Raw genomic sequence first — 288,358 nt, forward strand, 5'->3', positions numbered from 1 at the left:
TTCTTGATGCATGCTCAACTCAGCTGTGTGGTGCATGTAGAACAGGCCTGATGTATTGTCAGCATTGCACCTTCTTCACCCTGTTTTTGCAAACTCTAGCCTCAGGGACTGTCCCTGTGAGCTCAAGCCTTAAGCAGTACATGTCCTGTGAACACAAAAATTTAAAAAATGGTAAAGATAATATAAAATATATCTTATGGGCAATTAAAGAAAAAAATAATGTTAAAGCAGGTATTATGTATAGATTAATATTTACATAATCCTTGTACTGAACAGTTAGAAAGGCTACATTTATGACTACAGATGTGTTTGTAACAGCAAACCTCTATTCAAATATTGTATTTCAATTTAAAATGTTGCTCTTCTCTGCCTAATTTAATTGTATGTGAGTAGCCAGGGAACATAAAATTGTTGACCACTTTCGAAGAAAACTGCTTTTCTACAGCCACTGTAATCATTCCCATTCATTTATAACATAGTATTATGAGAATTATTTGTACATGACTATATTATATGCCAGTATTCTGTAGGGCTTAACGGACAATAATTTGCCCTCTGTTACATCTATGCCACTTCAGTCAAAGAATCTTCACCTAGGTAAATAAGAGAAGAAACCCATTTAGTGTATTTGTCATTGCGGCCAATGTCATTATTAAGCAAATCTAGAGTATTATATTTGACTTCTATACTAAAGGGTTTTCTGAGAGATTCTTTCCTTTCATTTTTCCTTTGGGTAGTTCTGTGGTTGCTAGTCACAAAGTATTCCTATTTTCTTCTTACCATCTTGCCTTGACATCTGGGTGATTTCATGTACAGGCACCTATACACATAGCAAAATCAGTAAGAACAACGATATGATTAGAGAACAGACACTTTGTGTGGAATCAGACACTTATACATCTTTAAGGTAGCTCTGAAAACCACTAGATGCATTCCTATTGTGTCCAACAGAGGTGTGAATCCACAGACTTGTCCATCAAGCATGTGCTGTAATATCTAGGAAGGTGTACTTATTTAAAACACGTTACAGGTGCGCCTCTTGATGTACAGGTATGCAAGACAAAAAAAATCATATCTATGGTTTCCCTCTGAAAGACTATTTTTTACGATACCAGAAACTTTTAAAATTTTCTATAAAAAGAGAAGAGAAAGTGTGGAAAGTGTGATTTAGAACCATAGAATCATAAAAATATTTTGGCTGCAAAAGAACCTTAAGGTCATCAAGTCCAAGGATTAACATAACACAACCAAGCCATAAGCACCACGTCTACATACCTCCAGGGATGGGGACCCCACCACTTCCCTGGGCAGCCTGTTCCAATGTTTGATAACCCTTTCAGTGAAGAAATTCCTCCTAATATCCAATCTAAACCTCCCCTGATGCAACTTGAAGCTGTTTCCTCTTGTTCTGTCCCTTGTTACTTGGGAGGCATCCACCTCACTACAACCTCTTTTCAGGTAGCTGTAGAGAGTAATAACGTCTGCCCTTGGCCTCCTTTTCTCCAGACTAATTTGTACATCTTTTCATAAATTAGGAGAACTTTGTCCAGAAAAACTTTAGCCTTTCATCCCTATGCAACACACAGAATTTACTATACTTATTCTTGTACAGATACCAACAATTACATTTGTCTACTCTGTCTTTTTCAGAAAGGAATGTGTTTGGGTGGGTTTTTTTAATCATATTTTCTATTTTATCTAAGACTAAAAAGAGTTGGAGATCTCACATTTGGAGTTTATTCTGATGTGAGCATCTTCAAAAGCTGTCACTTAACAAGTCCTGGGAGAATCATCTACAGGGGTGAGAGTAGCTCAGAGCTCTCTGAGAACTCCAGGCTGACAGAAGTGTTTCTAGCCAAGGGGTCAGTCTGTTAGTATCTTTGGTCAAGTGAGAGAAGTTCAGCTTCAGTGCTAGGTCATATTTATATAAATGCTGTATGACATTTTGTAGATTGTGCATTTTGGTCAATACATCATGAAATGTTGAAGTGGTGTTTCTTCCTAGAATGTGGTGACCTATATCACTACAGCAATCCATGGCACTGAAATGAGGAAAAACAAAGAAAAGAGTAAATGTCTCCAAGTTCTGGTCCCTTATATCATGATTCCTCTCCCAGGTGTACTTCAGAAACTTCTTTCACATAAATACAGAAATGAAGGCACTGTATTTTGCAGTGCAGCAGTTACAAGAAATAGTGTTAAAAGATATGAGCTGGTTATCTGAGCAAGAGTCAGTGCATCATGGAGGCAGTTATGACAATGAAAACTTGAGCAAAAACAACAAAAAACCAGGAGCCTAGACCAGGCCCTACATCAATATAATTCATATAGAAGATGCTTTCTTCATATATACATCAGCTCTCTTCATATGTCCATAAACGTTTCCTTTCCTAGGAGTCAAACCTCTGGGAGGTGCTTTCATTGAGAGAATAGGTGAGTCCACTCAACAGTAGAAAAACGTCCTTATGACCTGGATACTTAGCAGAGAAAGAGATCTCACCAGCAGGAAAGATCAGCAGATGAGTACTTTGTTCTCACCAGAAATATTTTGCTGAGTGTATTGGGTCTGGCTGAGCCCCATAGCAGCCCTCATAGTGCCATGCTTGTATTGATAGCTAGAAGGGTGGTGATAACACACCAGTGTTTTAACTGCTGTTCAGCAGTGCTCACACAGCATCAAGGCCGTCTCTCCAGCTTTCTGCCCCACCTCATCAGTAGGCTGGGAGTGGGCAAAATCCTGGGAGGGGACATAGCCAGGACAGCTGACCCAAAGTCACCAATGGGATATTTCATAACATAGGACATCTGCTTAAATTAAAAAGCTAAGATAAATGAGGATGGGAGTGGGGCATTCATTATCTACAACACTTGCCTTCCAGAGCAACCACTATGTGTACTGGAGCCCTGCTTCCCGCAAAGTAGCCAAACATCACCTGCTGAGGGGAAGTAGAGAATAACATCTGGTATTTTCTTTCATTTCCATGCATGCAACTTTTTTTGTTGTCTTATTAAACTGCCTTTATCTTGACTGAAAAGTTTTTTCCATCTTATTTTCTCTCCCCCGATATGTTGAGGATGTGAGTGATAGAGCAGTTTGGTGGCATCCAGCCAAGGTCAACCCACTGAGATAGACCCCAGGTGATACACTTGCCTGTTGTCAATTTATATTCATCATTTCCATATTTGTTTTTATTTTATCATATGCCTTTTCTTTCCAGAAAAGTTTGGACTTTTGAATGCAGGACTGTCATTTCTTGTGGATAAAGAAATATTTTCCCTCTTAAAAAAAACAAAACAAAAAAAACCCCAAAAAACCAAAAAATATGCTATTCTGTCTTCCTACTTCTCTTGTTGAGGACTGAGGTTGCTATTACTAAAGTTTTCTAGTATAGACACCCAGAAACAGGCTTTTTAGTATTGAACAACATCTGGCAGAACTGTTGTTTACATTTTCTTTTTTTTTTCCCATTAATTTATCTGGTATCGCCTTCAGGCTTTGTTTGTTGTTAAGAATTTCTCTGCTAGTTTAAAGAACTTCTTGACATTTTGTGTTGTGTAGGAATTTATAAAGAAGGATGCTAGTGATCTTCAGCTGCTAATACGTATATTTCAGACCCAGAATGATCTTCCAGGTTGAAAGGCTGAGGGCAGATTTCACAGTCATTTGCAATCTGAATTACACAGAATGCTGTTACTGAAAGTCAACCTACAATAATTAGATGAGGGAGCTTGTAGTTGGCACAGAGATCCAGGTCCTATTCCACATACAGTTGCTGCTGCGGTAAAGGTGGGCTTAAGATTTCTCCACTTCCAGTAGCTTGTTCCTGCTTTCTCACTGCTATTTATCATTCTTTGAGTCATGTCAGTACCACTTGCTGTGGTACTGAAATATAATTGGAATCAATTTAATAACCTTGGTTAAAATAGAGGAGATTAGGACAGATATAAAATGAGTCATTGGGAGGAGGCAGATCTCTGAAACTAAGTAAAATTTCCAAAGTAACATTATGTTGGGTGGCATCTCAAGATACAGATTCATGTTCCAGTGGCATAGTCGATTGCAGGGCCACATAGCCACCTGAACGTTTACAATTTTCCTGTGAGACATATTTAGCAATGAGAGTACAAAAAGAAGAAAGTGCATTGTTACAGATTGTATATGTTGTGGTGGGTTGATCTGAGCTGCCAGCTGCACTCTCACTTCCCTTCTTCAAGAGGAGAAAACAAAAGTTTAAAACCTCATGGGTCAAGATGAGGACAGGGACACCACTCACCAATTACCATCACAGGAAAATAAGACTTGACTTGAGGAAAACGAATTTAATTTATTAGGAATCAAAAACAGAGGTGGATGGTGAGAAACAAAGACAAAAAATAAAACACCTCTCTTCCCCCCTCCCCAACCTTTCCCCAACTCAACCTCAGTCCTTTCTCCCTGACTCTTCTACCTTCTTCTCCCTGAGCAGTGGAGGGGGGTGAGAAATGGGTCAGTCCATAGCAGTTCCTCTCTGCTGCTCCTCACACTACTCCCCTGCTCATGTGTTGGGCTCTCTGTGGGCTGCAGTTCGTTCAGGGAATATCTGCCTGCTGTGGTGTGGGGTCATCCTCAGGCTGCAGTGTGGATATTTGCTCCAACATGGTGCTCTCCTTGAGCTTCAGGGGGACAACCTGGGTTACCATGGTCTCCTTCTCCAGTGCCTGGAGCACCTCCTCCTCCTCCTCCTTCTCTCACCTTGGTGTCTGCAGGGCTGTTTCACACACTGTTTTACTCACTACTTAAACTGCTGTGCCGTATTTTGCCCTTTCTCAAATATGTCTTTCTCCAAGGTGCCACCATCTTGTCTGCGGAGCTCAGCTGTGCCCTGTGGTGGGTCCGTTGGATCCGGCTGGAACCGGCTGTGTCTGGCACAGGGCAGCCCCGGTCTCTCCTCACAGAGGCCACCTCTGTAGCCCTCCACAGCCAACAATGCCACCAACACACAATACAGCTACCTATAAGCTGGGGGGGGGGGGGGGGGGGGGGGGGTAAAGAAAAAAGAAGAAAAATAGTTGACAAATTGGTTTGAGTTTTCGCTGTTATAGCAATCTGATACTTAGCACTATACTGTAAAAAATACTTATAATGGTGAACTGAGAGTAAAGATCTGACAAGTCCGAAGGTCTGGACTTGCTTCACATATTTTTTCTCTCCATCTTGTTAGTAATGTCATCCATTTTGGTTCTTGTGCAGGGATAATACACCATCAATTCCTCACAAAAGCGATTCCTTTCCCCATTACAAGCTCAAATGGGTTTTATGTACAATGGTAGTCCCTGTCTTATACAATTCTGGCTGGTGCTAGCTCGTGGGTATGGGTACCAGGGAGCAACTGCATAATCTCTGCTCTAACAGTCATCAGTAACTCATCAGCAAGATTAATACATTTGGCTTTTGCAAGTAAATTCTGCCTCTTGATTGCAATACGCACTGTTATTTTAATGTGGTCACAAGGTTTGAGGAATAAGGATTATAACAGTTCCTCGACTTTGTAAGGCAAGTTGCATATTAATTATTTAGAGCAGTATACATTTAACCTCTTTCCATTATTAAGCTCCAGATATTGTAACTCTTCAAATCACCTGGGGTAAGTTGAAGACTTTAAGGGACAGCAGGAAAGTGGCTGCCACCTATCATTTTGCTTTTCCTAATTTTCTAGATTTAATAAACACAGAGGACCTTAGCACAGACGAAGCTGGGTTAAATCTGATCGGCTTAACGAAGTATTTGTAAGATAATGAAGGGAGAAAACTTGTGTTAGAAATTTACTATTAATTGTCCCAGTGATTAATTAAGCAAAGAGAATAAAAATAAGATGACTTCCTGTACTGTTATATAAACCAGATAATCAGGAAAATCCCAGAGTTGAAACAAAGATGGTAAAATTTAAGGAATCAATTCCAACCTATTCTGATATTCACTGGGAGCAACAGAAAAGAGGCCCCAGCCTGACCTATATTTGCACTTGAGCTGTAAGAGTTTGCCAGTTTAATACACCAGGGCTATTTATTAGAGCTGGGTGGAATTTGTCAATGAATTTTCAGAAAACTCTGTATTGCCAAAACTATAGTTGCATTCCAATGATTATTTAATTAACCATACAGAAAGGAACAAGCTAGAATAAATGAAAAGAGGATAGTGACCCCAAAACAGCTAATAAAAATCTGGCTAAGGTGTTCACTGGGGTGTGGAGAAAATGCAGAAAAAATTATTTTAACATCAGCATCTCACATTGTAGAATGCCCAGATGCTTTAATTATTGGACATTTTAGAGTGAATGTCTATTTCGCCATAAAACCCAGCCTACACTGGAAGAGTTTCATGAACTGACATTTCCTAAAGAAAGCATTTTTCACTGTGAAACTCCTGCTGTATTTTTCTTCAGAGCATTAAGCAAGTACATGTAACTTGCAGCGTCAAGGACTATTCGTAAAGAATAGTTGTTTGTGGAATTCCTCAGCATTTACAGCACTAGCTTAGGTTTCAGATTCCTACTCAATATATTATCAACAGTGAGTTTCTCAGAAAAGCTTTTAAGAAGTATTTACATGCCTTTACTTCTAAATCCAACCTTTCTAGAGCCATTTACTACATCATTCAGAGCTTCTCAGGGCAACTTCAAGATCAAAATAACCTCGTGTCTTCACTGTCAGTGCCCGAATGCCCTCCAGGCTGGTTTGAGCTAATTCCCTGTGCAAGATCTCACTTAGCTGCTACCCCTGAGAGTATGTCCCCTATAATCAAATCCCTCTGTATTTAACAAGGATTGACAATACCTGCTGGACCTTCAGAAAAGATGTGGTAATAAATGTTTTACAGTTATTCACTCCTTAGTGGATACTAACGATCTATACCTCCCATACTCAGCAGGCGGGTTTGTCTCCAACATGGGAAAGAGAAGGACCAGTGTAAAAGGTTTGTTTCAGAGGAGCTTCAGAGGGATGAGGGAATAAAACAGCCCAACAGGAATTATGGGGAGTGCAGGGAAGCAGGATAGGTTTGTCATGTCCTAGTAGCTGTTGCAAGTAAGGGTCTTGGAAGGATTATGTCAGGTGGATTGTCCTCAGTTTTGGGGGTATTGTAAGACTGCTTGGGGGAAAGTGTGGCCTGAAATGATTATGCCTAATGCTAAGCCAGAGAAATCCTCTCTTCATGCCACTGCACTGGAGTGTCCTTAGGGGCTGCATTAAGAGCTGACTGTGCCTGGGTAATTTACAGATGTAGTTTGGTGTGACCTTAATACCAACAGAGAACTAGAATATGCAATCTAATTTCATTTTGAATCTTGTACAGACTTCACTGTAGACAAAGAAGTGTAGTATTTAGATGGCAAATGAAGCCTAAACCTGTGGAAAATCAAGTCAGTGAATTTCTTAATGACATTTTCCACTTCCCCGGTGACCTTTATCTGATGGTCTAAAAGCACTTTACAAAAACATACATTTGTTACAACCAAAACTAGTTGGAAGATTATGTTATTTTGTTTCTTTCCCTGTGGAAAATGTTGACTTCTTTCTGAAACATTAAGAAATAAAAAAACCTCTTGACCAAAAACTTTTGACTTAAAACAAAGCATTCAAAAATGCTACTGTAGTTTTTGGTGGGAGTTATATCTTTAATACCTCATTTTCCAATTCTCTTTTGTGAATTGTGCTTGGTGTTCAAACTGTATATTTTACTGTGCTCTAAGTAACCCTCTTCCTCAGATTGAAGCTCTAGGAGGCTCTTGGGCATGTCTGACTGTGCTGCATAAGAAGAGAAGTGCTAAACAAGGTGTGGAGCCCCTATTTCATACTCAGAACCATTTTTCACTTTCTAGTAAGCACAACTTCCAAATAGTTATTTAAGTTATTAGAAAAAATGCTTATAGTTTTATTGTTGGAGACCAGTGTTGATGGACAACAGGATTACAGTGATTCACCCTAAATACCTCCAGAGCACCTAGCAAGCATCCTTCAGAAAAGTAGAAAATTTCAAATCAGAAAAATTCTCATACATGCTATGTATATTTCTCTGTTGAGAATTATAGCACCTCATCCCATGGCTCTGAGACAATGAGCTGCAATGACTGTCAGAAACTACTGTTTTATCTGATCAAGGTCTACCAGCCCACTCTCTCACTTTTACCACTTTGCTACTCACAGATGTATAGTCTAGCTTATGTCTAGCCCACAGGATTTTTTCCAAGATCACAGCAACTCAGTGGTGAAATCAGAAATAGCCTCCTATATGCTTAAACATCAGATACACATATCTTGCTATTTCTACCATGCACATTTTAAGATTGCTAATGTGTTTTGTGTTACTAAATAAAATAAAACAATAGAAAAAATATCAATGCAGAAATGGAAAACACTGATTAATAAATTAGAACAGAACAGAACAGAATAGAACAGAACAGAACAGAACAGAATAGAATAGAATAGAATAGAATAGAATAGAATAGAATAGAATAGAATAGAATAGAATAGAATAGAATAGACTCTTTCAGTTGGAAGGAACAAACAACAATCGTGTAGTCCAACTGCCTGACCAATTCAGGGCTGACCAAAAGCTAAAGCATGTTATTAAGGCATTGTCCAAATGCCTTTTAAACATTGACAGGATTGGGGCATTAAGCACCTCTTTAGGAAGCCTGCTCCAGTGTTTGACCACCTTTGCAATACAGAAATGCTTCCTAATGTCCAGTCTAAACTTCCCCTGGTGCAGCTTTGAACCATTCCCACACATCCTATCACTGGATTCCAGGGAGAAGAGATCAGCACCTCCCTCTCCACTTCTCCTCCTCCGGAAGCTGTAGAGAAAAATGAGGTTGCCCCTCAGCCTCCTTTTCCAAACCAGAGAAGCCCAAAGTCCTTAGCCATTCCTCATAAAACATTCCTTCCAGACTTTTCACCAGCTTTGTTGCTCTTCTCTGGATACATTCAAGGGTCTTCACATCCTTCTTAAATTGTGGGGCCCAGAACTTCACACAGTACACAAACTGTGTGCTCTGTCTTTGACAGAATTATTCAACCAAAAAACCAGTCTCTGAAGAGAAAACTTGAAGGACTCAGCACAAAATTATTTAAATACCACAGAGAGGCTGATGCAAAGTATTAAAATAATGAGGATAACTGAAGACATAGCATAAGAGTAGAAAACACAACAATCTGCAAGGAATAGTAAAGATGTGAAATGAAAGGAAAACTGCAGAAGAGGTTAAAATAAATAACAAAGTTTTCTTTTTTTCAAGAACATACTGAAGAAGAGGTCATTGGAAGAGACAATGACAATTTTAAGAGCTGGCCTGAGTAATTTACTGACTGAAGAGACAGACGTAACTAAAGCACAATCAAATTAATTCTTTGCCTCTGTGTTCACACAGAACATTTAGGGACAGATGTCACAAACAGACATAAACTTCCCAGGAGAGTAAGAAAAAAATATCGAAGGGGGTAAGATTCAGTCAGAACAGGTGATCAAGGAATTAGAACATCTGAAGCTTAACAGAACTCCAAGACCTGGAAGTATCCCCTTGAGGTTTCTAAAAAGAGTTGCAAAAAGGGGTGGGAAAAACATTTCCAGATGGAGCTGAAACCTTTTTGAAAACAAGGACAACATGACTAGACTATATGAACAAATACAATTTGGACTAAATAAGGACAAAACCTGCTTCATTCTGCTTCAGTGAGTGTGGAAAGTGCAATCACAAGCTGAATAAGCATGGCAGTCCCACAGCATAAATTCTGTGAAACCACTGGGGAAGGGAATTTACCCACTCAGAGCATAAAAAGCATTTGCTTTTTTTAAAGTTTTTTTTTTGTTTCTTTATTTTTCAGAGAAATTGTACATTCTATATCAGTAAGACTTACTGAGTGCAAGATTTATCTAACCAGAGGTACATTTCTTCACCTGGACTAGTTTCTTACTTCTCAGTAAGCCTTTTGTTCAAACGTGAAGGCAGAGAGAGTTAATCAGGCTGTGCTTTGGCTGTATCTGTCTTCAATCAGTAAATTGCATCTTAGCTTGCTGCTGTGTCTGAAACAGTCTACCCTTATAGTCAGGGAAAAAAAGCAGGCACTTTTAGGGCCTGAGTCCAGTCAGCCTGAAGCAGACATCTAAATCAGCCAGTTAAAGCACACCTGAAGAGTATGCCTGTTTGTCTCCTTTGTCACTGAAGAAATGCGTAGATAGTAGCTCACACGTACACATCCACACCATCGATATCTGAAGGTCAGTAAGTCAATTCAGCCAAAAGCTATTCCTTTATTCTTAGATCTTGATGATATGATGCCTCACCGTATTGTCTCTGGGCTGGGAAAAAGATAACAAATTTCATACCTAGAAGTGATACTAACATGTAAGAAAAGATTTTTCTAAGGAAGTAACTTCACATCACAGATCAGAACTGTTAGAAGGGGAACAAATTAATATGCCTATCCCAGTCATTTTGTGCCTATCTGGTAATATACCTGGGTTCTGGGAACATTCTGTGGCATTAGTTTGTTCTTCTGCATCTAGCACTTTTCCTGAACTACTCACAATTGATTTGCCTGCAATGTCTATGAATGCACCTGAACTCCATTTATGAGTATAGATAGCCAGAAAAATCAGAGATGGGGCTACATTATGGAAAATTGCACCTAAACAAACAATGACAATATTATTTCATTTGATTGAAGGCATAGTTGAAGACTATGTTTGGTTCTTATTTTATTTGAACCAACAAGAGCAGTCTCTTTGGAATGCAACAGTGAGAATGCACCCTTCTATTATGCAGCACAAGCTGGCGTCTGTTGCACTTGCAAACTCCAAAAGGGTCACTGCTATTGGGTCACTCCAAAGGGCATGTTCCATGACAAGAATAAAGGCAAAATCCAGATTATAGTGGACAAAGTTGAGAAAGTGAAGATAAAGCAGTGGGAGTTGGCAGCCAGTGTCTCTTCCCCCAGCCCCCCTGCCTGCAGTTTTCTTTCTTATATTCTCTATGCTGTGTATTAACCCTTCTGGCTCTTCACTTCAGCCACTCTATAAAAGGCTCTCCATTGTCCATCTTCTGTACAGAAGTGAATGGAAAAGGATTTCCATGCTTCATAGCTCAAGCTGCATCCCTTCTGAGTGTGCTCCAAAGATCAGTGTACCACAGAAACTGTATAATGATGTCTTCTTTGATGGTAGGTTACAGAGACAAGGGAAATTTTCTTTGTCTCAGAGGAGCAGCCCAGGTGCAGTGCATCACAAGTATGGAAACAACTACAGGTTGTGTATGTATTTTTTATGTACACACATAATAAACTATGCAAATTAAAATTTAAATTATGCCACCAAAGGAAAGAGAAAAAACTTCAGAGACAAATAAAAAAACCACATACTTCTTATAAAATCATACACTCCTATTATCTGTTGCTTCAAAATTTTAAGAAAACAAAACTGTAGTTCTTACTTTTCTGAAAGTTGATCCCTTTCCTTTCTATATTTTGTTCTTTTTTTCTTTGCTAGCTGCACAATTAGAAAAGAAAGGAAACCGATATATAGGGGAAACTATTGTTCTTCCTCAATATGTTTTTGGTTTTGTTTTTTTTTTAAATACAGATGAAGGAAAATTTTCAGTCTATGTTGTCACAATACAGTACTCTAAAAGCTCACTAACAGCATATTCATATTGATAGGAAGGGTACTAAGGCCAAAAAGTGCATCTCCATACAATCTTGAAAGCACTATTCCCCTGTAGCTGCTAGTGTTTACCTACAAAAAAAAAAGCAGGTTTGTTGAATTGCCTTCAAATAGAAGCTGAAAGGTAAATACTTATCCTAACTATAGCCAGGTATGTAAGGCAGAAAAATGATGCAATAAATGAGTGTTTAAAATACTCGGATTCCTTCAAGATCGTTGTTCAAGTGCTTGAAGTGTCAATTCATCCATCGTCCCTCTCAAATACAGCCGAGTTTCATGTAGCATGGGGCTACAAGATTATGACATGACACCTTAACAGCTCCCAGCTTCTGTGCATGAACACTGGGGACACAAAGGGATTTTTCATAAGTGAAGTATTTTCATTTAGCTAAAATTTGTCCTCCTACCCATCTTCTCTGATGCATTGGATGTCATTTTCTCTTTACTTAGGAACCATCCTCCATCTTTAGCATGTGTAGGGAAATATTTTGGACTCTACAATTGCAGAGAGATCAAATAAGATATAATTGAAAGCCTCCTTCCTCATTCTTTCCCCTCCACCTCTCCTTAGGAAGCAAAAGCATTCTTCACCAAAGTAAATAACAAAAGTCCTTGTTGACATCACAGGGGATGTTTTTTCCTTTGACAATACGAAAGTCTGAAAATCACTTGAAATTTCTACCATTCATCTCTCATCTTTATATAAAAATAGATACTAATAAACATTTCTTAACATTGACTTAGAGAATGATTGCATGTCACCATTGCAAGTTTTAGGTGGTAGCACTAGACTGTTGATCTGTTGATCTTTTTTCATCTGTTGCAGCTATTCAGAATTTTGGGTACCGGACATCAAAGAGGAAATGTTTCTGGTAAATGCAATAAATAAAGGTAATGGTGCAAGGCTGTGAGAGGGTCCTAACATTAGTCTTGAGGAATGCACACCAGCAAAAAACACTTGAAAAAAATCAATAGAAAGGTCTCGCCTTTCTTCAGACATCTAAGTGAGCAATACTTTAGAGAGAAAGTACATAATTTGGAAAAGTAACCGTGAGAGTCCTGTGGCTCTTTCAAGTGGGGGAATAAAACAATATAACTTATTTTGCAGCAGATTTTTCAAAATCCAAAGACCTTTTCCTGTTTTCTGCTGCTTGCAGAGTCATGTTTAAGCACTTACAGCAAATGTTTGATGGATTTTGTAGTCAGAATCTGCCATCAGTTCATATATTTTTAGTGAAGTACACTGGTGATAGCAAACTGCACATAAACTATTACAAACTATTATTAGTTTGTTGCTCTCCACTAGCGAATCTGCTTTCTCTTGCCTCATAATATTAATTTTGTGGTGGTTTTGTGGCTTTGTTACAATAATGCAAGGAGTTTATACAGCAAGTTAGCCTAGCATAATAACCTGTTTTGCTTCTTTTATCATTTTGGTTCTTCCGCCAAAATTACACATTTGTTAAAACAATAATGCTTGTAATGGTACTGGGACTGATGCTACACCACTGAGCAATCTGGTAAAGTGAGACAACTCACATTGACTGTTGGCTTCAGCGGGAAAATCTCATGCAAAACATTTTACAAAAGCAAGTTCAGAGCCTCTCTGTTTTGAATCTTTAGCGACTTATGGAAGAAAATAATATTTTAAAAGTTATTTAGTCATCTAATTTCCTAAGACATCAAGTGGAATGGCAAAAATGATTACTGCTGAACTATCTTTAAGTCTTTGTGCAGAAACTTTTAAGAAAATCAGTGAACAAAAGGAGCATAAAAAGCCAGAAAAAAATGTTTTCATGATGTCTTATGTCACAGTTCATTTATCTTGTTAGTTCCATCTTCTGGTTTTCTTCCCTTTTATTTCATAATATATCCTAAAATCTTCAACATTATCTTATCTCATACTTGAAGTATTTATCAGAGATCCTACCAACTAGGCTCCTGTAGAAGATGAGGATATACAATCTGTAATATAGTTTCTTTCACAGCACTCTGTTATGCAGAAAGATATATTTTAGATTTCACACATGGGAAACTAAAGCATTGAGCTAATGAATAGATCAAAATTATAATTCAGGAATCTAACTTTGAATACACATGGAATTTAGAAGTTGCAATCCCCAAATCATTATCCTTAAAACTCCCATTGAGCGTATCTTAGAAATTCCCAAATTTTGATGATCCTTTACTTTGTGACCTTAAAAAAAATCTCCCTAGGTAATTGCAGCTGAATTGTAGCATACATACTTCAGGCACCTAAACTCTTAACAGGTTTAAGCAACGCAGCAACTAGCCATTAAATAAAGCTATTTAGAGACACCAGACATTCTTTTGCTTAAATTCCCTGGGTGATTTGATCTTACAGACACTGTAAAAGCATGCCAAATGTGCATATTAAAATTCTAGCACAGAGGACAGAACTTGAAAACAAACATAGCTGAAAGACCAAAAGATTGATTTAAACACTGGGAATTTCAATGCCTTACATTTTTGATGCCTAATGCATGAAGAGGTATCCAAACCCTACCAAAATGTCTGCAGTCAGATGGAGTGCAATCTTTCTAGCATCTTGTTTGTCTAATATTGTGCCACATGAAAATAGCTGATAGATAAGCAAGGATTTACCATCCACCTGTTACAAGGACCTGATCACTTGCATGGTTCTGAGGAAGTGTCCGTCTGTACTAGGGGTGCTCAGCCTTGGTTGTTTTTCTGCACGCAAATACCTACAACTGTCTTTCAGAAAGTGTTCTGAATCCTGAATCCCAGTGACACACACATCTCAGGTCAAGGGAGGTGGGATTTCAGACATTCCTTTCTTTCAATGTCTCCCAGGGTGTACCTCATTCATCCTGCTCCCTAGCATGCTGGATGTTATGTCTTTCATTCCTACAAACATTAACTATTTAAACACTACAGAAAGTTTATGGGTGAAAATGAACTCATGCTATACATAGCATTTGGAGCTCTGTAGATGAGGAAAAAAGAGATGATTGTTTTGGGGTGGAGTTTGTTCTGGGGTTTTTTTTTGTTTGTTTATTTGTTTTTTCAGAGCTGGCTCTTAGATCTTGTTTTCGGACTTTATTTAGTTAGGGAGCAAATAAAAACATATTATGAAGTGTTCAGTTTGGCTCATGAGGTTTGAGCACTTATCTTTGCCAAGCCTTTTGTTAGTAAGAGCAAGGTGCATCTCAGTACATTTCCAGTCAAATTTTTAAACCGCAATTTTTATTAGTTCATAGGAACTTTTATTACTTAAAAGAAATATGCCACAAGGTAAGAGTGAAGCAGCACTTAATAGCAGAAAATCAGTGACATAAATTGGATTTCAGAGGTCTTTTCATCAGTGATGTAACATCCATGTATTATTTTCTACTTCCCCCAACCCCTTCCCAACATAAGCCTAATGTTACACATGCTATAATACAGTAGTTCCTACTTCAGCAATTATCCCTTCAGAATGTGAACATGCTGTTCTGAAAAGTTCATTGTTTTTTCTAGTACTATTAATTTACAATTACATAGACAGTAATAATGTTTCTAAAATTTTTCTTCCATATTTTACATATTTCAACAGCCTTCCTGAGTTAATAAGGCTACATAATTATACCTCGTAAAATCTGAATCAGTGTTAGAGTATATGCCCACTTTTGCTTTGCTGAGTTTTGCAGTTTTGCTGCTGATTTCCACAAGAAAACAACTTGAGGCCTAGCTGCAGATAAAAACATCATTCTTTAGCCAGTACATCTCAACCAGTCCATAATAATCTGTTGTGGTGGGAAAAGTTCAAGCCAAAAGCTGTTGATTTCCCTAGGGCCAATCAAAATGATAGATGCAGTGGTGGAAGATCACAGCTGACTGGGTTTAGTCCTCTCATCACTAGCTGCAGATGGCATGTAATTTAGGGATGCCCATTTGGTAAAATTTACCAGTTTCTCTTGAGATCACACATATGGGTTTGCATTTAAAAAACAATTGTACCAGGAATAGCATTTTAAGCAGCAGATGTAAGTATCAACAGTGAAAGGATGTCCAAAAAGAAGAATATATACACACCAGAGAATGGAAAGAACTTGCGTTGTGCTTTACAGCACTCCATGTGACATTTTAACTTTAAAAAACAGGACAGAAAATAACTATAAAAATCAATGAATACAACACTTGCCAAACCTCCTAAATTAGATATGAGCTTCTGTCTTTACAGTTTATGGCTTTCAAGCATTTAACATCCCTTTTTTTTCTTTTTTTTTTTTCCCCCCAACTTCATATTTCAAAGGCACTATCTCTAATCCTCACATAGCAAAGAACTGTCTTTAAAAGAATTATGAGTTGGGCTGATCTCTTTGCTTGCTGTAAAATCTAGATTTAGCTAAAAGGAAACACACTACCAGAATATTTGCTATAATATGTTTTTAATTTAGAGCAGATATATTTTGTAGTGTTTAGATTTTGACTAAATAATTGGTATAGACTTTCATCTGGATGCATGACTAAAATAAAATAAAATAAATGAATAATTAATTCTGCAAACTTATCATATCAGTAATATAGCTGTCAGGGTAAATCATAATACTGAACTAAGACAGTTAAAGGAACAATTATGTTTACAGTAAAAATCCACCAAAAATCCTCTCAGTTTAGATACACAGCACCAAAATTGCTTCCACAAATCATGTAACCTGATTTCCATTTTTCTATTTAAGTGTAGTTATGGACATTTCTTGATGAGAGGAAGCCACCTCTTCAACAATGTAGGCTATTAAGTGTCTGCACTCTAACATTACTCATGAGAAGATAACGCAACTAAGAGGTTAGTTTTGAACATGTGTCTTTCACAGTGATTAGTTCTTCATTGGACACAACTGTATGTTACCTTTTTGTTAGTCTCATGATTTAAATAACCTGGGCTACAATGAGACATGTAAATTATGACATTATTAAGCAATATTTTTTCTGTTCATAAGTCTCATAGATTAAAAAAAATGTTGGAATTTAATTTGGTTTTATTTGTGAGGTGGAAAGATGGGGAATGAGTGCTCTGCCACAGATTCAGTGAATGTGAAATTGGTTCTACAAGGGAGAAGACAATCTGATCTCAGCGCTGAAATATTTATAACACCGTTATGAAAAGGAGAACTAGCAATGGGACATTCAATATTCTATAATATGTAGGTAAATTGGTGTCATCCACTTCTGATATGTTCTTACATATATTTTTAACTTAAGCTATTACCTTGACAAATTGCTAACAACTTTTGAGTGTGCTACTATACATTTTCAAAAGTGTCCTATAAGTATTCATCATGAGGCCAGGCAGAATGAACAGCTCTTATGTGGTAAAAAAGAAGTATGTATGAACCTAGGGACATCAAGAAATAATATTAATGACTTTTTTTGTTGGAAAAAAACAAAAAGAAGTGTTAGAAGAGATTATGGCTCAACTCTCAAAAACATACAGACATCTTAATCTCATACAAAACTGATTCTGAGGACCATTACACATGTTACAATATAACCTGTACAATCAAGGTTAAAAAAGCAACTGTTCTGAGAGAAGAATAATATTAATTTCATCTTGGGTTGCAGTTTACTACTTCTGTTGACATTAATTCACTAAATAAATAAATAAGATTATGTCAAGCTTTGTTGCTCTTTTTCTCTTTTATTTTTTTTCCCCCTTTCCTAGATGCATGATCTGCAGCTGGCAAGAGCTGGAGGAGACAACCCTCCAATCTATCTTGAGAGCCTGAGGCTGGGTCACTTAACATCATAGGTCACATCAAAAGGGGCATATCACACACAAAGGAGGAAGGATTCCTAGGCTTTAGAATCTTGCCTAAAAATCTGTTTTAAAACCTGTTAGAAATGTATTCAGTTATGTCTTGAAATATATGTAATTTCCATGTCAGAAAGGAAGGCACTTTGCAAAGTAATATTGGAGGAAGGCATTGCAGGATAATTGAAGAAGCTGAAGGGAAAGGAAGCAGAACAGTGAAAGTCTCTGTAAACCTTCCTCACAACATCGATGTCAACATGAAAACTATGTTTGCCTATCTCTATTCAGGATGCTTTTGGTGCACTTATGCTTGTGAAGGGAATAGATTGAACTTTTATTAGCTAGACAGACTGGGTTTATCTCCATTATCTGGTACAGTTGCACCAGTTGACTTCAGCTTAGGTTTTGTCCTGTATTCTCAACCGGCCATATCCAAACCAGAACCTAAGTGCCTAAAGTGGTATGTCAATGAAAGTTTAGATAGTAAAAATGTAAACACAGTTCAGCTTGCATCTGATTTCAGAGGTGACCCAACATCCATAGATGCTCCACTTTTAAATGATAAACTCTGATATTTATCTAGGCACAGGTTCATCCTGCCTAGACACCAAAAATTAGGCACCTGGTTACCTTAAGTATCCTCTTTATAAGTTAGGGACATATAGATACACACAGAAAAAAAAGTCAGACTCCTAAGCTTTAGGTTCTCTGTATTAAAACAGACCAGTTTTAATGTGGCTGAAAAAATCATCACACCTCAGAGCTGGCAGTCAGATGCTAGATGTTTTTCCTCTTATGTTCCTAAAAAAATCTCATTTCAGAAGCTTTCTACAGAGCACATGTAACGCATCCCATCAGGACCTGTTTCATCCCAAAAGGTAATGCCAGAGCCCAGACTTATTTTATAATGGGCTAAAGAGTAGTACACCACCTTTCCCTACAAAGCAAGACATGAGGGCTCAAATTCTTTCAACTGTGGTAATTTCTAATACAATTCTGTCATAATCCACCCCAAAGTCCTGAACTAATGGGGTGTAATCTCTCTGAAATATTGGTACAGACATTCTTACTGTTGACACTGATCAGGAAAACATTCATGATTCATTGGCACAGACAGTATTTATTATATGTCACTTACACTTACACCACTTATTTTCATACAATTTTCTCCAACATGAGGCATCAGTAACATGAGGCTGCTTAGCATCGTTTCATTGATTAGATCAATATCAGCACCTAGACTATTGTAGCTGTCTCTGTTAAACCAGGTGAAAGATGTTTTAAAGAGCAAAAAATAAAAACTTGGAAAATTGCAGGAGATAGGTGTAGCACAACTTATTCTTAATATTAAAGATAGAATAAAGGAGATAAAACTGAAAGAATGGGCTAAGAATCAGGAAACAAGAGGATTTTAAAAAATGCCAGCACATTAACAGAGAGGTGCGCCAAGGTTTAACATTAAAATCCATGCTTTTTAATATATTTTATTAACAATCTCGAAGAGGGGATTGTGTAGTGAGGCGGAAAGATGAGAGAAAGTTGTCAATCAAGACTGAAAGGTATTGTGAAAAACATTAGCAAAGGAAAAATACCTGCTATCCAGTTTTGCAGTTTCTGCATTCACAGATGGTAATTGGTTCAAAACTACCTAAACCAAGTGTCAATTTGTTTTGAAGCTGATGCACTTCTAGAAGGCTCAGATAACATCATAGAAAGAGGAGGGAAGGCAGAGGCTATACTGGTAGAAATAGGAAGAATGTCTGCAGTACGTCATGGTTTGGGATCCTGTGGTTGGATTCTGGACCTGATGTATTGCTTTCCATGTCGGGAGCTATTGAGGGACATGGCTACCAGTGTCCAGCTCTGCCCACTGTACTCAGACCCTGCAGGACTGCATCACATCAGTGACAGCACTACCCACTCTAGGGTCACTCCTGGCTCCCTGCCATTGTCCCCTCAGGGAGAAGCTTGCTGCTGCAGTTCCTTGTTCAGCTGTAAAGTGCATCTTTAGATATCTAAGCCAGCAAAACTAGCCTGAGAATCATCTTTTCTTTTAGAAAATACCCTTATTCACCTTACTCTTGCTATGGAAAACATCTGTAACTGCCACTGTCTTGGCTGACTTGAGCATCTAGCTAGTGATCACCTAAAACTTTTTGGGACACATAAATAAAAAGTATAGATAGGTCTTTCAGGTATGTCCTGAGATTACCTGACATACATGTGTAGCAAGGATATCTGTACAAAATATGGACATTTTCACTTAAAAATGAACTTATGATTACTGCTTTCTTCATAATAATATGCTGCTATTTGTGCAGGAAACAGACAGTTTTGTTCCCAATCTCAAGCTGGGGAGAAGAATTTGAACAATTCCTACAGTTTAGGAATGAGAAAGTTATTTTTGAACTTCTCTTAAAGGTGAACTCTGTGGCACTCAATAAATGGAAAGTAGAGATTTTAACTTTTTTTCATTAAAGTAACATTTCGAGTAAGAGATGTAGATCGTGATGTAGCCCACTTCTACACTTTACATTAAAGACACTGAATAAAAACCTGAAATTTTCTGGAGAAAAGTCAATCATCTCAAACTGTAGCATCTCTTGCCCCTCTTCTACATACCTGGTTCAGGACATGTGTCTCTGATTTGCAGAAGTGCTGGAAGCTGTGCTCTGAACACAAAAAACAGAAATTTAATCATAGAATGGTTTGGGTTGGAAGGGACCTTAAAGATCATACAGTGCCAAGACCAGCCATGGGCAGGGACGCCTTCCACTACACCAGGTCGCTCAAAGCCCCATCCAGCCTGACCATGAACACTGCCAGGGATGGGGCCTCCACAGCTTCTCTGGGCAACCTGTGCCAGTGTCTCAGCACCCTCATGGTGAATAATTTTTTTCCTTATATCTAGTCTAAATTTACGTTCTTGCAGTTTAAAGCTATTGTCCCTTCTCCTATCACTACATGCTCTTGTAAAAAATCCTTCTCCAGCTTTCTTGTAGGCACCCTTGAGGTACTGGCAGGCTGTTATAAGGGCTCCCCAGAGCCTTCTCTTCTCCAGGCTGAACAGCCCCAACTCTCTCAGCCTGTCTTCACAGAAGAAGTACTCCAACCCCCTCTGATCATCTTCACAGCCCTCCTCTGGACCCACCTGAGTACATCTATGGCTTTGTAATGCTGGGAAGCCCAGAGCTGAACACAGGACTCCAGATGGGGTTTCACAGGAGTGGAGTGGAGGGGAAGAATGACCTCCCTTGACCTGCTGGTCACACTTCTTTTGATGCAGCCCAGGAGACAGTTGGCTTTCTTGGCTATGAATGTACATTGCCAGTCATGCTGAGTTTTTATGCACCAGCACCCCCAAAGCCTTTCTCCTTAGGGCAGCTTTCAGTCTATTCTCTGCCCAGCTTGGTTTGGGATTGGGATTGGCCTGACCCAAGTGCAGGACTTTGTACTTGGCCTTAAATTCATGAGACTCATGCGGGCACACCTCTCAGGCCTGTCAGGGTCCCTCTGGATAGCATCCCTCCCCTTCAGCATGTGGACCACACTACTCAGCTTGGTGTCATCAGCAAACTTGCTGAAGGTGCACTCAATCCCAGTGTCCATGTCACAAGGATGTTGAACAGCACCTGGTCCCAACACAAACCCCTGAGGAATGCCACTCATCAGTGGTCTACACTTGGACATCGAGCTCTTGACTGCAACTCTTTGAGTTGATTCAACCATCCAGTATTCGTTATTCACCAAGTGATCCAATTGTCAAATCTATGTGTCTCCAGTTTAGAGAAAAGGATGTCATATGGGACAGTGTCAAATGCTGTGCACAGGTCCAGGTAGATGACATCAGTGGCTCTTCCCTCATCCACCAGTGCTGCAACCCCATCATAGAAGGTCATTAAATTTGTCGGGCATGACTTGCCCTTAGTGAAGCCATGCTGGCTGTCACCAATCACCTCCTTGTTTTCCATGTGTCTTAACACAGTTTCTGGGAGCATGTGCTCCATGACCTTGCCAGGCAAAGAGGTGAGACTGATTGTCTGCAGTTCCCTGGATTTACATCAAGATGCACAATGCCAACTACTTTGAATAATCAGATACTAGCTGTCTGGAATTGGACATTTGACTATAACAGTCTTGTTCTGCTGGACTTCACTTATAAAATAGTATACCATTAACGCATCCTGGCAGGGTTGAAGACACGTTGGCATTTAGTGTTTGAGAGTCTAGAGAAGAAACAGTCTCTGATAAAATTAATAACTCATTGTCCAGAGCAGGGTCTGAAAAGGGTGCACTAAACAAAGCGTTACATCACATATTTTGAATAAGAACAGTAAATGAGCATCCTCTCCAACTAGGTATTGAGTGACACAGTTGATTATATCAATGAAGACAGTGTCACAAGGATGAGTTCCAATTGCTGTAAATAACAGATACAGCTTGTGCCTTAGCTTTGGGTGTCTAGTGATTCATTTCTCCTGAAATGAGTGTATTATAAATGGATAAACTGGGTGTCCTTGAGAACATCCAAGGAGAGATTGTTTCCACTTATGTTTAGACACCTAAATATAAAACTGAATTAAAGCAATCACATTACTTGCATTTTGTAACTTTGTGGTGTTTGATTTTTGCATCCTTAATGATTATCTTTCAGGTACATATTTTTTTTCCTAAAACATGTTTTGTATGCAGATGAAACATTATCTGTTAACATCTTGAATTGTATTCCAAAATGTGAAACAGACTTCTTCTATTATCGTATAGTAAAGATGAATCACAGCTATTGTTAATATCCATCACATAATGCAGTATATTTTTTTTTCTTTTCTAGCTTCATAGGCTTATGTCTTGAAGAAATGTAAAACTTCTTGTAAATATGAGCCACCATGGTTGCTTTTTCTGACTTGCTTACATTTATAGCAAAACATTAAGGTCATGTGAGCAGTTACAGTGAAGAAAACAATTCCTACCTTGTTTGCTCCTGGTTTTCTCTTTCGCTTTCAGGTTAGTTTATGTGTCTGATACTCTACAACGTGTTTACTTTGCAACTCCATTGCATCTTTCACAGCTGTCTCCGTGGAAACCATACTCTTAATTGCAGATTTTAAAGTTAAGTTGCTTCCCTTAAAAGCTACATCTCTGAGTGCTCATGTGCAGGGTGGGCAATGAATCTCTTTGAGTATCACTCTAGTCATCACCAGACTGGCAGGATTAAACTAGTCACCTTGGCTTTACTGTGCTGACTACAGTAGTTTCACTTTTTGAATGAAATTAGTTGGCAAAACCAGAAAAGACAATAAAAAGGTTGTAGCTATAAGAAAAAAAAAGACATGTTCCCTACAAAAATTGATGTGTTAAGCTTATGTTTTAATTTATAGAAAAAAACCTGAGTATTTTCTTTCATTCCTGCAAATAATTCTCTCATTCATTATCAACTTTTTCTGAGTAGGTAAATTAGAGTGCCAAAAACTCAAATTTGGTTTGAGCAAAGACCACTCTCAAAATGCGGTGTAGATTATATTGAACCAGTTTGAGTTTCTGTCCCAGTCCTCCAAAATCACAACAATCCCACCATCTCAAAATGAACCTGCCCACCAGAGGCATATCCTCAGATTCAGACTATGGAAATACCGGTCTAATAGGCTGAAATGCAGCCAAATACAACCTTCACATTATTTCAGACACTCTCAACTACACACACACATGCACACACACACAAAAGTGAACTAGTGCTTATATCTTGACATGGAGCTCAGAGGAGACACTAAGCCAAATACTATGCTGTAAGGATATGGCAAATCATACGTAGAAGGGACTAGCTCTGAGCAGTTTGGACACAAGCCACTGTACCTGGCCCTATAGACCAGGGATCACTCCCTTGCAGTGTGTAGCTTCTACTGCCTGTTAAACCCATCTGCATTAGTCTCAAAGAAATTACTCAAAGTCTAGTTTATTGAATTATGCTAAGTCAAAGAAAAAGACACACACATTCATTGTGTTAGACATAGGACAGAACATGCTTGAGTTTTATATAGACAGATGTACGCACCATAAAATTTATATATACATTTATTTAAATTAAACCAGTATCTCACACAAAACATCACAAAAGTCAAGATAGTTTTCATTCAAGAAATTTACATGGACACTGTGTGAGAGTGCATGGCTTATTAGATTATACTTCTTTAAAGAAATTCAAAGGTTCCAAATAAATCTAGCTCAAGTGGGAGATGATTCAGTTCAGGGCTAAATTCAGTCTATAAAGTGGCACTTGTGAAAATCCTACAGGTCTCCCAAGAACATTAAAGTGTCCATAACAGAAAACAACAGAGGACTTACTTAGCCCAACATCCTGGAGGCTGCAATGAATGATTAGGGGAAGATGACAAGCAGGGCAAGGTTGAAGTGAAACTTTCTCTGGTCTTGCTTTCCTGCTCCAGGCATCAACTGCCTGGGGCATCCTGAACTGGAAGTTTCATCCAGGCCACTGTCTTTAGTAACTACAGAAGGACATTCACTTACTGATTTTTTTTTTTTTTTTTTTTGTACTGAGATTTATCAACCTCCTCTGAAACTAAAATTCACTTTTTAATTACACAGTGTGAAAAACGTACTTCTTTTTGACCATTATAAAGCTACTGCCTCTTCATCTCCTGAGGTGCTCTTTAGACCTTGAGTTATGAAAAATAGTTAATAGAAGTTTCCTGTTCATTTACTCTATATTTTTTATAATTTTCACATACTCTTCCTTTTTTTTTTTTTTGGTGGAGGGAGGGGGGGGGGATGGGGGGGATGGGAGGGGGGTAGGGGAGAGAGAGGGAGAGAGAGAGAGTTTTTAAAGGGTTTTTACTAGTTGTCTTCACTTCCTAAACTAGCTTTTCTGGATAACCATCAGTTTACAATTACTGTGTATGAAATTTTTCCAATGTTCTTTTAAAGGGGCATTTATAAAACCTAACTTTTGAAATCTGAGTGAGAGATCCTACAACAGGTATCTCCAGAGGCTGAATTTTTCTCTGATCTGAACCACCTCTCTCAAGACAGCTGCTTGTTATGTTGAGACAGCATAATGTAACAATCCATAACAATCAGAGAATCTCAGAGGATCAGTTACTCATCACTTTTCTGACCCTGAAAAGTTTGGGCAGTAGGTCTCTTTCCAGACTTCCATACAGACTCTTAGGATTGCAATTCCCTTTTTTACAACTTTCTTCTGAGGCTCAGTAATGCAGCTGTGTCAGAGCTTGCAGCTCCCACAGATCTTGCAGTTTCAGTCTTTCCCAGAGTCTTATGGGTATCCTGGAATAGAGTTTACCTCTTCAAGGATTTGTGGCTGTTAAAGAAAAAGATAAATGTTTCACAGAAATGAACTTTTTAAAACAAAAATAGTCATCTGTACTCCTACATCAACAAAGGAAAGCAATGATGGTCAGGTTTCTTCTGAACCCATGTCCTTCATCACTAATGAGCACTTTTAGCAGACAGATCAAAGATTTCCATGAGGTAGGGATGGAGAATGCATTCCCTCAAATCTCCAGAATAGAACCCCTTTGATAAGTTTTGTCATAGCTGGTCAAGGCAAGGAGAAACACATGCTGTCAATATTGCTTAAGAACAGTAACCTGACTGACAGCATGACTACTGCAGGCAGCACTAGACAGAAGACTAATTATTCACAAGGTGAAGTAGAGCATAGCAGCCTGAATGAATATGATACAACCCTTAACAAATATGCTTTTCAAACTCTAAAGCTGTTCTGCAAATCATGTGCCCTCTGGTTTCTGTGAAGCATCTGTCCTCATGAGTCTCCTACTTCTTATCAGTCTGGATTAAAAACTATTATGTTCTTGAACTTCCAGCATAGGTTAACCCCTAACATATTACTTCAAGCATTTTGAATTAACATCTCACCCCATTACACCCACCCCCCATTTATAGACATTAATTATGCTGCAGGACCCAAAGGGCATCACACACATTCTAGAGAAGACCTGGGGCTGAGTGATTTGTGTTCCATGAGACCAGTCTACACTGGAAGGAGACAACTAGCTCTGAAAAATATTAATGTGTGCCAATCTGTGCCTTAGAGTGCAGGACTGGCCTCAACCTTATTTTATTTTGCAGCATAGACATAGCCTATGTGGTCTGTGTTACAGACATACAAGTGTTTTTAAAGAGGAACAAATTTTCTGTGGTACTAGATGGCAATAGCCTCAAATAGCATCCTTTAGTTACTGAATGATGCTATGCCCTAGCACATCATGAAAGAATATTACATTTTAAGGTGAATTTTTACATCATCGGGGGACAGCAGGACGGTGGGACGGGGGGACAGGGACACACGACATGACACATGGGACACGGGGATGACACACAACACCAAAAAAAAAAAACCCCACCAAAAAACCCCACAAAATGCGTAAACATTCTTTTTGACATTTCTGTGGTTTTATATACTTTTTGTATACCCTTAAACTGTTGGTGATAACAGACATTCAAAAAACTATACGAAGAGCATGATACTATAAAAAGCATAGCAACTGCAAAAGCGATCCCTAAGGATTAGTTTAAATAATGATGTATTTGTGTTGCATAAGCAAATATAGCTGTCAAATATTTATGAACAGACTAAATGAGCCCGTCCAGAATCTTTGCTAAAACAAAATAATGTCATGAAGCCTTCCATGTAGTGCTCTGATTATATGAATCTGTGAACATACTGATACTCTGGATCAGAGCAAGGGTCTGTTCAACATGACATTCTGTTCTGACATGTCCAGTGCCAAATATTTCAGTGGAAGTTACAACAGTTCTCTAGAGTGAAAAGTTATGGAATAAACTGATCATTAAAGAGGTTTCCTCTTGACTGTCACCATTTGGAAATTGTAGCATGTTCTGAGGTTTGAGGATTTCATAGATTCATCAATGCTGAGGCTGTAAAGCATTACTGTAAATCATCTAGCTTGACCCTATGCATATTGCAGAGAATTTTTCTCTCTAATTTCTCTCTCAGCTTAATAAATACCATAACCAAATTACCAGGTTTTTATATTTTGATCCTGTTTAGTAGAAAGGGAAAATTTCCTTTATATACATAAATATGTTAAACTGTTTTAATGGAGTAGACTTTAGGGTGTTTTTTACTATTATTATTTCTATAGAACAATGATTGGTATGGTTGAATAATCCTGTCATCATTATTATTTTAAATTATATTTTTAATATTGTCTACTTAATGTTCACTGAATGCTTCCACTGAATGCACTTTAAGAACACAAATTTTCAAAAGTGACTGATTGTTTTGTAAGCCTAGAAGGTATTTATTTAGGGAAATCTGTGCCATTTACATTTCTGCACAGAAAATTTTCAGAAGCTAATCCATTTCCCCAAAATAATCTTTAAATGCCATATTTCTGCAGTCTGCAATACCATCTGTCAGAATGGAAGATTCTTTTCTGAAAGAAGGTGAAAACATCCCATATGGGTCTGAGACTTGGTCAGAAGTTTGAAAGGAAGAGCCAAAAGACAGTGTCTGTTTCTGATAAAACCTATGCTGAAAAATTGCTCTTCATTTGCTGACAGGATATACTCTGAAAGCATTAGACAAAATGAAAATGCACATTTTGTTGTTGGATATTTATTTTGTTCACAGTCCATTTCTATCTGTAGTAAAATGCTAAAGAAAACCAGTGTTCAGTTCATCCCACATGGCATGTTAGGCCCCACATAGTGCCATATAAAGTAGTTAATAATTTTTTTTTGGGGGGGGGGGCTATTCATCAGGACCAAATATTACCCTGTAGGAACCTATGAAGTGCACATTTAGCCACATTCTAAATCTAGTACTAGCCTGGAAGTGATTTAATACACAAGAAAGGGACTACAGAAAGGAAGAAGTGAACACTTTATTTCATAGTAGCTGTTTCCCTTTATGACCAAAGAGCAAAACACAAAAGGACAGAAGAAAAGGAAGGAAAAAATACCTAACATCTGAAAGGTCGATAAAAACTCGCTGAATGCTCTTCATAGCTTTTGCCTACAGAAGAAAGAAATTTGATGCTAATGAGTAAGGCAGACAGCAGCTGTCAAATTCTTAAGCACTTGAACTCCTTCCTTGGGTGCTAGATGGGAATGTAATTGCACAACTGAAAAGGACCTTCTACATAATTAATACAAATAACACATTTGCAAAATATGCCACTTTTTCTTTTTCTATTTTTTTTTTTATTTTTTTTTTTTAATGAAAGAAATAACTTATTCCCTGGAAAACAGTCTGTCATTCTGGAGCATCTTTATCACCATAATGTTAGCACATCTTTTTGACAGTTTATTAAAGTTTCAAGAAGTAGTCATGCAGATTAGCCTAAATATCTTATTTTGCCTTACCACCAGATTTCTGTTAAACCAGAAGAAGTCATTACATTCATTCATCATCATTAGGTTGTGAGGTTCCTGAATGGCAAAAATAGTAAACACTTGTGGAATCTACAATAATTGAGAGCAACAGTAAATTACATTTTAAGTACTCTTCGAGGTGAGAACAAAGCACTTCATGACTCTTTGTACATCCTTGTTAGGAATTTTGCCAAGCTAGAAGAATGCACAGGTTCATATAGAAGTTGCTAGCTCTAACCTTCCTATGAGTGCATTTGCGCTGTACAAACCCACTGATTTTTTTGAGTGATACCTACTAACCTAGGAAAAAAAATAAATATTACCTTGGATGGATATTTGTGCTAAAGCTGCTGATATATGTTGCTACTGTACTCCAATTTCATAATTTAAAAAGGAGTGTGGATACCTGCTTCATTTCCTTTAGGGTTCAGGCAGGATGAGATTTTGCATTTAGCTGTAGTTTCCTACAAGAAAAGCTCCCTTTGTAAGACACAGCATCGATGTCTTAACACTGAATATTGTGAGTAAAGCAGCTGTTGCTTAGTTTGCTACCATATGCATATGCTATATAGCTAGTAGAAACATCACAGAAATCTGCTTTAGAAGTTTCACTTTCTTCCCAGTTCTGCTCTTACACAATGCAATTCAAGGAGCTGAAAAATTTTGCCTTTGGCACTAACAAGACACATTAGCCAGGTACAATTTTTGGATTATCCTTTAGCTGGAACAGCACCCCTTGGTCTTGCAAAATTCAGTTACCAGTCTGGTTAGAAAACCTACTTGATCTCCTCTTTCATAATAAAGATACCAGCTTATCCATACAGTAAATTAATTATGTGTTGCTCCTTTGTGTACTCCACTGTAAGTTTTGTAAGTATTCCACTATACCTGGAACCAGATAATTTTAGCCAGCAAACTCCCAAGGGGTCAATGGTACATCTTACCTGTCCATTTTTATAATAACCAAGATGGGAAGGGCTTTATCATTCATGCCTGCTCTGCAATTCCTTCTTTAGTGTCCATGGAACATAAAGAATGAACTAAACCCTCTTTTTCTTACAGAAAGAAGTATCTGTGTGTGTGTGTGTGTGTGTGTGTGTGCACGCGCACACGTGTGTGTGTGTGTGTGTATTCTGATTGCTCGTCTCTCTACGTATTCTGCTGTAGGTGGCTCCAAAGCAGTACAGCTGAGTAGGGCTAAGAAGCAGATGGTAATAATTACTGAAAGACTTTATGATTTGTAAAACTGTGGATGGAACTCTGTGTTTCACTGAATGTAAATTGTATTTTGAAGCGCTGCACAGGTCCTTTTTGAGTGTGGTCATATATTATCAGGTGACTTAGATAAATCTTGGGGAAGCATAATAGACACAGAAATCCACTTTGAGATACTCTGAGTGGAAATTGCTTCCCCTTTCATTCTCTCAGCAAAGGAGACAAACTGCTTTAGAAAAAATTTGAAAGGTTTTGTCCTATAATAATAAAAATCCAATGCCTCCCACATATCTTGTTTCTTCTCTTTACAGTTGGCATGGTTTGGTAAATTATTAAGTTGGCTGGATTCTGAAGCTATTGAAACTAGATATATCAGGCAGAAATGTTACCACAATATATATCTGCTATTGTTTCTCCCTGGAACTTCCCATCATTCTTCCAATTGTCATAAAAAATTGATGGACATCTGACAAGGGAAAGGGTAACCCTGAGACAACACTACAGGACATCTGACATAGTGCTGGATACTCATGTGGGTTTCTAAACACCAACTTCATTCCGTGAGACCTAGTAATAGAAACTGGAGTGTATGCTCAGAGCTCTGACTTAGCAAAGGCACCTGTAGTGTCCTGAAAATACAGCTAAGTGAGGAAAAAAAATATATTCGGACACGCTAACCATCTACTTGATCTAATGAATAAATTGTTGAGAGTGGTGATTGAATGTAAACCAGAAATAGGTATGTTTAGTCATTTCAGGTTTAGAACAAATCTTTTTGTATAATTTTTGTCTGAGTTTTGTTTTGGAGACCAATGGGAAGGATCAGAAAGTTTCTGCTATCAGTTATTCTCTCTCTTTGTTGACAATGAAATTCTAATGCTATTGTGCCTGGTTTACATGTATTGCTTTTTGAAAAAGAAATCTGTGACAAAAAAAAACCATTGTTATAAAGATGCAGAACAGCAGAAATAAACCCAGTAGCTGTTTATTTGTTATGATGGGAAACAAACTGTTCCAAATTTGTACAAGTATTTGTTACAGAGGTATAGAAAAGGGAAGACAGATCCAAAGGCTGTCAAAAGTCCTGTCAAACAGGATGTTACCAGATAGTGATTTTGGTGACAAGTAGAAAGTATATTACCCCTTTGAGCTTTTTGATGTGTTTGAGATGGATCCTAAGAGCTAGAGCACTGGGACACAGTGTGGCATCAGGATCCACAGGGCCTGACAGAGCAGCACATCACCAAACACGGCCCATCTCACTGCCCCCACCAAATGTGAAATTAGGATGATTCCCAAGCCATAATTATTACCTGCCCATATAACACATCTCTAGCCTCAAGCCTCAGCTTGCATTCAGAAGTGTTGCTGCATTCACATGCTGAAACTCATGTTTCAGCCAGCTACTCTTTGTAATGCACAGGGATTTTCACAGAACCAAAAAAATGTTGGTGGCCATCTAGTCCAACCCACTCCATGGTGCAGGGCTATCACCAATATTAAGTCAGTCAGCCTTCATTTTGTCTAGTTAAGTCTTGAACATCTCATGTGTAGAGGAATGAAGGCAGTGGGTTGATTAGCATCGATAACATGCAGCTGTGGCCTTGCCTCAGAGGCAGTGGGTTGATTGACATGGACGATGTGCAGCTGTAGCTTGTTCCTGCTAAGTGGATAAATAGCCCTGAGGAGCATGGGAGAAGGGGTTAGACAGAGGAGGAGCAGTGTGGTCTGATCTCTGGAGGAAGGAGATACAGCACAGACAGTAGAATCTGACCAATGGTAAAGCCTTGTTGCAGCCTACTAGTCTGATTGTGCTGCAACACTCATGGACACAAATTTCAGAGTCTCCTTGGACAACATGGTCAAGTGCAGCACCATCTTCCTCCAGAATTTTTTCTTTGTGTACAGTTTTCTTTTTCCAAGCTACAGCTTGTGATCATTGCCCCTTGTTATATCATCTGGCACTACCAAGGAGATTTGGCTTCATCATCTTTGCATCACTCTTCAAACAGACATAAGCAGAAGCCCCTAGTTTCTTCTTCACTGAGCTATATAACCTCAGGTGCCATTCATAGTAAATATTCTGTGGCCCTAACCATCTTTGTAGCCTTGCATTGGATCCTCTCCAATTTCTTCTTATCTCTTTTAACTGTGAAGTCCCACAGTGGATGGAGTATTTCACATACAACCTCACTGCTGCTAAGTAGAAGGGAGGAAGAGCTTCACTTGATCTTGTGGCCAGTCTTTTAATGTAGCTTAGTATATAGTTTGCCTTATTCAGGAAGAGAGAGCTCTGTTTGCTTCTGTCCAACCTCATGTGCACCGTTATCCTCAAGCTTTTTTCAGTAGGGCTTTAACTCAGCTAGTCCCCTCCTAACTTGGCTGATGCACAGTATCATTTCATCCAAGGTCCAAAACTTCCACTTTTTCTTATGGAGCCTCATGAGCTTTCTTTTAGTCTAGCTCTAAAGTTTATTGCAGTTTCTTTGTGTAGAGTTGTGACATTTGTCACGACCACTATTACTTCTTAGTTTGTTTCATCTGCAAATGTTCTAAGTGCAATTTGTGTTATTATCCAGGTCACTGAAGATGTTGAACATTATGGGTCCCAGCTTGGAATTCTAAAGTATTGAACTTCCCACTGATGTTCAAAGGGACATTTAACCACTGATCATTGTTGTGGCTGAATCCAGTTAATTTTCAACCCACATAATTAACCCACCTAACTGTTTTCCCAGTACATACTTCCTCAGCTGTGGAAGAGTGCCAAAAAACCTCACTAAAGTCAAGGCAAATTCCATACACTACTTCCTCTTGTCATATACCCAGTCATTAAATTGTATAAAGATAACACATTTTTTATGCACACTTTAATGTTAGAAAGTCCATGTTGAGTATTCTTCATTATTTTTCTTGTCTTTCACTTGCTTGGAAGTGGATTCCAAAAGCATGTCCTTCTTGATCTTCTAAAGGACTGAGGAGAGACTGACTAGCCAACAGTTTCTTTTATTCTCCTTTTTGCCTCTCTTAAAGGTTAACATTTCATTTTGTTTTGCTTCGGGTTTTTTCTATATTGTTTTTTCCAGCAGTCTCACAAATACACAAATCAACTCGGTCAGTATCTGTTAATAAAATTTTTCAGCCCTGTGATATCATAGAGTCATAGAATCATTTAGGTTGGAAAAGACTTGAGATCATCAAGTCCAACCATTAACCTAGAATTACCAAGTCCATCACAAAACCATGTTCCTAAGCACTGCATCTACACATTTTTGAAACACTTCCAGGAATGGTGATTCTGCCACCTCCCTGGGCAGCCTGTCCCAATGCTTGACCACCCTTTCAGTGAAGAAATTTTTCCTCAAATCCGATCTACACCTCCCCTGGCATAACTTGAGGCTGTTTCCTCTCGTCCTTTTGCTAGTTATCTGGGAGATGAGACCTAGCCCCACCTACCTACAACCTCCTTTCAGGTAGCTGTAAATGGAGTACACCTGACTTCTACAACCTTTTGTTCTAAAAATAAGAATCCCTTCTATTTCTAAAAAACTGCTGGTAAACACAGAGGTCAGTTGTGCCCTTCAGCTTTTTCAGTTTTATCCATGACTAGGCTGTCTTCCTCCTCCAACAGCTTCCTTTCATTTTCCCTGACATTTTCTTTACAACTGGCATAAATATACAATCCCTACCAGTTTACCTGTATATATCTCACCAGTCTTAGCTCCAGCTGGACTTCTGCTTTCCTGATCTTGTCCCTAGGTGCCTAAGAAACTTCTCTGTGTTGCCTTGTTGTCTTGTTGCCTATTTTGTTTTCTCCAGTTCTTGTGAACTCGCTTTATTTTTTTGGAGAGTTGCATGCTTAGCTAAGCAAGTAATTTGTTAAAATTAATGGTGTTCCTACACAGCATACCAGGGACAGACTTTTAGTAGGCCTCATAGTGACAAGACCAGGGGTAATGACTTTAAACCAAAGGAGGGTAGATTCAGACCTAGATATAAGGAAGAATTTTTTTTTTTTACAATGAGGGTGCTGAAACATTGGAACAGGTTGCCCATCCTTGGAAACATTCAAGGTCAAGTCTGAGGGGGTTCTAGCAACCTGCTCTAGTTTAAGATGTCCCTGCCCATTGCAGAGGGGTTGGACTAGATGACCTTTAAAGGTCCCTTCCAACCCATATCATTCTATGAGTCTATTACTCTAAATTCCTGAGCTGCTTTTAAACTCTCTTCAAAAACCAACTAGCTCTCCTTGACTTCTTTCTCCTTCATGGCAGCTTCTCAAGAGTTCCCAAGCAACATCCTGAATAAGATGAAATATGAAGTGATAAAGTCCAGAATCCAAAATTTGCTGCTTGCCTTCCCATTTCACCTAAAGGTCCTTAACATAATAATCTCAGAGACACTGCAACACAAGCTGCCCTCTGAGACTGCCACCAGCTCTTCCCTGTTCATGAATAGGGCACTGTCTCTGGTCACCCCCACCAGCACTGGAATTAGGAGATTGTTACCAGAGTTTTGGCGTTTTTTCTCTTGTTCTTTCTTTCTTTTTTTTTTAATTTTAACAACGATAGAAGCACAATTACACCATTCCTGGAGTGCTTCAGCTTTTCCCCAAGGATATGAAAGCTTTCCTTGACTAATACAATAATCCAAACTGAAGTCTGGTCCAGAAATCCCCATGAGTAAATAGAGTTTATCTGCTAGAACTGCCCTTAAGCCATTAGTAATCAATGCCTGCCATGTTTTCTACCTCCAATCCAAAAAGAAGCTCAAGGCAAGACAAACTCTCCATTCTTCCCCAAACCAGGATGGCAGCAGAAACGTAGCTTTGGATGAACCCACTTGGAGCACCAGTTTCAGTTTCTGCTACCTCTGGCAGCTATGTAATAGATGTTCAGGGCCATGGAATATTGCAGGTGACAGAACATTTGGAAACATTCCATACAAACTTAGTACAAAATTCTCAGTTCATCATAGGATAAGAAGAGGGAGAACGAGAGCAAAGCTCCCGCTATAAGCTCTGAAAAATGCAGGGAACTTATCAGGTGAAATAATTTAGATTGATTAGTTTAACGTTGGCTTAGAAGAAAAGGACAGTATCACCTGGTAAACAGTCTAATTATTTATTGGTTCTCACTATGTTTTCCTTGTAGACGTTCCAAGAATTGACTAAAATGAGCTCCACTTGGTTGGTTGGAACTGGCACATCTACATACTTTGGTTCGGTATACACTGAAAATTCAAGCTATATCTAAACTGTGCACTCTCGTGGTCATACACAGTTTACAAATGTTCAGTTTCTATCATCAAAGAAATTATAGTGCCTTAAAGTAAGTATTTTATCTGCCTTGGCTATGGCAGGAGAGTTATAAGAATGCAATACATGAGAATAACTTACAAATTGAATTGAATTAGTAACATGGAAAAGACTGAAAGTGTTTTGTTATGTGGAAGTGCTGATTATAATCCAGTCTTTATATTTGGTTAAGATAAGGTCATTCTAAATACTTATCTAGATTTCACAAGTATTTCTTCTATCTGCAAATATAAGTAAAAGAAATCACACGGAAATAAATAAAGTCTAGATGCCATGTCAATATTTGTAATTTAATGGACTGTCCAAAATGAGATTACAGATGCACATGAGAATATAAAATTTCTAATTAGCTAACTATAGTAAAATAGTATTACTCTTTTGTTATAAGGGACGATGTGTAGAAAAAAGGTTTGGCTCAGAATGTAGTTAAGCTGAACCTGTGTGGCTCAGTTTTAAATCTTTTACTTTCTTGTGATTATTCTCCATGTGTGTGTGTTGCTAGACATTTAAAATTTTAATTTCTGCTTTCCTTTAAAATATAGTCACCTTTTTCATGATGCCATTTTCCTTATTTGTTTAGAAACCCAGAAGGCACCATATTCTCTATTATTATTTAAAACAACTTTAAAACCTTGGCTTCTATAGGGACTTCACTGTCACAATCATTCATGTTCTACTGTGAGTGTCAGGTACAAGTTTTGGTATGCAGCATGAAATAGAAATCAACCATAATTAAATGTTTTTATAGAGCTTTTTCAGTGCAACACAATTATAAATGATCTTGAATATTGTACATGGTCAATTAATTATCTTAAATCAAGACTAGTAGTTACAGTGATATGCTAGCTATTTATCTAAAATTCTATTAAAACAATATTCTTTCTGCCAGAAAATTTTACTCTGAAAAATCCATAGTTAAGCAACTATCTGAATCATATAACAAGACTCAATTACACCAGGTGGTATTGACTGATATATTTGGTAACGTAATAAAGATGCCAACCCTGACAAAATCTGTTAGTCTGAAAATAGGGCAAAATGCCATTTTATTGCAAAGCTAATGAAAAATATTGCTTACAGAATGATGAGACCCATCAACTAGATTTATAGCATACGACATTTGTAAGATCTCAAATGTTTCAAAAAGATTAGAAAGCTTATGCAATAGGCAATATGACTTGTTTCTGCAGTATAATGAACATGAGAGAAAGAGGGGGGTGAGCTCTGACATTCAGACTTGCACAGTAGAGGGTTAGAAGCTTTCTGTATAGTAAAACTCTTAAACAGAGCATGCTGCTTCTTGAGCTTATGCAGGCGCTGTCATGGCTGGACCACCACCTGGATGTTTTGTGTGCTACACAATTCAAAGAGATACTGCTTGGGGGGATTAAAGACTGTGAGTCAGATTCAGTGAATCCAAATCCCAGCAGAAGTTTGGCAGAGGACTGAGTCAGTTCCTGGGATGCCAGCATTAATGGCTGAGGGCCAGACACTAATCTCAGATGCACGGCACGTGTCGCCTCGTATCTCGATTAAGCCATGTCTGTGGCTTGCACACACAATGCATAACAGCAAATTTTTGAAAGCATATGCTGCTTCCAGTGCCATACGTCTTAGTCTCAAATCTGGTCCATAAGGTATGACTATTTCTTTTCTTTTGTCTTCAGTTGTCTGATGAAGAAATAAAAAGAAAAGGAAAGTAAAAAATTGTTAACAGCACTCACCCCATTTTACCCCTCTGGCTTCTTCATCTCCTACTCCTCTCCTTCCAAAGGATTCAGTCTGTGCCACACAACAGACACAAAGAAATTAAAGTAGTAATAGAAACAGCACAGGAAGATTATTTTCCTTCATTTGTTCTTCAGTAGATGTGAGACATGACAGGATTCTATAAACTCACAAGTATTTACTCTTTAAGCTAATTCTGCAGTGTTGTAAAACAACATGCAAACTGCAGGCTAGAGAGAAATAAGAGAGTCAGCACAGCAAAACTCGATTAGAAAGTTTGATTTGATTATCTCTTCCTTATTTGCATCACACTGCTGTTTCACTCGGAGCTACCTGACTGGAATATTTTCACTGCAATCTGAGCATGGAAACCAAAGCTATCGGCAGAATACCAGGCTGCGGGAAGCATAGCATATTATGCTGGAACATTCCAGCGCTAATTGCTGCTTTGAAAATCATGCTCCAAACATTTGCTTGCTTCATTTCATCTCTTGGTTTTGATGAAGGATGTCCAGAAACGATGTGGTTGAGCTTGAAGATGAGAAATGGGAGACTGAGGGGCTGAAAGGTACCGTATGAGTGGATTGATGCAGTGTCTTAATGTGCTGGCCTTGAACTGTACGAACTTGAGAGTGATTTCAGCCAGATTAAGGAGAATGAGAATCAGTCAGTTTCTGGTGGCTCTAAAAGTCACAATAAAAAGGAAGATGGTTGTGTATTTATTGCCTAAGAGCTACACAGAAGACCCTCTTGTGCACTAACAATTAAAATGGCTCAACTAAAGAGGTTAGCTTGAAAAACAAGGAACAAAAACACCTAACCCTTCTGTTCCTAGAAGAAAGCCCATTAGCTGCATGATTGATTTTGTGCTTAACATTTTTCTTTTTTCCTGAGCATGTATTTTTCCTCTTGGTCTCTTTCTCTACATTATGTCAAACATTCCAAAGTATTTTTATCCATTGGATACTTAACCCAAATTCGGGAAGAGTAAGTGGAAGGCTAATTAAAAAGTCCTATGGTATTGAATTTCACTTTCAATAAGCTACTTTTAGCCTTTCACATTCTAACAGGACAGGCACAAGAAAATATACTGCTTTTGATTATTTTTTAAATAAAAGGAAGAATCTGTATAGATTATCTACCATTTTTTAAAACTGTATCGCTATTTCACTGACATATAACCACCAAAAAGAAATAAAAAAATGTCACAAAATTACACCCCTCTTCTTCTGAAGTATTGTAACAAAGAATGATCTTTACTCTGACTGGCCCTGACTTTGCATATGCCTCTCTCTTGCATACTGTAATATATAATGTAGATGAGATTGGTAGGGCCCGAAATCTTAATTTATTTATTGTATAAGTGTAATGCCAGCCACCTCCTGTTTTCATTATACCAATCTAATGCCAGCCATTTCCTGTTTTCATTAGACCATTGTAATGCTAGACTCCTACTGTTCTCATTAGTGCAGGACTGTGTAATGGCAACCACCTCATGTTTTCATTATAACAAAACTGTATGGTGCCAGCTGCCACTTATTTTACTTTACAGAATAGCATTTGAATGCGGTCCATACTCCTTCTAAGAGAATGTATGTAAAGAGATGTCAAGGACCTTAGAAGTCTAAGACCCCTAAGAAAATGTTGGGAAACACCCTTACTGACTATTTTGTTGCTGGAAGAATGGCAGCAAGAAAACAGATATAAAAGAAATTACATAAAAAATAATATAAGAGAAAATATACAGAGTATACAGAGAAGAGGTTAAGGCTGGGGTTAAACTGTTGTGAAACATGGTTAAATTCTAGCAACTGCCTTTCTGTTCCATAACCTATCTGGGCTTCCAGAGGAAGATAAAAAGGTGGTTGTACTAGTCCAAGGTCTGGATTACACTTCTGGGGAAATTCAAGTTAAATTCCTGGCTCCAGCACATATTACCTCTGCAAACTGTAACCTATAAATTATCAGTCTTATTGCTCCAGCTGTGACTGGTCTGGAGATAATAAGTTTTCTTCTGTCCAGAACATTGGATTGCTTTGTTTTGTTATGCTTTGCTTCTGTAATACCTTTGCAATATGAAATATTTCAATACTTATCAATAGTGCTTAAAAAGAGGCTGTGACTCCTTCTCTAGTAGCTTCAAATTCTATTGTAATGATATTAAATAGTACTAAAAACTGCTTGATGACAAAAAAAATCTTCCACTGAGAGATCTTAAAAATGTAGCCTCCTTAGAAAGCTGGAAGGATTCTGTTACTAAGGTGCAGTTAAGTTGTAGTCACATTGTGAAGGATTATGGCTATTTTAGTCTTTTGTAGTAGGTACAAGAATAAAAGATCCTTCTAATTCTAAAAGAAATAAAACTATAAGATGTTCTGAAAATATTTTTACAAAGAAGTTTTCTATTTTTTGCTAAAAAGTTTTCATTTAGATGCTCAGGTTTCTGCTAATATTGACCATTATAGATCTCGAAAAAAGAGTAACCAGTATCATTGCTCTGTAGAGATTATTTAACTTCTATGTGGATGTCCTGTAATATCACTGCAAAAAAAATATCTGGTTTATGTAAGGGGACTGTGCCCTAAGGTCTATAACGAATGAATGAGCTGTGTTTTAGTCATGAGTTAGAGCCACCACATCTACTGGTACACACACATCTGCTGTCTCTATTCTGAAGCCTTGAGAGCTTGAAGTACTTGCTATCAGGACCAGAAAAAGCACCACAGTGAAGGCCCTTATTCTGTACCTGACCAAAATTATCAGTTCTGCACAATGACTTTGGTTTTAATTATTCATGTGATTCCAGCTTGTCATGTTTTATCTGTTGTATGTTTTAATGATTTATAGCTTCACTGTAGCTTGGGAGGAGAGGAAATAAAGCTCTGTGGACAGGTACCATGAAAATAAAATTTTACTATTATTATAAATATTGGTTGTGGTGGTTTGACCTTGACTGGACACCAGGTGGCCACAAAGCAAATCTATCACTCCATTCCTTAGCAGGACAGGGCAGGGAGAAAATAAGATGGAAACCCCCCCCACAGTTATGGGTCAAGAAACAGGCAGTTTAATAAAGCAAAAGCAAAGGCTATGTGTGGAAGCAAAGGAAAACAAAAGATTTATTCTTTACTTCCCACCAGCAGGCAATGTCCAGCCACTTCCCAGGAAGCAGGGCTTCAGTACACATGGTAGTTGCTCCAGAAGACAAACATTTTAATAATGAATGCCCCTGCTACTCCTTACTCTCAGCTTTTCTTGCTGAGAAAACATCATATGGTATAGAATATCCCTTTGGTTAGTTTGGGTCAGTTGTCCTGGCTGTGTCCCCTCCTAAGGTCTTCTCACCCCCAGCCTGCTGGTGAGATGTGGAGGGAAGGCTGGAGAGGCAGCCCTGATGCTGTGCGAGCACTGCTCAGCAGCAGCAGTAGCCAAAACACCAGTGTGTTACCACCACCTTTCTAGCTGTCAATATGAAGTATAGCACTACGAGGGCTGCTGTGGGGAAAATTAACTCTATCTCAGCCAGACCTAATGCATGGGTACTTACATTCATTTCTATGGAAGAAAACAGGTCTTCAAAAGTATTTCTGTTCCACTCTCAGTCTTGATGGAAAAGTTGTGGTTTCAAGAAAAGGAAAGCGTTCTTTGTCATTCTCAGATTGCTGTATTATTAACATCACTGAATAGAGTAATTGACAGATGTGTCTAAGTTTTCTTAAAATGATTAAAAGCTCTGCAAATCATAACCTGTCAGTGTTCCCTGGGAAACAAAGACCTCTCCATCTGTTAGGGGACTCTGTAAATGAATGTAATGAGTCACCTTTAAAATGACAGCTGTCACCCATAGGATTTGAGCCTTGAAGGAAGTGCAAAAATATAATGAAATACATATAAACCGTCGATCAAAAAATATCCTTAATTTGTTATTATTCTGATCACCTCACTGTGGGCAGGGTGTAATAGCTTGTAATTTGTCTGTGATCTCTAGTGTCTGGATTACATCCAAGTCAATATGAAGGTAGTTATGTTTAGTGATGTTACAGTTTGATAAGGCACTATATGCCTGCATATATCTTTGCACGTTCTCTCTCACAGTCTTCACAATGAATAAAATTTTATGAGCATAGTGGCATGTGATAGCAGCACATTTGAAAATTACTTCTTCTGAGCTGTGGAAAACCAATAAAAGAGAAACTGAGGGATGGAACTGAGGGAGGTGGGGTGGTTGGCGCATATTTGGTTCACCTGCAAAGATGGTACTCCTGTACTCCCTTTCTGTTCAATATTTAAGTTGGTTTAGTAAAGGTAAGTGATTTGTCACTCCTTTGCTTGTACCATTGTTTCCCCTTTCCAATACATTATCTGAACTAAGGCAGGTGGAGTCATAACATTTCTGTGAAATAAAATGCAAATTCTGCTATGCAAATGGACTATTAAGAAGTGAATTAGATTAAGCAGTGGTGGTAAATCAGCAACTATACTGCCTTTTATTCTTTTTTTCTTTGTAAATAGCAAGATTCCAGCACAAATAAAACCCAAAAAGTCTACAGCATGTGTTGTAGATGGCAATGCTGGTCACCACTAGGAAAAAAATCCTAGGGCTGTTGATGTGCTTTACTGAATCTAGCATACATTTTACCACCACTCTGATGCAGTCTTTAAAGCTAAGGATGCTGAGCAAAGTGCTTTGAGTCGGCTGGTAACACAGTATATTAATTACAGCTCATAATAACTTCATTTTTTACATAATTGTTGCATAGTCGTGCATCTTATGCCAAATAAAATCCTCAGTCTGGACTGCTGATTGCAATTAATATTTCTGTTGCTGTTTAAAATAAGCATGTTTTTAGCTTCACTGATGTTGAAGATTTTCTGGATTGTTTATAAAATGAAAGAAATTAATAATTAAAGGAATTCCCAGACTGAAGAAATAGATGGTTCTTCGAATACATTTCTAACTGAAATTCATCTGGCTGCAAAAATGCATTCTGTGCTAAGCAACACATGCATTGAACAAGGGTTGGTCTTTCTCCAGGCTTGGAAATGTGGACTAGCATTTGATAGGAAATAAAGTGAAAGAGGAGAGCTGGCATCCACTTACAAGAAGCTATGGGATTCATGATTTGGCAGCAGCACCTGGTGGCTCCTTGCAGCTGAGCATTGTCATTGCCCACAGAAGCTTGAATTTCTTCCAGGCAGAAGGTGATGTGAACAGCACCTTAGACTACAGGAATTACTGTTTATCAGCAGAGCTGTCTCAGGTTTACATTCCTGATCCCAAAGTAAGCTTGGCAAATCTCTATGAAAGCTTTTTGAACAAGAGCGGTTGATTTAGATGTCCTCCAATTGTTCCTACTTCTCCTACTGCTGCAGTAATATGGTGGATCCCTGACATTTCACCTCTGCTAAAGGGATAAGAAGTAATAGTCTGCCCAAAGCATCACATTCCTTTACTTCCTCTATCTTGATTTCTGCCTCCAACCACAATAACTTTTGCAGTTGCAGTGGTTTGAAGATTTAGCAATCCAGAGAAGATTATTAATAAATGCTGGAGAATTAATCTTTTAAAAAAGGCAATTCTTTGGGAATTAAAGTACTGAGTGTACTTGCTAGCATTATACAGGCTTTACCTGGGTTTCTAGATCTTCCATTCTTCTATTTCAGTCCACTGGAACAGGTTTATTTAGAAAATAATGGTAGTGGATTTATAGTCATCAACAGTGTTACTCAACTGAGTTGTGAAGCAAAAAGTGTCCATGAGTGAGGTTATATTTGTAATTTTTGTTGTTTTTTTGGGTTGTAGTTTGGTTTTTTGGTTGGTTGGGACTTGGGGGGTGGGGGGGTGGGTGGGGGGGTGGTTCTGGACACTGCTTTTCAAAGACAATTTTTCAAAAGGTAAGTGTTCTTTTCCTTTTAAAGGGTTGCTATGTCTAACTTTGACATGTGCAAAAAGACGAAGTCAACTAACCAAATCTACTTTCTATCCATATTGCAACCCTAAACATATCGCCTAAACAGAATCTGCTAAGGTAGCATTGGAGTGCCAAGTGGCAGTGAGCTGGTATACACCAGGGAGCTTGAATCAGTTACACTGGTGCATGGAAGGGCAAAAGTTGTTATGGAAGCATAATTACCAACCCCTGGAGTCTCTTCCAGATGAAGATAGCATGAAAAAAGGCCAGAGTTTGGACAGTGCCCTTATTACAGAGCTTTCCACTAATACAGACTTTGAACTGAGCCTCAATGTTTTTAAGAAGCTTATCTTGTGGTCAAAGATAAAGGCTTATTAACAGTTCCTAATCTCTATTTTAAATCTCATGACACAATGGTACCATAATGTTATTAAAATAGTTTCACATGTATTCTTTTCTGTGTATTTACTATATTCACTTAAAGTTATACAAATCCTTATTAAATTATATAGCAATGGCTTATATTAATTTTGTTCTCAATTTAGAATGAGACACAAGGGAAATAGAAAATCATTCCTATAGCCAATATGACTTTAAGCATAGAAACTCAAAGGCTTTTCAGAGTAAATGAAATCTCTCATCTGGTCTAAGACAGTTCCTAAACATGTACGTATAAAGAAATACATTGTTATGAACCATATTATACTTAGAAGACGTTAAATGCATTAGTTAGCTATTCAGAATATACATATCAGATGATTTTTTCTCATAAGTTCAGCAAAACAAAATCTAAAAAGAAATAATTTTCATTGAAGATATAACAGCTGTATGTTTAATTATCAAGGAAACATCCTGATTTAGAATTGACCAGTTTACTAAGTGTGGTACCTCTCTTAACAGGATCTCCCACTGAACTCACAACAGCAAATGAATTTATTCATAAAAAGATAAGTGTTTCAATTGGAAACAAAATATTGTTTTACTATATTTTATCAATTTTAAACCAGATAATTTTAAGAAATAAATGAAGGTCTTATCTACCAATATAGTTATTAATATTTTTAAATTATATAGTACAAAGTGTCAAACATCTTTGAAGACAGATGTGGTATCTGCTCTAAATTCTTTACATGAGATAAATTTGAAATGTATAGTATTTTAAATGGACATACTAAAAGGAGGGAGTGGTGACTAACAAAAAGGGCACTTGCATAAATCATTATAATGTAGCATCATAAAAGATGCCTGTGCTATAAGGGTTAAAAAAATAAATGCATGGAACATTTTCTGAAAAACAGTAATAACAGAAGTAAATGTCGTTTTCTGATGGTCAGACAGATACGGTGATTCCAGTTTAATGTTGATGCACAGCGATCCATTTTTTATCACTCTCAAATCAAACCACTAAAAAGGGTTCTATATGTGATTGCCCCTAAAATGATGGAAAATTTACAGCTATTACGAAATGTAATTGCAAATTTGTTAAAGGAGTATTTCTTCTTGCAAAGCTATTACAAACATATTTTCTGTACTGTACTAGCAATCTATTGATTTGCAGATGCAACTTCAGTGTTGGTTTTAACTTTGAGAAAGTTGAGGATAACTGACTGACTGATCCCCTAGCTCTCTGGCAGCAGTTCAGTAGGTGCACTTTAAGAAGATTTCCATAGAGTTCAAAGTACGAAATACAATACGTTTTCAGAAATGGAATTTTAACTATTCCATTTCTCAGCAAGTCAAAATCTAAATCTGTTTTCCAATAACCTATGTTTCAAGCCATGTTTATACTCTTGCTTCTTACCAAGATAAATCACAGAACAGGACATTTTGGAGTCTTGTCCAAAAAAAAAAGGTATTATCTCTAGCCCAAAGAAACTAAAGGAGGGAACCATGTCAGAACACTTTGATTTTTAAAACAAAGGGCCCACAATTTGACCCGCATACATTTAGGAAAAAAGTAAAAATAAAAACTTTAAAAAATATAATAAAAAGGAGTTTGTCTCCCAATGAGAGAAAAATATTTGCCCAGATCTTGAACCAAATATTTTTGTGAGCAAGGAATTACTGGAAACCATCAGCAATAAATACACCAAGATACTGTGCTTTCTTCCCTGAATCATAACATATGCATCATGGAATATACATCTCAGAAAATTCTTGGATGGCTCATTAATTCCCTGATCTGTTTCTGCATGCATTACTGATACTAAGGTGACCTTTTACAAATCAAGCTATACATGCAGCAGAGAGCTGTCCCTTCTTTCTTCTGGAGGAATTTCATTTTTAGGGAAACATTACTAACTGAAGAAATAAGCTTTCAGCTGCTTTCATGTCTTAGACTCAATAAAGGATAAGGATAGGGTATTTATCCCATGAGTGAACACCCTGAAGCAGTTATACATGGTTGCCTTAAAGGAGCTCTAAGAATCTCTGTTTGACAGACTAGCCACTTTCCAAATGAGAAACCAATGACTCTGTATTCTGGGTAAAAGAAAGCCAGGATGGTTTATGACTTGTTCTACATACACTGTGGATCCAGCCAAGCTCTGAATTACACACAGTTGAAGACAGCAAGAGCAACATCTCATGTCTAGTGAGGCCTTCAGCAGCATAATGTAGAAAGACAGATATATGTAAAAGGGAATAAAACAATAAGCCTTTTCTGTGCCTAGGATAGCCAGCTAACTACATGCAGGCTGGTTTTGTTGCTAGCAGAGACTTGCAAAAAACATGCAATGGGTAAAAGGTAATTCTGCCTGTAGGACTAGCACATGTCTTCATAATACCTCTAGTATTCTAAACAAACTAAAATTATATTCTGCTGTCAAAAGCAATGCCTGTTTTTTTAATTATCAGTGAAGAACTCCAAACAAAAAAATGAAAAAGCCCCTAAACAAACCCAGCCAAAACCCAAAAAATCCCGTGTGGAGGCTTTGCAGTATTTGGTGTGTCATTGCTACAATCACACAGGAGCAGACAGAAAGGGCCACATATGCTGAGGGATTGATCTTGATGCTCAAACAGCACAAAAAAGCAAACAGAAAAAAGGAGGTTAATGAAAGTGTTAAATTGTAACAAAAGACTCAAACAACCAGACATAGAACTTTGTCATATTTTCCCCAGCATTTTGTCACGTTGTTTACAGGAACGTGAATAAAATTAGCTACCTCTATCACTCAGGGTCTTAAGAAAGAGACATTTAAAACAAAACAAACAACAACAACCACAAAAAAAAACCCACCACCACACAAAAAAAAGCCCAACCCTTTACATTCTTCAGATTTTTTTCTCCACTTGTATACTCAAGCAGTGTTTTGATCTTTCATGTTGAGCTGACAGTCTTTGAGAACTTATACTCTCATTTATAATGCTTTTGGTGAACTCACACCAGTGTACTAAACCAAACTATCCTTTGTTCAGTTCCATGTTTCTGAGCAAATAACAGCCTGTAGGGATTCAGCACATCAGCTGCTTAAAAGATAAACTTACCCAGCTTGATGAAAACTCTTCACCTTCCTGTTGAGAGAAAACAGTTACACATTTCTAATAAATGAAGCAGGGATTGTCATTTTTTTGGCAAACTGATAACTAGCTGTAACAACCACATTGCCACAAGTTGTTTTTCCAAAGTAATTACCATCAGGCTCCCTGTGGTATGCAGTGTTTAACACATTTCTTCTGTGTTAATGAATGCAAAAGCAGGCAACACCACTATTAGTAATTGCTTTTTATTTGTAGTCCTCATTTTCCAGATAGGTCACATTAAACACAGCCATTAAACAATAGCGGTTGAGATAATCCATACAATGTATGCTGCTTTTGTTTGGTTTTTGTATCATTCACCAGTCATTGGTGCAACTTTGAGCCATATGGGGAGACAGGGGCTGATAAATGAGAATGCCAACCTGTAGCACAATTGGGCCAGAGAAGTCAAAACCTTAATCAGGTTTCATTCAATTACACTGCAAATCAACAAATCTTGATAGCCAAAACTCCCATTTGAATTAATGTATTAATAATCACCGGCTGATGTCAAAAGAAAGTAATTAAACAATAATGAGTGGATGTATACCATGCTAGGCTTCAGACTCCTTGACCTCAGCAATTTCCCTTCCATTGGACAGTAAGCAGCTTGAAAGTTTGAATCGTGAACCTTGCTCCACTATGGGAGATGTTTGGCTTCTAGGGGTAGCTTGGACTGGGAAACCTATATTCTCAACTGACAAATCACAGTTCAGGAGAATATCTTTCCTGATAAATACACCAGGAAAAAAGAAAAGAAAAATATTAAAAAAAAAAAATAAAAATCAGATTTTGAGTCCTGATTTGCTTGGCCAATTGCTTAAGGAACTCCCAGTTGCTGGCTTTCATTAATAAAATAAAAAAAAATATATAGAATGCCTTAGTTGCTATTCACAGTGTACAGTACAATTTTATTAGTTACATAACTCGCCCCCCTTAACTTTACCATCCCTTTATAATCATGTGGCAGATATTTTCTTTCAGTCTTATAAAACATGTATGTAAGGAATGAGAACAATAACTCATAAGCTTTATCTTTCATTCCTGCCTCTTTCTCCAGTGGTGATAGTAGAAATAGCATGGAGAAAAAACACTTCTTAAATTATTTTGTGTGTAGTACTTCCTTCACACGCAATCCTGTAAATTTTGACTGAACCAGCAAAACTCACATTGTATAAGCTCTGCTGGTTTATTGGTTCATTATGTATCCATTCTAAATTGTGAAACAGAATTTTTAAGCTGGGATATCCTTATTGGAAGCAGTATGCCAGAGATCTACAACACAAGGAAGTTGTCAGCCAAATTAAAGGAAAGCAAGATTTTCTAAACTCTTCTATAAAGCTGTGAGTCATGAATTCTGAATTACCTCAGAGTGGTAAATAAATAATAACTACTAAATACAGATAATGTGTTAAACAGCTAAAGCTAGTAAATCACTAGTGACAGAGAGCCTTAAGGTAAATTCCTTTTACATTGGCACAGCCCTTTCTCAGAATGTTGTGGTTTTATGTCTTCATAAACATACAATGAATTGTACAATTTGTTACTCAGTGTTAAAATCATTTATAAAATACACAAATCTCCATCACTTTACTGCATTTACATACTGGCTTAGATTTTGCTGAATAATGGATCTCACTGGCAGAGCTAAAGACTTGGTGCACAGACACTGAAGTGATGAGCACCACAGAAATACGTATAAGAGACTGATCAAACAATAAGAAATCCTCTCCACTATGGAATTTCAAGCTATCAAGCTATCAAGCAAAACCAATCTCGAGTTTCCTGGCCAGAAAAAAAAAAAATAAATTATAACACAGACAACACCACATTTTAGATACATAAATTGTCCAAAACATGGAGAGTAGCTTGATAAAACATGTACAAGATCCTTTTCTTACATGTAATTGTAGATTTTTTTAACAGGAGGAGCTAAACTCAAACTGTCAGAATGGTTGTCTCCCGAAGACAATTCATTGTAAGACTGACTAGCTAAAATCACCATTTAACAGCAATCCGAACATCTAAACAGGCTGTTGGGTCAACTTTCTTTCTTGAACGGATGACAACTACAGCTTTGTGGGATTTGAGATTGCCAGCCTCTTTTATATGTTTGTATAGTACTGACTAAATTTAATAAACCAAACACACCATTTTTAAACCATGTGTCATAGTGGTATTTCCAACAAGTATCTGAAGTATATAAGGAAAAAATCCTGAGCTAAATGTTTTATTGTTCTGCTTCTTGTTCCATGCAAGTTTGTTTTGAATGTGGTTTTTTTTAACTTTCATCTGAAGGCAATTTTGAATTTTTCAAACGCAATAAAAACACCCTTAGAAAAATAAGTAGAAAATCTTTCCCAAGTTATTCTGGAAATACTTTTCAGAACAAATGAAAACCAAACTAAAAACACCCTACAAAATAAGCAGCGTATATCTAGAACTGCTGTAAACAACTGCACATTCTAAAGAATTGGATAAAATGCTGCCCATGCCACATTGGCATTGACTTTTTTTTTCAGTTCTATGAACTTAATACCAAAACTTTGAAAACTGGGGCATCTCTTAAGAAGTCAATCATATATCCTACCTTAAACAGGCTGTCTGCATGTGTTTGGGGGAGAAAAAAAACCTAAGCCAAAATGGTTCCAGATGTTGGTTCGAGTGTAATTTTTGTTATCAAACATGGGTTTGTAATAGAAGCTTCTACAAGGACTTGCACATGACCATGACTGATGGATGTATTTGTAGGCTGTTTGGTTAGCTCCATCAGCTCACTCAAACACATTTTGAACAGATTATGTACTGCAGTACTTCGTAGACCATACATTAAACAAGAGACTTTGCTCCGAGGCGCTGCTTCCCACAATCCATGGGGAAAAGGAAGCAGGAAAAAACAAAACTCATAGAGTTCGACAGCTACTGAGGCAACACTTGCCATTTACAATATAAGCCCAAATATTTTTGCAACACAACTATATATTAATTTAATAAAATACACAATATAGCTCTTATACACTCAACAATTTGGCTCATATGCACTGAATCTGCAATAAATCAATAAAAATATGTCATTTGATGTAAACACACTGAATCTTCTTACATCTGCACATTTAAATGATCATGTGATTTTTGTGGATGTCTAAGACATTTTCACTTTCCTGAGCTATTTTAGTGTCCACAAATGAATAAAAAAGTGTTAATAATGTTAATTTCTTTTGTGTATTACCTTTAAAGGTAACTATTTTTTTTCAAACTTTATTTTACTTCAGGTTTTTTTTAAACTTACCACTAACTATTTATAGTTTTGTTGGACACTAAAAAGCTAAATAGATATTAAAATCTTTTTTTTTTCTTTTTTTATCAAGTGTATTAGCTTATGTGTGTGCAGGACAAGATGGACTATATAATTTTACATTTAACCTTAATATGATATGAAGTGTTTTATTAATGATCAGGATATGTTTTGCTAAATAATGATCTGGAATGGGTTTTTTTTGTTTTCTTGTTCTTTTTTTTTTCTTTTTTCCATATTTGTGGCAGATAACTTTGTACATAAATGTTTACCACAAATGAATGTTAATGTTTGGTGTCGCTTGGACTACTACAAGAACTCTTTTTAGGACTTTCAGTAGAAGCCTGTGGTGACTGCTGGAAATCCACCACAGGTCAGAATTATTCAACCCTGTTTTTCTTGGGGTTTGTACGTAAACAGTAAAGTCAGCATCAGCTATTGAGGACAGTCTTAAAGTATCAGACGTATTTCCATTCCATCTTTCTCACACCTTCCTAGCAGATTGTCAAAATGGCACTGTCTTTCCTTCTTTCGTTTTGTTCTTAGTGTACTTGACTCTGTCCTAATGAAAGTTTGGTCAAAATGAAACCAGTGTTATCTGTCAAAAAGAAAGAGCAGTGAAAAGAACATACTTGTGGGCACTTCAGATGTTCACTAAAAGCCTTAAAGCAGCATTGGTCTTCCTTCATTCCTGTAAATCTGTTACAACCAGGGAATTTATTTATTTATTTACTTTTAATCAGCAGAAGAGGAATGTAACTGCCAGCCTGTCCTTAATTTCCCCCTCACTTTCTGACGGCCACAGGGTCACTTCCCCGACAGTCCTGCAAGAGCTTGTCTATTTCTCTCACAACTTCCTCAGCATCCACCGATTCCCTGCCTAGATCCCGGGCTGAACGGTCTAACTGCTCCAGAACAGAGTCCATCTCACTCGAGTCTCGGCTCACTCGGGAATGCACATCTGCAAAGGCCCTAGCCATCTGATCTGATGCAATGAAGGGAGTGTCTTTTGACTGTTTACTAGGCGATAGATACTGACTGTCAGTTGACAAGTACTGGCTGCTTGGTTCAGCCAAGGCTCCTGATTTCACTTCACAACCATCCAGTGGTCCTTTTGTTGAGGTGCAAGGCTCAATGCATGTCTTGGTTGGGCTGCTCGATGCTGAGGGAACCTCCTGAAGCAGAGGACTCAGGGCACGTTTGGCTTTTAAGTAAGGTTTAACATTGGCAATGAGAATAGTGTGCTCTCTCTTGTCTTTCCCAAATGTACAAAAAGTCTTTTTCCCAGTGGGATTCACAGTTTCATATGTCTCAGTCTCAACATTAGCTTCAACTGTGGGTACAAAGAGATTTGTGCGATAATCTGCATTCTCAGCCTGCCTGGCTGCAGGGAACTGTGGCATCCAACACCTGTCAGAATGACCAAGCACTCTGCATTCATCTGTGCAGTTAACACATTCTTCTTGCTCTGTAAAACAAAGGAGAAAGAGACAAAAACTCTAATTATAAGCGGATTTCTTTAAACTAATGGATAGGCTATGATCAACACGTGATGGACTTACTTGACATCTGGTTTCTTAATTATGGAGAAAAAGAAGCTATAATTAAAGTATTTCAGAAGGATTGCATAAACCTGTTAGTTGACACAATAGATTTATTTAACTCTCTTCTCTACATATGAAAGCATTCACACAGCCCAATGGAAGTATAAAGGGGTCATTAGAGAATTATTCTCAGTGGAATTCAGCTTCATCTGTAAACTAATCTGCTGTAGAAATCTGTTAGGCTTTGTTCTGTAAAACTCATCCTAGAAAAAGAGTGAACAGTACTTAAGGAATTCAAAAGGCATTATCAGGATTAATTCTTCAAATCAAATAACTGAGCAATGACTGTCTTTCTGGAAATGCAAACACTTCATAAAAATTCCAAGCTGGCTTTTCATTTTTGTCACCTCCATTTCTTTTATAATTGTTATGTTGTGTGACAGTCACAAAATAAAAAGGTTTTCTTAAAAAGCCTACTTTTCCTGCTGAGAACAGAGAAGTAGAATTTTCCATCAGTATGCATTAAATATAAGCTTGTCAAAAAGTGCATATTGCAATTTTATTAGATTGGAGTATGGATCATGTAATCAGTTTCCCCTTTTTTTTGTTTTGGTGCAAGTAACTGAAAATGGATTTGCTCAATACATACAATTTGGAAGAATGATAAACCATGACACACTGTTTGAACTGATAATGTTTTCAGATAGGATTCCTATATTCTTACTTCTTTCAAAGAATACAGCTAAATAAGACTTTTAGAACATAAATTTTGATACTTTCTGTTCTACAATTCAAGGAACACTTTCGTTTTAAAAGCCTTAGTTTGTCTGTCATTTTATACAAATAGAATACATTTGAGCCATCATTTACCATTTTATAATTGTAAGCATAACTTTAACCTCATGTCAAGGATAAGGAAAATTCCAGAAATACCCTTTAAATCTGTTTCTTAGAAAAACACAAGTCTGACCCAAGTTGCTTTCTGTTTTCTTCTCAGTACTCTCTAGCTGGTACTCTCTAGTTGATACTGATAGCATAAATCCTTTTATCATCTCCATGTTTCAGTCAGCTATAAGCTAGTCTTTAGTTTTTAAGCATTTTCTTCTGCAAAATGGGTAGATGGGTTCAAATATTAATTTTATTTGAGGAATTTACTATTTATAAATTGCTTAGAATTGCAATTAGACAAAAAACTGTGAGTATCCTTTCAATGTAATGATGAAACAGTAATATGCACAACAGGTCTTCAGAAAAGCAGAGCAAACATGTTGACCCAAAGACAGGGAAAATTTAAGTGATCGTCATCTTTCTAAATTATAATAGATATTCATAGTAATGTTATGCTATCACCACCAGATTCATGGACAGGTGCACTTCAGAAACCTAGCACAGAACAAACAGCAAAGGTGTACAGAAACCTGACAGAATAAACACCAAAGGTGATCTGTGAGAATCCAATAGTGTAAACAGCATTGACTGTTCACATTTGCAAAAAGTCGTGAATAAATGTGGCTTAAATATAAACAAAATTTTGTTATGTCACAACTATCGGTCAAAATGAGGTGGGATAATTTACTCAGAACTGACACTTGTTAATGATGCGGATCTGTGAAAAAGTGTCATTCTGTGTATGGGCTCCCTTCCTTCAAGATTTTAGAATCTAAGACTGATGTAATCCCTAAAAAAATACGAAAAGCAAGAGAGAATGAGGTACAGGGAGAGGAGAACACAGGGTGATTTTTGAGGAAAATAACATAACAGAAAGGTTTTAAATATAAAATCCATAGAAGTGAGTCACCCTCACCTCTGTGCCTGGTAAGATCATGGAACAGATGTTCCTGGAAGATATATCAAAACATATGGAAGACAGGGAGGTGATTAGAGACAGACAACATGGCTTCACCAAAGTATGACTGTGTCTTGACTAATCTAGTGGTCTTCCATGATGGAGAGATTGTGTCAGTGGACAAGGGAAGAGCTATGGACATCAACTACCTAGTCTTTTGTAAGGCCTTTAATACAGTCCCGTCCCCACCACCCCCAATATTCTTGCTGCTGAATTAGAGAGATATGGGTTTGGTGGATGGACAGTTAGATGGATAAAGAATTGGCTGAATGGCAACATGCAAAGAGTTGCAGTCAATGGCTCAGTGTCTACATGGAAACTGGTAACGAGTAGTGTCCCTCAAGGGTGCACACTGGGAGTAACTTTATTTAATACTTGCATCGGTGACATAGACAGAGGGACTGAGTGCAACCTCAGAAGTCTGTAGATAACACCAAGTTTACTGGTGCAGTTGATTCGCTAGAGGAAAAGGATGTCATCCAGAGGGGCCTTGACAGGCTTGAGAGGTGGGCCCATGAAGTTCAACAAGGCCAAGTGCAAGATCCTGCGCCCGGGTAAGGGAAACAACCACTATCAATACAGAGTTGGGGATGAATCACTGAGAGCAGCCCTGCGGAGAAGGACTTGGGGATACTGGGGAATTAAAAATTGGACATTTGCTTACAGCCGAGAAAGTCAATTGTATCCTGGGTTGCATAAACTGAAAGAGGGTAGACTTAGATTATACATAAGGATGAAACTCATTAATATGAGGGTGGTGAGATGCCGGAACAGGTTTCCCAGAGAAGTTGTGGATGCCCCGTCACTGGAAGATTTAAAAGTCAGGTTGGATGGAGCTTTGAGCAACCTGATCTAGTGAGAGATATTCTTGGCAATGGCAGGGGGGTTGGACTGGGTGATATTTCAAGGTCCCTTCCAACTGAAACCATTCTATAATTCTATGACCTCTAAGGAAAAGTAAGGTGCATGCTGGTTTTAGTGTACAATAAAAATTAGAATGATCATAATGTAAAGCATGAGTGAAAGACAACCCTAATCCTGGGAATGTAACACAGAGACAGAACTAAGAGTTTAAGGAAGACATTTAAGTTTGCAGTGTTTGATTTTACTTAACTTGAATGGGATGGCATTGGTATGCATAACCATAGAGACAATATATGCAGTGACAAATGCTTGATAAAAAGGGAGCCATACAAATAAAGGACATTGCTATACAGCTCATTCCACCCATTAGTTCGCCTCTACTAAAGTTCTCTATATCTAGTTTTCCAGAGCTTCTACAGCATCAAACAGCTGCTGCTTAAAAAAGCCAAGTGAAAATGCTATTCTTTCTCTCAAAAAAGGGAAACATAAACCTCCACAAAACCAGATCAATGTATTTTAAAAAGCACAAGGGGAAAAGCATTGGAGAGGAAGGTTCCAAGCTTTAGTATGGGATGGGCAATAGTTAATACTAGCCAGGTTTCATTTCATTTTATCAGAGAAATCCAACAGAAAAATAAAAAACCAAAATGCTCCAAGCTCAACCATTTCAATGTTATTTCTAGAACTTTAGATTTTGTAAATGCTTGCTATTCATTAATTTTGTTATTTTGCTCTTCATCCTAATCCTACAGAGTAGATTTGTGTAAGCTCAGCCTCTAGCTTTAAAAGTGAACTTGTATAGTAAGGGGAAAGAATAGATGTTTTCTTTAGGTTTTTCTCTATATCTAAAAATATTTTTTCTTATATGGAAATCATGACAACATTGAGTAAAAGTTTTCTGGCACTTTTAATGGTTTTCATACGGAATTAATCAGCTTTCCAAACAATTGTTTGTAAATTTACCTATCCTTTGTATTATTTTTTGTAAATATTTTTTGGTCTTTTTTTAACAAAAGGTAAAAGTAAAAACATGATGTGTGCTAGCTACCACAAAATGTCCAGAACTGCACAGACAATGGACCAACACTTGTCTCTGCTGCTCTCTCTCTTTTCAATTCTCTGTCAAAGCAGGACTCCTCTTTGCTCGTTTCTTTTTCACGGGGGTGGGGTGTGTGGGTGGTGTGGGGGGTGAGGAGTGGGGGGAAGTAGCACTTCCTGTAAAACTTTGTAACCAACTTTAATGTGTCAACACCTCGTGGTGTATTGGGAGACTACTAGTAAACACAACTGGGAAGATTTCAGTAGGTTACAGCCTGTTATTAGACCACAAAACCACCATCTGTAGAAAGAAAACTTCCTGCTTTTCTGGTAGTAGTTCTGTGTTATATTGTCTTAAAATGCATTAAATAAATGTTCATATATTTATATACAATTCTCTGCTATCTACTTTGACAACATATATATACATATGAAATATACAACTGGGAAACTGTATTTCAGCACTGTCTCTTATTCTAAAACTTGACTAAACAGTATTTGTTTAAAAAAAAAAAAATCCTGAGATGAGATTTAAATAAACAAACTTCAGATGAAAGGTAAAGATTAAAGAAGTTCTCAGCCACTGGAAATAAGTTAACTACATTTTGTTTTCAGTGCTTTGCCAAAAACTATGCTTTGAGATTTTCAAGACTGATTAGGTTAATTTTGTTATAACCAATTTATGTCCCAAGATTTTAAATTCTTAGCTCTTATACATGTACCCATACACTGGGTATGAGGATGACTCTTACACAGTATTTGCATTATTCATTACTGCCAATAAAGATAGAAAGTTTGCTGGCAATCTCTAAGTAAAAGATATATATCATATAGCATATATATGTTATATATGTATTGCACTCCATATCTTCCTTCCCCTTCTCATTTCCTGCATTTGCTAAAACAGTTTTTATACTTGCATTCATACTCACAGTATTGACTAATTTTCCATTTCTGCTCCCTGGGCATCCTAGCAGTGACTGAATTAAATATGAAGTCAGAAAAGAAGAAACAAATACTGAATGACCTTGAAGTTAAAACCACCTGCATTGCATGGGCTTTGGTGTTCTAGTCTTGAAAATCTGTGTCTTTTCACTTAACTCTTTTATGTCACATCATAGGAAATGGATTTTCAGTATTGATTATCATACATTATAGGCTGCTCGTCTCACCATTAGCCTGTAACTTTGACTGCTATGGCTAACAGTGAAAAAAACTGAACAGGCATTTTTGTACTAGCAGCAGAAACTATGAACATGAAGTGAACTACTACCACCAAGGGCCAAATTAGTATAGATGAGAAAACAGAATCAATTTAAAGGTAAATATATAAATATATATATGTAAAAGAGGTCATACACCATACTGTACAGCAAGATATGCTGGTAGAGTGATATGCACCACCTGTCTTTATCTCTGCACTTGTCTCCCTCCTGTTGAAAATAAACCCTTAACAGTCCAAGTGTTTGCAATAAACAGAAGCAGCCTAGGGGTTTTCCTAACTCTCTGGAGCTTTAAGGGTAAACAGTCAGAAGTGCTTTAGCACTTGGGGGAGAACATATGCTAAAATAGAACTGCTAAATTATCAGCTATAGAAAGTAAAAGGAAACAAGCTATCTGGAAACAAGTCACCTGGATAGGCAAAGTGTAGTGGATAGAAATTTCAGATGGCGTAGGATGAAAGTTATGTTGACAACATAAAAAATGCAATGCAAGGTATGTATTTTGGTTCAACACAAGACATACCTTGTATATTTTATTCTATATTACCAGAGAAGCTGTGTCTAACATACGCTTTCTGTAGCAAACTTAAAGTAAAAGATATTTTTTTGTGCTATCTTTAATTTCCTATACTTTCCTCACAAATATTATGCACAGAATTAATTATGGGTACTGATTTAACCCTAAATATATGGCACTATGAAGTTAATTAACTCATGCTTTAGATAGCTGGCTCCTTCCAATGGCTAAAACTGAGATATATTGGTTTGGCTCACTAATTATATGAAATTTGCATAATGATAATGAAGAAGAAACTCAAGAATTCTTTTTTTTTTTGAACACTGACTCAATGTAGCCAAAATGAGTTAATAAATACAGTATTTTTTCTAATTTAACTGGACTGTAATTATTTAAATTACACATACACACAAAGCAGAAATGCAAATAAAAACTAAACAATCCATGTACATAAAACATCAGCAAACATTTTCAATAAATATTTCATGTACTGTGTTTATAACAGTATAAGTATATAAGATGAAGAACACTATACTCTATCAAAATACTCTATATAATATAATAGTAAATGCCCAAGCTTGTGTAGAGAGGGGAAATCAGAATTTAAAAGTATAAAAAACACATAAAAGCATATATGCATATGTACAGACGTACATTTAAAACTTGATTTCCCCTATATACAAACCCGGACACATACCTCGAACTAGACAACCATATTCCTCCCAAAACCTGTAATGATGTTATCAAATTGTATTTGAAGATAAATGAGGCACAGTTCAAATCATAATAATTTATAAAATTTGACCTGGTAAATGGTCAATCAAATGCATTCTTTTCTAAGAACGTTTTACTCACAAAATAAATAAAAAAAATGTAGCTCTGTATTACACTATGTTCATTTATGAAGGCTAAATAAGAATATGGCTAGGTAAGTGCAGAAATAACACTGAGTGTTTTAAAGTGTCAGAAATTTTGGTGTGGTTTTTGTTTTGGTTTTTTTTTTACTGTCCTAGGAAACGCTAGCCTATCTTTCAGATATCTTATTTACCTTTTTTTTCCCGTTTCAACAGGTGATGCCTAGATTTTACTATCACATAGACACCCCTCCTTCTAATTGAATTTTCTTTTTATTTCTTCTTTTCTATAAATACGGAAGCTAAAAAAAAAAATCATTGATTGTCAGGGCTGGCTCATTGGCTGCCTCAGTTGACTGAAGTGGCTATCAACTAACAGCTCCAAATGAAAAATACATTGGACGACCCTCTTCTCCTTTCTGTTTCAGTTTTGTGCTGTTTATATGGTCTACCTTCACTCTTGAAATACTCTTGTTCTTCATTGCGTTACAGAGTGAACAGCAATGCACGTTTGCTGACCCTTGTTTCACATTGCAAAGAAAAAGGTCTGCCTTTGAATGCATGCATGGAGTTCACACTGACTTCCCTAGGAGATAGATTCATTTCACCGTTGATGTGAATTTGTGTTCATTATTGAAAGTATTTTCATTTAGAATTCACTCAATAATGAAACAAGGTATAAAATCCTCTGTAGCTTATATTTCTTTGGTCTAACCACAAACATACTATGTAAAAAACCCCACCAGTACTTGCTTTTGAAAAAACAAGGTAAAATAAAGTATGGTTTATCTATTTTAATACCTTGAATAGATACAAAAGTTCTGTATTTTCTGTACATACGTGTAAACAGTTGGACAATAAATGGCATCTAATGTCTAACAGAGAATATAAATAACATTGCCTTTCAGAACTTCAGTAATTTCTGTATTATGGCCAGAACATCCCCCCACCCCCACTGCCCTGAATTTATATGAAATAGTGTCTTTTTTTTTTTTTTTTTTTTTTATTTGAGATAGGCAATTGCCTTTACTAAGGAACTGAAGGGACTGTAAGTAGGTCTTTATTGCAGGAGAAAAATAATGGGCTGCTCTGACATGTCCTAAATACTGGGACTATACGACACTTCGGATGAGAACAATCAGTTAAAGTACTACTTCTGTGGTTGGCTTCCTGCTTAATTACAATTGATTTTGACATAAATGAGCAGAGGTAAACAAATACTTCTATACACATGCTTGCTGTTATTAAACAGAGCTGTCTCCAATCAGTACTTATATTGGCTTGTCTGTTTAAAGGGTCCTTTCAGTTAGACAAAGCAATTATATAGCTCAGATGAGCAAAATGACTGGCAGTAAAGTGAGAATGGACTGCCACTTTTAAACCTCTTGGATCACGTGGTCTTTTCCTGATATTATAAATATGAGCTTCTGAGGTCTGTAACACTTACGCAGTTTCCCTGTTGTTGTTTGTTGGGGTTTTGTTTGGGTTTTTTGTTGTTTTTTCCTTGTTTTCTGGACACAAGATAAAGTGAATATATTTTTATATTGACATGGCATAAAACATGTCAAAAACAATAAAAAGATGGTGGTCCTATGGATTTAATTCTAGTTCATATTTGTCACAAACCATAAATATTGGAGGAATATTTCAGGATTACATGGACCCCTACAGAACATTTAGTATTTTTCTTACAGAAGTATGCTTTAAAATCATGCTTACAATTTAATGGCAAGCACATATTTGTATTTAAAGACAGCATAAGAGCAAGAAAACATTTCTGTTACCTGAAAATTTTCCATCCTCACAGCGGGCTGGTCCACAGATCCCAAGAATGGGTCTTTGGCCTCTGCCTTGCTGTTCTGGAGGCAAATCAAACCTGTGAGTCACAGACAGGGAAAGGCTCTGCTTCCAAAATTCACAATGTCAAAACTTCCACAGTAGAAAATGTCTATCTGTGGCCCAGGCACAGCTCACAGGCCTTGAAATTTTTCACTATGCTTCTCAAAGGTACACAGAAGTTTATAGTTGGCAGTGAACTGAAAATATCTGACTAGTACAAAGGGTGTCTCATTTCTTCCTGTTAGAGGAGAAAGAGGAGTGGCTGAGGAAGGACACACGGTTTTGGTTTCCAACATTTGCCTGTAGGTCACACTGGCACCTACTCTAATTTGCAGTAAGAAGCCCATATGACAGTCATGGAAAGATATTTTAGCTTTTTACCCATCCCACCATAAAAAAACCTTTTCCTAGCCCAGGGCTGCAGGGAGGAAATGTACAAGGGCTAGCTATGCCAGCCCTGCGTTTAGCTAAGAAGCTACAGGGAAACTTTAGTAACCTGACAAATTCACCATTTTAAACAGTAAATCTTTGTTGTAGAGCCCAAAAGCTGTTTCCTGGAAAAGAAGAGAAACAAAACTGCAGTAATTTACAGAAGAGAACAGGCTTGTGGATTTGTTAGAATAAACATTTCTAATATAACACATTTTGCTATTCTTGATCAAGCCAGTTCCACAGATTTTACAGTGGAATTGTTTTAGTACTAGCACCTAAAAATGCAACGACTCTTAAATCTGAAATCTAACTGAATTTGCATAATCATCTGTAAAATCTGCATGATATTCACATTCTTTTTACTAACTTTATTGTAAGCTATTCATAATCATAATATCAATAATTTCCATATGTAATTTGTAATATTTAGTAAATGTTAACACTGTATATTGTACCGTGGCAATGTGGTCACTAATGAGGTCCATTGTGAGGCTTCCTATACAAATATTAATAGATTGTACAGTTAGAGACAAGAGGTAAAAGTGATTATGACTAACAAAAGGAAAGACAACATCAATGAAAATATAATCATGCTGTTGAAATTTCCTGAAAATACCAATAAAAAGCTCCATAATTTAAGGAAGCTATCCCCATGTGTCACACTGTCAAGCCACCAACAATCAGCTATATATTACACCATTGAGCCTCCCTCAACAGTTGCCAATTATCTCAATATACAAATCTTTAATTAGAATGCACCAAGATTTTTGCTTTGTAAACTTGTCTCAAATCTGAATATGACAACTTGTTTACAGACATTGAGTGATGAGGGTGCCACTGAGGAGAGAGACATGACAAGCTTCTGAAGAAATCTGTTTCTATGCCCTTTTGATGGCTCTGTTTTCATCCTGACTATAGGTGGACTCTCTTGAATGGAAATCTGACAGATTCTGTGTAGGAGCATGATTTTGTCCAAAACAGAATCAATGCAATAAAGCTTTTCAAATGCTGTCTGTTTGGGGGGTTTTTAAGCCTCACAAAAAATTACTAAAGGCTATATGGATGCTGAACCATTCAAAATCTGGCCACTTTGGTGAAAAGGAGTAGTTTCCTCCACATTCCTGCCAGTATGTCTGGATTTACATTCAAAATCTCTTTTACCAGACATAATGAGACCATGTCTGTTTTATACTGATAGATGGAAAAGCCCACTGGGTATCATTCTCTGCTTCAGAAGGTTGATGTATACAGGTCATATACTTTGGACTTCATGGGAGGTACAACGTGTCTGACAGAACAAGATGAAGAACATTTTTCATAATGCAGTGCTCACAAATACTATGAAGTTATCCAGACATCTTAAGGAACTCACTTGGACATACAGATACAAAAATATCTTCTTAGGAAAAAAAAAAATATTTCAGAGCTTCATATAGAGTCTTGCCTATGCGATGATAAGTAATGTATTCATTATTGTTTGATTAGATGGTGCCCTAGACTATTGTTTACTAGATGCTGGTGTTGTCCTTTATTACCACCTTCGAAAGAGACTTGCAGAATGGGATTACCTTTATGTCTATTTATGAAGCACCCACATCCTGTTAGGAATTTGAGTTTCACAATGCTATCTTAGCTTTCTGCCTGCATAGTGCTCCAATTGGATCAATCAGAAATAATAATTGAGGATGCATTTTTCAAATCTGACCCTTTAAATATAACCAGTTTGGCAAAAAAAAAATTGTACATGTAAACAGATTTAAAACCATATTTTCATGTTCTTCATGAAATGTAAATAGATCTCTGAAAGACACTTAGTGAAGATGTCCTCAGAGTAGTCACATCTTTCTTTTCCAAATCCTTCATCACAAACCTTAAGGTCCAGTTCACTTTCATATTTTTCAAGGATTGAGGAGATTATAGAACACTAATGCAGAAAGTCTCTCCTGCTAGTTACTTTTCTTTCCAGCAGCTGAGCTGCTCAACTGAAAGTCACCTTTTTACTTGTCGTCTTTGCATTTGTTATATCTTCAAGTTTTGTATTGATATCAGAGTACTGTGATATGACAAAACATACCTTTAAGAAAAATTGTTAATTTGGGAACTATTTCTAAAGGTGTTGTCATTATGTGTTCATTGTTTTCACTTTTTAAGCCTGCTAACTCTTAGAAGCTATTTCTCTGTTCTCTGGCAATCTCTCATCTGAGCCATGTTCTTATAAAAATTGTATTTTAGTCCTGGAAATAGACTTAAAAGCTAGTTACAAACACCACCACCAAGTAAGATGCAGTCAGGATAATTTCTCTTAACTGTGCCCTCAGCTTACTTATCTGAACACCCTACAAAGGAAATCCAGCAGTGAGGCAATACGTAAGTTAAACACTGTTCTGGTAAAGCAAGTAAAAGATGCAGCTGCTACCATTAAAGCTGCTGAAGGATTCAGAATATGTGTCAGTGTCAATCTATTGACTTCCTTTAAGAAAATCTTTACTCTGTAGAGGTGATGAAGTTACTACACCCCTAGAAATGGGGCAGACATACTATAAAGTGCAGTAAAACCTGTGCTACACATGGATCATGAACAACATCCTCAGAGTATTTAAAGAGACCTTTTCATTTACTGGAACTTATCACTATAATATTTACTTGATTTAGAGATTCATGTATGCTTTCCACCATGACTTGATTTTAATGGGTACCTTTCCTCCCAGCCATTTTGTTCTATTGGAAAGAAAAGGCAAGAGACCTGTACAGTTATTATTGGCTTGAATTCTTGTATCACAAATAATGGGAAGCAGAGAAAACTGGCCCCTGATATCTGCTGCATGGGTGTTCAAAAACAGCCTCTGGGTTTCCTAATAAAAATGTAGCTTTGCTTTGTTTTTGTTTAAGAAAAATAATTGCTTTAATTCCCAAGGAGACAAAAATTGTGTGTGAAGCACCATAACTGAAAGCAAGCCTGGTCTGACCTTGAACAAATTCTGTAAGGAATTAAGGTAAGAAAAATTTGTCTTATGAGAGGAAAAAACCCCAAAAATTCAAACTTTTTTTTTTTTTTAAAGCCTACTTGTTACAGCACTGGCATGCATGTATCCCACTTCTCAGGTATCTAAGAAACAGTTTAGCACAGCATTAAACTTATTTGTAAGCTCTCAAGTGACTCTCTGCAGTTCCAGCTGAAGATGGATACAAGGCAGCTAATTTGCTACCACCAAGGGAAAATGTTATAACATAAAAACATTCCCTCCCTTAGCTTCAAAACTGTCGAGTGCCTAGGGAGCCCGACCATTTGTAGAGTTGATACTATGCATATGCTTCCTTTGTAACTGTTACATGCATACATCTGGCATCTGTCTCTGTGTTAAAGAGACTTAATTGTCCCCAGTATTAGTATGTAAAAACCCTCTAACCTAGATGGTTAATGCAAAAGAAATAAATGAAAGGATATATGTGATTTTTGTAGAATTATTTTTGTGTTATTGGCAAGATATGCAAAGAGCTCTGTACTATGGCTATAAGCAAAATATTTCAGCTCTGCCTTCTGAATATGTTTAAAGAGATTATGCTCTTCGTTTAGCATGACATTTGGCACTTTGTACAGCCTCTGAATCAAATGGGGTTGTTTTAGCTGGAATTAATTTTTCCATTTATTCTCTTCTTCTTCACTACCACCACCACCCACCCACCCTTTCTTGATTGTGGGTCCTCCCCCTTTTATCAACAACAGACTTCAGAGCATTTCATCATTTGACAGACATAGATGGACTGATTATGAAGATATGTAATTTTTTTCTTTTTTTTTAAAGTTAATATTAGAGGGACTCTATATATCAGTACATTATTCAGCTCACTGTTGCCAGAAAAGTCAGGACTTAGGCAAAGCACTTGATTTCAGATTTCAATATATTTTTAAAATATCAAAGAACGTGGAAAATCTTGTTCTTTGGTTAGGCTGACCATGCAGAACAGTAATACTCTACAAGACGGAGGTAGTTGCATAGAACTAACACTAAGTTGAAGACTTTTTGAAGTTTAAACTTTGTGTTGATGTTCATCTCAAAACCCCCTAGCAAAGTAAAAAAAAAAAAAATGCTTCTAACTGGGACAACACACAGAAAATATTCTTCCTGTAAAGTAAGATAAAAAAATGCTGTTGATTTGACATCTGACATCATTCATGATAACAAAAATGAAATAAGCTCAAGGTGTTTCTTTTACTAAGATTTGTGTCTTTGAGCAAGACTATTAAGTATAGTCTTTCCTAAGGCAACTGTACCTCCCTAATTTAGGATTCAGGGAAAAAGTATTCCTACAGCTGAAGTCTGGAGAGCCTGATTTCCTCCTACCATGTGCACTAAATCCTCGTAAGCAGGAAGACAGGCCATACTTTTTTCACCTTTCCTGTTTAAGTTTTATTATCACTCAACAATGAAGCAAACCAGAGAGAGCTTTCATCTAATCTGCTTTTTAAGGGAGAGTTCTTGTCAATCAAGGAACTGAAGAAAACCCCACAGGAAGTCAGATGATGAATATTAGTTTCATCAGGTGCCTAATAGCAGCTATAAGAAAAAAAACTATTTCATTCAAGAAACAGAGATTGCCACGCAATTTAATTTCTGACAATTGACATTAGGCTAGAATTCTTACGCTGTCTCTAGAGGCAATGGAGAAGGATGGATTCAAAAAGCATTCATTTCAGTGATAAGCTCCAGACCTAAACCACTTCTCGGATAGGCCTACCTATCTTCACTGAATGTGTATGAAGCTGATATCTTGAATATATCTACCGCTGTGTTAGGGATACATACCCATTGGTCTGGCTTTTCCTATTAGCTGCCTTAAGCTTTTCAGCCCTCAGAAAACTGCCTGTTTTGAATATAAAGGTCCAATGTTCCCTAATTTAATGTAGATGGAATTTAGGTGTGTAACTCAGCATTATGAATCACCTTTTCCAAGACATGCTCTTAATGAAGATTGTCCTCCCATTGGTAGGAAAATTGTCCCCTTGCAAACTAATAACCCAGTGATTACATGCCCATATAAGTTCTGGGATTTCCACAGAATTTATTCATTCAATACTTAGTCTGATCAAGATTCCTGGTATTTTTCCACTGAGCTATTTTATTGCAAAAGTAAAGCAACTTTCCTTCTCCCCTAATACTGTGCTACTGTGCTTATACCAAGCTACTGCTTTTTTTACAGCATTAAAATTTGTGTTATTTTAAATCCCTGAAGGAACATACTGGGATCTGCTGCTCTTCACTGAGGCAAACTGTAGCTGGTCCACTGCAGCTACAGCTCTGGCTCCAACTAAGTTCTTGTCAAAACCATAGCAGGGAGTGGCTTTGCTGATGTATAGGCGTTGCCAACTTCACAGAACCAAGATGTTTGACATGTTGTAAAGTGGCATATTGCATTTTAGTTTAGTTTAACTTAGATTATTTATTTCATTTCCAGAAATTTAGGAAGACAAATCAGCTGCTGATCAGCAGTTGATCAACTGATCAACTATGCTTTGTCTACAGAGCAAGTTGGCACCTTAGGTATAACCAGCACATCATCCTAGCTCCTGCTGGAATTTAAAGTCAGAAAGCCAACATCCTTCTTGCCAGCTCTCCTGTCCAGCCATACCTTGGCTTTGCAGCCCAGGTTCTGTTGGCTCACAGACCTAGCTGAATCCTAAAGACAGCAGGGTGCTGGATACCTTGCAAAGATGATAAAATCCAATTTTCCCTTTCATCTATAGTTCAAGCCTACAGATCTTCTGCAAATATTACCAAAGCTTTTGCTTAAGTAGGAAAATAAAGGGAAGGAAGCTTCATGAGTCATAGCCCATATTTATGTACTAGATTTTTCAGATCTACCTGCCTGTCCTGAGAGTACAGAATTGCTAGCCTTGGATTTTGGAGTCAGACTTTAAGTTCTTTGAGATGCTCAAAAGTAAATCATGGTATGTCACTTCTCGTCTTTCCAAGGACAAAATAAAATTAATTGAGAGCAGCATACCTGGAATTCCTACCAGTCAGTAATTCCATTCTCAGAAATAATTCTGATCTCAAAATTCTTATTTTAAAGGTTGAGTAGGACTGAGGATTTCCATTCATTAACTCTGTGGCTTTCAACATCAATGCAAATACTCCTTCTTTAAATAAATTCTCAGTTTAAAATTTTAAATTTAAACGTGTTTTTTGATTAAAAAATGTTGAGTCAATACTTCTCAGAAAGTCAGACTGGGATGATAAACTATTGTCAACAATTTTGTTCATAAAACATCAGTCTCAGTCCTTTGAAAAGCTGACACACTTATTTAGCAGTTAATTTTTCTTTAAACATAATCAAGTGGAAAACCAATGATGGTAATCCTGTAGAGTACATCTGCATTATCAAATGTTCCTGTGATATATTACCATGACTGCATTTATCCACTACAGCCTACTGGTCTACATGATATACAAATAAATTCAATTGCAGCTTAATATTACAAACTGCCTTCAACATTTTCATGCGCAGTTCATTGCACCTGTATAACTTCAAGAAGTATATTTCAGAGCCATTAGTGGACAAAGTAATAATATTCACAAAATATACTAGGTAGATATTTTCAGTTTTAGAGCATACTATTTTAGAGTAGAAAGAAACTCAGGAATATGAAAAATAAAAACTCAGGAATATTAAAAATAAAATAAACATTAAAATTATACGAAAAAATATAAAACTAGCACAGAAAAATAAAGGGCAATTCTAAATAGGTTAACCAGTCTGAATAGAAAGAAGCTATCATGTAAGTCTAATTTTTGAGTTAAAAAACAAAAGAGAAGAAAACAGATATTAAACCTAAATGCTTATGTAAAATACCTTCCATAACTTTTACTAGAATACCTTCCATACCTTTTACTAGGATTAATTCATTAGAAATTACTTTTTTTTGTAATTTTTCTTTGAAAAAAAATATATCTAAAGGAATTTATTTATTCTGGTTACTGCAAGAATCTGTTTTATAAAACAAATGGCAAATGTTATCCTTGAATATAATTGCCTATTCAAAACAGGAAATCAAAGTGGACTAAAAATACAGAATAAAGCATTTCACACAGAGAAGGACATGTATATTTCTGTTACTTTTTATTCATTACCTTTAGAAAGGAAAATACAGCATTTTCTATAAGCTTTCAATGTCAGTTAGCCTGCTCTAACTGTGATGACAACATGCATCTTTGATGACATGGATGAATACATCTAAAATTTAAGTCTTCCTTCTAGCAAAACTGTAATCCTGTACAGAAGGTCAGTGACAATCTGCCTATTAAGGCCAACTGTTTGCAAGTAGTAAGCAGCATTTTCTTGTTAGGATTTTTCTCTCTGCTTTGCTACCTGACTTCTGCAGGGACATGCATCTATTTACCATGCTAAATCCTGTTGTTCATCTTTTGTGTCTAACATATTCTTTGTTCATATCCTAAAGGTAGACAAACAGAACTGGTGTTATTGTTAGCATTCTCCAAAGACATAGCCAATGCACATCTAGCTAATTCCCTCCTACGTGTTATTCAGCAATCAGTGTCTACCAATAGGATTTGGGAATCCCAAATGACAATGTTTAAAGGGAAGGGTTAAATTCAGCTTCTTTAATGACATTCTCTATTCCTGGCATCATTCATCATATTCATGGAATCTGTTCCATGGAGGAAACTAAGGCTGCAAATTAAAATAAATTACACTGGATGGACAGCCATCTGAGTGAATGAGATCACTGTCATGATCTGAAGCAACTTTATTAATTGTAAGAAGCTATGTTGGTACAGACAGTTCTTTCAATCTGCTCCAAAGGCCCACATATTCCTTGCAGAAAGTTGCCTTTGGGAGGTATCACCTCTAGAGCTAAGCTCCCTGAGAAGCAATCATATTAAGAGAACCTGCTGGGGTATGTGATTTAACATTAAAGTGAATTTATCAGCTACTCCCAACTTTTTTGAGAGACTAATTGAATTATCAAAGGCTGCTATGGGGAATTAAAGCCTTCTGATATCAGATCTGTAATATAGATAAAATCCTTAACTCATACCATGTGATTATCTTAAAATGTAATACAGCCTGGGTGCTAAAACAGACCCGAATTTAACATTCCTTTTCCCTGTCTAAAGCCTCTTTCTACCCACCAAAGTTATCGGAAATGTCAAGTGTTTCGGACAAGAAAAAGACAAAATTATTTTAAAATATTTTATTTATTCTGTGTCCTCATTCAATGTCTCCAGGTGCTCTGAGTGCTCACTAGGGTAAGTTCTGACAAATTCATTGTTCAACTCTTTACAGTATATATTTTAATCTTTCACTTTCTAAAGGATTTCAGAAAGAATATACAGTTTCCCTCATTTTCAGTGGGATCACACATGATTAAAATCAAACATGAATGCATCATCTTCCTGAACTAGGTCATATAATAGTAAAGAAAAGCTGCTGTTAGTTCAGATATTGATTCCATTTGTGAAAATTAAACCTTGCTCAAAATTTTGCAAGGTAGTTATCTGACAATTCATTTTTATTTTTTAGTTGCATCTCTTTGATGTACATATAGGTTTGGAATTGTAGAACAGATCCTAGCAAAAGACACTAGCGGATTTGGGGGCAGATGAGTCTGGCAAAGTTACAGGACAAAGGCAATTTATTATATCCTGCTGACATTTTGTCAGAGATCACCTTGATATAGATACATAAACATAAATGTTCACAAGGATATTGTTGAATCTATATTATAGAGACAAATTTCTGTCTACAATGCCTACATTTTCATACATTTGTGCAACAAATGTATGAAAAGTACTTAATTACCCTATTAAACACTTCTAAAAGTAATTATGAAAGTACAAAAAAAGCCATGTTAAAATCGAAAGTATAAGAGTAAAGCCTGTAAGACTTGCATGACATAACAGAAGATACAAGACTAGCTTTGACCCTGTAAACCTCCTATGCTGCAATCAAGTGCAGTGACAACAAGCTGGAGGCGTTCACTGCATGAAGAGGTGAAAAGAGGTGATTGTAAGAAGTGCAAAAACAATTCTATATCCATAATGCATTCGTCCCAGAGTGCAAGGACAGCTGTTAAAATGTTTTTTCTTAACAAGCAGCTTTAAAGATACATGAGTAAAATCAGGTAAAGAATCACAAAAAGAACATAATTTAAGAAGATGCTATAAGGCATTAGAAAGGACACATACTGTAATCTTATTCTATCATAGAAGTGTATCCTGTCCCATGAATACAACTGGTGATAATTGTGAGTAATTAGTAATTGTAGCAAGAACCTGCTTATCTCTCATGCACAGAGAAGAATCTGTAACATTCTCAAAACACGCCGGTGGTGTTTGCATTTTCCCTTTCTCTTATGGAGACTTCCCACAGGCATGCAAAATCCATTGCTCAGTGAAGTGGACTTGGGAGCAGATCCGGAGAAGCTGAGTTATTAGTTATCTCTAATTTCCTTCTAAATAGAACTTGTCTGCTTTAAGAATACAAGAAAGGAAAGAAAGGCAACTCCTCCCTGCATTAAATACATGTATATTCTATCAGTATTTGCAAATCAAATGTTTTGCCAGCCTCTCAAAAGCCTCAGAAGTCAGATTGCTTGTCCCTGATTTTTGGAGTGTCACTTCACTGACTATTTCATCTTCTGACTTTCCATCTACCACCGAAGGAAATTTAAACTTTTTCAAAGCTCTGAATAATTCTGCACATTCAGTGGCCTTCTGTCATCTCTGTTCCCCTAGTACTCCTGGTCATGACAATTTTGTCCTTCTTGAGCCTCTCCACAGGGCTGTTATTCTCCCTGAGCTTAAATCTGTTCACTAGACCTGTTTCTGTTGCACTGTCTGCAAAGATAACAAGCTAATAACAAATAGTTCCATGAGCAATGGAACTAATGAAAGCTTATTTTCTGCAAATTTTTGTATTATTATTGACTAACATGTCTTGGAAGGCACAGCCTGCTTGAAGCTTTCTCAGTAACTGAGGCATTGTTAATGACTTTCTCCAGTCAAGAGTCTTCAGTGTCTAATAATCTGTGACATCAGTTTTTCACTTATATTGGGCACTTAGATAGTCTATTACAGCTGTCTATCCACAAAATCTGTGGAACCTTATTTTTGAAGCCTGTGTCCTTGGACAGAAACTGGTTCAGAATTAATGGGTAATCAGGGAAACAAGCAGACACAAATTGCAATTTCATGACATTATTTCTAAAAAAACTGAAAATGTATCTAAAAATCAAATTATTTTTTCCACAACTGTTGTTGAATAACTGATCCCCTCTACATAGGATTTTCTTTTTTTTTTTTGAGTATCTGGAAGACACCTAGGTGACCATGAATGCCAGCATAAACTACTTATTGGCTAGGGTTTTCAAATATCGCTTCCTTGCCAAATCAATGTAAAGTATGTTTAAATGGCTTCTCATTGAGAAGCAGATTAGCCTGATTAAAAAGATTTCCTAATATGTCCAGGTTGTTCTGACACAACTAACCCAGAAACCTCCACTTGTCTTGCTTTGTGTGTTCACACAGGTACACAAATTTACACCTAAGGAATGGAAGAGGGACGTAGCCCCAGATTCCAATGCCTTTGTGCCTCCAAGGAAGATGTCCATATGCCAGATAGGTGTCAAACTTCCCATTATAGTACCTGGAGGTCTACTCAAGAAAGTCAACTCCATGTGCATGGTCATGTAAATATTTACAGTTAATCTGAGTCCCATTACTAATTAGGTATATGAATGTGGACGAAAATTGCACTCCAAATGTCTAAATTAGATGTAGGTTACCATCTTTAGGCAGAAATACTTGAAAATACTTGGTTCCCTACTCTAAATACAGCCTTCTATAACGAGACAATTTGCACATGATTTTGGCAGTGATTATGAACAGAGAGCTGAAGAACTGACATCAAATTGGATTCTTTTTGTTTCTGAGTTAGGAAAGTCCTATTTTGATTAATCAGTCTTGCTACAAAAATGTGCTATTTCTTTCACAGCAGTTTTCAAGAAAGCTGTTCTGAAATTTCTTGGAAGACATGCTCCAGCTTGTTGTGCCCAGCTGTGTTACACCACACAACAACACATTCACACACAGTTAATGAAACCATATCTTTCTACACCAGTCAAGAAAGAACTCATTTAAGTTAGATTGCTTATATACCTACTCCATCCATAAGAAAAAAGATCTCCTAGTGCAACTTTAAAAAATAGAGCAGATTAGTTTCTGTACTCTCACACTTGGAGCAAAGGACAAGAAAGGAGAAGTTTCAAGAGATTAGGGGACAAAATTAGCCATAAGAAGCCAACATATTTCTATCAGATCAAAATAGAAAGATTAGGGGGAATAAAAGGCAAAAGCTGAGGAAATACTCTACTGATGACTCTTTCTCTAAATTAGAATTGCAAATTTAGACTTACCATTCCCCAGTATGCACTATATTATAAACCTTCAGCCACAAGAAATACCTTTTATTTGGATACATTTTTAAGTTACATCCAAGATCAGTTCACAAAAAGAAGGAAATTTATGAATATAAACTTTCAGATAAAACAAACTTTAAACCTAGCAGGCTTATAGCATGCCATTTTCTGCATAAGTAGAAAATAATCTTTTAAAATGGAGCATTTATCAATAGGTCATTCTGAAGAATTCAAATGACAAGGAAAAACTTACAAAAATGCATATAATATATGTTGTCAAACATGCAAGAAGAGGGAATGTCTGGCATATACCTGCTTTGCTTAAAGGCAAAATCCTATTAAAAACAAACAAACAAAAAAATAACATCAGTGATTATAAATACCTCCCAGTCCACCTTCTAAAACAGTTTCTTTACTTCAGTAAGTCACAAATCCCTTCAGGTTTCACTTTTAGTTTATTTCAATGGTTGTGGTTCAGCTCAACTGTATTGGGTGTGGCTTTTTTTGCTTTTATTTTTTTCCCCTTTAAACTGGTATTAAGCAAACCTGGAAAAAATGTTATGTAACAGAAAAAAAGTTGGTTTGGGGTTCTTTTTTTCTGCAGTAAGCTCTAAACCAGAATGCACTTCAGCACATTTTTACTTGAAGAATACTCTGCCTGCCTTGGTTCTGTCATAAATATACAGCAAAATTATTTAACTGTAACCACTTCTGTAATCTAAAATTAAGAAATAATTTTGTTTGTAGGGCAAAAGAAATGTGATGCATTTTAAAAGATGCCCAAAACTGTACTCTAGCTGAGGTCGAACTTGAGCTGCTCCACACATCCAGAGTTTTACTCAAAAAGGAGGTGAGCTGAAATGAAGACAGTGGGACTTTTTATCTTATGCACATCCAAAGGATCTATTTTTAGAAGTATATATGTGTATCTGTAGTGATAAACAGAGGAAATAGCTTCAGAAAAGTATGTTTGTTTTCATGAAATATAAACTATTGCCAAATATGTGCAAAGCAACATATTACTTAATTATTTTCCTTTCTTTTTTTATTCTTCAGTCTTCTATTTCTTATCTTGTTTTTGTGTTTGTCTGCTCATGTTTCTCTTCCTCTCTTCCTCCTTCAAATGTGCAATGCAATGCTTGTCTGATAGTTATGTGTGGTTTTCTGAAATGTCCACAATTTCACTTTTTCATTGAATAAAAATATACAGAACTAAAAATAAGGCACAGAATTAATCTCTAAAGCTGAACAAAACCTGAATGGTTATCACCTTCAGTTATGTTAATTTGCATATTGTAACCAGTTCTGAGTTTTTTTCCTCATGAAGTACAGATATAATAAGCTCATAATTGTACATTGACTGCAGTTACATGAGAGAGTTACATTACCAAGTGAGACGTAGAGTCAGTCACACGCACTCACACAGGCAAAAAGCAGAAATGATGTTTTAAGCTTTATATTCTTGGTCAGGTATAGAATTTCTCACAATATGGACAGGCATATTATAAATGAAAAACTTTCATTCTCAGCTGAAATCTGTGTCTTGCAGTAAAGCAGGTAATAATAAACCCAAGTATTTCATGCTTTAGCAAAAACTGCCTTTTCAATAAATTTACATTAGGTAGTAATGAGCTATATTGTGCGGTGTTTAATCTGCTCTAAAAAAAGTGGGAAGTAATTCTTCTGCCCAGCTCTCAGGTATTAAGTCCCTACATCTTTTATGATGACAGCTCAGCTTCAGGCTATAAAATAGAAGAACCTGTTCTACATCTACTGTTTAAAACAAGAGCAGAAAAACTAAACCTCCATCAATCTGTTGTCTTTCTTTTATGGCTTATCTGTGGCAAAAAACGAATCATAAGAAAGATTTGTTCCGATTCCACAGACAGATCCATCAGCCCGCTGGTACCCGTGAACCATGCTCTCCTATAGAGATTGGTGGTAATGGCACAGTTGCAGTTTAAAACATACTATAATATTGAGCTACTGCTACTCACTTGGAATTACAGTAAGAATCTGTAATAAGAATATATCTAGAAAACGCACATGCACACATCACACATCCAAAGTAATACAAGCACACATGGTCCTTTTTTTCATATCTGTACCTCTTCCAGATGACATAGTTTCTTTTAGAAGCTCTAGCAGGACCAAAGCAAATAGAATAAGACAGTGACAAAATTTTGAATATTTTTTTCAGAGGAAATTCTGTCCAAATCCACTGAATACAAAATGTATACAAGTATGTGGTTTCTTCATCAAATTACTTGTAAGCTCTTGAAGTAAAAACACAGTCTATTGAGTTCTTATCTGTAACTTTTTTTTCTGCAACTTTTCAAGAAACAAACCCTACACAGCTTTATAATCTCACATGTCAATTTTGGATCACAAGAGAAGACAGCTAGCAGATGAAGTATTTGCTCACCTGAAAGAAGCAGTTCAACAGACTGAAGTCTACTTGTGATGGTATGTAGGGTGAGGATAGCAAAGGAAAGCAAAGTCGGGAATGCTTGAAAAATAAAATATTTTTAGTTAACAAGAAGAAAATTAAAACTTTGGGGAAAGGATTCATTTCACATCTGAATCCCTCTCCCAAAATATCTTTGATTTTATCTTAACCCTGTGAATAGCCATTTCTGAAAAAGTGCAGTAGCAGTTGCATTAAAGCACATAATTCTTTTAGTTAAGAGACACTGCAGAGACTATTCAGGAATAACTCCCCCTGAGGTAAATAATCTGCTCAGGGTAAAAGGGAGTGTACAGTTTAGTGGTGATGCAAACGATTTAGTGTAGCAACTCTGCATGTAGTTTCTGCCCCCTTTTTTATATAGCTTTAATCTGACAGCAACTTCATAATGCTTTCAAACCCACTGCCAGAAAATATCAACTAAGCACAGAAAAAAATTGAGACATTCTTAAAAAAATGGTAGTTCAACTTCCTTTAAAGCATGACATAAGTGTGAGAAAAGGGGACAGAAAAACACAAAAGTATAGTTTTGTGGCATTTATTCTGTAAAGATTGTGAAAAATGTATCTTGTATGGATTATTTGGATATTTACAAAGCATGAAAAAACCAGCTAATTATATAAGCTATCAACAACTTCCCATGAAAAGAGCTTACAGGGTTTCTGACCTGATATCATATTCATTTAATCTAATTTATGAAACTGCTTGAGGAAACATTCAGCTGCTTTCTGAAAGACTGACTTGGGGATTATTGGAGCTGTATAATTGTTCAACTGATCAGACTTAAAAAGAAACATTTTGTTTTACATTAATCTTGCAGAAATGGGCAATGAATTTGAGAAATAGATTGCTGTCGAAAAGTCTTGCCAAAAATGTCTAGCTGAGAGCAACCACAACTATTTTTCTTAACAGTCTCATTTTCTTATTTTCAATCTTTATTCAACATCTGTTCTTTCCCCCCTCCTCTGTAACATAATTATGCAGAAATCCAGCATAAAACAGGTTGAGCAGTTAATAACAGGCAGCTTAAACATTTTTTCACACTGATGCCCTGCAGATACTTCTTTTTTTTTATTTTATTTTGTTCCTTTGGCTTCTTATTTAATTTATATACGTTTCTTTCCTGATCTTGAAGTATATTCTCAAAACACATGGAAGCACCTGAAAGTAAGTCTGGGAAACGCACATGTTCAGAAGGCTTTATTGTGATAGGTAGCACATTTAAAGGGAGAGAGTGAAAAACACAGTTTATCCAGCTGAAGAAGAAGGAATTTGATTGAGATAAATAGTCTCTTACCACACTCTCTCCAGAAAGACTTCCAGATCTTTTAAAGATATTCTGTATAAAGGTTGATAGTCTTTCAGTATGCATCTGTGTATATGTTTTCTTTTCTCCAAAACAGGTTCACTTTGCTTTTCTATATTTGACATAAACTCACTACCCATCTCAAAAATAGTCATGGCTCCATGATAAATACTACTTACTTTGTAGTACTTCATTTCAGTAATTAGCACTTGACATTTAGCCTAAGAGATGGAAAAATATTATACTAACAGATATTCAAAAGGTCCACTAAAATATAAGAGTTCCTCCATGCAGAAGCAGGTACAAGGTGCTGTTTTCCTCTGAATTTCCAGAGTTCACTAATTCAGATAAATAAAGAATCCTAATTCATCTGGGAAAAAAATGTTTGAAGAAGATGGGATTAACCAAGAAAAAAGTACTAAAAGTCCAGTAAATCTTCACTGTAGTTCACACCAGATAAAAAGGAAGATAAAAATTACAAAAGACAATACTATGCAGAAATATAATGGGTATCATTTTATGTGATACATGTAGAAAAGCAAAGCACAGTAAGTGTAATTGAATGTACAACCTATCGTGACTGGAGGATTCTATCTTCAGGTTTGCATAAATACCTCAACTGAAATTATTGCTTGAACGTTATATTGGTTCATAAAAGATGAGTCCAAACAAGCCTGATAAGGGTGAACATTTTCCCATAAGTATAGTAATACATAACTCCTCACGTTTGCACTCTGAGGAATGAATAACCCAGGTTTTTTTCATAAAAACTCATTTATTTTTATATTCTTGGTATTTGGAACAATTATTGTATATTTTCCATATTTTCTGGCAGACTTGTGTAAAAATGTGGATTTAAATATTTTTCCAGCCTGCCTGCTGCATGAAATTTTTACATTTATGTGGAGTTTCCTCATATATTTATTATATTATAGTTGGATGAAATACTACCCTTTACTGATGAGACAGCACATAATCTGATAGCTCTCGCTGGAAGAAAAATATCTGCTTTCATTTATCTCACAAGAGGTGACAAATAGTTAAAAATTAGTACAGAAGACACATGTAAATTCCTCGTTTATCTGTAAAACATTTGTTCTTTAAGAGGGTCACAAAACTGTAGCTTCTAACCTGCAGGCTTTAAAGCAAAAAGAGAAATTATGCCACCGCAGTAGCAAAGTAGGGTTGACGCAGGTGAATAAAAGCATCTTTCTTAACTAAATATGAATTTTAAAAAAATCTGAAAGATTAATATCTTTTCTTTGGGCAAAATTACATGTAGGAGAGTTAGATCATGAGACTATTTCATTTTCCTCTGTTCTTCTGAAAGACGTCTAGTTTCCCTCCCAGGCAGAAGGTTAAAAATAATTTTCAAATTAAAAAAAAAAAAACAAAAACCCACAACCAAACCCCGCCCCCCAAAACAAAAAAAAACAACCAAAACCAAGCTCCAATTTCAAATCCCCCTTTGTGATAAGAAAAAGCATTTGATTTTTTTAATCTTTTTTTAAAAAAAAAATTTAAACAGTATCTAATGCTAGAAGTTGCTTTAATAATGAAAGATTACAGGGATAGCTTTTGTAATGTGCCCAGTCAAGTTGGCCATAAATATGTGCATATTTAACAGAAAAATTCTTTTGTAATGCAGAATTTTGCTTTGCAAAAAAATAATATTTCCATGAAGGAGTTCTTCAGCATAAGCTTGAAAGGACACTTTTAAATTATCGAAGTTGCAGTAAACGCTTTCTGTTGTGCTCCGTCCTCACCTGCTCCCAGCAGAGGAATCAAAGCAGGACAGGCAGTCTGGAAGCAGGCAGGAAATGTTAAAGAATGTGAGAAGAAACTAAAAGGCACCCTGCATCTGGTATATCCTGAAATTGCTTTGGAAGACTGCTTAGAACTACCTGCCATATAGTGTGTTGCTGCTTACTGTGCACTCATGTGCCTAGATAATTTGGATTCTTGGAAATGATCCAGCCAGACTGCAATTTAGAGTGAAGTTTATTAGATTATTAGGGGTGGGTGGGGGTGTTAAGAAAAGAAAAAAAAAAAGAAAAAGAAAAAGAAAAAAAGCAAAAGAAAAAAAAAAAGGAAAAGTAAAAGAAAAAGAAAAAAAGAAAAATAAAAAGAAAAAATATAACAGCATCTTCAATACAAACACAAAAAGCTCTTTCATATGAGATTCATACAACTGTGCTATGGTTTATGGTAGAGTTTTTCTGCACGCTATCATAGCTTGTTTGAACAAGGACATAATGCAATACCGTATTGTTGTACAAATTAGGTCCTCCCAAATTAGTTCTTCACATAACCTCTTTCAAGCATCACCGTTTTCTTCAGTTTCAGCATTTACTGATAGGAATTCTACTAAATGGATTACTATAATAAGTTACTACAATGGTTTAATTTGCAGTTTTATGATACTGGGCCCATTGCCCACTATGCTGATCTGAAAAAATGCATAATTATATATTCTTAATATTATTAATACTGCCAGAATCGTGACTTCAAGACATCATAAGGACATGACTTCATGACATCAGGAGCAATATACAATACTGCTACTGACAGTGGATGTCCACTTGTTAAACTTTACATACTCTTTGCATGTAAGTTAGGGTAATTCTGGGGAACTGATTTTATGCAGAACCAATTCTTCTTAAAGTACAAGAGCAGAAAGCAGTTGTTTCTTGTTGGAAGAAAAAATCCTTTCTATACATGAAAGTCGAGATTTTTTTCCTACTATTCATCAACAACACAGATTTTGTAATTGCTGTTAAGTAATGTTTCATGTGCAGCAGTAAAGATATGATTAATATATATACACAACATCACTTCAAGGTTCTACCAAGACATGATAACTGTCAGAGGAAAGTTATGTCCTCATATCTTTGCAGAGGGAAATTTTCCTGGCTTTAAAATATGTTATTTACAAAGTTGACAAGCCTTAATTAGACACACCAATATTTTTTTGTTTCTTCTTCCATCTGCCAGTCTGCTCTATACTGAGCTTGCAGTTCACTAGAGGACTCTAAAAGAAAGATTTCTGTCTTGTTTTCTTGGATACCCACATGAAGAGCACTGGCAGACTGATATTTCACATGGTGAAGTTCCTCCTGAATTATTTTCAACTCTTTTTTTTTTTTTTTTAACTTCTTTATTTTCTGATATTTCATTTCAGTTCTCTTCTATTTTCAGTATCTGTGCTGTTCTACATATTGTGATAATTTTCTTCCTTATGAGATTTGATTTGTATTCTTATCTCCAGATTTCATTACCTTAGAGTTTTCTGACAGTGTCGTCAAAGTTCTCAGGAAATAAGATTTATCTGATATTTGCTGCTTGAATCTTCAGTCTTGTAAATACATGATTCTTTGCAAGTCTGCATCTATGATGTTTACGTTATAAAATATATATTTATAAACAGAACCAACTCTTCAGATATGATAATTAAAGTAATAGTGTCCGTTTACAGTTCTTTTATTAAAGAACTGAAAAAGGAGTTCACTGATAGAATAGAATGGAAAAATGCTGGCTTTGGGACATTTTGATATAAATATGGTCAGTGTCCAACACTATCCTTGCCTACTTGCATGAGCCATTTCATTACTGATTGTCTTGCCCTGACCTTTGGCCTTCTATGTCAAGATAGTGGATACTAATGTATAAATGTCTAACTGATCATACTAAAACCTTCCGTTAAAAGTATAGTTCATATTCAGAAGGTTTTCTAGACTGTTGGATACACTTCAGCAACAAGTGCAAGCTGTGTATCTACCAAAAGTCCCCAAATTCAATATAGTTTCTCAGCAAAAAAGAGGATTATACCCTAAGAAAACGGTCATCCAAAAAATCTGAATTATGCCTTTTCCAGCTTCAGAAGACAAACAATGACACTGGAAGGTGGCTCATACTGATCCTAACTAGAACAGACAGCTGAGTAAGTCATCTTGCCTTTCTTTGCAAAAAAAAAAAAAAAAAAAAAATTATAACAAATGCTAAGAGACTCACCAGCTGTAACAAACTGACATTCACCATCCAATCATCCAAACTCTGAGCAAGCTCAGGAAGATGTTAATTAACAAAAAAAAATCTAAGCAAGCTTAGTATTCTTGAAAATTCCATTTGGACTTGGGTCACAGCATAGACTTGACATTACACTGGTAGTTGATTTAAAGACAAAGATAAGACATTCATTATTCTTATACTTCTGTATATCTGCATTATTTAATACTGTCAACCATAAGATCTGTCTGGCTTGTTTGATCTGTGGAGAATGTGCTATACCTTTTTGTCAGAAATGTGCAATAATAGAACCTATCTTCCAAAACTAGGACCCGCACTTGTGGTGAACAGCGTAATTATCAGTGCACTTTCAGGTCCTATCTATGTATCATGATTAGAGGAAAAATCATGTATATCAGGTTATATAATTCACATGATATAGACTGAAAAGCCAACAGCTTGCATGTACCAGACAGCTTTACCTTTCTTTATCTCGGGGAAAATGATGCCACATTCAACAGGGACATACATGCACAAAATTGCTCGTGAAGAAATATTTACTAGTTCAGCAGAGTTAATGGTCCTAAAAGACTCACAGAAGTATTGTGACGCTTTCACAACTACAATATTATCTCCTGGGGATGGCATTGTAGTACTTTAAAGAATAAAACAATCCATGTTCTGGGAAGGCTACTTTGCTTAGATTTGTAAATTACGAAATTAGACTTTTTATGCTCCCTACCTACTCAATGGAAAAAGAGAGGCTCTTTCAGAGGGAAACTCAGTTTAAATTCTTAATATGGAGACTAAAATACTTTTGGAGTAAGCTCTCCCTCTTTCTGGCTATCAAAAATGAGGAAGAGTCATTAACCTCATGAAATTCAACAAGGCCAAGTGCAAGGTCCTGCACCTGTGTTGGGCAATCCCCGATATTAATACAGACTGGGAGATGAAAGTACTAAGAGCAACCCTGCAGAGAAGGACTCGGGGATACTAGTGGATGAAAAATTGGTCATGAGGTAGCAATGTGCATTTGCAGCCCAGAAAGCCAACCATATCCTGGGCTGCCTAAAAAGAAGCATGGCCAGCAGGTCGAGGGAAGTGAGTCTCCCCCTCTACTCCACTCTACTGAGACCCTACCTGGGGTACCTGGCACTGGGGTCCCCAGCTCTGGGGTCCCCAGCACAGGAAAGACATGGACTTGTTAGAGACAGTCTAGAAGAAAGCCACAAGAATGGTCAGAGGGCAGGAACACCTCTCCTGGGAAGACGTGCTGAGAGAGTTGAGGTTGTTCAGCCTGGAGAAGTGAAGGCTCTGGGGAAACCTTATTGCAGCCTATCAATATATGTAAGAGGATTTTCAGAAAGATGGAGAGAGACTTTTTAGTAGGGCCTGTAGTGACAGAACAAGAGGCAAATGCTTTTAAAATGAAAGAGGGTAGTTTTACATTAGATATACCGGAAAATTTTTTTACAATGAGAGTAGTGAGTCCCTGCCCTTGGTTGTGGGGTTGGACTAGATGATCTTTAAAGCTCCCTTCCAACCCAAACCACTCTATGAGTCCATGATTATATAAATCATGTATCTTAACTTTTGTGTTCTTTGTTACTATGAAGTAGTCACAAAAGACAACCTGTAAATAATATTTTCCCTTTTCACTGGTTGGCCACAAAACTGTCTCAGCCAACAGAAAATGATCTATCCTTGCTCAGGTCTTCACTTCTCAGGTGAAATGTCATATATCTCAATATGATATTTCATAGTTCAACCAGAATTACATTTTTTAACTAAAATTGGATTCCTTTTGGACTTAGGCTACCAAAACAGCATTAATTTAAAGTTGAGACACTCAGCTGTTTTCTCCTTCTGGAGAGAAAATGAGAGATCTTAAGTCAAGAGCTTAACACACCACTGGGAGGTACTCGGATGCTGCTGTGATGAGTATCAACAGAATGAATAGGAATATATAATACATAATACAATGCTGGAAAGGTTTGACTACCTGTTCTTTTCATGATAACTTGGCAGCATATGTGCAAGGCATGCATATATATTTATAATATCTTCTTTTTTTCCTACTACAGTGACGAAAGCAATCTCCTCTTTTGCACTATGCCCATTTGACAAGCCTGATGTCTTCAGAAAGAGACACATGCCTTTCACTTCCAAATTGAAATTAGGCTGAAAGGCCTGGATGCTTTTAAGTTACTACATTTTGCCAGAACAAACAAGAATGCTAATCATAAGCATGAAATAACCAACATTAACAAAACTAGCAACAATCCATCCTGCTGCATGGTAGCACACTGGAATGAGTGCAGCAGAAAGATTAATATATAAAAGATAAACAGCGAGGGGGATCACAGAGTGCAGTTACTATTACAGTTTTTTCCTGTTGGACTCTTGTCTTGAACAGCAGATTTAAAAAATAATCTGACAAAAAAACCAACAACCAAACATTAAAATGTGTTTAGGGCATGAAGGATTTGGGGCCATTAACCCTGACAGAGCTCTCTTTGCCCTGAGCAATCTTCGCACTTTTATAACATGAGCCACCAATGTTCATTTGGAGACTGAGCTGAATATACAACTGTATTTCACTCATGGACTAGCACTCATGTTTTGTTAAATGTACCCACTTATTCACTGACATAAACTCACTTTCCCAATACACCTTAAGAGAAAGTGTAATTACTCAAATGTGAAAACTCCATATAATTTTTTTTCTTGCCCATACATTCCAGTAATTTACACTGTGTCCAGGATGATCATGTGATCACCTTCAAATGTATTCCCCTAATCAATAGAGAACTGCCAAGAAGCTGCAAACTTAGACTTTTTAAAAAAATGAAAATTACATAGCTATAAACAAGGACAAAACAGTATACCAAATAATTTCTAGAAATAAAAAATCAAATTAGAAGTAATGTTTTTGATCAGAGGGATTCAAATTAATAGAATGAGGTTAGTCAGAAATAAAGAATAAGAAAGGAGAAACCGTGTAGGGAAAAGTGGTGAAAACATTAAAAAGACACGCCTTACACAAAAAGGCAATCAAAAGCTAAAAAGCTAGTTATAAGGTCAGAGATAGAAGCAACATACCTTAATTAACAGGTAATAAGAGGAAAAATCAAGTAACAAGGTGAACACTGTGTGTGACTAGCATGAATGATCTAAAATACTAAATAAGAAAGATAGAAAAGGTGACAGTGCAAGAAAAAAATATGCAAGAACACCAACATGAAACAGAGGAAATGTTAAAAGTAAAATGCTGGGGGAGAAATGAAGTGTTATGATTGGATCAAAGGAGTACGGTAGAAGTCACATGAGTGTTAGTAAGAATGATCAAGAGTAATAATAATGATAAAGATGATTGAACTGACTTGTTTTTAAAAGAAAAGTCAGAAACCAAGAATTGTTATGATGGAAATGAAATAAAATTCACAAAAAAGAACAATTTGAGCCACTTGAAGATGCTACTAATATCTGTGCAATTTCACTAAATGTATACTTCTTAATGCATATTTTAGTGCCCATCAACAGTACGTAAAGTATGACACAGAAATGCATGCATAATAATAATACAAGCTTAAACCATTCAGCTGTATCACAAATAATAATTATCTGGGACACTAAAAGATCATGGCAAAAGCTAATCTAATAAGTCTTCCATTATCCTTTAATACTTTAAAACTGCCGTGAGCTAAACAGTTGTCAAAATTGAGTTCTGTTTACACCGAGCTGAGTATCAGAGCAAAAAACAGAGATCACTGCTGAGCTCTAATTACAAAAACAAATTGTTCTCGCTGTAATCGAGCTGAAAAGGTTAGGCTTCTTCTCCTCCTGCCCACCCTCCCACCCCCCCATCAGATTTTATGCTTATTGGAGGCACAAAGGCAGATGAAAGATCATGTGTCATTTGTTGAGCAGATAGGAACTGCAAGAAAAGGGACATAATAGAAAGACCCCACCAGATAATACTGATTAGCTGCTGCCTTGCAGAGATGAGGTCACAGAGAGCACAGTGACTACTTTATACCAGATATTGTATTTCATTTTAACTCAGCTAATGGCAATCTCCCTTCTCTCCTAAGTGCAGTGGCTAAAGTGTGGTCTACCAGATAAGTGCAATCCGTGGCTATTCTGAAGGGAGGCACAGGCTGCAGAGGTTATGCAGAGAAGCACAGGGGATCTGTTCTCTGCTCAAGATCATATGGACTTCCATTCTCCATATCCCATACATAAAATCTGCAGTTGTATACACTCCACCTTATACAAATAAGATCGAGCATAAACATTTGTGGAGAGCTGACTGCATACAGATTCAGGGGCTATACTATTAATAAGCCTGCATCAGAAGACTGAGTTCAGATTTCATGTTGTGAAGTACTGCCTGTATGAAAGCCCAACATGAAGAGAAGTAAAATAGCTCACTACTTCTCTATCATGTCTTCTAGGGTTTTATTCACTCCCACTGGAGAATGATTGTGCGTTATTCATTTTGCAGCAATAAAGTCTTACACTGACAGGCACTTTGATGTCCAGCTTCCTACTTCCCAGCCCTCTTGCCAATATTTTTCTTCTATCACAATCACAGATTAGCTACTGCCTGGCACCAATAGAGATGTTCATGCCTGAATATAAAATGCCAACTCCATACTAACAGCCATGGTTGCCTATGCCATCACTTCTTTACAGCTATGTAATTAATTTCTTGAAAGAAATGTTATTACAACGCAGCTAAATATAACACAACTCCTCAGCAGGTATCACTGTGGTGAGAATAGCCCATCACAGTCAGACTATAAAAATTTGTTTCACACAAGCCAGTCTCTGCTTGCTCACTGTCAGAGAAAATACATTTTGCATCATCACTTACGTTGTTTTCCTTATCTGGCATGATAGTTACAATCTGTATTTCTCAGCTCTGTGCCCCAGGGACTAAAACTATCAAAGTAGAAGGAAAGCAAACACGCTAATAAAAATGCAGTACCAACCCATCTCATGAACAGAACCAGAGTCACCTTTGATTTCCAGCATGCTCACAGCCCTATCCAAGACAGCTGCTAAATTACTACTTTAAAACACTGAAAGCCAGCATGAGAAAAGCTCTTATTTTATGAATAACTGGTACCTAAAACACACAGCCTAGCTCGGGTAACAATACGGATTCATTATGACTAGTACATGGTTTTGCATCTAGAACTCAAATCAACGAAAAGATTACTGAGAAACTTTATTATGGTGGCAAAACATACTGTTCCTTTGAATGATGAATTACAAAAACAGAAACAGAAACTGAAAAAAGGCAATTAAATCTACTTAATTCCAACTTCCTACAAAACTACACCAGATCTAAAAATTTAAGGCTCATTTAAAGCAAATGGAGTGGGTCATTAACAGCTTATTGAAGATGTCAATCAACTGGAGATGTGGGAAGAATTTAAACACATGTAAGTACAGGCAGTCCTCATGCCTGATTTTTTTTTCTTCTTGTTCTACTAAGGTGAAAATTTCAGTCATGTACCCCTACTGGAACTAGAAATTTCTCCCAGTGTAGATTTCCATCTTTAATTCTTCCATAAATTATTTCCTCTAATACTAGAGACATTAAGAAACTAGATGTTCTAGAAGTGGAATGTTTACCTTCTACATCTAGATTAATTAAATAGAAATAGTTTTAAAGTTTGCTATTAGCATCATGGAATTTTTAACACATTTGACTAGGTGCGTTGTCTCTGCACTTATATTTCATTTGCAAAATCTGACTGCTATAGATGTTGGAATCTTTAAAATTCTTTTATGTTTGTCTGTGGTACAAGTCTGAACTTTCTGCTGGGAAACAAATTATTTCACAGTAGCCAGTCTTGATTTGCAAGAAAAATGCATTCTTCTTTCATATTCATCTTATGATTGTCCAATTTAAGATGGAAAAGCATAAAGTCATAACTCTAAACAGAAGTAAAAACTAAACAGAAATCACCGTTTGCTCAGTCCAGAATTATGAAAGTACACATTTGCTTGGGTAGTTACTAGCAAAATGGGATGTATAATATTATTAGGCCTGTAATACAAGCATAAAACAATCAATAATGAATAGTAGTGGAACTTTTAAGGTCTTATCTGTAAATAAGATCTATAATTAAGATGTCTCCTTTAAAATACTATGTAATATGAATGCATTCAGTTTAAGAGTTTGATGTCTCATACTTTACACAATGATAGCTTCCATCTTGATGTAATTCTGGTTTGGTAATTTAAAAATCTGGCCTACTGCTTAAACTTTAAGAACTACATTTCTTGCATACTCAGAACAGGCATTCATTCATGCTGCATGCAAAACAAGTAGCTTACATTAAAAAGAGAAAATAAAATAGGACAAAATTGCAGGAACAGATATTGTAAATAGTTTGAAACTATCTTGCAACATCTTGCCTGTGTCTAACAGTAACTGTTATTCAAAGGATGTGATTTTTTTAGAAGATGAATGAAGATCTTTTTCTTTTTTTTCTTTTTCTTTTTTTCTTTTTTTTTTTTTTTTTTTTTTTTTTTTTTTTTGTTGCAGCATCTGTGAAAACGCACATAAGAAATTCTATGCCAGGATGTGACTAATTCCAGAAAACTGTATAAACTGCAACAGGCTAAAGTAACTGTCCACTTCTTCATTTACTCAAAACCAAGATTTTTACCCAGAGGTGTAAACAAAAATGGCAGTTGCCATCTTTTTGTTTTGCTTTAAGCAGCTTTGCAGTGTGGATTCCTGACCTTTTAGGCTAGCGAACATCATTAGAAAATACCTAGTTCTGAAGAAGTAAGCTTCTCCTTTCTTTAGGCTGTGGTTCCACAATATGGGTAAAGCTAAACCAGATTAGTAGTGCCTGGCACACACTCTGAATATGTTTCTACCCTGTTTTAATTTTATAGTGAGTAGGTTCAAGTGGCTAAAAGAACAGAAAAAACCACCAAATAGTCTTCTGTCAGTTTACCTTCCTGAACTGGCTTGCTGCAGGACCACTTTAGCCCTCTCTCCTTTAAAATCCTCAGCTGGAGAAAAGAGAACGTACCATGCTGAGAAAACCAGGACTGATTTAGACCAGTTAAAATTGTGAAAGTAACTTTCTAACATTGGAGAGGCTGTGAGGGACCATGTGCTCTTCAGGCACTAATGTATATCATGGACAGCCCCTCACATTTTTATCTCTCGCCATAAAAGTTTTGTTCTTCTTTTAAACACATGAATGGCTTCCTAGAAATTGTCTTTCCTAGGCGATAGCTGCTTCCACTGCCAAAGCAAGCTGGTCACAAAAGAGATTTCTAGGGTATGAATTCTTCACAGTAGGGACATGAGTCTCCATGTGCAACCTGGGACCACAAGTTACGTGCTTGCCACATGCATTACAAAGACAGTGTTAAGTACAGCTGCTGTGAGCCACAAACTGATGGACCCTCGCCTTACATCTGCTTCTGAAGTAAAGTCATCACAAAGGTGTCACAAAGCCTAAAGGGTAGGAAACAGCTGATCCAAGGTCAACCAGCTGCAGAAGGATGTGAGGATGGAAGAAAAAAGAACATTCTGAGTATCTGTCTGTTAGGAACACCTTCTGCTTCCTTAAATTATATACTGTATGTTTACTCAAGTAGTACAAAGTCACAAGATCTCAGACACAGAGAAAGGAACAGGAATTTGTCTTTTTTACCTCAATAAATACTAATTTTTTTTTAAGTTGGATTTGACAGCAGCCATCATTGTGATAACCCCTTCCTGCTCATACTGTTGTAGTTAGCATTACATACAAACCAGAGTTGGGGGCACAAGCATAATATGCACAGAATAAGAAAATCAATTGTTTAAAAGGACAAGCTACCGCAACCTGTCTTATCAACAATTCATATTTTCCACTGGTTCTCAATTTACTTTCCATGCCAGTTCAAGAACCTGGTAACAATATTTAAGGCTTTGCTGAGCAGGATGCATCCAGGAATAATTCTCTGTTCACTGCACAATGAGACAGCTGTGTCCCTCTAGGCCACTCTTGTGAGTGTGAAGCTCTCAAGACTAGAAATAAAATGTTCTCAGTTGATGGCTGTCATTTGATGGAAAAGACACATTATAAGAAATAAATAGGGGCTCCAGTCAGATTCTCCTACACTAAGGAAGTAATCAAAGCCAATAATAATGACAGTAAACAAAACCAGAAGCTAAACAGCAGTAAATAAAAACCACCACATCTGTAAGCTGAGTGTTGGAAAGTCAAGCATGTCATTAACACCTTCATAGCTACATTAAACATGCAATGTGTGGATCTACTGGGATGTACAAATTTCCTCTGCCATCCACATACTGAATTGCCATTCATCTAATGGAAACCAGGGTGCAATGAGATACAAATGAATTCACCAGATGTGTGGGGTGCCATCCTGGATTTTTTCTGAGTAAGCAGTTGAGCACAAGTAGGTCTCGCAGTCTGGTCACATTGACTAAATGACTGAGGCTGTTGGTTTTCACAGGCTATGATAAGAGGCACCTGGAAATTCGATTAAGGTGTAGGTAAGATCTGAATCCTATGGACTTTAGCATACTGTACTTAACAAAATGAATGTGCTGTATGTTTCTTTGTCTTTTCAATAGAAATATGACTTTTTATATCATGTGTTTTACAAGGAAGCAGGAGTAATTTTGCTTCCCTTCATGTAACACTACTGCCAATTTTTATGTATGATTTGCCCAAACTCACTCTCCTTGCACAGTATTCCTACAAAATAGCTGGAATAGCTACTTTAGAATCAAAACCATTTCTGCTGGATAGAACAAATGGCAGGATATGCTTGAAGAGTTACCTGGCAGTCACCACTGAGAATAAAGCATATAATGATAATTCTCAGCATGTATTAGGGTGGAATTCAAGCTCAGCTGAACAGTCGCAGGTATCCTTGTCTACCTTTGAGCTGTTCAACCTGACAGTGCAGTGTACCATAGCTTTACATTCAGACCTGTTTTGTTCTTTTCAGTAAGGAAATCCTGAATACAGGATTGAAGGCATTGCTCGTTTGAATCAGCAAGCAAGCTATTAACTAGCCACGACTGGGTCAAATATTCCACAAGTTTCAGGTTTTATTGTAACCTCTTTTTAAAACAGAAATGGAAAGAAGTTTGCTTTTCCTAAGGTTCCAGATGAAGGAATTTAAAATAAATATATATTGTAATTGAATAAGAATCTAAGAAAAAAAAAAATAAAATCTCTCAGCTAAACGGATATCCTTGCCTAAGAAGATGTGACCAACACTCTGTGGAGCTCAAAAGGTTGATTCCTTCTCTATGGATTCTTTGGCTGGATCTGGGTTAATAAATGTGCAAGTGCCATGGCAGGAAATTTTCTATACCATGTAACTACTCTACCTATAATGTCCATGCAGCTGGAATGACACTGGGCATTACCTTTGGCCTGCGCCAGCTATCGTTCTGCCAGGCTGTTTCAGACATGATTCAGAAGTCAGCGTAGTCAGGAATCATGTCCGTGTGATCCTTCTACTTAGTGTAATGCTCTTGTTAGATTTTACCTTGGACCTTCACAAAATCTCTGTGTGAAAAAGAGCCTCGGTGATTACAAAAGCAGGTGACTTTTCTGTGCTTCAGGGTAAAAGAGACTACAAGTATGTTGGTAGCCAGATCATGGAGCTCAGTTTCAAGGTCACAGAACCCTTGCAGTCTGGGTCCCTGTGTTTTACTTGCACAAAGTAAGGCTATCAGAGTGTTACCTGACAGGATCTGAGCAATGGTGAATAAAGAGATTAGCTGTATGTTTCTTTCATATCTTCTGACTCCCCCTTTACCAGACCCAGCCATGAACCCCATGCAGGAAAACCCATGAAGCCCCGGAAGCCTAGTCAGGAGCCACAGCAACCCAAATGGATCCCACTGTGGTCTGTAAAGCAGGAATGGACATCAGAAGGACAAGTAGCCTAAGGTATTGCTTTGATGAAAGTTGTTCATAGCACACTAGTGAACACCAGAACACATAAGATCACATGTACATTTGCCTGAGGCTACACCAAAACATTCTGGAGAATTAATCCTTATCAATTAAACAGGTATCACATTAAAACACTATGTGGTTGTTCTTGTATTCTGTTATACCCTTGTTCTTTTCCTTATTTTTATTCTTATTCCTATTCAGAACTAAAATGCTTCGGATTCACTTTCATTCACTTTGGAACTGATTTAAGTTCAGGCAAAGTAATGTTCATGCCCAAATAAAGATATCTGTACAGAGGTTTAAAGTGATTTGACTAATCCACCTGTGATGTTAATTTGGACAAATTTTCACAGCTGCCTCAGTGTAGAAAAAGGCAAAAAAACTTTAAGACTTTTGCTAGAATGAGAAAAATAGTAAAAATAATGGATATTTGCATTTCTGAGTGAAATTTTGCAACAACTTGTGAAAGATCTCTACTAGTATTTTTCCAAGGGCAAGGAAAGACAAAATACCAGGGAGGGGTGGGGAGAGAGAGAGAATAGGCATTGCCACTACATGTATTTAAAGATGTTACTAGTATTTTCTAAAACTCCCTGGAAATGCAAGACTAAAAATCAGAAGGATGTGAAAATAGGATATTGGTGGCAGTCACTGGAGACTACTAATATAATGGGGGGGTGGAGGGGGGGGGGTCCCAGAAAAAGAAAGCAAAGCATTTTTACTTGAACATTAGTAACAGGTATAACTATCAAGTCTCTCCTTCACAAGAATTCATTATTAAGAGGCAGACTTGAGTCAATTGATTCACAAATGAAAGATAAAATTCAAGATTAAAATAAGACAGCTATGGATCTCTCAATAATTGATTTGGAATAAATGTGTCTCCCCCCCCAAGTCTTTTTGTTATGGCCTGAGAAAGAACCAAAAATAACATCACATTTCTGCAACATTTCCACGTTTCTGCAGACATTTTGTTTCAACTTTCTGATTTTATATGTTAAAGCTCATATACTTTTTCAAATTGAAAATCGACTTAGATAAGAGCAGGGTATATTTTAATTAGTAACCAAGGAAATGTCTGTAATGAATGGAACACATCCAGGAAGGGTAGGCATCATGCAAGCCAGCACAGAAAAGGCTGGTAACATTTGAATTGGTTATAAGATTGTTTTTAAATTAAAAACAAGTGACAGGCATAGAAAAGCGCATAATCTCAAACAACTTGTCAGCTAGAGTGACTTCACAAACTACACTCAAAAAGGAAAAAAAAAGTCTAGAGTAAAAGTTAACCATATTTGGAGAGGGAATAATCAAATCCCAATTGAACAGGGCACATAAAAATTGGTAACCAGACAAAACCCAAATATTTATTTGATTCTATATGTTTTTTAAGCCTGAAAAATAAGAACTGCAGCAGCTAGTTCTAAGTGAGGAATATGATGTAACAGTTACCTCACAGAGGCAGTAGAATGAAAATATTCAGTGGAACCCAGTCTAATTATAATGGCATGATACAAATTATATAGTGATGGTGAAGTACATTGCACTTGAAACAACTAGTCAAAGAGTTCACAAGAGGATAAACATCACTTTCTTGATTTACTTTTTAGCATTCAACAGGCCACTTTGAAAATGTAATTATCTACATGCTGCACTGTAATGCTGGCCATAAAGCATTCAAATTTAAAGTCTGTGTAGAAGAGAAAAAGGAAAAAGAAAAAAAATTACTATGATACATTAACCTTAAAAAACTACATGAACATGCCAACGTTTTTTTAAAAGGAAATTGGAAAGGACAAGTAAAAGACTAAATGCTTCCAGAGAGCATGACAGACTGCTTAAAGATACTATATCGGGAGTTCAGAGTAACTGTATACCACTTATCAAAAACACTTTTAAAGGACAGAAAATAACCAGCATGGTGAAACAGCAGAGTAAAGGAAACCATTAGGAGTAAACAGATACTCTTAAAAAAGTGGGAACTGTGTGCAAAGTGGGAAGAGAAAAATGCATAAACTCAAACAAAAAAAATGTTACGATATTGTAGGGAAGGATGGAAAAGTTTTGAAGATAATTTGTTCATGACATAGCAAGTAATGAGAAGAATTTTTACCAAAAAAAACTGAAAAAAATGAAAGCCTGCCAGAGGATCAGTGGATCAATAGGACTGACAGAAAATCAGCATATAATACAACGCTGAAAGAAGATAAGGTCACAAGTACCCACTCCTCAGAAGAAAATGAAAAGGAAAAAAGCTTTGACAAGAAGGTACCTAGGGAGATTCCCACAATGCAGTTATTTTGGGGATAGAGATGAGTCATAAAAACTGCTTACAACTGAAAGATTAATAGACTAAAATTTAGAGAAAATGGGTAAAATAACTCCTAACAAATCAGCAGACCATATGGAACTCACATGTGGAATTGTAGCATCATAACATTATCACTTAAATTAGCTTTGGTACCAAACAAATGTAAGTAGTAAAACCTGAGAATGATTGTGAAGAGCTGCAGATAGATGTCATGCTATTGAATGACTACAATAAAATGGCACATGAGATTCAGTGTCAACAAATTCAGGTAACACACAGGATGAAAAAGAGTAACAGCTCCCAGTATGCAAACTATGGGCTCTAAAACAGACCTTTATATTATTCTGGACAGTTAAAAGAAGATGTCAGCTCATAGCTCATCAAGAGATCAGTTAGAATAAGATGAAATCTTGGAAAAGGAATAGAGACTAAAACACAAAACATTACTCTGTTTAAATCCACAGCTGCTGTGTCTAGGCTTCTGTATGCATTCCTGCTCATGCCATGTTCAAAAGAATACAATAGAAATGAAAAGATAAAAAAGGGCTGCACAGATGATCAAAGTTATGCAAAGGCTTTTGTATTAGAAGAGATTAAATAGTCTAAGGTTTTTTTAGCTTGGAGAATACACAACAAAGGGAAAATATCAAAATATTTTTGAATCATTATTGTCACTGAGAAGACTAATAGGAAACAATTTTTTAACTGTTTCTCCTAAAGCAAGAACTAGGCACTGCCAATGAAATCTTCAGGTGGCAGGTTTCAGTCAATAGCAGTATCTTTGTACACACGCCTAAGATCATTGTGCAGGATGTTACGGATGCCAGGGGTCCATAAGACAATTTCCCAAATTCATGGAACAAAAATCCACCCAAGATTGATGGAAAAATGTATTTTTTATTTTCTTGCCTTCTTTTCCTTAGACCTTTAATTGCTAGGGGTGTAATTATCCTAAAGTCTTTGTGTAATTGCTGGAGTGACAGAAAATTCCACAAGGTGACTCAGATGTTACATCTAGGTGGGTGATTGAATTACTTTCAGCTGGTATAAGTGAAGGACATACATATAGTACAGCTGCCCTAGACTGCAGGATGAGTTGTAGTTTGTTACCTCACAGTAACTTCCTCATCTCAATCATTACTAGACAGGGTTGTTTTCATATGTTCTTAAGTTCCTACGGATTAGTATCTTACATACTAAAGAAAATGTTTCTATCTGTGTGGTAGTTGCTGAATCAGTGCTTGCACTGCACCTTCCCAGCAATTTTTATGACTTTTGCTTTCATATCCATTACTCTAAATGTCAGGGAGCTATTTTTAAATACTAGCTTAGTTCAGTTTAATAAAAGATATTTTAATATCTGCGCCAGAAAAATTAAAAGAATTCCTTATTAAGAATTTAGTTTCATAAAATCTAATGCATATATAGATAACTGCATGACTGCTCCAGACAAGATACATTTTACAGGAGTAACATTTTACGGTCTATGCTGGAACAGTGATACAGAAAAACACAGATGGGACTAGAATTATGAAAAGTCACAGAAAATATACAATTAAATTTTTTGAATGTCTCATTGAACCTTTGGCTACATTTTCAATAGGTTTTTTTTTAATATGATCACTATTACTACTCAATTATTTGTTTATGCTGAACTTACTTCCTTTTCAAAATCTGATCTGTTCTATTATTTTCAACATTAGAATAACCATAATATTTAATTCTTACATTTATTCAAATGAGGGTTTCTGATGATTTTCTATGAAAGGAAATAAAAAAGTTAACTTTCAAAAAAGCTGAGGGCTCTAAAGCCCAAATCAGAAACAATGTTAAGGGACTAAATTGGTCATTACTGACTCTATTGATGCATAATGGTATAAGACAACATACAGAGATAGGAAAAGCTGTGTAAAGCTGTAAATTAAAGAAAGTTTGATACTACTTCCAGTAATGCACACGTTAGCCTTCTCATTCAATAAACTAGATAAACTTAGATTTTGTGAACTGTAAATTTAACTATGACTAGCAAAACATAGATTAGTGTAATAGGATCTTAATCTGAATTACATTTCCCATCATTTCTGAAATAGAAATGTAGAGTAATTACAAAGATTACCTAAGGGTTTCACAAAAATCTTGGGGTTTAAAATTATAAAATGAGTGGGGGTTGTTTGTTTGGTTGGTTGTTTCTTTTATAAACATATTATCCGTCTTCCTCTGTAAAAGTAGGTGGTTATTTTTTGTTTGTTTATTTATTTATTTATGTATTTATTCACAGGGAAAATTTGTATTGTGGATAAGACAAAAGGAAACTGAACCACGAGAAGAAAGCAGTCAAATTTCCCGAAGTAAACTGGCTACCTTGAGAGGGGAAAAAATAATCCAGATGAAGTGTTTACTCTATTACTTGTTTATCAGTTAACAAAGCTGAAAGAGCAAACACAAAAGCAAAAGACACTCAAAGGTATTTGACCGATGTACAACAGAAAAGACTAACTTTCTGAGATAGTTTTGAGTGGTACTTACAGAGTTAAATAGTTGTTATTAGGGTTATTCTGAACATGAGAAAGCATGGAACACATTCTTGACAATCCTGTTCAGTCTGCCAAAAATGCAGTTCAGTCTTTGTGTGAGCCTTGTAAGAAAGCAGACTATGTTCACTATTAATAACACTGACGCTGAATAGCAACTTGTGAGACCAGATCTATATTGTGAAGTATTGCTGGCAAAGCTATGTCATCTAGAAGTGTGGAAAAAAACTACAAGCCCAGTTCACACAGCTATTTGGCAGAAAATTCTGACAGTCACATAGTTATATGTGTATATAGTTAGTTTAGTTTATCTCTTTCAGAGACATAGTGCAGAAAGGTTAGGAGACCTCTTTGTGCCAACATGTGCAACATCTCCAACAGCTGGCTCTGGTGATGGAATTGAGATGAGATTGGCAGGTGTATTCTTGTAGATAAACCTCACCTTACCACCAAGAATGTCACATACTACAGTCAGTGTAAGACAACAGGATAGACCCGAAGTATCTTAAATAAATATTTACTTATATTTAATAGGATTGCTACTGTATGTTTATGAAATGCCAGTTGATTCTTAAATGTATTTGCCAGGGATTAACAGCTGTTTCAGAATCCACTGCTATTTAATGAATATACAAGAACAGTCCTAGATGTAATAAGAAGTTAGGTTTAATAAGAGCATGAATTACTTCAGCTCGCCAAACAATAAAAATTTACTGAAGATTAACACTATGTAAGGCACAGAGATCTTATATAGAGGTTAATCCTTAAATTAGTATGTTTTTATTCATCCCTTGGTATTTAATTAATTTAAATTATAATCGTTCCAGCAGTCAGATAACTATGTTAATTTATTTTGATTTTAAGTAGAGCTCCATGTAATCTAAGACCATGCCTTTCCTTTTCTGTGAGTCATTTCAGTAAAGCATTTCAGCACAAAGGGCTTTTTAGAAGCCAAGGTACAGGTTGAACTCGGATTCTAATTTTAAACATCCAACACTGTTCTTTATTGCTCCTGGCACCAGTAAGTTGGCCATAAGAGTTCAAAAGAAAAGCCAAATAGATGAATATTTAAGCAAAGCATCAAAAAATATGAATCTTACACAGGGACACAGTTTTGTGAGGAAGAAATAGTTCCCAGCCTCGGATGCATGGAAGAGGGAACAATGGCTGTGCAAACAAAACTTTTATTTCTCACATGGAAGAGAGATTCACCACCTCCACATCATGACTCTGATGAAATGGGAAAGAGTAGCAGAATAAATTATTGATGATGCCTCCAGAATAAATTAATGATGATGCCTCCAGAATTAACTTGGGCTGGAACCATTAACACCTATAACATGAATAAGAAACACAGAAGCCAGAATGTTGGAATAGATGATGGCCAGCGTATAAAAAGCTGGTTCCTGCTAAAACACTGAATTCATCTTTCATAACTTTAGATATCTACAATAATTGAACTACATCTGAGTTAGTAATCTTTTACTGACACTAGAGAGGAATGAGCATTTGAGGATGTGATTCATCTAAAATAGGTCAAATGAATCATGCTCCAGAAGTACCTATTGCTCTCTTCATTAATTCTAAAGTGTTCATCAACTAATTAAATATAAAGAATCAAGGTAACTAGGTCAGAGGTAGGTAAGATGGTAGGGACAAGATTTCTGAGAACTTGTGCCTGTTCTTTCCTTCAAAAGGATTGAAAATGTAGAGGTTTGGGATGTTAAGCTGTCATGAATGAGTGGTTTAGGTTGCTTAAAAAATTGCCATTAAAGGTATTAGCAATTTTTTTAATATATAAATTTGCAAAGTGTGACTTAACAAAGTTCAACGGCAAGGTTCACTCTACTACTTACTACATGGATGGAACATACAAAGGAAAAATGAGTTAAAATCAAGCTCGAATGGTTTACCCAGAGATGGAAAACTTTTTCCTTAACTAACAAAACCTTCAGGTCCAGACTTTCCGGTTTCCTTGTACTTAGAGAGGACTAAATATCTAGGAGAAAATCTAAGCCTTAGTTTTGAAACAATTTTGAAAAGGTCAAATTCTCTTTAAATGAAGATGCCATAAACTTGTACTTCATGGATTTCATTAAGATTGTGAAGAGTATTTTTAGATGTCTTGAATTTAACAAATTTTTTACTTCTGTTTATTTTTTCAGAGTACCCTGTTCACACATCTGGCCATTAAACTGAACAAAACCACTAAGTCCATAAGTAAAAATATCATAATCTATATTTTGAGAAAGCATTTCATTTTTATTCAGGTACAAAAGCTTATGCTAAAAAAATGATGATAATTTACATTGGATTAAAAAAAAAAAAAAATGTTTTGTTCAAAGCCGGCAAAGTGGTACAACTCTTCTGACTCTGATGAACATCCACTGCAAAACTGCAATACCTGTGAGATATGGCATGTATCCCAGTACAGGATTATTTAATTGCAGCTAGTTTCTAGAAAAAAATACAAAATTTGATCACTTCTAAATTCAACAAAAGCAAATACCTCTAGAGTAGGGCAGTTTCTTCTTAAGAAATCTGAGTGTGTTTTAATAACTTGCTTTTTTTCCACCTCTGTGTTACCTGTTGTCTTCCCACACATTAAACTTCTAAGCTGGTTTTTATTTTTTCTTCTTCCTGTAACTCTTTCTGTCTTTCTATACTTATGCATATCAGAAAAAAGATCAAATTTACAATAAGGAAAGTAGCTATGTGGTACTTATCTTTCAAATGTACTTGTAAAAAGTTTAAATATGTCTTCTTTTTAATAAACTATTAGCCAGCTATCGTTGTCATGTATACCTGTGAAAAGCTCCAGAAATGTAATAAATCTACAATGATCTGTAACTCTATTGACACCTGAACCTGTGTGCTTAAAGAAATTTTGAGGTTTTAAATAGCAAAGACTATTTTCAAATTTTAAATAGTAGCTTATTTTGTCTTACTTAAAGAGGTTACACATCTCCTGAGATAACCATAAAACAACAGTGAATTAGTGACAGGGTAAGATTTCTTAAAATCAAGTGGAAGGTAGGTGCCTAATTTTCACTGGTCATCCAACCTGTCTCTACAAGACTATTTTCCTGTGTCAAAATTCTAGCAAGATAAATAATTCTGCCAGTCTCCATATACTAAGAAAAAATGTGAATGTACACAAAATAAAATACATAAAATTTAAAAAAGGGAATAAAATGAAACATTAATAGTAAAAAGTTAATAAAAAGGCTCTGAATGTAACACAAATATGGATATTATCAATAGTTCTATATAAAGAAAAGGAATTCATAGGAAAAATTCACAACTCTTAAAACTACATATCTCAATAATTAGGCTTCAAATTCTTGTGCGATTTTATTTTCATACTAAATATCATGAAGCCAGGATATTTTGAAATAAGATTTAGTTCAGAAGTCCAAACCATTTAAATTCTGTTCTTATCTTGAAATAACAATACAATGATAGCTGAGGCAGTTTTTATCATACGCTTCAAAGTTTTTGATACTTCTGTTCAAAATTTACATTTTTATTATTGTTTTTTTATTGTTTGAAAATTGTAATAAATGTTAAATATACATGTCCTGAGTCAATATAATAACGCTTGCTTTGGGGCCATTACGTGCTGTAATATATTTTACCATACATTATTATGTGAATTTTCCAGTGTAATTCCATCCAAATAGACATTTTGAGAATGTCCTTATTTGTTTATTATAAGCCTAAATGACAAAGAAAAAATATTTTATGCTGTTATATGATATTGCTAGTGATTTAAGGGTATGCAGTATCAACTTTACATGACCTTTTTTAGTTAAATTTTTATGGTCCAATTCAGTAGCATGATCTGGATACTCTACAGTACCCTTGAGAAGCAAAAAGCAGCCACAGCACACTGGCAGGTTAAGCTGGCTTTAAAGCTTTCCTCACAGTAGTGGCTGTAGTATTCAATGTAATTTTCTTTCTCCATCCTTCTATGTTTCACGCACTTCCCTTCAAAAACACCTGTCTTTCCTATGCACACAGGTATTCTTACCTGGGTAACACCCAGCCATTTTTGGATCATAAAACTTGGAATTGAAAGAGAAGAGAACATGATGTATCTCATATTCAACTTTCTGTGTTTTATAATATGGACACAAATCTTACAAATATTTTAATCTGGTTTAATTTGCATTTTTTGAAATTATTTGCCTATGGACAAATACTAAGTTTAAAAAAGAATTTAGACTGAGAATTTGAAAGAAATTGATTTCATAGGTTATTTTGCTGTTTTTTCATAGAGAAAAATATTAGTCCTTTTTAGAAGTAGCCACCCAAAAATGACACATTGTTAGGGCCATATAATTTGATTTCCTACATTTCTGCTGTAGTGAAAGATTTCTATAAAATAGATATGAAGCTGGTACTTTCTGAAATTATAATGAAGGTGCAGTATGAATTTTATATACCTCAGGAGGAAAAAAAAAACGGGGGGGGGGGGGGGGGGGAAGTAATTTCTTTTTTAAATTAGAAGTTATTTTGGGTGAACATATAGACCTACATCATCTTTATGTGAACTTTGCTTACAACAACAAAATACCATAGGGATAAGGGAGAGAATCCTCACTTCAAATCAAGCTAGTAAAATAGAAAAAAAAGTATCACATGCTAAAACTAATCACACACATGAAGTGTAGGACTGTTCATATTCAGCAGTGCATGAAAATCCAATATACGCTTCCCTAGGCCACACAGATTACAGATGTGCTGCAAAAGTCTCTTTACAGGGTCAGAAGAGACACAATTCCACTTCTGTGTTCACGTTGTTCTTAGTCTGTATGTTTGACTCAGAATTTAGAAGGTTGTTTGAGCTGTATAACTGCCTAGAGATCTTGCTAATATGTAACCTAAATTGCACTTTTTATGCAGTAACTGCATACATTTGTTCAAGCAAAAATTGGGTCAAATAGTAAAATTTTGTATGAAGAATTTAATTCAAAACTCTGACAAGCAGTTAAGCTGATAGATAACCTCTAAAAATCCAAGGTGCACATCTCTATAATATTTAAGCAGACAGTGCAATTATATCGTTCTATATATAATGCTCTTATATATGTATAAGTACATTATATGTGCAGTACTGTATATTAACTATATATTAAAAACTTCATTTTTTAAAATATTCTTTTTCAAGTGTATACTATATTATAGATTCAAGGCTTTTGCCTCAGAATTATTATATTTTCAAGCTTTTTATTATGCTTAACAAGCTTTGTAATGAAAATACTGGTTTATCTTAAATTTGTAAATTGTTCTCAGCAGTTTTACAATTTTCCGTATTGTTAAGTGCTGTAGTCGAAGTCCAACTCAGTCAGCCTCACACGGGGCACCAATTGTTGCAGCACAATCAAACTAGTAGACTGCAACAAGGCTTTACCGTTGGTCAGATAGTACTGTCTGTGCTGTATCTCCTCTGTCATGACCTCTGGAGAAAGCAGATTGCCTTGTTGCAGTCTACTAGTTTGATTGTGCTGCAACGGTTAAGATACAGATTTATATAGATTCCAAAATCAAATTTTCAGGGACACCAGTTAATGGTGTCTTATTTCTGTATTTATGCATATGCATGTGTACATGTATATACACCCCAAATAAATGTATAGTACCACTAATACTGAAAGAAATAATAAAAGATGAAGGATTTTTTACATGTAGTCACATGAACATCTCCACTGAATTATATGAGACAGTTTATGTACAAAAAGCTGGAAGAATATGGTCCTAAAATTAAAAAAATACATTTATTTGTCTTAAATAAAGGTTTTTTTTTCTGTGCCACAGTATGACTTGGTTATACTGGGCATATGCTCCTCTCCATTTCATGCTGCAGAGGAGAGCAGATGGGATTAAATATAGCTTGGCATGCAGCACAGGGCAGCCACGGAGCAGTATTTTCTAGTACCACACAGGCACTACCAGCTCCATATACATTAGAGCTGAAACTCCAAAAAGGGCATGTCACCTTCAGGAAAGGGTAGTAGTCAGGGAACATCTGTTACACATGCAGTGTTCCCTGTAGAAAGAACTGAAACACAATGAAATATGCATCAAACGTTCCCTATACACTGAGGTACATTAAGTCCCCTTCAAACCATATAAAGCCCACTTGGGGAAAGGAGGTTATTTGAGTGCAGCAGCTGGAATAGGGGAAAACAGCAGCAGGGAATGGAAACCAGCTGTTCTGCCATTCTGGAACTCTAGGATGGGCAGTAGATGCACAGAGGCTGATACACGGCATGTGTGCATCACTGATGTACAGAGACTAGACAAAGTTTCACTAAGCAGTGATTAGTTAATCATGGTGCAGCTCTGTCTCTGAGCAGAGTCCATCTTAAATGCTAAGTATTATTATATTATATCAGAGATTCTTCTTGTGAATCACTACGTAATCCATGTTCCCTGCAAGTCTCTAAGCTTATACGGTGAGTTCTTCCTGTAAAAAATGTTCACAGAGAAAAGGCTGCAGAACAGGTCAGTGCAAATTTTCCCTTTCGGTACATTTTACTCAGGACTAGACAGTATATCACACCCTCACATTTAATTATGGCATCATAAAAAGCTGATCTAGAGTGGATTCTCTGGCCCTGGGTAAGTTAAAATAAATCTAGGTTATCGCTGACAAATGTATATTTAACCTGTTTTAAAAACTGCCAGGAAGGGGTATTTTTTAACTTACATGGGTAGCCTGCTTCAGTGCCTAGCAATATTGACAGAAAAGTTCTCCCTGGTATGTAACCTAAATAGCTCTCCCAGTAAATTAAACAGAAAGAAAAGAAAAAGCAATCACCATGCTATTTAGAACAACTTTACATACACAAAGTCTTCTGTTATGTTTCACTCCAGACTTTGTTCATTTAAACAAAGACAAATTCTAAGCAAAAACACTTCTTTCAAACTTTGCTTACAGGCCATGTTTTGCAAACTTCTATTTTCTGCTATTATTCTACCTCTTTGTTGATTCTGAATTCGTCCAGATCTTCCTTAAAAATATGCCTACAAACTGAGTACAGTTGCTGTGTAACTGATTAAGAGTGTGCTGTAACTCTGGCCCAAATTAGATTATAGCACTTTTCTCCCTCTGGAAACCAGGGCATAGGAGAAAAGTAGCATGTACATAGAAAAAGGGTCAGGAAAAGGACAGGCTGGATTATTCTGTATACAGAAATGAGGAGATACTCTTTGTTCCAGAAGCACAAAATACAATTAGTATTATTCCAACTGAAGCACAGCTGAATGGAATAATTAACTCCTGTCTCTTATTTAGGACACTTCTGTTTTGTCTTCCCCAGCTGAACTTAAAACTATTGATAACTACAGTCAGAGTATGGGTTTCCAACTAATATGCATCAGATTTACAGTAACTTCATCTGCATGTGGCTGGAATATGCAATGAGATTGTGTTAAAACCTGACTACTATCGCTGTTTATCATATCTGTATTTTCTGCTGACTCAAGAAGAGGAGATACACCCATACAATGATGGTTTAAGATGAGAGAAGAAAAGATGTATTTATTTTAATTGTCTCCTTTATATAACTGGATAAGCGCGCGCACACATACACTCATATATATATATATTTAAAGTATAATTCTGTGCAAGCTTAATTAAAAGAAAAATGTAAATGCACCATGCAAGGACATTTTCAGAATAGACTCCCTAGTCCCGTTACAATAGGTTACAATCATTTCCATGGTATTAGGTATCCATGCAATACATGAGCATATACCCTAAAATTTTCATTAACAAAAGTAAGCACAGCAAAGAACATCCATTTACCACCCAGGGAAATGCGTAAAGCCTGAAACAATGAAAACTATCTATTTTCTGATTTCCTTCTTTCAAAAGTTGTTGATCTTTCTATGCCCCCACTTTTCTTTCAATTTATAAGAAGAATCTGAAAAGAAGAAATGTTAGCTGAAGATAATGATTTTGACATAGAAGGGCCTCATCTTACTGAGAACTGCAAATCCCTCTCTTGCTCTTCTAGTGGGAATAAAGCAAAAAGATAACTTATGGATTCTAAGCCTTCCAAGAACAAACTGCAGTACAATGACTGTGCTAAGCCCCGGGAAAGGAGGTGTCAAAACAGAGAGTACAGAAAGGAAGTAATGAGATTTGCAGTAGTGACAGGGGAGGGATATTCTGCTTTGTTGCCCATAAAGTAAAGCATGAAGAAAGGAGCACCAACAGCTACAGCACCCAAATATTAGAATTTGCACTCACATATCAGATGGGGGATTTACAGTAACAGAATTGTGATCTTGAAGTGCACGTTACGTATTAATTTGCAAGTAAGCTCATTAAAGAAAATTCTTCTGATATTTATCAGTACTTTTACTGAACAGTCTCAAACTTTTAAGGTGTTAGTAATGATCTATCTAAATTGATTTGATGGTGAAGTTTCCAATTAAAACAAAATACAGGGCAAAAATATAATTCCAAACCACTGAATTAATTTGTAATTATAAAATAAGTAGAAATAAAGGGGGTGGGGGGTAGGGAATGAAATTACCTGAAAACTGTAGCACAACACACCCAAAGATGCATAGATGAAGCTGTGCTGAATGGTTATAATCACTTTTTTGTATCACAGTGTTTTCTGTGTGTATAGATGCAGAAAGTTCTTTCTGCATGTTTTGGAAGTCCGTTATAGAAATTTTCCCCCTAATTTGTGACTAAATACATTAATTAAATGTGGGATATGCTATTCACAAAACTTCACCGATAACAGATACATAATGATGATAATCTGCCAGACATTGAAACATGCACCTTATTAAAAACCTGGTTTGGCAGAACTCGGCTTTAGCTGAGAAGCAGGATAATAGGCAATAACAGGCAGCAATAATAGGCTAAGATACTCTGATGCAAAGTGTATTCACTGTCACTTCAGCTGCCAGAATGTTTGCACTGCTTTTCTATTTTGTATCAATGAAGGCAGATAAGTAAGTAGTCAAGGCATTAAGCTAATCCATCCCTTCTCCATTAGGATGCCACTTCATTTCCTTTTCTGACTTCTTTTAGGAGAAACACCTGCTTCCTCAAACTTCTCCTTCCTCACCTGGATAGTCTTGATTGAAATCCAAAGCTGCTCATACACTTATAAGAAGAGCACATGACAGAGGGAAGCTGTGTCTGAGAACACTACCATCTCTAACAAGGATGCACCAAACAAACTGGACTCTTCTTTGAAGCACACCTGATCATCGTGCAACCTGACATCACACAGTGTCACTCATCTAGATTTGGTACTGAAATAACTGAAATGTTAAAAGTGAATGTAAATTGACTGGTAGATTAGTGGAGGGTCTAAAAATAAAACTTAAAACCAGGAAGATATTCAACACAACTGCAACAGAGGAGAAAAAAAAATCTTTAATACTCTGTAAATAAAATAAATAAATTTTAATTGTAAATAAACTATAAGAGTATATAAAAGTTGTTAGATATGAGAGTTTTGCCTTTAGTTTGCCCAAATCCATCACATAATTTGCTTGATACATAATACAGCAACAGATCTGTCACAGATTACTGGGTATTAACATGAGAAAGGTCCTGAAAATAATCTGTACTCCAAAGGCAACTGACCTGTATCCCTCCCTCTAGTTCATTAACAGGTTTAAAGGGAGATTATTCTGATCTCTCAAAAAGAGGCATTACAGAACATTTGCATAGCCTAGCTCAGCCTAGGTAAGGAAGTCTTGAAAAAGTGTTACCTAGATCATCTTTAAATGAGTGTTTGAGATCAAGGCACTTAGAACTTTTGAATCTTTTATGAGCACTCCTCTGACTAAAAGTGAAATACATTAATGTAAAAGGTTAATACCAATAGAAGTTTCAATATTTCCATTCAACAAGGACTTTATAAGGAGGATGAGACCAACAATAATGCTGTTAATTCCCTTAACTTTATAAGTACTGTTTCAATGAACAACGTACACACAACAGAAAAGTGGGAAGAAAGTACTGGCAGTGGCTTAAATGTAATAATAAATTTGTTAAACACTGGAGTGGACAACAATTCACTTTAGAACAAAACAAAAAACAACAACAAAAAAAATAAGGACAAAAAATGGCCTTATTCTTCATTAAAGTCTGTAATGGTACATAAAGTTTTAGTCTTGAATTAAAAATCTCATTATTAGAATGGTGCCAAAATCAAATATCTCCAGGGTGTTGATTACAAATTTGGTCAATCAGAAGCAGTTACAGAATAGATAAGTTAGTCTTTGACCTATGCTGTTCTTCATTTAGGATCAGACATGTGCTTGCTTGCATAAAGCACAGAAGCCCCAAAAAAAAGAAGAGAGAAAAAGACATGAAAAAAACCCAACTAAAAGGTGGGGGTGTGTGTGTGTGGATAATCCCATTTTGTGTGGGCTTCGTCTAACACTTTCCATAATTTACAGTTCTAGAAACACACTGCCACTAGGTCATTACTAGGAAAAGGAAAGAGATTTTCAATACAGTTAAGTTTCTCTTATAGCTTGCCTGTATAACAATTAATCAGATGAAAGTGAAGAATGGGTATCGTGGGCAAGTCCTGACATACAACAGGCAATTTAGCACCTAACCTGGCCATGTTAGGGGTAAGCAAGTTGGAAGCATCTCAGATGGCATCAGAACAAGCAGTGCAGTCTGACAGCTATTCACATTCTGTGCACAGAGAGAATGTGATAGGAGATGCTCTGTCCAGAGGGAAAAACCTATGAGAGGAAGCAATCTTGAACAAAACATTTCCCAGGTTGTGCCAGCTCTGGGGGGACTCTCAGCCTCCAACAGTTTCTCAGTGGGGGCCATCACCAGCTCTGAGAACTTTGGAGATAAACATTTCTCCACAATTTTCTTTTTTCCATTATCTCATTAAGCTGATGTACTCATAAAAGAACCCATCATCCCCAATGGCATGGAAAGCATTGGTGATGATGTCAGACAGCAGAAATTTGCTTGATGAACTTTCTGCACTTATCAGTCTAGACTGATTCTCACTCAGTTAAACAAAATGGATTTTAATTATCTCACAGACTCAAGCAAGATTACGGCAGGAAAATCAATGGACAGTTCAGAAAAAATCTTGGTAAAAAATTCTGATAATTTCTGCCCTGTTGCAGATGGATAATGCAGGATACTCAATTTCAGGGACCATTCTTGTTTAGAAATCAAGAATCTAAATGTACAAGTTACTACAGACTCATTCTGTGGATGTGCTCAGTAGATAAACTCAAGAGTTAACAGTATTCATAGATAGTCTAAAACACTGAAATATTTTTTATTCCTAAAACTGTTGCATGTGGGACTCCATCAGTTGTAATGCAAATATGTTTTCCTTGTGACGATGAAGCAAGAAGTATTATATTTTTAAGTTATATTTAATTATATTTTTTTCCTGAAAACCATCACAGTCCTTTTATACCAGACATCTGTACCATAGACTAAACCAGTGCTGTTCTACAGAGAAGCCTGGTGAGCAATACAGATCCTTGAGGAGTCTCTGACACCAACACTGAAGCGTTTCCTTCCACCCTTCCTCCAAGGAGGTGCCTCTGGTCTTCATTTATTCTCAAGATCCGTGCTACTGTTAAGCGGGCAACAGCATGTGCAAAAATGTCCCCCCTATGGGATGTAGGTGTGAATGCCAAGCAAGCGTGTTGAAAGAAAGATGCAATGCACAATTATTTTTTTTTTTTTTTGCAAAGCAAAAACTCAACAAAAAAAGCTACCAAATTTGGAGATACTTAATCCCCTGGATATTTTTTACAATGACATGAAAACGTAGATTTGTGTTAAAGCAAGAAAGTGCAGACAGCAAAAACCAAAAGAAAAAGGAAGGAAGAATTCCTGAGAAATTCTAAGACAATGATTTATAAGGAATTTTTGTTTTAATATATTGTTTTACTGATTATAGGTAAACATACCCGGAATTCACTACAAAAAGTATAAAATTTACATCTTGCTGTTCTACTGTTTCCTTGTAGATATAATTTATTGTTTGTGATACAATTTTCAGCTTTGGATGTCTTTTAAAGAATTATAGATTATTGCTGTTATGCTTAAACCATACCAAACAACATGGCCATTAGTATTTAAATATAAAATGTGAATAATATATGCTACTTCAGGTGACATAAATGGGTAACCTTACAGATGTATTCAAAACTATTAATTCTTGTGAGACTTCTAAGTAGGGTGATCTCAAAAGGTCCAAACTAGTGATAGGGTTTGAAGTCTCAGCTACAAAAGTGAAAAAAAAGAGAGGTAAACAAAACAAATCTATCTTAAACTGTTCTATTGAAAGAGTAGCAGGCATATGGAACAAGCTGCTTAGCCAGACAGATTCAGATAGCATAAGTAAGCTTAAGAGACAGCTAGATATTCTAATGCACAAAGTGGCTTGGAATTCACAGCAACAGGATATAGGCTGAGATAACTAAAATGGGACATGCTTATTTTAACATAAGATTAACTGTCCTGATAACTTTTATAGGGTGGTATTTTGGGTGGTTTTCCCCTTTCTTTCCATTAAGGCCAAGTAATAAGCTTTCATAAGCATTTCATAATGATACCTAATTTACGTTATCTTTCCCATTTGATTGTTTTCAATCACCACCAAACAAAACTTATTTGGAGATATTTTCCTTGAAATCAAACATAGTAAACTTACTAAGGCTTTACCATCCACTGTTTGCACTATTTCAATGCAAATCATAAAGTAAGTTCGATTGCCTCCCATCCCATGCTGAAATTAGAAGATGTCTTGTCTACAACAATTATTTTTTTCATAGAATTTCCTACTTCTCTATTACTGATAGAAGCGCAATTGCTGTAGTGCTACTGACACAATTTTTGTCTCAATATGACCATTTAATTTTCAAGCTGTCTTGGCTACAGTTGTTCAAAACTGTAGTTAAACTACTGGTACTGCTAGCATTCTTATTACTGCCACGGATAGAATCAGATTTGTGACAAAGATGTTTGAAATTACATACATAGGATGTCAAACTCCAACTTAATTCATTTTTCAGTTAGGAATCTCAAGTCAAGATACTGAATTCACAGTTAAGCCTGATCATTTTTTTTAAATGTCAGACGATCTAGTAATTAGCACTGTTTTAATAGCAGAAGTTAAACTATTTTAAAAATCTTTAAACAACAATAATCAAGTCTGAAACTTTGCTACAAAACAGTGAATTCCCATCCCTCTGCACAACCCAGAATGATGAGAGAACCACAGCTTCTGATGCTGCTTCAGGTGCTGCCAGAGACAATTGTTTCTAGCAAGCTGTCAATCTCTTCTTTTCCAGGAAAACAATTTTTCTCTAAAGAAAATGCAATCCTTTTTCTATACTAATCACATATATCGTATTTCTCATCCTACTTCAACTTGTCTTATGACTAGAGAAAGCAATTTTGTTTATCTTCTTTCAAAAGAGAAAAGTTACTTGAGGCTAAAAACCCTAATCATACTAAGCTCAATGACAACCGATCATTGATTTCATCAGGAACACCACATTGCACCACATTTGTTACTGCAATGATCTGTAGCCCCATAAGATGCTTGCTGCAGGTTCAGTTTTCATAATAAACCAATGATTTTATTACAGCACGCTTGCGACAAAGGAGTTCGTACAAGTAAACAAATGGATATCATTACCATTTGTAATTATATGGGGGGGGGGGGGGGGGAGAAAAAAGTATTTTATCTCTCTGTCCTCAATCTTTTCTATTAATTTCAGTAAGAAAATTCACATAAACACCCACTGCTGCAGTCACTGGCTGACAGTATTTAACATTCACAGTTTCAGTATATTTTTAATAAGGGTGTGAGGAATTCCTATGAGCCACTGGAATAAATTGTTTCTAGATTAATAGGATCCCTCATCTAGAAATAATGATACATGCAAACTTCCATATAACTCTTTGCATTATAATGAAAATATAATGACCAGAGTTGGGCTTGATGCTGTTGGACAAACTGCAATATTATAAACTCTGGCAATACGGTCCATTTCTAAAACAAACACACTTTTTTTAATTTGAGTAGTAAATCATTTTCCTAATGAAACTTCCAAAATTTTAGAACTCTTTCATGGCTATACTTGCCATAGAGATCCAGAGGTTTTGTCTTTTTGTTATACAAAACTAAGAAAATCAGACACACTCAAACAGCTTCTTAAAAAGAAAAAAAAAAGTCCAGTACCGCATCTTTATACAGATCAATGTCCAATTATAAGCACAGAGTTGCTATGGCAAAAGGTCAGGGAAAAAGAATCTTTCCAGCATTTATTACTTGGAAAATAAGGTCATATGTGAGGTCAACCTCCAAATATATACAGAATAAATTATATTGCAGCATTTTAAATATTCTACGCAGCAAAAATCATACTGCAATCTCAACATAATCAGGAAATAAGAGTTGAATATATATTTCCTGGTGTCTGTACTACAGATCAGAGTAGGCTGAGGCAAAAAACCTAGGTCCAATTAATCAACAATTAATAAAAATCTCATAATATATTTCTGCTTAATTATAAATATAGCTTCTTATTAAGGCTGACTTATTTAATAGTCTTTATCTGTCTTTAACACTGCATCATCTTCCCCATAACAAACTAAAATAATAGCAAGCATACAAAACATTTAAAAATAATTCAGTGGTGTACTGTATTCTTTACAGACCAAAAGCAAAACACAAACACACACTGCACTGGAAAACTTAGTCTGTCTGATGCTTTAAAAAAAAAAAAAAGAAATGTCTCTTTTGAAATTAAAGATCTCATAATTAGATAAAACACATCTGGAAAAAAATGAATTGGACACAGACTTTGAGGAAATAAACATGCTTGCTTGTCAGAATGAATGCTTGCAGAGAGCACTGTCATTGTCCTGATATAAGTCATTTTAGCTGTTTCACAGACACCGATCTTTGGTACCTTTACAGGATGTAAATGAAATTATACTGAAAAATCAGATTGTATTATTATTTGACACTTGTCAGACTACTATTAATTGTGAAATCAACATACAAAAAAGAAAAATACATCCATGAAATGAAAACATCTTCTGATCCATTTTTACTCTTGTCTGATATCTCAAGCTTCGCTTCTTTTCCTGACTACGGGAGGAATGTAAATGACTGGCACTCCTTTATCTGTTGCAGTCATGTCTAGTTTTAATTTCCAAATCATGCTTTGGCAGAAGGACTATATATAATATATCACAGGCAATGCCAGTGGAGATAAAGTATATTCTGATCATTTTAGAAAAGTACTAATTTTTTTTTTTTTTAATCTACTTTGGATACTTGTGGTTTCATTTCATGTTCATTCTGAAAGATACTGAGTGTTCTTTGCTCTGGGCTAGCTACAAGATTTACTGTTTTCTCTGATAGTATTATCAGTGGGCCTGACAAACTGCAACTGTAATACTAATAGGTTTATAATGATGGCTTAAACTTTACGCTTTTGTAAACATTGGAGGCTTCACTCACCTTGTTCAAGTGGCTGGCTTTTAGTTGAAGTAGTTTTCATCTTGAGTGCCTCCCTAACAGACATGTCACAGCAGGAGCCTTTGTTAGTGTCTTGGTCACTGTCAGCCTGATCACTGTCCCCATGCCCGCTGTCCCTCAAGCTGGCTCTTTCTGGATCCTTGAACGTGGAGCTACTGAAATACATATTTTTAAAAAGAGAGAGAGAGAGAGAGAGAGAGTTGTATTTACTTGTTCTAAGTTGAATTGTACTCTCTGGCAAAGCAATTTTGACAAGAATGCAAATGGGGAAGCCGAGAAAGTTATTTAATAGGCCTTACCTTTGAACAAACTGCTGCCTGCTGCCCATGTAATTGGGCTCTGCGGGAAAATTGTCTGTCTGTGAAAGAGAAGGAAAAAAATACGTATAGTTGTACACTGGACAAATCTCCTGCAGAGCAACAAGATTTCCTAGAGGAGAAATGATTAATAATTCAAAAATTCCCTTAATCTTCAGATTTGTACATTTTAATTAAATTGGAAAATGCTGGCATGTAATTATGTGCTCAGAACAATTAAATGATTCCGGTCCACAAATTACCTGCTAAAGTAAACAATGAGGCTCCAGTAAGTGGCATTCTCTGTTAGTAACCTGACAGATGACACTGTTTATGTTTTTTCATTAGTTAGATATTAAGACTGATGGTTATTGAAAATGAGAGAAAAAATTACTTTTGCATATTCCAAATGTGAATTATTCAATAATACTAATTTTTAATCATAATTACATCATCTACTGGGATTCTGAAGCCTTTACTGCTGTAATACAACTTCACATAACGCTATGTAATTCTTGAACTGAAAAAGATCAACAAAAAAGTCAAGAAAATTTACAGCTGATTAGCTGTGGGCTTTCTTAAATGCTACTGGAAAAGCACAAGTATGAAAATATTTGGATTTTCTCTCTATTTTTCATCAGTATTAATAGCTATGTCAGAACAATGAGAAACATACATGCAAACAAGAACATTAGATGATTGTTGTAGACAAGGAATTTTTTTTTAAGAAGATACTTTCATTAAGTCTGTCATGAGTATATTTTTAGCAGCATGAGCTAAGTAACTGTAGAAGCAGAAGTATTTACAGCATCCAGACCAACATGGAATCCAGCCAAAGGGAACTGAATTCCCCTTGTATCATCAGCTGAAGTTCTTTGGGAGAGAGACTGCATCTTTCAAAATCTCCATATACTGTACATTCACACACATCACTTCTTGCAGCTGACCTAGTGACAGAGCTTCTACTGTTTTCTGTATCACTTCATATCACACCACTATGCTTTGCAGCAGCTATGAGTTTTGCAACAGCATCTAACAACAGAATGGGTAGCGCAGGCAGCACTCAATTAATGGAGCAGAAGGCTCAAGGTAAGGTTTAATGTTGCACACGAAGTGTTGTACAAGTGGCTGATCTCTTAGATACTTGGGTTTCCCTGCCACTCTTCAACCCATTTTTTAGCTTTGTTTTGTTTTTATAGGTAGGTGGTAATCAGAAATATTTGCTGTTTCTTGTATGGTTGCAATATTGGACCTTGTAAAAGATGCATGAAGTTACATCTGAAATTTAACAGTCACTTCCATTTGCAACAGAAAATAGGTAGTCACCTGCCACCCTCAAGGTGCACGTGCAATAAATGTGCTTATCTTGTGTGATTGAGGTAAGGTAAGGGAGATAAAGAATTATCTTGTGTTTGGCACATATGAAATCAATTTACATTGTACTTTCTTCTTGTTTCCACTTAAATCCTTTGGTTCCAAAATTAGGATTATAACAGACATTGTGTTCACATTTTGAAGCCGTTTCTAATTTAAGCTGTGGAGTACACAGCATTGTATATGTCATTACAAAAATAATCTGATGTTTTATCAGTGAATTTTCTCTTACAAGAAACTACAACAGAATCAGTTTTTACTCATCTGATTTCGAAACATAGCATAAAGCACCCATACTTATAATTCTAAATGTAATTTTGTCCTATCAAAATTATGTATAATTTGGAAATCTGGGTGTTTATGTCCAACTAGAGATTTTTTCTTCAGCAGCATCATTAAAAGATGGGTTTATGAAAGTTCTTAAATACTGCTTAAGAAATGCAAACAATATGCTACATTCAGAAGGACAATTCTGAAGATCTGGGATATCAAACTCAACATCAGCCCTGTCACTGTTTTTTCCAAGTCAGCGTTTCAGAAGCTGATGATTTCAGCTACCGGTACCCAAACTTTTTAAAATCTGGCCATTTCAGTTAGGGAGTAGTTTATTACTTTGATTTTAAAAACAGATGAGATCCTGCTTTTGATATATGCAATTAGAATAAAAGCTTGTCTTAACTTTTAAAATATTTCAAGCTATAAAAACAAACACAAAAACAACAAAAAAGGAAGAAATCAAGGTGCAAAGGTTAATATTTCAGCATTCTTATAAGTAATGTCTTAAATGTAGCACATTTTGAAAGGAACATCAGTCTTAATTCTGCTGTTCATTCTTTTCTTGTCACAAATTGTGAGCTAGTATCTCTCATGTGTGCCAAAAATCTACTTCATATATATGCACATATAACCATTATGACACCCACAGAGCCCAATACCTCTCAATCTAAACAAACATTTACAATTGCAGAACTCAAGTTTGTTTTCTAAGTCTAATATCTCAACTATAGATGCCCAGGAAAACTGGCCTTATGCTTTTACTTATGTAAGACATCTGCCGCCTCCTAAACACAGCTGCTACTAGAATCAACATTTACATTTTTCAAGTCATTGTCAGGCAAAATGCCTGTTATAAACTGCCTTTTCATCAGTTCTGTGCCATTAGAAAAGTCGGACTTTTGCCCTGGAATTAACTGTAGCACCTCCTTAAAGATGCTAGGAACTTATCTATAAGCTGGACCACAGTAAAAACTGGTCATGCTATTTGTTTCTGCTTTTGCATAGAAAAAAAAAAAAAAAAAAAAAAAAAAAATTTCACACACCCCAGACTAGCCAAGACATAAATTTTAAAGTAGAAATTATGACCACATCTTAGCTGCTGTCCTAAAAATGGGTGCTGCTTCTGAGAAATTCTGTATTTATGGTAATCATTAATGATCTTTGACTCAAAAGTAATTTGACCGATTTCCTTCATATTGTATTTCACGGCAATACAAACAGTTGGGTGCCATGTTACAGTGAGTTCATTGCTGCAAAAGAACAAATGTAAATACTTGATAACCATAGACAGCCACAGAGCTCAGAGCTAAATTCTTTTCCTTCTGCTCTAAAAGCATTAAACCTTCTCCTATGAACTATGAGAGTATGATGTTTCTGTTGAGCTATAACAGAGCAGTTGAAACAGGCAGCAAAGAGAGAACAGCTTCATGTATGATCATACCAATAAAAAAATGGGGAGAATAAACAAAATTTTAAGGCTAGACAATTTAGAAGAATCTTAGAAAGGTAAGCATCTGGTTCACAATGGATTGCAGAGAGATACGAATGTCTAACTCCCTTAAACATTTTTTATTATTTTTTTTTATCCCAGTTGAAGTGAGTGGTCACATACTTAAATTTTTTACACTGTCACATCTATGGAAGTGGTATTACACAGCTCAGCTCATGCATTCATCATACCTCTTTAAACTGCATAGTGGTAACACTAAGAAATTAGTGCTACTTTAAAAATCTATTAACATCAAATAAAGTCTTTGTTCTTCTCTGGGTATACAGCCCTTTCTAGGAAATCAGAACCACTGTGACTCTGTTTGCCTCCAGTTTTAAGATAGGTTTCCACTAAGCTGCAGACAACCACCTAAAAGCTAGTCACCTAATCTAGGCTAATCAGCTAAGATCTCCTTATAAGCATTAGCGATATACAAGATAATGCATCCCATTTGGGGCATGTAGCTTTTGGTAAGTACTGCTCCTGGTAATGACTTTCACCGATAACTGTAAGGGAATCTAGATGACCAACAAGATGTTCAGTGTAATAGCTAAAGCTAAATAAGATGCATTGTATTAGAAGTGAATTAATGGAATTACCATCTCCTGGTAACTAACTAAAAATTAATCAAATGCCATCACCGTTAATGTCCTGAAGAACAAAATAAAACAAGTTCCACCCTCCCCCAGGAAAACCCGTAGAAACAATCCATCTCTAAAAGTCACTGGAGTTAAATAGTAAAGGCATGTTTTCTGTCTCTGTGATTCAAGGTTGAGGGCTGAAGTATCTATTAAGTCACTGACTACCAAGACATAAGTTCTTCAGTAGGAAGAAAATGCACTGGGACAAATGGTCTCTAAAACTAAAGCAAAAGCAGAACTGTCCACTGCCCTGGTTAGATACTAGAGAATTAAAGTCTGTGATGTCAACCTAACTGTCCGTAGCTCCCCTAGAGAAAAGGTCCTGATTTTATGAGTTATTTTGACAGATCAGTGGAACTAGTTGATTTCCAATGAGACTACTCTGTTAATGCAACAGATATACTTTTTCACAGTTGCTACAATGGCCCATTAAAAATACTTCCTTTCTTCTATCTGTCCTAATATGTGACCCTAGAGAAAATTTGAAATTTTAGGAACCCTGCCATTACTGCAATGTTGCAGAAAAATTCCTGAAGATTTCTGTACACACATTTAATGCAGATTTCTCAGAAGGATGAAGCTCTTAAAAAAGAGAATTTTTTTTGAAAGAGATCAGAATGCATATAAAGCTTCGAAAGCTGCCAAAATTTATAAAAGAGGGTTACTGCCTTTCAGAAAATATTTTACAGTTTGATTATGTTACCTTTTACATTGGGGAGTTGAGGAGGAGGAAAGTAAAAGAACAGGCAAATTAAACCTGTGCAAAATACACTTTTACTGGCATGGAATTTCAGATGTGACAATATAATTGCTACAGTCTAATAACATGACTTAAAGAATCATTTACTGGCCACTGTTTGCATGAACATGTAGAACATCCTTCCAGTGCTATCGTCAACTGTCTATAAAACCATTCAGTTACGCATGTTAGTGCTTGAGTATTAAGACCACATAGGGGCCCAGATAAACTGCAGGTTTTGCTAGATATGGATCTCATAAGATGAATTTGGAATATTGAATTTTATTAATTCAAAATAAAACCATTCAGTAGTTTGAAAGTCAACCGTTAAAGTTCTACTAGTTAATTCTAGAAACACGAAAATTTCCAGAAGTTTCATTTAGAGAAGGAAAATGAAAAATTATGGCTAAGAACAGAGTATCAGAAACAAATTCCTCATAGGAGCTATTAACATTATATAATCTCACAAGGGGAAAAAAAAAAATTCGAAAGCTTCATTGCTGGAAACAGCTTGAACCACCCTGGGTGAAGCATTACACAATGAATTATGGGGAATATTTTTAGCAATAGGCTACATTAATTCCTTTTGCTTTCTTATTATTCATACGTTCATGTTCACAAGATATATGTGTTTGCTTCTGTTGAGATGTTTTGGTATTTTTATAAATAACAAGGAGTTCCACTGCGGCTCTGCACACATATACTTTTCAAAAAGTCAGGATTAAAATTACAGCCTCAATTGGATTTCAGGGATTCTAATATTGCTCAGTGAAACAATAGTAGAAGATTCCCAAGGGTTCTGCTTTCAAGAATTCCTATAAGAAGCAGGCTATTGAAAAACAGAGGTTCCTATCTATTTTGTTTCCCTTTTCAAACATTTTTTTTTGTTACACAACAATTATGAGTGTTTCTAGCAATCTTTGGAGTAATCCATACTGTTTGAATAAAATTAGAGAAAAATAAAAGTTTTCAACTTGACAGGTCTCCCTCCTAAAAAAAGATATCTTAAAATAAGCATGACTACAAAGAAAAAGATGGAGGATGGAGAAAGTGAGAGACAGAAAGAGGCAAGGAGATAGAGACAAATGTAATATTTAAGTATTCTTGACAAATTATGCCCAGAAATAATTGTCATATTAGGGAAAGATGTATTCTAAAATGTAAAAAAAAAAAAAAAAAAAAAAAAAAAAAGACTTAGACATTACTCAGATTGATGAATATTAGACTACTAGAATATTCATAATTTTTTCTCAGAATTACAAGAACAAGTATCACATTTTCAGAAATGATTCAATGCGACTCCATTTTACGTAGGCGTTCATACCTGGAAGTATAATAAAGCAAGACGTCTTTGCTGACTCTAACTTCTTTTTAATTAAACATGAAATGCAAAAATGAAATGAAACATCTCGCCCCTTTATCAGACTGCCACTTAATATCTAACTCAAGCATCTTCTGTGTCTTTTCTTGAAAAGCTTAATTCCAAGTATTCACCATTCACTCATGAAACAAAGATCTTATATAATGGCAATCACTTCTGAAGACAAAAAAACTGTGTTTTGCCAAATCCAGTTTTGAAAGAGCAGACAATTGTCTTCATTTTGTTAGGAACAGTTTGGGTTCAACATAGCACAATTTTTCGCAAAGAATCCTCAGTATAAGACTATTTATACTTAGTTTTTGACTTCACAAGACTTACTTCATTAAGAAAATGTATTAGCCCAACAGTGAAAAAAACAAACAAAAAAACAATTGGGCATAAAGTCTAATAAATTATTTTACCTTTTTGAAGGACAAAATTAAATAGGCTGTTTTAACAAATATTGTCCTAATATGTGGTTTCCACTCATCCTTTTGAAAATCTTTTTGAGACATAATTTATATGACACATACATATTTGGAAGTTTCACAGTTGCTGCAAAATGCGTATTTTGGTGTTAAAAGACCTACGGTGTGTTTACATGAATTTCTGACATGGGTAATATTCTTCAGAAACACATTAAATACACAGAACAACAAAAACAGTCTGTGCACCAAGCAATATCATTCACCTGGCTTCTGTACTCTTAATTAAAAAGTGTTGGTGGGTCATGTTTTCTCTTTCTCTTGAATGAGAAAAGCAAAACTGAGGGAAGGAGGTCCTGAGCTATTCAGTCAAATGCAGAGAGTGACTTCTGAAAAATGAAACTCTGGAGACAGAGATCACTGTCCTTTCCTGTAAGTGAAGGAATGTAAATTCTCCCCATGTAAATGCCTAGCCCATGTGTTATTTTCTCTTAGCAAGTACCCTATTTGTTAAAAAAATAATAAAAATGTAGATATGTTACTTAAGTTTTCATAATAAGGTGTTGCAGGTATTTCAGTTGTGTTTATACTATCGGCTTAATGAAAACAATTATTTTAAATTTTTTTTCAAGAGTTCACCCTGCAATACACAGGCCACAAAAGAAGACAGAAGCCTAAGTGGTAGGGATTTAACACAGTGCAAGGATTAGAAGTCACAAGGCCCAGCCATGTTTCCACTCACCTCATTGATGGTTGCACTGAGCCTAAAGACTGAAGAAGCTAAAAAGGTCACTATAGAGGGACATATTTTTAAGTGACCCTGGTAAAAACGTAGACTTGAAAGACACTCAAAAGATGGGGTCAGACCAGACCCTGATCAGATTTTTTGATATGAAGTAAAAGCTTGAAGCTTCTCAGAAATAAGTTTGCCTCTTTGCTGGCAGGGAAGTCAGCTTAACAAAAACCTTCAACTCCTCCGCCAGAGTAGATGCAGGATATATGTTTAAGGGCAGACTTGTCTCTCTGAGAAAGATGGGACTAGGAAAAAGTGTGGCAGCTGAACTGAAAACATCATCCTACTGAAAAGAAAACGAGAAGATTTTTCTGGACCAAACTCAAATTTCTGTTTGTTTCACAATGATTTCAGGTTTCTGAGACTCATTTTATTTTGCACTGGAGAAACATGAAATGTAAGAGTCTAAAGAAATTAGCATGGTCTGGGAAAAGAATGTGGCAGGTTGTTAAGTGGGACTAGGACAAAGTTATTGTAATATGAGCTCTTAAGATTAGCTACTTTTGGGAGAAGGTGCAAGATCAAAATGTAGGAAGAGCTGCCAAACATCACACCACATGAAGAGCTTGAGCTGAAAGTACAATAGCTCAGCTTCTGCTATCACAGCGTCAATAAATAAACATAACGAAATTCATGACACGTTATTGCATTGCTCTGTATTGCCTCTATTCATTTAAAAATGATGAACACGTTTAAAATCATTCACAACTTGCCAAATGCCTGTGAGCAGTGCAGTTAGACTGGTGCTTTAAGAGGTATTTGTGAAGATCTTACAAGAGAGCTTGATACAACTTAAATCAAAGTAAAGATGGAAGTATGGGAAAACAGAACAATAACTACTTCACCTGAATCTGCTAGTACAGTTGCATCCAATATATTTACACTGTTCACCAATGACATGTACTTACTGAAGCTACTCTGTCAATAAAAAACACATTAAGAACCTTTTGAAAGAGCTTCCCTGTCAATTAGGCTGCAGATACATTCTATCGCTCCTGTTTTTCTGTCAATTTAATATACTGGATCATATTAACAGTACTGGCTTGTCAATAAGGCAAATCTGAATCCTATTAATGGAGTTATACTGCCAATATAATCGGCTTCCTATTTGTCGAGCTCCCCAGTATTTGGGAAAGCTGTGAAATAGGATTATAAGGTTAGGTTGCATACATCTGTCTCTATATTATATAAATATTTCAGGACTTGTAACCTGTTGTGTAAAGAAACACATGGAATCACTTTTTTCCATCATATCAAGTTCAGATGACAGAACAGTAATAATTGTTTACCATTGCTGAGAAAACATTAAATCATCCTTATTTATCATGTTTCCTGCTTGCTCTAAGTAACATTGTCATTTTATAAGACAGCCTACTTGTGTGCCACACGTACAGAACTGCTAAGAGATGTATGTACTCCACCCCACCTGCACAAGATAATATCTGCTCCAGAAAATTAAAGGAAAGAGATAAAACACATTTCAGGAACGAAACATGAAGCTCTCCACAACTTCAATGCTTATGTAGCCCTTGTACTGTGCTGTATAATCTTGGTGGAACTGAAGCTTGTAAGTATAACTCTAGTGTAACAGAAACCCCTGGAAATAATTAATAAGAGGTAGAAGTTAGTGCATAAAAAAACAGTAGAAGTTCAGCAAGCCTTCTACTTAATAGAAGCCTTAATGAAGTTGAACATTAGTTGCTTTTAACCACATTCAATATTAAATAACTACTTTGACTGGATTAGCAGAATATACAACAGACCATTAAACCTGATTATATTTTTTAAAAAAAGAAAAAAGTAATTGCATTAAAATGTACTGGGAATTCTCTTATCAAATTAACTCTCTAGATCTAACTTGAAAATATGTATTTAAAAAAACGTGGTCCAAAATGACAGTTAAAGGTCAATGAATCAAGTTGCCAATTATATTTTCTGGTAGCAGATGGGTGCAATGAAACCTAATGATTGAATTTGAAATGCTTTAATGCACCTTTTATTTATGGCTTCCACCATGTTGAGTCTACCTTAGTATTCCTGGCAGATACTATGTTTACTGCATAACAGACTCAACTACAATTAGCTAACTAGAATGAAATCTGCACTTATCACAATATCCAGCTTATTCTAAGAATATCATACTATGAACTCAAAATAACAATAGATTTGGGAGTGTATCTTTGATAGTATTTGTGGGGGTTTTGATTTTTCATTCCAATCTATATGTTAAATATGAAATCTAGAAAATAAGGCATTAAAATTAGAGGGAAATTTAAAAAAATAGTGCCTTGAAATTTAAGCAGTTAATCACAGTATTTGTTGTAATTTCTATCTTTTTTCCTCTCCTTGTGTTTAGAACCCTTTTCTTCTGTATGAAAACAACCTTTCCTTTTTTCATGCACATAGATTTGATAGCGCAATTGTGAGCTTCTAGCATTTTATTTTTAATTTTGAGACATATCTGAAAGCTCTTACTCAGCAGGAATTCCCAGTGAAGCCAGTAAGCGTTGTAGAATTTGTTCTATTCTTATCACTGTTGTTTTTCTGTGTTTAAGAGCAACATATCACAAATGTTTTCTGAACAGATAAAAGCTTATAAACACTGTAGTTCTGTATGGTGGAGAAGATCAAATTATGGCCTTTTAACACTAACAAACTGTTTTGTACTCATAATATTTAGTAAGGGGAAACAGGGACAATGGATATTTTAAATCTGTTAAGTTAACGTCTATCCACTATGTTTACTTTCTTCTGTCCAGCCCATACTCTCACTAAAGGCAACAATAAAACTCCCACAAGCCATGACCTTAGGTCCACTGAAATCAATGGATGTTTTCAAATTGGTTTCAATAGCCTTTGGATCAGTCTGCTTACTTCAATTACGGGATAAGCCAGTCTTTACATAGCATGCTACGTTCCCACAGATACATATGTCGTACACCGAAGAAAGCTGCAAGGGAGCAGGAAGAAGATTATGATAGTGATAGAAAATGAGAATAAACTCTTGAATGTAATATTCCTTTATCCCAGCATATGGTCTTTATGGACAGAATTTAAACAGATTTGCAGTAGCAGTTGACAGGGAAAGGTTATTAGCTAGGCAGTAAACACTGTATGTGGCACATGACTCCAGTTCTATGTTTCTTCCCTACAAAGTGAAAAAAATTAGCAACAAAGGCAAAGCAGGACTTGGTTCTGAAGCCACACTGCCTGTACAGAAAACACACAGAAAGGGGAACGCTGACACTTTCTTCCTAGATGGGAGTCAGAAAAGAGGTAAATTTAGATCACCTCCTTTCCTTTAAAGCTGCAAACTTATTCCCTTCCTCTTCCTGTAATCCTTCCCTAGAAATGCAATGATTCCCTTAAATTCCTTAAGAATTAGGAAGAAACTCACAGGTAATAAAACTTATATTATTATTTTCCAATTCATTTTTTTTTTTTAGGTCATGCAACTCTATTTCAACATTTTGTTAAAAATCCCCAACAAGGTATTCTATAAACATTTTGTGACAGGATACAAAGCCCTACTTTCACACAAATACCTTGGCATAATTATTTCCTCTTAGCACTAGAAAAAGGCACACCACTAAATATGCTGCCGAAATAATGGCTGCATTTCTGACAGAATAGTAGATCATCAGACTTTATGGCTTCACATGCCTGTGCAAGATTTTCAACTGTAAAATGGTGATGAGTTGATTTATTATTTGTGACATAAGTAATTTAGGATTGCACAAAATTTACCAAGATTTTCCATCCCTAAATATATTTTAAAGCCGTAACTGTCATGTGTCTATGATGAGGTATCTCATAAAAAAGAAAGTTTGATCAAATGCACCATGAATATAGTAGGGGTCATCAAGTGGGCTTGGACAGAAAAAATAAGGCCTTCCTGCTGTAGAGCTTTGTGCATCCATACACAACTATGTCACTTCAGTGTTAACCTGCTGCAATGACTTCACACAGGACTCTTAGATTCAGAACAAGAAAAAAAAATGTTCTCTTTTTCGATAGGATCACACCGTCTAGAACACAACACACACTTATCTAGGGATCACCACAGGTAATCTATAAACTTCTAGGTATTTAAAGGCTGACTTTGACCTGTAAATTCTTAAAAGCCTGTGAAAAAAATGTTCTAGATTACCCCTCTCATTACAGCTTGCCATATGAAGACTCCAAGATCAGATTTTGCTGTGGATTAGGAAGTCTTCTTTCTGTTCCAAACTAATGTTGGTTTGTCAACATCTAGGACACTGCTGCAAGTTTCACTATAGATATAGGTACTGAACATGAATGATAATGTTTGACTGAGGGGTTAGTTAAAATACAGTGATTAAATTATGGATTTGCCTCTCTATCTTATTAGCAGAATGCTTACCGAGCATGTGAGCACTTTTTTCAAACTGGAGTGCATGCAATGGCAACTGAAGGATCCATATATATATATATATTTTTTTTAATCATGATCTTTCAAATAAAAAATTTAGTGCAATCTTCATTAAATAATGCCCACTTCACAGAAGTCCTCCAAGCCTTTTTCAGAATTCGGAAGTGTGTGTATGTGTGTGTGTGTGTAAGCCTGTCTCGAAATGGTAAGACATGAAAATACCACAGGTACAGTGCAAGAAATTCCAAACAAAAACTCGTGCAAAGGGGAAAAAAATAACGTGTTAAGATTGTTCACACTGCTCTTCCTGAATATTCAAACTAGATAATGTGTAACACAGACTAATGCTGCTCCCTGCAGGTGGATCATGAGCCAACATGAAGCCACATCAACTTCTAACTTCACTGAAATTCAACATGGAGTTAGGTGCTTGGTTGCAGAGAGTGATCTCCCAAAGCAGAACCTTTGCATGTAGTTCTTCACATACGCCCTCAAAACTTGTTTTCAGGTAGAAAAGCTCATTAGGAGATGAACTACATTATATCCATGGAAAGTTATTCATTAACATAACCTCAGGGCCATCTTAACTTACTGGTGCTTCTTTCTAAATAAGCACGCTGCTGTACCACTGGGAATAAAACAAATTATTTACTATACTCTAAATACTACTATATGGTCTTCACATGCAACTTTGTTAGCTTCACCATAAATTCCTAAGAATGACTATACTAGGTTTCCTTTGTTGTTTTTGTTTAAATCTTCTCAGGCACAAAGTAATAAATACAAAATGTCCTTCTAAAATATGCTAAGATCAAGAGCCAACTCATTCACTTTCCATGAAAATAGAATTAAGATCTCACTCCTAGGACTTTGTGTAACAAACTTCAGCACAGAGACTTTACAAGGTAATGGTATAGAGCCCTATTCCTAAAGGTTTATAATAGGATTGTTGCTTTAACCTTAACCACAGCATAATAAACAGAATCAATATAATGATAATACAAGCTACCAGCAATCTTAAGGATGTGCAAGGAATAGACAAATACTGGCAGGAATTAATCTGCCATTTTCACACATCTGCCCAAGGGAGGTATTGTAATTGCAAAAATTTACTCCTAGACTGCTGAGACTCATAGTAATTATGTTTCTTTTTTAATAGAAATAGCCACAGGTAGTAACAAATTGGGTTTTGAGATGGGGAACTGGGCATGCATTGTAACCCAAATTACTATGTAATTGTCTTTATTATAAAATACTATAGAAAACCTATGGCTCAAAATTTAAATCAGGACAAAACCTTTCCTTTAAATGAAGTCCTCTCCTCCCACAGCTATTCAACACAAATGCCTATTTCTTCCTTCACTGGTATCAGCAAGACCAGCATGACTGCAAGTAATTTATCTTTATCTAAACATCTTTGCCAATGTTAACCAAAATTTCTGAAGCTTATATTTGCCCAATAGAAACAGCTTTCTCTTGATTTACTTTCATTCAAGTGAAGTAGACTAGCAAGTAGGTGAAAATCTGGAAATCCAGCTACTTGTTCCTAAGGTTCCTTTGCCAGTATCAGGGGATGAAGAAAAGAGTGTGTGTGGTCTACATATACTTTAAATGAACTGAAATTAAAGTTTTCTTCAAACTTCTGGAAGCCTGTTTGAAACAAATGAGCACAGGAAAGTACTTAAAAAGAGTTATTTCATGCTTGAAGGAATTATTATTCCATTACTGTCACGTTGTTGCGATAATGAGACATATACTGTTGGGAAAGATCATATACGTGGTGGCCAATGAACAAATAATAAAATAAATGTATCCAGTTACTTCAGTCCCTTGTAATACTATATCCTGTTAGGCCTGAAAAGAAGCTACAGGTGATTTAAACAGAAAACATGCATTTACAGATTGAGACAAAACGGAGACTATTCATTGAAAGAAATAACATAAAACATTTTGTTTGCCCCTCTTTTTCACCCAGCGGTAACTGATACATTCCTTGCCTCGGAGCTATGATATGCAAATTATCGTGTGCTTTTAATACCTAACACAGTTGATGGAAGCAACTGAGAGCTGATTATTCTCATATGTGACATGACTTATACCTTCTTTTCATCATTACGCTAAATCTTGGTCTGATAGTGGGCTAAAAAGCTTCAAGACATGTAACTTCCACCATGAACTGGAAAATGAGGCCCTTCCTTACCTATACTCTTGCCTCAGGGAAAAAAAAAGACAACAGCATTTGTCTCTAAACTTGATGTTTTCTAGGTTGCAGCAAAAGGTGCAGATTGACTGCATCTTCCAAAACACTGTTACACAGCTATGTACAGATCATACACCATATCTAAAGAAACCTAGATGCACATTGGTTGTTAACAATGCCTTTTATCCAGCTAAATGTTTTTTTTGAGTCCATGCTGCTCTTTTATCTATGTATCTCCACATAAGCATTCATACACACAGTTATGTGATCTGACATACAGTCCAGAAATCTAAATAGTTTCTAAGGCTTTGTGGCTGCCATTTCTAAATGGCTTCTAAACTCATTATTTCCCAAGCACTCTAAATTCCACTATATTCTTATTGTCATTTGATCCACTGAAATAGAGAGATCAGAAAAGAGCACACTTGGTACTTTACAGCTGTGGCTGGATAATCTTGCTCATGATCATCAAAGCAGGATTGTTTTTATGATCTTCAAATCCGCATATCAAATTACGCAAGTCTATGCAAAAAAGCAAAAATATCAAATATTCAGACACGAGGACTATCTCAATAGAGTACTAGAGAATGCAGTTGGAGGATAAGTGAACAGCTTCTGCAGCTTTGCAGTGTTTTTAAAGCAGAGGAGAGAAGCAACAGGGAGCAGTTCAGCTAACACAGACTAACAGATTCTGGACTGAATTCTGCACATGCTTATGCACATCAGCAACCCCACTCCTGTAAGTGATCTATTCAGTCAATGGTTCTATTGATCTAAATTAAAATATTCACTGAATAAGTGTTTTAAGGATCATGCCTTGAAAGACATAATACTAATGTAATTGCACATATATAAGTAAGTTTCCATAGGCCTCAAAATTGCTTACGCACTGATTAAGGACATGATGACGTGCTCTCTCTAGATTTGTGGAAAAAGAGTCTTTTCCTTAATACTGTGTAGGAGCAAAGTCCAAGCGCTGAATCTGAGGTCCGTTATTAAAACAATGTTCTTTACTTTGTCACCTTTAAAATTTTATAGAATACAAATATTTTCATTAAGAATTAATGAAACTTTGTTTAGCCCACTTCAGCTCACCTTTTTTTTAAACTGAGCTGTAGCTAAACAAGCTTAACCATAAATGGTTTCTTAGCAATCAGCAAAGAACGAGACAAAAATATAGTAAGTAAAGAGACTGACTGACATGTTCTGTGTTTGAATCATGGCATTCATTGAAAACAACAGAATAACACTATCAGAAGTTTAAAACAAAATTATATTAATCAAAGAATACATATAACTGTCTTTAGGACAAATTATGCATTTAAAAAATACAAATTGTGATTCACATGTCTGCTCTCTATTAAAAAAAATCCTTTAGCTATTATTAAAAATACATTAAAATCCTTCAAATTTTGATGAAGCCATTATATACCTTTTGTTTTTAATTCAATTGTCAAGTGTGCTTCCAATGATTTTAAAAACAGTATATATCTACAAAGCAAGCAAGAGTTTATAGCTTTGAAGACTTGAAATTGATTTTTAACGCACCAGCTTTCAAACACTACAAAGGCTGCTCTCTGCTGATAAAGACAGTAAACAAGAAACTGTCCTTTAAATGTTCCCTTTAATGTTTTTCTTTAATTAAAAATCAATAAAAAAAACATTGCAACATTAAAAAAAAATAAATTAAGACATTAAAACATGTTTAAGGTTTTTGACACGACTCATTCAAACTAGAACCAAAACTTCTGATGTTACTTTTGTTTACTTGTGTTAGTTTAGACTTTCTTTGTACTGTAAACATTGTTAATCAAGAAATAAAACCACGTAAAAGTAGTTTATCACTGAACACAGCTAATTTTATTGAGTAGTTATGTTAAAAATGTGATGAAATAGAACTAGACATTATAAAAGTACTGAAGTAAAAAGATTTTTTAATACCTTTAGATGATTTTAATATATTCCTTTCCTCTAATCAGACCAAAGCCTATTTATGTAGATTAGTTACATCTAGAGTCTCATTTATCCAACCTGTATTTATCCTTTGATCACAAAGCTTGTTAACTTAAATGGTCTTTTATTGTTATGATTCGTTTTCCCATAATTATGCAGTTTAACTGCCTGATTCTTTTTTGAATAAATATATGCAAACGCGCCAATCATATTCAGCAGTGTTATGCTGGATGCTCAATGAACTGTAAGAGCCATTTCAATACAATAAAACTGCCTGGAAGTGTTCCAGGGCAAGGACTGCAAATACCAGTAATCATAGTGTCACTGGAACTAGTACAGACAAATACAAGCGTGTCACACATATATCAATAGATGGTCTGAAACACCGCCTGAAACTAATTTTGCATGTCTATCACTGCAAGAATTTACAATGCACTGTTCAGAGGTCCCACCCACACAGCTGAAATTATGCATTTTTATCTTGTAACAAGACTTTTCTTTTCCCCTTTAGAGTCCTCCTTTGGCGTGCCACAGAGGCGGCTGCACACAACCACCCAGCAGGGAACAGGATGTGATTAGAAACTTTTCTATTATGGGTAAAAGCATTTTAGGAACCAGAGGATCTCTGATCTGATACATACATCGCCAAGCCCGTAGAAAGGTCCATGGCTAAAATAAAATACTGTTCATTAGAAGGATTTTACTTGCCTAGATCACTTATAGTGTACTAAATTGAAAATAGATCAGCATGGGACTGATTGTCTTGAGGGCTGAAAGAGAATATATCCCCTCACTGCACAAAAGTGAGATGCAAATTGATCTTTATGCTGTCCCTCTGTGCAAGCAGCACTAAAAATTGTCTGAAACTATGCAGTTATATCTTTATATGTAGATGGACTCTTCAATCTTGAGGACACTAGACAAAGAAAGGAACTATCATCTCATCTCAAACAAGTGAGATTAATTGATCTTCTGCTATCCTTTCTGTATAGGTAACACCACTAACTAGTAGAAGCAATTCAGTAGAAGAAAGAGATGGTTCTCATGTGACCTTAATAAGCAGGAATTGTATCAGCAGCCTTTGGGATTTAGCTAGAAAATATATGATTGCTCAAGGAGGTTATTTAAAGCACTGCCTAATATCCTAATTAACAGGGACATTCATATGCATTTGCTTGTTCTTGAATGTATTACTTAATACTGAGTATTTAATCTAAAATGCTTAATAATTTTTTTTTCTTTCTCATAGGATTTATAGTAAATAATCCAGTATCTTCTTCTGTTAATAAAAAAAAAAAAAAATGTCTACATCAGACTTAAAAACAAAGGTTGCACTAAAAAGACCATAACAAATATATTACCAGAGCTTAGAATGCACCTGGCTAAAATTTATGGCAGGCTGCACAAGAGTCCATGTCACCTTATTCTATCAGTGAAAGCAGCAACTAGTTACTCTCTTTTTTCTCCCCTTAAAAACATAACAAATGAAACAAACTCAAGCAACATTTCCCCAAAAATAATTTTGTCCCTTTTTTCCTTGTACCTTTTTCTTCTTCTCTCTTTTTTTTTGTTTTGTTTTTTGTTGGTTTTTTTTCTTTTCTATTTAAGTAAGAACCTGCAGTCCCCTGAGAGTTTCACTTGTTTCCTTTATTTCTGAGCCCTTTAGCATTAATTTCACCACTTCTCTTCTTACAGCTGAAGTAGAGATACAATTGAAAGTATAAAGCTCTCAGGCTATCTGCTGCAAAAATTTGTCCCAACTGCTCTACTCTGACCTTTTGACATCAAAGGATTGCTTCTATACTTTTAAAGATAAAAACAGAGCTGTGTTTCTGCTCCGGTCAACAAATCATTGTTTAACTTCTTTTCACAGAAAATTCTTACCTGTTGGAAAATACTAGTACTAGTGTCAAAATGCCTTTTCTTTATACATGCAGGCACTTCTCAGTCTTGAAGAGGTATCTCAAGACCTCTGCCATGCATCCTATTATGTTTTCTTTCTGAAGAAAACAACCCATATACATACACTTTTTATTTGCAGAATGAGTGTCTTGCATAGCGAAACCTAAAACTAATTTGACAAGGCATTTTAACTTTTGTAGAAATAACAAAAGAAAGTGAAATCAAGCAGAATCTTTAAAAACATATGTGTATGGTATTACCCAGTATGGTAATGTTTCCTGGGAAGGAAAAATGCTAGGAGAAAAAGAACAAAAAGAAGAAAAAAAAATTCATTTGAAAACAAAATCCTAACTGTTTTACAGCCAAATGTTGTGACTTGGGAAGAAATTATTTTTTTTTAATTACATTTTTGACTCATTAGAGAAGCCAGGTTGTATCTATGCTTTCTTAATACCAGCTGACATTTGAGAATATTTTACAAGTACCTAATGATAATTTTCCATGTAAAAGTATTTGCTGAATTTTAAGAATAATGCTCTATTATACACCCTTTCAAAAATATATGAAAATGTGGAAATATATGTTCATCAATAATGTTCAATGGAGTCTTTGATTTTAGTTTTGTACCTGATTACGCTAAGTTAATGGTTGAACCTGATGATCTTCAAGGTCTTTTCCAACTTAAACGATTTATGATTCTATGTTACAGTTCACGTCATAGTTACAATATCCTCTAAATTATTTCCAGTCTCCTTAATTATTTGTAAAGAACCTGTAAGAAAAGATCACAAAAACCTGAAATCTAAAAAAAAATGACCGAATCATACTATTCTTAGCTGCACTCTGTAAGGGTCTTAATCACAATTTACTCTTGAACCACTGAAATCATTGACAAAGTCAAAATTATTTTATTGACTGAAATGTAAGAACAAGCCTTTTCATCAGCCTGGGTGAGGATAACAGAAACCTGACCAAACCTGCTGTTTAAAGGTAACTCCTCAAAGGATCAGTCATTGAAGTTTCACTGGTAATTTTGTGGATTTTCCCATTTAAGGGAAAATTTGCATGGATTTTCCCATTTAAGCTTAGGTACTGACAGGGAGCACCAAGATGAGGAAAGCTCAGACAACTTTAAGAGCCATTAAGAGCTGTGATCTGGTAAATCCTCATAACTTGCTTCATGTCTTTTATTTTAACTGCACTAACTTTCTTCAACTCTTAGATTTTATAAAACGGCAAGTTCTATGGAGATGCTATTATTCTTAATTTATTGGCTAACTAGAATTCCTGTTCTGGCAATACCATGTACTTCCTCGTGACAGCAATATTCTACTTCAGACTCCTTAATTGTCTTTTTCTCTATTGTGTTTATTGTTCTGTATTACAGCATATAATCTTGCTCTGGTTCTTTAGATATTTTATTTTTTTTATATGGACCTATATATCAGGAATGATCCTTTTGAAATAATATTGATATAAATAATGCCAGAAAGGAGCCCAAGATCAAGACCAGAGCAGATGTAATGCGCCCAATTCTGCTTCCTCTGCCTATTTCAGCAGCCAGGGCAGATGCCATAGTGAGCAGTATGTTGCCAGATCTGGTCCTGAAATACATATACTTTGTGTCACTGTACTATGCAGCATACCTTGAAAAAAAATTAAACAATGCTTCATGAAAATATAGAAAAGATCCTGTCCTGAAATTCTTACACAGCCAACCCTGACACTGATTTAACTGAATAAGTAAAACTAAAGCTACAGCATGATGTAACACAAAATCATACTAACTACAGACTGTATTTACACAATGCAAACATTCACTGAGGTTATTTTGCAAGACATCTAACCATGTAAAACACTACAAAAACTACCATAATGTATCTTTGACAGGTAGTTCTGAAGTTTCATGTGATGACAATTTAGTGTCCTTAGATACAGCCCTAGAATATGGAGCTATGAAATTTTGGGAATTACAGAGTACGAACCTACAAACTTGCCAATGTGTAGAAATGACCTGGCAACCTCTTGGTGCAAAATGTTAACTTCTACTAGCTCTAGTGAGAGAGAATAATATTCCTCATTTGCAGCAGAAGATATAAAAATAAAAAATAAATACCTCTGTTTTCATATAGGAATTTAAATCACTGAGAACGGATGCAACTTCTGTGAAGAAGGCTGCTTCTCCTTATACTGCAGCAACTGCACAGTTCTTTTTGCAATCTTGAAATTTCTGGGCTGAAGTTTCTCAAAGTAAAGCATGGGATAGTATATCTAAAGGCAGAGCAGCACTAATATAGCTTATGTTTTCTATTTCCCATGAAGACTATCTTCCTAGGTACTACTAGACACCTGGCAATGAAGCTGCACTGGGACTTGACAGTAATCTGTTGACACATCATAAACATCAGGTGCCTGAAGTATTAAGAATGATCTGTACTTTATCTTAAAATGCTACAGAACTGCCTAGTACAGCAGCTACAGTGATTCCCAGCTTGAGCACTTCTTGCAACACAGGCATTCTTTTTTAGCTGTCGTTTAGCAAATGCTGTGACCACCGTTTTCATTATTCATGCCTGTGCCATTCCTGATATACTTACAAACCTCTCCAAGTTGCACCACAAGTATAATAATAAATAGTGCCTAGGATGATCAACCCTACTTGCATATGTAGTTCTGTACATAACTGTTATGTCACTTTGAGGAACCTATTTCCAAAACCTACTTGTTAAAAGAAACTATTTGCTTCCCTTTCTCTCTCCATTTTTTTATCTATTGTAAACCTGCAAGAAGAAATTGTGACTTACTCACCCAGGAAAAAGTGAACGGATTAGCTCAGAACTTTTTGACAGGAGAGGTATGAACATATATGTGTATGTTGTACATGGTATTTCTTTTTGTAATGTCTGCTCTTCAAAATAAATCTAAATTTTGTTTCTCTTAGTCAGGTGAGTAGGTCAGCTTGATTTACTCACCAGAATGAGATGAACGGAATTTGCCCAGTAGTCTTTAAGCTCTAGAGTGAACAGAAATTTTCTTTCAGGCATGTTAAGTTTCCATTTGCTTCTGCTTTCCTCTTTTTTTCTCACCAATAAAAATGAATAGTTTAGACCTTAAGTGATTCAAAGGTCACATGGAATTTTGAATCTGGTGATGGTAAGTGTATAGCACTGGCCTATCTAAAGTATGTTTAGAATATGATTGCTGAAGTTAAAAGCAGTGACACTTGCTAAAGTGTAGCTGTTTTAACTTCCCAGTATGTTACGAAACTGCTCTTCATAGGCATGAACCTCATGCGCACACCAGATCACAAAGAGTCCCTAAGCACTTGCAAGTTTCATACACCAAGAAAAGCTGAAGCTATACAGCACCCTTGGATGTTCATCCAAAATTTTATACATACATGTATGTATGCATGTTTAAATTACTTAACTTTCATGGTACTGAAGAAGTTCATCGATTCACTAAGTAACACATGCAACCGTGGTACATAGCTGGATGCTACAAAGTAGTCAGTAAACACACAAGTTGCTAAACCGTGTGACTAACGTATTACAGAAGTCACTTAAAGAGAGGCAACATTATACCACTCTTACTCAGGCAGTATTTTATTTAACTGCTGATCATTCTGGGTCAGTCGGAAACCCATAGTCACTAAGTAATGCTTTGCTCCACAGGTGTTCATTGATATAAATTGGGCTATCTGTAGAATAAAATACTATTCATGAGAAATAAGGGAACCATAAAGCCTACTGACTTTACTAGCTCTTATTAGTAAGCAAAGCAAAAAAATTGTTATGCACTCCTAATAAGAGTAAGAAAATTTGGATCTTACTGAGAAAGAAATTATTTATTTGATTTTAAATATTAATAGACTCAATTGGATATACCAAGTAATATAATATTTAGCATGTGTATATATATCCATAGATATATAAGTATGTATATATATATAAACATAAAGTTTTAATAACAGCCTCCTGCTAGAGAATACTTGCCAAGAAAATGAGAGTGAAGAAATACAGTTCCATTGTACGAATTACATACCGTGAGATTCTCGTGGTTCAGTAATGTATTTGGAAAAACTAAAGCGAATATTCACTAGAGAACACTTAGACAATCGTTTACTTTTCCCTTACTGAGGTAATGAAGAAAACTGCTTTTCTGAACTGACTAATGAAAGGAGATGATAAAGCAGCTGTTTGAATTCTGTATCTTTTTTCCACTGGCTATACTTTTGATTTCTAACTGTGCAATTTACTTTTCCAGACACAGGTTTCCTGGAGTGATTATGGATACAGTAGACCCAGAGAGGTGGGCTGATCTTTTACTATTTCTCCCTAAGTCTTTAGTTTGAATTTTACATGAGGCAGAAGTACAGGACCAGACACAAAGTAGTGTCTACATTCTAAATGCAAATCTTATATAAAATTTACTCCAGGGATGTGGAGATGGAGAATACAAAATGGATTTTAGCAACACAAAATTATAGTGAAGAGGATCAGATTTTCCCATCTAGCTACTTTACTTCTGCGCCTTTCCTAAATAGAAACCAACCACTCTGTTTCATATTGTGTATTTGTTTTGTCAATACAACTACAAAAATATCATATCAATAAGTATGTTTAAACAGGTTGTTCATTAGGGAAAAATGAATTTTTCCTCATCTACTGGCTGGACCATCTCGACATTCAAAACATTCTGTGTAGATATTCAGGGAAAGTAAAAAAATATTAGATATACCAGTATGTGCTATGAGGAGTTATGGTTAACATTTCCCACAGTTGTCATAATGAAAACTCTTAGAGAAACCACAACACACCTTTTTATGGGAGGAAATTCCTCTTTTAGTTTTATATAGATCTCAGAAGAAAAAAAAATCATGATTGATATTATACAGTGAACACTGTAAAAAAAGGAATCATATTTTCCATAGGGATTTTACACTACAATTTAATCTTTACTACTCAGTAGCATCAACACATGAATTAATTGCTTTATATAGACATTACATCGTTGTAGGAAAGTATAATTTTCTGTCTTTTAGTAACTATTACACTTGTCAGTGGGGAAAAAAAATGTGGAGTTTTTTTAGCATTCTGACAACTCCATTTTACAGTAAAAAAGTTGACATTACTTAAACAAGTGTCATTGAAAGTTATTTATTTTTTAAAGCATGAATTATAAATCAAATTATCTCCAGTTGTGCCCTAACCTAAACTCTATCCTGAAGTGTCACTTTTTGTTAAAATCAATTTCAGATTTTAAGTATTGCTCCACTCACCTAATTGAGAGGAACACAAATTCATGATAGGCATAAAAGGAAATCGTTTCTGTGACACAACTCAATAGTGGGTTGAGGATTAGTTCACAGTGACCTTGTACAGACAGCTTTTTTCTTTTTTTGTTTCCTTCCCCGCCCCCCCCCCCCCCCCCCCCAGCTATAAATATTCAATTTCTAGGCCATCAGTTACTGGAATTTTGGTTGCTTAACTTGCCAATTACTGATGGCCACTTCTATTTAGTTTAAAACATTAGATTCAGCTGGCGACTAGAACATTCTGCGTTCACAAACCACAGGGTGTGGTAACTCCAAGGTATTATGAATTTTCTTTTGGTACATCAAGTGTCTACAGTGCAACTTCTCTCCCACAAGCTGCATACACAAAATGAGTCTGTGTCACTTCTGATACACTCAGCTCATTCCCTTATGAGTCAGAACAGCATATTAGGAGAACCACAGGATAAAACATTTCAAATGTATTTAATAGCCATTATCCAGAGCCTGCTTTCAATCCAAATGTTAAAAATCACTTTGGAACATACCTGTAGTATTTGAACATTGAGCTGCATTAATCATGAAGTAGAACTTTAAATTCAATCAACTGGAGCCAAATTCTGCCCTCACCTTCACTCTGCAAGTTCACTGCTCTGGAATACATCTTCTGAGTTTGGACTTTAAACTACCTGCTAAAAATTAAGTCATTCTTTGATCAGCACCCTGTATCCAATGGTCCAAATTCTGCCATTTCTTACATTCACAGAAGTTGGTAGAGGACAGTGTGGATATAACTGGCAGCAGAATGCAGCCCAGCTGTAATTTCTAAATAAGTTTTGGTAGGAGACAGAGCATGTAAGCCTTTCGCTATAAAGCAGTCATCAATATTGACTCAGGCTACTGGAAATCTGACTAGTTGTTTTGCTGTTTTATGACAGGATGTAAGTTTTGTTAACATTTGGGGGTAGGAGGGAATCATCACATACAATTTCTTTCTATTTGACTAAGCAGAATTTTCAGCACTGCAGGTTTGGTCTCTTATGGGGAGAGGAGGAGGCAATGGGGCCCCAATGATAATGTTATGCATTAAAAAAAAAATATATATATATTCTAAAGAAGGAAATAATAAAAAAAACCCCATACATCTTGGAAAGATAGCTCATATTTACATACAGGATTGGAGGGCTATAATACGCTGTTGCAATAGATGTCCTCAGTGTGTAGAGTTTCTCCCATGTCCTGCTAGTTACTGCAGATGATATGACTGCTTCAGAAACACCCTGCCCCTTCTCCACCCCAAACCAAAGCAAAGGGAAACCTGTGGAAGTGCCCACCTCAGATGACCTTCTGCGAAAACACCCCAGTGTGCCCCAAACATACTAAATGCCTGCCTGCACTCTCACACGTACCTCTAGCACTGCCGTAACTCTGTTTCAGTGAGAATTTACTTTGGAATCACAGAGGCAAGACTGGTGTGACAGCACAACCAGACCCACCAGACGTGGTCTGGTTCCACTTTCATTAAGTCCACCTCTCTTTAGTGACTTGTGTTGGTCCCTTCAGTGGTGCTCTACAGCAGATTTCACTGCAGACAAAAGGTAAAGTAAAACCAGCGTCTAAAGTGAGGTCCAGGGTATTCTAAAAGTCTCCTACCTGAATTATGGACATCCGGCTCGGGGGAGCCTCGCTGGCGTTAGTCCCTTGCCCTGTGAAGCTGGTGTGGCAGCCCACATGTCCCTGGGGTACAGTCAGGTTGTTGGAGGCGGGCTTCAGGTACATCACCTCAGACCTGGGAGAGCTGAGGGGCAGGCGGGTCTGGTAGTCAAAGTACATGGGTGAGGTGGCCAGGGATGGGCTGCTCACCACGTTCATGACATTGAGGGGGCCCCGGCTGTCCTCGCCCTCACTGGGCACCAGCATAATGTCATTCTTGCTGATCTTCTTCTTCTTGCCCTTGCCCCCTCCACTGCCACTGCCTCCTCCTCCCCCGCCACTGCCTCCCCCTCCTCCCAGCTGAGGGTGGCTATACTCGGCAATGCGACAATTATAGGTGCGGATTTCCTTGTTCTCTCGCTTGCACTTCACAGCAATTGTGATCATGGCAGCCAGCAAGATGATGGAGACAGTGCTCAACGTCACGATCAGGGGCAGTGACAAGTCCCAGTGTGGTCGCCGATGCTGCTCTCCATTCACCTGCGGCTCACCAGCCTCAGGCAAGGGCCCTGCCAACGCTCTGACAATGAGCTTGGCCACTGCAGAGAGGCTGGGCTTGCCATGGTCACTGACTTTCACCACCAGTTCAGCCACAGGGCTGAGCTCCTCCCAGTAGGGGTGCAAGGTGCGAATCTCACCGCTAGTGGGGTCCATCTCAAAAAGGTGCTCCTCATTGCCTTCCACAATCTCATACGTGAGGCGCCCACTCTCCCCAAAGTCACTGTCCAGGGCACGGACGGTGCCCACGGGGTAGCCCACCCCAGCATTGCGTGGCACTTGCAGCTCGGCGGTGTCATTGATGAGAGCAGGCAGGACAATGAGGGGCGCATTGTCATTGACATCGAGCACAGTGACACGCACCGTGGCATTGCTTTCACGGTGCGGTGAACCTGAGTCTTTGGCCAGCACACGAAACTCAAAGTGCTTTGTCTGCTCGTAGTTGAAGCTCCTTAGGGCATAGATAGCACCATTGGTGGGGTTGACGGAGACATAGGTGTAGATGGAGACATCTCCCACATGCCCGGGCAGAATGGAGTAAGAGACTGTCCCATTTTGGCCCAGGTCGGGGTCCTGGGCCAAGACAGATCCCAGATACTCTCCAGGGATGTTGTTCTCAGGCACCTGTAACACATAGAGGTTCTTGCTGAAGTGGGGTGGGTTGTCATTCTCATCGAGGATCCGGACAGAGAATGACTTGGTGGAGTTGAGTGGAGGGTTGCCCCCATCACGTGCCACGATGGTCACATTGTACTCATCCTGTGCCTCGCGGTCCAGGGGCCGGTCGGTGACCACGGTGTAGAAGTTGTCATAGTTCTCCTCCAGGGTGAAAGGGACGGCTCCAGGTCCACCACCACCACCAAGCACCCGGCACTGGAGCTGCCCGTTCTTGCCTGAGTCACGGTCAGTGACCCGCACCAGGGCAATGACAGTGCCTGGTGGGGCAGCCTCACTCAGTGCTCCCTGGCGAACAGAGACAAAGCCAATGGTGGGTGCATTGTCGTTGCGGTCAATGAGGCGGACGGTGACCTTGCAGTGAGCAGGGATGGGATTGGGCCCCAGGTCCCGAGCCTGGACATCGATCTCAATGAGGCCACTTTCCTCATAGTCCAGGTTGCCCTTGACACGGATGAGGCCACTCTGCGGGTCGATGCTAAACAGGTCGCGGACACGCTCGGGTGCATAGCCACTGAAGGAGTAGAGTACCTCTCCATTGGTACCCTCGTCAGCGTCAGTGGCATTAAGGTCAATGACGGCAGTGCCCAGTGGCGCATTCTCTGGTAGCTCTACCACGTAGGAAGCTGCCTCAAAGATGGGGCTGTTGTCATTGGAGTCAATGAGGCGCACGTTGATCTGCACTGTGCCGGAGCGAGGCGGGTCACCGCCGTCCAGTGCTGTCAGTACCAGGGTGTGGTGACTCTGCTCCTCACGGTCTAATGGCTTCTGGATGACCAGCTCTGGAAACTTTGTGCCATCACCACGGGACTTCACGTCAAGGGAGAAGAGGCCGTAGTCATCACGAGTGAGCAGGTAGGTGCGCAGCCCGTTGTCGCCGGCATCTGGGTCATGGGCACTGGTGAGGGGGAAGCGGGTGCCTGGCGCAGCGTTTTCCGAGATGTCCATGTCCACTTGGTCAGAGGGGAAGGCCGGTGCGTTGTCATTCAGGTCCTGGATCTCCACCTTGATCATGCAGATCTCCTGGTCGTTGGCGAACACCTCGAGGGACAGCTGGCACTTGGCGCTGCGCCGGCACAGCGCCTCTCGGTCAATACGCTGCTTGGTGTAGAGCAGCCCGCTCTCCCCGTCCACGTCCAGGAGATGCGGGGCTGAGTTCTCCAGCACCCGGAATGTGGACTTGGGGCCGCGGGCGCCGCCGGCGCCGCCGCCGGGAACGCCGCGCTCCGCGGGCAGCATCCCGCCGCCCGCCGCGCCCGCCGCCAGCCGCGCATCGCGGCCGATGTTCCCGATGACCGTGCCCGCTCCCTGCTCCTCCGGCACCGAGTAATTCAGGTTTTTCAGCGACAGGGCGGGAGCCCAGCAGAGAAAGAAGCAACAAATGGAAAGGTACATCCCCGAGCAGGGGTGGGGGTGGCAGCAGCTGCAGCGGCGACCAGGGTCGTCCCCGTCTTCTCTGCCTCCTGCGCTGGGTTTGTTCTTCCTCCTCCTCCTTCAGCTCTCTTTTCTTACCCCCCACCCCTTCTTTCTTTTTTTTTCTTTTTTTTTTTTTACCTTGTCTCTCCCCACCCCTATATTTTAAGTTCCTGAACCTGTTGCTCTAAAGCATCTGCAGAGACACAGGATGAGAGGCAGCAAATAGACCATGTAGCTCAGAGGGAGGGAGCAATCGGGGAGGGGGGGGCGGGGGAGCTTCAGCAGTGTTTCAGCAAGCGCTTGCCGTGCTTGCAGTCCCCTCGCAGTTACTTTGGCTGTCCAACTTCGGCAGTGGGAGGATTTCAAAAATCAGGAAATTTGCAAAAGATCTTCTTCGGCCCAGGCGAAGAGTTCCCGATCCTTGAATCCCCGCAGATGTACAAAGGATAATAAAAATAACAACAATAATAAAAAATCGGCGGCAGTGGTTGTTTTTCTAAAAACTATCAAAAACATTTTTAAAAAAAAAAATATCTGTATTTATATATACATAGGAAAGAGGGGTGGCCACAGGTTTCTAAGCAGGGGCAGAAAAGCTTATTTGCTACTCATCGCTTGTGATGCGATTGAAGGGGTGGAGGGGGGTAGGAGAAACAGAAGGGGGGGGGAAGTCTTAGCTTGTTGAAACCCTCTTCGTGTGCAGTGAGAGGCAGTGAAACGGCTGATTGCACCGCGGGGTTGTTGGTTTTCAGGGAGTGTTTTGCTGCATTTAGAGATCTGATCTTGCATTGCTTGCGGCGGAGAGCTGCATCTAGCTGCCATCGGTATTCCCCCCCACCCCACCCCCCCCCGTCTCGTACACCCTCACTGTTTCCTTCGCGATTCAGAAGGCGAGGGAACGAGGACTGCAGGGCAAGAGGAGAAAACACAACACACACAAAAAAAAAAAACCCACAAAACAAAACACGGCAAAAACTAGTGTCCCGATTTGTAGTTTCCTTTCTCTCCCTCTACTACCAGTCTCCCACTCGCCCCTTTTGTGGGGAAAAAATTAAGAAACCCACCAGCTGACCGTCGTCGTTAGCAGTAAATACGTATTTTGAGAGAAATCATAGGCTGTGCTCAATCAGATGCACACTTGGGTTTCTTTAAGACAGGCCAGTAGCCGCCGCCACCACCACATCCTTTCTCTCCGTGTGCCTATGCGTGTGTGCCTATGCGTGTCTGAGGAGCTGCACTTTTCTCGATGCAGTTTAATTCCAGTTTGCTTTTCTCTCCAGCCGAGAGGAAATCAACAGGCAACCATGGCTGGACGCATAGATTTTTTTTTTAAAAAAGAGAGCAAGAGAGAGAGAAAGGGGAGGGGGAGGGAGAAAGAAAAGCCACCACACACACTCTCTCAGTCTCTCGCTAAAAGGGAAACAGTCTCTGTATTCACAGGGCTGCGCTATCAAGTGCCTCTTTTCTTTCTATTCAGCATCTCCTTCCAATGACACTGCCGCCTAGTCCTCTTCATTTAGGGGATGGGAGAAGAAGAGGAAAAACAACCCTGGCGATGGATAAAGTGGGAGATCTTTTAATCGACTAATTCGCTTATATTAAAACCTATGCAGTTCCGCGATTGGTGCGATGCATTTTTTCTGCAGTCCTTTCAAGCTTTAACACTCTCACTAGGCATCTTGGTACAGGGGAGAAGAGCGGAGGCAACGGCGTTGCCCCTCTCTGATACACCTTTCCCAGCGATACGGTGTATAGGTAAATATCGGGGAAGGGTAGCTAAATTTTATTTAAGGTTCTGTTAACAACCAGAAATAAGTGAATGGCACATCCAGAAATGCAGGTGTTTTAATCTGCTGGATGATTCAGATCCAGCGGAACAAATCACATTCACTATCGACTCATGTTCCTCCCTTCACAGACATTAGTTGCAGCTTCTTCCTAACGCTTCTCTGACTCACTCTATAGACAGGAAAAAGAATTTAATCAGATTTATATTGGGTAGGGGGGGAGGGGAGGGGGGGGGGAAAAAGAAGGGGGAGGAATGTCGGATCCAGCTACACTTTTACTATACCTCTTTCTCCAGGAGACTGAGGATCAGGAAAACAAGGCTGTTATCCACTCACTGGCACAGAGGCGCGTCTGTCTCCTGCTTTGCTGAGTGTTTTTAACCACCTTTCCTCAGTGTTATGTGTGAAATAAATCAGAGATCTTTCATATTAAAAGAAAAAAAAAACACACCACCAACAAAAAAACATAGGTTCCCAATATATAGCTCACAGATTTAGTTCCGAGTCTCAGTTCTGCACTGTTTTTTTTTCTCCTTTATTTGAGTCCGGACCCAAAGTACACAGTAAATTCTGCAACCTGTGGTAGAGAGGCTTTCAAAAGAAAAAAAAAAATATTCTTCTCTGCCTCATTGATGGGTGGCCCCTTGCAAACAGACGGTCGCCAGTCTTAGCCAGACAGCACGCGAAACGAACGCCGATCCCCGATAAACCAGATCCATTTCACCAGCCGCCCGCAGGTAAGTGGAGAATTCAGCGAAAATTCAACAGTTGGAGCCGCTCTCTGCCTCTCTCTCCCCCCCCCACCCCCCCACCCCCCCCGCCTCCTCCTCTCCTCTCCGCCTCGCCTCCCTCACTGCAGCACTCGCGGGGCCGCCGCGCCGCGCCGCGCTCACCCAGCGCCGCTCGCCGACTGCCTCTATTCACCTCACGCCGCGGCTTAAACATTGATACGGATTCCCGGCCAGCCAATCGGCGGTGGCGGCGGCGACCGGCCCCGACGCCGGCCCGCCAATGGGAGGAGGCAGGCGGGCGGGGGGGGCGGGGCCGCGGCGGGCGCTGGGTGTCATTGATTAGATCGGTTCGGTGGGAGACGCGCAACACGCCAAGGGCTCGGGCGGGCGGGCGGGTTGCGGTGTCTCGTCGCCGCGCACCGCAGCGCCGCGCCCCCAGCCCCCCCGGCCGCGCAAGATTTACTTATTTATTTACTTATTTATTTCTCACTGTCCGTCCCCGTCCCGTCCCCCCCGTCCCCCGTCCCTCCCCCCCCCCCCGTCCCCCGTTATTTATTTTTAAGACATATTAACAAGTCTTCCGTGATGACGGGTGGGAGCGGAGGAGGGACGCGACACCCCTGCACTCCGCCAAAGCTCTGCGAGGGCGAGGACTTGACTCCGCGGCAGGGTCCCCCCAGCCGCCCGGGGCAGGGACCCGCCGCGCTGCCCCGCCGCCCCGGGGGCAGTGGCGTGCGTGTGTGTGTGGACGGGGAACCCCCCGTGGCCCTGCGGGTGCCGCCCCGAGCGGGTCTCGCCCTCCCCGAGGGGCAGGTCCTGAGCCCGGGGGCGCCCCCCGTTCCACCCGCGGGGCCGCTGTGCGGGGGAGGGGGGCGCGTTGGCAGCCCGGCGGTGCGGGGCTCGGGGCCGCAGCAGCGCCACCCCCTCCCCTCCCCTGGCCGCCCCTCCCGGAGCGGCGCCCGCCCCCGCCGCCGGCGCGGAGGGGGGATGCCGGCCGGGGGCGGCGGGCGCGGGGGGAGGCCCGAGGCTGGAGAGGTGCGTGCTCGGATTGCCGGAGCGCCGGTCTCGACCCGTGCGTACCCAAATGAAGCTGCCATTTGTGAGCTGTGAGTGACGAGCGTGTAAGTAGCATGAATCATTTAGGGGGAAAAGCGAGAGAGAGGAGGAAAAAGGAAGCAACTCGAGCAATTATAAGACGATCCTGACGATTATTTTAGGAGCAGCTCTTAAAATTGATTCGGTTGAGGAAGGTGCTCTTTCGCCTTGCTCAATAGGATAACCTTAAGCCCTCTCTGAGTTATGATGTCCATAGATATAATTTGACTTGGAGAAAGTCTTCCAAATTTATGAATTCAAATAAGTGTTCTTTCTAGACGCATCTTCTCGTCCTGAAGACCTCTTTGCAGCTTTGAAACGGATAGTTCGCCATGCAGAGCGAGTCTGCTAGTAACCGTTATAAACCTAATACTGTGTTAAAATGCGGTATATAAATAAACTATACATACATTAGCGGCAGCGTAAAATCACTACTCTCAGACGTGCCAACTTTCAGTGCGAGAGCGACAGACAGACGAAATAACGGATATGTTTACAAACTGGGCTTTGCTTGCTGTGGGAGGGCTTCAGACTGGCTGGCGGGAGCCGCCGGGATCGGCGGAGGCACTTATCCGGTGGAGTGCTCTGTGAAAGCAGCACAACTCTAAAAATGTACCAAACACCAGAGTAAGCCCCTGAGCTAGCAGGGGACCTCGTTTCGTTGTACCGTGGTCCTGTGCTTTCCTCTCCTTATCCCGTAGCCTATGCCAAACCTTCAGGATGGCTCAGGGTATCCAGAGGGTATCCAGAGATTTTCTAGGCAAGTTCTGCTGTCGGGGTGGGGGTGGGTGGGTGGAGGGGGTCATTGCCGTTGTGTGATGGCTCCCTCTAGCGTGCTACAGCCACTGCTGCACCTGGGGCATGTACCGCGCCTGCCTGCCCCAGGGCGTGCACGCGCCCTAACTCCAGGTTCCTTCCCAAGAGAGCTGGAGAGCACCAGCGGGAAAAAACAGTTTCACTATTACAGTGGCATATGCTATGTGCTATATTTCTGACGACGTTTGTCATGGTTTACTTATGTTAAATGCCACAAAACCCAAGCCGAATTTGAGTGTTTTCTCAGGAGGCTAGTGTCTCCATCGCTTTTTCCTCCAGCCTAGTGAATGCCCGCCTTTTTTTTTTTTTTTTTTTATATGACTCAGCATTACACAATAAATACTCTGACTCCACAATGAAGTCAATACATTTGAGGGCATTCTGCAGTTTGTAAAACAAGTACTTGGGACTCTGAATTAAGGGGAAAACCATATAACACTCTATCCAAGTAACTGGAGTCTTTGCTTGTAAAATCTGCCTTTTTTTACCAAACATCTTGCAGCTTACAACATCCCATTGATACCAATGACATGCATGGAATACTTAGAGGAAAGATAAAATCTGAATCACTAGCACTAGATCCTCAAACCTATGACTGACTACCAGGTGATGATCATAAATGAAATGCTTACGTCTTGCTTTACATGTCACTGTGGTTTTTAGTCTTAACTTCAACAGAGCTGTTTTTTAATACTTATTTTCAGGTATGGCTGATTATTAACAATTTCTAATGATTTATTGGAAATCATATCAGCTTGACATCTTTAAAAATTATGGTTCTAAAACCTAATAGAGACTTAGGTGCCTAACTGGAAAAAGCCAGATAAAAAATTATGCCTGCATATGAATAGATGCGTCTGCAAGGCTGATGTTTGTTACATCAGACAGTTTATAACAACAAAATGGCATTTATTGATTTTAATCCACCTGTGCAAGTAATGAATATTTTATTTGTTCGATGATTTTACAGTATATCTACAATAGTTTTTCTGTCAAATTTGTAGCACACAGTACATGTTTGATAGCTTAAACTGGCATCATAATTTTCTATACATTCATTAGGAAATTGCTGTATTTTTCACATAGAAAAGTCAGAAATGTTTGAAGGTAATGCCAATAATACCTATATGCTGTGCCACTTCACTGGCTGTTGAATATATAGTGTACATGTACTGGGGAGCAAAAATGAAACAAAAGAGAAAAAAAATTTAAAAAGTGCTTATTAACACTTTGGTGAGAAAGCTGTACTGTGGAGAGGCTAATACATAGACAAAATGTAAGTCCTTAATAATAGAAATACACATCTGGTTTACATTATCTGACAGATCAAGAAAAACACATTAAATACACTGTACAGGAGAAGCTCGACAGTAGAACAAAGTCCAGTATAACAGCCCTAACTAACCTATGTATGGAGGGGTTAAATTATGCTTTGGAAAACTACTTTTTGATACTTGAAATGTTTATTTGTTGGAAGCTGTAGTTTCACATCTATCAAAATAACACATAGTAATAGGACGCATCTCAAAACCAACTTTAAAAAAATGCTGATTAATCTTGAACATAATGCAACAGTATTCAGACTTTTTGGGGAAAGTGTTCATAACAAAATCTAGTAGATTATTATTCTGTCCTCGGCAAAGACAGGTAAATCTACTTTCAAAAAAAAAAAAAAAAAGGAAATAAATAAGAGATATCCTCAATCAAAAGTGTTGAGATGAAAATCTTTAGTCTCAGTGTGGAGGGTACTTAAGCATAGCACAAAAGTCTCAGAACAAATATCCCTAAACAAATAAAAGAAAACAGGAAGGCAAAGAAAAGATCAATATAGTTAAATGTCAAGGTTCAATATTTAAGTTATTTGAGCCTAAAATGTATCATTGGGAAAGCCCAAATCCAATAATCTTGAAAACAATAGAAAGAAGTAAAATTAGAAAGCCAAGGAGGGAATTTGAGGAACAAAGAATCCATATATAAGAGAATGAATTACCTGCTAAAAAACAAACATATGCTTTACCTATATTGGGAAGCCATGACAGAACTGGTGGGCCTATTAATTGGCTGGCTATAAAAGAAAAAGTATTGCAGAGAAATTCAATTTCTGTACTCTAGTACCCACAGCAAATGACATTTCCTCACATCCCCTTTTTTTAAGATGACGAGGGTGTGTACTAAGGTGTCAACAATGAGATACTTAAAGAACAAAAAGCATCTTATGGTAGTTATCAAGCATTCTTACAGAATCTGAAAATGAGGTAAATGAACTATTTAAAATATGCAGTCGTTAAGATCAGTTACTATGTGTGAGGATTAAAACGTACAAAATCTGTTTGTCTTTTAAGAAGGCTAAAAAGGGTGATTAAGGAATTACGGTGTGACAAGCTTTACTTTTAGTAGTAGTATAAAATCAGTTAAAAATGACAATAAAAAATAGAAATTATACGACATCTAGAGAAGTGTAAGAGGACTGTCCAGAAACTCAATGAAATCAATAGAAACCTTTCCACTGATTTGATTCATCCCATAACAGCAAAGTAGTACAACTTACATAGATTAAAAGGACATCTCTTCCATTTATCAGTATTGTTTCAAAGTAGCAACAGAACAATAGATAAAAATATTTTTGTCACTCTGTGTGTAACCAGTTTTATGTCAATGTAAATGTGAGTCCACACCAGCAGGACGTAGAAAAGAGGATAGTTGCTGAGAAAGGGAGTACGAAATAATAGTGCAGTAGGTAAGGGAAAAAGAAGGTAAGGGGCTGTAAATTATGTTAGTGGGCTAATGGAGGGGCCAGGGTCCAAGAAGAGAGATGAACAGGAAAAGTGTGCTCAAGTGAGGTGTAGGGTGATTTTAAAAGACTTTGTGCAAATGAAATTAGCAAGTAGGAGCTAAGCTTGAGATTGTCACTGAAAAAGTTGGTACCTATGGTTTCAATCTAGCTGGGAAGTATTACGTTTACAGTTCTACCTGTGTCATTTTGGAAACAAGCAAACACACATACACAAAGATTCATTAGGCTTACAGAAAGGGTGACTTGTTAGGCCACAGGTGAGTGGCTTAGGACTTGGATTCTCATGCCTCTCTTCAGGCATGTTAGCTGATGACTGTTTAGCACAGATACAGAAACTTTTTTTTCTTTTATCACAGTGAAAACAGGACACATTGAGATCAAACCCAGCATGTTTCAAACAGACTAAGTACAAGTTTTCTTAATGATTTTAAAAAATAAAGCAATTTCTTTAAGAGCAATTGAGCTAATGAAAACCATTTTCCTACAGGTGTGTCTCTTAATTTTCCACTACTGCCAGCTTCCTCCTGTGTCTTCAGTGGTGGTTACCCTGCAGATGTGAGTGGCTGGCTGAGAAAGACATGCTGCTGGGCCAGGCAGCAGCTGCCTGGAAAGGTACAGCGGTGATTTTTCCTTCTCTCAGGGTATCAATTTATCTCCCATACATACCACCAACTGGAATGAAACTTAAACTATGATCACCTTTGAAATATCTATCCCACTTACAAAATTTATTGAAATTGTCCAGTAGGTCACAAAGTTACTGGGCAGAATGATGGAGCGACAAAGGTAATGGCCAAGTGAGTTGTTTGTTTACTTACATAGCCTCCTTTAAAAAAAAAAACAACTTAGAACATTAAAAATTAAAACATTTTAGCCATGATGATAATCCTAGGGGTATGATATGGCACAGTAATATGATCATATGATATGACTTGTCATGTTGTCGTAATGCATGCACTTACATTACTGGTGAGATGAGAATACACTGTGTAAGTACAGACACTAGATTTTGTAACACAGAATAGAAAATATTTTCATTTTCAAATAAAGGATATTCTCTGAAGCATTTAGAAACTTTTCTGAAGCAAATTTTTTATGGATTTTTCTTAAACCTGGCAATTTTTGTTTTCATGGTAAATTGCACTAAACCCTGTAGAGATCAGCAATATGTTTTGTTTCACTGAATAGTGAAGTACTTTACTGATGAAAATCTGGTTTGTGAATTATTTGTGACAAATTGTGAGAGATTAGAGTACATCCACCCTTTATTATTATAACAATTTAAATATTTGTTTAGAAATTGGTAAAAGTAATTACAATTTATTAAATACTTAGATTAGTAGATGGCGTTTAGTTTATCTGCAGTTATTGTAAGTTAATGTCTTCTATGTCCTTTAAAGATTATGTGGCAGTACAGATGTTTGTCATCTTGTTCCCTTCTGGGTTAGGCGGCACTCTGGAAAGGGGGGAGATTGTGCCTTTCTTGAGAATGCACGAGCAAAGAGACTTAGAGAGGTGCAGGATAAAAAAGGAGAATGAGGAAAGGAAAATAAAAAGACCAGAGTGAGCAGAAATTCTAGAAAGTGCTGAGAAAAGCAGGGAAGAGAACTGCTATTCAAGTCTGAGAGGGGAAGGAAAGAAAATGTTTGGGCTTGGGGAGAGGACTCTGCAAACCTGTGGAGCTGCTGGACTGAGACTGTACATGGGACAAGCAGACCTGCTGACTCACAGCAGCATGAGCCAGGGATGTTCATCTACACCTTTTCTGTTCTGTCTCACTTTGGTTGCTCCATGAATTTTATTTTTTTTGGGGGGGGGGGGTAAAATCTGATCTTTAGGGTTTAAAAATTTTCCAGGAGTGTTGGTAGTGCTTGCTTTAAGGAAAAAGTAGAAGCAGATCCAGCTCAAAGATCTGCCTAAGTGGCATACATTGTGCAGATAGAAGTACTGGTACAGTACTGATAGAGAACAAAGTTGGAGAAGCCAAAATTAAAGTAATATTTCAAGAAGAACATATCTGATGATACAAAAGGTCAGAAAAGTCAAATAAAACGGGGGCCCTGATGACAGTCTTGACAGGTGTATTTCCTGAGAGCAGTCAAATGCAAAAGCATGTGCTGCATGGAACTGTAAGAAAGATGCTCTACCAGTCTTTAAGATTATGCTTACTGAGATTAGGTATGGAACAAATCTTTTTCCTTCTCTTCATTAAAAAAAACAACCAAACAAAAAGATTAACCAAACAAGACTGCTGACCCAACAGAGTCTGAGGAAGCTTCTGGATATTTCTCATGTTTCTTATGCAGGAATGTCTCTAATAATATGAAGATATTCTATTAATAATGTTATTAGTAATAATAATTAGTAATTCAGAATTCCCTTCGGTGAATTCAGTAAGTGATCTCAATATACTGTGTCAGTGGACCTCCTTTAAGAAGAAAATTGCTGCACCTTCCAAGTTACAATATTATTGAGAGCAGGCTGATACTGTTGTTGAGTCAAGTTGATCTCTGGCTAGCACAGCAGAGCCAATAATTTTTTTAACAGGAATATCACAGGCTTCCCACATGTCACACCTTCAAGCTGCAGGAGGCTTGAGTCACTTACTCAAAATATTTTCCCAAACTTTAAGCATCAGGGTGTTGCTTCTTACAGAATGGTAGGTTTTTATTGTTCACTTTTCTAGTATTTCATTATTACAGTTGCTTCAGAGCTAATGTTTACTGCCAGTAGCCAAGGAATTGTGGTAGAGCTCAATGTATCACTTTTTCCTCTTAAAGCACTACTTAGAGGTTGAAGGCTGTAACAACAGTCAGACAGGTCAGCAATTTAGTTGTGAAGGCAAGACCTGTGTCTTTGTGGAAATTCAGAGCTGGTGCTGCCACCTCCAAGTAGTGGCAGGAAGCAGAGGAATGAGGAAGACTCCAAAATAATTTACATGTAAAATACTGAGTATTCCCGAGCCACAGAAATTCACCTCTGCTAGTATTACAGTTACTCCCCACATGGGATGAAGACGTCATGGTCTTTGAAACTTCTGGTTTCCAAGTGCATTGCTTAGTTTCCTGAAGAGAATAAGCCTGAGCTATAAGTACAAATTAATCTCTGTGTATAAATTTGCAGGAGATAAATTTTCTACTGGAAACAAAACCAAATATAAAAAAGAAAAAAGAAAAAGAAAAAAAATAATTAAACCAGATTTCTGATTGTTGGTTATTTCCATATTTTTGTCATTTTAGTTTTTCTAAGTTACCATTTTGCACCCACTGACAACGTTGCAAACTGTCCCTAGGGTTTATGAATTTTTTTATACATTGCTTACTAAAGATTCTACAAGCTGAATTTGCCTGTTATGCAACCCTTTTGTTTCCAAAGTATTCCCTTATTCAGTTATGCAGTTAGTAGCGCCACTTTAAACATGACTGATTGCAACACCGTAAACAATTCTGTTGCTAAATCTCACAGAGAAATGGAATCCCATTTACTCTCTCCTAGCTGCAATTTCATAAGATTAGAAAGAAGGGGAAAAAAAAAAACCCAAACAAACCAACCCCAAAAAACCACAACACCAAATAACCCCAAGGTAATGAAGTTGTCTCTACTCTCCATGCCAAAAGTCCAGGGACACAACTAGGAATAAATAATTATAAAAATAATAATGATAATAATAATAAAAAAAAATCTGTTGAGCCAGGCGTCCCACTTGTATGGTTGCCTTTTAAAAGGGAGCAGCATCTTTAGACTTTCTGTAGGTAAAAACCTTTCTTTGCTAGTTTACACATATATTTGAAACCAACCACTCAGTTTTGTTCCTGCTAACCCTTTTCATTTGTATCCTCCTGTGTGAGCTCCAACATAAACAAGACTCGTAAACAGCAGACTATAGATAAGCTTTCAAAATGTTATGTGGCATTTTACTTACATATCTGTCAAGTAAAAGGTTAGAATCTTCACTTTTTAAAGGAAAACATACCAATTAGCAGCAAGGCAAGGCTGTCTAGAGCATGAGGTTTTCAAAGTTTGACACATCTGTAGATGCAACACAACCCATTTCTTTGTATGAAGGTCCCTTTCATTTTCCGATGGTGGGTGAGGATCCAGGGAGGGCCCCACCTCTAAGGAGTTTCCAGGTGCTCACAGGAATTACAAAATGAGGTTCTTTGCCTGATGTGTCCAGTATAGCTACAGCTGCATAATGGGGTAGCAGATGATTGCTTCACCTTGTTTGCCTACCAAACTGAGGACTTAATATTGGTTTCAGTGGCCTTAAGTGCCAAATAGGTTGCGAAACACTTCTATCCCCAGCGCGCAGGAAAATAAGGAAGACTTGAAGGCTTTCTTCCTGGCATGAGCTAGTGGGACTGCAGGTCACAGTGAAAGCTGGAGAGTGATGACAGCAGCCTGTGTGGGGCCACCAGTCCCTGTCCTGATGGGACATTGGCAGCCGGTGCTCAGGGACATGCAGGGCTTTGGCTTCATCCCCTCAACACATTGGCCATCTGAGATAAGCTGACCTGACAGTTGGCTGCCAGCACAGAGCAGTAGGAGTTTGTGCCCCCCTTAGAGCCAGGGGCAAGCAAGACAGGAAATTATATTTCTAAAAGCCTTAATTCCCTTCTCTGTTTGCTTCTGGGATGGTGCTGCTATGCATCCCCCTTTCTGCAGGCAAACTGGTGTCTTACAGTCTTGTCATAAGTGATTAGTCAGAATCCAGTGCTATAAAAAACCCAGAACCAAATGTAATAACCAAGGTGCAAAATTAACATTTAAAAAATCCTATAACCTGCTGCAAAAACATCCTAAAATTAAAATATGAAATACTGTGTCCTTGAGACCACTAAAAATGCTTAATGGATTTATCTGTCTTTATGAAAGATTTAAAGAGGCTTGATTTTTTTAAAATTGCAATGTGTCCATGTCCTGGAAGTAAAGTGCTTTAAAGCAACTTGATGAGTACATAAAATCACGTGTAACTCTGGAAATCTAAAAGAAAAAGTACATGTTGTTGGATTACCTATGTAAAAAACAGAGAAAGAAAGAGAAACAGAAAAAAAAATCCATGCAAATGTAAATCCTAGTTAGTATTTCTACTGTTAAGTTTTATCTGTTAGGTGCCAAAACAGTTTTTAGTTTTATACAGGAAAGTGTATTCATGGCTGCTGCCCTGAGGAATTTATAGTGTCAATAAATTAACATAAATGAATTGCTACAATTTTCGTTTTATTATAATATCTTAAATAGTTAGCAGACTTAACAGCTTTACATACATCTAGAGATAACATCTGAATTGCAAATAAATCACTACAAAATATATGTTGCAGACAGTTTTTATTTAATGTGCACCGTCATTAAGTATTTAAATGGCTTACTTCTGCCATTTGCCTGTTCCACTAAATGTGTCCACTGTAGTGTGTAAAGGGGAGTGTACTATATTAAGACAGGTAATATTTTAAATTAAGATTTGGTTTACACTACAGGTGTTTAATTTGTATCTAATGAGTCAGTTACATTACTAAAAAAGGATAGTTATTTTAAATATATTTATTCAGATGTAGGGAATATATAATTGATTTTTATTCTTTTCTTTACTTCTGTATCTCTTAATAACTAGTTCCTGTTTAACATGTCGTAACTGCTATTAAACCTGAATTAAATGCTTTTTGGAGGATTGCTATTTAAAGTTTCACTGAAGAAGTAAAATTTACTTCTTAATTAACTATTTAATTTAAATGCTAAAATAAGGGTATTTAAACATCTCTGGGGCACAAGAACATGCCATTTTTTTGCAGTGAATGATGACCCAGCATCAGTTATATTCTCATTTCTGTAATGGCAAGGCCATACACCCTCATTGCACGGGAAACTCTGGCTGACAGGGTGCTGCAGTGCGACTACTCTGTAATGCTGGCTGCCACTTGACGTGTGAGAGCATGAAGTCTGTCTCAGGGTGTATCAGTCAAGTTCAGTATCTCACCCTTATCTGAAGGTGCTTAATGATTCAGGGTATTAAAAAGATTGAGTCATTTGTGAAGACTGTGGTTGACGATTTTGCTTTTTTGTCCTGGTAGAGCAGTCTGCCATAAATATAATTCATCTGGAGAAGGACCTGACACCTTTGGTGGACAGATCCGATACAGTGGAATGAAATCCCATGAGAAACAATGACCATTTCACACCTCGGTAAGTTTCTGCTTTAGGTGCAAAGCTTTTCTTTTTGCTTAGCTTGCTTTAATGGAAATGTATAGGAAAATTTATATGTAGGAAACTTTAATTTATTAAGACAAAACACTGTTAAAACTTTTTCTCTTTGAAGCAAGGATGACAGAACAAAATTAAAATAGATTAATTTTTACTGCTTGGTACATTAAAATTAGATGTTGTTTTGCTGTAGTGATGAATGTCTATCAAAATCCTGTATGTCAGAGAAGAAAAGACCACATATGACCAAAAGAAAGATAAAGTCACTTATAATACATGGTGTCAGGGACCTAAGCTGTATGAAATATATTATGTCACTAAAATGTCTGAATTGAGACATTATTAAGCTCTTATTACAAGACATAATCATACAGAAAGCTGCTGAAGAAGTGCATTTTAAATTGCTTTGCTATATTCTTCTCTAAGAGAATGTGGCATTCCTGATCATTGTCTCTCATCTTTAAAGTCTGTAGTCATGTTAGTATAACATCCACTTCTTCAGCAGACGTAAATTGTCTTTACAGTGTTATGACTGTAATCCTCATCCTGCTCTCTTGCAGAACTTTGCCAAGTAGCTACTTGTTGAGTTTTTCTACTAAAGGATCTTCAAATCACAGCCAGATTTTAGCCTTTACCTACATGATCATCTTGTTTACATTTGGCCCAACGTGATGCAAAAATCGAAGAAGTCCCCAAGGAAGTGAAGTTATAGAGAAACACATGTAGTTAATTAATGAACTTTAAATCACAACTTCTTTCAGGTTTTTTGTTTGGTTGGTGGTTTTTTTTAAATCAATAAGTGAGGAGAATTCTAAATTTTAGCTTGTGACCATTCTTAAGCATTTCATATAACAAGCTCTTTCGTTTACAGACTTTATGGGAGAGAGTTCATAAACAGGGGCCATTGTTTTTTGTCTTGTAGTAAACAGCAACTGTCTCAAACAGTACCCTGGGAATTGGGCCCAAATCTCTGAAAAGCCACTTATCATAAGTAAGTGCATAAAAGAAAAATTGTAAAAAATACAGAGTAGATTCACAGGAGGATTTTGAAAGACCTCAAAGAGACCAAATTGTTGTCTATGCTGTCAAGCTCAAGGAGTTTAAAATAAATAATACAGAGTTACAGCTGGCAGAACTAAGCAATACATCACTAAATATGCACATATACAAAGTGTATAGCCTCTACTAAGAAACTAAAGTTCATTTGCAGATTAATATTTAATCTCTTTATTCTGTTTGGTGAAAGTATTCTTTTTCAGTGTGCTCATTTAGAGTTGAAGGTGTGGGTTCTCTCTGGCAGATTCTAATCCATATATTCTTCTTACAGTCAGCAGACCAAAAAGAAATACAACGTTTATTGTTCACACTTGATCACATGAAGGATTAATAAACAGAGTTAGGCAAATGCTAATACTTTTGGGGGACTTTCTGTTGTACATGACTGGCATGAATTTATAATTATTAAATCACTTCATGATCAGCTATAGTATAATCAAGGCCTAACTCTTACCCTGCTTAACAGAACAAATTCTCATTGGGTTTCACAGGCCTTTTCTGGTATTAAGCATGTTTAAGCAATTAATTAGGAAGAAAGCAATGATAAAAGCATGTGCTTTTTCCCTTCTGTGGGGTAAATAGCAGGTGTCAAGACTAACAGTAATGCAGCTAACATTTCTAATGTACCAGGACAATTGTTGGGAGTGTTGACCTGCAGAATAAACAAGTATTGAGATTTTATAATCCTTTCTAAATGCCGCAGCACTGAAAATCACACAGAGACAAAATTGGAATGTTAAATTGAAAGATGCTATGTTCCACAGCAACAAGGAAACCGAGACCCATGAGGGAAGGACTAGTGGTGACTATTGGCAGATCCTAAACAAAGGCATATACCTTTAAAGTAAAAATATCAGAATCTCTTTACATTGTTGCTTCTGTCCATACAACACTTTTTTGGAAAAGCATAAATGAAAATTCAGTTCCAGCTATATTTTGAGTAATTTGCATTGAATAAATGTGTTCAATTTGTTAGAAAGGGAGTCCAGGAGACAGATAACCCAATTCAAACATGGGGAATTATCTTCATCCTTCTGAAATTAGATAGAATTTTGCCATTGATTACCATGGCAGCAAAAGTACACACTGTGATACTGAAAATATGGGGTGGTTATGTCTAGTTCTTAAAATAGTTGAGTACAACAATGATTTAGTTTGCAATCAATAATTTATAAGATTTTTACCATTCCAGCCAGAGTAAAACTACCTCAGTAAAAGGTAATGCAAACTATTTAAAATTAAGTATGTAAGTATACTTGGCTGCTGCACTGAAATATTGCTCTAATTTGGTTCAGAGATATGCTGAAAAAGTAGCCTTTTCCAATGGGTTTTGATTTGATTTATTTATTTTTTCCTAAATAAGGTACTTTCAATCAAAATATTTAGACGACTTATCAACACTGACTCACTAGCACCACAAAGTGGAGAGTAGAGTCTCTGGTATATTTTTACTACCTGACATTAACAGGTGTGATCAAATTTTAACAAATGTGTTTTAACTGTAGATGTAAACATTTCTAGCATTGTTGCTGTGTTTCAAAGAAAGAATAGTAAGCAAACTTCTATCAGCATTGTTAGAACAGATAGATGGGTGGCATGCACTACAGTCTATGTCTCCAGATGCATGGAGTGTATGTCACAAATAATGTGAAAGCATGTTTGGATTTAGGCAGCTAGTGATCAGTGTAACGTGTTGAGCTCTCAAGCAGATTAATTTCTATATCACTTGATGATGACACATTTTTATCTCTTTTGCTGTTTCAATTACTTTGATAAATTGGGAAGGGGGATTGTTTTCCCACAGTAGCACCAGATACAGAATTTTTAAGTGGATTTTTTTTTCTCACTTAACTCATATACATGTTACAGTTTAAGAAGCATACTGCTAATTAATCAAGTTAATTACACATCAAGATGCAAACCTTGTGTGGCCAGGCTTTTTTTAATATTTTTTTTATTTCATCTCTTCTATTAGTTTTTTTCATAGCTAAGCTAAAAGAAATGGATTACATATACCACATTTGCTTTAGAAAGAGTTACTGATCTGCTGCTGCAAGTTTTTGCTTCCATTTCTCACTGTTTCTGCCAATGAAACTGAAAACAGGTTGCCCTGAGATGCTTCTGGCAATGTATCATCATCATCAGTAAAGACTTACAGATGTTAATTTAACTGACAATAGATTATAGAATCTCATTGCCTAATAGATGAATTATGGTAAAGTTTTATGTGATAAAAAGCTGAAATGCCCCTTGCCTGAGGGAACTCCTAGGAATTCAGTTGTGTCTGTGGCTTTTTTGTCTTTCCCGACTTCTCTTTTTTCCTTTTTTGTTTCTCTCTTTTTTTTTTTTTTGGAGAGAGAAGAGAGATCAAACTGCTGCCGTAAAATTTCCCCAACACTTTTAATTGATATAAGCCTTGCTTATGATTTCTTTCCACAGTCTGCTTTCCTCTTTTTTGTTTTACAGATTTAGGTATGCCTGCCTTTTTTTGCAGTAGGAGCTGTTTGGTTGAAAGGCAGCATATTTATTTCGGAATTAACTATGGCTCAAGCCTCTTTTGAGAGTCACAGAGCTCATAGCATGCTGTCAGGGGTCTTGTCTTAATGAGAATCAAAAGTATGCTTTAGCCCCTGATAAAGTCCAAGCTGTGGCTTAAATATGTATCAGCTGGTTGTGGTCAGCCTTCAAAGGCAAGGCAATATGGTGAGGGAATCAAATTTGTCAAGTATATCTGACTCAAGCATAGTAACCACTACTTCTTTTCCTTTGCTTGAGTATAAATCTGGAGGAAAAGAGAATGGGAAACATTTCTGTTGTTCACGTAGTCTGAATATATTTAAATGCTACTTCGTATGTTTATTTACAGTGTGGTGCAAGATAACAAAGTAAATTTCATAATTATTATTTCTTCAATGTCATTTGCTAGACCTGCAACTTCACAAATGCCTTGTATTTTCAAAAACAAGACTTGCCCCAAAGCACTCATAACCAAATTTGCACAGAACACATAAAGAGACCTGAAAGAAGAAAGTGTGGTTGGTTGGCACGATGAAGCAGAGGGGGTATCTTGGGCACTGAAAACAGTTTTGGGAATAGAAATTGGAAGTCATGCATGAGATATGGATACTCACAGTAGGCAGAACTGCATCTGAGACAGGAAAGTAAGGACTCAGTCCAGTGGTAGGCTAAGGCAGACTCTTGCAAAGCCTTAAAATTGCAGAGGAGAAATTCGACCTTGTACTGTAATGAGATGGAAAACCACCTGAGAGACTGAGACATGACTTGACATGATCAGAGTAGTGAACAAGAAAGATAACCTTGGCTGCAGTGTTTGGAGTGGACTGGAGAAGGGAGATTACAGGGAAGAAGGTTACACTGGCTAAGAGGTCACAGCAGGTTAGAGATAATGAAGGCATGAAGCAGGGAGGAAAAAAAGATGAATAACTGAAGATGCTGTAGATGGTGAAAAGGTATGATTTGGCCAAGGAGACAAAATTTGGATATTTGAAAGTTGATGGTTATGTAAAAAAAAATTATTCAAGACTTTTGCTGTATTTATGTACTATTCTATTGGCATGCTGCAGCCAACTTGCTGTAGTAAAAGTCACAAAGCTATCTAGACCATCTATATCTTTATCTGTTTCTACACATTCACATGTATTGATAGGTAACTATTTTTGTATTTTGACCATAGAGCAGCAATATGGAAATCAGGTGACACAGGTGTTTTTTTGGTGACTCTACCACTGACTGGCCCTGCGATCTTGGACAGGTTATTTCTGTTTGCTGTGCTACAGTTTCTTTGTCTGTAAAACAGTGAAAGCAGTTCTTTACTTTCTTTTGACATGTATAGATGGAAAAGAATAGATACTGTTCAGTGGACTTAGAATTCTCTGTAGAACTCAGTTAGAAGATGCCCGCAGGCCATCAGGCCGTCCCACATGGTCACCTTCACAACCACAACTGGGATGCGGTGGTCCCTTTATAGTGGCAGCATATCAGTTCCAGGTGTTGGAGGGGGTCCAAATGTGTTTGGGACTGTCCTGGTTTCATCTGGGATGGAGTTAATTGTCTTCTTATGAGCTAGTGCAGTGCTGTGTTTTGGCTCTGATGTGAGACTTTTCAGCTCCTCAGGCCTTGTTAGCAAAAAGGCTGGAGAGGCGCAAGGAACTGGGAGGGGACACAGACAGGTCAGCTGACCCAAAGTAGCCAAAGAGATATTCCCTACCATGGGACATTATGCCTGGTATATGTATCTGGGGTTGGCCGGGGCAGGCGGATCATTGCTCGGGGACTGGCTGGGCATCAGTCGGTGGGTGGTGAGCAGTTGCATTGCGTACCACATGCTCCTTTCTTCCTTTCCTTCTGGATGTTATTCTTTTCCTTCCCCTTTTCATTATAACTTGTTGTCATCATTGCTATTATTCTTTCATTTTTATTTTGATTCAATTATTAAATTGTTCTTATCTTAACCCTTGAGTTTTACATTCCTTTCCAACCCTCCTCCCCATCCCTCTGGGTGAGGGGGGAGTGAGTGAGCTGCTGTGTGGTACTTAACTACCAGCCAGGGTTAAATTTCGTCAGGGACCCACAGAGAAAGTTGAAAAAGACTGTGCCCAAGTAGGTCGTTTTGACTAGAGGTATAAGAACTCTGCTGTGTTTGAAGCCATCGTAATAAAAAAGTATTTGTGGACGCACTTCACCTAGCAGTTTTCTTTGGGGATTATGCATGGCTTTTGAAACATGTGCTATCAAAATACAGTGGCAGTGTTCTTTCCTGAGAATGCTCTATTCAACATGCCAAAGGACTTTTTAAAATATTGGTAAAATAAGACATAAAGCAGACAAAATAGTTGTTGGGAATTTCAGCTGGGAGTACCAATATATTTGGAGTGTCACAATTCTAGTTCAGAAAAACTGCAAACAAATGATCATGCCATAGAAGACAGGAAAAAAATCTAGCTGGTAGATTAGCCATAAGCCTAGAAAGCAAGAGCACCTCAGCAGTAAACAGAGACAGAATAGTGACTATAATTTTTGCTAAATCACAGTTAGACTGATGAGTAAAAAAAAAAAAAAGGGTGGAAGCTGGTAAAGGACACTCTTTCCTCTGAGACACTCTTGCCTTAATGGTCTTCTTTGTACTGCTAGTGCTGAAGCTAAGATCCCAAGAGGATGAGGAAGAAGTGGGAGGTCCTTCACCGTAGCACTGAAGGTGGTTATAGCTGCCAGTTATTCCCCAGCTGAAATTCTGAATTAGTCAGAATTCCTGTGGAGGTAATTTCTGTGGCTCATTCCTCCTGGTTTTCTTCCTGTAAGCTGTGGTTACAGAAACCTGCTTGCTGTGCAGGTTAGTCAATATTTAGGGAAAAGAAATAATTAAAGATTAATAGCATTTAAAACATTAACTGCAGATTAAAATAATGGACCAGTAAATCATATGTTTTATTTTTACTATAGGAAGGCATATTGTTGAAAAACAATGGAATAATTTTCATAGAGCAGAAAATTCTTAGAGGGATAAATTCAGGACGAGATCTTCCCAACATAGCAAAGGAATACATAATACAGAAAAAAAAATCTGATTAATATTTAAGATACACTTTTTAACTTTCTAAATTAAATTGTTGCCATTTGCTGCTGAGACAATTAGCAGGTGTCAGTTAGAAGACACAATAGATTATGTGCCCAATTACTTTCTCTTTTCAGACAACAGTTTGCAGTCACAGGAATGTGTGAGGAGGTTTAATCAAAGATTAGAACTTTTTAATTAAATAGGGCCGTATGTGACTAGTCATTTGACATTAATTACTGTTTTAGTTGGATTCCTTTTGATTTGTAAAAGGCCCTGAGCACTGCAAAAATTGTCACATCATAGGAACTGCTGATTATTAAAACAAAAAGTTTTCTTCAGCAGCCCATCATTCTCCTGCAAAAGATTCATAATTTCAAAAGTGAAACGGCTGCCTTAGAGGAGACCAGTGAGTTTTAAAAGCAAAAGAGCAGATGGTACTTCAACTGACTCCCTTTAGAAGGGACGGTCTGAAAGTGCTAAATTGTAATGATTGATAAGGTCTTCTGTCAATGCTCAGCAAAACTTTCAAGGGGCTGAACACCTGGCATGAGTTTCATTTGGAGTTTTAACTAGTTGACTACCCTTTGGGGTGTCTTAAAGCTAACTAGCATCACTGATATTAATAGAGGACATCAATCAAAATGAAACACTGTAGCAGAAACTGATCCGAGACTTCAAGTAATATTTTAATTTGTCGGCCTACAGAGAGGAGGGATAAATGTTAACAGTGTCCTTGTGTGATAGCTTTAAATTCAAGTCAACGGTGGCACCAGTGTTGGCAAGTCATTCTTTTGTGAGCTTTGCTTTTTCATATACTCCACTTATTCAGAGTAAACTGGGAATAGTGACAATGAAAATCCTTATCTGAATAGCCTGCAGAAAGAAAAGGGGGGAAAAAAAGAGACAGATGTAAAGACAGCAGGAATAATTCTTAGCTCATGTGAAGATTAGGGGTGAACTTCACACAAACACACAGTCATTTTGCCTTTTGTGGTGAACTTTTGGAGAGATTTGAGCTGGGGTAATATGTCTGTCTGAAGGTAAATTAAGAAAGCAAAATCCATCCCCAACCTGCAGCGCTACAGTGCAGCTTCTGCACATGGGACTCAGGTACATGCACCTGCAGCTCCTTTCTTAGCCTGCCAAAATGGTGTCATGTGCCAAGCTACTGGGTCTGTCTGCCACAGAGCTTGTTCTTGGGGATCATGGAATGCCTGATACTCAGGGTGGGCAATGAATATGTCATGGAGAAAGTTTGGAAATGTTTAAACCAGTGATAGTCAGATTGCCAGCAATGCTAAGTACAACTGTGGACCCTGTATGCCCCTGTTTTACCTCAGTCTAATCATATAGTAAGTATTAAATCAGCAAAGCAATTCAACCCCCAAATTAACAACGCACATTGTACTGAGAGTCTTTTGTGGGCTGAAGTATTGACATGGTAGAAAGAAATAATATTACTTGGAATTAGCTCATCTCCATGAATTGATACCTGATTTACTTGCAAGTTAGCTGGTTCAGGCCATCAGCACAGGAGGTTAATCTGCAGTTTGAATAACAATTAAACAGGGTAAAGTTACTTGATGGAATACTGAAGTCCAGTTTATGATCTGGACTGAAACTCAACGGACCTGGGTTCATTTTTCTGACAGTATTCCTATTTGACTGTGGAAAAAAAGTCATTTAATTTCTCTGTAATTCAATTTCCTAACCATAGGAGATGGCAGTGCCTTTCTACTTCACTTAGTAGATGGTAGGACTTTGAAAAGGTATCTCTTACTGGCATTGGTACAGTGTCTGGGATGAACAGGTGCTCCTAAATACTGCTATTATTTCTAGATTAAATTGTATTTATGCCTGTTTTTCTAGTTTAGCCTCCAGCCTGCTACAGTCTGGAAATCACTACGGAAACTGTGGTAGTAAATGTGGTATTTTGCAACTGGTCTTCATACCACATAGGTTAAATCCTTTTCTAAAAAATCTATGTCACGGTGTATTTCCTATAGGCTTGCAGCATCTCTTGAAATGGACAGAAGTGTTCACTCTATTCAGATAAAAAGTTTCTATTTAAAGTGAAAAAACCTATCAATTGTGTATGAAAACAAGCACTGAAGGAAATTTTAGTTCTAGAATGAATGGAAAAAGATATGCTTTATTATTTAAGAGATGCTGTTTTTCAAGAAAAAAAAAACAACACTGAGAAGAAACACAAAATTATCATAGTATTTTGTATTCACTGCATCAGTTATTTCCCAAAGAAAGCCTATCAGTTAAAATGATGAATTTTAACCTTTACTGATTCTTCTAGAGAACATTCAATTTATATTCTTCAGGCACTTTGCTACTTGTTCACCATACTGATGCAAAATTATTGTTTTTGTAATATTTATAAAGATCTAGTTACAAGTTTTCAAGGACATATTTCATATTTTTTTTTAATCTAAACCGTCTAGTATAAGTTAAGATAGAAATGGAACAAAAAGGTAACATATGGTACAGTTATCTACTTTAATACATTAATATTTAAATACAGTATTATACTGAGTACAAGTCTGGTGGTCAATAGAAAATACAAAGGTCACGTTATCACAGAGTACAGAAAGCTTTAAGAGATGAATACCAATGGATAAACATTTCTGCATAGAATCCTTTCCTTTTTTTCATTGCTCCTATGAGATCAAATAATGTCCATATGAAATCAATGACTTCAAACTCCCTTTATGAAATCAATCCTGTAAACGTTGTTGGCAGTACTAAATTTGAAAAAACAAACAAACAAAAAACCCAAATGAGTTTGAATATAGGATGAAATCTGAGCTTTTCTTAATTTGTGTCTCAGATAATTTCTGTAGCCATGATGTCAGTTTTTCTTTAGGCACTCTGGGCTTCTGAGCATCATTCTTAAGAGAGCAGTAGTGTTACAAATTAGTACTGCAGCCTTCGACTACTGCTGCAGCGTCGCAGAGTTAGATGCTAACCTTGCTGTCTAGTGTAAGGGTGTGTTGGGCTGATAGGCCTGGGATACAAAGCTGCCAGCACATTTGAGGTGTGCTCAGAGGTGGTCAATAAGAGTGCCAGGAAAAAATGGGACATTTACTTGCCTGCTGTAAAGATCAGTTTCTTACTAAGGTTCAAAACTAAATTATTCAGAGATTTTTTTTCTTGTTTAATTTATTTGTATTTACTATTCAAAATTATGTTTATATTGCTTCAAAATTAGTGGGCCATGTGGATTCCCTCTCTATGGGGGTTTGGAACATTCCTGGAGAGCATCTGGGCAAGCAGAGAGATAGGGAAGTTCTGGGGATTGCCAAGGGTGAGAGGAGTAGGAGGAGGCAGTGACAACTTTCCTAGTTGAAAGACTGTTGAAGCCTGGATTTTCTGTGTTTTCACTCTCCTTCTCCCTTGATCACTCTAGGGAAAAGATCTAGATGGGTCCATCTCAAAGATCTGACTGATTTGAGGTCCTGCCAAAGCTCTTGTAGATATTCCAGTATAGCTGAAATACTCAGAATGTGTTTCAGGCTTTGCTATGAGTAATGTCTATTTTATGAATTTTGAATCTAATGATCTAGACACCTACCAATTTAGTGCTGTCAAAAGTTCAGTGTTAATACGCATGGCCTCTGGCAATAGCTTAGTTATAGTGGGGATATCACCAGTGGAAATGTTAGTCACCTCCTAAGTGGTATCAGAGATTTGCAAATGTAATTGGTACAAAACCTTCACATGTGGATACCTAAATTGGTAGTTGTAGCCTAAGGATGAGCTCCAATGGAAACCTTGTGTGCCAGTGTAGGTTATTCACTGTGTCCTGGGAACTGAATTTTGCTGGATCAGGCACCTAAGAATGGAATATACAAATTTCAGAGCACTGAGCGGGGAGATTTCAAGATCAGTTAACTAGAAACGATAAAAATAGGTGTCTAAACACCCTTTCCCTTCCAATTTGAGAACCTAACTGAGATACAATTGCCTGGATGTGGCTGAACCTTATTTAGGAGTCTGCTTCGCCACACAGTATCTTGGTGGTTAGTGATTGCCACAGAAGCTGGAGATCTGGAATAAAACCATTTCTCCTATTTCATAAAGTACTGCACTGAGCAGAGAAGAGTCAGACTTTCATTCTAGTCTATACTCCTTCCATACTCTTGTCATCACCGTAAGTTTTTTTTACCTAATGGCAGCTTAATGTAAACTGGGTAGGGAAGCCAGTACCCAGTTCCCCCTTCTGTTGCGTACTTCAAGCACTGTGCTGTATTGTTCTGCAGCTGTTATATGTGAAAGTGGGATTCCTGCTTGACACTCACCTTTTGAATTCACTTCAAGCTCTTCTGGAGAAAAACTTTGATTCAGTTCTTTCCTAAAGTTAGTCTGTATTAAGTTTGAGAATGTGATTTAGAATGAACAGCAGTTGATTTGACTATCAATCATTTAAATATTTTTTAACAAAAGTTACTGTGCATTTTTTCTACATTTTATTATTGTGCAGTGGGAAAAAAACCCCAAACTATCTGTGACAATGACAAGTGCATAGATCCATTTTAAGCTTGGCTAACTGACACAGGAAATTTTCTGTATCTGTAAGTAGATAACCAGCAACTTATTCATCCACATTAAGAATGAACAAGCAAATGAAATAAAAATTTCCCTGCAGAATTAAAAAAAAGTTCTCAGTTTGACAGAGGGGATGAAACTATAAGACAGTAACATTGAACATAGTGATTTTCTACTGCATTTACCTCAGGCAATAGCACAGTGATATTTAAACAAGATAGTAATTATATGAAAGATGTCAAATAAAAAACATTAAAAATTCAAATTTATATAAGAATTTGTGAAAAGAAAGAGATGTGTTTGTTCTCCTAATTTACATAAGTAGCTAACACAAATCCAAAGACAATTTTTTTCAAGATGTCATAAGAGTTGTGGGTTTAACTGGTATGTCTTGGGTAAAAATTGAGAGTTCTTAGATATAGATGTACATCAGTGTCTCCCGTTACATGTCAAAGTCAGTACACAGTAAGTCACTGTATTTCTAGGGAGATTTTTCGCCCTATATTTTTGCCAGCCTCGTAATTACTGAGAGGATGGCTGAAGAATGCCTTTTAATGCCTTGCATGTTCTACAGGGATGGTAGGTGAAGAATTATGCCATAGGAACACACCCCCTGCATTTCAGTATAGGACAAGACTTCAGCTTTTCTAAAGTACCCCATCTAAGATGTTTATACTGCAGGGGACAGATGGCTTGGATTAATGGTTTCGCCCTGCAAATTCACCCCTGTTGTACTATACTGCTTCTAGTGTAGACATACTTACTAATCCCTAAGTTTTCCATCCAGCTATTCTAAAATCATTAGATTTTCATGTATTGTTCATGGGATGCTACTGGTTTTGGATATTTTCTTAAAAAAAAATATTTTTTTTCTTCCTTTCTTAACCTGCTAAATTGGTGTCAGGTACAATTGAAGAAATAGGATATCTCAGTGACATCCAGGCAGTGACATATCAGAGCTGCCACCTGTTTGCATGTCTGAGGAGGGTTTTTTTCCTCAGGGCAATCTCTATTGCAATTCAGATCATTGTCTGATAACATCTGAAAATACTTTGTGAATAAAACCAACAAGGGTTCATTCCTTAGAGAAAAACTTTTGTTAGAAGGAAAAATACTAAGATCCAGAAACCTCATCGATGGCAATTTATTGCTATTCCATTGATGACCTTGGCATAAATGTCATGAACTCCAGAGCATTGGGAGGCATCACCAGTTCAATGGAAGATTTTGATATGTGAAAAAATGGATTACCTGGATGACTGTATTGTAGGAGAATAGAAGATACTTGTGTCAAGTGCAGTATCATTATCTTAGAGAGCAATAAACTGTGAGCTAAATCAGATGGGAGTGAAAAAAAGAAGTCAGAGCTGGCTGTAATAGTCTATCAGGGAACAACACTCCCTCATGAAGCAGCTCCCTCAAAAGGCAATTACAGCCCTAGTGTGTATCAGGTAAAATTACTTCAGCAGAAACAGTAGAAACAGAGAAATAATAATGTCTTCGTACAAGGAACTCGTAAGTTTGAAGTTTTAGTTTGTATTGAAATCTTCCAAACTGCTGAAAATATTCCTCTGTTCTAAGACTAGCACATTTTGTAGGGCTCCCTTTTCTGAGAAGCAGATGACATGGTGTCTTGGGAGACTTGTCAGAAAAAAAGCTTTTTGGGTCTGGTTCATTTCTATCCTTTTACTTCTAAGTTTTTTGCCAATATTTAGATAGTGTCTCCTCCAAAGCTCCTGCTGATGTGAAAAAGAATGGAATTCTTGCAGAGGAAGTGAGACTAGCTATGACTGAGGTGATGCCTTGCAATAGATTAACTAGTAACTGCTAAACTTAAAGGCGCATGTAAAGATTCTACAGTGTTGAAATAGAAAGACCAACATTCAAATTTAGATTAGTTTGAAGAAAACAACACTGAGTTTAATTTGGTGACATTTTTAATTTACACTATCTGAGAGAAAAAGTATTTGGAGAGATTGTGGGGGAAAAGGTGTTAACAAATGGGAAGTTTTAAGATCAAACATCCCATTGTTGAGATAGTGAAAACTTTGGTCTTCGATTCCTTTTGAGGAAGTGCAATCTCCCATGGAAATGCCAATGGAATTCCTCCATCAGGGTAAGAGGACTAAGAGGATAAATATTTGATCAGTAGATTGTTGAAGACAAATAAAAACTACAGGCCCTGTGCGTGAGTCAAAGCAATGATGAGGGAACCACTGATAGAAATAATCAGTATCCTGCTTTGCTTTCCAGCTGCTGGCCCTAATAATTTAAAACTGTGATTTTTATATATATATGCTGGTTACATGTTGGAGACAGCCACAAGAAATTAACTAGTGGTTAGTTTTTATGTCATTATTTGCGTATCTCTTTTCTCTTGGCTCTTTGACCAGAAAAACCCTGTATGCCAACTATAAGTAACAAAATACATAGTCAAAAATACATGGTTGAGAATTAATTACCAAATTAGAGATCTTATTTTTCATTTGTAAACAAAAGGCTTGGAGTCAAGAAGAATGAGTGTGGGAATTCCAGTAATGAAGATGCGTATAGTAGGAGTGACAATTTCCACCTACATGGCCTTGTCAGCCCTGGTACATTTAGAATATGGCATAATTCAGAGCTCATAATAAGATTTTTCGCCTATAGGTCTCTGGTCTGTCTAGCTTCTAGCCAGTATCAGGAGGTTAGGAGGTAACTGTGATGCATGAGATGAGTCATTTGCTGCTGAGATTTTTGAACCAAGGCTACTCATTAACCACACATATTGTTGGCAGTCTAAACTGTTCCTGTATCACAACCCAGAACTCTAGGAGATGGGAACTTTCACCTTGCCTAGCAGAACCTTCGCTGCTTCCCGCATACTCACTGTGGCATTCCTCACAAGCAGAATAAATTGTGCTTGCTTGGCACAGCATAGCCTTCAGGCCAGCATAAATTTTCAGTGTCTCAGAAACCTTTGGAGTCCTCTTGCCAAGAACATTTTATCTTTTTTAGAGATAGGGGATTTCCCCTCTTGTGAACAGGTCTTATTGTTCCCTGATTTTGGCCAGCAAGGTTTGTGAAGGGAATGTGTTGCAAAGAGCTGCAGCCTGTACACAAGTGGACAAGCAATAAAACTCTGCTTATTCCCACCCCAACAGCTGTCAACACTAGTAGAAGTTAGGCAGACACCTGCCCTAAGTGATTTTTTAGACTGAGTATTATGTTTCATGCAAACAATAGCCCATTGCTATAAAAGTTGGAAATAATTTTCACTGCTAACATCATGAATAGATGATGTGTTGCTTCTATTCAGTTTCTAAAAATATTTGCCCTTTTATGTCTCTTCGTATTTGCATTTCTTTCTCTTTCATCTCTTTATCACAGTGGGTTTTTTTTGTGGACCTTGTTTTGCCCTTCTTCCAAGAATTAAAAATTCAGAATGTAGTCCAGAGGAAGACAGGTTAAGTGAGCATTAGAAATACTGTAAAGAGATATTTTCAATCCAAGCGATTTAACATTTTTCAGCTTTGAAATTATATGAACATATATCTGCTAACAGTACATTGTTACACATGGAATGAACTAAAAGAATAAAAGAAACATTTTGTTTGGACTCAAACTGTGTGATCTTTAAGACATTCCACATTTTAATTTATTTTACTTTGTTCTAAAATTGTCTAATACATTATTTCACAAACATGAACATAAAGCTGTTATAGGAAGTTACTAATTACTCTATTCTGATAACCACATGGGGCCTTAATTAAAAAATGTAATCCATTGCAAAATGTACATGTATATAAAGAAAACAAAATTCAAATACATTGTCAGATAACTGGAATTTGTTACTTAAGCTAAAGGAAATAGATACACTTTCTAAAAAAATGCTCAGAAAGCATGATGTTTCTCAATGTTGCAGTTGTTCTTTGCTATCCAGCAGTGAAAACAATAATTATTATCAGTTCTTCATGTTCTTAGGGTTGGCATTGATATTTGTTTGCATGAAGAATGCAACCATGCAAAAGCACAGTAGCACTTTAGAGGAAGAGAGGCTGCCAAAGTCTCTGGTGACGCTTGCCAAAAAAACACTCACAGTAGGGTGTCTCTACTAGCTTTCTATCAGAGTGCATATAGGTCCTGCTCCTAAGGATAATCACCTGCTACTGAATAGAACTATTCATTGAGGCTGAGGGAGTGACTAAAACACAGTCTCAAGCCTTTCAAAATCGAAAAGTTGCCAATGCTCTCATTTTCTCAGGAGTCTCCTGATGCTTGGTTAACTTGGGCTTAGTGCCATGTTAACACTACTACCCAGCTTTGGAACTGGAGTCATCTTACAGCTAGCCAGCTAAAATTTGGGATAGGTTGCCATATGATTCTTTACATCTGTCTATGAAGTCGTGTCCTCAGTCTTTCAATGTATTAAAAAAAAAAAGTCTTCTGTCTTCTTGGCAAAAATGATAGCTCATGCTATCATCCTTCTTTTTCATTTTACGTGAGACAAGGTTAATTGAGCCCAAGAATGAAAATGGTATGGTGAATTCAGATATATGTCACTCAGCTGAGAGTAAGTAGCTGGTTCCCATGAATAAATTCTTGCTCTGATGTGAAAGAATTCAGATGAAAAGAGTGAGGTGCTGATTTTGAGAGCCTACACACCTTGGGGGAATATTCACTAAAGGGAATGAGTTTTAAAAGTGATGATAAATTGCACTTCCTGTCTTCTGAACTGTAAGCGGGCAGTTCAACTATTTGTCCAGTAAGTAGATTTTCAAATCTTGAAGCAATTCATGCCTCCTGTTCCCCCATGCAGCAATGGCCTTCATCACCAAGCTCTGTGACTTCCTGAGACATGAGCAACAAGCTGGTGAGGACAGCTGATGATAAATGTTTGCCTTTGCTCTTCCAACTAAGCCATTGTATCCAGAAAAGCCAAGTCACCATAGAAAGGGTTCCCCAACTGTCCTTGGAGTGAGACAGAAATTATATTCTTGCTCTATCTCAGAAGAGGTATGTACTTCCTATGCCATTTGGTTAGAAGGACAATAGTCCTGGGCGTAAAGACCTGAAAAAATATCAGATTTACCTTTCCTACGAAGTGCCGTAACAGCTAGGAGAGACTCACTCATAAACCTACTATCTCTTCTAATACCATGACTCCTGCTTCAGAGAGGTCCCACCTACACAGGTGGGTGGAACGTATGCTTTCCTGTGGCTACCATTAAGGTTACGGACAATGCTAGCTCAGGGCTAGTAATGGGCCTCCAGCTTCTGTGAAGAAGAGTTCTGAGCATTAAGCAGATGTGAAAAAAGACATAGCAATATTTTCAGACTTTTCCAGAGAAGCAGATAAGTCACTGACTTGCTAACTTCTGATTAACCTGGAATTTATCCGGGCAATGGATATATATCTTCAGTGGCCAGGTCTGAACAAGTATGGCCACATTAAGCAGCAGCAAACTTTAAGCCATGGAGGAAGACATTTTATAGATTTAGGTATTGTAAGGATTAGGCACTGCTGAAAAGAGATGACCTAGATAATGATCTGGGCTGTAGTCAAGTTTGGGCTTCTATATCCCAATTTAAACTGACCTTAAATGATCCCTAAATTCTCTTAGTTTCATTTTAGGCCTAAATCTTATGTGGGATTTGGCCCATAAGGTCTTTCTTGGATCTGGTTTGTGATGTTAGGCCCTCAAAAAGACATCTTTCCTCTGAGCTTTGAACAGATATTTTTTTTTCTCAACAAAAGTGTTACTGAATGAAAACATCTGTGATGATTTATATATTTTTATAGTAAACCCCTAATTCATTAGAAGCAGTATCTCCATTCAGAGGATTACTATATAAATATATGCATATAAATCTGGGAAAGGTAACTTTTTAAAGGGACAGACACTTTGGGGTTTAGAAGCATTTTTATTTGTAATGTTGTTTCCAGCTGTGATAAATAAAGGTTGGAATTGCAGTGGAAAATGTAGAAATCAAGACCTTGATACTGCACTGAATTCCAAGTGGGCAGGAGGTTTGCCAACACACGGTTCAGTGCCGGATCAGGGCCCTAAAATCAGAACTTACAAGGACTGACTTTTTTATTCTTCAGTGTTCAAATGGGCTGCTTAAAAAAAACTATAAATGCTTCATCTAGACAGCAGGGCACCATTTCAGGAACTGATTGCCCATTATAGTACTGACAATAAAATAGGAAAAATACCCTAAGGGAAAAGGAGCAGGGCCTTATGACTTTCCCATTGAACTCAATGTGAAACTTATAATTTCCTGCCCCCACTTTGCAGGATGCGTCAGTTTTCAGTGGCCGTTGCATTATGCTCCAAAGCCTCTTTCAAGGAAGTCCAAAATGAAGGGGCTTACTACAGTGGAAAACCAGAGAAAATCATGGCAGAAATCTGGGTTCCACTACAATAAATTTTTCTTACATATATATATACAAAATTTTTATTTTATATTTTATATATATACAAAAATATGCATATTTTTTCCTTTATATTGGCTTCCCTCTCCCCATAACTAATCAGCTAGAAGTAATACTCCTTTGATTTAAATTTTCTTGCTAGATTTTGAAAATGTGTTTGCCATACATGGAAGGAAAAAAATCACATTCATGTACAGCCTCATACATTCTCCTTTCCTGCATCAGAGCCAAGAAACCAGTATACATCCCCCTCCTCCCTACACTGTATCTCCTCCATGAAACTTTCAGCAGTCTGTGGTAGCAGAGAGCACCTGTCTGGATAATGCGAAGGGATAAGGGAGTATGTTAAACAAGGGCAGAGGGAATTGGGGAGGGTTGCAGGAGACACACAGCTAATTGAAGCAAAGCATTTTATTAATCTAGAGTGCTTTCTCCAGGCATGCCTGAAATCTAAATAATGATACCGAACTTCAAAGGCCTTATTCTCTATTCCTTGTGCACTCACTACTCCTGTTTAAGTCAATAGAACTTCTAAGTAGAGAAAAATGCAGAATCATACTGTGAATAAGCTGTAAGAATCAATTAGTAAAAAAATCTTACAATGTTTACAAGAAAAAAAACCAAACCAACCCAAAACACCTTTATCTGGTCAATTCTTTCCTGTCTATTAGTAGCATGAGTAGCTTGAACATCAAGGTATGTGATTCTGATCCTTTGCAGAATCCTCTAAAATCCTGCATCTCTTTGAGTCTTCATTGTTTTCCAAATTATTTATTCTGCTGATCTATTCTGATGCCATTGGACACTGCACATACATGGCACATCAAGGATTGTGTAGAGCCTTACTACAAAGTTGCGCAGCTTCTCAGGTGGGCACTGGGATTTGGCTTGTGCATTTTAAAACTCTTCTGTTGTTTCAGCGCCTTTGCATATTGAATTATGTTAATTTCACTAAGTAAACATTAATTACTTGATGGTTTCATAGCGCTTTGAAGCTGTAAGGTATTCTGAAAGTGATCATTATTAATTCTGTACTGCTGTTATTTTGTCTTTATTTTTTAAAAGGCAAAGAACCACTCACCCTCTTCCTTAAAGGAGTTCACTTACACAGAGGCAGGACCCAGTTCTCCATCTGCCTCTTCAAGCTGTGTGCGTAAGGATGTCATTTACTGTGACAGGGGACATGGCGGGAAACACTTTTGCACAAAAAGCCCACTTACTGTTACCTCCAGAACCCCAAGTCCAAGGCATTTCTCATTTTTGCCTTCCACTAGCAAAATCATCAAAACAGGCATCTGACCACTCAGCTCTCTGAACAGTGGAGGAAATGTGCTTATCTACTTTCACACATAATGTCATGTGTGAGGTAGGATTTAATCGCTGAGTATGCTATGGGAGAGACTGAAGTTGCTAAGTGTCTTCGTTGATCGCATTTAAATATTAAAATTCACATGAAATTTTGGGGGTTCATTTGAATTTAAAAATTTCTGTGGCAGATTGTTTTCTAAACCTTTTCTGTTATTAAAGAAGCTTAGTTAGCCTGCTGAGGTTGGCATAAAACATTATTAATAATTGGCTGGTTGATATGTTTTAATAAGAAAAGTATTTCACAGAGAAATGGGAGTTCATCCAAATCGATAGAATTTGTGAGAAAATGTCTATTTTAATTAAATTGATTAGATTTCATGATCACAGCATACAGCAGAAGAAAGCTACTCTCAAGATTTATTTGCTTTCTGTTATAACTAAACCAAATGAAAACATAATTGTTTTCTGTATGAATTAATGTACCGGGTGCTGGGGTGCTGGCAGCAAGGGCTGAGGGGCCTCTATGAGGCGGCTGGGGGTGCCTCAGGCCGGGCACGGCTGGTTCCAGCCGGCTCCGGCCCACCCACTGCAGGGCACGGCCCTGGCCACCAGGCTGCTGTCTCAGGGAAAACAAGTTTAAGGGTAAAACATGTTCCACAGCATCTATGCGAAAGGGGTGAGAGCACGAGAGGCCCATCCCCGCAGCCGCCATGGCAGGCAGGAGGGGCAGGGGGCTCCAGGCCCGGAGCAGAGGTTCCCCCCAGCCCGCGGTGAAGCCCACGCTGAGGCAGGCTGTCCCCCTCAGCCCGGGGAGGCCCACGGAGGAGCAGATCCCCACCGGCAGCCCCTGGAGGCCCCACGCCGGAGCAGGTGGGTGCCCGAGGGAGGCTGTGACCCGTGGGCAGCCCACGCTGGAGCAGGGGAATAGTGTGAGGAGGAAGGAGCAGCAAGGAGGAGCTGCTGCAGCCTGACCCCAGCCCCCAGCCCCATCCTCCTGCACTGCTCAGTGTGGGGAGGAGGTAGGGGAGTCAGGAGCAAAGCAGTGAAGTTGAGCCAGAGAAAAAAGGGGGGTGGATGGAAAGAGATATATTTTTGGTTTTGTTTCTGATTATACTACTTTATTTTTGATTTGGAGTCAATTAAATTAATCTTCCCCAAGTGAAGTCTGTTTTGTCTGTGATGGCAATTAGTGAATGACCTTCTTGTCTTCATCTCAACCCACAAGCTTTTTCATCTTATTTTCTCCCCCATTCTGCTGAGGAGGGGAAGTGGGAGAGCGGCTGGTGGGCACCTAGCAGCCAGTCAAGGTCAGCCCACCACAATGAAGCTTTACATTTATGTCTAACAAAAATATTGGGAATTTTTACCATGAAATTTTCTGGAGAAATTTTCATGAGTGCTAGTCACACCTAAGTTTTGTTCTTTACTTAAAATCTTTTCTGTAAATGTTGTCATAGAAGGTAAAAGCTAAATCAGCCGCTGCCCCCCACCTCCAAATATCTTTTCCTCAGTGTTCTCTAAACAGCATGATAGTAAGTACCCATGTGCCTGCACTTGGGGGGCTTAACTCTGTTTTCAGAAATCTGTTGACTCCTTCAAGTTAGAGGGCAGAGAATCACCTCTCCAGTCTTCTAATTTCAATAGTTTTTCTATATGCTGTTTCAAAGGCTGAAAATAAATAAGACATAGATAAATACATGGGGAAAAATTAAATATATATAAATAAATAATATTTTCCCTTTGCTCTTTTATCTCTGGAGACAAAAGAGCAGCTATTATTTCACTACCCTGACTTTCCTTAGTGTAAAACACACTGGAAAGATGTTGGAAACTATTTCTTTAACAAATGCTCTTCAGTGCTCTTCTCTGCACCCTTTTTTTCTCAAGGGACATGAGAGAAGTAAAGAATAAGAAGCTGCTAATGCTAAGTATATGAAATATTTCTGTAAGCAAAACATCTTAGAGTAGTACAGTAGTAGTATTTGTTAGCTGGAAGGGCAATGTGGAAGGGAGAGACTACAACAGTCCCCCCCAGACAGGTATATGTTATTCTATTAGTGCAGTTCATATTGTATGGTTGGTGCTTTTTGGGTACAAGCTGACCAACCATTCTTAAATAGTAATTAATATAATTTTAAATTATTTTTTTAAAAAAATTAATATTTTGCTTATTTTATTAATAATCCCATGAATCTAAGGAGTCAGTTTCAATGGATGAAGTTAGACACATGCTTAGGAGTCTGCTCCAACTGAAGCTTGTTTAATAAAAAAGACACCTTTATCTAAAGGTAATTTCAGCACTACTAATGGACATTTATTGTTATCAGGTGGAGGAAAAATGGGAAGGAGGAAGGGAACAAATGATCGTTACATGATAATTACACAGAATACAGAAGGAGTACCAGCAGGGGTGAGATGGAGTTAATGATACACATGGAAGCAGCTGGTGCATCCAAAACATTTTGGCTGATGTGTTCCCAGGCTATGGGGAGTAAGTTGGAGAAGACTTATGCTGGGAAAGAAGCTCCATCATAAAAAAGTTGCCCCTGTAGGTGAAATGCATGAGCAGAAGCTGGTGTACTGAAGAGATGTACTTGAGATCAACAGTAGGATTTTTTTGAGGTGTTTGGAGTTTTCCTCATGCAGCAGTGGGTCACAAAAATTGAGGGCAAGGCTGCTGAGGTATGGTGCCGGGGGATAAAATGGTGTGAGATTTTCACCAGGCTGGAAAATTCTCGACATCTTTCAGGGCCAGTGAGAATTTGAAATAAATTCAATGCTGTTATTGGGCTGAAAGATGCACAGCAGAAAAAAAAAATAATCAGGGTATAACACTGTTCCATTCCATTGAAATTTCTCTGGTTTTGCTAATGTTTGCTTAATGTGTACTAGCACAGTAGATGCATTGCAGAGTAACCATTACTTCAATTATGAGACATAATAGAAAGTCACTGAAAGATTTTTTAATTATATTTTTGTTAGTATTTAGATATATAAAGAAGTAATGCTTTTACAGTTACTTTTTGCACATCAGACTAAATTACAGTAAGAAGATAACTAATTAAAGCAGGCTGACGGTCTGTTGATTTTGCTGTGCATTTTTCCATTAGTTTTTCTCATTGAGTTCCTGCCCAGATCTTTTCTTTCACAGATTACCAGCTGGAAACAATGGTCTGCTTGGGGAGAGCAGAAAGAAGCTAGACAGCAAAAAGGGTGAGGAGATTTAAATGCATTCAGTGATATGTAGGTACCTTAGTCCATATTCACAATTCTTTAAATCCCTGCAAAGCTGCTTCTCAGGTTCTTTGAGTAGCTGGAGATGTGTATATTCTGGGCATCAGCAATGAATGTATTGATACACATACAGCCTTCTATGATGGAATAACTGGTTGGGTAGATGAGGGGAAAGCAGTGGGTGTTGTCTACCTTGACTTCAGCAGAGCTTTTGACACTGTCTCCCCTAACACCCTCACAGGTAAGCTCAGGCAGTGTGGGTTAGATGCGTGGATAGTGAGGTGGACAGAGACCTGGCTGAATGGCAGAGCTCAGAGGGTTGTGATCAGTGGCACAAAGTCTAGATGGAGGCCTGTAGGTAGCGGTGTTCCCTGGGAGTCAGTACTGGGTCCAGTCCTGTTCAACTTAGGCTGGAGAGCTGGGCAGAGGGGAACCTCAGGTTTAACTAAAGGCAAGTGTAAGGTCCTGTACACAGGGAAGAACAACGCCATGCACCAGCACAGGCTGGGGGATGACCTGCTGGAAGGCAGCTCTGCAGAGAAGGACCTGGCAATTCAGGTGGACATCAAATTCCCCATGAGCCAGCAGTTTGCCCTGGTGGCCAAGAAGGCCAGTGGGATCCTGGGGTGCATTAGGAGGTGCACGGCCAGCAGGTGGATGGAGATTCTCCTCCCCCTTTACTCTACTCTGGTGAGGCTGCATCTGGAGTGCCTGTCCAGTTCTGGGCTCCCCAGTTCAAGAGAAACAGGGAACTACTGGAGAGTGTCCAGCAGAGGGCTATGAAGATTATTAGGGGACTGGAGCATCTCTGAGAAAAGGCTGAGAGAGCTGGGCCTGTTTAGCCTGGGAGAGAGAAAAGCGAGGGCGGATCTTCCCAATGCATGCAAATATCGTAAGGGCGAGTCTCAATCAGATGGAGCCAGGCTCTTTTCAGTAGTGCCAAGCAACAGAACAAGAGGCAATGAGCACAAACTGAAACAGAGGAAGTTCCATTTGAGTATGAGGAAAAACATCTTTACTTTGAATGTGACAGAGCACTGGACCAGGCTGCCTAGAGAAGTTGTGGAGTCTCCTTCTCTGGAGACACTCAAAACCTGCCTGGACGCAATTCTGCACAACCTGCTGTAGGTGAACCTGCTTTAGCAGAGGAGTTGGCCTAGATGATCAGAGGTCCCTTCTAAGCCTGACCATTCTTTGATTCTGTGATGCCAAGGTTGGGGCTGAACTTGCTTGTGATTAGGGTTTTGATCCAGAAGCAAGAAGTTTGGCATGCAAAATCCTTTTAGAGTCTCAGTCAAGAAGTGAGAAGATGACAGTATGCCCTAGTACCAGCCTGGGTAAATTGACTCACAAACAAGTGGTCTCCAGTTATTCTCCAATTAGTGCTGAATATGAGATACAGACACTGTGTCTGGAACTGTCTGGGACTTCTCAACCCACAGACAAACATCCTAGACACTTGGATGCAGAACCATACTCTATTCCAAAATATTTTGTACTCTACATTCTATGGAAAGATGAAGAATACATCTTTCAGAAAGTGTATTAAAGAATCCATATTAGAGAATTCTGTTATATTTTCTTCTGTTTGAGCTTCTGAATCTATAAAATATTTAATCTAGTAATCCTTTTCTGTGGCATATCTTTTTTAATTAATTTTGAGTTATGCACATTTCCTGAGATTAAGAGTGCTATAGAAAACATTTATTTATGCATTTTCCCAACTCAAGCCCTGAGAGAGAGGTGCTCTGCATTTTTCCAGAACGTGTTGAAACAATATATAACCAAAAGAGAATTTGACCCCCTGGAGTTTCTATGAGCCATTTTAATGGTTCACTCATCTGTTTGAGCAAACAGCCAATTTTCCAAGCTTTGTTAAGTTTCTTTGCTGTAGAATTTATATACTGTTACAGATAGAGTAGCAGGTTCCTTAATCTTTTCACAGCAAATAAGTAGCTCTTTTTAGAAAGATAAAATTGTAATAGCTTGATATTTTCAGAGGAATACCAAATTTACTTGCTTAACTAGCAGCAAACACTTGAGTTTAAATTACTGGGATTTCTACAATTGAAGGTAATGGCAAGATCAATCATGATAGTTGAATATGAGAATTTATAAGGCATGTTTGAAGTCCTACACAGAAATATTGTGTACTGACAAATACTATCACTAAAGAGAAACTACACACAGGAAACAAAGTACTCTTTAAGGGATAGTGTTTAAATTATTTTATTTTGTGATAAAAATATAAAAAGTTACCATTAAATTATTAGTATTTCAGCTTGCTTGAATGTCTTTCCTGTTTATGATTAGAGCTGCTGTGAAAAGGAATTCTAGATGATAAAAAACATTTGTCCTTTTTTTATAAGGAATTCTTAATTTTAAACAGGTTTTTAATTCTAACTAGTGTTGAAAAAAAAAAACCCCACAAAAAGCCCCAAACCAACCCATCCGGGATTTGATGTCATCTTTGTTATGTTTTGTCACATCAGTGGTAAATATTTTACTTTTTTCTTGTACCTTTTAGTACTTTTTCCTTACAAGCGCCAAATTTTATTGATAGTCATCTGTAGCTGAAAAATATGAGCAGAAGCTTTTACTTTCTTTGGCCATGCCTATCATCTCACTGCATAGGATCCCCAGACAGTTTTCAAAGGGAAACAGTATGACTTCATAGATGAGTCCGTAAGACTATTTGTCATACATTGCTGTTAAGTGTTGAACTACTTGATCAAGTTAGTTTTCTCATTAGCAATATTTTTTATATAAAGAAGTCTTCCCCACATCCACCACTACATTGTTTGAATTAATTTAGTCTATTCCTTTTCCATTCTGTTTTGTATCAGCTCTTCATGGTTACTGATTTATTTCTGCTTTTGCTCTTTTACTTAATTTACCTTACTCTTCCCACTGCTCGTCAGAAAAGGCAACACTATATTTTTAGTAATGTTTATGTCTGTGTTTAAGTGTTACTGTTTATTGTGTTTATCATAATAGTGGTTGGAAGATAATCTTCCGTAAACTTCCCATTCTAAACTTGCTAAACTTCCTGATACTTTGACAAGTGTAATTTTTCATGGATAATTGTTGAATGACCATGTCTGGATGTGACGTGCTGTGTATCAAGTTCTGTATATTACCTAACACAATGAAGCTTTTATTGTAAATGTAAAGAAAAGTAACTCCGAAAGCACTTGGCATCACCAGGAAGTCATATTATAATCTGGTGGCACTTGTATGAATTTTCCCATAAAACATAGGTTCAAAGTGATGTTGAGAATGACTGCATAATGAGACATCAGGTACTGTGACTTTATATTTCTTGGTAATTAAGTGTTGCATAGCATAGATTTTCTCTGTAGCCAAAGTTCATATGGGACAATTTGATTTCTATTGCTGCATCAAGAAGGAATATGTACTCTAAATTATAATGCCTGTAAATAATCCACCATCTGAATTTATTGTGGTGGAAAACTAGTCATCTGAGCCATATAGTGTAAAGAAAATAGTAAAGAGGGATGATTCTTTTAATTTACCTTTACAACCTACAACTAAGCTATTTTTGTCAGCTTTTTTTTTATTAGTGGAGAGAAACACACCCTTATTTGTGATTCATATAACCCTAAAGTGGATATCTATAGTTGGTTACACAAATTCCATCTCTAGTGCCTATTGATCTCCATTGAATATAAAAAAAAAAAGTGACTAGTAAATATGCAGATGTCTTTCAGACCTCTAAAGTTATGTGAAATGTCTCCTGACCACTTACTTACATGCTGTGATATAAATATATTATGTTACTGATTTTTTTTTTTTTTTATTGCTGGTTATTGTCAGCTTTTGCAATACTTCTGTGCAAAATGTATATCCATTATATTCTGTACTTTATAAGGCTACATGGCAGAACTATTTGGTCTTCCCACTAAAACAGTTATTTTTATAGCTCAGTCATTTCAGTTGGTAAAATATATTCCAAAAATATATAGTTTGGACTTGCCATAGTTTGTCTTATTTTCTGTTACAAAATACAAACTATAAAAATAAAATTTGTCAACATCAAAATATTTTTGGCAGTGTAGTGAATACTAAGAAAATACTAATCTCATGTAAAAGTAAATAATTTAAAAGCTGGATGAAGAGCAAATATAGATTTAAGAAACTGCTCATTAATAGAAAAATACAAGAAAAAAGATATTTTGGATATCATTTCTTTTCAGCAGGGATTGCAACATTATGAGAACTGTTTGTTAATGATCATCTATAAAAAGAACAACCTTACTTTGAAAGCATTGAAACAAAATTAAAAATATGATTTTTCTGAAGTTTTCTGGCATATCACAGTATATTTGCTTTTTCAGCAGCCTGCTGTCACCAATTTCTTTTTAAGACTTTGTTTTCTTTAGAATCACATTTACTTTTTTGTTCTATAGCTCTCTTTCTCCTTGTTTCCCAACTTCTCTAAGTTTCACTGAATCGCAGAATCAGAGTGAACAAAAAGAATTACCCTGTTCTGTCTCAGCTGAGACAGTATCTGCAGTTGGCATTACAAATGTGAGAGTGAAGCTTGTAAAGAGAAATTGTTTCTGTTTCCTTTATAAATAACAAGCAAGCTCACCAGTGGAAATAAAATCTTTAGGAGGAAAGTACAATTTTTACCCAAGCTTATTCAATTGCAATACTTTTCAGTACCTTTCTATTATATTTGTGCCAATATCTTAAGTCATAAATCTTGACATCTGCTTTATTTAAATGGAAATTCTTCAGTAGGGAATGAATATAAAATAATTTTAAAAAAGGAAGCGACAATAACTACAAAATTAACAGAACTGTAACTAACGACTGTTTTCTCTAAACCCTTTTTTCTTTACCAGACTTTCAGAGTTCCAAGTGGGAAAAAAATTAGGCCTTAGGTGTTTGTTTGAAATCAATGGAACTTATCGTGGGTAATTAGAGAAACCTCTCTATTGCCAAGAAAAAAAATAATAATAATATTTGGTATTTGCAAAGAAAAATCAAGATATGTATTTTAAGCACATATTTCAGTGCTGCTTGTGAGTTATTAACCAGGTATGGTCAGAAAATATCTGATCAATGAGTAGTTAATGTACATTAAATAAGACATGAAATACACATATTAATGAGGGAGAAGTGTTTTTAACTTTCCTTGTTGCAGTGCTTTTTGTTACCAGGCTACCCTGTCTTCCAGTCCTGATAAAAATAAGCAAGGTAAAGCAAGTAGTAAAGGCCTCAGTATAAAACAGTAACTTCAACTGCAGTTATAATGCAATATCAGTGTTTTCTATCATTTTGGCCACAACAAATCCATGGGGTTTTGTTACAATTTCAGAATGATTGATCAAAGAAGAATTTACCAGAAGCATTAAGCCATATCTAATCAACAAGGCACTAATTTTATTGTAACTCTGTGCTGGCACCAAACCCAATATGATCTCAGAATATAGGATTATATGTATTGAACTATATTGACATGTACTCCAAAATTATGAAGAAATTATGGTGATTTATTTAATTAAAAGGATAGGTGTATTTTGATTTTGTCCTTTCTTTTACATTTTGATTTATCTTCTGTTATTTTCACATCTACCCAGTCTTTAATTCAAAACCTCAAAACCAAAAAGCCGTATTGGAGCATAGAAATAACACTGGTTGTGAATCTATATTTATTGTTGCACACAGAAAGTATTTTTATTAACAATACTGTTAGAATTCAGAGGAGGGTTTTTTATGATTTGTTAGTTGTCTTGTACAGATGATTGGTGCATAAATAAAACTTGTTTTCTAATTGAGATCTAAAACTCAAACTGAGATTTGAAATTAATTTTGTTAGGACCAGTGGCACTTCCTGCTGGACAAATTTTTTCTCAGTTATTTTTTCATTGTTTTCCTCACAGTGTAGCTATGTATGTTAGCAGCCTGAATTAAATGGCTTATTCATGTAGAAATGCAGTAGAGTTTGACCTTGAAATGGGATCTTAGATCACAATGACCTAAGGTTGCATCAGTAGGTTGCTGATGACCTACACATAGAAAAAAATCATGGCATGTTGAGGTAAAAAAAGGAAAGGAAAATGTAGAGGCAAAGTAAAGTGAAATGAAGGAAACAGAGAAGAGAACGTTCTTTATTAGCTGTATGAACTCTGCAGGAACAGTCATAGGAAACCACTTTTTCCTTAAATATGTCATTACACTTAAATGTTACATTATTATTTAATGTCTTTTTTTTTAGCTATACATTCCACATTGCTTATTTTCTAAACCTCTGAGAATGGAGCAATAGGACTACACTTAAACCAGCTGTAGTTCCAGTTAAAACAGAAAATAACCTCCAGATTAATTCAGTTTTAGAAAATTTTCATAGATGACAATTGAGTAAACACACAGGAAAAAAAAATTATCCCATATTAATGGAACCTCCCCACATTTATATTTCTTACTTTTGCTGTGGAGAGGGTGTTTACTTTTCAGGACATGGCCCTTACACTATCATTGGTACATCATGTTTTACTGGGAGTGCAAATATTATCACCCTATAAGCTTAGTTGCATTTGCATGCCCATGTTGTATTGTAAAGTGACATTTAGCAACATTTACTTTTTTGGCTGCCATTTCCTCATCTTGCATAATGCATTTTTCTTACATTAGAAGCTGAGGCACAGGAAAATTTTAAAGTTTGAGTGCACCTGTGGGATGACAGTGTGATAGACATCTGTGAAATAAATGCAGACGTACGGTGAGCAGGTTCAGCTGCAACCCCCTAAATGACATTTTATAGTATGGCAGTCTTAAATGGTAGAATGTTGAACAATTGCAAAAAACCCACACCATTACATCATGTAAAACTGTAGTACAAGGGGAAAAATTACAACAGTGTACAAAGCTGCAGCTGATCCTACTTGCCATATGGTATGTCACTCACTGTAACAACACTTACATTCCCTCAGTAAGTGCCCTTAAATATCAGGGAGCAAATAAGGCAGTACACAGATTGCAAAAGGAATTTGTAATAATATACATTATGAACTTTGTACTTTGAGGAATCGTTCTACTCTTACATTAACAGAATACCATTTAAAAATGCATATATCTTAGAATATTCATTCCCAGAGGTAAATAATTTAAAATCTGCTTGTGCAAATGGTTAAAAGCAAGGCTTCATTACTCACTCTAAAACAAACAAACAAACCCAAAACCCCCAAACCCACCAAACTGTGAACAAAAAACTGCTATAATTTCTCTCCCCACCCCCCTTTCAGGATGCTGTGATTTTCACACAAGTGCAGTTTTTGTATATTTATGTATTTTTTCAATGTATTCTGTTCCAAGTGAACCTGATGAGAAACCAGCTAGCTCAACTTTGTTTTAAGGATGATAATTTGCTTTTTATCGCAGATGTATGGTAAACTATTTAACTGTTCATTATTTCTCACAATGCAAAATCTAGAGAGCATTCACACGAGTTTCATGCAGCAGTTTTGAAATAAACAAAGGAAGTACTTTGCCATATCATGCCTATAATTAAATTGTGGAACTCATTGCCACAAGATGTTGCAGAATCCAAAAGTGTAATTAGATTCTTAAAAAGACTGAGGACATGCCCATCTTCTCTACTGAACACAGAAGTCTGGAGCCTTCATCTCAGGAGGTCCCTCAGACTCTTACTGCTGCAAGAGCGTGCCAGGAGAAAGGATCACTCTAGGCATGTTTGTTCCTCATATTCATGTCTGGTGAAGGAAGAATGTTGGAACAGATAAATCCTTGTCCTGATGTGATCTGCTATTTTATGGAAGTATTTACATTGGACTGAATTCAGATCCAGCAGTGTGTTAGCAATTTGCTATGTCTTCCACTGGATACTGAAACATGGGAAAAACAACAAAAAACCATTTACTAAGTCTGGATTCGGGTTTCATTTGGTTTTTTCCCTCACCCCCACCCCACCCACCCCGGCACCCCCTGGAAAAATACAAAAGAAAACTGATTGTGAGGTAAACACGAATCATTACATTATATATTCTTTTCAGAATGGGTGAGGTTTTAGAGATAAACAAGTAACTTTCTATTCTAACAGCCTATAAGGGAGAAATCAAGTCCTTTATTCATTAGGTGAATGAAGAATTGTTTTGACATTGGTTTCTGATTTTAATATCTTCTTCATGTATCTTGCAGTTCATTTGTGTGCTGGAACCATCCCTGTCCTATGGGATGGTGAACAGACGACTGGAAGATAAATATATTTTTTTACCATTTGCAGTTTCTAAGATCTTCTTTCCTGACAGGAAAGTAAGTATTTTTTTCACCAGTTACTTTGTAGAAAGTCAACACTTCTCCTAATTTTATTGGTAGGGTTTCTGGCTGTACTCAAGCAAAAATCTTATTGGTTTACCTGTGAAAATTTTAAGCACCTTTGTGATTTAGCTACTGTGGCAAATCAGTTAAAATGTACTACTAAGAAAAATTCTGCACTGACAGAGAAAAAAGCAACTTGACTATACAAGTTTCTTCTATTTCTAAATTCTACAGAATGATTATTCTCTAGGTGTCACTTGAGGAAGCAAAAGTGGGTTGAGATTAGGATCTGAGATCTTACAAGGTCTTACAGAGTGAGATGTGGTCAGTACACATGACATCACTTCTGAGGTGGTTCCTATAGTGTGATGTCCACTTTATTTTCTTTTCAGCTCTTTGGTAGATTTTTCTTTTTTAACTTTCCAAGCTAATGGAGTATACAGCAATAAAAAGTAACTCCAGTGTGGGAGATGTGGTAAGACTTCCTTGCTATTTTTCCAGCAACTTTGACCTTACGCACGAGTCAGGACATTGTTTTTTCTACTGACTGACAGATCTAATTCTTTATGAGACTTTAGTCAGTAAACGTCCTAATACTTCTGCTTACACTTTTCATATACCAACTCATTGTGTGGCTTATGGGAACTTCACTTATCTAAACTTTCTCTCACAGCTTTTGTGACCTGAGAGTTTTCTCTGATCAGTCTGTAGGATTGTGTGTTTCTACAAGCTATTTCCTCTGAAATGACAGGTCTTTTCTGCCAACGTTTCTGTCATCACTACTAACGCACAATGTTGGAGAATGCCCTTCTGATTTTTCCTGTTGCCCTTTTCCACAGTTTACTGCAGTATCATTTGTTGCTTCTCTCTGTTCTTCCTCAGTAATGCACTGACTGAGCCAGGGCAAGTGACCTAATGGTTTCATCATCTGGGATTGCAGACCTGTCTTTTCAGTCATGGTACTTGCTATCTGGGGATCAGGGTCAATATCAGTCCTTGGCAGAGTTTTTACGTTTCAGGGTACTATCTCATCTGCGTGACTTACTGATAGTTTCTCAGGAGCTGACAAGAGTGAGCTTCAAGTACATTTTCTTCAGCTGTAACATTGGAAGAAAATGTTAGTTGGAGCAAGCAGATTATCTAAACAGAGCCTGATGAGTCTGTGTCCCTGCTCATTGATCTTTCTTAATCCATGTTTGCTTAATTCATTCTAATCCACGACCTTTGCTCCCACTTTAGCTTTGCAGTGCCCCACTTTCAGCAGCACGTCCTGCCTCAGCAGTGTCAGTGTGTTAAACTCCAGGATATTATCATCTTTGGCTGTTGTCAAAAAGAGGGGACCTGGACAATGGTCAGGTTAACTGGCAGGTTTTACAGCAGATTAGAACAATAACTGCTGTAAAAGGATTATATCTCTTGAAGATTAGAGTTCTGTCCCTATATAGGAGTGCCAATGCTTTCTTGTTTTTTAAACACAGTCTTTGAAATTATGAAATAAATAGCAATTGAATGGTGGAACACAGCTTATGTGTCAGTGATTGTATTTTAGTGTCATACAGTATTTTTGTGATGAGTGAGAAATTCAGCTCACAGGTTGTAACAGTGAAGTTTGTGAAATGTATAGTGAGAGCTGGGTGCTTTTATGTCGTGATAGTATTATTTTCCTGAAAAATTAGAAGACAGAGATATTTAACTGTATTTTTTCTAGGTTCCACCAATTAACACAAAGTAGCTTTTCCATTATAAGGCTTCTCTCATATTAGGACATAGCAATAAAAGATTGAGTGATACTATATAAAAGCTTTTCAGCTGACATTTCACCTTGGAAGTGCAGATAATTTTCACTCCAGAGTGTCATTGTGCATCAGTATATACAGACTACTTGTAAACAGAAAAGTTTTATCTTTTTTTAATTTGATAGACATGCTTTATAGCCTTTAACAGACATTTGAGGGACACACCTTGGAAAATTATTTATAAATTATATATTCTTCTGTCTTCATTTGCACAGTGTATCATATACAAAATGATTGTGCGGCTTTCACTCTCTCCAGCATACTTTAAACAGGTATAAATTATCATATGTATCTTTAAGCACAATGAACTTACTTGGAATGAGACTGGGCAAACATAAATTGAAATGGACAATTAGAAGAAACACAGGTAGAATTGGAACAAAGGAGCAACAGAAGGAGATAAAAATGTTAGACAAACAGTTGTGAAAAGTTACATGCAATGACTCTGCAAGCCCTGGGGTCCTTACACAGCAACTTGAACACATAGTACTTCATGTAGCAAATAGAAAATGACACTTGCCAGAATCTGACCTTGCCAGAATTATCTGAGTAATATTTCTAGTATGATCGAACAACTTTCTCATTATTTCAGGCAGTAAGAGGTTTTCCAGAAAGCTCTGTCTACTAGTTCTTATTATACCCTGTTTTTATAAATGGAGAGAGAGGTGTATTAGGAAATAGCAGTGCACTTAGGTTTTAACCTTTTTATCTAGGTTCTTGTTTGATCTACACTACATGGGTGTCTGAGCAGTTTCCAAATGTGAGTTCCTTTACTTTTCCAGGGAAACACAATTATTGTTGAAAGAGAAAACTGAGGCATAAAGAAACTGAAAGTAAGATCTTTAAAGGAATTCAAGCATGTAGAAAACAAACTGGGCAGAACTGAGATGTTTCATTCTCAGAAAATGACAGGATCGCATGAACTGAAGTTTTCTCCATTTAAGATTATTTTTTTTAATGTAATATCCTGTTACTTCACATGCCAAGGAGATTCACCATCTTGGTTGTTCTGAATATATAGCATATCTCTTCTGCCCAAGGTTTATGGCTAACATTTAGTCCAGCACAGATCAAAGCAGTCACAGGTGTAGATACTTTTGTGCTGCATCCTAATGGTTAAATTACCTTTCCAAGAAGCAATTCCTCTGTCATGTTAGCCTAGAGGACCCCTAACCCTGTCTCTCAGAACAGGAGGAGTCAGGTGATGAATGTGGGGGTCCCTTGCCATTAAGCCTTTTGTCTATTTTGTACTCAAGAACAGAAGCATCGTGGGACCAGAAGAAAAGTAAGGAAGATGAAATCTGGGCATGCATTCTTATTTCTATCATCCTAGGCACTGTGAGGACAAGCCTGGCTTTTAGCTTCTTTTCCCAGGACTGCTTCAGCATTCAATCCATTGAGATCTAATGTAAAATTCATAAAACCTCCAAGATCGGGTTTTATAATTACCGTCTCTCAGGTCTATGCTCTGGCCTTTAAACTGCAATATAAGATTTCCCCTTGCTTCATTTCCTTCTCCCATGGTCCTTGAAATCTTGGCTACATGTTGACCATATCTCAGCTGCTGATGTATTGGGTTCCCTTTCTCATTTTGCATCCCCACACACTCTGTAATCTGAAAGGTATATGCCTAACAGGTAGGATCTGTATTGCCTGGATAATAGTATGAACCCTCTTCTCCATTTCCTTCTGTAGCTGCTGCCTCACCTCCTGACTGGGTTTTTTTGTTTGTTTTTGCTTTGGTTTTTGATGGGTTTTTTTTCTTGGAACAATTGTCTTTGCCTTGAATTGTGTGATGTTACAACCCCTGAGAGGTAAAGAGAAGCAAAAGTGGGAGTTGTAGCCCATAATCACCTCACTTAGGTACCAAACTATCTATAGATACCTAAGACAAAGGACTTTTGCTTAATAATTAAGACTGGAATTGCCTCAGGCTTCTCTATAGTTAGCACAGCAAAGCAGCCTTCTCCAGAGACAATTTCTCTCTCTGGAGAGAGTAAGTGTCCAGAGAGGCTCTATAGACAGCCTAGATTGTTAAATGAGGTTTTAAAATTATAAAAAATACAAGAGAGAAGTTCAAAGATTATTAGAAATTTGACTCTAGGTGAGGTGAATTCTACAGGTATTAAGAAAGGCACTTGTTTTTTTTTTTAATATATGAATTTATGGTGTATAAATTATCCTACTATTGGTAGATCCTTATAGGAATGCCTGATTTCAGTGGGTTTCTTGGGGCTCATTAGTGGGTGTTGGCTATCAAGGAATTTCTCTCCACAGCTCAGTTTTGGTCTTGGTGTACTGACTGCCCATGGTTTATAAATGTTAGTTTGTTTGTAAGTTCTATTTTGACCCAAGCACTTCCCTCCTAAATTAAATCCAAGCATAGTTCAGTGCATTGCACACTCAAATGCTTTCAATAGGCATTAGAGATGAAAGGGGGTTTTCTCCCCCTGCCCTGAGCAATCCTTCATTATTATCTACCAGGCTGGGGACCTTCCCACACTCCCCTATGTCCTTGGTCACCCCCTCAAGATAGGTAGCATATGACCACATTTTCATGCTATAAAAAACCTTTCAGGTGGGCTGCACAATTGTCTCATTATTTCAGACAAGTTGAAGTCCTTTCTTCAACCCTCCTATCAATACATACATATACACACATACATACACACAGATCGACAAAAATATATTTAAATATATGTTTTATACACACACACACACATATATATATATATATATTTACAAATGGACCCTTGTATAAGCCATGCAAGGCCCAGAAAGGATCTAAAGCCAAGAACTGCTCATGCAAATACCGCTAATCTATCCTAGAAGAGACTATTTCTGAGGCTGGCTGCCAAGCATCCCTCCCTGGGGTGAATGCAGTTAGAAGAGTGTATGTAGTCTGATTTGCTACAAATTGTACCCGCAACTTTTCAGAAAATGTTGCATGTCATCAGGCTGTTCTCTTATCCTTCTTTTTCTGTTCTTATTTCACGTACCTTTCTCATCTCATCATTTTATTGTAAAGCTTTTATTTTTATTATAGGCTCATAGACCCGCTTTCGATTAAGCAAGACCATAACAATAATACATTTAAATGTCCCAACTAAATAGGCTGTAAACTAATTTAGTTAGCCAAAATAAATATATCTAAAATGTATTATGCATAATTTGGGGGGAAAAAGTGTTTTAAAACATACAAAAGCTAGAAAGTGCTTTTTTAAAAAAAAAAAAAATCCTTTAAAATATCTGTATGGATATATACATACACAGAACATGAATATCCTTGAAGCTGAGGAAACCCAGCTTTTTTGTAATGGATTTCTTTTGAGCATACCGGAGGCAAACTTTTGCATTCTGAGAGAGAGAACAAATGGAGGCAAATAATGAAATCTGCAACAAAGCTAAAAATTTAAGATAGCTCTTGTGCCTGCATATCCTTTGGAAAGTATTAGCTAATTATATTTAACATGGAATGAGAACATAATTCCCACTGTTTTGACAAATAGCACATTAGGAACTTGTAAATAATATTATTAAAAATAGTTGTCCTTGTCTGTAGTTTCTTCTTTGTAAGAATAAAATTGATTTGAGGCCCATCATTCACAAGATGTGCATTATAATATCAAAGAAGCAGTCTGAGACACTGGAAACTGAAAATCCTGTACACTCTCTTCACAGAGGGAGAAATTTGCTGCTGTAATAAGAAGATAAAAGGAAAGGTATGAGAAGTCTATGATAGCAGCATGATCCCTTGTGGTAATCAGATTTTCAGTCATGGTTAATTTGAGTCAGTCATTCTACTAATAATATTATCCTGACTATAATCTAAGCATAATATTGGTTTCCATTGAGAAATGTAAATTGTAGATTGTTAAGCATTTTTAATTTTTTTATTAGTTGACTAATTAAACTGAATTGCTCACCTTTTTTTTCCCTAAAAAATTCCATGCAGAGATGAATTTTAATACTTTGTATTTAAACACATCATCTTTCATCCAAAGATCCAAAGGTGCTTTACAGTACAAATATTAATTTGTACTGTACAAATGATCTTGCAGCAGTCCAATGAGATATATTAGTAGCTGTTACTTTTTTAAGACTGTTTTTTAAAGTGAAATGTTCACATTCTTCAGCAGGATATAATAACAAGAGCATCTGCATATTTGCAGAGTCCTTCTCAAATCAAGGGACAGTGCTTTCTGGTAGCAAAAAGATTTGATCCATGCAGTAACCTTACTGAAAGATAATAACTCACATTAAAAGTAGGAGGGTTTCTTTCCATTAACTTCAAAGGGGTCAGGTTTTCACTTAATAATGCATAATGGTAGCAGTGTCAGAGACAGGTATAGAAAGGGAATAGTCAAAATTGTCAGGTATTCTATATGCCAGTGAGATGCAGAATATACCTGCACAGAAGTTTGATATGTATGTTTAGTTGTTTCCCAATAACATTCTTAACTTCTGTTTTCTCTTAAAAAAAATGTTATGTGCGTAAGTGCATCGCTTTCTTCAAACATGAGGCCAGACCTAACGATGAATCAGTTTTGATCCTTAAAGCTAAGATGCAACAGAGCAGTAAGAACCTACTTTCACAGGTATGCTGCATTGAAGATCTCTTTTGATTACATGTCATCATTGTAACCACACTTCAGAGTCAATGAGCAAAGTCAAATGAGTCATGACATCAAGCCTGACTGCAGGAAGTGAACACACTGCAACTATACATGGTATTTAGTTTCCCTCTTATGTTCAGGCTCTTAAAAAAAAACAGGGCAAAATTTAACTTTTCTTTAAACAGAAATGAATTCCAGAGTAATTTATTTTTCACCTTTTAATCTAGATTTAAACTCAGATAACAAAAACCAGAATGTGGCCTTCGTACTAAGGGTAAAGCTTTAAAAAAGTGTGCTGTAATTGTTAAAGACATAGTAAAATCAAATACATAATGATCTTAAAATGCTATACTGAGTACTCTGTATTAATCAGATCTATGCACAGAGACAGAGCACTTCAAATATATGACTAAAAAAAGACGCATGCCTACCTGAAACAATGTCCTTGGATATAGTGCTTACCTTAGGGTATTGCTTAAGGCCCTTGCACTGAAATCATAGATAAGGTGCTTGGCAACAAAAAGGCCTGAGTCAATTATGGTAAAAAACCACTGGAACACTCATAAAGCACATGTAATAGCTGCATGAAATGGCAAAATGCTATTATTGCGAGGAGAATAAGATGCATCATTATAAATGAAACACACAGAGGATTGTTATCAGCAGAACAATTGTTATGTATTGAGCAATCAGGAACACCCACTTGGAAATCCTTAACGAAATGCTTAACATTTTATAAATAGAATTTCCAGGGAATTCAGAGATCAATACAACTGTCTAACCACCTTCCACCTGTCTGGAACTGCCTTCCAGTAAGAGTAACAGAAGGAAACAAATTAAGTAGCTTTAAAGTGGAGCTTAATACATTTTTGAATGGGATTATAGGATGCAGGAAATGCCTGTTAGAGCAGGGGATAGGAATCAATGAACTGGGAGGCCTTTCAGCATCATATCTTGTGCTCCAGAAACCTTCTTTGTTGTTTTGTCTCCAGTACACATAGGTTCAGCACAGGAGACATGTTACAACAAAACACCCTGTTGTTTAGAAGTTGTTATAGCTAATAGTGGTACTTCAAGAACGTTTAATCTTCAAATAAGTCTAATATTAACCCTATATTAGCGGAGCAGGAATCCAGGCTTCATGACTCATTATTAGTAATCAGCAGCAGAAGTGTCTAAAATCAATAGCTAACATTCATCAGGGCCTTGCAGTGAATGAGGGGCAGGGTGTGAAAACGACACTCGCTCTTCAGTGTGCCTGTGCCAACTAAGATCAGATGAAATGTCAACATTTCTTTCTCTGGTAGTCCAAACTAGAATTCATATATACACACAGTAGGAAGGCCTATTAGGAAACCAGGCATTTCTGGGTTTAAATCCCTATGTATTCATCCACATTACTTGCACCTGTAAGGAATATCTGCACACAGAAGGAGGAGAAGCAGCCCTCAAGGTCAAGTGCAGAGTCATGGGAATTCTTCCTGTTCTAGCTGGAGAGTAAGAAAAAACAATCAATGTAAATTTTTCTTGGTTGATGTGCTGCAAGCTTCTTGTTACAGTAATTAGTGACGCATGAACACTGTTAGGCTTTGCAGCATGTTATATCCCTTAATGCTCAATATTTACTGTAGTGCCCAGAGGCCCTTATAGGAATGCTGAGCTGACACAGCACTGCTGGGAGGCTGACAAGACTGCAGTGGGAGGAAATGCTACTGGTGGTTTTCCCAAGGGACCCAAGCATCTCTCATTGCCCTCCATCTCCTGCAGAGGCTGTAGCTGCTGACGTTGAGTAAAGGAGCAAAGCTATCGCCCTTGGTGGGCTCAAGGGCTCTGTGTTCATGGTGCTGCTCCTGGGAAGGTTGATCTGTCTGTGCCATGTGAGCCTTTTCCTTGCACTGTCCATCATGAATAAGCACTCATTATCGAAATGGACCTTATAAAAATGAATACTATATTGTGGAGTGTACTGTGAAAACATATATATTTTCTCTTGTCTGAATTCTAGGCATTTCAGTTGTTATTCAGAAGCAGGTCTCCTACACATAAATGTGACCCTTGTACAACTGCCAAGGTCAGAGACACTCAGGACAATCTGCTACGTAAAGGCTGATTGCACAAGTTTAAGCTGCCTGAGGACTGCTTTAATTTTATCTTGCCAATTTTTCTAAAAGTCAGGGGGGAAAGAATACTGTATGCTAAAACTGATTCTTTCTACTTCCCTTATTTGTCTCTTTATTCCTTCTGAACAGTCACCAAACTATCTGTCCATTGCTGTTTGGTAAGTATTAAAAGTATTTTACCATATTAACCAAAATCTTTTTCTGAAATTATGTATATACATGGCATAGATTAGAGAAACAACTATGGATCAAATATTTGGCTGAAGACTGGGAAATGGTTTAGCTGTCTGTCAGTCTTAGTTAATTGAGACCTCTCTTCTAAGCTCTTCCTTGGTACTCTGATGTAAGTATTAGAAGTTAATCCATTAAGTCTAACTGTTCACCTAGTCTCTTTTTATATCAAGAAGACAGTATCATCAAAGTTTGATGTCATTCTGTGATAGACATTTAAGATGTTTCTGATAAACTACTCTCATGAAGTTCCTTTCTCTACTCATAGATCTAGGCTTAGTAGGCTACTATGTCTAATGCTAAAATGTGTAGGTTAGATGAAGTTAATTGCACAGTATAAAGAGGTGGAACATGATTTACATGCTTCACCCAATAACGGATTACAAATAAAATGCAAGGATTAATAGGAAAGAGTTGCCTAGATGCTGTCATCCAAAAGCAGATGGTTGGCTTTTTAATGTAAAGAGGTAGTAGCCAAAAACATTGCAGCCAGTGCAGATTGTGTTCCAGTACATAGATGTAATGAGTCAGTAGCAAGAAATGATGTATCTGATAAAATGGTCAGTTTTAATACATGAAATAAGTAGAGTGAGAATTTCTGTATGTGTAAAAATTCCTATTTCTAGAGTTATATGCTGCAAAAATGATAGAATAAATGTGATCAGGATGTTGGTTACACAGCTACTGTTGCTGCAATTGTAAACTAAAATAAAACCCAAGCCCCCAAACCCAGAAAATAATCTCTGTAGCAGGCAGTTTTAATTAACACTTTGTGTAATTTACACTTTTAGTTAGAATGTACTCATTTTATCATCACATGCCTGTATGCTGTGTCAGTTCAGAACTGATCATTCAGACCCAGAAAATTCTCCTTGAAATGTGCATTCCACCTGGTAAACTTATCTGAACATATTTAATGAAGAAAAATGATCAATTTTATGTGTACACTATGAAATTGGCCACTTCATCTATGTTGTATAATACCTTAAAAATGCACTTTAACACTTTTATCTGATTAGTATGAATGATTCAATAAAAACACCTTAAATGCATAGAAACTGGAGATCATATAGTCTAACCCAGCTGTCATGCAATTTATAAATACAGAAGCAACTACCCACATCTGTTCTCCCATTTTCTTTTTTCAATTTAAGAGGGAAATTGACCTTACAATCTTCAACGTGACTTCGGGTCATTGTTATTAGTGATGAGAAAATGCTGTGTTCTTCTTTTGACTGAGTCTGGCAAACCTCCCAGATATTTTACAATCACAGTATAAAAGCTCTGAAATGCTGTACAATATTTTTTCAGGTTTAGACACTTGTTGTAGAAGCCTGTAGAGCTGGCAAATAGAAATCTTTTTGCAGGAAGTCTGTGTGCTTGTTTTCAGTTAAAATGTTTCTTCTTTGAAACTCTTGAGTTCTAAAATAACTTGGCTGAAATAAGTAAGTTACTAGGTCTTTCTTTTAGGCAAAGACATTAGTAATTTTCATTTAGGGAGGATGGGTAAGAGAACAGTATTGTTATTTTTCACATTTCAGGAAGAAAAAAAAATGCGTGGAAAATTAGAGTTTGGCTCAGCCTGATTCTCAAGGAAACATGGATCCACAAACACAGAAGTATAGAACTTTCCACTTTCCCTTCATGAAGCAAAGAGAAAATCCAGCTTTTTGCAATGTAATTCGCATTAGCTACAGTATTATTCATGCATAATCCTGTTTAAATTCTTTTATGTCTAAGTTAAAAAATCAAGAGTTTAAGTACCCCAATAGAACAATTTTATCACAATTCAGCAGCATCCAAAGGATCTCCACAGGAGCTTGTTTGACTTATCTTCTATCTGCAGGAATCTGGGACCCGTGCAGTATGTCTTAATGTTTAATATAATAACTAGCAGCCTGTAAGAACTGAAATAAAAATTGATGTATGTGTTTATATTCAGATGAGATACAAGGATGCTAATCCTGAGGGTTAGATACTTCTCCACCTTTTGAAACCATTCTGTTTTGTATGGTACTAAGAGAGAAAGGTATTCCTCCTCTAAGAGCTGGTTAAGATAGCACACACACACACACAGTTTTGGATCTGAGACGGGAACTGAGATTTCTGCTTTTTCATAACTATTAGGCAAGAGAATCATGTTTCGAAACTTTCTTGGATAAAATGAATATTTAATAATGCTGAAAGAAAGCAAACAAACCTTGTAAGAAGAAAAGTACTCTCTCATTCCATTGAAACAGATTGTTGTTCAGTGAGCAATTTCGATAATTTTCAGCAGAAATACTAAAACAAATATTGATTCAGTGATAAAGATCAGAAATTTAGAAAGCAAAACTTGGTTTTTGGGTTTTTTGGGGTTTTTTTTGGTGTTAAGCAAATATGTCATCTAAACCAATTGTTTTTACAAAACCTTACCGATTTCTTCAGAAAACAACATAAGCTACCTCAGATCTCACAGCATTCTTGCCTTTGTCCCTCTAGGAAGAGAGGAGAAGAGTAAGACATACTGCAGATGTTGCGGAAAGCACATTCATTTGCCATAGGCAAGTTCTTATCGTCTTCTTTTATGCAACCTCCTTGAAGAAAGTCTGAATAAAGAGATAGACTGTAGCATGATTTTAAGGCCAGCAAATTCACTGCTGTTGAACTGTAGGGACAGCAAGATCAAGGACCCTTTGTTGAAAAAAAAAATCTGCAAAGAATCATCACAAAATGGGATTACCTCCCATCTAAAATATGGTGTTAATATAAGGAAGCAGAAGAGTCCATGGTGTCATCCAGGAGCTTAATCATATGGGCGTAGTGGAAGGTGGGAGGAAGAATATTTGTTACCCAGTTATTTACCAGAAAAATGTTTATTATAATTGTGAAATGTAGTAGTAATGTAGTAGTATAGACAGCCCCTTAAAAGTTAACACATCTTAAAACTCTCGATTAAGGGGTTCATTTGCAAAAGCGGAATGAATTTATCACTGAATATGCACTGTACAGTACCTTTATTACTTTTCCCACCATTAGCTGTTATTTAATAAACTCTGCTATTAATAAGCAGAGATAAGGTCTGACTTAAGCTTACAAAAGACAGGAAATTCAGAGTTCAGACTTTCCATTCCGTGTTTAACTTGGACCTTTGTGTCTTGATATTGCAGCAGCCTGGGAGCCTTGAGCAGGTATCTTTTACCTTACACCACTTTACATGTTCAGCAAAATATGCAAGCGTGCAGCCCTGTAATAAAGCATTGCCATTGCTAGTGATAGTTTTGTACTGTGTTCGCACAGTCTCAGGACTCAGGTTTGTCACACCTGCTCTGCATGAACTTGTCTTGTCCTGTCTGTAGCTTGGTTTAGCTGTCATAGCAATTTCTCTAATTGACTAGATGTCTGCAGCTAATTTGTTTTATTTTTGTTGTCGGTGTACGGTGAAATCATTGTTTTATACAGATAGCAGAAACAAGCAGTTGTTGTATGCAGAATGACACATTTCTAGTACTAAACTGATGATGTAAGGTAGAGAGATACTGTTGTATCAGCAGAGGGCTTGAGAAATGGAGGCAAAGAATGTGGTGTAGGGATGGGCATGAGGTGATAAGGGATGGGTCGCATGATGGCACTTCAGACCCCATGGTTATAAACAACTTACACATGGTCAGTTACAGAAACACAGATCTGGGCAAAACTGGTTTTAGGGATAAAAAGGAGAACAAATAAGTAATGTCTAGCCATATGTAAAAGGTGTCACATACAGTAAATTTGGATGTAATGTGGAGTTGCAGCAGAGGTGTAAAAGCAAGTTACAAACATAAAAATGACCCTAAGTGAACCCTAAAGTGAAGAAGAGGAAACCATCAACATAAACATTGCATTGCTCCCAGTAAAGGACTCCAGATGCTGACAATTCACCATAACAACATGTCCCCCCACATCCTCCAAGAAATAAAACACTGACCCTAAGATCCCAAGGAGCTGGGCAGGAGTGAGCATAACACTAGAAAAAGGGACAGAAACAAAAAGTATGTACAGCAATTTTGATTGTATTATTATTCTTTCTTTTTGTATTACAACTAGAGTGTAATAATTATTACTAAAAATTATTAGACTATTAAGATTTCAGTTATACTGACAGTAAGATCTCAGTTTTATATGTATATAAGGTGTACCTACTCTTTACTTATAAAGAGTTTTAGTGTAACAGACACTGACTGTAGTGAAGTAGAAGGAGGTAAAGCAACATGTTATAAGAGCCAGAACCAGAGCTGTTCCATATGGTCTTCATTGTGCTACTACTGTTTTGGATATCCAGTTTTAAAATTCAGATTCAGAAGTAATGTCTCTAAAATGCCATAGTTGCATACTAATTTTTTCTTTTTATCATTCTTGCAATAGGAAGCAATGGGGAAAAAAAAGGTAACATAAAAGGCATGATGATATCACTTTACATTATTTTTCAGTTGTAGATTTGTAGGTTTCAAGTTTTTAGCCACAGAAAGCTGGTTGCTTGGGCAACACACTGGATTTGAAATTAAGTTTCCTTGATTTTACAGCAAATCTTCTACATAATCTAGGAGTACTCATAAGTATTTCACTGTCCATCTGATAATTTTGTGTCATCCCACCTTTGTTCCTGTTATTTTCATTTTTTTTGTCAGCTCTTTTGCATGGTAATGGATAGTAGGGTTTTTGTTTCATTTTTTGGTGGGTGTTTTTGTACAAGACTGATCAGAAGGAAGATCTGGTGTTGATCAGCCTTAGAAAGTGCATGGAAGAGTAGGTGTCTAGTTGATTATAATGGAGTGTTCCAGCAATAATGTTCTACACCCTATTCGGCAAATGTTCTTTCAAATTCTTTTGATAGTGAACAAAGTTGTTAAAAGTCAATTTTTGAAGGTAACACCTCGATTTTCTTTATATCTCCATTGACAAGGATCTGGTTGGCCTTGAATCCAGGACAAGAGATTGTTAATTCATTAATGATGATGACAATGAACTGAAATGTGCTATAAATTAAATACAACTGAAGTATTTAATACTGAAGTGTACCAGGAGAAAAAAACAAATAAGAAAACCAATGTTTTTTATTTTATCAAAATCTTCTAAAGCAGTCAAAATGAAATAAAAAGAATATTTTTATAATGCAGGTGTTCAATAGGAATTTTATTGTATTTGAGACATAATTAATGCCCACTCTTTATTACCAAAAAGAAAAGCAGACGTAATATGTTCAAAAAACTAAAATGAAGGGTCCATCATTAAGTGAATAGGACGCTTTGATTATCCATGGGTCGTTAGTTCAATATGCTCTAATGGCTCCTAAAGAGCTGTTGCACACTCTGAGAGTACTTACTTATAGTAGCTTATAATGCATCAATACAGAAGAAACAAATACCAATATCAGGAAATCATCTTGGTAGGTTTATAGCTGATTCAGAATATTTATTTCCACTTTTCTGTTATTATGTGCATGAAATACCTATGTTTTATTCATGGCACCAGCTATTGCTCATGGTGACATGACACAATCATCGTTTGAAATTGTTACTCCCTTCTATGTTTTTTGAAATTTATACCACATAAAATTCAAGTTGTCAACTTGTAAAAATCATAGTGGCTCTTTTAATGTGCAGGTTAGGTAGATTTTAGATGGCCGTGTGCAGGAAAAGAGTCCAGAAAACTGCTGCTCACTAACCTAGGGCCCTTTAGGGGTCTTTGTTTTTCAATGTCTTAGAGGCTTACATTTATGGTGAGAGATTACTTACACATTGACATTGCTACTACTGCAATACATGCCAATTTAATTCTGCAATCATGTCTGTTCTTTACAGAATGTGCAAAATGTTGTAAATCTGGAGCTTCATTCTACTTTATTAGTAACTTTTTAATCCATTCTGGCCTTTCTTTACTTCTACAGTTATTGCACTGTGATACTTACAGGCTCACTGCTTTTCTCTTCCTTTTATGTCCTTTCATGTCCTAAAAATTATTAAATAGGATATCTCATGAAAGCACACACCTAAGGAGGGGCAAACACACGTAGCCGCATGCCTTCAGGTTATCAAAAAGATAGCATTAGCATTTTTCCCAGGTAAAAGAAGGCAGCAATTGCTCACTGAAATGGTGAAAATCTTCATGGGATCATAAAATTATAGGATAATTGAGTTTGGAATAGACCTCAGGAAGGCATTTACTCCAACCTCCTGCTCAAATAAGGGTCGGCTCTGAGATCAGACCAGGTTACTCAGGACTTTGCCTAGCAGAGTCTTGAAGATCTCCAAGGGTGGTTGCATGACTTTGCTGGACAACCTGTTTCCCCACTTGACTGTTACCATTGTGAAATAGCTTTTCATGGCATCCAGCCTCAACCTTACTTGTTTCAACTAACGTCCACTCTGTCTTGTCCTCTCACCTTGCACAGCTGTGAAGAGCCTGGCCCCGCCCTCTTCATTAACTTCCTCGTAGGTAAGAGAGGGCTGCTGTTAGCTCTCCCCAGAGCTGTTGCTTCTGCAAGCTGTGAACAACCACAGTTCCCTCAGCCTATATGACTTTGATACTATTAACTAGAGTTTGAAAATTTGTAAATATGTTTGGTAAACCTTACTTTTAAAATCAATGGATTAACATGTAATAGCCTTGGGCTTAGATTCAACAAATGATTTATGATCTTACCTGCTGCGAAAGCTTCTACCGTCTAATGTCAGCAGTCGAAAGTTGAAAGCATAAATATTTTGTTGGATCTGGGCCTTGGCATTTTCCTTGCTTGTTCTCACTTTGCCCTTAGTCATTTATCTACCCCAATTACAGTTGCTTTTATATTATATGCTATTCATGAAGTCTTTTTCCCAGAATATGTCCTTTTTATTCAAACCAATAATGCATTGGCTCCTTAAAATGTATGTAGTCTCAATTAGCAATACATGATTTGCCCTCAGCATAATACGTACCCAAAGAATAGCTATAAATTCCTTATTATGTCTCTTCTCTCCAAGGTCTGTCAACTTTTTCCTGTCCTTCTTGAGCAACTCATCAGTGCCTTGTTCCTGTCTCAAAGGAACTATCATTTCTACTGTCTTGTATCATTAACACTTTTCCAATTCCATTAACTCTTAAGCCCTCAGACTGTTTTCCACAAATATATGAATCACAGAATTATTAGTTTTTCTACTTTCTACCTGTCCAGCCATCACAGCAAGATGTTGGTTCCCCAGCCATGGATCTTCTTATACAACTTTCTCTAGGACAGCTAATGGCCTACATCAAGCCATCTGCTATGGTTGTTCACCGTCACAGTCACAGCATTTCAAGAAGTACACTCCATCTCCTTCCTGTTTCCTGCCAGAGAAAGGGAACTTGATGCCTCCACTTACTAACTAGCCAAGAAAAAGGGATTGTCTGCAATAGCAATGGAGAACTGTCATCAGTAGGACGCTACCTTCTCTTTCCCCACAACTGAATAGAAGGAGGTACTACTTAGAAGAGGCAGGGTAGAAACCTGATTGATACAGGCAGAAAGTATGAGGATCCTGGATTATTAAGGAAGAGAAAGGGTAGATTTGGGGTTTTTGTTTTGGGGGTGGTTTTCCTTTGTTTTCAGCATGGAGGTTTTTTTGGACAATGTATGTTTCATGTCTGAGCTGGACAGTCTTTGAAGACACATTACAGTATCAGCAGCACATCTTCCCTTTTTGGTATTACAGCTATCTTCCTTTTTCTCCCTGCTTGCTTGCGCAGTCCAAAATTTGAGCCTTCTCTTTCAGTTTTTACTTTGTTTTAACTTTAATCTGCGGAAGAGGAAATTGTCCACATTTACAGAGCTCCTTTTATTTTTCTAGGTATCAGCTGAATTGATGTAGTAGTCAGTCAACCTTCTACTACTCTGTACTGGTTGCTGGTTACCACACTGAAATTAGACACCTGTATGCCTTTGGATAACTAGCCTTTTTCTCTCTCTCAACCAAATGTATAACAGGTGCCTTCTGTGAAATGAAGCATTGTGCATTTCTCATTAACCTAGCTTTCTGACAGGGTTTCTCTGCACAGAAAGAATGACCAGGTCTCTGAAGTCATTTCATACCCTCTAGTATAGAGGTATTCAGTAGCAGCTGAGAAGGGGCTGGGGATGGGAAGAATCCCCACTATCCCAAACTGGAAGATATACTTTGCACTAGTAAAGATCCAATGCCATTTGAATGCTCCTCAGAGAAATGTGGAGACTGGGTTTTACACCAAGGCAGAGTAATAAGGTGTTACCCATAACAAAGACACACGTTCAATTCCCAAGCTAGCTTTCCAGCTTCTTAGTTCATTTTTTCCAGTACATTTTTCATTTCATTTCAAACTGCTTAATTAAAAGAGCATACTTTTGTCACTCTGACCTGTGTTTTTGTCCAGGCTTAGTATGGTACAATTGATACTAGCCCAGTGTGAACTGCCGTTGGGTCTACTAAAAAGACACAGCACAGTGCGATGATGTTTGTTTCTGCTGAGATTTAATGGCTATTTGACTTGGCAGCTGCTTTCTGAGACATGGTTCTCACAGGGGATCTCTCCATTTCAACAGCCACAGTATAGGTTTCCTCTCTGGTACTGAGTGTCAAACATCTGCTCTCCTCTTATCTTTCCCTTCCAGTTTTTCCTGTCTCTGGCGTAGTTTGCTGTGGGGCAGGAGTCCCTTTTTCCCCCTTCAGCATGGTGACAGCAGCGTTTTCTTACAAAGGCCCACTATAACCAGGAATCTGTAGAAATTTCAGGAAACATGGGGAACTACCCTGATCTGCCCTTTCCATCTTTGCCACTACTGTATTCCCTTCCACAATGATACTTGAAGTGCCTGGAGTGATCCTGAAAGTGCCACAGACACCATCAGGTGATGAAGGGACAAGCCAGCTCCAGCATTCCTGCAGTATTTACCTTTGCACCCACATGTTCTGCAGCGGCATCTTCATTCCTCTCCACTTCCCTATTTCCTAACAGACTGTATTGCACTGATCCAATTCTGCCTTTCTCCCCTATGCAACTTAGTAAAATTAAGCCCAGGACAATTAGTTGTGCATTTGCTTTTTAATTTTTGCTACTTCAACACAGAATTTAATATAACAGGATGCCTAACTTAAACTTCTGTTTCTTTTCTGTGAGGGCCTGTCTGCAGGGTCAAATTAAAATTTTGCATTACTTGGTCCTTACTTTTTTATTGATATTTTTCTCTCAACTTCTCTACCATATTTTTGAAAAGGAATTTTATTCAATATACCTTAACCTCTGGTGCAAGCCTCTAATAGGAAATGTGTCTGTGTATTTTATGAAGAGAAAAATGGATTCAGCTGTATGTACAGATTTTAGTTTCAGGTTTCTTCAGGAACAATTACAATTGCTTTCATAGCCCATACTTAGTCTCCTTTTCACCCCATTAAGTGATCAAAAGAACCTGTACGGAAATAAAATACCGTATTTTCTTGTAATTTATGAGCTTATTTGAGGACTTGTATAAATATATGAGCTTCCATTACCTCCTATTAGCAAAATGCCCTCTGCCCTCTACTAGTTATGTTTAGGACTGGAACTTGGATGGATGGCAGTTGTTCAGCAAACCAGTATCTGTGAAGGGTCTCATCTTCAATAGGCTCAGACATCTAAGCTTTCATTAAAGCATAACAAACAGACTTTCAGACCTTGAGTTTTAACAAATAAATAACTGTATTTGAAAAAAAAATATGAGTAGGAGGTTTAAGACACTTAAATGCTGCTACGCATGGAAAATCCAATCATAGTTCAGACATTGGAGGTAGTGGTGAAATGCTGAGCAGATGGGGGAAGAGCACATATGTGCCTAAGTGGGCTGTGCAGAAGGGGTTTCAGAAGTGTGTTATGGACCAAGAGTTGATTTGAGAATAGTGGGACATCATGCTGGCTTACTGTTTCTTAATGTCAAATTATAGTCTTGACTGATGGATACAGCAATACCTTCCAGTATTTGACATTTATTTTGCTGACATTTTAGTTTGTAGATTCGGACAACTTTCCTTAGATCTAATGTGCTATCTAAACTTTTGATGCAAAGTGTCATAAATCTTCAGAAGAGCTCCAGAAAGGATCACCGATATTCTCATAGTATCCATTTCAGCTGAATCATGCTGAGATACAAATTAATGGCTCTGGGGAAAAAAAGAAAGAAACAAACAAAGAAAAAAAAATAAACACCACACTCTTTTCTAGTTTTCTTCCTTTTTTTGTATCAGGTCTTCCCCCTGCATACAGAAAGAGATGCCAGGCCTCTCTAATGACTGCTCACTTTTGGTCTCCGCCTTTCACAGGAAAGAGCTGATGTCAATTCCTTCATCCAATTCAGGTGTTTCAGGTAGGGAAATTATAGTCTAGGAAAGGAGTGCAATGGAGATACTCCTCTGCTAACTAACCAGACCTGCGGTAGAAACAATAATCAGGTGGTTACTGATTTATTATTACATCAGAAATTATATTCAGTATTTTATATTCAAAACTCATAGGCTTTTTACTTGGATCAACTGAAAGAGAAATTTCCAGAGACTATCGTATGCTGGAGAGGTATTTAAATAAAGACATAAAGAATGGTGACCATGATTACAGAAGAGAAGCATTTCCCAGATATTTTGGCTGATGGAAAGTTAGATTTTGATTGTGAATGAAGACTGATATTAGAATGAACACATATTTGATATTAATAATGCAAAAAAGGATACACTCTGTGGCTGAATTCAGCCACAGAATTTGAATGTACTTTTAAACTCAATTTTTCTACCATCTATTCTATTCTGAAGGCAGCATAGCAAAAGGATAGGTTCACTAACACTGTTAAGTTTCTGGAAATGCTTTACAGCGTCCTGCACTGTGCTTATCCAGAGACAAGGACTACCTTTGGATTTAACTTGGGTGCTCTGTAGTGTCTTTAGATGCCAGCACATTAAAGGTTTCCCTTTTATCGACACAGGAAGACACAGGCATCATACTTACAACAAAGTCTGTGGGAAGATCTGCCAAGATCTTCTGGTGAAAGAATCTCAGCAAAGAGTAAGACAATAGGGAAAAACCTATGTCTACCTTTTCTGGCCAGATTGCATGTAAAATTTGCGTGGAGAGATGCAGCGTATACATAAGGCAATGGCTGCACATTTACTGTAGAAGTTAGTTTGTGTATTGGTGTTGCCTCTGTAGCAATCTCATCCTGACCATATGCCAAATAACTCCTGGCAGATGCTCAGCTCAGTGAGCCTGCATTCCTTAGGAGCTACAGTTTAGCGAATACTTGTAAGAGAGACAGACTGTGAAGCTATTGGTTCAGAAGGGATCTTGCTTTGGAGGTAGATGATGACTCCCTAAAGAAAACAAGTGACAGCTACAGGTTTGAACAAGCAAAGGCAGTCATGCAGACCATGCTGATCTTTGGCATAAAGGACAACTAATTAGTCCCAAACGATAATACTACTCTCAAGAATATAATCCCAATATGAATTCTAAAGGTTGTCTTTCAGAAGGAAGACCAAGTTCTCTAAAAATACATGGCTAGTCCTAAATCTTAGCCAAACTATAGGAATATTGCATGTTACAAACAGGATTTTGAAAAGTGGTAAAAAATCATATGGGGTGAAGCTCTGGTTCCAGTTGTTCCTGTGTAATGCATGAGTTATAATAAACTGTCAGTATCTGGCACATGGTATTTTCAAACCCAGTCCAGGATTTTTTTAAAGTAGCCAGGTGATTCTTGTCGATGCCAGGCTGCTCTCCAGGATGTCAGCTAGTGTTTCAGCTAGTTTTTTTCCAGAACAGGCAACTTTTCAAACTCAGTTTAGAAAAGGAAGTTGAATGTTTTATTTGGGGAAGAGGAAATATTAACTTGAGCCACTCAGAAGTTATTTGTGGTCCTTTTAAGGACCCTGTCTGAGGCAGCCCAAACAGAGGACATAGAAGAGAAGACACCTGACAGAGAAGAAACTGGAGAAGAGTAACTGATCACAGGAGAACAGTGATAAAATCTGGCAACCAATAGTTAATGTGGAAAACAGTGAGAATCCATCAGCATCCCAGAACTTGGCCCATAAGTGCAGCGGTAATTTGTTGGGTGAATTTTATGAGTGTGGAGTGCTGGAACAGAGTATATAGTGCCCTAAACATGCTCCCTAAGTTAGAATAGACTTGTGCATCCTCCACATCGGACTTCAGACATAGTGACATGACATTTGCTTCACCATACTCTAGCAGACAGGGGAATAAATTCCTGTAATTATCTGATATTAGCATCCCAGTGCAGAACTGCAGTGTCACATCAGTTTTCCGTATGCATAAATGTGCCCTTGACACAGTGTGGACGATATTGGTGTTACAGATTTCCAAACATCCTTGTGAACTCAATGAAAAGGAGAAATAATGGTGGACCATAAAATCATTCAACAGGAAGTGAGGCAGTAAAAGCTAATAATTTTCCCAACTTGGGCTCTGTTTAATATAAATGCTTGCAAATTAAATTGAAAAATACTCTCCTGTGGTTTTTTTTTTGGTTTTGGTTTGGTTTGGGTTGGGTTGGGTTTTTTTCTATCTGTAACTGTTATTGACATCTCTTATCTTTAATGTTTTCAGAATAGCATTGTAGTCACATATTTCCAACTGTCTTTCTGTGAATCTATCTAATTGAGTAATTCAAAATGGATTTTTGCAGTTATTCACACTGACATTAATCTTCAAGAAAGCCTAAGTTTGGTCTGTCCTGACAATGTCTATTTTTTATAGACTTAACTTTTGTCATTTGCTCTTCTGCACAGTTTGAAAATCTATGTGCAGGTGTAATTATTCCTGTAAAATGTGGAAGACCTGCCCCCTGTATCCTCCCCTGCTCCCCCTCCAAGATACTCAGATTCTTCCTCTGTCAAACTGATACAAATAGAGAGCTGTGAAGTGCTGTTTGGCTATGGCCATCCCCAAGTACAGCTGCAAGAGGTATGACCTGTCATATTTTAGTTGGAATAGTAATACAAAACCTAAATGATGATAATTTAAATGTCAACAATATCAAAACCAAAGCATAAAAGAAGGAAGAGAAATGATCCTAATTATACTTTAAGACTATAGACTCTCAGAAGCAGATTGAAAAGCATTTTGAGAGGTCTAATAGTTTGTCCTTAAGACAGGATAAACTAGATTTAAATCATTCATGGTAGCTATTTCTCCAACTTGTTTTCAGAAACTTCCACTGATAGAAATTCCACAATAATCCAAGACAATCATCACCCTCTGTACAGATCAAAAGTTTTCACTCATGCCTAAACTAAATCTAATTTTCTACAATTTAGGAGCAGTACTTGTTGTCCTTGCTACAGGGACAAGGAAATCAGCCTTTGTTAGCAACCTTTCCTATATTTGGGGGCTGAAAATTATTTTATAACAGATTTTTCTAGATTCTTCTCTTATACGTTATCTCAGTCCTGATGATGTAACCAAATGGAGTCTTTTCATCCAGTCGGGATGGAATTAATCTCAGACTGTGTAAGCTTAAATGCCTAAACATGTCTGTCAGGTCTTCGACACAGACAGCTGAAATATTCTATTTAGACATATACCGGGTCATGTGAATCCATGGTATTCACTGTAAATGTAAGGCCTGATTTAGCTGCCTGCATGTCGTTGCCTAATATCATTTGAAGTGCGCAGTGTTTCTGAAGGATCCAGATGGGACTGCCAGGTATGACACAACACCAATGAGAAACCTGTGCTTTCCTGAAATGGCATCTGGAGGTCACTAAACCAAGTGTAGCCTGGAGAGCTAATAATTTGTCAATGTGTATATGCCTGCTCTCAGGTGAGCTAAAGAGCCCTCTGGGCTCCATTGGCTGCACTTATTTAAGACTTAGTTCAGTTACCCACACACACAGACGCCAAGGGACGTTTGAGATGCCCCAGCATACCTGAGATCTGCAGACGTGACCCCAAGGTATGACCCAAGGCCAATGGTGACATGCTCTTCCAGAGGAGCCACTGGAGGGCAGGCACAATTCCATAGGCTGTATCAAGCCATGCTGGATGCTTACTGGGTGTGACTAAGCCAGACAGTACTTCAGTATTTTTCAGCAGCACTGCTGTCTAACTTGTTGAGTTCACTGTTGTACTTGTGGTTATTTATATCTACTTTAAAGTGATATTTTTCTCTTGTCTTGTAAATTGCACTCTGTTTACTTTATGCTATTTTCTCCCTTTGTAAATCATTTTGAATTCTAACCCTGTGCTTCAGTGTGCTTGCATCTGCTCTGAGTTTGGTATCATCTGTAAATTTTATAAACATTACCTCTATTCCACTGTCCAGATAATTAATGAAAGTATTAAATAGTGCCGTTTCAGAACAGACTTCTGTGGAACACTACTTGACACAGATTTCTATTTTGACACTGCACCACGATACCTACTTTTTCAGTATGGATCTTCAGCTAATTGTATATGCAACTCACAATATTTTGATCTAGATGAATTTTCACTCATTTTATAGTGACAACATGATGTGTGGCAGTGTCACATACATTGCTTACATTATGGTATATGACAACTAATCTTTTTCTCCCTTACTACAGATCGAAGTGTCTTTGGAATTACATCATTCATTCTTTATAAATCTGTGTTGACTGTTACTTAACCTCTTGCTATCTTCTGTATCCTTACCAACAGACAGCCTGTCCCAGCAGTTTTCTAAGTTTGAAAGTATGATGATAGCCCTATAATATTCTGGCTATTCCTCCTTACAGGTAAGCTTTGTGTTTGTCCTCTTAATAATTAAATCTTCAAACTTAACTTCCTGCACTAGTATTTTCTATTGCTTAACCAGGTTGACGTCGTAAGTACCTCAGGGAAAATTCCACCAAGGTCTAGATGAGTAATTTACAAACTAGTAGGATATTACTTTATTTTGTCAAATATTTGAACTATGTTTCAGGCTTTTTTAAGTAAAGGGGTTTTTTAAGCCTCTTTTTTTGTTGTTTTTGTTGGTTTTCCTGATGTAAATACTGCCATTGCACACACAGTATGGAAAAACTGAATCTAAAATAAGCCTGAAAGAAAGATGGTTTATTGTTTTATCCTTAAATTTTTGGTAAGACAGATATTTATAAACTTGATTAATAGTATTAATATTGCTAACAGTTGAACAATGTTTGTTTTTAAACTTAGACCAAAGCTCCTTATATATTGCATGTGAAGTATTGGAGGAAATACCTAACCTGCTAAAAATACTCTCTGTAGCAAGGTTCCAAAATAACAAGCTTGTAAATAAAAAGAAACATTGTATACATAACAATAAAGCAATGTTAAGGCTGGTCCAGGCTTACTTTACTTTTCTGTGGAACAAAGAATATGAAAGTACAAGGAGAAACTCAGACGGGAATGCCAAGCTCTAATAAGATGGTTTTATCAGGACAAAGCTGTCTGGTGCATACCAGATTCTCCTAAAGATGAAATACAAATAAACAAACAACTGCAGATAACACTACATCATCTAAACAGACTGGAAAACAAACTGTTATATGGCCTGGACAATCTGTTATACAGACTCAAGACAGACCATAAAGAAAAACAAGCTTCTGCAATTTCAAAGGAAAAGCTGAGCCATGATTATATATGCTTTAGAATTTCAGTATGGAGAAGACAAGAAATAGCTTATTAACTCTTGCTGCATAAATAACTCAGGAAGCATCTTGATAAAAAGGAATCTTTCTGCCACATTTGGATATGAATGCAGAGAAAAGTAATTCAAACAAACTTTGTATTGCATATAAATGTTAGTTAATTTGAAAATGCTGCCTTTCCAGGTGAACCTTGGGACACTGATGTCACAGAAGTATTTCCTTCTTAATGAAGGAATCACCCATAGGTGATTTCGGTTCAAGAGCAAATGAAGGGATTTACATGTTATGTTGTCAGAAACAAACTGCTCTAGTCCAAAACTTCTGGGTAAACAGCAAGAGACAGACTGTGTGCAGTTTTACCGTAAGGTGTTGGAATGGACCGGAAGAGCTCGTCTTCCATTCTGTATCAGTCCTACCTGCTATAATATTTAAGAACTTAAGTAGACACATTACTCAGTACATCCCAAGTTTTTAATCCCTAGGGGAAAAGAGAAGAACAAGATGTGTAATATTGGCCTGAAAGAAATCTGAAATTGTATTAGTGCTGTAAACTTTTAAAAGAATTGAAAAAAATCACCAAATCAATACTTCAGTGGAGAAGTAACAAAGATTTTGTCTTCTTTTACCCATGTGATAATTTGGTTGCTTTAAGTACTTTTGAGAAGGCATTTTTTGGAACTTGAAATGCTATAATTTATTTTAAAGTTGCATTAAAAAACTTTCTACTGTTTGCACAGTTTCTTTGGTTTTAAAAGATAGAGACTGTAAATGTTAATCAGAACATTTTCATCTCTGTGTATTTCTTTATTACACATTCTTTCAAGCTGTAACATTTGTGGGGAAATAATAGTGTGGGAAAGGTTATATAATGAGATCTTCAGTTCCCAAGCCTCCCAGTCATTTATGACAAAATGATGAGAAAGAGATAGAAGCATCCCATTGAAGAAAGGGAGAGAAACAGAAGGAGGTGAAGCTGAATTGATCCATTCTTCTTTAAAAAACATGCATTTTGGCACATTTTTGTTTTGTAAAAAACACCCAACACCAAATATCTAGGTTTTAGTCCAGTGTAGCAGTGTGAACATGTTAAATATTACAAGTTCTTGCAAAACAGCATTGTCATTCTCCAGCTCACCCTATTACTCAGATCACAACATTCATTTAACTACTTTAACATAGATCTTATCCTAACAGGAGCTGTGCTGCAAGAAGGAATGCAAGTATGCCAAGAAAAAAGTTTTTCAGATAGTGAATTACTTTTTTGGAGCCCACAAGATAACAACTTTCACATAGAAAGAAGCTTAAAATGACAGTATGATTTAAAGGGTACAATTATTATCATTTTGCTAGGATAACATAAAAATTGATTGTAAATCAAGGAGATAATTAAACATTATCTGTATTTATAACATCAGGGGATTTCAATATAAATTAGAAGAAGTTTAGTTTTAAGCACATGTTTTTTCTTTCTTTCTTTTCTTTTTTTAATTCTTTTCCTGTGATATTTTATGTCTGTAGATGGAACAAATGAAAAAAAGTTTAACAGTATAAGATCAACATATAGGAAAGCAACTTTTAATGTAATTGACATTTAAGTAATTCAGTAGTTGTTTATATACCTATCTTATTGATGGTTGCTCTCTGCTGGATTTCTGATTGATGTTCTTTGATTGCTTTGATCAGCATAAATCTGGACTTAGTGATTAATGAAGACATGCAAAAGAAGCACAATTTTCTGTTAGGATTCAAGATTAACTGCATTAGAAATTTAGAATAAATGCAGCACCTTATAATATGAATTGGATTAATTATTATTTGATTTATTATTTCTTGATACATCTTAGCATCATACACTAAATCCATCAATTAACTTTTGCTAGCAATATGTAATAGCCTTCATTTATTTTTTTTTTAATTTCTTATTTGTTTTTAAATTGCATGCTGGTAAACATGTTGAAGTTTGTGGTTTAGCTAAACAGCTTGAAATTAATGATTGCATAAAATGTATGCTACAGTTAACAGATGAATTACCTTTATTTAGATTATATATTTTATACTTTATTCAGCCTAATGTTCACATACCTTGCAATGTTTTCACACTCCCTAAGTTTATGTGCTTTATTTGACTGCTGACAAAGTGTGGAATTTTAATCTGTTATTGTAACAGCTTGAAATGAAGAGAAGTTTGTGTTATACTTTTATTGCTGCTTAAGTTGCTGCCACAAAATCTGATTGAAAGTACAGAGAAAGCAGCCATGAAGAGCAAAGCACAAGCAATCTTTTATTCTCTATATTATGCCTGACATACATTAGATCAGTGTCTTTTTGTGCAACAGACAGTCTGGGATAATGAATACCAATTTCATGCATGTTACACACAGGCAAGTCCTATTCCTCACCTTTTTCCTACAGTTTTCTTAAAAATTGGACTGGATTATGAAGTCTATTTTAGTTGCCACATTCTTAGTATGAAGTAAAAAGACATTTTGCTCAAACCTTCCCTGGCAAGAGCTTAAATTTAGTAATCTATTTCTTTGAATAAAATGAACAATTTCTTTTATGGAAAGGGAACTCGGGTGTGCAGGCTGGAAAGCTGCCACTCTGAGCTGCTACCAGGTCTCTGACTTGCCAGCCTGCCACAGAGACACTTACCAAGCAATGTAGATGCAGCCTTACTTACTGAACTCCACATTAAATGTAGATAGATTTTTTTGCTCCATATATTTTGACTGCATATTCTCCAGGGCACAGCACAGAAATCTGAGAAGAAATTCAGGTGCCTAACATGGGTGTCTGGTGTCTTTTTAGATGCCATACAGTGTAAAAAACATTCACACAGGAGTGGCAGGTATGATACAGGACTTGACTGTGACTCCCGTCTTTCAGAGGGGCATCAGGAGGCAAGACAAAATATTTTAGGGTGTCTGAAACAGCATCAAGCATCTCTGTTCAGACTTCTGTATCTCCTTATCCATTCAGAATTTCAGATGACATTTTCCCTTTTATGTCAATCCTATTCTTATATAAGTAGTGAATTTAGATTTTTATAGATTTGATGGTTTCTGCTTTTCCTTGCTCTGGCTACAAAGACGTGATATTTGCTTGTTGCAGAGGTGATCATAATGTCACATTAGGTCAGACTGTGATCCCACTGTGATCAGTAGTCACACAAAGTGTAAGTGGAGTTGCATTAACTCCTGTCCATCTATTTTCATGTAATTTGTCTATCACCAAATAATTTGAGTGTTTGGATGGAAGAAACAGAACTCCCCGTGCCATCCACCCCCAAGGAGAAAATAGAAAATGTTTTGTAGCTAGAAAACTTATTGCTGAGGTGGGCCAGCTTCTTCCACGGAAAGATATTCATCCCAAGATGCTTAGTACATGTCATGTAAGGCTGAGTTGAAGTTGGTCTTGGCTAATCTTTGTCAGAATGGTTGGGGTTGGAAGGGACCTCTGGAGATCATCTAGCTGCTGGAGATTTTCTAGTGCCTCTGGACATCACCTAGAATCCCCATGGTTTCAAGTAGATCCATATTTATGGAGCTGTTCAGAAAAAGCATATGTTTTGCACATATATTCTTTTTCTCATGTTTCTCCTTGCAGAGAAGAAGTCCCAGTTTGACTCACTATGTTTTCCACATATATTGCCTAAGTGACAGAATATTTTCAAGCACAGTAACTACTGAGTGACTTCATAAACAAAGATTTTTATATAGGTACCAAAATGTCTGTTCTATCTTCACCTTCTTCATAGACCATGAAACTGCCTCTAGGGACCTAATTTTAACTTTTCTTCTTTGGTAATTATACCCATTCCTGTGGAACCTTCTTGTTACTGAAGTGCAATGAAATAAAGATAACATGTTTCTTTACAAATATTTACCTACAACACATGGCTGAAATTACATGTTCAATAGGATCAATTGTCTGATGACTGTCTTCTGAGCAGAGAAGACTCTTTAAGTACATATCCCAGAGGATCAGGACTTGGGTGGTCTGACCTTTAGGGACATTGCTGCTGTCAGTCTGTCTGGTTACCCTGGCAAGTCATTTCACTACCCTGTGCTTCAGTATGTCCATTCCTAAAAAGAGGAACACTCACATTTTTTTGAGCACTTTGCCAAAAAAGTGCTAGTTTTTGTTATTCTGCAGACCAAAGGCACGTCAAGACCAGTCTTCTATGTACCAGAGAAAGGTGCTAAGCATTTTCTGAATGATTATATGTCTACAGCTTGTGATACTGAATTTTACAAAATTGAAAAAAATAGGTATTGCTGGTTTTCTTTTCTACCCTGAAGGTGGTTAAAATAACTTATTTTTCAGCAGTGAGAGAAAAAGCAAAACTAATTAACAAGAACGGTTGTAAGTTTGACAATTTGAAAGAGTACCTCAATTAAAAGGATAAATTAACTGGATTTCTAGAATTTGGCTTACAACATAATTTAATCAAAGAAAAAGTGTGTAGAAATCCCACCTTTCAGTATCAGCTCAGTTTCTAAATTTTTGAATGTTACCAATATGGCATTTTTTATGCTGTGATTGCTGTCACCATATTTATAAGAAATACCAGGAAACCATGGTTTTACAGTGGGTGTAAGGTAAAAAATGTGCATGGGCCTGAAATCTTTTTTGTTTTATACAGCTTCTCTTTAGCTACTTTGCATTTTACTATTTTTCTACAAATTTTATGTAAAAGTCTAAATTTAAGACATAAAAGTCAAGCAAACCAAAATTAAAACAATTTATCTTTTAACAATTCTATAAGTAAAATAGTGCATTTTTCAAGGAAAAATAATCTATGCTGTTTTCTCACTAATGTGTTTAACAGTCTCACCCATAACTAAACTTAGGTGTGACTGCTGAGACTGCTTATTCTACATCACATTCATTGTGCAAAGGGGTGATTCTAGTACTGCCTTTACCTAATGTTTTAGCAGAAACTTCCTCCACAGGACATGTAACCAGCTGCATTAAATTATAGTTTACAGAGGATACAAATAATTCCTTCCTGACTGCAGTGTGGTATCAGAGTATAACCTACAATGAAAGATCTGATTAGCCTTATTGTTATCTTAGCTACCATAGTTACAAATGTTATTAGTGGGTATAAAATTATCCTTTTTTTTTTTTTAAGACCTAGTGGAAATATATATTCTCTCATGATTTTCTGCAGTACTAACTCTGTTTGCTGAGACTATTTGGTGTAGAAGCATCATTTATAAAACACTGGATATTTACTTCCTTTTTATTTCATTTTATGGTGTGTTTTTTTTCAATATACTGTAGCACAGGCCAAGCAACAGTAACTATTTTTTTTCTTCTTTTTTTTTTTTGGTATGTTTTATATTGTATTGATAACCTGATTCAGTTCCCTTTCAATGTTTCTCTTTTCCTGACTAAGTAATTCAACCTTTTGCATGTTTTTATTACATGTAAATTCTACCATAGTTCTCAGCCATCTTTGCTGGCCCTCATTGGCCCTATTCCACTTCCAAATGTGTCTTAATGTCTTTATGTGTAAAGTAGTTTAACATAAAAAGCATAATGATTTCTGAGTGGCTGTTGCAGGCCATTCGGTCAATGGTCTGTGAACTCAAGTATCTCTAAGTAAACCAGAAACAGTTAGGTCATAATAGCTGTGAAATAAAAAACTGGAATATCTGAATTTTAATAACACTCTAATTATATATCTACGCCTTTCAGTAAAACCACTTAGAACTTTTATAATTCCAGTTTTTTCCTTTTTAATGTAAAAAATTACATTATTTCTTGTGATGCCTCTGACAAAGTTGTCAACATCTGCTTGTTCCATGATCTGCAAATAATAAATTTACAAGTGACTGCTGGCTTGGTGACTCCTAAAGCCTTCTTTAAAGAGGAGGGTGCTAACAACAAATGAACAGCAATACACCTTTAATCAAAGATGCAAGATACCCTCCACAAAAAAAATGTTGTTTTGGGGTAGATAAAATCAGTTGTTCCTTGTTTAGCACTTAAAGATCATCTTTATGTATTCTGTGATCAGGTTTTCTGGGAGCATATACAGGGCATGTACAGTGAAAGACTCACCTAAACCAAGAGTTAGGTAATCTGAGGTCCCCTAACTCAGAAATCGTGAACTGTCAGAAACCGTCTGGGTCAGTTGCTGCCTGAATTGTGCAGGTTCCTCTAGGCTTGACTCTGTAAAATGCTAGAGCTCTTCCCCTGCACACAACCAAGCCTGGGCACTTGGCATCCTCCTGCTGAAGAACCAGCTCCAGAAGCCAGGACTGGAGTTTGTCCCATTTACAGTTGTAGGCATGCACACTGCAAGTATGCACAAGGAAGCCTGTGATATATGGCTTTTTATACATAAACTGGGGAGGAAAAAAAAAAAAAAAACCAACCAAAAAACCACAAAGAAAACCCAAATCTACTCTCAGGATGTGTTTAAGCTGATCTAGATGTCTGCCTTAGAATGTCATTAATTTGGCTTCAGAAATGCCCATGTCTTGCAAAAGGCTATATAAGGGAGCTTTTGAAAGTCAGTTTAGATGTAGACATCTTCCTTCGACCAAATGAATCCTATGTGCTAGAGACAGATATGGCTCACTAGAATTTTTTGGCATACATGATGGCAGTGTGTATCTTAAGTAGCATAAGAAGCCTGTATTTAGTCAAATTAACTCCACCCTACATGATTGTTCAGTTGAGGGATCAAATGTGGAAAGAACTCTCAGGCATACCTACATGCTCCAACAGATACGGGCTTCTCACAGAAATTTATCAGAGGCCATTCTTTAAAAGCAAGGAAAACATAATTATGGTGGTTGTTCCCATCTCTCATGTAATGGATTAATATTTTCTTCAACCAGAATGGCTACAAAACTGTATACTCCAACCACCTGGGAAGTTTCCTCAGGACTGAACATAGGATAGTAGGCAACAGAAAGTGCTGGGAAAAAGAATAACTAAAAGTGAAAAGATGATGCCACTCTGCAAAATGTTTCATTGCACTAGATAGGAAAAGTAAAAAACAAAAACAAACAAACCAAAAAAAACCCAAAAGACAAGGATCATGAGAAAGCAAAGTCTTAAAACCTTGACTTAATGTCCTGGGTTTTGCCCTCAGCTACCAAGAATGTTAAGGCATTCTATAAATATTTTTTTTTAATATAAAAGTAGTTGAAAAATCACTGAGGCAGGATATAGAAGTTAAAGTGCTGTTTCCTAAACAGGCACTCTTAGCAAACAACCAGGTTATTCTTTTGTTCCAGTCACCATACGGTAACCTCTGAACACGTTTCTGGGCCTTAGACCATGAAAGTAATTTTCAGAAAGAAGTGGGATCTCAGATCCTACCCTTGTCCTCACCTTCAATATTTTCTTTTGGTCAGTGGCTAGCTCAGAAGGTGGATTATTTGATTGCCCCTCTAATGTTCCTCATACTGCTGTTTAACACTATAAGTAGGGCAGATGGACTCCATGTACCTTGAAAATACATATTGCAATTGAAAAATCTGGCCCTAAAATGACACCTCACCATGACAAAAAGTATTAGATTCTTGCCTTCCAAAAACAGTTGCATAATTGGTATCTCTTGATACTTTTATGTGCAGGTTTATAAAAAGAATGGTTTTGTTTTCCTGTTAAATATTGAAGCTGGGAAAGTCTCATGTAGGTATTCAGCAATTTCAACTAATTTGCTTAGGGGTTGTTTGTTGGGTGGGGTTTTTTTTGTACCGGGGGGCGGGGGAGGAGAGGAAGAAAAAAAATCAGCCTTGGGAAAAGATCTTAGAAGAATTCTTTGCCGTGATTTGTTTCTGCCTTCCCTAGATTGTATGTTTGTATAGTAGTCTCTGCTAAATGAGAAATATTATGGTAATAAAAGTTCTTAATTTAAGTTATATCACCGAAATGACAGTTATGAGAATGAGAGTTACCTAATGTTGTAATTAATATCACTAGTTAGACTGCCTTACATTCTGAGAGATTAAAAAGACACAAACAAATAAATTATGTCTATGGAAAGAATTACTACCAATTCATAAGAGGTAGAACCCCCAAGATGAAGACAGTTGTAACACTGTTCTTCTTCCACCTTTTTCTTAAAGACAACATCCTAAGAAACCCCATTTTTCCATTTTCAAGACTTCGCTGAATGCTTTTTCTCTGCTCTTCTTAGGAACCATACTCATACTTGATGGGCCATGTTTGGCTGTCACAGTCTACTTTGCATTCTCCATGTACTCCATAATCTTTTCCAAACTAAGTGTGCCACGCTGCTCCTTGGGAAGATGCACTCACTCTTTTCAGAGAATTTTATCTGAACCAAAGTGTCACAGCCCAAGAGGAGCTATATCTCTGCTAGTTAATTAAAGCTGTGTTCAGCTGCTCTCTGGAAACATGGGTAACTGCCTTGGAAATGCTTCGGTCTGAACTGCTAAGCTCTTGCTTTCTAAAACTGGGTGACTATGGCTAAACTGGTAATTGAGAATAACCTCAGGTCTCTGCTGATTTCCAAATACAGACCTAGCATAGATATCCCAGGCTACATTGTTCAAGGGACTACATTCTGAATTTCAATGGAAGAGATAATTGAATTCCAGAGCTGGGGAAAGTTCTGTGGATTCCTTTAATTCATCAGTATAGACACAATTGCTGCTGTTTCTCCCTACTACTCAACTCAATGCTTTGTGAAAAACCAACAGTCACAGTTAGCTCTGAAGAACCATATAAAAAAGGAAATAATGATCTTTCTTAAGGCACCAAAACTTTTCATGGTGCCATGGAGGCTGGGAGACTGCAAAAGCGGAACCTCCTTAGGGACTTATATATTAAAGACTATTGTCCAGTTTTAAATGTGAGTTAACTATGTTATTTGAGCAAATTTCTATTGAAGTAAGAGTTCTGGGAGCCTTTGTTGAACTTGGGGACATGAGGGTTGTAGCTACTACTTTTGAACTAAATTCTAATACATGCTCTCTTCTTCATCTCATTGTAAAGATGAGAGTGGAAAGGAGGAATTAGATGTACTTTTCTTCTTTTTGGAGCAGCTGGTGTCACTGGAGCTAACTTCTCAGTCAAATTCCTGGTGTATAAAGGCAGAAAATTAACATAACAATATCCCACAGGGTGCAGTGACTCACCCACTTTGCACCTCTATGCTTCATCTTGAACATCCACTCCAGACAGGCTAGAAAAGTGATCTGTTTTCATACATTTGAAATCACCAGGAAGGTTTTTGTTCGCATTGGTTTTTGTTCAGAGATTTTGTTTGTTTGTTTTCCCCATAAGAATGGAATGGAGAGGAAGTATTCTGTCACACTTATGACCCTTGATATCAGCAGAATTATAAGTTGGTAAACGGAAAAGCGACAGCTAGATGTAAATAAATAAGACTGACACAAAAAGTAGAAATTAAAAAAAAAAAAAACCTTCTCAAAACCTCTTAAAATATCCTTAAAAACCTTATCCTTAAAAACCTGAACACAAAATTGCTGTTGACTTACAGGTGATTTAAGCTTAAAGTCTTTGTTTTTTCTATAGACGGCTTTGAGAATCCTGGAACTTCCACATCATAAATCTAGTACTAGTAGACATTTGGGAGTAGGGTAAAAATACTTTTAAATACGGTGTAGTGTCAAAAAACTATTTTAACAAGTATATGTAGTTCTGAATTTCAATGACCTTCTCATGTTCTAAATGAACCTCCAGCATTCATAATAGCAAGCTTTTAATAATAATCACCCTATTAACTGTTCAGGTTCTTATGCCTTGGGAGATCTTAAGTTTAGACATTTAAATTATGTCTAAATGATTGTCTCACAATCATTAAGCAATATTTCCTGCATTTCCTGTTGAAGGAATATACAGTACCACCTTGAATTACCCTCCATTCCTGCACTTTTAATGAATATTTCTAATCCATTGTTAACATTTGAACTTTACTGTGATTTAGATTTCTTGGCATAATGTGTGCCATGCTATTGTAAATAAATAGCTGCTTTAACTTCACTAGTGCACAAAGTTAAATGTCAGAAAACCATATTTGCATTTATACACAGAATAATTACCTGCTGATCAGAACAGTGTAATTAGGGATACTAATGTACAATATTAATTAAAAGCCTGCATGTTTGCAGAAAAAAACCAAAATCAGTAGGAGCAAGCAATAAAGAAGAAGCTGAATGCTTATTGTATGTTGTGTAAAGTGAAGAACTGCAAAAACTTACAAAACAGTTGTAATGCATTTCAACCAACTATTCAAATTATTTCTTACCTGGTAAAAATATCATATGTTCTCTCAAATTTTATTTTATTTTATTTTATTTAGATCTCTTAACAACACATGAAGAGCTGCAGATCTTGACTGATTTAATGTATTTAAATTTCCCTTATGGAGAACTGGATTTGAAGTGCTTGGGATTGCAATCGAAATGAATTTGATGGTTCAGCTCTGCCTCTAATGGATTACAGTATGAATGTCATCAACTTCATATTACAGTAAAAAGTGTAATCTCCTTCCAAATTTAGAAGTCTGGAAGTGAAGAGAGTGGCTGAAGTCCATCTTTTGATCCCAGAAAGAATGCAGAGAGGGAATTAATACCAGTCTTCATTCAGAAGAGTCTATTTGCTGAGCATCTGCTTTCTTGACGTGGGAAGGCATAACTGAAATCTGAAGAAACATTTAAAAATATCAAATTAGCCACAGGATGTGAATCCTAATTTTACAATGATGGAATAAAACATTGATATGCAAGACGTTAGGAAAAAATGTTTCTGCTGTTGGTTGCCCCTTTTTCTCTTTTCATTTTCAGATGCTTTCAGTATCCTGCGTCTGTGAGTGGAGTTGTATGAGGTATGGGTGAAATTGCAGCTGAAAAAATAAAAACAAAACCTTGAGACATTTACACATACCCGCTTTAAGAATCAGATTGGCTTCAGTAGTGTCTGTGTTTTCATTTTGTAACATGCCTTCACTATCTGTAAAGTATGACATTTTCTGGCAGGATTTTTGTGGAAATAGATAGTACTAAACTAATAGAAGAGAACAGTCATGTAAAGTGAGTTCACTAACATAATTCATATTTCCAATCAGGCAAAAACCGTAGTGTCAACATAACTTCAATTCAATACAATTCCTTTGTTGAATTTCAAGTACTCAATAAATGGCTCACAAGTGATTATTCTTAGAAACTGTATGTCACATCACTACCTAAAGGTACATGGAGAAAAACAGTTATAGCTCTTAATTAACTCATAAACAGAAAACAGAAACAAACCTCTTCTAACAGAATTATTTTATAGGAATTGTGAACTCAGTTTTACCTTTGATAAACTGGACTTTTCTGTTTTGCCATGAAACCTATAATATACTAGTTTCTGTGTTTTGAACAGTATCATGATGCCCAAACCTTAAGTTCAGCCTACATAATCAGCAACTCAGCTATAGGTGTTTTTTAGCTCTTTGCTTTTGCGTCAAGATAGGCAGCCTGGTACCAGGAATCATGGCTGACTCAGATCTGTGTATATTTGTTTTAAACATTTGTTTTGGTTTTAACCTGGGACTCAAGAGTAAAAAACTATAGATGAAGATCTGTGTGCACTGAAGATGAAAAAAATGTTTGCATCAACCCTCGCACTGTGAAACTGCAGAACAATGTACAGCTTGAGGTGTGACTCAGGCTCACTTAAGCAAATCCACCATGAAAAGTCAAAATCACTTATGGGGGTTAAATATGAATAAAATGTCATTTTAATAGTCTTTCTAATCCTCAAAAGATTCAGAAGATGTTTTAGGTTTTCTCTGAAGGCGTTTGCTTATTGCACTAACACAGCAAGGATCTGATTTGAATATGTATTGTGTATGCGGAATACAGTGAGAGTAGAGATTGCAGAATCACAGGGGAGGGTATTCCCAGTATTTGCTGATGAACTAGGGACTAGGCATGCCAAAGATCAGCCTCATTAGACATGTTTACATACCCAGGTGAAGGCACTTGTTTAATAACTGCACATATATTGAAAAGAAGAAAGTAATAAAATGTTGTTATCCCTGCTCTCAGAAGAAGAACAGTGGACTCATGCAGGGGCTTAAAAATTTGTTGGTGATGACAGCTCTTTAATGGCTGCATGGCTGAATTTGTAGCAGAAGAAAAAAAGGAATTGTTTCCTACCTTGCAGGGGCAGTGGTCATACGTTTTGCTTCTTTAAAGCAGAGTAAATTGAACTACAGAAAATTGTTGGAAGAAGTGCCCTTAAAGCTACTGTAGCCCTAGGTACAGTTGTAGCTGAATTCAAACCTTGGACATCTGAAACTACCATTTGTCAAGAGGCAACAGCCTACTAGGACTAGTGTTAGAGGGAGAGGCATGCCTTCCAGATGGTGTAGCACAAAAGTCATGGTCCGTATTTCTGTAGACTGAGCAGGAAGTTCCTGCAGAGGTCTGGGAACTTAGGCCATTTCCAAACACTTAAGACTTCACAGAGTCACAAACTGATGACAAATTGTGAGTGGGATGTTCTGGAAGAAAGAGAACAGGTCTGTGATGATCTACAGGTACATTTGTTCTTTATACACCCATTCTGACAGATGCAGAAAATGACATAAAAAGCTACAGCCCAACAAAACAGCCAGGGAGATCGTTGTCATATGACTTGCACGCAAGACCTGCTTTCTTTCACTCATAGGAAAGTTTTCTGTTTAGCACATGAACTCAGTATGTTCAGGAGAAGGATAGACTGGTAAAGGCATGTGAAAGGGAATATTTCATTTCCCCAGGTTTCTAAATGGATGTTTTTACATGGTAGAGTTAACTCTGTATTAAAGACCTTGTATTTGAAGTCAGTGCCAGAAATCACCAACTGCAACGTCATCAGTTTTTCTGTACAGCCAGATACTGCTGGTCTTAATGTCAATCTCATAATCGGAATACATTCCAAAGTGAACTTGCAGGGTTTCAGCTCCTGATTCTGCAACAAGCATCAGAATGAGCAATTTTCATTCAACGGCAGCCACAAGTAAGCCTATTTATATAGGCTCCATGGTAGTATACAAAGTTCCTCAGTACACCCAAAACTTCCTAGCAAAAAAATCTGAGCTAGATCAGCTAATAAGCAAACCTAGGGCATGTCTTCTCTAAAAATATACCAACAAAGAAAACACACTGGCAGCTAAACCTTGGTTTTATGGGAAAAAGATAGATATTATCTGTCTAGGTCCTCTGAGGATGGTATTCCATAGAAGGCCTTAGGCTCAGATGATGGACTTGCGGTTTCTATATACTAGACTTTTATATAGAGAGACTTTTATATACTAGAATGAGAAAGCCACTGTAGCCTTTCAGACAGGGAACAAGAATACATTGACATGAATTCCAAGAACATGTTTGAATGACATGAAAACCTTTTAGCATTTCTGCAACACTGAGAACTAGATTCAGATCTCTTCTTTCATGCTCTTTCCTAATGTGCATTTCTAAAACCATGGACTGTTTTCCTGTTGTATAGCATATCCAGGTTTGTATCTGCTCTCATAGCACTTAACCTCTGACTCAAGGATATTTTACTGTCAAAGATGAACTGCCTGACCATGCTGCAGTCAAGTGTTCTTGTGGAGAGTAGGTAAGATAAGGAAAAAGCACTCCTGTTCTGAATCAGTTTCCACATTTTCTGACAAGCAGGCCATTTTTAAATTGATGTGTTTTTTTTCCTTCATGTAGCTCCACTACTGTAAACTATATTATACATTTTTGCTTCCAACCTGTGCTTCTGTGTACCGGCTCCACATCATTCACAGACTTTTGGTGAAGGCAGCCAAATCTTTCTAAGATCTCTAATTCAGATCTAGCACACAAGTAAAAAATATACCTTTACACACACATCAGTACAAAACACAAGCAAAAGACAATTGAATAAGACTGACTAGCAAATTTAGTGGTGTGCAGTAGTGGTTCCTGAGGCCCCAGTTGTCATACATTTAAATTATGTTTAGCAGTGATGATCTGTATTGTATTGGGTCTGGCTGAGATGGAGTTAATTTTCCCCATAGCAACCCCCACAGTGCTGTGCTTTGTGACAGTTAGAAAGGTGTTGGTTAACACACCTGTGTTTTGGCTACTGCTGAGCAGTGCTCACACAGCATCAGGGCTGTCTGTCCAACATTCCGCCCTCACCAGCAGGCTGGGGGTGAGAAGATCTGGGGAGAGGACACAGCCAGGACAGCTGACCCAAACTGACCAAAGGGATATTCCATACTATATGATGTCTGCTCAGCAAGAAAAGCTAAGGGAGAGGGGTAGGAAGAGGGGCATTCATTATTAAAATATTTGTCTTCTGGAGCAACCACTATGTGTACTGAAGCCTTGCTTCCTGGCAAGTGGCTTGACATTGCCTGCTGATGGGAAGTAGAGAATAAATCTTTTGTTTTCTTTTGCTTCCGCACACAGCCTTTGCTTTTGCTTTATTAGACTGCCTTTATTTTGACCCACAAGGATTTTTTTCCATCTTATTTTCTCCCCACCTTGTCCTGCTGAGGAGGGAAGTGATAGAGTGGCATGGTGAGCACCTGGCATCTAGCCAAGGTCAACCCAACACAAGTATGGACAATGTTAACTCGAGTTTTCATCTCATTTGTTACTGCAATGTGACATTTTCTACTAATTTTGTACATAAAGCTATTCCAAATAACAAGTTAGACTCTCTTAGTGTCATCAGACATTGGCTTTGGAGTAAAGATCTGTTCACTTCTTGTAAAATTAACCTTTGCCTAACATTGATAGTAAAATGAACAAAAATAACTGTTGAAGCTTGAGATTTTTTAAAAGACCTTCACATGTATGTTGGATTCAGAGCAGACGCAGAACTTGAACTATGAAGAAGATACATTTAAATACTAAAAAAAAAGCATTAGTTTTGATAAGCCTTCAAGGGACTTCACTTCAGAATAAACCCATGCACAGCTATACCTATTAGCTATCTAAAGTTCTTGTCTCTCAAAAGCCTGATGCGTGGTAATTTTTCTGTGTTGTACGCTACATAGTAAAATGTGCATTCTTCTTAACACATAATTAGTTCTCTTGGGGCTTACACAAATTGCAGTTCTTATACACCTGTGGCTAGCACAAAGTAAATTGGAGAATTGAAAGCCTTAGGATCATGTCAATCTCTACAAACTGTCCACCTGTGATAAGCGTAGACTTGCCCTTTGAATGTTTTATTGAGCTACTAAATAAATAAATTAATAAATCTTCCTGCTTTGGAACTCGGGGTCCAAAGATGTATTAACCATATCTTCAAAGATAAAACATGCAAGCCTTTGTAAAGCATTTAATACAAATATGTCCATGTTTCAGACGTTAGTGGTAAGTTTGGAACTGCAAACTGAGTATCTGGGAACTCTGATATCTTGGGAGGTTCGCTTGAAGATAAATGAGGAGAATGTTTTTATTTACACTCATCTATTCATCCTTGCACAGGGAGGCTTCTATATGTTTCCCTAGTTTAATAGGGATGAGATACTAAACTAATTACAGATCCCATACCAGGAGATTAGTGAAGTTGTTTATCTGAATAAAACTGTAATTATATTTAAAAAAATAAGAGTAGTAATGTTTCATCGGGTAAATTAAACCTACAGTATGTACCGCATTTAATAACTTCATGGGGACCTTATAATCATTCCTCAGTCATGACAGAAGAGATGAAACAGTCTCAAGACCATCAAAACAGAGTAAGAGTAATCAAGAAAAAGGTGCTGTCTGTTTTGAAGATTATTACCCAGGCTGGATGACTTTGTTGTTGTGTCTCAGTGAGTAGCTGTTCTTGGCTAGATAATTCAATGCAGAATTTCTTGACTGAATGTCTGTGGGTTCAGCAGTATCACAATGGGCTGTGGGATCCTTCTTTTCTCAGTGACTGTTTCAAACCAGACCTCAGAGAGGAAAGAATTGCTTTGTCTATGTGAAACAAGCATGGTGATACATGGCTGTTGATTCATGAAAAGAAATGTTACAACTATTGCTATTTGATATATATTTTGGAAATCTCAGCCAAGTAATCTAAGATAGCTATGCTCAAATATTGAACTGTTATGTTCAATGCTTAATTTCATCTGATTTTCGAGTGCTGTGGTTTTATGCGAATAAAGAGAGGACTTCACAGGGTAGTAAATTGTAACTTTATTAAGCACTAAATTTGCTTTTCAAAATCTACATTTCTTATATAAATTATTAAAAGCTATCTATTAGCCAGTAATTCAAATTACACTTCTATGGATGGATATATCTTGCCCACCTTATGTTATCACTATGTGAAACTGTGGCATACTGGGGGATCTGCCCCTTGCTTCCCATGTATTAGAGTACTGGGATCAATCCATTAGATATAAAAAGATCAGATATGCTAGAGCATGTCTGTAGGAATGATCTTTACTGTTCACACCATTATCACAAAATTAATTCAGACTTTTGAAAATATAAGAGGAAATCTCTGTTTGTTGGCTGTTAGCACCTTTTTTCTTTTAAGGAAAGAAATTATGCAGAAAAAGTGGAGGGAGAGGGGATAGATAGTGGAATTTTATTGGAAATTACCTGCCTTGTGTTTCCTGGAATTCCTGTAGAAATATATAAAGCAGTAGTAGGTATTTGAAAAGCTCCCTTGCTGTACTGCAGTGAGCAGATGATTTGTTGCAGTGCAGCTAATAGACTTATGTTTGCCCATCTTTTGGACTCTCACCTAGAAGTAAATTACATTCTGTGATGTTTTTTGCCCAATTGGTCCCTTTACACTGAAGTGGTTTTTTTTTTTCTGGAGGGAGGAAAATGTTCACGCCTGTGCGTGTCTGCGCCTCTGCTTGTGTATGGGGATAACCTGTCCTCAAACTGAACTAAAAAGGGTCTTTGGATGCAATGGAGTTAGCTTTGGAGTACTAAAATAAGTCTTGAAAGTAGCTTGCTTTTAAAGACATGCTTGAAATTTCTGTTGTTTTCATATTTAAAGTGAAAAACCTAGTGACTGCATAAGTGATGGAATTTAAAAACCATCTGTGACTGCACGGTGTGTGCATCTACGTGAAGGCTGTTTACTGCATAGATGATAAAAAAGTGAGATAAACGCCTTAGTAGAATTATGTGATTAAGAGATGATGGAACCGTTGGAGTAAATCCAAGCTAAAATTATCTGGCTTCCCCTAAACTGATTTGGAAATTAGTAAATGAAACAAACAAACAAAAAAAATATAAGGAACAGAAGCAAAATAGTATTTTTAAATTATAAATGAAGAAGAAAGGAAGGGGAAAGAAACCAGGATATGATGTGGTTGAGGGCTGAGTAGGAACAACCAAAATGTATAAAGCAGAGGACTGAAAGAATGAATATAAGACAATCCACCTGTGAATAGGGAGGAGGAGGAAAGAAAAGGGTAGAAATGCCTTAGACAAGGACTAAGTCTAGTAGGACTCAGCACTAATTTCTACTGGGAGCTGAAAGGATGTTTCTAAATGTCTTTTGAAACAGGTAAGAGTTTTACTTATTTGCCTGAAGCCAGTGCTACTTCAGACCTTCTCACTGATCTCAGTGGATTTTGAATGAGATTCTCAGAGTCAATGTGTCTTAGTCTGGATATCATCTGCCCTGTATACTCTATGATTCTCTAAAGCATATTCTGAGAGTGTCTTATACTAAATTTTCCACTTAATTTTGTCATTAACATGTATTTGAATGGCTTGAACATGATTTATCTATCCTAATGTAGGCACTTAAAAATTAGACACCTAAATCTGAGCTAGCCCCTAGACTTCCTTTACAATTGATTAACAAAAATACGCACACAAAGATGACAATTCATTTCCTCTAGAGACATGCATTTAAAATACACTAGATGTATTGCCCTCCAGAGTTGCCTGTTTCCTTGCATTAACAGTAACAGACTAAAGTTACTAGCTGAAACTTTTGTATGAAGCTCAATCAGTTAATCTTTCCCCTTTTGTTTTATGAGTAGTTCCTTTCTTCAACCAAACTTATTTTGGCTTTTCAAAAATAAGGCTGATTTGGAGCCTCAAAGATATTTTTACATTTAATTTTACCTATTTTCTTCCCATCTGTGTCTTTTATATATCTTCTGCTAAACATTTTTCATTTTGAGTTTGTATTTATTTCTTACGCCATAAAATCATTTACAATGAGAGAGAAGCTTCAAATAACAGTCATAGCAATAAAGACTCAGAAGCGCAGTGAAGGCGAAGTAAATCAGGAGGCTAATAAAAAAAATAAATATAAAGGATGTAAGACCTTAAATTAAAAATCCCTGAGGAATAATGTTAATTTAATGTATAAAATTCCAATACAAGCTTCATAACCTGCTTCAAGGCAAACAGAGTTTTTAAAACTGACAGCTACTGCCTGTGGGTCTCTTGTGGGTATATTGAGCTGGTATCTCAAGTTAAGTATCCCCCCTCTATGGAATATCTGGATGAGGCCAAGATCCCATGTGTGAGCCAAAGCAACCACTATGTAATACAAGTTTCTAGGCTCTTACACTCCCATAAGAAAGTCCCAAGCTCTGCATTTTCACTAAAGACTATTTATTTCATTTTTAATCCACTCTGACTCCCATCCCTCCTCACTCCTTCTAATAAAATATGTTTAACAGACCCTTCCATTGAACTGAAAACAGGTTTTGGGGGCAGTAGTGAATGTATCAGCTTTTCTGGCTCCAAAGATTATATAATCCACCTGTTTCTCAAGAAGATCTCACCAATGTCCACCTCCAGTATTCCTTCACCTGGGAGTGATAAAGGAAGGAGGAAATGACAATCCAACTATGTTATGCTTTCCATGAGTTTGTTCTACTTTCCTATTCTTTAATAATCTCACTGAAAAAAACATATTACAATGACTGCACACCATTGACTTACTTCTTTTTTTGCAATAGCTTGCTCATTTTAGGTTTCTATTTAATGAGATGATGAGTACCCAGTGCAAGGGTATGTTATATGTCATTGCTGTGCTTGGTGAATAGAGATTCTGAACTCCAAGCTACGAAGGCCAGCTCTCTAATTTAAGTTTGAGACACTCATGTTTTCCATTCTATTAGTCTCTAAACTTTTGGCCATAAATTTAAGTGGAAGCACAACTGGAGTTTATAGCTCTCAAGATAAAAATCTCACGCTGTTAAATTTCTTAAGTAAAGAACCATTTTCTGCTGCTGGAGGTGTGAAACTCGGGCAAGTCTGTTGCAAGGTGTTTGTCATTCTACAGAGATGAGAAATTATTGATCTGCCCTTCATACGACAATGGAAATGGTACACGCTAGTTCCTGCTCCTTTGATTCTGCAGTCCCAAGCCTCAGACATTGTTGCTGATGCTAGTCTTGTGTTTCATACCTGAAGGACTGCAGAAATCACCAGCTCTGCAGTACCTCATCCTCTGCATACACAGAGAGATGTACCATGTGAAACTTCCTCGTACAAGACAAATCAGCAGAAGAGGTATTCACATCACCTGAGTTTAGCCCCATAACATCTGAAAGGTCCATTCTCTTTCCTTTCCCTAAGAGGAAATCTCAAAAATCATCTCTAAAAGAGTCCAAGACAGATAATGTGACCATCCTTCCTTTTTCACCTTGTTGTGTTCAGCCTGGCAGACTACTCTGGATTTTTCTGTTTTCTCTCAATAACTATGACTTTCTTATTCCTAGGCAGATTTCCAGGAGCTGTGTGTTACACTCTGCGATCATTATACTGTCCACAGCTGCATCAGCTACAGCTAATTAATCTGTTATGCAGTGTACATGAAAAGGAGGGAAGGAACATAGCTAACAGTACAGAATTTTCTAACTAGCAACAAAAAGTATAGGCCTGTGTAGGGGTTAACATCAGTCCACCAGTCCATTTTTTCCCCAAAATATCTACTTCTGATCATTTTCTACTTGATAACGCAATCCTCTACCATATTTTCTTTTAAGTTCAGTTATAAAAGTGAAACTAGCTATAAGGGCAAACAAGGCAAGGAATTGATTTAACTTTCAACCTGCCTTCCCCTTTTGCAAAAAATACCCAAACCTCATTTGACTTATACTAGTTAAAGGTATTTTTGGCACATATATAAATCTCCTCTGCACAGAAAGAAAATGTGACAAAAGGGCAAAAAGTAAAAGGCAATGCTGAGCACAGTTCTGCTGAAGCCTAGTTTGGGATATAGCGATGAGAGCTGTGTTCACGGTTTCAAAGGGAGAAGTCTACACCTGTTTTAGGGAAATACTAACTTGCAGCTGCATTGTACTTCATTTCAATGGAATCCCACTGATCTGATTAAAAGGTGCTGTTTCACAGCCACATTATCTCATTCGCTTTGAAAGGGAAAGCAGCGGACTTGATCAAAACATGCCTCCTCATGGCTGCATTCTCAAAGCCACTCTCACAGCAGAAGCAGATGACGTGAATAAGAATTGCTCTTTGCTAGAATTGTTAAATAAGTATCTGTGAGCAAAAATGCTTCTCACCTCTTCTTTGTTCTCCAGTCTTATAGAAGAATCAGTAGTCCTGACAACTATCAATGATGTCCTTCCACTCCCCCTCCTCTCTGTTGGGTTTCTATGAAAGTTCTGTCTGTGTGGGGTATAATATTTCATTAGACTTTCTTGCTGCCTGCCAGAAGTGAGTAGTATGGTTGATTATAATGAGATTGTTGAATAGACCAGAAAGCAATTTGCAGTTTTTCTTCACTTTCACGAAGAGAGATGGTAAATTAATTTTGTTGCTATTAACAGATCATATTTTTCTTTGACTTATTTAAACTCTGGCTTATATGTAAAAGTGATTACGAATTATGCCAAAATTCTTAACTGAAGGATGAACAAAGACTTCATTGAAATTAAACTGTTGTCTCTTAGAAATTTTAAGCCACCTAGGAAGAGATGTCCATCATTGTGCTGCACTGAAGTTCAGTTTTAGAATACCTAAATGCCACATGCATTGTAAGTGCTAATATCACAAGAACAGAAATCACTGTCTTTAATCCTCATATGATAAACAGGTTATTACAATACAGGTTTATGGCAGGTCTAGGTCTAAAGATCTGATAACAAAGATAGTCTCCTATCAGTATGTCTCAAAAGGTCGCAACACTTTTCACAGCTGTTAGGATTTCTGCTGTTCTATCTCTAAACACTATTTCTTCAGGAGGTTATAACATCCTGTATGTCAGCTGCCTATTTAGCATCTTCTGGGGTTTTTTGTTTCTTTTTGTTTGGTTTCGGGGGTTTTTTGTTTGGTTGGTTTGGTTTGGTTTTGGGGTTTTTTTTTGTTTATTTTCCTTTGAGTTCCTTCAGGCTGAGACAACTTAAATTTTAATTATTACTAATTATTGAAAAATCTGTAAAAAACCATTATTAGATATTAGCAGCTGCTCAAAAACTGTGATAAAAATTGCTAATGCCAATATACTTCATGATTTATTTCTAAAATGCAAACTGATTCTGTCATTTTACAACTTCATTGCTAGACTTCTAGTACTTCCTTTATGTAGCCTTTTATGCTAAATTAAAGTAGGAAGAATGGTGACTCAGAGAAGAAAGAATACGTTAGTGGAAATCTGAACCTTTCACTTTTTCCTCTTCTTAAATGAAAACAAACACTACAATGTCAGATTTGGCTTAAAGCCCATACCAGCTGAGTGGAAGTGGCCAGTGCAGAGCTATGATCTGGGTGTTTGTGCTGGAAAGAATAGAATTATAGAATGTTTAGGTTGGAAAAGACCTTGAAGATCATGAAGTCCAGCTGTTAACCTAGCACTGCTAAGTCAAACACTAGACCATGTTCCTAAGTGCCACATCTACACATCTTTTACATACCTCCAGGGACAGGGATTCAACCACTTCCCTGGACAGCCTGTTCCAGCCCTTGACAACCTTTTCGGTGAAGAATTTTTTCCTGATGTTCAATCTAAACCTCCCCTGGTGATACTTGAAGCCATTTCCTCTTGTCATGTCGCTTGTTATCTGGAAGAAGAGACTGACCCCCACCTGCCTACATCCTCCTTTCAGGTAGTTGTCAAGAACAATAATGTCCTCCCTGAGACTCTTTTTACCCAGGCTAAACAACCCCAGTTCCCTCAGCTGCTCCTCATAAGACTCGTGCTCCAGACCCCTCACCAGCTTCACTGCCCGTCTCTGGACACGCTGCAGCACCTCAACATCTGGCTTGTAGCGAGGGCCCCAAAACTGAACACAGTGTTCGAGGTGAGGCCTCAGCAGTGCCGAGTCCAGGGGGACAATCACTTCCCTTGTCCTGCTGGCCACGCTGTTTCTGATACAAGCCAGGATGCTGTTGGCCTCCTTAGCCACCTGGGCACACTGCTGGCTCCTATTCAGCCGGCTGTTGACCAACACTCCCAGGTCCTTTTCTGCCAGGCAGCTTCCCAGCCACTCTGCCCCAAGCCTGTAGCGCTGCCTGGGGTTGCTGTGACCCAAGTGCAGGACCTGGCAATTCTCCTTGGGGAGCCTCATACAATTGGCCTCAGCCCATCAGTCCAGCCTGCCCAGATCCCTCTGCAGAGCCTTCCTGCCCTCAAACAGATCAACACTCCCCCACAGCTTGGTGTCATCTGCAAACTTACTGAGGGTGCACTCGATCCCCTTGTCCAGACCATTGATAAAGATATTGAACAGGACTGGCCTCAGTACTGAGCCCTGGGGAACACCACTTGTGACCAGCCAATTACAATTGGATGTAACTCCATTCACCAACACTCTTTGGGCTCAGCCATCCAGCCAGTCTGTCACCCAGCAAACAGTAGACCTGTCGAAGTCATAAGCAGCCAGTTTCTCTAGGACAATGCTGGGGGAAATGCTGAAAAAGTCTAGGTAGACAACATCTGCAGCCTTTCCCTCATCCACTAAGTGGGTCACCTTGTCATAGCAGATCAGGTGAGTTAAGCAGGACCTGTCTTTCATAAACCCATGCTGATTGGCCCTGATCACTTGATTGTCCTGCATGTGCCACTTGATGGCACTCAGGATTATTTGCTCCATAACCTTACCTGGCACAGAGGAGCCAGGCTGGTAGGCTTCTAGTTCCCTGGATCTTCCTGCCATCTTGTGGATGGGTGTCACATTTGCAAACCTCCAGTCAGCTGCGACCTCCTTGCTTTGCCAGAACTGCTGATAAATGACGGAGAGTGGCTTGGTGAGCACTTCTACCAGCTCTCTCAGTACCCTTGGATGGATCCCATTCAGCCCCACAGACCTGTGTGTGTCTAAGTAGTGTCACTGTCCATTTCCCTTTGGATTATGGAGGCTTCATTATGCTCCCTGTCCCTGTCTTCCAGCTCAGGGGACTGGGTACCTGGAGAACACCTGGTGTTACTATCAAATTGTGAGGTAAAGAAGGCATTAAGTACCTCAGCCTTTCCCTCATCCTTTGTCACTACGTTTCCCCCCGCATCTGAAAAGGATGGAGACTCTCCATAGCCCTCCTTTTGTTGTTAATGTATTCATATAATCTTTTTTATTGTCCTTTAAGGAAGCGGCTGGATTAAGTTCTAGTTGGGCTTCAGCCCTTCTAGTTTTCTCCCTGCATAACCTCGTTACATCCTTGTAGTCCTCGTGAGCTGTCTGCCCCTTCTTCCAAAGGTCATAAACTCTCCTTTTTTCCCTGAGTTCCAGCCAAAGCTCTGTGTTCAGCCAGGCCAGCCTTATGTCACACTGGCTCATCCTTCAGCACATGGGGACAGCCTGCTCCTGTGCCTTGAAGGTTTCCTTCTTGAAGAATACCCAGCCTTCCTGGATTCCCTTGCCCTTCAGGACTGCCTCCCAAGGGACTCTGTCAACCAGTCTCCTAAGCTGGTCAAAGTCTACCCTCCAGAAGTCCAACACAGCAGTTTTGCTAACCATCCCTCCTTACTTCTCTAAGAGTTGAAAACTATCATTTTGTGATCACCATGCCCAAGATGGCCTCCAGCCATCACATCACCCACAAGTCTTTCTTTGTTGGCAAAAAACAGGTCCAGTGCGGTGCCTTCCCTAGTTGGCTCACTCACCAGCTGTGTCAGGACATTATCTTCCACATACTCCAGGAACCTTGTAGACTGTTTGTTCTTTGCTGTATTGGACTTCCAGAAGACATCAGGTAAATTGAAATCCTCCACAAGAACAAGGACTAACAATTGTGAGACTTCTCCCAGCTACTTATAGAACATTTTGTCTGCCTCTTCATCCTGCTGGGTGGTCTGTAGCAGAATCCCGCCGTATATGCCTTGGTAACCTTTCTGCTGACTCTTACCCATAAACAGTCAACCCTTTCATTACCATCATCAAGGTCTACAATGTCGAAACTGTCTCTAACATATAGGGCTACTCCACTGCCTGTCCTTTGCCTAGCCCTTCTAAAGAGTTTATAGCCATTCGTTGCATCACTCCAGTTTTGCAAGTCACCCCTCCATGTTTCTGTGATGGCAACTATACAATAGTTTTTCTTCTGCACAGTGGATTCCAGCCCCTCCTGTTTGTTGTCCGTGCTGCATGCATTGGTGTAGATACACTTCAGTTGAGTTATTGATCCTGGCACTTTCATGGGCAGAGAAGCCCTAATTCCTATGTGGCTATTCTCAGGCACTTCAGTGGTTTCCAACACATCAATAAACCTTGTGTTTTCATTACTGTGTCGATCTCCATCCCCTGCCTCCACTGAGATGGCAGATCCCAAAGACCTCACTGGCATACCGTCCCTCAAACACTGACATGCTTCCCCCAGGCTCAAGTGAGCCTGGTTTTATCCCTTTCCCCCTTCAAATATAGTTTAAAGATTTTTCAGTGAGCCCTGCTAACTCCTGTACAAAGATCCTTTTCCCCCTTTGAAAGAGGTGTACTTCATCTATCATCAGCAGGCTTGACTTCATGTAGACCAACCCCTGACCATAAAACACAGAATTGTATTGGTGACACCAGGCTTACAGCCAGGTAGAGTTCTGCTGGGTCTTCCTGCTTCTTCCTTCATCTTTCCCTGCAACCAGAAGGGTAAAGAAGAACACTACTTGTGTGCCTGACCCCTTAATCAGTTGTCCCAAGACCCTGAAATCTCTCGATTGCCCTCAGATTCCTTGTTGCAACTTCATCACTGCCTACCTGAAAGACCAATAACGGATAATAATCTGGGGGTGTACCAGGGTAGGAAGCTTCCCCTTCATATCTTTAACCTGGGCCCCAGGCATGCATCAAACTTCCCTAAGAACTGGATCTGGTGTGCGTATTAGGCCTTCTGTTCCCTTCAGAAGGGAGTCTCCCATTAGAACTATTTTTTTTTTTTTTTGAAGCAATTTTGATGCAGGACATAGGACAACTTAACCTTGGCAATACCTTCATGCTAGATGAACCATCATCCTTGTTATTGTTTGGTTCCAATTGCAGACCCTCGCAACTGTTACTCAAGGGCACCTGGGGAAGGTGAAGTACTGACAGAGGAGACACCTAATGTGCTGGGCAGGAACTTGTTGCCATTGCCCCTTATCCCTTAAGCCACCGCATTCAGCCAGGCAGAGGCAGGGTAGGGAATCCTCCGTATTATACACCCTGTCAGCCTGTTGGGTCTGTCTCAGGGAAGACAGGGTTCACGTCCAGTAGTTTATCTCTTTCTTGTGCTCCCAGATACTCCTCAACCTACTCCCCTCCTCCCGGAGCCCTGTCACTAAGCGGAGTATCTCCTCTCCCCGGGCGCAGCTCCCACAGGAGCGCTCACTTGTGCCACCCGTACTGGCACAGCAGCAGGGCACGGCCGGCAGCCCGGCACCTGGGTGGCTGCGTGTTCCCACCCGAGCTCTGCCTGGGCAGCTGCGTCAGCCGTGGTGGGTGCAGAGCTGAGAGAGGCCGTGGCTTTCTGCTGGGTGGGTGCCATTGCTCCCTGGTGGAGCTGGCAGGGCTTCAGTGCCCTTCCTGCGCGCCCTTCTGTGCGCACTGCTGCGCAAACTGCCGCGCCGTGCCCTTGCTGACGCACCACGCCCTGTTTGCCCGCTCTGTAGGTGGCGTCCTGGTCACGTGTGCTCCCTCAGGGCTTCCCTGATATGTGGAGTGCGGCTCTGCCACCGTTGCTCCTGGTCCTGCCCACATCCCGTCAGATGTTGTTGCATGTGCTGGGGGCTCCTGGTGGCTCTCTCCGCTCCCCCTGATGTTTCCCAGTTCAGGACCCCCCCCCCGTGCCTCACACTAGAGTGCCTTGCTGCCAGCCATGCCAGCACCGGAGCTGCTTGCCTCAGCCACTGACTGTAAAACAACGGAATAATGGTGAGCAAAATAAGGCTCAAAGACATGTGAATAAGGTGGAGGTTGGCTGGCTGTCATGCTCAAAATCCCCAAAAAATCTTGATTTGGAGCTTTCATGTTCAGTCACCTGTTGTGAAAGGGATAAACAGTGGTCTGTTCACAAGAATACAGCTGAGCTGCAGAAGAAGATAAGTTGAGTGCCTTGGCAATCAAGGGGAGAGAGCTGGACACCAACTGTGAATGCTCTAACAAAATCCATGGACATTTGTCTCCTCAGAGTTGGAACTCATCAGTGTACAAAATGTCATCACAGACCTAATTAACACTAGCCAATACCTTACTTAATACCAGTACTAACCTATACCATTATTTTCATATTCATCAGTGTTCTTAATGCATCACTCTTTGGTATCAAAAAGTTTAGGTCAAAAGGCAGAATGAAAGATTTCTAGGGTCACAGTGGATAATATAACCTTTTCTGTATTTTCAGAAGTCAGAGAAAATTCTCTGTCAAGTGTAATTTGCTCTAGTCAACATCATTATGTGGTCAAAAGGTGGAAATATAAGGCAGGGACAAGGATGAAAATTTGTGACAGTGAGCAGAGGCTGGAGCACTGATGTTTACACTGTTCTGTCCAAATGCTGGTAAGTCAGAAGCTCATCTTCCACTGCAGTCTGGCGTTGTTATCCTTTTTTTTTTTTCTTTTTTTTTTTTTATTGTTATGGTCTTACTTATACTGCCAACAAAGCAGATTGTTTATGAACTGACTGCCTGAGTACACAGCTCATACACTTGCACTACTGTTGGGATTTTCATTCTGTGCATAGTTGGAAATAACTGCTGGCTAATTTTCACAGGCATGTCACTCCAGTTATTGCATCTGATGCATGACTCAGACTTTGCCATTTACAATACAAGTTTATTTTGATATTTTGCTGAAATTCTCATCTTTCGAGGGACAGCTTTAAGAATTAAAGGATTTCTTTTACAAAAGACCAATGATTGCAGCACTGAACTTGAGTTTAAATAAATCCACAATAATTCTTAAGCAAGCTTCAAGATAATGTTAATGTTTTGAGCTCAAGAAAATTTATGCTAGGTTTCTAGAGGCTTCTAGCTTTTTCTCTGCAATGAGCAGAGCTCTTACTTTCCTGAGTTCTTGATTTATGACTTATATTAATATTTGGTTTAATTTTAAGAGATACTGAATAAAAGGTGTAAATGGCATGTAGGTTTGGGGCCACATTACTTATACAATCAATCTCTTGAAATTGATTACATAATGAATGAACCAATAAGGAGTTCTCAGTAATAAGTAGCTATCAGCCATGGTTTGTACTCAGACTTCCTAGGCCAAACAGGTACATCCCAGGTAATACATTTTCCTCTGTTTACTCTATTGTCTGAAACATCCTATGTGCTATAATATTTGATTGGCTTGCAAAGGCAAAAAAAATAAGGATAATCTTCAGTACTCGTACAGCTGATAATTAATATAATGTCCTTAGAAATCCTGGTAATCCTCATGATTAATTTCATATAACATCAGTTTTTAGTGATATTTTCCATTTACTCATTTACTGCTCAAGATCTTAATGATTTGAACTAACATAAAAATAAACTTAAATTTGATCAAATAGAGCTAAATCCATTTAGTTCTTCCTCCAAACTGCTAAATGGATGTAACATGTTGTGGGTAGATTGGCATACTGACAGCTGTACGGCTTCCCAAGAAGAGAGAGAGAGAGAGAGAGAGAGAGTGCTGACTTCACTTGTTTCAGAAGCAATGGAAAATCTTTTAGAAGATAATGATGAACTATAATGATAGGTAAGAGAGCAAGATACAAATTATCAAGTCGACTTTCAATTCAGGCTGCTTTGTAGACTTCATCAACACAACTGGCACGAAGAGGGCAGATAAAAAGGTGAACACAGATTCTCAGTGCTACCCTTTATCTTGGAAAAATCTATTGCCACCATCTCAGAAATTCTGATTATTTTTGTGTATGAGGAGCAGCGACTCATTTAAAGAGCTGATACATAGAGTGAATGACAGACTTTGTATACATGGTGAGACATTTGGGGTGATTTCATTTATACTCCTGGGGGAGCTAGGTTTGTTCTGTGAAGAACTGAGAGTGCCTGCATGCCAAAGGCACTCAGCAATTTATAGAGCCTCAGAGTCCTTGAGCTGAATCTTTAATATTATGCCCAGCTACAGAAGAATAGCCAGGCTGGATTTGGGCTAGAATACGTAAGTGAGGAGGCAGCAAAGCTGCTCCACAGAGTGACCCTAACAAGATTGCTTCAGGTAGATAGTGTGAAATGAGAAGAATCATTTGGTAGAGGCAGACATTTTTGACCCCAGTCACAAAAATCAGCTTCCAACTGTTGTATATTTACCCATTTCTAAAACGTACTGCTGCACATAAAGCACCTCTGATAACAAGACTGGTAGTCTGCTGCAAAAAAGAACCTGTAACCTCCCCTTCCACCCTCCCTAGCTGTAACATTATGTTTGAGCCCTTCTCAGACCCCGGTGAGGCTGACCCGCTGCAGCGAGGCTGGTCCACTCTTGCTGCAGGACAAAGGTGGCATTGCCATATTCTTTCCTGCCTTACTCAGGCCCAGACATGCAAGATTTTTCTAGCTGTTCATGTGAACTCTGAACTAGACAATACTTCTGTTAATCAAAAAAAATGTATCATTGGCTTTCCTTAGGCTTTGCCTGACCTCAGCCTTCAGCAGTAGGAGGTTATATCATGGATTTTGGAAAGAAGGAGCATCATTACAGGCTGTCCTCTTACAACCTACCTCCCACAACTCACTGATATTTTCTCTGCATGTGTATTACTTTCTAAGTGCTGTCTTCTATTTGGCTTTTGCTGAGCTAATGTTTGACTGATTCAGTGATCTTTAGAGTTAACCTATCAAAGCTGTTAAGGTAGTTAAATCAAAATTTACCAGCCTACTCAAATTTACTTGGTACATTAGCTACCTAAAGATTTTGTATTGCATACACTGTCTTAGCTTCTAATTCAGGAAGGTCATTTGAACATCAAAGAAATGCTGAATTGTTTATTGATTTCTTAATTATTCAGTGCTTGTGGTTATTTCTTTATGTTCCACTATGTTGTTGTGCGTGGTGTTTTTTTCACTTGAAAGTTTAATAAACCAAAATATTAAAATCAAAACAAAACAATTGTCACACAAAAGGCAAGACTGTGATCTTGAAACCCTGCTTTTCAAATATTTAATCTGTTTAACCCTCACTGACGGGATATTTCCTCATTCAAGTTATTAGCTTTAATTTTATGTATTTGTATAATGTGTGTGTGTGTATGTAAAAACATACATATGTATGCATATGTACCAGAGCTCATCTCTGTGGTACAGGAGCAGAGCGAAAGCAGTTGTGAGGCAAACCTTACAGTTTCACTTATGAATATGAAGGGTTTGCTCTTGTTCAATACTCTTTATGGAGCAATATGCATAAGTACTGATAGGTATTAAAGTGGACAGGATGCCTTTTCCAAAGCAGTTTCCAGCCCAAATATGACTTTATATTCCTGTGCTGTCTTACATTTCTTATGCTACTAATGAACTAATTTTACTTCAGCATCTTTTGTAGAACTGCTGAACAACTAGACTATTACCCTAAAAATGCTCCATTCAATTAGAGTGCCCATTTGCTTATGTAAGGAGAAATATTACTTTTTTTCCCCCCTCTTGATTACATTTAAGTTAGAGGAATTTCAGTGAGTCATAGTCTCAAAAATATAAGAAACACAATATTGGACATTTACCACATTCTTTGCATTATTAGAACAACTAATGGAATAATTTACATCAATTAATTTATTTAACAATTTTTCTTCTTTTTTTTTTTTTCCTTTTCTGTTTTTCATTATCAGGCTAGATAAAGCTGATCACATAGAAGTCAGCAAATTATTTAATTGAATTTAACTATGTATAGTTGAATTATGTTGATGATGTTGTTTTAATTTGAACCTCTAATTATGGCTTGCCTGGTTGTTTCATGTTCTAATTATCATCATACTTCAAAACAAACAAAAAAAACAAACAAAAAGTGTTGTTTTCCCATACAATCACTATTTACAGCATTTTTTGTCTATTGCCATAAATAAGATGAATCGAAGTACATCTTGGAGTGCAGTCAGTGTCCAAAATGGCATGATACTGTAACAATATCATGCTGTCATTTCACCTATTGAAAAGCAAGAGATCATTTATTTAGACAACTTCAATGTGTTAACTAATTTGCTGAATAATGAATCTCATGTAAGTAAGAAATCATTTGCATTGGCTTGATCTAAATATCATTGCCAAAAGCAAACCCGCTTTCCAATGTCCTTTCTACTCCATTTCTTGGTTCTTTGGAGAACAGTACTCTACAATTGCACTCTACTGCCAAATTATGTACTATAGTAGTTTTGTAATATGGGCAAATGCCTACGAAGGACTAATTTGAGACCATTAAACTAATTTCACTTGTGACCCAAGCCAGATTTAAACCCAGGCCCTATGAAGGTGACAGGCATGTATATTAACTTATGGTATTCTGAAACCTGCCCTGGGGCAGGAGAATTTCAATAACATTAAAAAAAATCTCTTAAAATTGAAATATGAATAATTTACAAAACAAGAAACCTCAACTAATAGTCTCTGTTCATATTCAATACTGCCGTGACCCGTAGGCTGTATTACAGAAATGTGTTTTATCTGGTGCTACTTTTGCAACAACTTGTGTGGTAGATTACTGCTTTTAAAGAAGGGCTCGGTATAATTTTGCCAGGGTCTCTACGCATAGCAGAGTCTGTACTTTTTAACTGATTGTGCACAACTATTAGTCATCAGAGAGATAGTCCTGCAAAGCTCTCTGGCTGAAATTTCAGTGGAAGACTATAATCCACAGAGGTCTGACCTTATGTGTCATTCATACACATAAGGTGTATGTTAAAGTAGATATTTAAGCAGGTGGTGTGTTAAAGCAGATATTTAACTAAGGCATTATGATGTCCAGCTGTTCAATACCCCAAAATAAGATATCTGGTTGAAGACCTGGCATTCAGGTCTACTTAGACACTTAATTTTTGCAAGTCCTGTACAGCATACTGTATGCAGTGCTTATACAATTAGTAATCTGTTAAATAGTAGGGCATACTGGTCTACATGGATGCATGCATCTCTTCCAGGGCTGCAGATGAGTGTCTCTATGAAACAGTTTTACACTCTGAAGCAGTTTGCTGTACTAAGTCTTGGAAAAGCATCATGGCATTTGTTTGTTGGATTGTTTCTCTTTTTGTAATTATTAACTGTCTATTAGGAACATATAAAGAATCTTCTGCATTAGTGTCTTAATCCAGATCAGCAATGTTTTTTAATTTTTCCACTTGCTACACATTGGGGTGTATTGCACAGTGTTATAAAGTTCATGGATTAATTTGGGGGTTAAACTGGACTGGAAGATGGACTACTGGAGAGTAGTTCATGAATATTGCATCCAGGCCACTAGACTAGATCTTGCCTGACAAAATCCACTGAAATGTTTGTAGTTTGTGTAAGTAAGGGCCCTAACCGTATATTACACAGTGAAAAAGCCCTGATACTACCATCTCTTAACTTACTAACAGCTAAGGAACTTTTGCCTGAACTATGGTATCTAGATAAGATTTTTCTGAACTTCTTTCATCAAAATAACCTGCGTATACTTAAGTAGCAAGAGCTTCTCAGTCATAGAACACAGATTGTATGTAATTCAATCCATATGAAATAATTAGTGTTTAATAGAACACTGAGTATTAGCTAATACTAAACAATTTTTGCTGTATTTTTGGTGGGCTGAGTAGAACCTTTAAAGAGTTTTTATTTATTTCTTTATTCTTGATGTCACCAAGGCAACTATAACACATGTTTCTAACCATCTTTTCTTTAGGTTTAACTGTCCCTACAGTTTGGACATGACGGGAAAGACTTCTCAACAGATAGCAAAAATAGGTGTTTTAAATAAAAATTAAAAAATAATTTTTAAAAAATAGAACAAATGAGACGATATGGTCTAAGACCTTTCTGATGAGAGTGGATCTTTGTACCATGCCTACTACTTCATTCCTTGTGTTTATTTCATGTGTGAAGACACCATGGCTAACATTAAGCACCCAAAATAATTGCTTGAGAAAGGAATGTTCTTATCCTATGCTCAATATGGTTAATGGAGAAAGAAAATATGTCCCTTGTAGAAGTTACTCAGCCCACTATGATCTCCTTGTCTTCACTGGCTGCAGAAGGAATGGACACTGCTAAATTCATTGCTTTAAATAGCTACCTAAAACTAAACTAGGCTATTGAGTCTTGGGGATTTTTCTGGGAAGAATATGTCAGGATAATCCTCAGAGGCCACAATATTTCACTAAAATAATACTTACTTTAGTTAAGGAACAGTACTTAAATGTAAGAAATGCCAGAAAAATGCTTTCCTTTTTTCAGTAGGAACCAAGATTTCTTGGTAGGATAAATACTTTTCTTATTGTATGTTACATGTGTACATTCATAAAAAAATGTGACGTCTGCTCATATTAATTTTGCATGTGTTTAATCTTTCTTTGATGTTACTACTCAGAATTTTATTTTTCTCTTTTTTTTGTGTGTGTGGTTAAAAAACCCAAGACATTCACAAATGAAAAACTACTTTAGGATTAGCGTGCTACAGTCAGTGCAAAATACTTTTACAAAGCTGTGGGATCAATATGACAGACTGCCTTGAATAATTTGTAGTAACTATTAGAGTTTAATTTGAAGGAAACAAAAGACGTTGAATGTATCTTCTTGACTTAAAGACCAGTTCTTCAGTTACTTTTGAATTACAAAGATTGGCAAGAGCCAGTAATGACAGTTAGTGCTTAATTTAGGATTGTAATGGTCAAAGTGCATGTCCAGAACACTAAATACAGTTCCTGAACTGCTAAAATGTGACTCAGCTGTACTCCAACCTTTATTCAATTTATAATTTGGACAGGTCACTGAGATGGAGAGAAATAATGGCTATATGCTGCATGGATAGTCCCCATATTCTTGGAGCCAATGAGGGATGTGTCTGGGAACCGGGAATAGCCAGAGCTTGTGTTCAGTTCTATTACATGTCCACCCAAAATGATAAATAATAGGCATTTCAGCTAGTACAGAACAACACTGGTGGCTTTAGTGCAGTGGTACAAAACTAGTTTGTAAAAGCTATGATGTATTTGCAAGATATGATGCCTTACAGCTCTTTACAAGAGAGCTGCTAGAGATGAAACCAGAATCTGGGACCTTGTTTTCAATTGGTAAACTTCTTAAGATGAAAGCAGCACACAGCATCTTGCTTATCATAAAGAAAGGCTATGTGGAGCACATGGACATCTTCAAGACAAATGGTGTCCACAGCTTTGAGGCTTATCCATGCTGCTGTAGATTTGTGGCTTATGTGGCATGGGAAACAACAGAAGGTCCATTATACCTTTCACATAAATGTTGGAAAACACCAGACAGCATAACCAAGTTCCACCTATATTTCCAAGGACAAAAGTCTTGAGCAAGATAAAATATGGATCCACTTTATTACCACTTGAATAAGGAGGTCTACTAACTTCTGCAAAACCTGTTCTTTGCTTTTCATATTTTTCAGCTTTTACCTTTCTTTTTTTTAGAAATTTTTAATCTGAGGGTGACATAGGTAACTTCTTTACCTAATGAAAATATTTGGCTTCTAACTCTTCTATGAGGAAGTTATTCTTTCTAAAAAGGGGATAAGAATTGAAATGCTGGAAAAAGTAAATTTTGCTGTGTTTGAAGACATGGCAGCCTCACAGAGGAAGAGTGATGACCCTATTACTGAGAATGAAGGAAAAAAAGAGGCTAAATAAAAGATGTTTGCATAATGTTTTAATAGGCAGGTTCCTTAGTAAGAGTGTGGATTTTCTTTAATCTCCTGTATAGTATAAAGAAAAGAGGAATTCAACACTAGATAGTTTTGAAGACTGATTAACATCTGACTATTTATTTCCAGTACATATAGTTAAGTATTTTTGCATTAAGCAGACAACATACCTAATTGCTACTAGTGAGATGTATGAATAATTTGACTCCTCCTTGGGTGTTTGTACATACTTAGGATTAAGAGTATGAATTCAATTTTATACCAAGTGCCTTTTCATTTGCCCTTTGAAGATATACACACCTTTTCAGTTCTTATCCATCAAGAGGTTTAAGGATGTATTACTGATTTGTCTAAACTGGACAGGTTCTGCACCTATGTGATCCAAAAATAAAACTGAAATCACAGCAATTTACTGTGACTTTCAATTATATTGATTGTTGAAGCAATATTATCAAGAAGTATGATAATTTGAGACAAAGGGGGAAAAAATTTCCCCATTCACATTTCTCCTTTGTGTCATAGCATAGAAGATAATATAAAGGACTAGAAAAAAGCAGATCCAGCTGTGACACTGATACACTATGTAACCATAGGCACATTACATAAAGTTCTACAAGCTAAATTCAGAATAGGACTCTGGAATGTATGTAGAAGCAATGGATATTAAAAGACATTAAAACTTAAGTTGTAACACTGAAAACCTGTATTGTTTTACCTCTATGTTCATTAGCATCTTGAAACAGTACATTTAACTGCTTAAATTCTCTTTTGAATCTGATCTGCTAGGCTTTCTGCACATATATTCATCATGAAGTAAGACAACGCTGATTCCTTCAAAAATGCTGTTGTTGCTGCTCTTTTTTTTTTTCTTTATTCTTTTTTTTAAAAAAAATACAACCAGAAAAAGTGGATGATGGTAAAATATCCTTTTTTACCGAAGAAAATTACAGCCCATATATCCATATATTTATCTGGTATAACAGCAATCAGATTATTTACTGTTTCATCTAGGGGAATTCTCTGTCCCATTAACTAAAAAGAACCCAAAAACCAACAAAAAAAACTCACAACAAAACCAACTTGTGGGGGAAAAAAAAGATTAATTTGGAAAATATTGATCAGATAATCAATAACATTTGGACACAAAATATCTATTATGATAGTCAGAGATAGCTTTCCAAATGCAATAAATAATATGAATATTTGAGTTTGGGGTTTAGACAGTTTAAAGACTCAAATTCTTCACCTTATTTCACACATTCAGAGGGATATTGTAAATACATGGGACTACATACTGAAGCAGAGTTTTGTATAGGAAATGGATTGCAAAAGAAATTCTAGTCAAACAATCATGATGAATTTCAGATATAATAAATTAATTTTATTTTTAAATAATGACAATGAGTCTAATATAATTTTCTACAATCACCCAATTATCATCAGACTTTGGCGAGTTTTCAGTCCCAATATAGCATCCTCCTACTGTTCTTTTTTTAACTTTGCAGTCTCAGGTTCATACTTTACAAAGTGGCTTGGTTTGAGTACTGAAAATGCAGTTCTCAGGAATTATGGCTTGTAACTGATCAACATTTTCAAACATCCTTCTCATTAGAAATTGTTGTTTTCCTCCAAATCACAACTATTTTTATAAATTTAATGTGCTGGAGTATAGGTTTGGTTTCAGAAGGGAAGAAAGGGGGAGGAGGGGGCGGGGGAGTCTAACTGAATAACCAAAATCTCTGGATACAGGAAACCCATTTTTAAATTGTTTCCAAGAATTCACTTTGCACATTTCAGATGACAGCCTGATTACTAGTATCTTTAAAGGAATATTAATTTACAGAATGAAACATTTACAGAACACTATGTGGTTAAGCTATGCACTTTTAATTGCAACATCACATTTACTCAGGTAAAATTTAGAAAGTCTCATTTTTGTTTAAATATAGAATTAAACCAAACTCTGAAAACTTGAAATTATTATGAAAATGTAAGGCCTGTTTTCCAGTTAATCTTGTTGGGAATAAGGAAGGAATAAGCCTAAATTTCCTGTGGAAAATTCTAGTGAAAGCTATTTTCAGGGCTGGTTGTGTGCTTGGATTGTTTTTTTGTTTTCATTTGAGAGTTAAATTATGTGGATTTTTGTGTATTTTTTTTTAAACAAAATGATTGTTTCAAAGAGTATTTTTTACCATGTTTCAATTCTATGACTGTGCTAAAAATCAAGTTACATGTCAGCTGCTGACACTAGCTGCAGATTCTCCATTTGTAACTGATGCCTTCTGCTGCGGGAAGAACCAACCTTTCAGACCCCTGAATCTGGGTAACCCATCCCAGAATATGTATGTTTCAACTCAAGCCCTTCCAACGCATGCCATTCTGTACATGGGTCAATAATACACTGCTGACTAGATAAACTCTACATGCGGTCAGTTTATAACTGATTTCAAAAATCCTTTGCCTTATTGTTGTAGTGACCAAGGCAAAATATTTTGGTATCCCACTATAATTAATTGCCTAACTTTTCCTAAAACACTCTAGTTTTCCACTCATTTTCATTATGCATTATAAGACAATATCATTATTTTATTTGACATCATTACAATGTCTCAATAATGAAAGGAAGAAAAAAAAACTTTAATAGAAAAACATGATTTTGGAAAAATCAGCAAAAATGTAATTACTTTTTATTATTCAGTGATCTAAGATGTATTCTAAACTAGAATGTGTTAAAAAATGAGGGGACATTCAATAAAAAATTCAAATACATTAACTCTCTAGGAAGTAAGTCTGCTCTTACACAAACAAAAAACTGTATTAAAGAACTATGTTGCATATAATGACACTTTGAAAGTTAGATCCTGAAATATTCTAAATGCACTACCAGTTACAGACAGATGCGTCCTGACTCACAATATTTCAGAACTAATTGAAATACTGACACGGTGTTTAGGATGACAACTTCAATTTCCCTTCCTAGTCTTGATTCCTACCAGCTGGCCATGGCAACATGTAATGCTGCATGAAAAGATATCAGGATTCTCAAAGCTATGATTTTCATTGTCTAAAAAGCAAAGGAAAGAAAAGAGCAGTACTGTGCAAGGGGCTATGCTGTATTGTGATTATTGGCACTGCAAATATTTCTATTGTATACTCACTTTTATTTAGTCATAGTAAATGAACATTGATTATACTACTGCCCATGAAAATGGAGTACTATGCCCATCTTTCACTAATAAACATTGACATTTAACATGCAAAATCAGTGAAACATTTATATTAAAAGTAAAAAAATAATAATAAAAGCACAAACCACACACAAAGAGTTCTGACTAGACTTTAACCCAATACATATTTTATGCATATCCTACAGAGCTATTAACAAATAATTGGAAAGTTAAATAGCAAAAATAGCACTATTTTTCAGAATACCTTCATTCTCAAAAGTCTTATATTTATCTTGCGTTAAACTGAATTTATTTTCACAGGTGTTGGATTCTCAGAGCTTTTGGACATCTTTGGGTTCTTGATTTTCTGAAGGATGTATATACATGATAAGTAATGGAAACAACTAAGGAATACATCAGGTAACAAGCTTTATAAATTCAACAACTGTGAACCAAACTGTGATTTATGAAACATTTGTAATTACCCACTAATATTCTTGAAATCAAAGGTGGTTTATTAAGTCATACTAGTATAAACCAGCTCAGGCGTTTAGATACTAATGCTGAAGAATCTGAAACACTGAAGGAAGCACAGAAAGTCATGCAAATCATCAATAGAAAAAGTAACAAGTTATTTTAGAACAAAGCAGTTCATTATTTTGTCTTGTCTCCTGGCTTTAGCTCCACTTTTTACACTAATAATAATAATGATAATGATGATGTGAGAACACACTGTCCTTAGGAAGAAGGAAAATTACAAAATGACATTACACTTTCTAAAATTTTCTTGTGGTTATTTGAAGTTCATTTTTTGGAGAAGAAGTCATTCCTCAGAGAAAATCTACTTACAAACATGGTAATTGCCAATCACTGCCACTCACCCATCAGTGTGTGTGTTTTAAACCTTAGTATGCCCACTGCAAAATATATATTTATAAATTCAGTTTCCTTCCAAGCAAAAGGTACCTGCAATTCGGGGGGGGGGGGGGCGGGGGGAAGTAGTGATTCAATAAGCCTACTTTTGTGGAAGGAATACATAAATCTAAATCTGAGTCATAATTCATAAATATTAATCTCTTTTATTTGCACAGGAAGAATACTGAATTTCAGTTTTCCTTAACTACATAAAAACAGATGGGATACAAAGCTTACAAAACTGTTGATTTAAAGAAATTATTTCTCTTCACATCAGCTGGCTTCTGATACTTTTTTATGAAAGTCTTCTTCCATGACCATAGCGATTATGAAATAACCTCTCAAATGAAATTCCCTTTGGTGAATAACTACACTACTTGTTTTTATGAATTAACTCCAGATCTAACAGTTCTATTATTTAATGGTTTCCTATGTTCCTACACTATATATTGTAATTTTTGCTTTAAAATAATGCTGTAATTATCAATTAACCTACTCCTGCTGTAAAACCAAACTTTCTTCATTTAGAAAAATATCTTATTAAATCTATGCATCATCCATGATATAGCTTATATCTTTTTCCAAACACAGACTGTAATGCTTTGAACAAAATACCTTTAAAAGCCTAAAGACAAAGATAAGGAAACAGACCTGCATTCTCAGGTGTAACTGGATTTCTAATTTCTTGAATAAGAAGCTCAACAGCTTTTTAAATTTCAGCTGTTACTGTCTAATTCCCACCTACTTATTCCACAGAAATATTAACTTTTACTTAGAAAAAAAAAAAATTAAAATCCCTGTCTAGTCCCTAGTGATTCCAAAGAAAAGCTGAAAAGTTACTACTTTTTTTTTTTTTCTTCTACTAGTGGGAAAACTGAATTAAAAAAGAGTGGGAGATGTTGTATGTTAATTTTATAGCTCTTCCTAATTTTTGATTGCTGCTGTGTTTAACTCTAATTCCAGCAAATTGGGTTGGACGAAAATCCAGATGAAGACACATTTGTTTCATCTGTCCTGCCGATTATCTTGACGTCTGTGGGAAATCATGACTTTGAAGATGCATGAGGATATTTCACCTAGCAGCTTTTGATCACTAGCAGATTTTAAGTACTAAAAAGGGCTTTCATTTGGATATATGAGGTAAAAGGCAAAAAATAAAAAGAGCTGAGATAATAGGTAGAAGGAAGGAGGTTTATGACAAGTATTGTTCATGGATTCTCTTTGGATCAATGTCAACTATTGTCCAGCTTACTTGGAATGAATCAAAAATACACCAAATGCATGTAACTGGCTTATTGACAGATATATTACTATGACCTATTACAGGTCAATTCTTAATAGCCTGGCCAAGTATTTTTTTTTCTTTTTTCTTTTGTTTTTTTATCTAGAGCTGTTAATTCTTTTTACCAATGATCTAAAGCAGCCATTCTTTCTTCTTTTTTTATTTTTTTTATATTTGGCTACTGATAGGACCCATTAACATTACACATTAACATTGTGAGCTATAATGCACTCTTCACAACCAACTTTAAATAATCAATATTAAAAAAGAGGTACACTTCTGCAGAGCACTGTGGTTCATTAGTATTTTTCAGATCACAGATTGGGATGTGTTAATATGAACTATAAAGCCTTAGGGTGATGAAATATGCAGAGGTGCAAAAATTGCTTAAAGACTAAATAGCAAAGAGTATAGGCTGCTATTACAGTGGGATCAAAGCTGTTTACTTCAATGGCTGTAATAAGACAAAACACATCTTAATGCAGCCAGATGCAAGGAGGACATAGGTCAATCAAGACTTCAGACTGTTTCCCTTAATGAAATCTTGTAATACAACCCTATGACAAAAAGATTCATTCACATACAGGAAGAAGCAATTTGACTCTGTATTGTACATTAATATGATAACTCTTAGAATACTATTTCCACTACTCACGTCCACAATTGGACTACTCGAGGTTGGAAATCAAACTGAGATTTACAGAACTCAACTTGTTCATCTTAGTGAAGAAATGAGTGAACAGTGAGTGGAAAGAAAAAGAAAAGGAAGAAAACGCCTTGCTTTGAGGTTGGAAGTCTAGCCTTCATATCAGTGACATAAAAAGAACCAATCACTTAAACATTACCGTTTGCATGCTCAACTTCAGCAGTGAAAAGCACAATGTAGTTAGAATGGGAGGAATCCCATTAATCCTGAATGGGGTTTAAAATAGTCAGCTTATGGGGTGCTTAATCAAGCCAAGAGGAAATGCTAATTAGTGGGCTATTTGAGATACTCTTTGTTGCATGAATGTAAACAATTGCCTCAGAGATGCAGCAAAATACCTCTGTGAAGCTAGAATTCAGAGCCTGAAGCCTTTTTCTGTGCCATAGCATCTTTTGTATGATTACTTACTAGTAGAGCAATTATCCAGAAAAACTGTGTTTTAGGCCATCATCAGACCGTGGCAGTTTAAAATTTACAGGCTTCACATCTCACTGTTACACCTTAGCCACCGTTCCTGTAGTACAAGCAGTGCTCCTGCATTTTACTGTAGACAACCATTGGATAGCAAAGATAGAAATAACGAAGTGAAAATGAACTGCTTGCTTTTCTCTCAGCTGAATACTCTAGCTATCATTTGCAGACTGGGCTACTTCTTCCTTGAAAAACTTCTAGATCATAACTATATCCCCTCTCCCCTTTGCAAAAAGATGAGAGCTGCAATATTCCAACTCCGTTAGGTTGATTTGAGCACACCTATTTCTTTTCCCTATTCAAAACTGCTAAGCATAAAAATGCCAACATTTTGTGTCCCAAACATTATTATTTTAGAAGAAGCACTTGGCGCAGTGCATACACACAGTTACCTGAATTAGGAACATTTGGCCAGAAACCCTTACACCTTTACAGAATCTCAAGTGCTTCCATGTGTTGCACAGGCTTTTCTTGGATTTCTCTTTTCAGTTTGTCTCCTAATCCATTTCAAAAGTGCTTTACTCTCCTTCAAACCTTTGTGAAAATGAGGCCATATAAATTTTTGTCTCTTTTTTTTAGGAGAAATTCTACAGCCGTATGTATAAGAAACATCTTTGCAAGGCTATAATTGTCCCTTATTGACATTTTAATTTGTGTGTGTGAGAATCCTCCCATTTGTCCCATACCTTCAAGAGGCTTAGAGATTTCTTGCATTGCCCTTAAAGTGCTCATTAAAATAGAGCTTTGCATTCGGAAAACTATAATCTCCTCTAATCGGTATACTGCCTTTGCATAAGTACTAGGTCACTGTGGCCTTTTTCCTGTTCTTTGGTGGTAGCTCACAACATAGTCTCCTGAGCACTGACAAGCTTCTGCTGATTAAAACCTGGGAGTCCAAATATATAAGTCTGGCTGAAAGGCAACTGAGACTAGATGATGGTCTTCTCATATTTAAACACAGCATAACACTACTAGCTGTGCTTTTTCCCATCTGTTTTACAAGAAAGAATGAAAAAGGAAAGTGTTCCTTGTAGCTCCAGGTGCTTGCAATGCACCCACTTAACACAGATGGCAGAAGGCATGCCTGTCAATGAGTGGAACTTCCTTTGCCAAGCAAACTAGAATAGTAGCTAAAATTGTATTGGTTTTGTTTTGCTTAATTTTTTTTCCTCCCACTCTGCCCACAAAATCTAGGACATTTGCTTTACTGTATCTGATTTATAAAGTGCACAATTTTCCTGATGCATGATATTAAGACACTGCTGAAGGAGATGTGCTTCTCTTCTACTTCGCAAGTTCTCAAGGTTAAAGTGTCTAAGAATTGGCACCAAATTCTTACAGGAATTTCACTGGTGTCACTAATGTCCTCAGAACTTAAAAGAATTTTTGGTGAACACAGAATTCTAGAAACGGAAATGAACACCCAAGTCACTAAATCCAGTTTTTACTATTACAAGAAACAAGTCATATAATACATTCATAAATTCCTACACTAATCAACCAAGCTGGATTGCTCCAATACTTCTTAGATATGATTTGTCTGAAGTAGCTCTGTTCACTTAGCTGCCAAGTTGTTAATATCCCTGGCACATTAACTTAGTGTCACATAAAAACCCAGAGACTTACTCTGATTTCTTTCTGTGAATTCTGTTTAATTGTTCTGCATTTGTATTGCCCCGTGGTTCCAAAGAGGCATCTGTTTCCTCTTAACATTTTGCCAAGAAGAAGGTAAAACTGAGGGTTGTTGAGCTTCTTACTGGTGATGGTATTCTCTTTCTTGTGAACAGGATAACTGTGCCCTTAGCTTCTCTCTTGTCAAAGATCAGACCAGCAAAATAAATTAGAGCAGAAATTACATGCACTGAAAATCCACACAACCTTTTGAGATGCACCCTGGCTTTGGAAGTCTGCAGAAACTTTGAATATCTCTTCATGTGTATACAGAAGTTATAACTTGCCTTACTGACTATATCTAAGGCATTCTTAGAATAGGTCTGGCCTGTTGTCCTGCTGATACAGCCTAAGCTACTGAAGATGTATTTGTGTCACAGACAAATATCCAGCATATATGTTACAGGTCTTAGTCAACGTGGCTGCGGGCTAACAGAGGGCAGCTTTCCTGTCAGTTTTCAGGCTTTTTTCTTGTCCAGTATTCTTTTGATATATTGGTCCGGGAACGCTAATCAGAAACATACAGTCTGCATAGTAGCAGCCAGATTACAGAAAGCAAATGTGTCTGTTGTTTGGGTAATTATTTCACCACCACCCCCCCACACACACCCCTGTGATTGGCTACGTGAATGCACAAACATTTGGGGGCGGAGTAGAAGGTAACCTTGGAACTGGATGGAGTAGGATAAATTATTCTACTAGGTTAAAATATGCCTATGGGCAACTTTCCGTGGAAGCTAAAGAAGATATCAACTGATGTGATGAAGAAGTACTACCACTGAGCGCTAGAGATTGCCAGAATAGTTGGAGAAGGGTATTGCTGTCATCTGCATAAATAACAAAAGATAGGAAGCTAAATAGCCTATTCCAAAACAGATCATTGAAAGGAATTAGAAATACAAATTAAGGGAGAGACTGAATGTTGGATTAAAAACTTTTTTTCAAATATGCTGTTTTAAAAAATGTGTAATTTTTTTTTTCTTTCCACCTCCCCCACCCCCCTTAGCTAAGTCTCCGAAAAGCCCTCTAATGCAGAGTGTCATGTGGAAATCTTTTTCACATGTATTTTCTGGTGCATGTAAAAATGCTTAGTATATCATAAAACATAGCCTTGTAAATCCATTCCCTGTGCTGTGTATCCTCTGCAAGGATAATGTTTGGACTATAAGTTAAAAATGATTAGTGATCAGTAGCTTGGCACACTGTTCTGATATTTGCAACGTACTGCTTACTTGGCAGTACATCTGCTACTGAAGGGAGACAGTTTTACCTTCTGCTTGAGGTCATGTTTGCAGGAGTAACTTTTAGTAAAAACTACTATCCTACCTGCCTTTAATTCTGTCTGCATAATCAGTAGTCTTGTTGCATTCAGCCAAACCCCCAGCTGAGGTCAGGTGTCTTCACTTCAGCTAGGCTCCGTGAAAACATTCTAATTTATGCTGGACGGGAGAGTCCAGATCTTCTGGTCTGTAAGGTCTAGATGCTTAGTGGGTTCTTCTAATCTCTGCTCAAAACTGAAGAAGGGAAACATCCTGTAATTACTTTGTGCATAGGTTTATTTGTCCTCTCTTTCACAAGGCTATTTACAGTCATAATCATTATGCACATTGGTAAATTACATGGACAGTGTAGGATCAATGGCTCTAAATATAACAGGAGAATAGAAGGCAATTTATGGTCTAAAAAGAGGAAACTGCTCAATTTTGAGAGTTTATCAACAGAGCTGTAATTATCCAATTTAATATTCGAAATAATGAAAGCTATAATTGTTTATGAAAGCCACGATTTATAGGTGAATTTGCCTAGATATTTTTCAAAGATTAAGAAATGTTGAGTAATTAAAGTATATTTCTCCTTGCCCCTCTCCAATGAAATGGAAACATTTAAACTGAATTAAAGTGAAGTCATACTGCAAATTTTATTCCAAGCTAAAATATACACAGGCTTAGTATTCTGAAAGCAAATAGAATCATGATTGTCTGAGAGTGTCTTACCACTGGTAGGTATCTCATCACAAAAATGCGATGCTCTTTATTCTTTTGACACAGACATTCCATATAACCTCTGCTTAAATTAAAACCCCATGTTGTCTTTCTCATAGGCACCATTTTCATCCTTTGCTCTGTATTCATCCCTGTTCTCTTGAAGCTAAGATATTGAAAAGGATAAATTTGGCTTGATAGCACTATGTATAACGATGCTACTGTATGTTGCTAGGATACCATTTGGTGGTCAACTGTCTCTAGTGCAGCCGCTATTTCTTGCCAGGCTGACAGACATATTAGCTTTTATCCCTCTTAATGCTTTGGCTACAGAAAGTTTCCCTTTATTTTATTCCATTTTGATTTTGGGGGGGAAGTAAGCTTAGAGAGAAAGACACGGGAGAGAGATGTTATTATTTTATTTTATTTTCAGTCAATCCAAGTAACAAATACGTTATCCCGAATTTAAAAGGAAACATATACCAGTCTTCTGCAAGTTTTATAATTCCTGGTACTTGAGCTAATACAAGGTTCTAATCTGATGTTCTTTTAGAGCCAGTGAGAATCTCACTGATTTACTATGACTCTGATAGCACCCCCTGGATTTCTCCCTGAGGATTCTGAGGGCTAAAAGCAAGAGATGCAATAAGTTGAGCTACATAGCCATGTGGTGTAGCTGGTGGAGTATAAAAGTTCATATACCCTGAGGATGCATGCAGAGGGGACGTGTAAGAAATTCACACTTGACTTAAGAAAAAAATGGTTTTTCTACAGGATCAAATAATGATTGCTTTTGTTTGATAGAATCGCTTACGAAATTTTCACTTTTGATGAAAATTTCTGAGTGCTCACCGCTTCTAGAAATTAGCCAGCTTGACTCAGTGACAAAGTATGTGTTTGCTACCTTAAAGCTAGATGTCATTTCTTGAAAAAAAAACAACCAAAAAAAAAAGCCACCAAAAAAAGTCCCAAGCAAAAAAGCACCCTTCCCCACTTGTAGCTTGCTTTCCCTTTCTCATCTGAATCCTGATACTGTTCACAAGCTAAGGTAATGGTGCACTATTATGGCAACACATAAGAAGCTACAATCTACCAGAAGACTTGAACCCCTGTCTTCATGTATTTAAGGTGTGAAGAACCCTGAACGCAATATGTTCATATCTCTCAGAAAAGAAAAAAAAAAAATCGAAAAACAAACCACTCTCTAGTAACTTACATTGCTATCCTAACTTGATTTAAATCATTGGGAATTGTTGGTGAATTTCAGGCTGAGTAGAACCTGAACCTCCATTCTTAAATAACAATAACAATAATTTAGGGAATAAGTATTTGCAGGTGAATATTATTTGTTCACATAGTATCTGTTCAGCACAGGGAAAAGTAATTATATTCAGAAGCACACAAGTCTAACTGACAAATGGTCTTTATACAAATACATCATTATTAAACCTTCTGTAAAGGATGTTACTGGTGGTGGGATACATCTCAACAATGTCTGCGGTAGTGACTTTGTGTACCTGACTGTAGTCAATACAGAAGAAAGAATGGGTCTAGCATGTGATTTTGCTCGCTTGTTTTAGACATCTAACTGTAGAATGAGGTGCGTTGCACATGTTTCTCTTCAAAGATTATAAAAAGTGCCTAAGGTTATAGACAACCACATTTAGTCAGATTAATATTAATCTTCCTTGTAGGTTAGTATCATCTCACTTCAGCACATAAACTAGTGATATTTGGTCCCCTCTGTATTCAGAAGAAAGAGAAAATTGCCTTCAGAAAAGACTTCACCATCACTGTTCTAGATCTGTCTCAGAAAGGGACTAAACTCCCTTTACAGATGCCTAACTTTCATTTGACTGTATTGGGAAGCAATACTGCAGTCTAAACTAAACATCAGACTTTCAGCAGCACAAGGTTAGGTGATACGAATACCACCCTTTAATGGACATCTAGTATTTTACAGAATAGCATATCCTGCATACAATAAAAGTAATGAGCCACAAGCAAATATTGGTACATTTTATAGAGGACACATGGTATTTGGGATAGCAGATGGACAGCAGGTAACAGCTGATTAGGAAGTTACTCCCTAGTGTGTTCAAATATATCTGGACAGAAGGTGCACAAACAGTATCGCAGCACACATGTGAACTCAGTGAAAAATTCTGGCCACATGCAATGTTGCTGGCCAGTCTCTGGCATTTCTTTCTCAACATTCCTTTATGCCCAACACTGAATTCATGATTACTAACATCTGCACATTACACTGGCAGTGTATCATCATTTTCTGGCAGCTATGGATGTCAGTGAAAGACTAACACTTTGCTTAAGCCATGGGCAGTTGGGTGTAGTAAGGGCCATGCAGTTTATTCTGAGAATTTGCTGGGTTCTTGGCTGCTACAAATAAAACTAAAACTAAAACCAACAACATGAACAACAAAAAAATCAAGGTCTATCCAGGTAACTTAGAATTATATTGTGTTTCACAGATTATTCTTACAACCATTCAGCCACTACTAGTACACAGCACCAAAGAGTTTAAAAGCCAAACCTAATGCTACCAGTAATAAAGAAATCAAACAGTAAAATTTGTGCAAACTATAATTCCTAGCCATTCTGTGCAGCTGCCTTTTCTGTAGAATTTTCTGCGTAGTTTCCAGGAGAGAGACTGAAAACAAGTTGTGGTGATATAATCCAGCTGCCTTCAACCTCACCAGCACAAAGACAGCAATAAATCTGCCTTATTTGGCTACAAACTCATGGTAATGCTTTATCGTTTGAAGGACACAAACAAGACATTTTGCATCAGTAGATGTAAACCTTGGTCTTCGTACATTTAAGGTGTTATGAATCCCAGCACTAACAGATAAAGCAAGGAAGGTTAAGGAACCACTGATGTAAGAACACTCAAATAACCCTTTGAATCAAACATTAATGCAATGAACAGAGTGTCCTCTGTTGTTGGGGACTCTGAATGCTCTGAGTTTTAAGGATGCTCTGAAATTTTTCTTGTTGCTTTCTATTGACTCAAAACTGAGTGTTGATTGAGGAACACTTCCTTAACAACAACAGCAACAAGTGAGTGTCTTACCAAATTGACTGACCAGTGGTCAGTGGTTTTAGGGTTTTGTATATTTTCAAGTAAAACTTTTTTTTTCCATGAAAAATAAAAATTCAGCACAAAAAATTTCAAAAGAGAAGAAAAAAGCGTATTTTCCCTTGAAAAGGAGAGAAAAAAATTCTGAACAGAACATGGGTGTCTGGTTTTGCCTCTTCACTTGCAGTGGAGTATATAGCATTTTCACTCAGCAGCACTGAGGTGGAGGCATTGCTGCAGTGTAAAGTTCTGAGGCTGCTAACTGCTGAGGTCATCTTCAGTTTCTAGCAGGGACTACAGGGAAGGAATAAGAAATATAGGAAGTTCTTAAGAAATTCTCTGACCTGAATTTTCTGTGCAAGTGATTTATGTCTATTGACACCTTTATTCAGTGAAACAAGTTTTGTACCACTGACACTACAAAAGCTGCTGTATCATTTAATTCTGTTTTCACTGACACCAATTATTACAGCACAATGAGAGATGTTATATTTTTAAAATGTGTATTTTAAAATATAACTATATAAATTTATAAAATATATAAAATATAAACATAAAAAAAAAGTGTACATTACATAGTTCAGGCATGGCTGATCTTTTCTTGCAAGGATCTCAGTACTGGAAAGTCTTCTCATAGCCCAAAGTCACACATATCCTATGGTAGTGGAGTCAAGAGCAGTCTACAGACAGAAGATACCTGTGTTCCTTAGACAGTTATTTATGCACCACTTTACTGTGGACTGAGGGTGGGATGAGCAGACAGCTGAGTCCTGAGAGACCTGCTGATGTTGGCTTAAACAACCAGTGCTGGCTCATTTCCTCACTTCTGGTGTAGATCCAGAAGGCTTTCCACCAGGAGAGCTTGCCCGCAGCCATTCACATCACAGTTTCTGCAACAGATCCACACTTGAAACTGTTCAGATGCTACAGGTTTGCCCATCTGGTACAGTTAAACCTATGGCTGTCACTCCCACACTAAAACACAGCAATGACTTTCTTCACCCTTGACATCTTGCTGAGCTGGCTGTATCTGATAATGAGGTATCTGCTCATAGCAAGGGAATATGGATTCTGGTGAAAATACTGGCACTCTTAATGAACCTGCCTCTGAGTCTCATTATTCAGCTTTATATCACTACTGATCTCTGGACTGCATTGCTACTGATGTTTATGTCCTAACCTGTCACATCTAGTATTACTTTCCCACCTTTGGTGTTGCATACTTGCATTGGTACATCTGTCCTGCGGCTAAACAGCCTCTTTGTGGCTCTATTAACAGCAAAGTTTGACATTGCCAGTTTAGTCCTGCTGTCCCTTGTCCTTCTGTCCAAGATTATTCTCCCCATTAGATCTCCTTACAGAAGTGCTGTTACAAGTACTCTGTAATTTGCAACGTCAAAATGACCGGAAATAAAGATTTGCTATTTACACATTTTAAAGTAACCCGTTTATTTTGAATAAAGTGTCCTCAGAATCAGGGACTGAAGCAGGCAGCCTCCAACAAACAGATGATGGTAGTCAGCTACAAGTGAGCTGTGGGTGGTAGCCTAGGCAGAAATTTTATGCAGAATGACTGTCCATTGTTAGATTTAAACCGAGCCCTATGTGTGATTTCACATCCCCCAACAATTTTCCTTGCTTAGTCACCACAGATACCTCTCCACCGATACCCTTTTTTGGGACATATTTAATGAGGAACTCCTGGGTGGGATAGTGTTGCCTATGAGAGAGCAATGCTACATTTGTACAAAACCACATTGTCCTCTACCGTTCCGGCCCGGGACGGCCCCGCCGGGGGCCGGTGTGACACCCGGAGCGGGGGGGAGACGCACACGCGGTCAGACGGCGCCGACCGGGGAAGTTTCTGGGAGCGGAGCGTCCGCAAGGGAACAGCGGTAGGAGGGGGCGGGGCGGGCAGCGCGGCGGGAGCCCAGCGCGGGGGGAGCCCAGCCGGCGGCCGGGGCGCGGGGGCGAGCGCCAGCCGCCACCCCGGGCCCAGCGGCGCCCCGCGGGCCCGCAGCTCCCCGCCCGCCGGTGCCGGGGGCTCCGCGTCGCGCCCCTCGCCGGGCGCCCGCGCGGTCTCTGACGGGGCGCGCGGGAGCCGCTTCCCGGAGGACGGCTCGTATCGCGCGCACGCGCCCCGCCTGGGCACGCGGTGCCGGCGGTCGCACGCGGCGGCCGTGCCCGGGCGGTGGAGGCGGCCGGCGGTGGCGGGACACCCCGGGACAGCGGGGCCGCTCCCGGGCACCGGCCGGCGTCGGGCTCCGGGCGGCGGTTGGCTCCGCGGCCGCCGAGTTGGGCGGCACCGGCCCGGGCCGGGCACTGAGGGCGGCGGGGGGCGGAGGGGGGTGGGGGGGTGGGGGTGGGGCGGCCGGCTCGCGGCCTGGAGTTCCGCATCCTTGGAGTCCGCTTCTAGTTGGCATTGACACATTTTGTGTGTGTGCTGCATAACGCCTGGAATATGTTGACACGTTGGGATGCAGCAATTTTTCTGACAGATTTGAACACAGCCGCCTCGAACATGGCTACAATTCTGCAGGAGCATTATCCGGTTATCAGATTTGCTCACAGGAACAAGTACCTGTGTCACTTCTGCAGCATGTTTGCATGACATGTGATGTTGGTGATTCACAATAATTTAATTGCTCCGTAAAAAAATCACGGCTGCAAAATGCACTTGCCAATACCAAAGCTGGTCTGTCGCTTTACGCTCAGGAATAACAGGAATAGCACGGTTCACTCAGACGAAAGAAAACATTTCTTGAAAATGAGTAAAATGAGTGTGTGTGCTTCTTGATTACTCTGAAAATAACTGGTTCATTAACTTTAAAACTATTGTTAACTTGATCATATTGTTAGGTCAAATGTAAATTGACCTTGTAATTTCTTGTCTGTATTATACAACAAAAAATATAATTCAGCCTTTTCGGCAAGTTCTTTGTATAATACTAAGCCATGAAATGTTTGTGGAACATGAATTTGTGGTACAGTTTGCATACTTTTACTTGGGGCTTCTCTTACCTTCACCAAACCCAAGAATTCAGCTGTCAGTCTCCCACTGTTATTGTCATTATGCAAAGTCTTTCTGTATTTATCCAGATTAAGGAATACTGTTAGGCAAACACTAACATATAGTTCTGGTTATTGGGGAAATTGCCATATAATGCTGTTAAGTTGCTGAGATTTCAGCCGTATCAGATTATAAGCACATATATATTGAATGAATAAAAATACTCTTCTGCAAGACTTTTCAATTCCTTAGACTACCAGTCAGTTTTAGAAACCATCAATGGAAACATTCCTTGAGATCTTATTAATAAATGTTCAAGACTAATTTGGAGGTGCAAACAGCAATACAAGGGCACTGACAGCAAGCAGTTATTTGCACAGTAAAATGCGTGATTGTGCTTCTTGCTTAGTCTAAAATAATCAATTCATTAACTTTAAATATATTGTTAACCTGATCATATTGTTAAGGTGAAATGTAAAAGCAGATGTGTTTTGGGGGGTTATATTAGTTGATGCATAGGTACACTCATGTTCACATTTGGCACTCTGGAAATTACGATGTGATTACGTGTTCTGCAGAAACCAGAAAGTATTAGAGGGTGAACTGTGACAGCAAAGCCTAGCGACAGGGCAACTAAAATAATTTTGTTTTCTCTATATTGGAAAATCTTGGTATTCATTAGAAGTCAAATACCAATATAAAGCTTAACAAATCCTCTGAGAATGTTTTTGTCACTATGTGATTTAGATAATTTGATCCTTTGTGAACCAGAGGTAAAACTATTGAGTTAAAATGTTGGGAAAACTATATTTATGTTAATAGATATTTAACAAATATTTTTATAGCCCTCCTCCATAACTCTCAAATACCACCATATATTTACTTTGTTGAGGAGACACCAGGATGATAGTTGGAAAGAACTTTCTTTAGGGATTCATTTGAGTTACTCTGTCATGGAATAGACCAGAAGGGAGAAATAAAGGAAATCCTTGTCTTCAAAAAAGGAACTTCAATCAGGTGATTATTTTGGCTGGCCTGTTCCCGAGCACTTGAGGGATTAGGTCAGTTATCTTTAGAAAGAAGTTATTGCCCTTCCTTGAGTAAGTGGCACTGTGACATATTTTGCAGATAACCTTCACATGAATGAGATAGAGAGGACTTTGCTAAGCACAGGCTGAATTAGGACTCGTAGACCCAGGAGATTTCCTCTCTCGGTCTGCTTGCTGCTGTTCTCATTTCCAGGTGCTGCCAACAGAAAGTGGCATGCGTGTCCCAAAGATACAAGCACAGCTGGCACGTGGCTGGCCACACATGCCAAAACAGAGGCAGCACGGCCTTTTCCAGGACACGAACACCAGCAGTGCTTACATACACCCTGAGCGCAGACAATGCAGGCTTCCTCCTGCTCTGTGTGGTTTGAAGCTAACCAGTGAATCATGTATCCTCACTCTAGATTCACAAAACCTCCTCAGATACTAGCATGGGCTTTTAAGTTTGACATCCATGCCCAGACCCTGGGACCCATTCCCAGTCGTATGCTCAGACCTCAGGTTCTGGTCAGATGCGAGTGGCACACTGGCTATTCAAACTTGATGTTCACTAGGAGATCATCCCCCAACACACATCACATGGAGAACAGATGGCAGGATCACACAGAAATTAGTAATGTACGGGATTTAAAAATGAGATAAATGATCAGATGCAGGGTTTGATCAGAAGTGTCAATCACTTCTTCATCTTTCCATGCTTGTAGGTGTCACACTTTGATCCCTCCCTTTCCCCAACCTTAGCCCTTTTCTTAAACACCCTGGAACAACTTCTGCATATTCCCACAATCCCCTTAAAGCATTCCATAAGTTTTTCACAATCCCCTAATCCCATAAAATACCCCATTGTAGGTTTGTTCTTTCCCATGAGACCCATGATAATCTTGTTACCCTCCCTCATCAGTTACAAAGTTCTAGTAGAGTCTCTCAGTAGCCTGTCAATCAGTGAGTGACCTGACATTCCTAGTCCTTGTGATTCCTCCATTATCTCCTGTTCATGTATCTAAGTTTATGTATCTGGGTGGTTAATTTACTACTTTTCCTGTCTTTTGGTTTTGTTGGTGGGGGAGGAGTGGAGGTGCGGGTAGTGTTTATGTTGAGTATCTGTTAGTCATACATTCTCACAAACCAGATGTCCTTTCATTCCAGGTGTCCACACATCCTTATGTTCCCCATATACTTAAAGACATCAAACTTGAGTTTGTTACTGAGTTTCTAAAAAATAGTACTGCAATGATTAATAGAAGAACTTGAAGAGACATCAGGGAATCTATGGCAATACCACCACAATTGGAAATTATTCTCCAGCTGCATTGGCGTAAGCTAACATCACTTGGTCTACATCTGGAGAGGGAAGGGATGCACAAGCTGAGTAGCTGGTATGGCTCTTCAGGATATTTACAACAGAGAAAGTGCATATGGAATAAATCACGTGTCTTCCAGGGAGGCACAAATGCAACTGAGTCAAGACACAGTAAGGAAACCCTTGCCATGGATAAAGGCCAAAAAATCTAAAAACACCTGGCAAACTGTGGTGGGCTTGGGGAAGCAGGAAGAGGGATAACCACTTAAAGACTTGTCTTCAGGGGAGCCATCTAGGGATTCATCCATACACCTAGAGGTTCATTTCCAGGAGAGCTTGGTAAAGCACATCTTCTGGAGTGATGCCAGGAGAGAAGGTGGCTGTGACAGAGAGCATCACCTTCTGCTAATTCAATAGAAGTCTAAGTGGAAAGCAATTCTACCTGAAGTTTTCAGTTCTAGGCAACCTGCAGGGTAGATGAGTTGAAGGCTAAAAGCTGTAACCAGCCAGTTCTTCTCATAACAACTAGTTTGAAAATTGCTGCACAAGCTTTTTCATTTAATTTAAGACTTCAGGACTGGCCCTCCTCTGTAGAGACTTCATCATAGGACAAGGTGTCATTGGCTTCTCTGAAATAAACTTTATATCAAATTACAAGAGTACCAGGTCACAGTCACTCTGAAATTCTGGTCAGTGTCACAAAAGTGTGAAGTTGGACAACGATTGATGAATTAGTCTCCTCCAAACAGTGACTGCTAGGATCAGATAATAACATTTTTTAAAAAAATAATTAGTTTGTTTCATTAAAAATAATTAAATAGAGTGTCTCATTTTTATAAGAACTTTAGGGGGGACAGCTAACTATTGTGCATGCAGCTTCCCTCTTCACCTTTGTTTTAATCAGTAAGTTACTTAGAATAAACATCATAGCTCATATAAAAATTGTGCTTTGTAAAAAATTTCAAATTTTAAGACTTGATCTCTCCCCTCAGTGAAGGGTCAACTCTAGACCTTTTAATTACTGTTGCATTTTACTGAAAAAACCCACCCAAAACCCAACCCAAACCAAAACAAAAAAAAAAAGGAAAAAAAGACCATCACCCAAAAATACTCTATTATGTGGCTGTAAAGAAATAATTTTAAAAGCAGAACCATAAATAGAAGTCCCAGATCAGAAAAGGACAAACAGAATGGAAGAGATTAATTTATATCTTACATTACTCACACTGATGCCCTAAAGAGTAGGTAATTCTATGTGAGCCATTCCTTCTCATTTCTGAGAAGCTTTACAAAACAACTGTCGGTGCACTTTTGTTTATTCTGTTATCTCCATTTATGAAAGTTTTTAAAGGAAAGATACGTTTGTAACATCGTCTTTGCCTTGGAGGTGCATATAATGAGGCCAGAAATTGTTATGAATAAATACATTGCAGAAATAAATGAGTGGTCTCTCTTGACCTTTAACAGACTTGCACAAGAAAAATACATGTACAGAATGCCCCGCAAAAAATTTTGGGATCACCATGGAAGTATTTTCCCAAGTATTTAACTGCTGTGCTTTTTTTTATATTAAATGGTAACTTGCCTAACCCCCTATATCATACTTTGTCTCAGGCTAAGAGAGTGGAACTTCTGTGTAGTAACTGATGCTGGTTCTCTTTTCTCTATCAGCTTACTAACTGTGGATCTGTATGCAACACTGGATTAAGTTTCCTGCCAGACTGTTTTGCTTTTTGCTTATCACAGCTAATAGATTTAAAATTGTTTTCTGTGTCTCTTCTGACACAGAATCACCATATCTTATTCCTGACATGCCATATTTGTGTCTTCCCTATTTTACACATCTTTTGGGGAGGTACATTGGTGGAGCATAAAAAGGTGAAGAAATGTTCTCCAAAGGTAAAAAAGAGTTAATTACACAACCATGACTAGTCAAAAGATTGAATAGGCTTGAAGGACAGAAGTGAATTGTGCAGCATATGTGGATTTTTATACACCTATGCTGTATATAAACTCCCTGACAGACTATCAGGCAGTATGTACTAAATGTAAAAGCTAGAATACAAAGCAGATGGGGCACAAACATTTAAAACTCATGTCTCTAACTTTCTAATCTCCAGCATTCTCCTAGAGAAACTGGCTGGTCGTAGATTGGATGGGTGTACTCTTTGTTTGTTGACAGACTGGCTGGATGGCTGAGCCCAAAGAGTGTTGGTGAATGGAGTTACATCCAATTGTAATTGGCTGGTCACAAGTGGTGTTCCCCAGGGCTCAGTACTGAGGCCAGTCCTGTTCAATATCTTTATCAATGGTCTGGACAAGGGGATCGAGTGCACCCTCAGTAAGTTTGCAGATGACACCAAGCTGTGGGGGAGTGTTGATCTGTTTGAGGGCAGGAAGGCTCTGCAGAGGGATCTGGGCAGGCTGGACTGATGGGCTGAGGCCAATTGTATGAGGTTCCCCAAGGAGAATTGCCAGGTCCTGCACGTGGGTCACAGCAACCCCAGGCAGCGCTACAGGCTTGGGGCAGAGTGGCTGGGAAGCTGCCTGGCAGAAAAGGACCTGGGAGTGTTGGTCAACAGCTGGCTGAATAGGAGCCAGCAGTGTGCCCAGGTGGCTAAGGAGGCCAACAGCATCCTGGCTTGTATCAGAAACAGCGTGGCCAGCAGGACAAGGGAAGTGATTGTCCCCCTGGACTCGGCACTGCTGAGGCCTCACCTCGAACACTGTGATCAGTTTTGGGGCCCTCGCTACAAGCCAGATGTTGAGGTGCTGCAGCGTGTCCAGAGAAGGGCAGTGAAGCTGGTGAGGGGTCTGGAGCACGAGTCTTAAGAGGAGCAGCTGAGGGAACTGGGGTTGTTTAGCCTGGGTAAAAAGAGTCTCAGGGAGGACATTATTGTTCTTGACAACTACCTGAAAGGAGGATGTAGGCAGGTGGGGGTCAGTCTCTTCTTCCAGATAACAAGCGACATGACAAGAGGAAATGGCTTCAAGTATCACCAGGGGAGGTTTAGATTGAACACCAGGAAAAAATTCTTCACCGAAAAGGTTGTCAAGGGCTGGAACAGGCTGCTCAGGGAGGTGGTGGCATCACCATCCCTGGTGGTGTTATAAAACATGTAGGTGTGGCACTTAGGAACATGGTTTAGTGATGGACTTGACAGTGCTAGGTTAGTGGTGCCGACTTGATCTCAAGATTCTTTTCCAACCTAAACAATTCTTTGATTCTATCATTCTCTGATTCTTTGAAAGGGTAAGATTTATTCCACATTAATTATTAAAAACAAGCCCAAAAAACAACAAACCACAGGAAAACTGTAGAGTTAGGTTCATGAGTATACAACCTCCAGTTATAGATGATGGAATTGTGAAATTAACTTTCATTATTGAGTGCCAGTATTGAATCTTATGAACCTTCAAAGGCACATGGTGCAGAACAGAAGGTAAATTTACATCAATTAATTGTTTTATGAAACCAGATAAAAAAGCACTCTCCTTGAACCACTTTGATTAATGAACCTAAATGTATCACGTGCATGTATCTGTGTATATAGTTCTGTTAGAGGATATTAATGGCTGCCATCAATCACAAACCTGGTTACAGTTGATATGTGAACTGCCTTCACTGAGTCTAAATGAAAGAACAGTATAATGTTTCTTTTGTGTAGGAGCAGATAAAATAATAGAAGCCAGGGATAAAAAATAAGTATAACATTAGTGCAACGTCTAGTAGCTGAGCACTTTGACTAAACTAGTTGCTCAACTTTTTCTATAAATAAAAATATAAAATACATAGCTCATTGCAGCTGTCTCAAGATAGCTAAGAAAAGCTTAATTCTGGAAGTGCCTGTTTATCTATTTTCTACAAAGCCAGGATTCCAGCCACAGGTGGGATTACGTTGCCATAATTTAGATAGATGTCTAGAAGCTGTCTAAGTTTAAGACATTTTTATGAATAGTTAGGTTGGTTAAGTCACCGTGAACAAGATTTCAGCAGAGGTAACAATTATATAATGAATTATCCTTTTAATGAAAATAATCTGACAATGACACTATTTTTGTGCCTATTACTAGGATAACCCAGGAACTGTTAGTGTTTGTCTATTTCATGAGTCAGTATGTCTAAAATCTGGTTTCCTCCTGAATGCTCCTGCTTTCTCTTCATGTCTTCCCACTAAAAACTGAGAAAGGCTCCATGTGACTACTAGTTATCTTGTAGTAAGTTGTACCTCCTCCTCTTTACTTCAGTCCTGCAGTACAAGCCTCATGGCTTAAGTTTACATGGTAATAGGAAATGTTTGGCCAGATCCCAGTTTTTGGGTACCTGCTGTAACAATAGCTATTACAGAGAGGTCTCTACTTTAAAAAATGTATGTGTGTGTGTACACGTCTGTCATATTATCATACAACATATCTGTGTATATATACATATATTTATGTTTAAACAATCTTATTTTCTTTACAACATAGCACAGGTCATGTGGTAAATTAAGTAATCAGGGCACTAAAGCAGGACACTAAATTCCTGGCTTCAGAGATTTCTGTCATACTCCTGACTCCAAGATTAAGTTGTTTATACTGTTTCCCCTCTCATAGTGCTGTTTATGCTGTTTTTCGTAACATAACTCTTTGGGTACCGAGGACTGAATCTTAAGTTTAGAAGTCCAAGTACCTACACCTGTGCCTGAGTTAGTCATTCTGACAGGGAGAAATAAGTAGCTCAGAAGTAGATGTTAGCAAACCACTACATCTGGTCATATGATCTCAATTTCAGCTGGTAATTTCTGGGCTTCAATTATTTATCAAAATAGACAAACATGAGTTAACTGCCATGCTAGCAAACTGCCCTTCACAGATGGGAGTAAACAGAGAGTGCTGTAATGCACATTACTCCTCAGATGTTGGAAAAAAACATGCACCAGAGCTGAGAGGCAACAGCAGAAGGTCAGCAAAAAGTGCCCAGTGGTTTATTAATAAACAGGTGTATACTTTGTTACATGAAAGATCATTTGCTGGGATTTCAGGGGGAGGTTTTTTTATGCTGTATGAATACTAGCCTGGACATTCATACCTGGTATCTGAGACACAGCTATTCCTTTATCAGGGTCTTGCAGTAACCAAATGTGGAACAATACTGCAATACCTTTGTTCCAGGTATTGCTTCTGTCTAATTGATCATTTTCCAGAAACTGCAATAAATTACTGCTTTATTAGTCACACTGGCCAGCGGTCAGTCCCATAATGTGTCATTAGATATCTGTCTTTCTGTTACTCTTCTCTCTTGCGTTCAATGCAAGGAATTTTGGTTGGACAGTGAAACGAACTATCAGTTAATGCAGATTTACAGTGGGAGTTATTTGCCTTATTTTTCGCTGCACTAGATAAGTTGGTATGCGTCTAAAAAATCTTACACAATCACCTGCTGGTTAAATATTAGTTTCTAACTTTCTTTTTCATATACAGATTTAAGAATTAGATTCTGACTGAAGTGGTGGAGCTCCTGTGTTACTGTCAACATTTAGTCTTTATTCTAAGTGAATTAATATTTTCTTGGGAGTTTCCTATATATTTGCAGATGTCTTCTTTTTCAGAGGGCAATTATTCTATATAAAAATGCATGAAACATATCAGTAGTTGTGACCTCTCTGTCATTGGCCCTTGCTGATATTTTTCTCAAAGGAACTCTGTCAGCAGGTTGGGACTGAGGGAGGCTAAACTTTGTGGAAGGAAATCTATCACACAGTGAACTGTGCTTAGAGCTTGCTTATTACAAGACATAAAAAATAAATGGTTTGAGTGTGAAGCACATTTTTTCACCCAGAGAATGACTTGGGGCATAATGGACTGCATTCAGGAATCTTCTGTTATTTTAGTCAATGTTTTATGTATTTGCTTTCATTTTCTGGCAAAATATAGTCCTCATTTTTCAGGCATTTACTTTTAGTTAGAAAATAACATTTAGAAATGCAGTGTATTTCATATCTCCTAGCTTAAGCTCTAGGTTTTGTATTTGGTCTTGATCCACAACAGAAAGTAAGTTTTGAACTATGAAGAAACCCACCTGATGCACTGTCAAAGCATTCCGTTGCAGCTCAATATAATACACACAGGGCCCAGCCTTATGGGATTCGGTGATTGAAACTGTATGTCCTGGTTTCAGCTGGGATAGAGTTAATTTTCTTCTTAGTGGCTAGTACAGTACTGTGTTTTGGCTCTGATGTGAGAACAATGTTGGTAGGACATTGATGGTTTTAGTTGTTGCTGGGTCATGTTTGTACTAGGTCAAGGACTTTTCAGTTCCTTGGGTCCTGCCAGCCAGAGGGCTGGAGGGGCAGGGAAAATTGGAGGAGACACAACCAGGACAGGTGACCCAAGCTAACCAAAGAGCTATTCCATACCATATGACATCATGCTGAGTATATAAACTAGGGGAAGAAGGAGGAAGATGGGGACATCTGGCATTATGGTGTTTGCCTTCCCGAGTAACCGTTACACGTGCTGGAGCCCTGCTTTCCTGGGGATGGCTGAGCACCTGCCTGCCCATGGGAAGCGGTGAATGAATTCCTTGCTTTGCTTTGCTTGTGTGTGTGGCTTTTGCTTTACCTTTTAAATTGTTCTTGTCTCAACCCTTGAGTTTTACATTCCTTTCTGATTCTCCTCCTCATCCCTCTGGGTGGGGGGAGTATTCGAATAAGAGGCTGCGTGGTGCTTGGTTGCCCACCGGGGTTAAACCACAACACTGTAACAGAATGGGATTATTATTTACAAAGAGTAGAAGTAACGGATAAGTACAAGAAGCACTGGAATTGAATTTCTTTGTCTTTGTGTACCCCAAAATGTATTGAAGAGGAGAGTAAAGGGGACACCATATCTTTTTACACCCAAAAAATCCCTCAAAATGAGCTAAATAGTAGCCATGGGAAAACACAGTAGAGTGGTATACTGCCTCTACCTACACAGCCAATTAACATGAGCTTGTACTGGCACTAAAGACACAAAATGAAGATTAAAACGTAAGATAGCTTCTCCATACAGCAATTACAAACCCCAACATTTACTGTGTATTAGGAAACTGAAATACCAACCATTTCAGATCAGAATCGTTATCGGGTAAAGAAACAACAACAACAACAACAACAAAGGTAGTCAAATATTCTATAGTTATTCAGAACAGTAATTATAGTCATTCAATTTCAAACATGTTTTGCAATTTATTAGAAATTCATTAGTTATTCAGTACAATTTTTACAATTGCCTGTAGTGATAGGACAAGAGGTAATGGGTTTAAACTTAAAAAAAAGAGTAGATTTAGATTAGATATAAGGAAGAAAATCTTTACTATGAAGGTAGTGAGACACTGGGACAGGTTGCCCAGAGAAGTTGTGGATACTCCATTACTGGAAGTGTTCAAGGCCAGGTTGGATTGGGCTTTGAGCAACCTGGTGTAGAGGAGGTATCTAGCCCTGCCCATGGCAGGGGGGTTGGAACTAGATGGTGTTTAAGGGTCCCTTCCAACCCAAATCATTCTATGAATCTATGATTTTACATACTTGACTGCCATGACATTTTATATAAATCCTGCAGTACCACAAAGGTGCATTTTGTTAGTGTACATATATGCACGTCTATTGTGTATACACTCAAATAACCCCTCAAAATGTGCATTTAGGGTTGCAATTTAATATTTTGGGTTAAGCTGCATCTGATGTTTTTAGGAGTCTTACCATTTAACGCCATTTCTCAAGTGAGAGCTTACTTCTTTCAATTCTTAAGATGCTGCCAAAATGATAATTTTCTTTTTAAATTGATCTGAGTGACTACTGGGGATGAGTATATGTAGTATAATTTTCTATTTTAAAATACCAAGTTGATTGAACTGATTGAACATTATAGTAAAATTATTAACAAAAATTGACATTAAAACACATAAATATTTATTGGAACCAAATTTTAATCTGTATCTGATACTTGATCCAAAGTGCAGAGTACAAAAATAAATTACAAAATTAGTAAATTAGTGAATAAAAATTGTACTGTGTGATACAAATGAACAGTATTTCCAAGTTAAAGTACAAAATATTTAATACAGTTTTTATAAGCTGATCTTTTTAGAAAGTGTATTTAGGAAGATCGTTGACGGGGAAGATGACCTTGGGTAAATTGTTGGTAATGAACTGGTTGCTCACCTTTAATATTTAGTAATGGGCAGTAGCAGCTTGAGGGTAATGGGGTCCGTTCACACCAGAACTTGATAAAACTTGGTAAAATCTTTCTGAGTCATATTTACCTGTTGTGCTAATGGCTGATGGCGTGTATCAAGCCTGATACTACAACATGCAGGAACCGTGGGGTTTGTTTCTCAGTAGAGTGTATGCTGTGCCTCAGTAGGGACTTCCCTGTCTGCCAGCCAGAAGTGAACAGCACAGGTTTGTGATGAACAGGTCCAGAGGAGCTGGGATCTGGAGCAGTATCAGTGTGAAATGTGTGTGCGTCTGTGTGTGTGTGCATTCACACCTCAGGATACAAATCTTGGAATACAAGAGTGCTGACCACTCACTGTACCTATGCTGCTGTGAAAATACATTTTTGATTACATGTCACTGAGTAGTGTATTTTTTGTCACCACTGTGCTGAAATTTCCTTGTGGCAGGCAATGTACAAGACTAATGGCCCTTTTTTTCTGTCTTCCAACCTCTAGCAGCTAAATATTCTTGTCTCATTATTCTTATATTAATAATGAATAACCAATGTATTTATTTCTTTGTATAATATTGTTCTCCTAGACCTCCTCTGTGTTATATGCATATATATCCAATTGTACATACCTACAAACACAGAAAAATCTACTGCAAAAGTTTCTGTAGAAATCCTCACCAGCTAAAAAACAGTAAAATTGCCACAGGTAATAGGATTCAATATATCACTGGCTCTGTTAATTCCTTTATGCTTAGTAACGTGAAATTGAAGACATATCTCTTCTACACCCCTTTCTCTCACCTCCTTAGCATCTTGGTGCCTCTGGTGATACTTTTAAAACTTTTGCTTTTATTATTGTTCTACACATCAAGAAAGATACATCGTGTAATGCAGAAATTGCAATGGTTTGTTTCTACTAGAAATTTTACGAAGTTACAGAAACAAGAGAGCAGTCACTTGAGGTCTGTTTTGTCACAATAGCCCAACACCAAAAGTACCAAATGGCATGCTAATGTTAATGATACAGTAAATTTCTGGGTTTCATTGGGTTGGTTTTTAAATTAAGTTATTCATCTGAGTATGTATGTGTCTTCGTTTGTGTTTGAGTAGATTGAATTGCATTTTTATGAAGCTTGATCAAGTATTTTTGCAAAAGTACGGGCTTTTAAAATCTTTCTTATCTGGCATGTATAATCATTTGATTTTGCTTAAAATTCTGCACCAAAATTCTAGAGACTTCTTGGCCTTTACTGTAGCTTTGGATGTTCACAACCACATCTTTAGCAACCATTACAGGCCAGTTATGTAGTATCAGTGAGCCCAATATACTGAAGAAGGTGGCTGTCACCTTAAAAAGCATGGCTACTGTAAGAAAATAAAAAGGGAGCATATCACTGGATCAAAGGTCCATCTGTGTATGATGGATGTCAGTATCCTGTTTCTGGTATTGACCAAAAATAGATTTGTAAGTAAGGATACAATTACAGCGGAAACAACCATGTCACTGAAGTGATGCAAATAAACAACTTGCTTTTCTTTTGTAATTTTTCTAATTCCTTGACACACAAAACCTCACCCAGAGAACAAAAAAAACCCAAAAACAAAACCAAAAAAAACCCCACCCCAACTCAAAGGAAAAAAACACCAAAACAAACAAAAAACCAAAAAACAAACCCAAAGAAAAATAGAGAAAAGAAAAAAAGAAAGCAAGGTATATTTAGAGAGTCAGGTCAGAAAAAAAAAGTTGTGGTTGGTTTGGGGTTTTTTTTCTGAGTATGCATTTACATACTCAGGTAACAATCACACATATGTGGAGGTTGTATTATTTTCTAAAAGCTTTGTTTAAAAATTTTCTTTGGTTAAGCCTCAGATCTTTTTTTTTTTTCTTTACAAGATATTTCTTTAATGTAAAAATACCCAATTTGAAAGACTAGGAAATATTTTTGGTTTTATCTTTCCCATATTTTCTTTCTTTTTTCAGAAACAAATACGGAAATGTTATGTTTTCAGGTAGGTAGAGAACTCCTTTATTTTTGTCTACTTTCAACTGTAATTCTTTGCAGAAACTACACGAGTGTGAAATGTTTGGGAATTGCCTTACATCCTATGAAAATATTAACTCTATTTCAAAATGAAATCTTGTTGAAACTGTTCTTCCTTCACTTGTACAACATATAGAATGCACATATGCAGTTTGACATTGAAATGGCACAGCACTGCCTTGTTTAGCAAAGTTAGCAACAGAGAAAATAATAAGCCAGGTCTTTAAAGCCAAAAGTGCTTCCGTCTTCTCCGCTTACACATGCAGTTCAAGTTGCAGTCACATAATTGGGTCTCAGATACCTGAGAAATTGCTTCTGTCTCTCTCTTTCTCGAATTCCCATGCCCAAGTTAAGAACTACTATTAAAGGTCTCACTTTCATTCCCCAGTTGCTCAGAAAGCTTCACTGTAGCACCCTAGCAATTTGCTTCCTTTTATCTGTTGATTTTTAAATGTGTTAAGTCAGAGTTAGAGAGTACAGAGCTAACCTCTTTCTCTGTTTTTTCTTATGGATGAGGTTGAACTATTTTATGGTATATAAAAAATGTAATTCAGTATATCATATTTAGCTCAATGTTGTATAATCACCAATTATACAGTCTTAGACATTTATTATTTTTCACTGCGTGTGCATACAAGAGGATTCTCTTGTGATATATTTATTGCTCACAGCACTGAAAAAACACAGAGAAGCTGAAGAGATTTGAGGACATAGTCTTGTTGGGTTCTTCTGCGGATTTAATCTCAGCTGTAGTTCTTCTCTTTTCAGCAGGGTAAACTTGAATGACAACTGAGTTACGAAACCAATACAGGCAGACAGATTAACCTCTTGCCTCATAAAGACCAAATCTACATGTAGTTTTGAAGGAAATCTTTCTTATCGATAGCTGTTGGCATCAATAGCTATATTCATTGCATGTGTCTATGTGTGTGTTTATATATGGTCTGTGGTGAAAATGTTTTATTATTTTTTAACATTTTTTAACATTCATATATAAATGTGGTAGGTTTTTTTTTCAGAAGGGAGCAAACTTTTATATCACTCAACCTGAATAAGAAGATTTTAGGGAAGCTGGACATTCAGCATCCTGAAAATCAGGTGCTGGAGAAAAATTTAAAAAGCATCTAAAAGTAACAGTGGGTTTCATCTCTAAAAACAGCCTCTAAAAGTTAGGCATAGCTTCTGACCTCCTGCACAGTCAACGGGTAAAAATGAGTGTCGCTACATCTGAGTTGTTGCTTTAACTGCCCACCACATCTCAGTTATCTCTGAGATGCATGATGTTGTAGCTTTGTGAACACATGCGCATCTCCACTTCCTAACACTTGTTTCCCAGGCTGATTATGCCCAAGGTGAAATTACTTGTGCCCTGTTCTATCATTTCTGAGGTCTCTCTTGTTCCCATCATCCTGCACCTTTTCTTTCCAAGCACTGTTGGCCTCTACTGCACTTTACCATGAGTTGTGTTGTTCCTAGTTTAAAGCTCTCGTCATCAGTTCAGCCAGTCTTTAGCAAAGTTTATCTTGGCCCCACTTTGTCAGGAGCATCCCATCTTTCCCTACCAGTCCTCCATCCTCAAAGTAGATCCCATGGTTGTAAAAGCCAAATTCCTGTCAATATCACCAGCTGCCCAACCAGATTGTTGACCTGCAGGTGCTGAAATTAATATAATTGTATGACTTCGGTGTGACAGGACTCAAAATCAGGCAGGGTTCTGAGGTAGATCTGTTCAGATTTTCTCCAGTCCAAAGCCTCAGTTTAATTTTGGTTTTACTAGATTAAAACCTAGACTATATAACTCTGAATATAGAAAACCTACAGTTTTCTTGCAGTAGTAAAATAAACACTGCCAGAGAGATCTCCTGAGTACTGGAACTTCATTGCCTGTGCTATTAAATTGTTAGGTCTCTGGCATGCTTTTGTCCTAGGAGAATAAGTGGATGCCCTGCCACAGCATTAGTAATGTTTGGATTTAGCACAAGTTAAGACACCTTTCTCAATAGGCAGCACCCATTCAGCCACCCTGTTTTGGAAGCTAGGAGAGTATAAGAGTATAGTCATAGGCCATTCCATGCTGAAGAACAGTTTAGGGAGCATTTTGATTGCCAGTTTAAATGTAGTAAACATGATTAAGAAAAGCAGAATAAGGGGGGGGGGGTGGGGGGGGGGGGGGGCAGGGGAAGCATTAGAAGCTACTTTTCTTCTACCGGTTGTGCCCTGGCAGACAAGTTCCAGCTCTCAGTCCAGCCACTGAAACTCAGTTTTTTGAATTACAAGGAACTATATTCACTTCTTTCTAGTTTTTAGGAAATTCTCTCCATCCTCTAGATGACCACTTCTTCAAAGCAGTTTCACAGCCCATGCACAAAATGTAAGCTTCCAAATCTTTCTTTGAGTCTTTCAAACCTTTTCTGTTTGGGTATACTCAGCTAATCTCACCCACATACTTCCACACACTTTTTTTATTTTCTTTTGTTGTTTGGCGGTTTGGGCATTTATTTATCTATCTATCTATCTATTTATTTATTTATTTAATTTCTGGAAGGTTCCATGCATCCCAGTGACTTATTAAAGGATGATAATCCAAAAACATACACACATATGATACCTTTTCTTAAGTAAGGCATTAAGCCCGAGCTAATTAGCTGAATTCTCAGCAGGGCTAAATAGCTTGGGTGGAGCTCCATGGTAAGAGTTACGTTGTCTTTGGTTCCATAGCAATGGTGTTTGGGCCAACAGGTGCTCTGCACAGTCCTGTACTCAGCAGAGTAAAATCCTCCAGTGTGCCATCAGAAATTTGAATTGCAGCAACCATCTTGAAAAACTTGGCTGGTTTCTGTCTTCTATGTGACTTGTGCTGCTGCCTTTTCCTCTAGACATGGTGTTTCCCATTCTAATTCCATTAGTCATTTTAGAAACTTTGTGTGAATGCTTAAGCACAAAAATGAGCTGGCAGGGCATTGCAGCAGGTGCACAGCCACTGTGCTCTATCATGTATAACTTTACAGAGACTACAGACACTAAAGACTTTGTTAAAATGATTATCTGTAATCCTAGACAGGGGGTAGTAGGCCAAAATTTTTTGTCTCTGTTGAAGAAGAATCTTGTTAGAAACTAATCCAAGTTATTGATGGGTCATTTGTGGCTCATTCCCATAACTGCAGGTCTGGCTTTTCATGACAGATGGATGAGTTGACATTCTTGGTAGGAACTGTGCTCCCTGCAAATACATTAGTATACATACATGGTATTTTGCCTCTCTGAAGTCTTGAACGTCTGTTTGGATGGCATTTTGCCTATTCACAAGTCAGCACAGAAGTCAAGCAATGGTAGGTTTATGTGGACAGTTGGCATTACCCTGCAAATGTCACTTTTTTTTCAAGAATTCATCCTGTGCCAGTATTGCATATTGGCACCACATGCCTCTTTACACCTAATTATGTGTTGACACTTACATGACAGAACAGAAATGGTTGATCTGAGGAGGGAAAGAAAGGTTGAAATATATGATTACTTTTACAAATACAAGTAATATGTTTTCAGACTTGTTGGAATGTCAATATACAGGAGGAGTCATGACCTTTTCACTCTCTCATGTTCAAGTAATTTTCCTAAAAAAGTAATGATCATAAGTGTCCCCTTTATTGGCACAGATAAATGTCTGATAAGGCAAAGTCTTTCGAGTAAAAAGTTTGTATTATGCATGTACTGAACTTTTAAGGGGGGAAATTGAAAGATAGAGTTGTTCTATTTCTTGTAAAATCAGGATAAGAAATAGTTTTCCTGTTGTAAAATCCACTAGAAATAAAAAATGGGGGTAATATACCTAAATGTAGCACATGGATAACTGGTTTTGGGACTTCTAGAGTTATGCTCATTCTTTTCTAGAGCTTTTTTCCATCTTATCCATATACAGTCCAACAGGTAACAAGAGAGAACTTAAAAGCAATTCTGTACAGAAATACCTCGACAGTTACTGATACAGTAGCAGGTCAGCATCATTAGCATGTCCCTTTCTTCTTCTTTTTCTTACTCTTCTTGTTTGCTTTCTTGTCTCCTCTTTTCAGTATTGGCAGTGTACATCTACTATTTGTATTGTGCTGGCTGAAAGACCCTGATCCAGTTAAACTGGCTAATTTTGCTGAAGACTAAAAAAGACCCCAAATAAACAAAAGTGGATAGCTTTCTTTTGGATTGGTGAATGGTGGATCCAAGCACCAAGACTGCAGCAAGGAAGGCAGAGGACCAAGGTTCTCTCAGTATTTTGGCATCAATGAGCTATTAGATTAGCTCAGCAGCTCATAGAAACACAACTTTAGGTGCTTCCCTGTAGACCAATGATACCTTTGGCTTTTTACTTTGGCAGGTAGCTGACTTTGGGGAAATAATTAAGCCTGACCAGGATTGTTACTCAAATTAACAAGATAACCACTTTCTACGGAGGACATTTGCTGAACTGTTTCGCAGCCTCCTCACAAACAGGTCACTGTCTTCCCACAAATCTATGAAGACAAGTAAGCTCTTCCACATTCAGTGGAAGACAACCAGAGAGTGTCAGGTATTGCAACACAAACTAGGACATAATTTGCTTGCAACAGAGACAGTGAAGACCTAAATAACTTGAATGTGTCTGCTTAAATACAATTAAACTAGCTTGGATGCTCACACCCACATCACTTCAGCTAATTCTGCGATGAAGACATAGATGTACTTAATCTATTTGAAATAATAACAATACCATTATGAATATAAATATAAATCCAAATAATTATTTTCAGAATCCAGTTGCTCAAACTTATTCTCTTTCAACTTCGCTAAATTATATAACCCTTCCACTCCTCCCAGAGTCACTGAAGGAAAGTAAACAGGAGTGAGGAACATGTGTCTTACCTTTTCCCTCATGCTAATTTGTGGGATGGATTGACCACAAAAAAGAAAATAACAGCTTCCTACAAAATGGGAGCACAGCAAATGCATAATCTTGGTTCATACAACCCTTCTCAAATGCTTGTTGTTATACCTGGGTATTCTTTCCAAAAGTGATGTAAAGGTATAACTGTATTTTGAAAGCAAGCTTTTAATATGGGTTCCAAGCAGTGACAATATGACTTTGTCTTAGCGATCTGTGGAAAAGTTAATATAGCAGTTAAAAAATAAAAACTTGCCTGCAAAACAGCTGCTGTTTTTTTAAAAAGGAGTTAGTCCTCCTTCACCAGACACCTCACATATCACCCACATATGTGAAGCAGTCTTTGAGACTGATTTATCCTATCTAACTATAGGCATTAACTTGTATGCCTTAATGGGGTGTTTGATCTAAATTAGTAGCTCAGACTTTCTTGATAATAAAGTGAAAGAAGCACTTCCACATAGAGGAACCACTTTGCAGCGGTGCCTCTCTTTCACTTCAGTGTCCGTATAGAAGTCCTGGGCTTTTCGTTTTGGCACTGTAGTGGAATTAGGTGGGATAAATGTGGCTATGTTTCTGGGTTCATTCTTAGTTCATTTCAGTATAAGTAAATTGAGTTCGCCTAAATGACTTGCACTGCTTCCGTCAAACAATCTGGTTTATTTGGCCTGAAATGGGCCAGCAGTAGTCATGCATCCAGTTATCACATCTCAAGTAAGGAGTGATAACTAACAGCTATGGAGCTGTCATCTGCTGAATAGCTCCAGCTGTTCTGTAAGCAAGCATCTGGCTACATCCCAAATTAAAAAACCAAAAACCAAAAAACCCCCACATAAATCAGGAAACATTCTGAGTTCTTCCCTTAAGCAGTTATTTTGGGGATTATTTTTGTTAGGTGTAATAATGTGTAATGTAAAAAGGCATTATTTTTGTAAGATGCTTAATATTTACTTAAGTTCAAAAGTCTAAGAAAGCAGAATTAAATATGTATGATCTTGTGTAACGGGCTTTTGTACAGCCTTAGGTACTGCTGTAAGAATTGACCACAACAGTCCATGCTTACAGAGTATTTTCTTTGCAATATATTTCTTTTCAATAACAATTTATTATAAAATAACCATTTAAAAATTACTTCAGTAATAGTTTTGCCTAAGCTTCTTTAAAAGTAGCAAAAAAGGAGGGAAAAACCCCAAACAACCCATGTTAATTATTTGCTCAGGTAAGCAGGCATGAAGTTTCTGAAAATTGCCTGTTTTTGTGAGAATTGGTAGAAATGTGACTCTCAAAATTGAAGATTTAGAGAAATACAAAGATTGGGGGGGGGGGGGGGGGGGGCGGAGTGGAAATGCTGGTTGGTTGGAGAAATGTGGCTATTATAGCTCTTAAACTGCACAGGAGGCCAGATCAAAGAATGGTATAGGTTGGGAAAGAATGCTGTAAAAAGGCACACTGATGAAATATAAGCTGCATATTGCACTGGTTCCCATGGCTTTTCCATGGTTACTATGAACTTCTAGGGACCTCAGTGGGGTTTGTGCCTAAGGCAATAAGGATGAGAAAGTGTAATAACCCCCAATATCAAATCCCAAGAATCCCAGTTTCTAAGTGGTGTTATCCTTCCTAGATACAATAGTGGTTTCAGGGGATTTACTTATGTCCTGCTCTGCCCTCAGAGTATCAAGCAGGCATTTTTTTACAAATGTCACTTGGAAATATGTTCCTTTTGTGACTTCCCGTTTGGTATTACAAGTGCCCCAGAAGTCTTCTAAAGTGATGCAACTGAGCTACTGCAAGGCCTAGAGGGGAGTGAGAGGAATGACATTTTAAGGGGCAAGCAATTTTTTTATAGCAAATTCTAAAGGTGACAAGAGCTTCTGGACCAGAATTAAGGAGGTTGCTTTGACAAGTCCAGCTGCATTTTTCTAGGACTTATGATTGATCAATGGTGGGTTGAGAGAAGAGAAAAAACTATCCAAAGCTATTGAAATACCACTACCTAAATATTCATTGGAACATCTGCTGTTTCTTGGTATGATAATATATTGAAGCAATTCATACCTAACCTTTCTCCCAAAAAGGCCATGCTCTTTAAAATCTAAAGCTGAATATGCACTAAAAATGTTGTACTGCTTCACTATTCTCTCCTGAAAGTTATGCCAAATCTGTATGGGAAGAGAATCTCTTTTACCTACATAATTATCTCCATTTCTGGAGACAATCTACATAAATGTATGGCAAAACATCACAGTGTTTTGAAGATAACTGACACTGATACAAAACCAATACACAGTCATGCTTTCCTCATTTGAAGAAGAAGGAAATATTAGAGCGTGTTCTGGGTTTTTTTTCAGAACTGTCAACAAATACTGATTTCCAGCTAGCATTCTTGCCTTTGGAGTTCATGATGTCAGTCTGTTTGAGAACTACCAGGGCTTAGAAGGCTGATGAGATTGCAGATTCACTCATAAATTCATTAACATATGAGTAAGCTTTAGAAACCCATAGGTAGGGTTTAGAAACACACAAATTGGCTTTAGAAATAGCTGTGTTCTGCTATTCATTCAAATGCAGGCAGTCTGCTTCCAGACAGGTCTCAGATGGCCTCTCCTCATGCTCCCTGGTTAGTCTGGAGGATGCTGCCTGCAGCTTTTTGATGTCACAGCTGAACATGCTGTCCCCACCAGCAAGGCAGTAGGTATTAGGCCCAGAGCAGTGTGATAGTGGGAACAATGGACATTCATTTATGGACTTTATGATCTTTTGCAGTATCAAACTTTTCCAGATTTTTTTTCTAAATACTACAAGTAGCCCAGGCCCTTGTAATGTTCTTATTTCCTGTTTCACAAGCCTCATTTGAATGTTATTACTCTCCCAAATGAGAACTGTAACAACCTTGTTTTGCCTACCCGCCTGCCAAGCTAATGAAGAATGGAACATTCAGCAAAGTAGAAAATCCATATCAGTATTACTCCAGATAATATCACTTCATAAAGAGCTATTATATCTCAGTATAGCCTCAATATGCTGTGAAATCCATACCTAATATATATATACAATAAGAAATACAAGTGTGAGATTCATCTTATCTAAATTTAACCATCAAAAACTTAAACACCAAGCTTAATAATTTGATTTCCCTCTTTAGAGAATACAGAAAGAAGCACCACTGGTAAAAAGCGTGTGACCGAAGGTATTTTCTGCAGAGTGTGCATTTAGATGTTTAAAAGTACCTATAGACACCTGTAATTAGGAGAGATGAAAATATTTCCTTTCAGGTAGTCATGTATCCTTCTAAATAGGAGAGAAGAAGCTGGCAGTCTAAAGCACTCCTATCCCTTGCTTGACAAAAGAAACAGCCTAGGGCAACTAACTTAGACCAGCTGACATACCTGACGCAGTATGGCCTAAAGATCCTTTCTTCTATGATTTCAGAAATGTACAATCATAGATTTGTTTGAGTTAGAAAGTACCTTTAAAGGTCATCTAGTCCAACATTCCTGCAATGAACAGGGACATCTTCAACTAGATCAGGTTGTTCAAAGCCCTGACCTTGATTGTTTCCAGGGATGAGACATCTACCGCCTCTCCAGGCAACCTGCACCAGCATCTTACCACCCACATCATAAAAAATTTCCTCCTTAGATCTAGTCTGAATCTATCCTCTTTTAATTTAAAACCATTGCCCCTTGTCCTATTGCAACAAGCCCTACTAAAACATCTGTCCTCATCTTTCTCATAAACCTCCTTTATATACTGAAAGGCTGCAATGAGGTCTCTTCAGAGCATTTTCTCCAAGCTGAATAACCCCAACTCTTTCAGCCTTTCCTCATAGGAGAGGAGTTCCATCCTTAGCACTGTTATTTTTGCCGTCCTCTGGACCTGCTCCAACAGGTCCATGTCTTTCTTGCACTGGGGACCTGAGAATTGGATGCAGTACTCCAAGTGGGGTCTCACCAGAGCAGAGGGACAGAATTACTTCCCTTGACCTGCTGGCCATGCTTCTTTTTATGCAGCCAAGGATATGGTTGTCTTCCTAGGCTGCAAGCACATATTGCTGGATCGTGTCTGGTTTTTCATCCACCATTACCCCCAGATCCTTCTCCACAGGGCTATTCTCAACCCCTTCATCCTTCAGCCTGTATTGATACCAGGGGTTGCTGTGACCCAGGTACAGGACCTTGCACTTGACCTTCTTGAACCTCATGAGGTTCATATGGACCCATTTCTCAGGTTTGTCCAGGTCCTTCTGAATGGCATCCTATCCTCCAGGCTTGTCAACCACACCACTCAGCTTGGTGTCCTCTGCAAATTTGCTGAGAGTGTACTCAATCCCACTGTGTATGTCATTGACAAATATATTAAACAGTACTGGTCCCCATATGGACCCCTGAGGGACACCGCTTATCACTGATCTCTGTCTGGACAGTGAGCTGTTGACCACTACCCTCTGGATGCAACCATCCAACCAATTCCTCATCTGCTGAACAGTCCATCCATCATATCCATATCCCTCCAATTTAGAGAGAAGGATGTTGTGGGAGACAGTGTCAAAAACCTTACAGAATTCCAGATAGATGAGATCCATAGCTCTTCCCTTGTCCACTGATGTAGTCACTCCATCATAGAAGGCTACTAGGTTGGCCAGGCAGGACTTGCCCTTGGTGAAGCTGTGCTAGCTGCCTCAAATCACCTCCCTGTTCTCCATGTGTCTTACTATAGCTTCTAGGAGGATCTGTTCCATGATCTTCCCAGGAACAGAGGCGAAGCTGTCAGGTTGGTAGTTCCCAGGGTCCTCCTTTCTACCCTTTTTTAAACTGAGTGCAATGTTTCTCTTTTTGTAGTCACCGAGGACTTCACTGGACTGTCATGACTTTTCAATTATCATAGGGACTGGCTTGGCAACTTTAAGTTCAGGTTCCTCAGGTGGTCTTGAACCTGATCTTCTCTTACATTGGGAGGAACTGTGCTCCCCCAGTCCCTGCCTTGAGGTCCATCCACTTGAGAGGTGTGGGAAGAAAATTTGCCAGCGGAGACAGAGGCAATAAAGTTGTTGAGTACCTCGGTCCTCTCCTTGTCTGTTGTTAGCAGTTTGCTGGTTGTGTTCCTCAGTCGGGGTGCACTTTCTTTGACCTTCCTTTTCTGGCTGACGTTCCTATAGAAGGATTTCTTATTATTCTTTGTGTCCCTTGCTAATTTCAGTTCTAGACACGCTTTGGCCTTCCCGACCCTATTCCTATGCAACCCGGCATCTCTTCCCAGGATATCTGTCCCTGCTTCCACTGCCTGTGCATTTCCTTCTTGCTCTTTAGTTTAACCATCAGGTGTTGACTCAGCCATGCCAGTTTCTTGCCTGATTTCTTACACCTGGGGATCAAGAGCTCTTGTTCTTAAAGATCTGCCAGCTCTGTTCTGTCTCTGAGGGCGGTTTCCCAGGGTGCCCTATTGACTAACTCCTTGAAAAGCTAGAATTTTGCTTTCCCAAAATTCAGAGTCGTGACTTTACACTTTGCCTCATCCATACCCCTCAAGACTGCAAACTGCACCAGTGCATGATCGCTGCAGCCCAAGGCTGCCTCCAATCTTGATATCAGCTGTTAGCTCATTTGCATTACTGTCCAACAGGTCCAGTGTCTCTTCCGCTCTTGTAGGGCTGTCTATTACCTGGCTTAAGAAGTTATCTTCAATGTACTCCAGAAGTCTCCTGGATTGTCTACATCTTGCCATGCTACAGAAAGTTTAGGTGTTGCTCAGTCTGGACAAAGTCATTTGGGAACTATTATACTTTTGCTTGCAATGTAAACTTTCAGACAGATTTTCTGTGGAACTTGCAAATCACTTTGCTTTTTGCATTCTCTCATCATGCTGGATTTCTGATGCTTGAAAAACCCATCTTCATCATCTCTGTATCCGAAAAAGACGAAGTACCTTTTTACAAAACAACACTCATTTTTCTTACTTTAAAATTCCTTTTCAGTCCAATCAGATGTTCTTTCCAGGTTTTGCAGAAACACATGGAGTCATTTAAGTTGTGAAGTTATCTTCAATCTCAGAATTTGTAATAGATCATTTACTACCTACTGAAACATCCCTGGGACACTCATGACTCACAAAGGCATTCCTTTGGTCTGAAACCCCTGTGGGTGTCACAAAAACAGTTCTTTTTTCATCTGCAAATGTTAGTTTAATCTGGTGACATCCAAATGCCAGAACCAAACTAATGAAATATTTGCTTCTGACACTTTAATGAGTTGATCAGCTAAGTGTGCAAATGGGTAGCTGCCTTCAATTGACTGAAGTTTTCTATAGTCAGCATAATCATTTACTTACCATTTGATTTATTTTTTGTTTTAATTGTGATTAAGATGTTCAAATGTTACGTAGATTGCTTAGCTAGGCCAGCTTTCTGAATGTGATTAATTACCTTTTTACCATTATCTTCTGTATTGAGAAGCTGCTTCATGGGAACGCTGTAGGAGCACAGTCCAGCCTTGCATTTAACAACATTTTCCTCAATCTTATTCTTGGGGAACACCAGAGTAACCAAGGGTTAAATCAACTGATCTAGTCTCTGCCTTTTCCTACCCATAGGTCCTTTTCTCTAATACTGTCTTCAAATGCATGATGTATAAAGATCTTAAAGGCATTGGTAATGTTGGACACTATTCTATGATCTTATTTCTAATTACTTGTACACCCTGTGTGATCATAATGGTTGCTTTTACCCAGAAATCCAGTTTTAGTCTAGGTTGAAACAGAAGTCACAAATAGGTCTTTATGGTTTCAAACAATTCAACAAGTTCATTGCAACTGTCTTTCCTATACATTATGCTTAGCTGAAGGAATTCATCTTGTTCCCATAGTAGCTATGGGAAATATTATAGCTGCAAGAATCTAAATTTCCTGGTACCCATTCACTAGAAGTATATGAATACTGTTTAAGTCTATTTCTTTATTATAACATAGGTTTTTAAAATACCTTTCATTGAAATACATTCTCAACAGAACTTTAAAAAGATACTTTATCCTAAGAAATATCCATTAATATGCAAAACTCCCTGATTCTGCATGAGATGTTTTTCTGTTGTCTATACTACCTGGCTGATTATTAGCAGTAACCTATGTAATTTCTTCAATACACACTTTCTTCCTTTCAGCACTGCTTGTTTTCCGTAGATCAAAGCTGGTTCACATTATGGGTTCAGCATCACTAGGCTTTTCAAGTGTCAGTGTCCCCAAGCATGTAAATGAGTACTGGGCAGTTCTGTTAGTTGTTGATTGTATTAGTAACTTCTACTTTTTTTCTGGCTTCTGGCTTCCGTATGATTGGGTAACTGGCTCTTCAGTAGCATTCTCCATTTGCAAATGCCGTCTGATTTAGTAAGCATTTGGAAAAATGTCCCTTTCATCAGATTTAGGCTTTCTAAATAAGCTAGTTTAGACACTGAGAATAGTCTAGCCACAGTAGTATAGTACTCCACATGCTAATTTCTTTTTATTTCCTTCTCACTGAGAAGCTTGTTTGCAGCTAGTCTCTGTATGTCTGTATCATGTCTCAGCATAGATATACTATTTGCCCCATTCCTTTAAAAAACTATTAGGGTAGAAGACAAGGACATTAAGGGCTATGGAATTAGCGCTGCCATGAAGTAGAGAATGAGACTGAAAATATAACTTTGAGGATAATATTGTTTACCCTATCCCAGTAAATTTCTTAGACTGTTAAGTTTCTTGTTAGAAAAAACCCTATTCTTAAGGTCCCTCTGCCACTTTTATATCATGTCTGGCTTACCTGAAGGGGACAGAATGAAATGCAAGCGCTTCCTTTATTTACTTTGTCTTAGGGAAAAACAAAGACCTGATTAAAGAGGAGTATGAGAGCAAAAGTCTCTTTGGGCTCTGTTCTGCAACATAACATCTCAGTGGTTGCTGGAATCACAAGCTCCTTGAGTCCCTTACACTGTTAGTTATAAATCTTCTTCTTTAGACTCAGGAGCCTGGTTTAAAATCCTAGGAGCTTAGAAATGCTACCTTAATGCTGTTCCCTCAACAGTACTGAGAGGAAAATGGTCTTTCTTACCCTGTTTATTGCAAGCTGTATTCTGAAGCCTTACCTCTGGCAATCATGTAATTGAGCCAATTTCTGTGAATGTTCATTATTTAGCCCTACATTCAGAGCTTCTGAGAGACAATATTTAAAATATATCAGATGCTCAACAGCCGTAACATACTCGATTGAAAAAATATCCTAGCCCATACTAGAAGTTTTGAGGTTCAGTCTAGTAATTGTAATTCAGACTGATTAAAGCACGTGGATGGAAAAGACACAAAAGTGCGAGTTATCTTTCTCTCACGTAGAAAATACCTGCTTTTTATAATGAAGATAGTAGTGTGGAGAGGCATGCTGATTTTACCCTCTTTTAATTGCATTATGAACATAGAAGGAAGGATGCTTGTGCAATGGGATGGCTGTATATTCGTCCTGTTATATATTACAGTTGGAAGTATTAATAGGTGGCATAGATCCTTCCTCAGGAACTGGAATCTCATCTGTGGCTGCATAAAACCTCAGCTGTATGGACCAGAATTTTGTAACTGCCTAACAAGGGAAAAAAAAAAAAAGCCATTTCTGTACTGAGAGATTTGGACTTTCTTGATGTATTGGCTTATAGGTGGTGTCACTTTAAGTAAATGTTGGAAAATACTTAATGTTAAATAGATTTTTAATAGAGCAATAGAACAAAAATCTGTGTCCTTTTAAGAAAAGATCTCCACAGATACCCTTGATTCTTTTTGGAAAATATATTGTTTCATTTAATCTGCTAAGGAATCTAATACATTTGTAATAATCTAAATTTTAAGTTTTAATAGAAGAACATATATTACTTATTTTAGTGCTATCTTTTAAACTTGGAAAGCACCAGGATAAAAATGGTTGTAAAACTACTAAGACATGTAAGGTTGATTTCTTATTTTGACCTTCAAAAATTTGGGATCTAGTTTGTCTATGTGACAGATGACAGCAAACATTCTCTTTCCCCAGATCTCTCTGGACTGTAAGGGAGGAAAGTGGTAAGAAACCCCAGATAGTCAATACTAAAGTATAAAAAGATACTAGCATGATAATCTCTGCTGTTGACTACCACTTTCATAGAGGTTATATTTTTAGGATAAGAAAACGGTAATATTGGTCTTCTGAAGACAGTGATCAGGTAACAAGATCTAATCTGATGTTCATAAGTACAGATAACTAGCAGGATTCTTTTTTCTTTTTATCCCTTGATTATTTTTTTTAATTCTTTGCAAATAATAAGAATCTACATGTTTCAGAAGACTTTATTTTTAGTTTAAAGAACTGAGGCAGAGGAGTTGGCCCATCTGTGACTGTAAAGATTGGTATCTGCACTCAAAGTCAGAATGTAAGATATCACTGAACCAGTGCTCTTGTTCACTCATGTTAGTCATCAGATTTGTCATAATAATAATAGGAAAATCTGATTGATGGTCATTCATTAGGTAGCTATGGCTTCAAGGTCAGCGTCAGAATGTGAATCCTGTGCTCATGCAACCTCTTATTATAAGGGTGTTGTAAACTAGTGTCTGTATACACAACATTATTACCATGAAGAGCCACATAACCATGAAGTGGAATGATTGTTTTTTAACTCTGGGGCTTCTATAGCAAACAAAGACAACTTGTTGCAATGCTGAGGTGTGAACTAGTACTTGTGATTCAGCACCGGCCTCGTCCATGAGTACAATACATAAATCCTACTGAAATGGTTTTCTTTCTGCCAGGTAGAATCTATCAACAACAAATGACTGGAAACTAAATTTTCCAGTAGCTTGCTCTTTTATACAGTATTTTCAATGTGTGTAGACATGCATGAGCCAGAATGATTTAGCCATTCAGACTGGCAGCAGTTTACATACTATTTGCAAGGAAGTAGGTGATTGTAACAAAGTGCCAAGCATCAGAGGATCTTGCCTAGGTGTATTATTTCTATCTTTTTTTCACTGTGTGCACTTTTACATGTCTGGCATTTAAGTGGTTAGGAAGTTCCATTTCAATAAGGTATTTGAAAATCCCAAGATGCATTCTGTGGAATTTTCATGAGTTAGAGCTCTGTGAGTAGTTTGTTGCCTAGCAAGAAACTTACATAACTGAATCTATGTCACCAGTAAGCTGTTACTACAATTAGTTCAAAAATATTCATCAATTTTTATCTCCATCCCAGTTTTATTTTGCTATAACAAAATTGGCCCAGTAATATACTGTGAAAGTAGAACCATTACTTATTTTCAAGAAAGACTTATGAAGTGTATATGTAGAAGAGAAACTAGATTTATTTTTTTTTTAGGAGAAAAGATCATAATCAAATTAAATTCCTCCTCATTCATAATTTACCACTACTAAGCAGCTAGTTAACTTTAAACAATAGAAGTAAAAGATGAAAACCATTCTGAATGTGTGAGATACTCTTGTTGCATTTGAACAGAAGACGACATAGCCAGATGGTAACAGAGAGATGGAGAACACTAACAGAAACAGTGAGATTTAAAAGAATATTTAGCAATTTCCATAGTAATAAAACACAAATAAATTGTATGGTTTACGTTGTTGTCTCAATTTCAATGTCAGTGTTGTGTGGAAAAAAATTATTTTGCTTATGCAAAATTCTAATGGTAATTTTTGTCATGGTTAAAATATATTTCTGGGTACTTCTATGATGAAAATAAAAACCCCTGAATGGGGTAGGAAATGACCGAATAAAGTTATAAATTTTCAGTTTCCACCTGAATTAAACTGGATCTCATGATAACAGTCATAGGCATTTTCATTCAGAGAATTAGAATGTCATATCAATGAAGACTGAGAGATATGTAGGAAAAATAACATTAAAAGGAGACAAATGTATCTATTTTTTACTCTGTTACATAGCACATCAAATCCAAAGGCCTGGTGTCTCTATCTGAAAAAAAAAAAAAATTAAAAAAACATTCACTAAGACTGTCCATTCTGGATACATTTCTGGAGAACAAAATACAAATCCAGAGACAGTACTAATGTCAGCTAAGGGTAAAACAGTGGGGCATTCAATACTGATTATTTTTCATGAAGAAATATCATTTAAAGAAAGAAAAAGTATCTGTTCTCCAACTGGACAAGGTCATACCTTGTCATGATGGATCTATGAACAATTACTTTAGACTCAAAAAGCTATTCTTTTTTAGGACTGTAGAAATCAGACTCAAATTTTGCCAAAAACTTGATACATGAGTATGTATGCAATTTAATAAAGGTAAATTTCCTAAAGACAAAAAACCTTAGTAATTTTACAGCCTCATGAAGGTGGTGTTTGTGACCTAAGTTCCTATAAAGACAGATTTATCAAAGTATTAGATGCTTTCAAATATATTTTAATTTTTATCTGCTGCATGAATGAACCATCTTTTGTATCCTATAGTAAGTGAATAATTGCTCATTAATAACAGGCTAGAAGAACAAAATGTAACTGAGAAGTCCTCTTGTTATGCAGTGTCTAAAAATTATATTTAACATAGAAATAGTTCTGCTGGCAGCTAAAAAGAGACATTATCTCTACGTGCCTGAAAGCTCTAATCATGAAAGGAGACCAGGTGAGTGCTGTATGGTCCCCGACAGTAAAGCTTCAAATATAAATTTCAGGTGGGAAGCACAAACAACAAATAAAAGATAGGGAGTCTTAATAAGAAAAAAAAAAGGGGGGGGTGGGTGGAAGCGAGACAATAAGTGTACTTGTGAAGGAGTCTTGAAAGAGGTCTTGATACAGCAGGAAAATGTCTTGTTTAAAGTTAGTCACAAGGATATACCCTTTCTATCAAAAGATGTGAACCAACACAGCAGGTGGTCCATGTTAAGGAAAGCTCTGAAAACCTAAACCTCCCTTGTATATACTAGTTATAGGCATAAATTAAAAGACATGATTCAGAAGACTTATATATGAGCAGTTACAAGACATATGTAGGCTAAAGAAGTTATATTTATCATCAACTATTATTTGAGCTTTAGCTATTTTAGGATAGCATAAGCTAAAGCTAGTACAAAACTTCTTGATATGAATGGAATATCATAGTAACACCGTTGCAATTTACTGATGTTGTTCTAATCGTAACAACATAAAGCAAGTGAATTACCTACTGAAAATAAGCCTAACATCAAGAGAGGTGCAAGGCTAAATAAACTGAAATTATTCTGGTATTAATGAGCATGAGGCCAAGAACATGTTCAAATGACAAAGATAAAGCAGGACTCTCGGTATAACAAGAATCTAAACACTCATTATTTTCATTGTGAGATTCTCATAATCTTCATTGTGAAAAGAAGCCCTAGGAAAATATCTATACATTATCCATCCTGTTTTTTTTCTCATATCTTCCACAAATGTACCAGTAAATAATGCCTGTGATGGTCATTTGCATTTTTTTTTTTTTTGGTCTTTTTTTCAGGCTAGAAAAAATCTATTTCTGTTTGGAACAAACCAGAACACTGATATGTACTAAAAAGAGTGTTCTTGGACTGTCATGACTCAGACTTCTCAATCTAATTTAAGAATTTAATATATGTTTGAGCTGCTTTACCATACTGGAACCTAAATCAGAAGCTAAACTAAGGCACATACATTTCAAGAAATTGTTCACTTAATAATATAGATTCAAACTAGAATATGGACAATTCATTTGAAGGAGGATAATACAGTAATTGAAAAGTTATGGAGAGTTCCTCTCTGAAACAACATTCAGCATAAAATCAAGCACAATGGTGAAAACTTTGCTAGCTACTGATGAAAGCTATAATTTTCAACAGACTGGAGTGTGTAACTGATGTAATTTTTAAGCCACATATGGTTTATCTGATTTTGGGGTAGAAATTGTATTTAGTTATGATCTAGGAATCCAGTTACACCAGTGTTGTTGAATGCTAGGTACTCCAGTTTTCAACAAGACTGTAATTGAGTTCTTTTTTCAGCTTATATATATCTTAACCATATGTGAACAAAACAGGGAAAGTGGGTAAGCTTTACATATGGAAAAGATTGACATTTCGTATACCTCCCATATACTTATGCAGTGAATTTGGCCAGATTAAAATTCAACACAGAAGCAACCATAGGTTTTGCACTTAACAACACAAAATCTGTTTCTGCCTAGATATTTCCAATTAAAAATATAACCCTTAAGGCTCACACATCTATGACATATAAAAATAATTGCAACAATAGGTAAGTTCTCAAAAGAAGGATAGTCTATCTAAATTTAAACCACAGAAATAAGAACATCTGTTCTCCTTCACTGGTATATATAACAGCAATAATCTTAATTTAAGGCATTTTTTACCAGAAATAATCCCTTGTTGAATTCCAGGCATATGTCCTAGTCATATTTACTATAGAAAGAAAGGAAAGAGGGAAAGGAAGAAAGTGGGTATAATTAGTATCCTGTAGACTTTGTGTACTAGTCTTTTTTGAGGTTTATCTGCCCTAACTAGCTTAGAACCTTGTCTTCTACTGATATAACTATGTTCAGTTGTCCTTTACATATTTCTCATTACATGATACACAAAAGTAAAATTACAGAATAATGTACATAATAGTGGATCACATTAAATGTTTTTTCTAGGCCCATTTCAGGCCCGTTTTTATATACCAAGATTGTAGAAGTTAATTAACAATAATGATTTCGAAGTTGGATAATCGTATTTCTACTTCATTTTGTATTAACTGTAGAAAGGTTAAATTTTATATAGATTAAGACTTTTTGTAGGAGTTTACATTTTTACTTTAGATGTAAATTTCTCTTTTATCTCTGAGGCGGGATTCACTTCACCTAACACTTGCCATCTGTTGTATAGGCATCCACACTGGAGGTAGTTATTGGGGCCATTTTTGTAATCACCACAGAGAAATAGATTCCTGTAGATGCAACTTACTCCATTGTGAGAAGGAAAATAAATGCCTGCTTCTCTTCATTAAAGTTCATTAAGTAGGTAGCATAGATGCTGAATATGTAAAAATGGTATGAATTTTCCACATACTTTTTCATGTAAACATGCCTGGGCTAGAGTGGAAGAGTGGACTTACTGCATTTCTTACAGTATGTATGTGCAGGGTAGATGAGATCCTGAGTATATTGCTGGCAGAGAGGAAACAAAAGAGCTATACTAAACCCTGTATTTTTTCTCTTAAGAGAAGAGAAAAGTGAAATTACATTTGCTTCATCTATTTAATATTAAGGAAATAATATAAATGTTCAAATAATGTTCCAAACATTGCAATAAATATCAGGTTTACATCCTAAAATCATGGAGTTCCCTTGGTGCTGGTGACCCTAAGAATTTTGATGTTTGGGTGAGAGACAGACCTTGTTCTGTGAAGACACAGATTCATGTTTGTATATGTCAGCTGTTAACAGCCTTATTTGCTTGACACAATTTGTAGTACCTGATAATAAACAACATGATAGTAAATATTTCTCAGACAGGGGAGAAAGAAGGAGAAAAAATAAAATGTTTATGAAATGTTTTAAGTCAAATGGAATAGCATTCTTCTGGGACTGGATGCATTTCCATCATGATATTTATTTATTTATTTGAAGGTTAATGCATAAGTATATAAAGCTAAAAGCTTTAGGCAGACCCAGTAAGCTTAAACAAAACAAATCAAAACAAAGAGCATAACTTACAGCAAGTTTAATATATGAGGTGGAACTTGTGAAATCTAGGAATCAAATTCTCCTTGCTTGGGGCAATGAAGATCTCTTTCCATGGGCTTATATGAGCACTAGTTGGAATCTAACTTAGATTGAAGAGTGTACCTTAGAAAGTCATCTTTAAAGTTATTTCAGGAAATACTGTCAGTTTTCTGCTTTAAAGTTTACTGAATTATGCTTTTCCATTATGATGAAACATGATGCTCTTTTGTACTTTTACTTTCAAAATTTTATTATATAGATCCAGAATTATCTGCTTACTGCACATTTATATGTAACTTAGCCATATTCTGAAAAAACAAAAGCTGATAAAATGTGAAACTGCTCAATGTAATTTTTTAATTGATGATTTTTCTTTCTTTTTTAATTTAAAATTTAATTTAAAAGTCAATATTGCAGAAATAGGACTGCTTTAGCACCTCTTTTTTTTTTTTATAACTACTTTACTGAATACTATAGTCTACAAAAATAGTTATTCCAGTATAGCTCCAGATGTGCAAATACCTCTGAAAAAAACAAAACAAAACACCAACCAACCCAAAGCAACCCGAAATCTAAAACCTGAATATACCGCTTAGTATTTCTGGTTCAAAACTGTATTTCTTCTTTTTTCTGCTTTCTCTTGCTGTGATGAATGCATTCAACTAACTTGTTACCTATTTACTCATGCCACTACTGCTTTGTAAGAGTGCCCTGATGCTGTTTCAGTGACTGGATCTGAGCAGGCTTAAAAGTAATTAGTTACAAACATCAGAGCAGATGAACTAAGATAGCTAATTAAGATTCTGAAATATAAAAGAGTATGTGTCTGGCTGTCCTAGCAGGTTGATTCAGAGGTTAATAACAAACTAAACAGTGCCAGGGATGGTTCTTCAACACTAAAGCCAACTGACATAGTCTGGTTGAACATGCCAAACTTTTGAAATCTTTTTTGCTTCCAAAACAGGAGATGGGACAGAGAGGTGGAATAGCCACATCCCTTTCTGTGCAAACCACCCATCCATCCATCCCGCAAATAATTTGAGAGAGGATGAACTGGCCTAAGTACAAAACAATTCCCGGCACAGATCTAACACATAAATAGTACAGATGATCCTAATCCTCCATAAATTGTTGTTTGTATTTAACAAACTTGAAAAGTTGTCCTATGGCATTTTTATAAGATTCACAGTTTGTAACTACACATTATAGTATTCTAAGGGATTTTGCCTTTTAGCGAAGCCTAGCAGATTTTCAAGCAAACAGTACATGCTGGTTTCTCTTCTCTTTTCTATAGGTGTGCTTTACAGAAGACCATTCAAATTAAACATGACAGCAAACAGAAGCTGTTCTCTGGAGAGCCAGCCAATGACTAGCTTTATGAAACCTACTTCTC

At 37.4% G+C, this 288,358-nt stretch overlaps 1 protein-coding gene and 1 long non-coding RNA gene across 3 annotated transcripts; one reads left to right on the top strand and one right to left on the bottom strand.

Moving 5' to 3' along the window:
- Nucleotides 1-45,747: 45,747 nt before the first annotated feature.
- PCDH17 (protocadherin 17) lies at nt 45,748-138,580 on the bottom strand. 2 transcript variants are annotated; one of them, XM_027789338.2, is made up of 6 exons: nt 138,078-138,580; nt 133,358-136,426; nt 108,888-108,946; nt 108,571-108,743; nt 58,523-58,597; nt 45,748-50,320 (listed from the first exon to the last, which is right to left on the bottom strand). In XM_027789338.2, the coding sequence occupies exons 2-6, from the start codon at nt 135,983-135,985 to the stop codon at nt 49,638-49,640; spliced, it is 3,618 nt and encodes a 1,205-aa protein (XP_027645139.2). In that variant the 5' UTR covers nt 135,986-136,426; nt 138,078-138,580; the 3' UTR covers nt 45,748-49,637. The 2 variants fall into 2 exon arrangements, with proteins under 2 accessions (XP_027645139.2, XP_055659015.1); XM_055803040.1 differs by lacking the exon at nt 58,523-58,597.
- Nucleotides 138,581-139,430: 850 nt separating this feature from the next.
- Nucleotides 139,431-216,062, top strand: LOC114012689 (uncharacterized). The gene is made up of 6 exons (XR_008747074.1): nt 139,431-139,645; nt 143,717-143,841; nt 149,298-149,409; nt 179,763-179,876; nt 203,320-203,392; nt 214,587-216,062. It is a non-coding gene; the product is annotated as an uncharacterized LOC114012689 (long non-coding RNA).
- Nucleotides 216,063-288,358: the final 72,296 nt, after the last annotated feature.

Source organism: Falco peregrinus, chromosome 4, assembly GCF_023634155.1.
Source record: "Falco peregrinus isolate bFalPer1 chromosome 4, bFalPer1.pri, whole genome shotgun sequence".
Classification (NCBI taxonomy): domain Eukaryota; kingdom Metazoa; phylum Chordata; class Aves; order Falconiformes; family Falconidae; genus Falco; species Falco peregrinus.

Bases quoted from the DNA above. Each gene is read 5' to 3' on its own strand.
- PCDH17 (XM_027789338.2), bottom strand. From the start codon at position 135,985: ATGTACCTTTCCATTTGTTGCTTCTTTCTCTGCTGGGCTCCCGCCCTG. The intron at 108,947-133,357 runs GTAGGAGACTTT...TCTCTTTCACAG, and splicing joins GCCGGATGTCCATAATTCAG to ACAGACAATTTTCCCGCAGA. The intron at 108,744-108,887 runs GTAAGGCCTATT...TATGTATTTCAG, and splicing joins AGGCAGCAGTTTGTTCAAAG to TAGCTCCACGTTCAAGGATC.